The sequence below is a fragment of the Bos mutus genome, chromosome 14 (genome assembly GCF_027580195.1).
Source record: "Bos mutus isolate GX-2022 chromosome 14, NWIPB_WYAK_1.1, whole genome shotgun sequence".
NCBI classification, from domain to species: Eukaryota; Metazoa; Chordata; class Mammalia; order Artiodactyla; family Bovidae; genus Bos; species Bos mutus.
In genome coordinates, this window is record NC_091630.1 from 66,064,828 (window position 1) to 66,353,185 (window position 288,358).

The window sequence follows — 288,358 nt, forward strand, 5'->3', positions numbered from 1 at the left end:
TGCTTTCGTATGTTTTGCTCATGAGGAAAAAATACATATGCATGGCCTTCATTTTTCGGGCAGGCGTCTGCTGAATGCCAGGCAGGACAGTCAAGTTGAAACCCACGTTTAGGCCTGTCCTGCTATCTTTTGAACGCCACTGAAAATTGAGAATGCCCAAAGGGAGCAGCTGCCCAGTTAAACTTTCCTTAACTTCATCTCTCAGTGTTTTTATTGCTGGTATTTCAAAAGTCACTGTCCAGGTCCCTGTGGGCAAAGAGTGGGAGTTGTGTTTAAAGCTCAGGGTCCAGGCCTCTGAGGGCTGGAGTGGTTTCAGTAGCTTCTTTCTTTGCGTACAGGCTTCTCTCTTCCAGTGGGTGGCAGTGTCTCACTTTTTAATCCTCCTTTCTCTGGGGGACTTAACTTACGTGAGGACAACAAAGAAAGCGGAATTCATTTACAGCCCCCTTGTCACCCACTGCCTCCAGCCCTGTTAAAGGACTGAGTTCGCTTGGATGACTACTTGGAAAACATCAGGACTTACTCCTCCCGGTTGATTGTCCTGTAACTGGTCCTTAAGTGGCTGTGTGACCTAATTCTGGCTGATGAAACAGCATGGGAGGTCTGTTGGGGAGGGCACCCCTCCCAAAGGGAAAATATGAAAAAAATACTGAACAATGAGGAGAAATGAAACCCCATCCATGGTCTTTGGATCCTGTCTCATTGCTTTTCTGAGACCTTCTAGGTCTAATACTTAGTGATTGTGTAATGGTGGCATGTTTACATCCTCAAGTTAGGTCATTTTGGTTGATAAACATGAGACCTCATAAGAGTGTCAGAAGAGAGCAATAAGAATTTAGTGAAGCTTGGAAGATAATGTGGGAGATCTGTTACCAAAAGAGTGTGGGGTGGGGCGGGGGGCAGTTCCAGCTGCTCGCCCCTAAAAGCCAATAAACAGGCCAGGTTGGTGGAAAGGACCAACATGCAGAAAAAGCAGTCATCTCTAACAGTCATCTTCAGATTGGTCATCAGTGGTCTGACCGTCATCATCTTGGTGGTTTCAGTTCAGTTCAGTTCAGTCGCTTAGTCGTGTCCGACTCTTTGCAACCCCATGAATTGCAGCACGCCAGGCCTCCCTGTCCATCACCAACTCCCGGAGTTCACTCAAACTCATGTGCATCGAGTCGGTGATGCCATCCAGCCATCTCATCCTCTGTCATCCCCTTCTCCTCCTGCCCCCAATCCCTCCCAGCATCAGGGTCTTTTCCTATGAGTCAACTCTTCACATAAGGTGGCAAAGCACTGGACTTTCAGCTTAAGCATCAGTCCTTTCAATGAACACCCAGGACTGACCTCATTTAGAATGGACCGGTTGGATGTCCTTGCAGTCCAAGGGACTCTCAAGAATCTTCTCCAACACCACAGTTCAAAAGCATCAATTCTTCGGTGCTCAGCTTTCTTCGTAGTCCAACTCTCACATCCATACATGACCACAGGAAAAACCATAGCCTTGACTAGACGGACTTTGTTGGCAAAGTAATGTCTCTGCTTTTTAATATGTTATCCAGGTTGGTCATAACTTTCCTTCCAAGGAGTAAGCGTCTTTTAATTTCATGGCTGCAGTCACCATCTGCAGTGATTTTGGAGCCCAAAAAAATAAAGTCTGACACTGTTTCCACTGTTTCCCCATCTATTTCCCATGAAGTGATGGGACCAGATGCCATGATCTTAGTTTTCTGAATGATGAGCTTTAAGCCAACTTTTTCACTCTCCTCTTTCACTTTCATCAAGAGGCTCTTTAGTTTTTCTCCACTTTCTGCCATAAGGGTGGTGTCATCTGCATATCTGAGGTTATTGATATTTCTCCTGGCAATCTTGATTCCAGCTTGTGCTTCTTCCAGCCCAGCGTTTCTCATGATGTACTCTACATAGAAGTTAAATAAGCAGGGTGACAATATACAGCCTTGATGTACTCCTTTTCCTATTTGGAACCAGTGTGTTGTTCCATGTCCAGTTCTAACTGTTGCTTCCTGACCTGCATACCAGTTTCTCAAGAGGCAGGTCAGGTGGTCTGGTATTCCCATCTCTTTCAGAATTTTCCACAGTTTATTGTGATCCACACAGTCAAAGGCTTTGGCGTAGTAAATAAAGCAGAAATAGACGTTTTTCTGGAACTCTCTTGCTTTTTCGATTTGATCTCAGGTATAGTTAATCTTCAGTTCCAGGGTGCATATGTTCCCATTTCTTTGTGGCCAGTTCTCAAGTGCTTTATTTCAGATGCTGGCAACTAGGGGATGGGGAGGGTGGCAGACATCTTGTCCAAAGGCTGATTCCCGCCCCCCTCTCCCCACTGACAAGCAGAGGGTGAGAGCTCTTACAGACAGAGTGAGGGGGGCTACATGCAGAAACAACAGTCATCTCAAACAGTCATCTTCACATTGGTCATCAGTGGTCTGACCAGCATCATCTTGCTTAAGGTACAGTTACTCTTCAGTTCCAGGGTCCATTTGTTCCCATTTCTTTGAGGCCAGTTCTCTGAACTGTGGCAGCTCATGTCCTGGGTGCAGTCTGGTCATCATGTAGTTAACTTCCCCCACTGGTGTTTTAGTGTCGGTAAGACAGCTCACAGGATATGGCTCAGAATATTATCTATAGTCCTTGAGAAAGAACTAAAGGTCCTAAGTATTATTATTTATTCTCCTTTGACTGTTTTCCTTTATTTCTGTATTTCTCATTTCTCTGGTTAAACTTCTTTGACTAGAATTTTCCGCAGACAAGAAGCAGGCCGAGGACACGGTCGGGGGCAAGGACCATAGAGCCCTGCTCCGTTTCAAAACCACATAGCTGGGAGCAAGGGAGGAAATGGTGAGACAGCCCCAGAAAAGCCTGTGCTCCTGCAAAGACTGTATAAGCGGGGAAGGTGAGGATGAGCCGTGAGCTTCTAGTAGGCAAATGTGAGCAGATTAGATTGGAGCCAGGGGACATCTGACACAATACTAATGACTGTATTGTTAAGTATCAGGCATACCAATGACTATTCGTATTGTGCAGGAAGGGTTTCTAATTTTCTTGATTCCTCTCATTAGGCACAGTGAAGGCATTCAAAGAATTCTTATAAATGAATTATTCTCTTATTAGCCCGGGAAAACCAAGGTCTTTTTTCTGAGGATAGATAGAAATACAGGTTTGGTTTTTCCAGAAATGGAGCAATTATCCTTCATTTATGTGTGCAATAATTGGACAATACACACTTCTTAAATTTCCAGAGGTAGAGAATTACATAAATGCAAGACCACTAATAAAAAACAAGGTCATTATCCATGACATGTGCAGAGGACCCTGAGATGAATGGGGCTCCCAAAGGAGTTCAGCCAAGCAGAGAAAGTACACACAGAGCTGACCATAGTACAACGAGGAAGGGTGGTATCCTACGGCTACTTAGAAAGAGGTGCAGAGCACAGAAGAGGGTGTTGTGCTGAGAGGAAAGGAGAAGAGAGTCAGGGTGGGGTTTATGACAGGCTGCTGTGAAAATTTAATTGGAGTGGGGCTTCCCTGGCGGTCCAGTGGATAAGACTCTGTGCTTCCAATGCAGGGGACGTGAGTTGGATCCCTGGTTCAGAAACTAAGATCTCACATGCCTCAAGGCCAATAAAAAAGAAAAAAAAAGAATAGGAGTTTGCCAGACGGGGATTGCAGGAGTGTATATCCTATGCAGAGGGGTTAGCATGAATGGACACACAGGAGCAAGACAGTGTTAAGCATTTTAAAGTAATGGCAAGTTCTCTGTGTTTGTAGAGCATGACCATGGTCGGTGCTATAACAAAAGGATAAAGAGAACATTGCTTTCTGCAATCAGGAGAAAGCTAAATGCCTCTGGTCATCTGGAAATAAGCTGAGTCACCTAAGTATTCTGAATGTCAGTAGAATCTTTGTTGTTTTTCTGTTCACATTACCCGATTAAGGGCAAAGTTTTTGGGTGAGGCTTGTGCCTTTAAATCTTGACATCCCACGGGTAGCTGGAAACAGTGTGGGTAGATGGCTCTTTGAGCTCTTGGAAGGTAAGCCTGAAATGAATCTTACTCATTCTAAGGTTGTGTGGGCTCATGGTGGGTATGACACATGACTGCTGGTCAAAATACAGGTGTTGACTTGATTCAAACGCTGTAGATGACTGTGAAAGCAAAAAAGATGGTAAGTCCTGTCTCTGAAAAGGGAAAGTATGACATCGGAAGTATGAGTCTCTTGGAGAAGAGAATCATATCTTTTTTTTTTTTTTTTGGCCAAATGGCATGTGGGATCTTAGTTCCCCAACCAGGGATTAAATTCGCACCCCCTAATTTGGAAGCAGAGTCTTAACCACTGGACTGACACAGAGGTCCCAGGAATCCTCTTTAATTACAGGCAAAATGAAATAAAAGGCTTGGATAGAGAAGTATTTTGTGTCTTGAGATTCTATGTTCTATATTCTTTCTTTGGACTTGCATGATTCCTGCAAGGACCCAGGCAGGCTACACAAAAAACCTACTTTATGAATTAATCAACTTAAGACAAAGTTCTTATAATTAAGCTCAACCATGGTCTTTAAAAAAAAAAAAATCATTTTCTTCTGTATTTTCCCTGACATTTTCTCTAAAGAGATAACAATTCTCTCATCAAATGTTTCCTTTCAGAGTCCATCTCTTATCCCCCTGAAATGTAAACTTCTCTGCTTGATGGATAATCTAGGTCTGTGGAGAAGAATTCAGATGTTAAAATCATAAAACAAGCCTAGTGTAAGGGATAACGATCGTGACTATATTCTACCCATTGTCAATCTCTTCAGTTATATCTAAATAATGAAACTGGACATTTGGTACAACAAGAAACTAATTTTCTTTTTTTTTTTTTATCTGTTTAGAGGTAAATCATTTGCTTTGTGTGCTTAATAAAACCTCTGGTCTTTAAGAGAGAGATTTATATTTATAATTGCTGCTTCATCCTGCAGAGGCTTTCAACAAATTTAAATTATATAAAAGTGTTTTGGACACTTTCTAAGTTTAAACATCTTGCCAATTGTCGTTCATCTACAGTAGTCCAAACAGTCTTGCCGAATTTTTATTTGTCTGAATTTAATCACAGGAGGTACAAGAAAGAAAATTTAAAAACTTGATATTTGTGGCTCAACCATAGAAGAGGCTGACCAGAAGAATATAAAATAGCCAATGAAAAAGAAAATCAGGCATTTAGTGTTTGTCTAAGGCTCATTAAGGCTTCCCTGGTAGCTCAGCTGGTAAAGAATCCGCCTGTAATGCAGGAGACCCCAGTTTGGTTTCTGGGTCAGGAAGATCCGCTGGAGAAGGGATAGGCTACCCACTCCAGTATTCTTGGGCTTCCCTGTGCCTCAGCTGGTAAAGAATCTGCCTGCAATGCAGGAGACCTGAGCTTGATCCCTGGGCTGGGAAGATCCCCTGGAGAAGGGAAAGGCTACCCACTCCAGTATTCTGGCCTGGAGGATTCCATGGACTATATCGTCCATGGGTCTCAAAGAGTCAAACACCACGGAGTGACTCTCACTCTCACTAAGGCTCATCAAGAAAACAAAGCAGAAATACCAGTACTGACTCTTGTCATGGTGATGATCCTTCCAAATCTTAAATGTATAGAAGCCCAAAGAAATGCTTCACAAGGCACGTGATCCAAGGACTCCAGGCTCTCTAAGGCAGTAAAATTTATGTTTAGGAATTTTGATTCAGGTGAGACAAGCCTGGTTTCTCTCTGTACCACTGTCTCCGCATCTCCCCATATTTGCCACCCAAAACCAGTCCTTTGGTTTTGTTATGGAGGTTTCATTACACAGAGCTTCCCAAGTGGCACTAGTGGTAAAGAACCCAGCTGAACACCAGGTCAGACTGGGCTCCCCTGGTGGCTCAGATGGTAAAGAATCTGCCTGTAGTTGGGAAGAGCAGCCTGGGGGCCCACAGTCCGTAGGCACCCAAAGAGTCGGACACAGCCAAAGTGCCTTAGCCCCAGAAAATGACTCAAGTGAAAGATCTGATTCCTTCTGAAGAAAAACTATTTCTGTGAGTGAAAGTTTTTCTTTGAATTAAGATCAGAATGAGGAAAGAACAGAGATAACAATCTATAAGACACACCAGTTGTGCATAAGTGTTCCTGCTTCACATTTTTGGGGTTTTATAAAAGCCCTCTTATTCTTTTTTTTTTGGTCTCAAAGCATGGCATATGGGATCTTAGTTCCCCCACTAGGGATTGAAGCTGTGTCCCCTGCAATGTGGAGTCTTAACCACTGGGCCACCAAGGAAGTCCAAAAGCCCTGTTATTCTTTTCACCAAATTTAAACCAAGACCCAGGGCCACTTCTACCAGAAGATTAAATTTTATACCCCATACATTTCTCTCCTCTTAATCTTGGTAATTATAGAAGTAGGTTTGCCAGATTTAGCAAATGAAAATACAAAATGTCTGGTTAAGTTTGATTTTAAATAAATAATAAATTGTTGGTAAAAGTATATGTTCCATTTACCCAAAAACTCAAATTTAACTGGGTATCTTGTGTTTTACCTGGCGAGCCTATTTAGAAGACTTCATGTTACCCTATCCAATAAACTTTTTCTTTGCTGGCATTGAATGACCTGATTTTGTTTGGGAATCTACTCCTTCTTAGGTGGATTTACTTCAGAAGTTAATCCTGATTGGTCTAAGTGAGCCATAGTAGTTCCATTCTCCTTGAGAGTGATTGGTTTAGATGTGGTATATGGTTCAATTCTTGACAATGGTGGTTCAGATGGTAAAACGTCTGCCTGCAATGCGGGAGACCCAGGCTTGATTCCTGGGTCGGGAAGATCCCCTGGAGAAGGAAATGGCAATCCACTCCAGCACTCTTGCCTGGAAAATCCCATGGACGGAGGAGCCTGATAGGCTACAGTCCATGGGGTCGCAAAGAGTCGGACGGCGACTTCACTACTAGGGTAGGGATTCTGGGAAAGGCTTCTTTGCTAATTGAAAGAAACATATGAAAAGAACTGACCTCTTTCATTTCTCTGGATGTTGTCCTGTCTAAATGTGACACCTGGAGCAGTGGCAGCAATCTCGAGACCATCACAAGGGCAGACTAGACTGGAGGACAAAGCTAACTTTTGGAAGGTGGCAGAGCAGGGAATTGGGAAGAACCTGAATCTCTAATGATGTCACTGATTCCCTGAATTAGTTAAGCCTGATATCTCACTTTGGAACTTCTTAGATGAAATAATAAAGTTTCCTTATCTTTTAAAAAATTAATTAATTAATTGTTTTGGCCACACCATAAATCTTATGGGATCTTAGTTCCCCAACCAGGGATGGAATCCAAATCCCTGCATCGCAAGGTGGATTCTTTACTGTGTGACCACCAGGAAGGTCCCAAAATTTCTTTACCTTATAAGGTATTTTGATTTGAGTTTTCTATTCCATGTAACCCAAAACATCCTAAATAATAAATTATTTATTAGACTGGAAAACCAAAGCGCAAATAAGTGAGATAAGTTATCCAATGTCACTGATCAAGGAATTACTGGGGTTGAATTTGCACACAGAGCTGTCTAAACTTCTCTCCGTTATACCAGTTCAATCATTTCCCTGAAGCGTGGCTTTGGGCAAATTCTACCACTTCTCTGAACTTTGACTTCCTTCTCTGTGAAATAGAGATGTACCTTTTCCCTTTTTTTGTTGTTTCGTCATTAAGTTGTGTGCGATTCTTTTGTGACCCCATGGACTGTAGCCCACCAGGCTCCTCTGTCCGTGGAATTCTCCAGACAAGAATACTGGAGTGGGTTGCCATTCTCTTCTCCAGGGGATCTTCCCCACCCAGGGATGGAACCCCAGTCGCCTGCATTGCAGGCAGAGTCTCTACCTCTGAGCCACCGTGATGCGTTAAAGATTTAAATAAACAGTGTGAACAGAAAGGTCAACATGAAGATACCTAATACGTTTCCTCCTTCCTTGCCCAATTTATGTTTTTATTCTTAGGAATAGTCCTTTGCTCCTTACTGTGTGAGCAGATGAATAGTCCTTTCCCTTGAAAAGGGCGGGTATACTATAAGGAGTTAGATAAGTAAAGTTTCCCATTCCATGAAAGTACTTAGACTCTTGGGTCTCACTGTTCATTGGACTGAATGAAGCTCATAACCTCAATGAGCTCTTCAGACTCTGGGGATCACTCACGATTGTGTCTACATGCTGGAGCATTTCTTTCCATTTTGTTATAGTTTTCCATTCCAGCTGTCACTCATCTTGAGTTTTCATGCTGTGGATGACACAGCGGGGAACAGCCCCCACTAGGAGCCAAAATGTAATGGTTCTCAGAACCATACTTTAAAAAAAAATTCTCTTATGGATCTGGAAGTCAGAAGTTCTAAATTGAGGTATCAGTAGGACCATGCTCCCTCCCAAGGTTGCAGGGCAGGATCCATTCTTGTCTTTTCCTATTTCTGGTGGCTCTGGGCAATTTCTTGGCTTGTAACTGCATCACTCCAGTCCTCCATCTTCCTGCGACCTTCCCTTCTGTGTTTCCCCCGATGCTTTCTAAAAACAGAGGCTTTCTAAACATGTTAGAACCATGCTTTCTAAAAACAGAGGCTGGGACACTGGTTTTCAGGATACTGGCTAAGTGAACTTGTAAAGGTTGCTTAATCATTCTGAGCTTTACTTTCCTTATCTGAAAAATGGAAATAATAAGACTTAACTTCAAAGATTGATGCCAGGACCACACGAGGTAAAAAGTGAAAGCTCCTGATATCTAGAAGTTGAACAGAGCATCATCACCTTCAGGGAGTCCTGCCAAACACACACCGCTCAACATTCTGTTACTGTCGTTACCTCTGCAGCTGCAGTGTCACCTGCCAAACTGTTCTCCTTCATAAAAAAAGATTCTTGAATTCAGCCTTTCCGTCACACATCATTTCTCTTTAGAAACTGAGCAGTAATCAACTTTCCAGACCTCATGTGAACTGCAGGGGCATGAATGGGTCACAGCTCAAACAGATCCTCCAGTCAGTTCTGATGCCTCACCAGCATCTCTGGTTTGAATATAAACAGCAAAATCTATGAGACTCTCTGAAAGCCCATGTTTGGGATTTGAGCAACTTGAAACCTGAGCAGATAATTACATACCCTCTGTTACAGTCCTCCAAGTTAACTTGTACCAACTGAGCTCGCTCAATCCATTTCAAAGGCTAAGGAAATTGACAAAATAAATTGTCTTCCTAGAATCAATATAAAATATGCTTCTACTGAGAAGTTACAGAGAAGATAGACTAAAAGAACCTTGGCTAGTGACTCAGTCTAGATTCTACCAGCCCTAAATCATTGCTCCAGCTAGGCTGTCTTTATGGAATAGCCCCTCGACCCTTCTCCATCTCTGCCCTCTTTGTGAAATCCAAAGACTCAAATATAGTGTGTGTGTGTGATCCAAAATAAACATTCCCAAAGCCGTAGGAAATTCTCTTGCTCCTTCCAAGCTAATTACCTGCCCCACAGAGGTAACCAATATTCTGACCTCTATCACCTTACTTTTCTGTGACCTTGAACTTCACATACATGAAATCATGAAGTTTGTACCCTTTTGTATTGGGCTTCTTTTGCTCATCAATGTATTTGTTGCATGATCCATATTTTTGCTTGTAGCCTTAGTTTTTGGTTTTATTTTTTTGATTGTGCCATGCAGCATGCGGATCTTAGTTCCCCAATCAGGGATCGAACCCATTCCCCCTTCAGTGGAAGTGCAAATTCTTAACTACTGGACCTCCAGAGAAGTCTCTAGTTTTTTTTTTTTTTTTTTTAATAGAGTTTATTAGTAGTTTTAGGCTCACAGCAAAATTGAGTCGCTGGTACAGAGATGTCCTATATACCTCCTGCCATCCACACAAGTGTAACTTCTCCCATTATCCATGTCCACACAAGGCTGGTGTTTTGTTACAATCGCCATGTGGCACAGTGGTTTTCAACCAGGGCAGGGCACCATCTTCTTAGGAACCACACAGGTGGACAAGTGTGGTGCTGCCTTAACTGTGACAATCACCAGCTCACTACCACCCTGCAGTGGGCAGGGGACAGGAATGATAAACATCCTGGACTGTGCTGTGCGGCCCCACAAGAGAATGATTAGCTCCACCTGTTTACTTTACAAGGGCGTTAAAGCCCAGGCAAAGGATGCTAGTCTGGGGTCATGTGGGGCGACATGAGCTAGGAATCCCAGTGCCCCATTCTAGCTTCAGTGCCCTTGCTTCTCTGACATAAGGTGCAGCTCTTAAGAGGATGAGCTCTGGAGTTCCGATAACCTGGGTTCAAATCCAAAGTCCAGTGTGTTCTGGGCAAGTTGTGTGATGCTGGGCAAGTTACTTATCCAAGCTTCAGTTTCTTTATCTGTAAAATGGGAATAACCTTAGTATTTGCCTTGCAGAGTAGTTTTCTGAGGATAAAAATGAGCTAATTTACCCACAGTGTGCTCAGAACTGCCTGGTCTATGGGGATGCACTTTGTACGTTGAGTGCCAGCTCTTTCTCACAGTATTTGGATGTGGTTGTTGTTGTGAAGATGGCTGTATGTTAGTCACTCAGTAGTGTCCAACTTTTTGCAACCCCATGGACTGTAGTCTGCCAGGCTCCTCTGTCCATGGATTTCTCCAGGCAAGATTATTGGAGTGGGTTGTCAATCCCTTGTCCAGGGGATCTTCCTGACCCAGGGATTGAACCTGCACACAGGGAAAGTTGCAGGCAGATTCCTTACTGTCTGAGCCACTGGGGAAGCCCCAGTGGGGTTCATACTCGTGAAGATGGCTAGTATTTTCCTTTTTTAAAAAAGTTTTAATGAAGTATAAAGTGTTTATTATCAAGCTGGGACTTCCCAGGTGGCCCAGCAGTTAAGACTGAGTGCTCCCAGTGCAGGGGTGAAGGTTTGATCCCTGGTCATGGCAACCCATTCCAGTGTTCTTGCCTGGAGAATCCCAGGGACGGGGGAGCCTGGTGGGCTGCCGTCTATAGGGTCACATAGAGTCGGACACGACTGAAGTGACTTAGCAGCAGGGAACTAGATCCCACATGAGTTCACAAGTCACAGCTAAGAGCCCACATGCTGCGATGAAGATCCTGCAAGTGGAAACAAAGATGCTGTGTGCCACAATGAAACAGTCAAACAAATAAAAAGCTCACATATCACAAGTGTGCAGATTAATGAATTTCTTCCAACTGGACTGATCCTCATAACTAGCATCATGATTAATACACAGGACATATCACTGGTACTCATATAACCGCTTTTGTTCCCTACCTGTCACTACTCCCCACAAAGAGCAAACTGTGAGTCTAAATTCTAACAGCTTCGATTCTTTCATGTCTATTTTCATACTTTGTATAATGGAATCCTATCACATGTACTTTTTGTGTGTGCTGGCTTCATTCTCTCAACATTGTATCTGTAAGTTCCATTCTGCCCCACCTCCCCCTTGTCCCCCTCTCTCTGTTTATTGGAAAAGAATAAAGTGCCAGCACAGAGGGAAAATATATGAGAGGGTGACTTAATGGAAATTTTTAAAGAGGAAAACTTGCTGCTTAGATTAGTTAAAGGGATTGTGTGAACTTTGCTGCCTTGTTAAAATCCCGGCACTTAAGAGTCCCAAGTGTGGTCAGAAGAGCCAATTAGTGATTTGGGCTTTGAGGAAGGGATCAAAAAAGAAGAGTAATGATAAATAAAAACTTATGAAGCATGTGTTCTGGGGCAATGACTCAACGCAGGCCAGTTGCTAGATGAGACATCTGTTCAGTGGCACTCTTTCTGGAATTTTTCCGAGGGATTTTATATATCATAACTGAGGTTCATTTCTTTATATAATGAAAACACATTCTAAGTACCGCATGTTTTTCATTCCCAGAAGTGATCTCTGCTTCCTACATACGTTTGGGGAGGTGGCCCCCGTCAGCACACTGCTTCTTTCCCTAAGCACTGCTCTGTGGACTTGCTGGCGTGTTTGTGCAATAAAGAAGTAAGTCTGTTGACTTGAATTGATATTCATCTTTATTTCTATACTCTAGTAGGAGTCATTGTCTGCTTAATTTCGGGAGATAGAGGTAATCATTTTTCTCTATCTTTCACCCAGCAGAGCTACAAAACAAATTCTGAGCTATCGGTTTCACAAGGCAGGAAGTCACCAAAGAGTTGTCAGACATGTCAAGAGAGGTGTGATAGGAAGACATCAGGAGCATAGCTCTTCAGAAAGCGCCATCGGTGGGTTAATCAATGACTCAGACAGGGAAGGAGAGTTGTTTGCTGTCACCTGCCAGGTGAGCCCGAGTGATGCGAGCCCCTGTGCCCCACCTCTGTCACTCCCATACTGACCCAAGCTAGTATTGTCTCCTATCTGTTTTACGAAGTCTCACTGCTTTCCCCCCATGTTCTCTATAGTCTGGTCTCCATTCAGAATCCAGAACTGTCCATGAAAATTGTAGCTCAAATCTGGTCTCTCTGCTTCTCAAAGCCCTCCAGTGGCTCTCTCTTCATTCAAAGGGAATATATATATAAAAGATTTTATATTCGATGCATATATATATAATCTTTTATATTAATATATAATCTTATATATGCACATATATAATCTTTTATATATTATACACAGATGCTAGGGGATTTTGTGCATAATGTGTGATAGAGTTTCTTATCATTGTAAGACTTTCTTCTTAGGTATGGACCAATTCTTCCTTCTCTGCTTCATAGCCCTGACACCTACCACAACACTTGGCACATAGAAATGCTTAGTGAGGGACAGAATGATATAAATGTATGTGAAAGCAACTGGGCATCCCCTCACCCAAGAGTCATTCTTTCATATAATTTTTAATTACAGTTGATGTATTGGACTTGTCTGCAATTGCTAGCCTTCTTTTTGTTCACTGCCATGATTTTATCCAACCTCTGTCTATTTAGCATATTTTCCCATGTCTCATTTCCTCTGAGCTCCCAAAATAGCACTATAATTTTCACTGATTGATGCTGTTTGTATAAACTGGCGAGGATCCTGGGTTTACACACCTGAGTTCTCTGGCTCATGTGGGTTTCAGCAGGACGCTTGGGAGTTCAGCCACCAGCAGCTGGACGTGTTTGGCATCAAATGAGATGAAGTAGGGAGAAACAGCAAAGTCCTGTAGAATGGCAGGCACGATAAGGGCCGTTGTCATCCTGCCGCTGTGACAGGCAGTTTCTGGTCCTGTTCTGTGAGTGTTCTCCCTGCTGGCCTCGTGTTGTTCAGCCTACGTCGCTCAGGCTTTGAATTAGTATTTTCATCAGGTTGTTCCAATGACAGGAAGCACCATCACATATTATGCAAAAAATCCTCTAGCAAATGCATGTGAAAAAAGAGCCTCCTGTAATTTTGTTTTCTTTACCTGCCCCTGCAAAGAAAAATGAAATTATTATCTCTGGTGAGATTGATTCCTCCTAAAAAAGTTGTTACCATCACGAAAAAGAATTACCAGCTGTAATAGAGGCCAACAAATTATTATTATTTTGCTTAAGCACATTTTTCATTATAAGTACAGGAGAGAGAGTAAGCTAGCTCTTCATAAATCTTTTTGGTATTGTAAAGAATTTGATGGTCCAATTGTTTTTTTTATGAACACATTTTTTCTACCTTTTAAATTTTTTAATTTTATTTTTAATATTTTAATTAATTAATTTAATCTTTGGCTGTGCTGGGTCTTTGTTCTGATGTGGGCTTTCTCTAGTTGCAACGAGCGGGGTGTGATGGTGCACAGGCTTCTCACTGCAGCGGCTTCTCTTGTTGTGGAGCCAGGCTCTAGGCTGTGTGGGCTTCCACTGCAGAGCACAGGCTCAGTAGTTGTGGTACTCAGTGGCATGTGGAATCTTCCTGATCCAGGGATTGAACCCGTGTCCCTTGCTTTGGAAGGTGGATTCCTACTCACTATACCACTAGGAAAGTTATCTAATTGTTTTATTTATTTATTTTTTTAATAAAATGGAGCATCGTCTTTAAGAAATCAGGTTTAAGATTTCTGAGCTATCCTGCGTCACTTTCCCAGAGAACAAGTCTTAGAGAAAATTAAAAGCAGCTGGGAGAAGGGGTTGGGGTGAAATAGAATAACATGATATGTTCCAGAACAGGAAAGATGAGAGAGAGGAAGAAGCTAACTGTGTCAAGACTGCAGGGGAAGTCAGGAGACTCACCGGTACTCCCAAATCCACTTTTTAACCCTTACATGGTCAAGGGTATGCTGAGTTCCTGGAGTCAAAGTCATAAGGAGAGCCTGGAGCAGTCTTTGGATGGGAGTAAGTTAAATACAGGGCTGTTGATCAAGACCTGAATTTCAGCACTTGTGGCTCAAATGTTAAAGAATCTGCCTTCAAAGCAGAGACCCAGTTTCAATCCCTGCGTCAGAAAGATCCCCTGGAGGAGGACATGGCAACCCACTCCAGTATTCTTGTCTGGAGAATTTCATGGACAGAGGAGCCTGGCAGGTTATATAGTCCATGGGGTCGCAAAGAGTCGGACATGACTGAGTGACTAAACAACCAAGTTAAATACAGGAGAGTTGATCAAGACATGGTTTTCATCATTACTGCCCAAGCCTTAACCTACGACCTCCCAGAGAGCCACTACCCTCCCCTGCAATGTTTACTGACCTCTGTCCCAGGGACAGAGCTCCTGGGAGAGGCAGGGGGTGGGAGCCACGCCTCAGGACCCCACCCTGAGCTCTTCATTTCAAGCCTCACCTGCACTAGCTGCGTGACTGCAAGTTACTTCACCCATTAGGCTCATCCTAGAGATAAACGAGTTAATGTTTGTGAAACATTTGGCATAGTGCTTGACATGTAGCAAGAACAATTGGAACAGTAAATAAAATACTTTTTTTTTGGCTTTGTCCAAATACTTTTTCCTATTCATTTTCTATAAAACTTGTACATGTAACTATATCTGTTTTATATAGTTAGTTACATGTACAAGTTTTATAGAAAATGAATAGAAAAAGTATTTGACAAAGCAAAAAAAAGTATTTTATTTAATGTTCTGATTAAATATTTAATATCTGTTTTAAAAGGAAACTTTGTTACTAATAAAAATGGAAGGCCATGTTATAAAAAGAAGGTAACTAAAAATAAAAATGAGGAAAACAAAACAATGTTATTAAACTCTAGTTATATTCTGTGCCCTAAGTCAGGCTCTGAGCTTGAGGCCTCTCTCTCTCTGTTAAAAAGTGAGATTTGCCAAGCCTTGGCCATAAAACATACAGTAGCACCAAAATGAAATTTACCCTTTGTTGTAATCACAAGGATCAAGGGGAGAAAGAGAGTTGTAATAATTTTATTGTACATTTCATTATATAAAAAACTATATTATTATATAGATTTATTGTGTATATATTTCATTATATATACAATTTTATTATATAATGTATAATACATTTTACTATACATTATATAATATATCAGTCAGTTCAGTTGTTCAGTCGTGTCTGACTCTTTGCAACCCCCTGAACCGCAGCACACCAAGCCTCCCTGTGCATCACCAACTCCTGGAGCTTACTCAAACTCACGTCCATTGAGATGGTGATGCCATCCAACCATCTCATCCTCTGTCGTCCCCTTCTTGTCCTGCTTTCAATCTTTCCCAACATCAGGGTCTTTTCAAATGAGTCAGTTCTTGGCATCAGGTGGCCAAAGTATTGGAGTTTCAGCTTCAGCATCAGTCCTTCGAATGAATATTCAGGACTGATCTCATTTAGGATGGACTGGTTGGAGCTCCTTGTAGTCCAAGGGACTGTCAAGAGTCTTCTCAAACACCACAGTTTAAAAGCATCAATTCTTCAGCGCTCAGCTTTCTTTATAGTCCAACTCTCACATCCATACATGACTACTGGAAAAACCATAGCTTTGACTAGATGGACTTTTGTTGACAAAGTAATGTCTCTGCTTTTGAATATGCTGTCTAGGTTGGTCATAACTTTTCTTCCAGGGAGCAAGCATCTTTTAATTTCATGGCTGCAGTCACCATCTGCAGCAATTTTGGAGCCCCAAAAAATAAAGTCTGTCACTGTTTCCACTGTTTCCCCATCTATTTGCCATGAAGTGATGCGACCAGATGCCATGATCTTAGTTTTCTGAATGTTTAGTTTTAAGCCAAATTTTTCACTCTCCACTTTCACTTTCATCAAGAGGCTTTTGAGTTCTTTGCTTTCTGCCATAAGGGTGGTGTCATCTGCATATATAAGGTTATTGATTTTTCTCCTGGCAATCTAGATTCCAGCTTGTGCCTCCTCCAGCCCAGCATTTCTCATGATGTACTCTGCATATAAGTTAAATAAGCAGGGTGACAATATATAGCCTTGACGTACTCCTTTTCCTATTTGGAACCAGTCTGTTGTTCCATGTCCAGTTCTAACTGTTGCCTCCTGACCTGCATACAGGTTTCTCAAGAGACAGGTCAGGTGGTCTAGTATTCCCATCTCTTTCAGAATTTTCCACAGTTTGTTGTGATCCACACAGTCAAAGGCTTTGGCATAGTCAATAGAACAGAAGTAGATGTTTTTTCTGGAACTCTTTTGCTATTTTGATGATCCAAAGGATTTTAGCAATTTGATCTCTGGTTCCTCTGCCTTTTCTAAATCCAGCTTGAACATCTGGAAATTCACAGTTCACGTACTGCTGAAGCCTGGCTTGGAGAATTTTGAGCATTACTTTGCTAGCATGTGAGATGAGTGCAATTGTGTGGTAGTTTGAGCATTCTTTGACATTGCCTTTCTTTGGGATTGGAATGAAAACTGACCTTTTCCAGTCCTGTGGCCACTGCTGAGTCTTCCCAGTTTGCTGACATATTGAGTGCAGCACTTTCATAGCATCATCTTTTAGGATTTGAAATAGCTCAACTGGAATTCCATCACCTCCACTAGCTTTGTTCATAGTGATGCTTCCTAAGGCCCACTTGACTTCACATTCCAGGATGTCTGGCTCTAGGTGAGTTGTCACACCATTATGGTTATCTGGGTCATTAAGATCTTTTTGTATAATTCTTCTGTGTATTCGTGCCACCTCTTCTTAATATCTTCTGCTTCTGTTAGGTCCATACCATTTCTATCCTTCATTGTGCCCATCTTTGCATGAAATGTTCCCTTGGTATCTCTAATTTTCTTGAAAACATTTCTAGTCTTTCCCATTCTATTGTTTTCCTCTATTTCTTTGCATTGATCACTAAGGAAGGCTTTTTTTTTTTAATCTCTCCTTTTTATTCTTTGGAACTCTGCATTCAAATGGGTATATCTTTCCTTTTCTCCTTTGCCTTTCACTTCTCTTCTCACAGCTGTTTGTAGGGCCTCCTCAGACAACCGTTTTGCCTTTTTGCATTTCTTTTTCTTAGGGATGGTCTTGATCCCTGCCTCCTGTACAATGTATATAATATTGTTGCTATACACAATATAATATATAATCTCATCTAAAATAATTTCAGGACCACCAGGGAAACACGCAGTTCACTCACACACTCAGATATGTATTTGGGGCTTCCTTGGTGGTGCAGAGGTTAAGAATCCCCCTGCCAATGCAGGGGACATGGGTTCAATCCCTGGTCTGGGAAGATCCCGCAAGCCACGGAGCAGCTAAGCCTGTGAGCTGTGACTCTTGAAGCCCATGCTCTACAGCCTGTGCTCCACAAGAGAAGTCACGGCAATGACAAGCCCTAACAGCACAATTAGAGAGTAGACCCTGCTCACTGCAACTAGAGAAAGCTGGAGCAGGGCAACGAAGACCCAATGCAGCCAAACTAAATAAGTATAAAAATAAGCAAGTACAGAGCTTCGTGCAGCCCCGATTTTCAAAAAAATAAAAATGCATTTGGAAAAATGGAGGTTTACCCTCACACCTCTCCTGCCTTGGGCACTTGTAAATTTCTTCACCATTCCCAGCTCTGTGGGAAGCATGTACTGTTGGTTGACACTTGGGTTCCCCAGACCCTCTCCCTCATTGCATGATGCTTCTCTGTGGACACCAGTGTCAGTTAACAGCTTCTGTGCGACAGGCTGTACTTCTTATTGTGTTGTCCTTCTTCCCATCATTACATTGCCACCAAGACCAGGTGTGGATTAGACTCTCCTGAAATATATGTAAGTCTGACCTGGGTCCTTTGGCTGTGAAGGGCAGCCCTGACACAACTGGTCAAAGTTCAATATTGGTCTAAGGATTAGATCACGGTTTCTGTATGTCTTACACACGTGAACTCATCTTCTCTTCACAACAGCCCCATGAGTTAGTAACTTAATTTACAGATGAGGCAGCTGAGGCTCAGACAGGTTAAGTAGCTTGCCCAAGATCACACAGCTAGTAGGTAGTAAGAGCCAGGATCCTCTAGGTTCTGGAGTCTGGGATTTTGCCACTGCACTGTACTTCCTCTCAACAAACAAATAATAAACAAACAAATGAGATAAGTATATTGTGGATCAGAGAGTGACCTATGCTAATGGAGAATACCAAAGGAGGGCGTGCAGGGGGCCAGGTTTTCACCGAAGTGAGTAGTCAGAGATGATGTCTCTGAGCAACGAAGGATTTGAGCAGAGGCCTGATGGGGTTGAAGGGGAGGAACCTTGAAAAATCATTCATTTCACCCATGAAATCAATCTTAAGGATATACTACCTCTGATCTTGCCCACTGCTCAGCTCAACGTAATAAGATATGCAGGATCAAATTTAAGAAACACATTATTATTGTTAGGTGCTGGAAAACAGAGAGGAGAAGACCAAAACAAACAGCTGAGAATAAGGAAGGATTCTTAGTCTTCTCCATGCCTGGTTCAAAGTGAGGGCAGGATTAGAGAACACACAGCACAGGCTCCTGGGGGTGCAGTCCACAGAGTGGGGGCTGCTCAGTCGCTCAGTCGTGTCTGACTCTTTGAGACCCCACGGACTACAGCACGCCAGGCTCCTCTGTCCTCCACTAGCTCCCTGAGCGTGCTCAAACTTATCTCCATTGTGTCAATGATGCCATCCAACCGTCTCATCCTATGTTGTCCCCTTCTTCTTCTGCCCTCAATCTTTCCCAGCATCAGGGTCTTTTCCAGTGAGTCAGCTCTTTGCATCAGGTGGCCAAAGTGTTGGAGTTTTAGCTTCAGTATCAGTCCTTCCAATGAATATTCAGGGTTGATCTCCTTTAGGATGGACTCTCAAGAGTCTTCTCCAACACCACAGTTCAAAAGCATCAATTGTTTGGTGCTCAGCCTTCTTTATAGTCCAACTTTCATATCTGTATATGACTGGAAAAAACATAATCAGGATTCTAAGGGGCCAAATAAAAAGAGGGCTTGTTCTGGAAGCAACCACACTAGAAGAAGCAAGTACTGTCCTGGGAGGGGGATGCAAGGGGTGGTGGTACAAGGCATCATCCTGGGAGGTGGCAAACGAGGGAAGCCAGCCAGGGGTACCACAGTGAGCTGAGGGGCTGTTGGGTAAAAGAGGGGAGCGTGCTCAGCTCAAAGGCCTCCAGATTCCAGTTCTAACAACACACTCACCCTCATGTGCTATTCCTTCCAAGTAGGATTTTAAGTCCCTTTCAAAGCAAAGGTACTGAGGTATTTTACTGTGTTGGCTGAAAAGCTCGTTAACAACTTATGCAGAAACCTAAATGAATCTTTTGTCCAATCCAATATGTGCTGCTAATTGGCACATCTGAGAAAGCCTGAGAAAGCCTAGCTTCTTCCTTACTTCTGCTCTGCAGAAAGGTAAAATCAGGCAGAACACATGGAATTTTTGTTTGTTTGTTATTGTGGTTACATGTTGTGTGATTCACAAGAGCTCTGAAACTGTGCTGATTTGACTCTCCTGCAAGGAATCTGTCTTTGTGCTTTGAATCTGGAAATATTTGGGAAGGATGTTTTCTTGCTAGGATTTGTAACTTTTTTGCCTGAAAGGTCATGAGTTTCTCACTTTAAAATTTCTATCTTTTTTCTTTTATCTTGATGTCTTTCCCCCTTCCCCACTTTGCTTTTGAATATTACCCTGATTTGCTTTACCTTTTTAAAAACCTAAGTTATATTTGTGGTTCTCACTGTGTAACAATAGTACCCGTATTAGGTAGAAAATAACAGCTTTCAACACCGTCTATGTACTGATGATTTTCAAGTTTATGTCTCTAATCCCACCTGTTTCCTAAGCTCTGGGTTCAAGGAAATCTGGAAATCTTTCTCTTTTTTAAAAAATATTTTGTTTATTTATTTGGAAAAGACATGAGTTAGATTCCTGGGTTGGGAAGATCCCCTGGAGGAGGAAATGGCAACCCACTCCAGTATTCTTGCCTAGAGGATCCCACGGACAGAGGAGCCTGGTTGACTGCAGTCAATGGGGTGGCAGTGAGTCAGACACAACTCGGTGACTGAACACCAACACCAACATCTATTTATTCATTTATTTGGCTGCCCTCGGTCTTAGTTGTGGTGCACGGTGTCTTTCGTTGTGGCACAGACTCTAGTTGCGGCTCGTGGGCTTAGTTGCTCTGCAGCATGCGGGATCTTAGTTCCCTGACCAGGGATCGAACCTGCATCCCCTGCAATGCAAGGCGGATTCTTAACCACTGGACCACCAGGGGAATCCCTGCATTCTTAAATGTTGCTAATGAATTAGATAAAACAACAACCACGGTAACATTATGGGATCCAAACCTATCTAAATCTGTCTGCAGAGGGTGACTGACATAGAGACGGAGAGAGAGAAGGATACAAGCCGTGCTTGGGGAAGGAACACTGCTGGAATGTATGTGGGTATGAGTGGTTGCAAGTCCGGGGCAATAAGACACAGAACTGGATAGGGCTGTACAGCCTGAGAACTGAATCTACTTATAGGAGTTCAGACCCCATTCTGTGTACTGTGGGGAGTCTGTGATTATGGAGGTGATTTGTTGAAAACTCTGTTCTATAAAGCAACAAGATCCCCTAGAGGAAGGAATGGAAAAGGTTGTTGAGTTGAGGATAGAGAATGAGTTAAGAGTGTTGCAGGGAAGATCCAATTCTCACTCCAAGTTGCATGTGTTCTTTGATTTGCTTTTTGTTGCTTTTGTTGTTATAATCATGCATAATGACTTGCCTCAGGGAACCAGCCCCGCTGGCTGAATATGAAAACCAAAGTGCAGGACCCTGTCCACTGTGGATATCTACAGGAAGAAAGAAATTAACACACCCCCTCCCCAGACTTGCCATTCCAGAGGATATTTGCAAAATTGGTTGTTGTTGTTTAGTCACTCAGTCATGTCTGACTCTTTGTGACCCCATGGACTGGAGCACGCCAGGCTTCCCTGTCCTTCACCATCTCCTGGAGCTTGCTCAAACTCATGTCCATTGAGTCAGTGATGCCATCCAACCATCTCATCCTCAGTCATCCCCTTCTCCTGCCTTCAATCTTTCCCAGCATTAGGGTGTTTTTTAAATCAGTTGGCTCTTCACATCAGGAGGCCAAATTTTTGGAGCTTCAGCTTCAGCATCAGTTCTTCCAATGAATATTCAGGATTGATTTCCTTTAGGATTGACTGGTTTGATCTCCTTGCAGTCCAAGGGACTCTCAAGAGTCTTCTCCAACACCACAGTTCAAAAATATCAATTCTTCAGTGCTCAGCCTTCTTTATGGTCCAACTCTCACATCCGTACATGACTGCTGGAAAAAACCATAGCTTTGACTATATGAATCTTGGTTGGCAAAGTAATGTCTCTGATTTTTATTACGCTGTCTAGGTTTGTCATAGCTCTTCTTCCAAGGAGCAAGTGTCTTCTAAATTCATGATTGCAGTCACCATCTGCAGTGCTTTTGGAGCCCAAGAAAATAGTTTGTCCCTGTTTCCATTGTTTCCCCATCTATTAATGGGCTTTTTACTTTGCTTCCTCACTTCCCCCATCTGTGTTCTATAAAATAACTTGGCCTCTAGACCCTGATAAGATGGTTATTTTGAGACTTTCCAAAGTCGTATTCCTGTAGACTGCCAGACTCCTCTGTTTATGGGATTCTCTAGGCAAGGATACTGGAGTGGGTTGTCATGCTGTCTTCCAGGGGATCTTCCTAGGGATCTGGGTCTCTTATGTCTCTTGCATTTGCAGGTGGGTCCTTTACCCCTAGTGCCCCCTGGGAGGCCCTGCCTCAACACCTCATCTCTCAGTTAATTGGCCTATCATGCAGCAAGTAGGGTGAGTTTGAACTCAGTGACATGAGGATGCTACAGGGATTCAAGGTGAAAACTGATGAGGGTCTGAACCTGGACTAAAACAGGGCTAGCGAGATATATGAACAGTCAAAAAATATTCATGTTTGGCTAAAAATAAAGGTTTCTTCCCATTTGTTGAAAAGTTAATTTAGGATACTGAGGTCTAAGTCACAGACAGACCACTAACTAGTTTTGTGGCTTAGGGCCAATCATTCCTTTTAAACTTTAGCTTTTCTTCTGCCACATGGTGACAATGATAACTGTCCTGTCAACTCAGGATGCTGCAGCAATCCAGAGAAGCAGAGAGCCTGAAAGAGCAACCATCACTATAAAGGACTGTGTCTGTGGAAGTGATCTGGGAATATGGAGATGCGCATGGTAATTGAAATGAGGATGGGCATGCTAATTTATTTATAAGCATGGGCTGTGTAGAAAAGGACAAAATTATCATGGAAGTGATTTTTATTGGTGTAATTTTAGCCAGTTATGGGATTCCACATCAGTTAGGATTTTAAAAACATAAGGAAACATGAAAAATCATTATTTAAAAGAATGATGATTTTTTTTTTTTAATTTATGTGAAACAATAGCAGCATCTGGAGAGGAGAAACTTCCTCTGTTGCTGTGAGTAGTGACAATCACAGAACATGCTGAGTCTCACAGCTGCTTCTTGTTTTAAAAACATTTTTCTTCGTACTTGATCTTTCTTGCAGCAGGTGGGATCTTCATTGACGTGTGTGGGCTCTTTTAGTTGCAGAATATGGGATCTAGTTTCCTGACCAGGGATCAAACCTGGGCAGCTTGCATTGGGAACACGGAGTTTTGGCCCCTGGACCACTAGGGAAGTCCATTTACAGCCACTTCTAAGCAAAGTGGACCCACCCACTATCTTGAGTTGAGGGCTCAATTCAAGGCAGCTGCATTTGATACCCCAAGCTACATCTGACCCAGCAGCAGCAGATACATCAGTGGTCTAAGATGTGCCTTGTGTCAAAGAGACTCTTCCAAATGGAAACAATGGTAATTAACTGGGCCAGGAGGGTAATTTCTACAGGAAATTTGGATGAGAAAGTAAAGCATCCCATCTGTGGCATAAGGACCATGCGGTAGATGGGTAACATGGCAGAAGGGGGTGATGGTAGAAGGAAGATGGTAGAACACTAGGGAGATGGTCCAGGGTCTTTTACTTCCAGCATTTCTGGAGTTACTTTAGGTCAAGAATCACTCTTCTGCTGTATTTTCCACGAGGCCATGTCAACTTTCATTATTTTGTTCTGTATAATTCCATTCAGTGGGAGTCCTTAAAATAATCTTCACCATTCACTTGAGTTAGCCAAGCCTCCTGAAACCAAAAGTCTATATAAAAACACTGTGCCTATTCATCTGAACTGAGAACAATCTTTTTTGAGGTGTTTGAATTTAAAACAGAGGTCATCTACAATTTGCTTAAATGGTAAAGTTAGATGGTATGTGACTGGATAGACTCAGAAGTTTAGGTTAAACATTAGAAAAATGCTGTTATTTCAAATTCCTCTTTTATAGAAGGGCCATTGCTTTAAAAAAGGAAGATGTCTTAAGACTAGTCATGTCAATGATGATGAAAACAAGGCTGAATTAACTCATGAAATTGATGGTGGAGTGGAATAATCCTGGGCTTCAGTCAGAAGCCTTAACTTGAAGTCCAGGTCCTATGACTTCCTGGTTGGGTGGGCATTGAGGTTGCAGGTAAGTCACACAGTCATGCAGGACCCCAGGTGTTGAAAAATGGAGATGTGATGGTGTTGGCCCTTCTATAACAACAATGATGATAATGATGGTGTCATAGGAGTCCATGAGATAAATTATGCAAAGTTCCTTATAAATAAAACTAATCAGTATTGTGAAATTAAGAAATTAGAGACTTCCTTGGTGGTCAAGTGGCTAAGACTGCTGTACCGCTAGGCTCCTCCGTCCATGGGATTCTCTAGGCAAGAATACTGGAGTGGGTTGCCATGCCCTCCTTTAGGGGATCTTCCTGACTCAGGGATCCAAAGTGGGTCTCCCACACAGCAGGCAGATTTGTTACCATCTGACCCAGCAGGAAAGTTGGGAAAAAGGATTAAGAGGCTTGATCAAAGTTGAAGAGCTTGGGGTTCAAACCCAGGTCTTTTGGGCTCTGCATTGTATGGGTGATTGGCTCATCCTAGGATGCTGAAATGGATGGGCTGTTATGATCCTTGCAGATTGCCCACTCTAGGCCTTTCTTTTTGGAGAAAAGGAATCTGAGGTCCAGGGCAGTGAAGTGACCTGCCCAAGGGCACACAGCTAATTATTGGCGAGATCAAATTCTCAGACTTGGGCCTCTGACTCTCACAGCAGTACTAGGTGACATCTCTGGTGTGCAGCTATTCTGCATTTCCATGTGCTTCCACAGATAGGCTGTTGAGAATTACAGGGAAAACTTACCCTTCCTGAGGGAACAGCTGGCATGCGTGCTGTGCTGTCTGGAACAGCCCCACACCCTGGGTTTATGGTGTTTTGCCTCTGGCTTCTCCTGGCAGTGGGTAGCTGTGGCCCAGATTAAACAAATAAGGGAGTTCACTGAAAATCAACCCCTCAATTCTTGTGGATCAGCCACTTCTAGCATGAATGTTACATGGTACTGCACCTGGAAGGGAGCAGAAATGACACATTAATATGCTCACAATAGCCAGTTTGGGTGGAGTTCTCATCAGGTATCAAGGTCCTTTAATTGTCATAGGCTACCAGTTAGTCGATTAAACCCATTTAACAGATGAGGAAACCGAGAACCAAGGCCATTAAGAAACTTGTCAGTGTTGAAAAAAAAAAAAGGCCTCATGAGTACTTGAGCCAGGTTATAGCCTTCATTCTCTGGTATGTTTGATGCCAAAGTTGAGATTTGTAATCACTGCGTACACCTGTGCTGGACTTGTACCCATGGGAATGCTGGGTGGTCGGGAAATAAGGCAAAGTTTTGCCTTCATGAAACTGATAGTCTCACATAGGATGCACAAGTGCACAAGCATGATTAATTAAAGCACTTGCTATCTCAGAGGGAGCGCTGACTTTTTCTACCAGGCCCTCTTCTAGGAGATTTATGAGAATCACCTTTAATTTTTTTTTAACATGGCTATTCAGTGAATTTTTATCTGCATTTTACAGATGAGTGAGAGAGGTAAAGCATATGACCAAACTTTATAGTTTATAAGTGTTAGAGTCTTGATTCAGTCCAAGGTCATAGTTACTATGGTCAAGTTAAAAAAAGGAAATGCAATGCGAATCTGAAAGGAGAAGTCTGTGGGTTTGAAAACTTGATTACACTAAATGCTTTGAATCTATATGACTTTGATAGCTTTTCCTGCCAACCTCAGTGATCTTGAAGAGCAGTGGATTGCATGGTGTTGGAGGTAGCATGTTGTAATCAAAACAGGAAGAGAATGGATGCCAGAGCTCTGAATTTGAGACCCTTCTCTTCCTCCTGGTGAACTGTGCAGCCATTGTAACTTGGCTGTTGTAAGCCAAGAATACATTGGCTCTTTCTTCTGTGTCCTGCTTGCTGTCACTGAAAGGAGCTCATCAGTCAGTCAGTTCAGTCATTCAGTCGTGTCCGACTCTTTGCAACTCTTTGCAGCATGCCAGGGCTCCCTGTCCATCACCAACTCTCAGAGTTCACTCAAACTCATGTTCATTGAGTCGGTGATGCCATCCAACCATCTCATCCTCTGTCGTCCCCTTCTCCTCCTGCCTTCAATCTTCCTCAGCATCAGGTCTTTTCTAGTGAGTCAGTTCTTCGCATCAGGTGGCCAAAGTATTGGAGTTTCAGCTTCAACATCAGTCCTTCCAATGAACATTCAGGACTGATTTCCTTTAGGATGGACTGGTTGGATCTCCTTGCAGTCCAAGGAACTCTCAAGAGTCTTCTCCAACACCACAGTTCAAAAGCATCAATTTTTTGGTGCTCAGCTTTCTTTATAGTCCAACTCTCACATCCATGCGTGACAACTGAAAAAAAACCACAGCCTTGACTAGACAGACCTTTTGGCAAAGTAATGTCTCTGCTTTTTAACATGCTGTCTAGGTTAGTCATAACTTTTCTTCCAAGGTGTAAGTGTCTTTTAATTTCATGGCTGCAGTCACCATCTTCAGTGATTTTGGAGCCCAAAAAAACAAAGTCTACCAGTTTCCATTGTTTCTCCATCTATTTGCCATCAAGTGATGGGACCAGATGCCATGTAAGGAGTTCATAAACCTGGTTTATTTTTAAGATATTTTTTGTTTTATTGCTTGTGTCTGGGAAGATACCCATAGGTACTAACAAGCCCCACAAAGACTGGAGAATTTGTAAAAGCTTTATAGAAATCTCGAAGTTATAAGGCTAGTTCTATTTTTTCTCATATTCCTTTCTTAGGCATACTTAGGTAATTATTCATCAATTGATTTCTCTTTGGTATTACAAATGTCTGCTTCTTTAATTCCTCAAAATCTTCAAAGAAGGAAAAGAAGAGAGTTGTTTTCAATTTGGCCAGCTATATTTCCCCAGTAGGGCTTCCTTGGTAGCTCAGTGGTAAAGAATCCACCTGCCAGTGTAGGAGATGTGATTCAATCCCTGGATTGGGAAGATCCCCTGGAGAAGGAAATGGCAACCCACTCCAGCATTCTTGCCTGGAAAATTCCATGGACAGAAGAACCCATGGTGGGCTACAGTCCATGGAGTTGCAAAAGAGTCAGACATGACTGAAGTGACTTAACAACAGCAACAATTTTCCTGGTGAGTTTCCTTTCTTCTGACTTTGTGACAATGAAAATAACAGTTGTCTGGCCAATGCCATTGGGTGTTAGCTATGTGATTTGGGCAGGTCTTCTTTTTTGGGCTCCATCTTCTCTCTCTCTCTCAAACTAAGGCTACATAAAACCACTGGTTTGCACATTGAATTGTGCACTCTCAGAAATGGTCATCACGAGCTATGGATTTATTGGGTAAGATCTGGAAATCTGTACATTAGACAAGTTTGAAGGCTGAACAAAACCATGCCTTACATATATCTATTATATGTGTATAAGGATGCTGTTGTAAATTATGAAATGCAATTTAAAGTATTACTGTAATTTTACTAATTTTGGCCACTATGCTTTTCTTAATTAAAATGCCATTAAAACTTGTTATTGAATATTTACTGATTTTGATCATCATGATTTTCTTAATTAAAATGTAATTTAAAATGTTCTTGAACTTTTGTTCATTTGGGTTATTACAATATTTTTAACAAAAGATACTACACATTCTGTTAATATGAGGAAGGTCTGAATGCATCTTTAATATTAGGAATGGGTCTCCCAAACGCAAAGGTTGGGAATCACAGGTCCAGATGATTTATTGGGTTCTTTCCAGGCCTAACATTTTGGGATCCTAAACTGCAGTGGCCAAAACAGTGGCCATTAAGCCACATGTAGCCATTTAAATTTAAATTAATTTTAAAAAGTGTACTCAGTTGCACTTGCCACATTTCAAATTCTCAGTAGTCACATGGGTTAGTGGTCAGTGTTGGTAATAAAACATTTCATTGTTGAAGAAACAGCCTTTTCTTGGAGAACTGAGTGGTTTATTTATTTTTTTGCCTTACTGAGCACCTTATGGGATTTTAGTCCCCTAACCAGGGATCTCAGCAGTGAGAGTGATAAGTCCTAAACACTGGACCACTGGGGAATCCCCTGAGTGATCGTAATAACATGTTGTCCTTGCAATGAGATGGTATATGTGCGTGTGTACACTCAGCCGTGTCCAACTCTTTGCAACCCCACGGATTACAGCCCACTAGGCTCCTCTGTGGAGAAGGCAATGGCACCCCACTCCAGTACTCTTGCCTGGAAAATCCCATGGAGGGGGGAGCCTGGTGGGCTGCTATCTATGGGGTCGCACAGAGTCGGACACGACTGAGCACCTTCACTTTCACTTTTCACTTTCATGCATTGAGAAGGAAATGGCAACCCACTCCAGTGTTCTTGCCTGGAGAATCCCAGGGACAGGGGAGCCTGGTAGGCTGCTCTCTATGGGGTTGCACAGAGTCGGACACGACTGAGGCGACTTAGCAGCAGCAGCGGCAGCAGGCTCCTCTGTCCATGGGATTCTCCAGGCAAGAATACTGGAGTGGGTTCCATCTCCTCTCCCAGTGGATCTTCCCAAGTCAGGGATCGAACCTGCATCTCCAGGGTTGGCAGGTGGATTCTTTAGCACTTGAGCCACCATGGTCTTAAAACATAATTCTTAGAAGAATATGAGTTTGAGGCTTGAAGGCACTTAGCCTTTGGTTCTGTCATTGAAGGGAAGTAAGACACATGCTGCTAGGCGTGTCTGATGGATGGGTCCACTCTTCATGGGACAGTTTCTTTTTGCACCTTTGATTACACTGGGTAACATGATGCTCGAGAATAGCCGTGCACGCCAGCGAGTGTTGATTCAGCCACACCCCAAACAGCCTCACCCACCAGATGACTATGAAACTCAGAAGCCTGTGCCCAGGATCTGGAGAAAGCCAGACATCAGGATTTTGCCAGTTACTAGCCCAGAGGAGCCACCAAGAAGAGGAAGAATGGAGAAGCCATCCAAAGCCAAGTAATATATTTCCTTTTGCTAGCAAGGTTTCTGGGTGTGGCCAGAGCCAAAGGGCCGGGAGCTGGGAAAGGAGGGCCTCCCTTCAAAAAATCCTTAAAGATTAACTGAGACTTAAAGCTTAGGAGGGAAAGTTCATGGGCCAGAAAGGACGGCTGGGTCTGACCATGCACTTAAAGGGCTTCCCAGGCAGCTCAAGTGGTAAAGAACCCACCTGCCAATGCAGGAGACGTGGGTTTGATCCCTGGGTCAGGAAGATCTCCTGGAGAAGGGAATGGCAACCCACTCCAGTATTCTTGCCTGGAGAATTCCATGGACAGAGGAGCCTGGCAAGCGACAGTCCATGGGGTCACAAAGGGTTGGACATGACTGAGTACATACATGCACCTAAGAGACAGAATTTTCCCCTTCTGATGAGAAAATATATCATATTCATTGTAGAAAACTTGGAAAATATAGAAGCTATGAGGACTTTAAAAATCACTCACAGTATCACTGGAGATAACCACTGTTAATATTCTGAACATTAAAAAAATTCCTTTAGCTCTCCCAACTGAGCCATAAGGTGAAAAATGAAAGCAAAAGTGTTAGCTGCTCAGTCCTGTTCGATTCTTTGTGATCCCATGGCTCCTCTGTCCATGGAATTCTCCAGGCAAGAATATTGGAATGGGTTGCCATTTCCTTCGCCAGGGCATCTTCCTGACCCAGGGATCGAACCAGGATCTCCCACACTGCAGGCAGATTCTTTACAGTCTGAGCCACTGGGGAGTTATAAAGGGTTAACATTAAATGCTTTGTATTTTCAGAAACCAGGCCCTTTTCTGATGTAATTGCACTAACCTATAAGGCCAGCTTAAACTTGTGGTTTCTTTTCTTGCTCTGGCCATCTCTTGCTTCAAAGTCTCTTCTCTCATTTTGTAAATAAGAAGTGGGGTCTTTTTAGTCCTATGGTCTCATTCTTGGACCTGCCTGGGGAGTTTTGCTGGGGCTCAGTCTGCACCCCTATGGCCACAAGGGCCTTGGGGAAGTTAGTCGTGTGTCCAGAACAAGCCTTCGCTCTTCATTTGGCTTGGGGCTGGTGAAAAGGGGTGGGATGATGAAAAGCGGTCTAAGCACATTTGATTGTTTCATCTACAAAGCAACTTGGTAGAATTAGCTGGGCACATCGTCAGCTCTGCCTGGGGACAGGACTGGGGTAATGGTATACAAATGGGCTGCTGAATCATCTTTGAAAACTCAATCATTTATTAAATATATCTGTTACGAGTACAGCTCTTTACTAGGTTCTGGGTCCACACACACGGATCACCCAGATCTTCTCTCAGAGCGCTTGCAGAGAAGTGGTATCGATGAATAGCAAAGTAGATGACTATGATGCGGGTGCTGTGAAATTATGATAGGAGTAGGAACCTGGGTGGGAAGAGAAATTTCATCCATTTTGAAGGATCAAGGAAGGCTTTTCAGAAAAAGTGCATCTAAGCTGAGAAGTGGAGGGTGAATGGAAAAAAACATTCCTGAATGTGGAGAAGGTGAGAGAATGTTCCAGGCAGAAGACACAGCAGGGGTAAAAGCTGGGAGGTGAGAAAGCATGATCGCTCTGAGAGGACAAGTTCAGTAGGGCACATGCCATGTCTGTCTGCATATTTTCCTGGTAAATGCCTTACACGGTAATGTTTGCTTCCAGACTGGCCTGAGTTGATTTCTGATGGCACATTTCCCTTCCTCCTCAAGGGTTACTGTCACAGTTTCTCAAGAAGACCCAGGTGGGGGTTGCCTTCCTCAGGCAGCCCTGCTAGATTTCCTCTGGGGGAAAGAAACTCTCTCTCCTCTGAATTCCCACAGTGCTCTTGTCCACTCTCACTTTCCATTTTACAACAGCTACGTCCAATGTCTCTCTTGCTACTTTCTGGAACTCTGAGCAGACTGAGGTCAGGGACAGTCTGTCTTCCAGAATTTTACCTGGTGCCTGGAACAAAATTGCACATGCACAGCATATGTGTGTCCAGGGAGAGCTGTGCTCAAGCAAGGACTGGCCTTCTATGGGGCTGTCTTGTACTTCTTGAGATTTTATTTTATTTTTTTGGCCATGCTGCATGGCATGTGGGATCTTAGTTCCCCAAGCAAGGACTGAACCTGTGCATCCCTTAAGTGGAGTCTTAACCACTGGACTGGGAAGTTCTTTTTTTGAGATTTTATCACATCCTCTCTCCCTTTATAATCATTCTTTCCCTCTATAGACCTGCCCTGATCCTCTGCTATGGCCAGGCTCAGGAAAATTTTCAGAAGAGGATAACGACATTTGATTTCATTTGTGCATGCAAATTGGATGTGTCAGGATGAAGGTTTCAAGTGGAGTTATAAATAGTGCTCAGAGCAAGGGCCGTGCTGTGCGTGGAGAGAGAGTAGAGCTTCTCACTTGGGGAGTGACACTGCAGTGTGTCAGGGAGGGTTTTTGGCAGAGTTCATATCCAACCATTATGCATGTGTTTGGCTGCATTTATTGGTAAAATAATGAAATAGTTCTAAACCAGTGGCTGAGTGGGCTCCTATCTTGAACCCAATGAATGTCCTGACACCCAGGATCCACTGGCATCCGGCAATTAATGGGTTAATGCTGATCAAGGCAGGGGGTCTCCTGGGTCCTGCACCGGTGCCATTTCGACAGGTCAGTACCCACGCCGCTTTGAATATCAGCCCTGATTATCAGATATATGTCTGTCAGTGATAGTGAAGACTTTCCTCCTAAAGAAAGATTTGGGGTGGGAGTGGCTTTTGATAAAAGAGAGCTGATTAGGAAACCCTATACAGGAATGAGTCCAACCCTCGAGTTAATAATGGACTAACAGTATCACCCTAGGGATGTTGCTTCACCTCTGCTTCTCTGTTTTCTTGTCTGCAAAAGAGGGAAAAGAATTCATTCCTGTTATCCATCCGTCCACCCATCCATCCAACAACCTGCTCATCCATCCAGCAAGCAACTGTGCATCCCCAACCCGGAAATGTTGCCTAATGCTGGCCAGACAGATATTTAGGGAGTTCAGTTTGGGAAACTGGTCACAAATCTAGTTTTGAAGGTTGAATGAGATGTCGAAAGCACAAGCCTTTCAAAACAGTGGAGGATTTCACTTATGGTGAGCCCTCACCACATCAGTAGAAACGTTACTTCCATGGTGTTGGCTCAGGAGGCAGACTAGGGCATTTTGGTGCAATTTAGCAGTCAGGAAGGCCTTTTAGGTCTTCATCTATTCATGTCATTTGTAGAATCCTGCCTCTACCAAAAGACTATGAGTCAGTTTCCATTTAACTAGTATTTGATAAGAGCCTTCTTGTTCCAGATACAGTTTTCTTTCCCCAAATGAAAAGAACCTTACAATTTTTGCTGATTGTAAACATAATGCACAACTTTTATAAAAATGTAAAACCACACAGTAAAAGGTATAACTGCTGCTAAGTTGTTTCAGTCGTGTTCAACTCTGTGCGACCCCTTAGACAGCAGCCCACCAGGCTCCCCAGTCCCTGGGATTCTCCAGGCAAGAATACTGGAGTGGGTTGTCATTTCCTTCTCCAACACATGAAAGTGAAATTGCTCAGTCATGTCCGACTCTTTGCGACCCCATGGACTGCAGCCCACCAGGCTCCTCCATCCATGGGATTTTCCAGGCAAGAGTGCTGGAGTGGGGTGCCATTGCCTTCTCCTAAAAGGTATAAAGATGAAAGTAAAATTACCCCAATCCTGCTTCCCAGAGATTAATACTCATCTTTTTGATGAAAAATCCCTTCAGGCATCTTTCTATGCTGATATGCATTTTTAAAAACATAGACTGAATTGTGTTATACACGCCATTCTGTAACCTACTTTTCCTCTGAATGTTATCGACATGCACTGAAAATTCCATTATCCAGTGGGTGATTGAAAAGAAGTGTTTAATATTGAAAAGCACTGTGACTTTTATGGTTTCTTTTCCCATATCGTACCAAGATTCTGTGAGAGTTAAATCCTTTTCTTGCATTTTCTTCTTAAACTAATCAAGTTTGTGCTTGTGTCTTGTATGGTTCTTTTTCAATTCAATGAGTACATATTACCCTGTCGTTGTTAATGAATACCTGGTACTCCACTGTATATACAAAATACATTTATTTAATTAGCCTCCAGCTGATGAATATTTGAGTTATTTCCCATATTCGGCTAACGTAATCATTCCATAATAAACATCCTTGTGTATTCAACTTTGTTCCTTGGTAAAGTTTTATGATCTCATCCTCAGGATAAATTTCTAGAAATGAGAATCTGGCTGAGGTCAAAGGTTTTTAAAATTTAACCTGTATTTGTATCAGGGGCTATTATGGGGCAAGAGAAGTTGTGGAAACTCGAGGCTTAGCTGGGTTGATGGGACTTCAAACTCATGGCACAATCGTAGAACAGTCCAGAAAGCAGACAGCCGAGGAGTGAATGCTTTTACGTGAAATGGTCACTGAATGTTGGAAGCAGTTTCAGAGAAAGTGAGTGAAATGATCTTGCTTTGGAGTCCTTAAAAATAGCTGGACCTTCATCACTGAGGTTACCTCTTAGAGAGCTCTGTTTAAAGGCAGTTGGATGAATAGATTCTTTTTGTTCAACAAATACTTCATGAGTGCCCCTTCAGTGTGCGGCATGGGGCAAAGCCAGGGCAGCAGGGGCGGTCAGTCCATGGGGGACACAGCGTGGCCAGTGTGAACTGCAGCTCAGAGTGGGTGCGCTCCGGCCAGTTCTTGGATCCTTCTGTGACTCTATGGCTTCCTTTAAACGGATGGGCACACTGTCTGGCCCCCGAGGGTTGTAATCCACTTCAAAATCGAGGATTCGGAGGTTAACGCTGGGTTGTCATGAAGAACCAAGACTAGACTAGTTCCGTGGCCCCCAGAGCTGGGAGGAGAGATGGTGGCATGGCGGCTCTGTCTGGGAGACAGGATTGAGCAAGGAGCACTCGTGGTGAGTCTGAATGACCACATAGCTTCTGTTGGGTAGGGAATTCATGCTTTATACAGGAAGACACGCTGATTTGACCTTTGGGGTTTCTTCCTACTCTGGGACTTCGTGATTTCATAATAAAATTTTAAGCAATGTAGTATACATTTGTTTACTCATTCAACAAATTCAAATGCCAGGTACTCTTCTAGGTACTGGAGACAAAAGACAGATCAGGTTAGGTGTCTGCCACTGAGGGACTGTTTTCTTAAAAATTAAAATAGAATTTAAAATAGAAAAGGCATGCTATAATATTTACCATCTTAACCATTTTTAAGAGTATTCAGGGGTGTTAAATATATGCACATTGTTGAGCAAACAATCTCCAGAACTTTTTCATCTTTTGAAACAAACTCTGAACCCACTAAACACCAGCTCCCAATTTCCTCCTCCCCTGCCCTGATAATCACTATTCTGAGTTTGACTACTTTAATAATTTTTTATTTATTTATTTTAATGGGAGGGTACTTTACAATATTGTTATTGTGTTTGCCATACATCAACATGTTGACTACTTTTGATGCCTCATGTGAGTGGAATCACATAGGATTTGTCTTTTTGTGACTGGTTTATTTCATTCAGTATAATGTCCTCAAGGTTCACCTATGTTGTAGGATGTGACAGGATTTCATTCTTTTTTAAGGCTGAGTAACCAGGTGGCTCTATCAGTAAAGAACCCACCTGCCAATGCAGGAGACATAAGAGACACAGAGCCTGGACTCAAGAGAGCCTGGAATCCTTCTCCCTATGCCCTTTCCCTACCCTACTCCCGACTTCAAAAAGAAATTGCCATGCTTGTAGATTCCAAGGGTCACTTTGGATCTACATGTTGAACTTCCATTGTATCTTATAATTGATGTATATGATTTATATGTTAGTGTCCCCCTACAATTCCTCCAGCCCCCCAAAAACCATTCATACAATGGTGATTATCTTTCTATATTCTACTTAATCCCACTGACTCTTACAGCAGCCCAGGGAGGTAAATATTAAGAGATGCTGGTGAAGACTCTGTAGCTAAGAAGGGCAGAGGGACTTCCCTGGAGGACCAGGGATTAATACTTCGCAGGTGGCACTATGGAAAAGAACCTGCCTGCCAATGCAGGAGATAAAAGAGACAAGTTTGATCTCTGGGCTGGGAAGATCCCCTGGAGGAGGGCATGGATACCCACTCCAGTATTCTTGCCTGGAGAATTCCATGGACAGAGGAGCCTGGAGGGCTACAGCCCATAGGATCACAAAGAGTCAGATACAACTGAAGCAACTTAGCATGTTCCAATGCAGGGGGATGTGGGTTTGATCCCTGCTTGGGAAGCTAAGATCCCATATGCCTTGTGGTCAAAAAACCAAAACAAAACATGGAAGCACAATATTATAATTAAATCAATACAGATTTGAAAAATGGTCCGTATTCAAAAAAAAAAAAATGGTGGTAGAGTCAGCTTGAACTCAGACTGACTCATCCAAAGCTCTTCTTTTCCTCTGAATCATGTGTCCTGGCTCTGGTTTCCAAAAATACAGCAGCTGTGATCTCTTGCCCCCGCATCCTGTCTTGCCCTCTTTGTTCTCCTCCGACTGTGTCTTTTCCTGTCCTGGGGAGGGGCTGCTGCACAATGAGTTTCTACTCTCTGAGCCAAGAGTTGTGGCTCTTGGCCATCATCACTCCAACATGGTGATGGAGAGATTTGCCCCCAAGATTTATTCCAAAGCTGGTGAGGAAATGTCTGGTAAGAAAGCGAGAGTCTGGAGAAGTTTTGCCATTTGCCTAGAGTCATGGATAATCAGTAAATGGCAGGCAGTGAAAAAGACAAGCTTCTTGGGAGCTTAGTTTTATATCACAGAAGTGAGTCAGACGTCAATAATGAGACTTTAACAACCAATCTCATTTTGGGGAAAATAAAAGATTCAACTCATGGCTTGGCTGAAAGATTGGGCTAGTCATCATAATAATGAGTCTAGTTATTCGTGAGATAAGAGGATTGATGAAAAAAAATTTTCTAGGTCTCTACTGGAACTGGTTAGTGGAAATAAAATCTGTATTAATCCTTTGGGAAAACCAAGTGAACTCTGAGTGGTAAGGATTCAATGATAGAAGTCACATTTCTTTATTCAAATATCTGAAGGGCAACCTAGTTTTTATTTGTGAAACTGAATTTTTGGCTTTGACTATAATAAGCATCCTATGTTTTAAAAATCTTCACACTGGCTTTTGTGGAAGCATTCATTTCCGAAGCGTTCATTTCCGAAGAGATCTTATTTTAATGCTTCTTCACAAGTTGTACTTCTGGCTGGTAGATGGGTGGGCTGGCTGATACTATCTTACTTTACTAATGCCTGCTTTATTCAAGGCAGAATCCCAAAGGCTGACAAAATAAACGTAGATCACATTTATCGCTTCTTCTCCACGTTCTGCAGTTACCTTGGAGAAGGAAATGGCAACCCACTCCAGTGTTCTTGCCTGGAGAATCCCAGGGACGGGGGAGCCTGGTGGGCTGCCATCTATGGGGTCACACAGAGTCAGACACGACTGACGTGACTTAACTTAGCTTAGCTTGGCAAGAGAGCTGAGTTACTTCAGTTTGACAGGATTTGTTCTTTATGAAGCTTTACTGACTGCTGTCTTACACTTCTATATATCCCTGTTTCTAAAGTTGTTGTCTGATGAGATTTCTTCTCACTGCTTCTTTTTCCCTTTCTGGAAAGGTATGCAAAGTTCATGTTGTGAATAATGCAGGGCTCTACTTATGTAATTGCTGCAAATGATGATAAGGGTTAGAGAGGAATATTAATTTCTCTATTAATACTTGAATATGAATCAAAGTTTCATTGATTTGTAAATTACCTTCTAATGGAATTTGAAAAAAATCTTCTCATCAAAATTTCTCCATAAATTCTCATTAAATGCTCACCTTTGCATACAAAGGATACAGATGAATTCACTGATGATTATTTCAACATGTTCAATTTTTTAGAGCAAAAAATCATATTTGGATTAACCAATATCACTGCTGCCTGGTGGTGACTTATTGAAGTTATTTATTGTTGGTGGAATGAGACAGTTTTTCTTTCCAACTGCTCTACACCTCTAATCTTCTTTCCCATCTGTAAATTCTTCCCAAGGTAAAACCCATAATAAACCTGCTTGCCTTGCAGTTAGGATGCTGACATTAGACTCCAGCTGCACCAGTCAGATGTGTGCACTTGAGATTTTGAATTGAAAGCTAGTGACACAAATAAATAGGTGGAGCATAGAATGATTTTGGTGTGGGGAAGGGCAAATAGCCTATTTTCTTATTTATTTATTTGTTTTTGGCTGCACCAGGTCTTCACTGTAGTATGTGAGATTTTATTTTCAGACCAGAGATTGAACCTGGTCCCTTGCATTGAGAGTGCAGAGTCTTAGCCACTGGACCACCAGGGAAGTCCCCAAATATCCATTTTCTCAGAGAGCAGTACCAGAGGTTCTGGCAGTACCTCTGGTTTCCAGTGTGGTGGATAAACTGAAGTATCTGTACCCAGAGGTGGGGTCTACCCAGGGGCTGTCTGTGATGTGTGAGGCACTGCTCCTGGCTTTGTAGTCTTCAAGGTCTTCCCAGTTTCCCTGAGAATCTGGGGCTTCCCTTGTGGCTCAGATGGTAAAGAGTCTGCCTGCAATCTGGGAGACTGGGTTTGATCCCTGGGTTCGATCTCCAGGAAGATCCTTTGGAGAAGGAAATGGCAACCCACTCAAGTATTATTGCCTGGAAGATCCCATGGATGAAGGAGCCTGATGGGCTACAGTCCATGGGGTCGCAAAGAGTTGGACACGACTGAGTGACTTCACTTTTGCGTCTCACTTTTGAGAATTTGAAACTGTCTCATATCCTTTAACACATTCCTTTTCTAGTTAATCTAGCCAGGGAGTGTTTCTGTAACTTGCCACTAAGAAATCCAACTGATACAACTGCAATATGAGGAAAAAGAAAAGGAAATAGGATTCTTTCACATGTATTCATATACATGTGTTTCAACAGCTGATGTCTTTCAACAGCTGATTCATATCAGCTGTTGAAAGACATCAGTAGAACAAGACTCTTTGTCAGGTTTTCTTATAGTAGCCTTCATTTATTTCAACTGATTAATGTTTTAAAACAGCAATCTAGAGACAGTGATGCACACCCAGACTGGGTGTTTCTAAGGGAAACAGAGGGTGTTTTAATACCAATGAATGGCTGTGAGTTTGGGACTCAACAGTGGCCTTTTTGTTGTTGTTTAGTCACTAGGTCATGTCCAGTGGCCTTAGGAAATGGCTTTAAAAGATGAACTATGAAGAAATTAAGGATAGAGATATTCTGGAAAGGCTCCAGGTTCTTAGCTTGTGAGGTATTAGGAGTTGGTTGAAATAAAGAATAGTTTCACTGGAGGCCCATGATTTAATTCTTCCACCCATTCATCCAGCTATATTTATTAAGCATCCATTCTGTACCATGCACATGCAAAAATATCAATGTTAAGGAGATGGTGGTGAGCTAGGCAGAGCTACACAAGCCTTTATTTTGATGCTCCAGGGTTTCAGAGTGTTTCCATATACACATGAGGGAAGGACGATGAGCTTTAGTATAACTGAAGATGATGAACACTGGAGATGTCACATGAATTATCCACCAACACATAGCCAGTAAGTAGTAGAACTGAGAATCAAATTCAATTCTTCTGGTTCCAGAATCTTACATTCTTTCCAGGATGCCAGCCCGCCTTACCTGCTAGAGTTCATATCAACAGTGAGAGACAGGTGTGAAAATAATACTTTTCTTGGAAGAAAGTCTGAATCAGAGAAGGGTTAAATTGGTAAATATAGAGGCAGGACCTCGCTTTCTAGGGCTTGTGGTCTTACTTCCACTCTGCAATTGTACTACCCCAGGATGCCTCTCTCATTTATATCTTGATTATAAACATAGTATTGAGAGATGCCCTTGATGGGTGATATTCAGGGAAGGGAAAACATTAGACATCTTTGGGATGAGGGTCAGGTAGCTTCAAATGTAGTCAAATGTGAGAACTAGAGAAAGAGGGAGGGCAAGAAAGGGAACTCTACCTACTTAGCCATTTCTTCCTAGGGCTGTGACTTTATAGAAGACGTGGTCCCACCCTCCCTGATACCACAGTCTAGTGGGCAAGATAAAACATGTACACACTGAGTCATTTCTATCCTCAAGCCTGTGCATATGTGTATCCTACTAGGTGGCATTATTTTCCTTCTCTTTTTTTTTAATTGAAATTTTTATTGAGACAATTGTAGGCTGTTGAGAAGTGAAGATAACATGCGATTATGGGAAATAATACAGAGAGATCTCATGCACCCTTTACCCAGTTTCTCCAAAGGTAACATCTTGCAAAACTATAGTACAATATCACAACTAGTACATCGACTTTGAAACAATCCACTGATTGTACTCATTCCTAAGTTTTACTTGTACTCATTTGTGTGTGTGTGTGTGTGTAGAAGTGTGTGTTTGACTCTATACAGTTGTATCACCTGTGTTAGGTTGGGATCTAACACCACAGTTAAGATACAGAACTATCCATCACTATGAGGATCCCATGTACTGACCTTTTATATTTTTATAACCATATTTCCCGCCCTCCCTGGTTTTATATTTTGTGTCTTGTGTACCCTTGGTATCTATAAAGAATCAATGAAGGGACTTCCCTGGTGATCCAGAGGCTAAGGCTCTGAACTCCTAATGCAGAGGGTTTGAGTTCAATCCCTAGTCAGGGAACTAGGTCTCACATGCTGCAGCTAAGGGTTTGCATGCCACAGCTAAAGATCAAGACTCCTGTGTGCCGCAGCCAAGACCTGGTGCAGCCAAATAAATAACTAATAATTAAAAAAAAACTCACAACACAAAGTAACATAAAAAAGGACATTTGAACAACTCCTGAAATAAAGTATTTTTTAAAAAAGAATAAATGAACTAACAATGCCATAAGAGATTGTATTACGTTTATATTTATATTTGTGTTTGTATTTATATGTGTCCTCTGAAGGAGAGGAAGAAGCCATTCATTTGAGCAGGGCCTTGAAGTCAGAGAAGGAGGCAGAGCTTCACAGTGAGTGAGGGACACCCATGACTTGGACTGGAGGGCGTAGTGACTAAGCACATGGACTCCACGAAGGCCTGGCTGCCTGGGTTTGAATTCCCTTTCCACCACTTACTGTCTGAGTGATCCCCACCAGGCAGATCTCTAGGCCCCCTCAGTTTTCTCATCTTTAAAACAGAAAGGACATTGTACCCACTTCAGAGGTCACTTGGAACAAGCTGCAATGGTGCACGTGTAAGAGTGCCAGGAAAGCGGTGAGACTCACCTCAGCAAACAGATGCCATTCTTACTAGTCTCACTTAGCAATCTGAGAAGGTCCTTCAGTGACCCGGACTGAAGTCCTGTCTCATTCTGCCTTTGTGAAGAGGTGTGGATTGAGCTTCCTCCTCGAGGCTGATGTGGGAGATAGTTCTCAGACGACACCCACCCTTAACACTCCGACAGTGGTTCTTGGTTCTTGCCCTGGTGGTCACTCTCATTGAGGATCCTGAGGCCTTGCTGGCATTTTCCCCATCTCTTCTTAAATGCATTCTATGAGGAGGTTGTTTTTTTAAAGGTTGTTTTTATTTTTAAATTTTTTCAATTTTAGTTTTGACTTTTTCAGGGCTCAGTTGCGGCACGCAGATCTTCTGTTGTGGTGCCTGGGCTGGTCTCTAGTTGTGATGCACAGGCTCTCTAGTTGAGGCACTTAGTTGGCATGTGGAACCTTAATTCTCCCGCCAGGGACTGAACCGAGACCCACTGCACTGGCAGGCAGGATTCCTAACCCCTGACCACCAGCGAAGTTCCAGAAAACAATTTGTTAATGAGCATTTAATCTGGGAATTTGTGAACTTCCTGAGTCACTGCTCTCCTGAATAAGCAGAGCTTTGTGTAGCAAAAGCCCCACCTACACTTTGCACACATGGTCAGTGGACGAGTTTGACCCCAGGCTGACCTCCTTCCTAACAAAGAGGCTTGTAGGAAATTATTCCTGAGAATCAGCTCCCTTTTCATCCACTTCCTCTTCATGTGATTGAGAGAGGTGTTTACTGCAGGTCTGATCTGTGGGTAGTGTGTCTAGACCTCTCCTGGTTCCACTGACATTCCTTTGTTGTGTACACACCTGCTGTGAGAAAATAAATCTTGTGTTCCAAAGACAAAAGGCAGTTAGTAGAGCAGGATTTGGGTTAAAAACCCTTTGCAAATCCCTTTGCCAACTGTCAAATCCACTTCCAGAGGCCACCACAGGAAAAGGCCTGTCTGAGGAGCCACAGAGACAATTTTTTTTAAGGATGAATTTGAAGAGCACCTTGGCCAGCACTTTCCACCCACAAATTTCACATGGCGTCCTCAACAATTCATTGTGTGCTGTGAAATATTACTGTCTTTTTCTCCCCTTAGAGATTCTTGCCATCTCAATAGAGCAGGGACTTCACCCATTAAGTGTGGGCAGTTATGGAGAGGAGAGTAGCGAACTGTTTCTTAATTACAGACACGGGCACATTCAGTAGGCTGGTGGGATAAGCATAAATTTAGGGGACGTGGGAAGAGGTTTTAGCCCTCACTGATGATTCTTAGCTAGTGCTCACTCTAAGGATGAAAAGACTTCTCTGGTGGCTCATACTGTAAAGAAACTACCTGCAAGGCGGAGACGTGGGCTTGATCCCTGGGTCAGGAAGGCCCCCTGGAGAAGGGAATGGTAACCCACTCCAGTATTCTTGCCTGGAGAAGTCTATGAACAGAGGAGCCTGGCAGGCTATAGCCCATGGGGTCTCAAAGAGTTGGACATGACTGAGCAACTGAGCATGCGTACTAGGGATGAAAATCTTATTTTCTATTATTACTCTGAGTATAAAAAGAGATTTCCCCTCTCTCTTCTTCATCTAGCCCTTCCCCTTTTCAGTATTAATATGGGTTTTCAAATTGTTATCTAATGTGTTATAATCCACTCCTGTTATTGATTTTGATACTCAAATTGTCTCCTATTTTTCCAGAGAAAGCTCCTTCAGGTTGGCTCCTGTGTCCTTTCCACATGCCCCCATCAGTTTTTTTTTTAGCAGTTTCTTTCTTTCTGAAATGAGACTTTCCAGGTTCCTATCTAACCTCTTGTAATTATGTTAGAAAAGCAGGAAGGTAAAAATCATTTCCCAGCTTTAACACTGGCAAACGTATCCTAGAACTTTGGCAAAGACCTAGCAGGTTCTGGACTGGTCCTATTGATCACTGAAGCTCCAGAAATGGGTCCTAGGAAAGTCACTGTTTTCTGTGAGAGGCAGCTGAGTGTAGATGCTGCTGGTGATAGGCAGACCTGTGGGCTCAGGCAAGTGCAGATTCATGGACATCTGGTCAACACGGCCCCTGGCACGTATCCATGGTGATGGGAGATGGGAAGCATATGGTAATTAAACCCACAAGGAAAACAAGTTCATTCAGGGATTTGAACTCTTGTTTCCCAGATGACACCAGGAGAGCAGCAAACCAGTTATAAAATTATCTCTTTGCTTTGCACCAGTTTAAACAGGTGCTATGGTAAAGAAGCTGCCTGCCAATGCAGGAAACATAATGAGATATGGATTCAATCCCTGGGTCAGGAAGGTCCCCTGGAGGAGGGCATGACAACTCACTCCAGTATTTTTGCCTGGAGGATCCCATGGACAGAGGAGCCTGACGGGCTACAGTCTACAGGGTCTCAAAGAGTCGGACACAACTGAACCGACTCATCACACAAACGTCTTCTACTCTCATATCTGTAGAGATGATGATCATCAGTAAAGGGAGACAGTAAAAGGATACTAGAGAAGATGATGAGGTGAAAAAAGTCTCCCAAACCAGCTGATGCAAAAAAAAAAAAGTCAAATGTCAAAATGTTTCATCAAAGCAGAGACATTTTGGGTCAGAGACTTCTAGACAGTTTGTGTGTTACTTGGCAAGCATCCCTTAAAGAACTTTGCAATGCCAGTTGAATGTGTGGAAAGAAAGCGATAGACCTGTGTATGAGGATGGGAAGAAGATTAGCCGCTTGGTTGGAAGGAGCCAGTGGCCGTGTCACCAGTGGCCTGATGTTACGCTAGGATGTATGCCAGTTGGGATGTCCCAAGCCAACTGCCCACATGCTTCAAAATTGCTCTGAACCCTACCAGTTGTTTCAAGGACAGAAGCTTAGAAGTGGACCCACACTCCTCAAGTTCGATGAGAAGGCCAGGTCCTGAGGAAGAGAAGAAGCCCAGCTAGTTTTGAGCCCATAATATGGTGCCCTACTTTTTCACCATAGAGGCTCAAAGCCCTTTAGTATTATCGACTTAGTTAATTATGATGTTGCCCTTTGAGTCTGGAAAGTGCATTGATATTTTTAAATAAAAGCTGATTGCAGCCTGATCTTTTCAATAAACAGTGGTGAATTTTCTAAGCAAAATGAGGGTGCTGTGACATCCATTCACTTGGACCCAACCGCCTCGCATTTTCTGGTCTTCCCATTGTTAGGAGAAGACAGTGACTATTACTAAAACACATGTGTAGTGTTCAAGCTTTAGAAAGTCAGCTTCCTGGGGATATTCAGGAGTTGAGTCAGCAAATACACACACTACTGTTCTCCTTTGTCTTGCCTCTTGCAGACACAGATAATCTATCAGAGTTTCATAACTTTCTATATAATATTAGTTGGATGCCTACAATGGATGGGATGATGGGGGCAAGAAGAGTGAAATGTATCTTGTCTCTCCTCTAAGAGCTTTTCAGTATGCTTGGGAAGAAATCAAGGGTGACAGCAACTGTTCTCAAATGCACTTTCAACCTATGAGAATTTTACAGTTACATGGAGTCAGAGCCATCCAGTTTTTACGGTACGGCAGTAGTAGAACGAGGATGGTATGTTTCCCCTGGATCTTTTACAATGTAATAGTATTTTCCAGAAAGACACTTGTCCTCTAGCCAGTTTTGGTTATGATTCCCCTGTGCTGTGCAGTCTAACTGTGATTTGGGTTTTTTTAATTGCACAAAACACAATAACATGCAGGTTACCCCCAGTGGTGGAACGTGTCTTATGGATATATTGAATATGGGATAGGGAAGCAGTGAAGTGTGGACCTTAAGGGCAGAAGTTCACAGTCAAGTCTTGGCTATCTTCTGGATGGTGGATCCTGGGCACATCAGCTTAAGCTCTCTGATATCTGTTTCTTTATCTGTAAAATAGAGACAGTGGTAGGTCCTTTACAGAGTTGTTCTGAGGATGAAATGAGATAAGAGTATAAAGATGTTTGCCACAGTTCCTGGCATATCAAAATGCTCAAATTCATAATTGCCATTATGATTTAAAATTTTTTCTCTTAAATATTTATTTTTCCTGCTGCACTGGCCCACAGGATCTTCATTCATTGTGTCACGTGGGATCTTTCATTGCACCACATGGTCTCTAGTTGGGCCCTGGGGGCTTACTTGCTTCATGGCACGTGGGATCTTAGTTCCCTGACCAAGTATTGAACAAGCTTCCCCTGCACTGCAAGCCAGATTCTTAACCTCTGGCCCACCAGGGAAGTCCTAGCCATTATTACTTTTGAAATTAAGCTCGTTATTTTTGGCTGTGCATGGCCTTTGTTTAGTTGCGGTGCACGGGCTTCTCATTGTGATGGCTTCTCTTGTTGCGGAGCACAGGTTCTAGGGGCACAGGCTCAGTAGTTGCCCTGAGGCATTTGGGATCTTCCTGGACCAGGGATTGAACCCATGTAACCTGCATTGGCAGGTGGTTTCTTAACCTCTGGACTACCAGAGAAGTCCTGCCATTATTTTTATTCTTATTCTTATCACTATTATTACATGTGGCGTCGATTCCAGCAAGCAGCCTTGTGGATGAGCAGAAATGTTGACAGAGCGCCCCCCCGGCCACCGCCCCTTTAGGGATGCAAACATTGCTCAGGAACTGTTGCGCTGTTCAGGGTTCCCATCAGCCTCTGGACATTAGGAGGTTTCCTCTGGCTCTTTCTGGCTCCTTCACTTTGTAGACTCATCTACTCCCTTTCTGCTTCAACTAATTCCTGCTACCCTGAGCTAATTTCCCTGTATTCCTCCACCTGGTGACTTCTGTTGACTCATAGGTTTCAAAATTGTGTTTCTGTTTCCTATTTCAATGACAGGTAATCAAAAGCAGTTAGTTGGTTTCCCCTATCTGTCTTGCCAAGAACATTTTCTTTTCATTACTGTACATCTCAAGAAGGGAGAAGAAGGAACACTCGTAAAATTCAAGAAGGCTGAATCCCACATAGACTCATGTCAGGCCTCTTGTCCCTCGGTGACTCTAATGTGCCTTTTAGATGACTGTTGCCTGTTTACACAGGGAACACCTGCTTGGTACATAGAAATCAGTATCTTTTCCTACTAAGCTTCCAGTGTACTGAGAGGCTGCATCGCCCGCAAGTTTACAGAACTATAGCACAATTTGTAACAGGGGATTTATTTCCTTTTCATTCAGTTGTGGAATCATGAAGGGGTGAAGTGAAAGTCGCTCAGTCTTGTCAGACTCTGCGACCCAATGGGCTATACAGTCCTTGGAATTCTCCAGGCCAGAATACTGGAGTGGGTAGCCTTTCCCTTCTCCAGGGGATCTTCCCAACCCAGGGATCAAACCCAGGTCTCCCACACTGCAGGCAGATTCTTTCCCAGCTGAGCCACAAGGGAGCTGAGGTACAATTACCCACTTTCAACCTTGAGTGGAAACATTTGATATCAATTAAAACAACAGGGTAATACCCACAATAATAGGTCCAGTATTAAGATCTATAGATAGTTTAGAATTGCATATTAACACATATATGTGGAAACTAGAAAAATGGTACAAATGAATTGCTTTCCAGGGCAGAAACAGAGACACACATGTGCAGAACCATGCGTGAGGAAGGGGAGGGTGGGACGAATCGGAGAGTGGCACTGATGTATTTACACTGCTGTGTGTAAAAAGCTCGTGGGAAGCTGCCACGAGCACAGGGAGCTCACCGCTGTGCTCCGTGATGACCTAGAGGGGTGGGATGCTGGAGGGTGGGGTGGGAAGGAGGCTCAACAGGGAGGAGATATATGTACACATATAGATGATTCACTTCTTTGTACGCAGAAACGAACGCAACATTGTAAAGCAATTATATTCTAATTTAAAAAAGAAAGTTATAAAAAAAGAATCCACTGCTTATGTTTCTTATTTTACTCAGTTCACCCATCTCTTAAAGAAGACACCTATTTTAAGAGATCAAAATCACACCATTTGCTAAAAATAGGAGCAAAGCTTTAATATAAAAGATAATGAATTTCCTACTCTTCCAGGGAAGATTGCATTGCTTGAGGTTTTCCTGGGTACCTTGCTTTTTCCTCCCACTTTTTGTCATCCATTTGGGGACAGCAAAAGAAGCGAATATCAAACCATCATTTTGAGGCTTTTTAATAATGCTGACTGCAGCCATGAAATGAAAAAACGCTTACTCCTTGGAAGGAAAGTTATGACCAACCTAGACAGCATATTCAAAAGCAGAGACATTACTTTGCCAACAAAGGTCTGTCTAGTCAAGGCTATGGTTTTTCCAGTGGTCATGTATGGATGTGAGAGTTGGACTGTAAAGAAATCTGAGCACCGAAGAATTGATGCTTTTGAACTGTGGTGTTGGAGAAGACTCTTGAGAGTCCCTTGGACTTCAAGGAGATCCAACCAGTCCATCCTAAAGGAGAGCAGTCCTGGGTGTTCATTGGAAGGACTGATGAGGAAGCTGAAACTCCAATACTTTGGCCACCTGATGTGAAGAGCTGACTCATTGGAAAAGACCCTGATGCTGGGAAAGATTGAGGGCAGGAGGAGAAGGGGATGACAGAGGATGAGATGGTTGGATGGCATCGCCAACTCAATGAACATGGGTTTGGGTAGACTCCGGGAGTTGGTGATGGACAGGGAGGCCTGGCATGCTGTGGTTCATGGAGTCACAAAGAGTCAGACATGACCGAGCGACTGAACTGAACTGAACTGAGAGTGGGTCCTCCAAAGAGTCGATTCCAAGATGGCATTTGTGTGATCAAGATTTATTTGGAAAGGGAATTCTCTGGTGGTCCAGTGGTTAGGACTCTGAGCTTCCACTGCAGGGGGCTGGTGTTCAAGCCCTGGTCAGGGAACTAAGATCTTGCATGTCACTTGGTGTGTCCAAAAAACCCCATTTATTTGGGAAACTTATGGCAAAGATAGAGCTTCCCAGGTGGCGCTAGTGGCAAAGAACATGCCTGCCAATGCAGGAGTCGTAAGAGACACAGGTTTCATCCCTGATCAAGAAGATCCCCTGGAGGAGGGCATGGCAACCCACTCCAGTATTCTTGCCTGGAGAATCCCATGGACAGAGGAGCCTGTCAGGCTACAGTCCCTGGGTTGCAAAGAGTCGGACACGACTGGAATCAACTTAGCACTGACTCATGGGAAGGATAAAGAGGAAGGAGTACCAGAAGGCAGAGAGTTTTCAGACTATGATGCAAACCTGACTCCTGTGATGAAGAGCAGGAAGGAAGGGGAATTGGATAGGAAGAATCTTCCCAAAAAATTTTCCTCCAGGCCAACAGGGACTTTTGTGACTCAAGTCATCCATTAGAAGAGTACCATGTTTTATAGGACTAGCTCACTTGCAGTGCTTAGTCATTTGCTGGGTAGCATGATCTCAGTGTGACACAGCAGTGAATCAGAGGTACAGGAACTAGGGCTGTCAGTGAACTATGCTTCGTGCAGCCAGAGACCTGAGTGGCACTTTTTCATGACTACCATGGTTTCCAGTTTTGGCCATTTTTAACTGTGCAAACTTGAGTAAGTCATTCCAGGCTCAGAAACTAAATGGTTAATCTATCAATGAAGAGGGAAACCGTTCTATGTCACACAACTGCTGTGACACATCAGATCAGATCAGATCAGTCGCTCAGTCATGTCCTACTCTTTGTGACCCCATGAATCGCATCACGCCAGGCCTCCCTGTCCATCACCAACTCCCAGAATTCACTCAGACTCACATCCATCGAGTCAGTGATGCCATCCAGCCATCTCATCCTCTGTCGTCCCCTTCTCCTCCTGCCCCCAATCCCTCCCAGCATCCGAGTCTTTTCCAATGAGTCAATTCTTCACATCAGGTGGCCAAAGTACTGGAGTTTGAGCTTTAGCATCATTCCTTCCAAAGAAATCCCAGGGCTGATCTCCTTCAGAATGGACTGGTTGGATCTCCTTGCAGTCCAAGGGACTCTCAAGAGTCTTCTCCAACACCACAGTTCAAAAGCATCAATTCTTCGGCACTCAGCCTTCTTCACAGTCCAACCCTCACATCCATACATGACCACAGGAAAAACCATAGCCTTGACTAGACAAACCTTTGTTGGCAAAGTAATGTCTCTGCTTTTGAATATGCTGTCTAGGTTGGTCGTAACTTTCCTTCCAAGGAGTAAGCGTCTTTTAATTTCATGGCTGCAGTCACCATCTGCAGTGATTTTGGAGCCCCCAAAAATAAAGTCTGACACTGTTTCCACTGTTTCCCCATCTATTTCCCATGACGTGATGGGACCAAATGCCATGATCTTCGTTTTCTGAATGTTGAGCTTTAAGCCAACTTTTTCACTCTCCCCTTTCACTTTCATCAAGAGGCTTTTGAGTTCCTCTTCACTTTCTGCCATGAGGGTGGTGTCATCTGCATATCTGAGGTTATTGACATTTCTCCTGGCAATCTTGATTCCAGCTTGTGCTTCTTCCAGTCCAGCATTTCTCATGATGTACTCTGCATATAAGTTAAATAAGCAGGGCGACAATATACAGCCTTGACGAACTCCTTTTCCTATTTGGAACCAGTCTGTTGTTCCATGTCCAGTTCTAACTGTTGCTTCCTGACCTGTGTACAGATTTCTCAAGAGGCAGGTCAGGTGGTCTGGTATTCCCATGTCTTTCAGAATTTTCCACAGTTTATTGTGATCCACACAGTCAAAGGCTTTGGCATAGTCAATAAAGCAGAAATAGATGTTTTTCTGGAACTCTTGCTTTTTCCATGATCCAGCACATGTTGGCAATTTGATCTCTGGTTCCTCTGCCTTTTCTAAAACCAACTTGAACATCATTGCTGAAGCCTGGCTTGGAGAATTTTGAGCATTACTTTACTAGCGTGTGAGATGAGTGAAATTGTGCAGTAGTTTGAGCATTCTTTGGCATTGCCTTTCTTTGGGATTGGAATGAAAACTGACCTTTTCCAATCCTGTGGCCACAGCTGAGTTTTCCAAATTTGCTGGCATATTGAGTGCAGCACTTTCACAGCATCATCTTTCAGGATTTGGAATAGCTCAACTGGAAATCCCATCATCTCCACTAGCTTTGTATGTTAAAGTTCTTTGTAATCTATGAAGCACTCTGGAAATAGAAAATAATGTTACGATGGTGTGACCGAAGCCTTTCAAATGTTGTAGCTGTTAAAAAGCCATTGTGCTCCTTGACCACAATGCGTTGTCTTTCCCAAATTGCTCTGTATTTCCCATAGGCCCACTGCAGTGCTGGGCATCTAATTAGTAATGAGTAAATGTTTGTTGAATCATGATAGCAACTTTTGAGAGTTCTGCAAGGAAACACTCCATGACTGAGACGGTATGTGGGATAATGATTGTAGACACTGAAATTTATTCCCTCTGGCAGAAGGCCACATGGCAGGAGGCAAAGCATGGGGGAGGGTGGAGGAGGATTTTTGTTGATATGGTCTGCACTTGGATTTGGAATTGACGTAGCAGCTTCGTGCAAAGGGCATTATTCTTCCCAGAGCAGAGAAGGCTGGAAGAGAGTTTTGTAACCTTCTTGTTTTGCAATATAGCCTTTCTTTTGAGAATTTCTAAAATAATTCTGAAGCCAACTGAATTAAGACAATTCCCAATCTTCTTTTTAGATAACTTTACAGCATCACTCCTCTGAAGTTCATTTCCTAGAGTTGTCTATCATTTACATTATTGAGCCCTTTGAGTTTTACCAACTCATCCTTCCCTCCTTTTGAAGAAAAATCTGTTGGGGCTAAAATGTTTAAGGGGCAAGCACAGGAATGAGGGAAGTGGATAGTGGGGGTGAAGTGTGACTGGGTAATTTCTTAAGGAGCTGACTATAGCTCATCTGTTTGGTTCTATTTCCTGAGAACTCACAGTTTTATCTGTTCCTTCTTTCTACACTGCTTTGCACCAGCTCAGCATTTTCAGCATTCAAATGTTTGTTGAATGAACTAATGAATGAATTAGATGTGCTGGGTGCAGGAATCAACTAGAGAGAGTTTCTACCTTAATGGAACTTTTGGTTTAAGGGATGCTGGTGAAAAAAAAAATTATGTAAAAATAAAATGACAAACTATGATAAGTGTTGAAAAGAAAAAGCATGAGAAACATGAGGACCTGCTGAGGAGGAGGAGGCGGGGAGTATCTGGAATGTTAAGTGGCATCCTTCTGAGGGGCAGGATGGAGTCAACAGGGTGAAGAGGTGTGTGTGGGCATATGGATTCCAGGCACAGAGAAGGCCACGTGCAGAGACCCCGAGGGAGGGGCATGTGCCAGTCAAGTTGCCGAAGGAAGGTGGTCAGAGCAGAGAGAGAAAGCAGCAGAGATAAAGCAGAGAAATAAAGCTCTGGGTTTTCCCTGTGATGAACAACCAACAAACCTTTATGGCTGTCTACCGTGCAGCTAGCTGACTTCTGTTGTTATGATGTGTACTTATATCTGAGTCAGACATAACAGCTGCACAGCAAGACTCATTCTGCAGATAAAGAGGAATAAACTTAAATTCTAGGAGGAGAAATGTGAGTTTTAGCTAGAGAACCGTTGAGGGCCCCTGGGACTATTGAGTTCAGATAAGAGCTGCTACAGATCTTCTTTTGTGAAGAACAGATCAGACAAAGGGAGGAGGTTTCGCTCCCTTGAAAGGATCAGGGATCTGGAGGCGAGGTTCCAGCTCTGATGGTTCCATGATTGGCTGTGTGACCTCAGACCACATCACCTTTTTAGTCATCACTTTCCCCATCCATAACACCTGAGGTTGGGGCTCAGGGATCTCTGACATATTTGCTTCTGACTGGGGTCAAATTCACAATGACTAAAAAGGGAAGAAGGCGTGCATCAGGAAAAATGTTCCCCATCTGTGAACCCCTGAGCCACAGACCATTTCTTTGGGGACAGTGAAGGCTCATCTGGGGCTCTTGAATGAGGTTGCCTTGTGAGTTACTATGTAACCTGCTCAGTCCTCACTTGCAAAACCTTCTCCCTATCCCTTGTCTTCCTGTTCTGCCTCTTGGAGACTCTTACATCACTGCCTAGTCCACAGGCATCAACCTCCTAGCCTTCCCCATGAGGGATCAGTAGAAAGAACCCAACTTTTTTCTCCTTTCCTGTGGCGCCATCAGGAAGTGCAAGAGGGGACTTCCCAGTGGGTAAGACTCTGAGCTCCCAACACAGGGGGCCTGGGTTCCATCTCTGATCAGGAAACTAGATCCCACATACTACAACTAAGACCCAGTACAACTCAAATAAATAAATATTTTTTCTGAAAGTGCCAGAGAAAGTAACAAAGGGTAGTGGGTCAGTTCCTTGAGGTTGCCATACAAATGACCACAGACTGGGAGGCTTAGAACAACAGAAAAGTATCCTCTCCCAGGTCTGGAGGCCAGAAGGCTGAATTCAAGGTGCTGAGAGGACCATGCTCCCTCTGAAGGCTCTGGGAGAATCCTTCCTCTTCCAGCTTCTGGTATCTCTAGGTGTTCCTTGGCTTGTGGCCACATCGCTCCAATCTCTCCTTCTTCACATGGCCTTCTCTGTGTGTCTTCTCCTTTTCTGTTTCTTGTGAGGACACTTGTCATTGGATTTAGTCCCCACTCTCAGGTGACACTAGTGGTAAAGAACCCACCTGCCAGTGCAGGAGATGCAAGAGACGTGGGTTCAATCCCTGGGTCGGGAAGATCCCCTGGAGAAGGGCATGGTAACCAACTCCAATATTCTTGCCTGGAGAATCCCATGGACAGAGGAGCTTGGTGGGCTATGGTCCATATGGTCCCAAAGAGTCAGACACAACTCAAGAGACTTAGCACAACACAACATGGGGGTAATCTAGAACTTAATTACATCTTCAAAGATTCCTCTCTTTTTTTTGCAAATGAGGGCACATTCACAGTTTTCAGAATGTGCAGAATTTTTCAGAATATCTTTTGGGGCACCACCATTCACTCCACTACAGGCCATGACTTCTGAGACATTTGACCCACCAAAATGCCTTCGTTTTATTGATTTTTCTCCTTTCTAAACTTGACTTCTTGAAATAACATCATACTACAAGTTCCAATGAAATGCCAGAGAGGAGACAGCAGGCTGGAGAGCCTGAGCGCACAGGCTCTGAGGGTAGGTGGTGGTGGTGTTCAGTCACTAAGTCGTGTCTGAATCTTTGTGACCCCATGGGCTGTAGCCTGCCAGGCCTCCCTGTCCTTCACCGTCTCCTGGAGTTTGCTCAAACTCAAGTCCATTGAGTCAGTGTCAGTGATGCCATCCAACCATCTCATCCTGTGTCGCCCCCTTCTCTTCCTGTCCTCAATCTTACCCAGCATCAGGGTCTTTTCCAATGAGTCGTCTCTTCGCTTCAGGTGGCCAAAGTACTGGAGCTTCAGCTTCAGCGTCAGTCCTTCTGATGAATAATCAGGACAGGTGGCCTTGGTTCAAACCCCAGCACTTACCAGCCCCTCTGTGACTCAGTTTCACCATTCATAAATTGGGTACAATAACAGTACCTACCTCTGAGGGCTGTTGTGGGACTTAAATAGGATAATACTTGTTAAAGTATCTAGAACTGGCCTCAAGAAAAGTGAAAACACTTTACTTGTGGGAGTATGTGTGGTAGTATGTGGGAGAAGGGGGCGACAGAGGATGAGATGGTTTGGATGTCATCACTGACTCAATGGACATGAGTTTGAGCAAGCTCCAGGAGTTGGTGATGGACAGGGAGGCCTGGCGTGCTGCAGTCCATGGGGTCACAAAGAGTTGGACAAGACTGAGCAACTGAACTGAACTGAAAGTGAAAAAACGTATTACAAAGCAGTAGAGGATGGTGAAAACGACTAACTTGGATGGCTAGATGGTGGCTAGAAAGTATCCAGGGCTTTGGCACTGTCTGGAGCTGGGGTTTCTTTGAGCCTCAATCCACCTGTGGCTACCTGACTTGGAATAAAGCACGCCAGTGGCCACTCCCCTCAGGATCTGCTCTGAGCTGCTGTGTTTGTGGATCAGCGTCCTGGGCTCTGGCGGCCAAGCCAAGCAGCAGGCACTGGGTTTCAGATAGGGAGCTACCAGGTGGACACAGCAGAAAGGGCATTTCTGGGGAGACACCCGCCCCTCCAGAGGCAATCTATTGACCCACTCCATGCTAGAGGGGAGCCTTTCTCCTCCCAAGACCAGTTCTGGACACTGCCTCTGGCCCTGCTTTGAATCCAAGAAGATAGTGAGCACGAGTACTTCCAGGCACGGTCAGAAGCTCTCCGTGGCCAAGGTGAGACCGGTTGCTCTTTTTCTTATGACTGAGCAGGACTCAGTCATAGAAAAAGACTGGGCTGTTGGGAGCCCTTTGGGATGTGGCTCCTCTGTTTGTGCTTAGAGACCTGAGTCATGATGGGTGAGGTCTCAAAGTGCAAAGGGGCTGGGCTTCAGCAATGGATACTGTGTGGCTGTAGGCAAGTTTCCACATCTCTCTGAGCTATGGGGTTTAGCCTCTGGGGAGGATTGCACTCTTGTTAAACCTGTGGCTCTAATTGGTATTTGGGAAGAGGTATAGAGCAGAGGTTTGATGGAGCTTGGTTGCAGCTTAGAGCTGTGGGATCTTAGGCAGGTTACTTAACCTCTTACACTTTTGTTTTCACATTTGTAAAAGGGATTGAACACTGCTGTCAGATGGTTACTGGGACAACTAAATGAAAAAACTGTATGCAGGACCTTAAGCCAATGCCTGACTTATCCTACATGCTTAATCAGCTCAGTTCAGTTGCTCAGTCATGTCTGACTCTTTGTGACCCCATGGACTGCAGCATGCTAGGCTTCCCGGTTCATCACCAGCTTCTGGAACTTGCTGAAACTCATGACCATCGAGTTGGTGATGTTATCCAACATCTCATCCTCAGTTGTCCCCTTCTCCTGCCTTCAGTCTTTCACAAGCTTAATGAACAGCAGCTATTAAGATTTCCCCGGAGCACTTCGAATAATGACAGTCAATAATGAAATGGATGACTCTATTGAGTAAATTAAACACTGTACAATGGAAACTGTTTAATCCCAGCATGGTCTAGAAGGAAAAGCATTCAGCTGGCCATGGGAGACTCAACTCTGTCCCCAGCTTGGCCAGTTTGTAGCTGGGTGACTGAGCAAGTTGCCTAACCTCTCTGAGCCTCAATTTTCTTGACTTGAAATAAGAATCATAGTAGCTATTTTCTTTTATTTGCCAGGAGCTGATCTAAGGGCTTTTCATATATAAACTCAATCCTTGTTACTTTGTGAAGTAGATATTTGTTAATACCTATTTTACAGATGAGGAAATGGAGGCATAGAGGAGTTATGTCATTTGCTTCAGTTGCACGGATTATAAAGAAGAGGCCAAGGTTAGATATGAGCCTGTGTTCTTCCCAGGATGCCATGGAAAGACTGCCATGCTGTGTCCTCTCACAGAGCTTCTGTTAGGGTCCCACATGTGACAAAGTGCTTGGGGGGAGGGAAGAGTATGGTCCAGGTAGGACCCAGAGTCCCCATGTACCTCCTCAGGTCTGGGCTCCACTGCATCTTTGTTTTATGTGTGTGATATTCATTACTGTGTAAACTAGGATTTTAAGCAGGAGTTAAACAGGAGTAAGTAGAGGCTTCCCTGGTAGCTCAGTGGTAAAGAACTCACCTGCCAGTGCAATGATCCCTGCATTGGGAAGATCCCTTGGAGAAGAAAATGGTAACCCACTCCAGTATTCTTGCCTGGGAAATCCCACGGACAGAAGAGCCTGGTGGGTTACAGTCCATGGGGTCAAAAACAGACACTTAGCAACTGGCAAGCGCATATGAGTTCAACATAATCTCCACTTCTGATATTGCTCCTAGAGAGGATTGGAAGTAAATGAGGTTTTCATCATTGTTTATATGGAAAAATCTTTACTAAGAGTCTCAAGGACTCAATATAACTTTATACCTCTTCTATTAGTGTTTAGACCTCTACTATTAGTGTTTCTAGGTGGAGCCTGGGAGGGACAGGACTGGGATGCCCCTCCCAGTTTGGGACCCTGAACTGAGGCTGAAACCCCAAGGACAGTTAGTCCTGGGGAGGGTTTTTTTTCTTCCCAGCCAAAAAGCTCAAACTTCAGCTTTTGCAAAAGTAATTTCAAAGGAAACCCAGCAGAGCCTTCAAGAACGTCTTGGCTGAGTGCCGGAGAGACAGTTGATGGCATTCTGTTGTTCCTGAGACCCTGTAAATCTCACACACAAGACTCCCTCGAGACAAGCTGTTCTACAAAACCTCTCCAAAATGCCTTCAATGTTATGTCTGGTTGCATGAGTTGATAGATGACCCTTCAGATTCATTTCCTTTTATGCAGGATATCAGTGAAAAGAAAAGCAATGAATTTCTGGTGGGGATTTGTTTTTCCTCTGTGATCTGTTCGGGGTCTGGCTGACTGGAAGCTGTTTGTGAGTCATTGCATTGACTTGCCTCACTATATTTCAAGTTTTAACTGACAAGAGAGCTTCACTCGACTGCTCTAATTAAAGTCCCTACTTTGGGAACACATCAGCTTGAGTGAAGTAGATTTTCCCTCCTCATGGTTGCAGATGCCATTAAAGAATTCAAGTGTGTGAAGGAGATGGGATCCTATGGAGGTTGTATCTGAAGTGCTGTAGCCTTTCATTTTCAGCCTTGATTTGCTTTTTCTTTCATCAGTTGTGAAATTCTTTTCATTTGACTTTTTAAGTAGACAGAAGAAAGTGGTTAGGTTATCGTAGTTGACCCCCTGGAATATTTTCTGTAATGCACAGGAGTTCTGAAGGAGAGCTCTGTGGAAGAATAAAGGCCACTTTTTCCATTTATTTATTTTAAGTTAATTTTTATTGGAGTATAGTTGCTTTACCATGTTGTGTTCGTTTCTGCTGTGCAGCAGAGTGAATCAGCTCTCCGTACACATACATCCCCTCTTTATTGGGTTTCCTTCCTGTTCAGGTCACCACGGAGCACTGAGTAGAACTCCCCGTGCTGTGCGGTAGGTTCTCCTTAGTCACCTACTTAATGCAGGTGTGGTCTGTTATCAGCTCTCTGCCCCACCTGTGTTTGGAGAGGAAGGGCTATGGAAGTCCACACCTGCTGAAGTCTTAGCATTCCTGGGGGGTAAATATGTGAATAAATGGGGACCCAGAAGCCCCAGCAATTTCCATAAGCAAATATGACCTTGGTCTGGTTCCTAGGTCTTAGATCTTTTTCCTGGGTCTTAGTTTCCCTATCTGTCGAATAAGTAGGCTGGTCTTGAAGAGCAGTTTTCAAACTTCAAAAGTTTATTTATGTATTCCTTGAACTCCTTAACACAGAAAACAGGTGATGATGAAGCCCCTCAGATCGAAGGGGTGGAGGGAAGAGGGCAGACTGGGCCATCTTGATCTTTCCTTACTTCCTCCTACCTTGACCCCCTGGGTAGACACCCTGGCTTGAGATCATTGATAACCCCTCCCACCAAATATCTAGAATTCTTTTTCCAATCCCTCCTTTCACTCAGCATCTTTACTGTAGTCATTCTGCCCAAAGATAGAAGTGAAAATGACTTTATTATTTCATCTCTTCCTGACTGAAACTGGATAGTCCTGTTATAAATCACTGAACTATTCTGTCTTGGAAGAATGCATGTAAATTTCCATCTCCCCTTTGTATGTTTTGGAAGTATTTGTAGTCATCAATTTGTGAAGTAGTAAACTCCTCATCACTGTAGTCTTTGAGGCTAGGGTTGGCTTGTCAGCTGAAAGCCTTTTTTATTAACTATTTTATCAAACAAATACCTCTTGAGGACCTAGTATATGCAAAGCACACACGTGTGCCCCAACCTTGCCTAATGGGGAGGATGGACATACATATAAACAATTCGTAAGGGAATGACTGGCTTTACCAGCTTCAGTTCAGTTCAGCTCAGTTGCTCAATCGTGTCTGACTCTTTGCGACCCCATGAACCGCAGCACGCCAGACCTCCCTGTCCATCACCAACTCCAGAGTTTACCCAAACTCATGTCCATTGAGTCAGTGATGCCATCTAACCATCTCATCCTCTGTTGTCCCCTTCTCCTCCTGCCTTCATTATTTTCCAACATCAGGGTCTTTTCAAATGAGTCAACTCTTTGTATCACGTGGCCAAAATATTGGAGTTTCAGCTTCATCATCAGTCCTTCCAATGAACACCCAGGACTGATCTCCTTTAGGATGGACTGGTTGGACCTCCTTGCAGCCCAAGGGACTTTCAAGAGTCTTCTTCAATACCACAGTTCAAAAGCATCAATTCTTCTGTGCTCAGCTTTCTTTATAGGTTACAAATAAGTCACACTGTCTTTTATCGTTCAAAGTCATTGCTTTAATAGGTTTGAAGAGTGGTCAATTTGTCTTTGGTAAAGACAAGCCTTCCTACTCTTGTTTCCCTGGGAGCATAAAGCACAGGTTTGCTTTTAAATATTTTGTACCTTTAAAAAAATGTTTTTGACATGTACACACTGCTTTATTTACTTATTTATGGCTAAAACAGTTCTTCATTGCTGCATGCAGACTGTCTCTAGTTGCAGAGATCAGGGCCTACCCTCTAGTTGCAGTGCACAGGGTTCTCACTGCAGTGGCTTCTCTTGTTGCAGAGCACAGGTTTTAGGCATGTGGGCTTCAGTACTTGTGGCACAGAGGCTCAGCAGTTGCAGCTCAAGGGCTTTAGAGCACAGGCTCAGTAGCTGTGATGCTCAGGCTCAGTGGCTCCACGGCATGTGGAATCCTCCCGGACCTGGGTCGAACCCATGTCTCCTGTGTTGGCAGGAGGATTCTTTTCCACTGCCACCAAGGAAGGCTGTTTTTAAATATTAAGCAAAGAGATAATTTTACTTACAGTCTTAGATTTTGCTCCCATCACTCTCAACTGTATTTCTACTGAAAAGGAATCCTTCTGTGATAAAAGATGTCCCAGGACTTCCTGAGACAGTAACACTCTGGGGTGTATGTGGATGCTTACCCATTTCAGATCACGGCCACTGAACTGGGACGGGCTTCCAGCTTCAGCCACGTCCTGGGCCAGCACTGGCCTTCCTCATGACTTTCTAGTCTTGGTGTTGGGCATTGGTCAACAATCTAGATTCAGTCATCCTCATCATGAACCCCCCAGGCATCTGCAGTTCCAGCCACGCTTCAGTGCCTCTAAGGCTAAGAACCCTGTTGGATTTATCTTTGTACAGCAGCGCCTACCACAGGGCCTGGGCCACAAACAAAATCCATGACCTTTTGTTCAATCACCTTCAATCATCCCCAAGTAGTAGAGAAAGAACCAACCGACAAAAGATGTTCAGGCATGATAAAGAGAGAGAAAAAAAGAGATGCATTGAAAAAGGGAATGATTTTAAGAAATGGATGAAGACCGAGGCTGGGTGACAGCCAGGGGTGATGCACCATTTAACAGAGAACAAATGCACCATTTAACAGAGAACTCCCCAGCTCCAAGGTGAGTATTAGGATAAGGCTTAGCCACTGACTTTTGAGATTGTTCTCTTCTCTGATTATGCTCTGCTCTGATTATGGTCTTAACTCTTTTCTGTCTGATATGATAGATTTTTTAAAATACATGTTTTAATTTTTCGCCTGGGAAGGGTCTTTGTTGCTGCACGCAGGCTGTCTCTAGTTGTGACGAGCAGGGGCTATTCTTCATTGCGGTACAAGGGCTTCTCGTCATGGTGACTTCTCTTGTGGAGCATGGGCTCTAGGGTGTGGACTCAGTACTTATGATGCATGGGCCTAGCTGCCCTGTGGCGTGTGGGATCTTCCCGGATCAGGGAAGAGCTAGTGTCCCTTGCATTGCAAGGTGGATTCTTAACCACTGGACCACCACGGAAGCCCCTGATACTTTACATTTTTAAATAGAGACAGAGAGCTTCCAATGAATTCTTGCGGCTCTTTCTCTGTGTGTGCTCTATCTGCCCATCTATCTGTCTGTGTGTCCTACAGTCACTGAGCCTATGCCAGGCATTATGGAGGTACAGACATAACAATAGTAATGGTTACTGCCTTCAAAAGTTCAGCATCTAACAAAAGAGAATGATATTTTCAAGGAACTCTTATGATCCCTATAACAAATGATTTCATATTATAGAAATAAGGACAAAGGGCCAGTGGAATCCAGAGGAAAGAGTGACTTGATTCCTCCTTACGAAACTAAGAAGTGTTCACATAAAAGGAGGTGGCCGAACTTTCCTAGAAGAAAGATGTGGGTGTTGACAGTAGAGACGGGAGATGTTACCTTCAGTGGAGGCCCTGGAGTGAGATTAGGTTCATGGACAGAAGCGTGTGATGAGTTTAGGAAGAGCTGTCCACTGGACTGGAGAACAGAGTATGGGAAGTCAAATACCAGATTAGTGAGCTGAGCATATAATGTGGAGAGCCCTAAGGGACATTCGTAGAATGTCGATCCAGTTTTTTCTTTTAATTAACATGTTTAGGATATGGTGGGCTTCCCTAGTGGTTCAGTGGTAATGAATCTGCCTGCCAATGCAGGAGATGTGGGTTCTATCCCTGGGTCGGGAAGATCCCCTGGAGAAGGAGATGGCAACCCACTCCAGCATTCTTGTCTGGGAAATCTCAGGGACAAAGGAGCCTGGTGGGCTACGGTCCATAGGATTGCAAAGAGTTGGACACAACTTAGCCACTAAACAGCCATAGCCATACAATATAGCACTTCAGTGTTTACAAATAGAATGTTGTATGTTTTATATCATTTGATCTTCATGACAGCTATCTAAGAGAGGCATAACTTATCCTCTAATTTATAGATGAAGAAACAGGTGCAGAGACTTCCCTGGCAGTCCAGGGGTTACACCTCACCTTCCAGTGCAAGGGGTGTGTGTCTGATCCCTGGCTGGGGAGCCGAGACCCCACCTGCCTCAGGGCCCAAAAGCCAAGACAGACAAACAAACAAACTAAACATAAAAGCAATGTTGTAATAAATTCAATAAAGACTTTAAAAATGGTCCACATCAAAAAAAAAAAAAAACAAACCAACAACAGGATCTAAAAAGAAAAAGAAACTGAGGTGCAGAAAGCTTAAAGATTTGTTCAAGTTCCCATAATTAGCAGGTGGCTGAGCTGATAATCAAATCCAAGACTTTGGATCCCAAAATCTATGTTTCTAAAAAATGAAGCATTTTGTTGAAGCATATTATTGTTCTTTAGCTGCTAAGTTGTGTCCAGTTATGCAGTCCTATGAACTGGAGCCCACCAGGATCCTCTGTCCATGGGATTTTCCAGGCGAGAGTACTGGAGTGGGTTTTCATTTTCTTCACCAGATGATCTTCCTGACGCTTGACATATACACATAAAATACACACACAAATTATAAATATAAGACTTGAAAAATTTCATAAGTGGATAGAGTAAATAGTAATCTCTATTAAGTTAGGGAGGTTTTACATCTTTCCAATATTGCATTTTTACATCTAAGAGCATGGAGTATCCCTTCACTGATCTTATTTTGAAATTTCTGGTATAGAAATCTTGCTCATATTTCTTAGGTTTATTCCCAGGTTTTTAAATTTTTTGATGCTCTTATGATATCTTTTATTTATAATTTTACTTAATAGTTTATTATTGGTGTGGTGGTGGTGGTTTACTTGCTAAGTCGTGTCCAACTCTTGCGACCCCAAGAACTGTAACCCTCCAGACTCCTCTGTCCATGGGATTTTCTAGGCAAGAATACTGGAGTGGGTTGCTGTTTCCTTCTCCAGGGGATCTTTCGCATGTAGGAATCGAACCCAGGTCTCCTGCACTGCAGGCAGATTCTTTACCAACTGAGCTATGAGAGAATCTCCTTGTTGTTGATATAGAAATGTATAATAGATTTTTAAAAAATTGACCTTGTTTCTAGATGACCTACTGAACTCACTTACTAATTCAACAAATCAAACTTTATTTATTTATTTTTTGACTGGCTACGTGGTTTGTGGGATCTTAGTTCCCTGACTAGGCCCTCAGCCTTGAAAGCAAGGAGTCCTAACCACTGGACTTCAAGGAAATCCTTCACTTATTAATTCAACTAATCAAACTTTATTGAACTGTTAAGAGAGGGCTTCAAGTACAGTGTTGGATAGAAGGGCTGATAGCAAACATCTTTTTTTTAATTGGAGGAAAATTGCCTTAAAAGGTGTGTTGGTTTCTGCCTTACAACAATGTGAATCAGCCATAAGTATACATATGTCCCGGAGAAGGCAATGGCACCCCACTCCAGTCCTCTTGCCTGGAAAATCCCATGGATGGAGGGGCCTGGTGGGCTGCAGTCCATGGGGTCGCTAAGAGTCGGACACGACTGAGCGACTTCACTCTCACTTTTCACTTGCATGCATTGGAGAAGGAAATGGCAACCCACTCCAGTGTTCTTGCCTGGAGAATCCCAGGGACGGGGGAGCCTGGTGGGCTGCCGTCTATGGGGTCGCACAGAGTTGGACATGACTGAAGTGTCTTAGCAGCAGTAGCAGCAGCATACATATGTCCCCTCCCTCTTGAACCTCCCTCCCTCCCACCCTGCCCCACCCCACCTGTCTAGGTTGTCATGAGCTCCCTGTGTTGTACAGAAACTTCCTACTAGCTGGCTATTTTGTATATGGTAGTGTATGTTTAAGCACTACTGTCTCAATCTGTCCCACCCTCTTCCTCCACTGCTGTGTTCACAAGTCTGTTCTCTGTGTCTTGATAGCAAACATCTTTGCATCCTTTTTTAAAAATCTTAGAGAAAGTCTTTTAGTATTTATCATTGATGTGATATTAACTCTAGGATTTAGGTAGATATTCTTTACCATATTAAGGAAGTTCTATGCTCTTCTGCTTTGCAAATGGAGACTAGTTTGCAGGAAGGAGAAAGAATGGATCCAGAAAGGCCAAGTTAGAGTGAGGTCTGTATGAGAGTTGGAGCAGGGTGGCTGCAAGGAGGGAATGTGAGAGAGGGATGCTCTGGGTTCTCTTCCTCCTCAAAGGCTCTTATGTGGTAACTGCTCATCTCATAAAAATTTCAAAAGAGAAAAGAACACTACAAATTGCCAGAGTTCCTTTCTCTGGGTGTCCCAATGGTGCTGTTTATTATTAGCTGTTTTGTGATGAAGATGTGGTCCAATCCATTTAGAAAAATCTGAATACTCTATCGCTCTCTTTGGAAAGTCATGATGAAGGTCAGCATATTAAAGGCTCGGAGAATCCTACAAAGGGAGGATTTAATTTAATTATTTAATTTAATATAGCACCCATCCTTCTGTCTTTGATGTCCATTACACCAATAAAATGAGACTCAAAAGGAATTTTAGAGATCCTCTCTTTACCCTTTATTGAGTTGACTGATACTCATCTATAACAAAATCTTTATATGTCAGTCTGTTGGTTTTCTTAAGGTTATAACTGTATCTTTCTCTTTCCCTGTTATGTTCAAAACCATTGAGAAATAGACCCATGTGGAAAATTGGGATCAACATATCACCTTTATTTCTGGCAAAGGTAGATTGGAGGAAGCTGAATGGATTGGAGTCCAGATCAATTTTCATATACTTCACTGTGACTCTGGGGGACTCACCCACCCAGCTGCACGCGGGGATAAGAATCTCTGCCTCAGTGACTTGTAATCACTACAGTGACCTGTAGTAGGAGCAGAAAGCAGAATACAAATGTTCTGCAGGAAAGCTGACTCAAAGAGGGGAAGACCACATGGGAACAGAAACCTTTAACATGACCTGAGAGAAACATGCCAACCAGTGGATGTCATAATGTTATCATTGTGCCAAAAGATACTCAGGGAATAGATGTGAAAAAGAAATTTGGGGGAGTAAAGAAAAGATGGAATTCTCAAAAGGGTGGAAACTTGAAGACTGATTTATGCTGGAACATAGGGAGAGAGAGATGCTTGTTCTAAATAAGTCTATTTGGGACGTAGAGATTGATCCTTTTATCTTTAGAACAGAGATCAGGGCTCTGATTAGCCAGCATATAAAGAGGATGAAATAAAAATGAACATTTTCTTAGGGACCCAGGAAAGAGAAAGCTTGGGGCCAGGGGAGTCCAGCAGCCCTAAGTATGCTGAGTCAATGACATGACCTGCCAAATTTGTTTCTCTATTTTCCTTGCTCTCCAGCCAACCCGGTCATACACTGATCTTAGCTAGAGAGGAGGAGGAACAGGAGAGGATGGAGGCTAGTGACCATGGGTTAAAAAGGTTCCTCCTACCCTTGGAAGATGGCTTCAGTAGTGGGCGCTCTTGGTGTGCTGCAGGGTGGGTGAGAGGCATGCGAGGAAAAAGTCTCCATTTTCCCGAAACAGACCTACAACAACACCTCCTACCACTATGCCCTTGAGTTTTTGGCAAGGGTTTCTGAAGGACTGTCAGAGACTGGCTTAACCCAGGATGGTTCTACCCAATGTGATGCCAGATTATTCCAGAGTCACCCTTGGCTCAGAGAAACCACAGGAGGGAGGATTCATTAGCATCCTTGGAGGTGCATTTCCTAGACTCTGGCAAGTGAACTAGCAAGGTTTTCAGTGACAATCTGCTGAGCTGGTGATATCTGAATCTCACTGTGATGGCTGATGGGGCTGGAATATACAAAATGAGGACCTACCAGAGAAACATCCGTTTACCTCAACAAGGTGGGAGATTCTATATTACAGTAGGCAAAAATGGAGTGTTTCCCACCAGACTGGGAATCAGTTCTCCATCTACTCAGGCTTCCCAGGTGGCGCTAGTGGTAAAGAACCTGCTTTCCAATGCAGGAGACATGAGACATGGAGTTCGATCCATGGCTCAGGAAGATCCCCTGAAAGAGGGCATGGCAACCCATTCCAGAATTCTTGCCTGGAGAATCCCATGGACAAAGGAGCCTGCTGGGCTATAGTCCATGGGGTTGCAAAGAGTTGGACACAACTGAAGTGACTTGATGCTTTTGAACTGTGGTGTTAGAGAAGACTCTTGAGAGTCCTTTGGACTGCAAGGAGATCCAACCAGTCCATTCTAAAGGAGATCAGCCCTGGGATTTCTTTGGAAGGAATGATGCTAAAGCTGAAACTCCAGTACTTTGGCCACCTGATGTGAAGAGTTGACTCATTGGAAAAGACTCTGATGCTGGGAGGGATTGGGAGCAGGAGGAGAAGGGGATGACAGAGGATGAGATGGCTAGATGGCATCACTGACTTGATGGACGTGAGTCTGAGTGAACTCCGGGAGTTGGTGATAGACAGGGAGGCCTGGCGTGCTGCGATTCATGGGGTCGCAAAGAGTCGGACACGACTGAGCGACTGATCTGATCTGAACTGAACTGAACTGTAGCAACTTAGCAGGCAAGAACACACTGCATCTACTCAGTTCATTGCCTGGGACACCTCAGACCCAATAGAGGACTGACCCTTCTCTCAAACCGAAGGACTCGGTTTCATCAAGACTGAGCTAATCCCATGCAGAATTAGAGAGGACAACCAATTCTATGGGCTAATTGTTGGGATGAAGGTTGAGTGGAAGAGGAGTTGAGATTGGACAATAAAATTCACCCAGCCTACCCAAATAAATTCACTAAGTACTTTGAATTTCCTAAATGGTATTGTTCCTGCTGGTTAAAAAATTATCTTTGAACTTCCTTAAAACATATAAACCTTGTCTCTGAGAACACAGCTCATCAGCACTGATAATTTAGCCATAAGAGTTTGAAACCCTGCTGCACTTCAGAATCACCTGGGGAACTTAAAAAACTACTGTGCCTTGGCCCCACTCTGACCAATGAAATCAGGCTGTCTGGGATGGGATCTGGCCACAGTGTGTGAAAGAGTTTTAGAAGGCTCTTCAACAAGAACCCGATGTACAACCAAAGTTGATCATCATTGCTCTGAACAAATAGGATATGATCAGGAGAATAGTAATGGGCAGATCATAGGGAGAGGGGAAGAAACATTTCAGAGTCTTGACAAGGCAGGACGTCATGTGAATTTATATTTTCACAGTCTTCTGTCAAAACCCACATTATAGCTATTTCTGTGTTTGCTGGCTTGCCTTTAATAAATCTATGCACATCTTAGAAGTAAGATGAGTATACAGAGAGCATTTACCCAAGAAGGTATTTCCAACAGTCAGCTAGAAACTTACTCAAGGCTCTATGATAACCTCAAAATGGTGATGAAGCTTGGTTTTGTTTTGTTTTTTAAGATAGACCTGATTACCTGCAAATCCATTCTTTTGATAAAGGAATTTTATTAAACATTAATATATTAAATGTAATATATTTTTCAAATATATATTTTAAAATATTTTCAAGAGTTATCATATATAGAAACTCACAAATCAAAAAAAATTTTTTTCTACACTGGATGTTATGATTGTGTTTGGAGGGTGAGGTGCAGAGGTGACCTGAGTCCTCTTAGATGGGAAGGAGAGTGGGAGGGGCCTGGACTGGTCACACCCATTGATGCAATTAACTTAGTGTTTGGCCTCTTGGCCTGAGCTTCTTCTATTCTGCACTGAAGGTAGAAAAGATGATTCTAGAAGAGGAATCTGGTGACACGAATGGAAAACCACATAGAGACCATGGTTGTGAGCCATTTTCTAATCCCAGCTCCCCTGAGCTGTGGACATGACCATAAAGTAGTTATTTGTAGAACTTTTAACAGTGCAGCCTGAGGGTTCAAGGAGGTCACACACACAGCACCCCCATGAGAAAAGCAAAGTGAACTTTATCACCACTTCCTGCAGAAGAGGAGCCTAGAGCTCAAAGTCCCATGGCCGGCCCCAGAGACATAGTCAGAAAGTGACATAGATGAGACCCAAACTCCAGTAGCCCAGCTCCTCTTTCTGTGTGCTGGGCTGGCTGCCTCCCTGCCTGCGTGAGCCCTGGGGTCTACGTGGAGCGACATCACCTTGAACAGATGAGCAGAAGCGTGTAAAACACACACACTGTTTAATGCTCTCGTTGTTTGGACTCAGATATCAGAGCCATGGTAGCTTTCACCCTGAGGAGACCAGGTGGGTACAGACATTTCTGTGTGTCTCTTGACTTATCTTTGGGTGGCCCTGGTGGGAGATTCAATAGACCCTAAGCCAGAGGCCCTCATCCTTTTTTAGAAGTGTATGTGGTGGGGTTCCCATGATGGAAACCTTGGCACACTGGAGGTGGGTGGGTGATGGCAGCTGCCTTGAAGACTTACCAGGCAATTCTTCCTGAGTTACTGGCTGATCCCAATATATTGACTGGAAACCACTGGCATCCTCTTTTTTTAAAATGTAATTTTATTTGTGTTATAAATATATCTCTTAACTTGAAGTATACTTGCTTTACAATGTTGTGTTAGTTTCCGCTCTACAACATGCATCAACTGTATGTATACATATTTCCCCTTCCTCTTGAGTCTCCCTCCCTGAATCCCACCCCTCGAGGCCCCTGACAACCTCTTGTTTGTAAAAATAGGTAATAATAGCATCTGTCTCATGCATAGTGTATTTCGAGGATCCAAAGAACTAATGTGTATAACCTGATATTTCATGGAACATGGTGAGTGTCAAAGTACGTTTAAAAAATTTTAAACTCAGGGGAATATTGTAGCATGTTTTCTTGTCATCAAGAAAATAATAATAATCTATAGCACGTTTAGGGCTTCCCTGATAGCTCAGTTGGTAAAGAATCCGCCTGCAATGTGGGAGACCCTGGTTCGATTCCTGGATCGGGAAGATCCACTGGAGAAGGGATAGGCTACGCACTTCCTTATTCTTGGGCTTCCCTTGTGGCTAAGCTGGTAAAGAATCTGCCTGCAATGCTGGAGACCTGGGTTCAATCCCTGGATTGGGATGATCCCTTGGAAAAGGGAAAGGCTACCCACTCCAATATTCTGGCCTGGAGAATTCCATGGACTCTATAGTCCATGGGGTCGCAGAGTTGGACATGACTGAGCACCTTTCACTTCATTTCATGGCACATTTTGCATTGTCTAAGCATTGTGTCCTTTTTAAACATCACCCTGTGGTTAGATAAGAAATATTGTGCTATATGTGAATGAAACGAGCTCATCTGAGTTAAGCATCCAGGCCCAGATTCTGGAGCTAACAGGTGGGGTCAAGCTGGGTCCTGAGCTGGGTTCTGTGTCTCCAATTTACCCTCTGCTGCCTGATTTGCCAGTGACTTGATCTTTCTGGGTTGGTGAGCTGTGTCCTCTCTCTACTGTGGATGTCATGTGGCTGAGGAGGAGAAATCAACTTTCATCAAGAAGCCTTTTCACACTGGGCATCATGCTGGGAGTATCCTTGAGGACTGACTCAGGGTTCCAGGCAAACAACCTTGTGTGTTTGTGAAACAAACATCAGCCCCCTTCCAGAGAGCAGAGTGGATTGTCAATTCCTTGGGCATTACTAGAAGGGTTCTGGCTTCCTCTGCACGGGGTCTGAGCTGTGATCTTCTCAAAACTGATTCTTTCCCCAAATCAATTAAAAATCTCTGAGGGTGGTTCCAGATGTTGGCATATTTCAAACCTCCTAGGGGTGTCTAATAGACAGCAGAGTTAAGAGCTCTTGGTTTTAAGGGGTAGGGGTGCCTGTCTCAGGCAGATTCTTTACCACTGAGCCATCAGGAAAGCCCTAAATTGGATATTATAATTAAATGGATTGCATGGATTTTTCAGTTTTCTGATGCATCTAAAAGGTATTCAAGGAATTCTCTGGTGGTCCAGTGGTTAGGGCTCATGACTCTCATTGCCAAGGGTCTGCATTCAATCCCTGGTCAAGCAAATAAAATCCAGCAAGCTGCGTGGTGCAGCCAAAAACCAAAGTGGGGTTGGGGGGTGTTTATACTATACTGTAGTGTGCAAAAGCATTATGTCTTGAAGAATGTATGTACCTTAATTTAAAAATACTTTATTGCTAAAAATAATAGTTTATTGCTGAAAAAAGATGCTGAGCATTCAGTGAGTGGTAATCTTTTTTTTCTGGTGGAGAGTCTTGTCTCGATGTTGATGGCTGCTGACTGCTCTGTCAGGTTGGCGGTTGCTCAAGGTTGGGGAGACTGTGGCAATTTCTTTAATATAAGACAACAGTGAAGTCTGCCACATGGATTGCCTCTTCTAAGAGGCACCTTAGACACCTCTCCCTCCTCCCGTGCCCGCGACAGCAGCCTAAGGCGTGCCCCGATGCCTCAGTTCCCAGCTGCCCCATGGGAGAGTTCAGAATGCTAAGGCCATCTGTGATGAACACTTCTGCTCCCTAAAGGTGTATTCAGTCTCCCTCTGGTAGGTACTCTTATGTATTGGTAGCAACTTCCTGTTACTGAATGGAAATAGCTCAGTCTTCTCAAGTTATCCGAGAGCTCGCTGGCCAGGTTCCCAGGAACATTGCTTCTGCCTCCGTGAAATGATCACAGGCAGTGAGCCCTTGGGGACCACAGGGGCAATTCAGGGTTTGGAAGGCACTGGCCGTGGTACCTCTGTTGGGTAACTCTTCTTTGAAAACAGGAAAGGAAAAACTATTATTGGACATTTTCTTCAAGACTTTCAGGAAAGAGGGATTTCCCTGGTGTTGCTAAGATTCCTGGGAGACATAAACGGGTATTCTTGTCACAGCTGATGGCAAATCAAAGTGGGAAAAATACTACCTCCCAAAAGGGTATGTTTTAATACTCTCTATATCCTGGACACTGTCCTAGGTATTTTGCTTACTTGCTCCTTTTTATTCTTAGAACAATCCTGTGAAGAATGTACCTTGTTATTTATCTCCATTGTACCCTGGGGGAAACTGGCTCCAAGAATTGCCGTGACTTGTCCAATCCACCCATATCTGGGTGGTTCTGGAGCCTATTATTTCCATTTTACTGTATTTCAGGGTCTCGAAGGCTTACCGTCCCCACCCCCAGGTCCCTTAGGCCAGTCCCCCCTCACTGAATTTCAGTGTTTGCCCTCTCTACAGCCCCCCTACTAGTGGCTCTCAGGTATCTGCTTGCACACATCCAGGAACAGGGAGCTCACTCCCACCCAGTGCAGTTCATTCACTGTTCAGACAGCACCAACAAGGAAGGCTCCTTAATTCCTCATCTGGATCAAAGCAGGATGTAAAAGAATAAATAAGCAAATAAGTGAATGGAGGGGACATCTGTCTCCTAGTTGCTTCTTCTCATTGGTCTTAACTTTATCATTTCAAATCATGAGAATAACTAACATTTATTGAGCAACTAGTATGTTCCAGGTACTGGGCTAAATGCTTTACGTTTGTTATCTCATTTACACATGAGGACTCAGGAGTATAGAGAGGTTAAGTGACCTGTTCAAGGAGGCAGAGATGGGTTTAGAACCCAGGGAGTCTGGCTGTGGAGGCCCTAAAGTTAGCTACTGCAGTTCACCCCCTCGTGAGTCCTAAATATGTCAGCGAAAGGGAAAGCTTCCTTGGTTCCTTCACTGTCCTTGTGTTGCTCCAGGACTGCAGGATGCTCCCTGAAAGGGTCTGAGCTTTGCTGCTCTCTCCTCCCTTCTGTCCCTGTTCCTCTTCTTCCCTCTTCTATGGGCCGCCCCATCAGGCTGCCCGACGCAAGGCCAGGACTTTTTCTGACTTGCCACCCTTCCACGCAGCTCCAGAGAGGGGTTCTCTCAGAAGGCCAGCGATGCTCCTGATATCAGCCGTAGATAGCAGACTGGGCCCTTTCCTGGGCTGAGAAAAGTGTAAGTGTTAGTCACTTAGTCGTGTCTGACTCTTTGTGACCCCATGGACTGTAGCAGCCTGTCAGACTCCTCTCTCTATGGAATTCTTAGGCAAGGATACTTGAGTGGGTAGCCATTCACTTCTCCAGGGGATCTTCCTGACCCAGGGATTGAACCCAAGTCTCCCTCATTGCAGGAAGATTCTTTACTGGCTGAGCCACCAGGGAAGCCCTGAGTTGAGAAGGAGGCCCCAATGGATTCCTGCTCTTGGCTAATAATAATGATGATAGTGGCTGACATTTGGGGCATATACCATATGTCAGCTGAGCTGTGCACTTGTGCCGTGACCTCAGTAAATCCCAGGGCTGCTCGCCCTTGGAGATGGTCTGAGAGCTTGGCTGTGGAAAGGGTGATTTATTCTGCTCAGGGGAATCAGCAGGCTCAGGCTTCTCAGTGGTTAGAGTCTGGGCTGTGAAACCAAGCAGACCCGGCTCCAGGGGTAGCTCTGATACTTAGGGGCTGTGTGACCTTGGAAACATTATCTACTCTCTCTGAGCCTTGGTTGTTCATCTGTAAGATGGGTAGGAGAGGGTTGCTGTGTTGATTAAATGATATCATTTGTTTTGAGTGCCTGGCATAGGTGAGAAAAGAGAAATGGAGGTAAAAACAGCTAGTGCTATCTTTTAACTATGGTTCTGGGTGGATCTCATGATTTCTGTTCAGGTGGTATTTCGTGGTTTCTGCAAAAGCAGACCTATCTGGAGAATGTGTTGGGTCATCCTGACACTTGTGGGTTTTATTTTTTTGGTTGTGCTGCCCAGCTTGTTGGATCTTAGTTCCCCAACCAAGGATTGGACCTGGGCCCCAGTAGTGACAGTGCTGAGTCTTAACCACTGAACCACTGGGAATTCCCTTGACACTTGTCTTTTGATGCCCTTCCAGTGTGGATGAGGAGGATGGTCAGCTTCCAGAAAAACTCAGTGTGTGTGTGTGTGTGTGTGTGTGTGTTTATTTTCTCTTAACGTGTCTGAATGAGCCAAAGTTGCTATTATTGTATTTTTTAGTTTTTCTTCTTCTTTTTTTTTCCCCCCAGAAAAGGGATGTTTGGGCTAAAGCTGAAGAAGAAGAAGAATAAAGCAGAGAAGGGGTTAATCCTAGCCAACAAAGGTGCCCAAGGTGAGGCTTTTGGGATTTGGGGAGGGACTACTACCCTGGGGCCTGCGGGTCTCCAGAGTTGACTGACCCCTACTTGGCTGAGAAGGGAGTTCACTCTCTGTGGGAGTGAGGTGGGAACTGTGTCTGGGTCTTCAAACCCTGCCAACCCCAAGTGTGCACCCATGGCGATCCCCACCGGTGCTGGGTCATCTGGTCGCTGAGCCAGGTGGGTGGGTGGACACCTGCTGGGCCATGAAAGGCCCCCACAAGGAGGCAGTGACAGAAGAGCTCAGGCTCCCGGCTCTGTTCTGATTTGCTCTGTGCCCCAGGATAAACCACTCAGCACCTCCAAGTCCCAGCTTCTCCCTTTGATAAGTGTTTGGAGTGTGGGCTCAGCTGACCATGAGGGGCATGGGGAAAGCAAGTGAGATGATGAAAATCAGTGGGAGGGCAGCAGCTGCTCTGGGGGAGGCTTTCCATCCACGGACTCATTTAACCCCTCCATCATCCTGCCAGAAGGCGCAGTCATCCCAGTTTCACAAATGAGGTCACAGAGATGCAGTGAGAGGACTTGAAGTGTGGAAAAGACCAGCTGCAGGATTGCAGGGCTCAGTGGAAAAACCAAAATGCAAAGCCATTGTCAAGAACTCATTAAGAATAGCTGGATGGTGACTGCAGAGCACTAAGCCAAGGACAGCGAAATCCTTCTAATCACAGGGCTCAGCGGGCTGCACAGACCCTTGAAGCCGGCCTTGAGGGGGGCGGGGGGTGGGGCGGCACAGAGCCAGGAAGCAACGGCATTGGGATACAAATCCAGACTCTCAGATATTCTACACTTAGAATGGGCTACTTCCTTTTCCAAAAGCAGAAAATCCCAAGTTACAAGGTGACCCGTGGTGGTGGAGGCCAGGCCCCAATCAGGGAGACAGTCAAGTGTATTAAATCAAAGAGGATCAACTGCTTCCAGTGGACAGGTCTAGGGTGATGCCTGGAGACTTTTGCTGGGTGGCCCTGACAACAGCCAGTCCAAAGCCAGCTTTCTGGACCGTTTCTAAACCCATATGGGTCTGTTTTATTTTCACCCTCCTTGTCTCCTTGGAGGGATCCACCATTTACCCTTCACTGCTGTGTCCTGTAGGTGTCCTGTAGCCTTATCTCTGCCCTTCCCAACCCCAACTCCACTCCTCACTCCCATGTAAAACCCAATCTTACTAAAGAAAAATATGGGAATTCATCATACTGAAGTGCTAATAATAATAATGATTAAGTCATCCTTGGATGGGACAGGAGAGGCATCACATTTTAATTGAAGACAAGGTTTAAAGCTCAAGAGAAGTACTTGCCTATTGGGTGAAATAGAAGGTATCAGGGAGTGGGTAGAAAAGACTCTAGGGTCCTTCTTGATATCCTTGAAATTACAATCCTAAGTAGGACCCTGCAGTAGTCCTGGAGGTACAAGGTTGAAAAACAAATAGTTCCTTTCTTCAAGGACCTTATGAAAAATAATATCTCTGACACATTGAATAAGCCCCTTCTGCTTTTGATTTGACATACATTATTCATGACTCTGAAATGTAGGTTCTTTTGCCCCTGTTTTAGAAGGGGTTCAGAGAGGGTAAGTGCTTGCTCAAGGTTACACAACCAATAGATGGAGAAACTGGCTTCTGAGGCTGGGTTCGTCTTACACCAGAGCCCAGGCTTTCCTACCCCCCGGGTCAGCCTCCAGTGAGGAGCCCTCACTGACTGTGCAGCAGGGAAAGAATAAGCTGGTGGAGATTTAGGGCAGCTGACCACAGGCATTTCAGAGGACCTGGCTCCCATGGCTCATTCTAATTAGAGTCTTCAACCCACAAAGCAAACAGGGCAAAGAGGAATCAGGCCTCTCCTGGAAAGTAAATAGTGTCCATCCCGCTGACCAGGGCCTCACCCTGCAGATTGACAAAACAGAGGCTACGGAACTGAGTACAAGTTGGTCTTTCTTTCTTGGCATGACTGGGGAAGTTAGGGCTTCTCTGGGTGAAACGTTTAGAGATTCTCAGTCTGTGGCTCTTACATCTGTGTATTTTGAGACCTAATGGCTATGCCTTAATTTTGTAAAATACCAGTTACCTGGGCTTCCCAGGTGGCTCAGTGGTAAAGAACCTGCCTGCCAATGGAGGAGACATAAGAGACCTGGATCTGATCCCCGGGTCAGAAGATCCCCTGGAAGAGGAAATGACTACCCTCTCCAGTACTCTTACCTGCGAAATCCCATGGAGAGAGGAGCCTGGAAGGCTGCAATCCATGGGGTCTCAAAGAGCAGGGACACAACTGAGCTTGTAACATAAGCACGTACCCATTAATTAGTTACCCAATGAGTAGTTGTTGGGTACCTTCCACCATCATCATTCATTTAACAAATATTAATGGCATGTCTTCTAAGTGTTGGGTGTTGTGCCAGTTTCTGGGTATACGATGGTGACACTGGATAGGTTAGAGGGAGGACAGTCCTGTGGGGGACTCTCCGTTTGTCCCTCCAGATCTATTCTCCACCCTTGTTCGTCTGTTCTCTGTCCTAGGAGGCTGAGCCCCCTGGATGCACCACCCAGGTCGCTTTCCCAGTGGTGCACCCCAGCACGAGGTCTGGGAGAGGGAGGTCAGGACGTGTCCCCAACTGGATGATGGTCGACCCCCTTCTAGGGCAGCCCATGGGACCCGACCTCCTCTCTTCTCAGGTCCTAGTAACTATTCTCTCTCCTCATCTGGAGGGTCTCCGAGTGGCATCAGCTTGGCCACCATGAGCTCCAGATAACTCTACAACCCTTTGCGGTTTTTCTACACCCACACCTTTGTAAAAAGTCCTCAGAACATCCTGTCCTGGTTGGGCCATCTGTTATCCATGGGGGCCCTGAGGAGAAAACTGTATTACAAGTGGAGAAAAGTGCTGGAAAGAAAACAGACCGTGTGCTTAAGGGGAGTCTATTGGAGGATTTCTTTTAGTGTGGTTCGAGAGGGGCTCCATCGGCGGGGGAAATATTTAAGTTACATCATCGAGGATGAGTGGGAGCCCGCCAGGGCAGTGAGAGCAACTCAGGTGGAGCAGCCTGTGAAGAAAAACTCCAAGCAGGAGGTGGCTTGTTAGAAGGGATGGGAGTGAGTAACTAGAAAGCAATGAGGGCAGGAGCAGAGGAGCAGGTGGGCCAGGAGGAGATGGCAGTCAGGTAGGTAGGGAATTAGAGTCAATGGCACCCAACTCCAGTACTCTTGCCTGGAAAATCCCATGGGCGGAGGAGCCTGGTGGGCTGCAGTCCATGGGGTCTCGAAGAGTCGGACACAACTGAGAGACTTCCCTTTCATTTTTCACTTTCACGCATTGGAGAAAGAAATGGCAACCCACTCCAGTGTTCTTGCCTGGAGAATCCCAGGGACATGGGAGCCTGGTGGGCTGCCGTCTGTGGGGTCACACAGAGTCGGACACGACTGAAGCGACTTAGCAGCAGCAGCAGCAGCGGACTTCAGACGTATTCTAAGTGCAATTTTTCAAAAGAGGGGTTTTCAAAAGAGAAACATAATCTTTTTTTTTTTTTAAAGAAGGTTACAGTGGATGCTGCTTGGTTACTTGATTGGTAGGACACAGTATTTCAGTGACTGAATGAATGAGTGAGTGAATGAATGAATGAGGGAGTGAATGAATGGATGACTGAGTGAGTGAATGAATGAGTGAATGAATGTTGGCTATGGATGAAGCTTCAGCTGACTGCCTTCCCACCTCCAGGTTGGTCTCACCCTCCTGCATATAAACCCCTACAGAGAGGGGTCCATGTTTTGCTAATTTCTCCATCTTGCACATCTAACATAGCCCAGATTCCGGCATGTGTAAGGTTCCTAAGAATGTTCACTGGAAACCTGACTCTGTAACAGTTGCTCCTCATTCCTGAGGCCCTGTGGTCAAGATGGGGAGCAATAAAGTTTATCTTCACACTTCATGTCGCACAGTTGGGTACTGGCATTACTCTAGGGTCTCTGCAGGCTGGACTTTTGTTTCCCAAGTGACAGAAGAGTCAGAGCAGATGAGCTCAGTCATCCTTTCTGTAACTACTGGACACCTATGAGGTCTGTGTCCATGAGCCCCTGTGGCAGCATGGGCTGCGTTATTCTGTCTTCTGACTCGGTTCTGTTTTGTTGGTTCACTAATTCAAATCAGAGAATCAATATATATCAAAGCTGGAAGGGGTTTAGAAGCTTACCAGTTTCCCAGAGAGCCCAGGGTTCTAAGAAATGGCTTCAGGGGTTGCTGAAGAGGGTGATGGTGAGGCTGGAAGAAGGTCACTGCCCTACATTCCACCTCATGACACACAGAATAGCTTGGTGTCAACAGACTTGTGTTGTATATTGAGGTTCTGTACAAAATTACATATATGAAAATGGACCGAGATCTGATCTCTTTGGGGAACATTATTCAAGCTATTGCACCTTGTTACTCAAAACTAGCCCTCAGACAGCAGGAATGACCTCACCAGGGACCTTGCTTTTAGAAATGCAGAGTCTTGGGCCCTACCCTGAACCTACTGAGTCAGAATCTGCATTTTAACAGCTTCACAGGTAATTTTTATGCACATGACATTTTGCTAATGAGACGCAGAGGTAATAAGTTAGTTGTCTAAAGTCTAAATGTGGCAAGGTTGTGACTTGAAAGCGCATCTTTAAATTCATAAGCCATCACCCCACAACACCAGCATACAAATCTACCCTTTTTTTGGAAACAGAAGATGCATAGCATGTGTCTGGCCTTTCTGCCACTAAAATGTTAAGGTCCATGAGGTCAAGGACTGTCTTCTGGTCTCCTTGTGTGTTTGTGGTGACTGGCATAGCGCTGGACAGAGTCGAGGCTCAGATTGCCACTGTGTGGCGTATTTAACAGACTGTTCTCTTTGTTTGCTTCTCTAGATGATCAAGCTGAAGCAGAAACACCACAGGAGGGACCTTCTCACCAGGAAGGCCTGGGAGGAGATTTGATTTCCGACAATACTTCCATCACTCCTGTCCCCTCATCTCCTCCAAAGAGAAGGTACAGTGTTGCACAGGCAAGCAGCCTACTCCTACTGAGCACCTCCCTTGTGCCAGGTACCCTGCAGGCTCTGGGAGAATAACACCAGTCCCTGTGTACAAGGAGCTGAAGGTCGGAGGCAGGAAGCCAGCGTGCTGTGTCCCCTTCACTTTCTCTATGGCAGTGCTGGCCAGGGCCCCGGCTCTACCAGCTTCTAGTTTTCAATCTTCATGTCCCTCATTGTTCAGGAATGACAACAGCCGCAGGAGACAGAATCAGGAGCTGTCCCTCACCTGTTCTGTAAGTCATCGAGATGCTAGATGTCTTAGCTTTGTGTTTGTCCCAAATGAGAAAGTGGTTCTTTTACTACCCAACAAAAAGTCAGAACAAACTGACCTTCTGCATGCAATCTGCTCTTTCAGTTAGCTATCGGTGTGTAACAAATAATCCCAAGGCTTAATGTAAGAATTCATTATTGCTCATGAGTCTACGGGTTAGTTGGTTAGTCTTTACTGGTTCCGGATTGTCACAAGTACATCACTCATGTTTTTCTCATCGTTTCGCAGCTCTGTTGATTTTAGTTTGAGGGTTGGTCCATTGTGCGCTGGCCTAGGATTTCTTTATCTGGGGCTATGGGGCTTTTCTCACTATAGTATTGCATTCTCTAGCAAGCTAGGCTTTTTTTTTTTTTTTTTTTTGCGACACAGTTTGTGGGATATTAATTCCCTGACCAGGTACTGAACCCACACCCCCTGCAGGGAAAGTGGGGAGTCCTAACCACTGGACCACCAGGGAATTCCTCCCAAACTTTTTCCAGTGGGGCTAATGCCAGAGTTCTGAAAGAAAGAGTGGAAGTGTACACAAGATCTCTTGAACCTAGGCTTGAAATTGGCAAAAGTCACTTCTGCTGCATTCTGTTGGCCAGTGCAAGTCACAAGTCCAACCCATGTCACAGCAAGAGCAGACTACAGTTTTCAGAGTAAACAGTCTGGATATGGGGAAGCCAATAATTGGGGCTAGATGCCCTTTGATTTGTGTCCATTTCTTATTTATGATAATTCCTCATGCCATCCTTTCCTTTTCCACTCAGGATTATTACTATCAGTAGAGCAAATTAGTGCTTCCCTGGGTGGCAGGAAGATCCTGAGTTGTTATTACTGGACTGTGACAGGATGCACAGTATATGTGTGTAAGGGTCGGGTTGGGGGGCAGAGAGAGATGGAAATCAGAAAAGGTGATAGCTCAGAGATTGACTCTTAACAGAAGGCATGACATTTGTATGCTCATACTCACTGTAATATCTCCTTCCCCCCTACACTGCACCTTGACACCTACCCCCATCAAACTCCAGAATCAGGATTTCAATTATTTTTAATATCCTTTAATGGATCCTTTGACATTTATTTTACTAGGATAATAGTACTGCATTGGTGGAGAAAGGCAGGTGAAAGAGAAGTAACTAGCCTCTTCCTTTCTCCTTGGTCAGTGGATTTTCCATCAATTAAAATTCTACCCATCCACCAGTGCTCAATTCAAACTTGACCTCTGTAGTGACATCTTTATTGCTTAGTTTGGCTCTCACGAATATTTCTCTTCTCTGAACTTCTGTTACACTCTTTCCCTATGACACATTTTGTACTTAATAGTTCTCTTTATATATTCTGGTCCTCTCTCCCTTGGATAGATTGCTAGCTCTGCAAGGACCAAGATGATGACTTCTTCATGTTTTCTCCCTGAGACTAATACAGAGTTTTCACATAGTAAATGCTCGGTACACGTTTGCCATTTTATTAAAGAACAGATACCCTTTAATATCTATCTTTTCCTACATGCAATATTTCTTTTAATCCATAGAGCAACCCTATGCAGTAGAAATTATTTCTATTTTTAGATGAAGAAATTAAGGTTAATGTCACAAAACTGGGGAAAACAGATATTCTAATTCAGATCAGTCTGACTCCAAAGCCTTGAGATTCTTACTAGGTTATTCTCTACTAGAGTCAGTTACAATCAGCAGAAATAGAATGAAATCAGATGCAGTGTTGCTAGAAGGCAAGAGAATAAAATTCTATAGAAACTCGAGCTGTATTTTTCCCCACCCATTGTGCTTCTGTGACAACAGGGATTCCTCATATCTTTCTATTATTATCCAATCTCTAAATGCCCAGGTATTGCACATCTGTTTTCAATTACTCATGACAGTCCAGACAAATGAAGTCCCCTGAAAGTGAAATCTCACTAAGATGGCTGGTTGTTCCTTCCAATTTTCTTTCTTTTTTTTTTTTTAACCGCTTGTTTTTTTTTTTCCTCCTAAAAGCAATCATGAAACCCAGAATTGCTGTATAGGTGAGAAATGGCAAAGTGGTCATCTGGCTAGGACCAGACAGCAGAGAAAGAAGATTCTTATTTAGACTCAGGTCTGCCACTGATTTGCTGGGGCATCTCAGGTTCTCGTTCTGTAAAATAAGAAATAAGTGCTACTGATAATCATACTCACAATAAGAGTTGACATTTAATCTTGCCATATGCTAATTTAAATCTTTATATATGTTACATCTTTTAATTGTATACACTCCATGTATATGGGTTATTATTAGCTCCATTTTTTAAGACGGGAAAACTGAGTCCTAGAGAGGTTAAGTTACGTGTCCATTTACATTTATCTACTCCAGAGATGGGGAGAGGATATCTAGTATAAATAAAAGCACTTAGAAATACCTGGGAAAATATTAGCGTGGCTTATGGATTTAAGGTAGGTTCTTTTATTTATTTTTTTAGAGAATAGTTTTGAAGAAACATTTATGTGTGTTTTTTTTGCAGTATAATTGTTTTACAACTGTGTATTAGTTTCTGCTGTGCAATGAAGTGAATCAGCCCTGTGTATGCATATGTCCTTCCCTTTGGGCCCCCCTCCCCTACCCCTCTAGGTCATTGCGGAGCACGGACCTGAGCGCCCTGTGCTATGCAGCAGCTCCCACTAGCTCTTGCGCACATGGTACCTATGTCAGTGCTACTCTCAGTTTGTCCCACCCTCCCTACCCCATCCCTGTGAGAGTGAAGGTGAAGTCGCTCAGTCCTGTCTGACTCTTTGCGACCCTATGGACTGTAGCCCACCAGGTTCCTCCATCCATGGGATTCTCCAGGCAAGAATACTGGAGTGGGTTGCCATTTCCTTCTCCAGGGAATCTTCCCGACCCAGGGATCGAACTCAGGTCTCCTGCGTTGCAGGCAAACTCTTTACCATCTGAGCCACCAGGTAACTCTAAAGAAAGTGAAGTTGCTCAGTCAATTCGTCCATTCTCTACATCTGTATCTCTATTCCTGCCCTGGAAATAGGTTCATTTTTCTAGATTCCACAGGTAGGTTTTTACTTAATGAAACATATGTGTTAAACTTTTTTCAATAGATCAAAACTGTTGACTAAGATCCACGATGGGGAGGTCAGATCCCAAAATTACCAAGTAAGTGATGAGTCCTTCCTACCCAGCCTCTGCCAGCTCTTCTTCTTTTTTTAAAAAAGTTTTATTTATTCATTTATTGTTGGCTGTGCTAGGTCTTCGCTGCTGTACAGGCTTTTCTCTAGTTGTGGTGAGCGGGGGCTACTCTCTAGGCGAGGTGCAGGAGCCTTTCACTGTAGTGACTTCTCTTGCTGCGGAGCATGGGCTCTAGGGTGTAAGGGCTTCAGTACTTGCGTCCCAGGGGCTTCAGTAGTTGTGGCTCTCAGGCTCTAGAGCACAGGCTCGGTAGTTGCGGTGCATGGGCTTAGTTGCTCCTCGGTAGGAATCTCCCCAGACCAGGGATCGATCGAACGTGTGTCTCCTGCATCGGCAGGCGGATTCTTTATTACTGAGTCACCAGGGGAGCCCTCCCCCAGCTCGTCCTGTGTGACTGAGCAGCCAGGCCGAGTGTGTGCACGCTGCTTTGTGTTATAGATCGCCATAACCATCACGGAGGCCCGCCAGCTGGTGGGTGAGAACATAGATCCGGTTGTGATCATCGAGGTCGGGGATGAGAAGAAGCAAAGCACAGTGAAGGAAGGAACCAACAGCCCATTTTACAACGAAGTAAGTCATGGGGTCACCAGCTTCCCCTCCACCAACATGCTCTTCACCACATGGCAGCATTCTTAAGCCAAACAGAAAATCTGTGCTCCTCCTGACTGCTTCCCATCCCTCATCTGAGCCCGAGGCAAACTCCCTGAGCCTCCTTACCAACAGAACTTAACAGACAATGGGCAGTCCGAGGCAAGGAATTCCTCCTGATTTTAAATTCATTGCTGTTTTCAATAGACCCATTTTCTTATTACTTAAAAAATATCATTAGAGTATAACTGACTTACAATATTATATTAGTCTTAGATAGTCTTAGTTGTCTTACAACTTAGTAATGACGTTTTTTAATGTATTATGAAATGATCACCGTGGTAAATCTGGTTACCATCTGCCACCACACAAAGTTATTATAATACTCTTGACTATATTTTCTGTGCTCTAATTTACATCTCCATGGCTTATTTACTTTATAACTGGTAGTTCACACCTCTTGCTCCCTTTCACTCATCCCCTCAACACCCCTCCCCTCTAGCAACCATCAGTTTGTTCTCTGTATCCAGGAGTTTAGTTAAGTTAGCTGATTTGTTTTCTTTTTTAGATTCCACATGTAAGTGAAATCATCTGGTATTTATCTTTCTCTGTCTGATTTATTTTGCTCAGAATGTTACCCTCCAGCTCTGTCCATGCTGTCGCAAATGGCAGTATTTCATTGTTGTTTTTTTATGGTTGAGAAATATTCCATTGTGTATATATATCACATCTTCTTTATACATACATCTGTTGATGGACAAAGTTTCTTCCATATCTTGGCTATTATAAATAGTACTGAACACAGGGAGGCACATATCCTTTCGAATTTGTGTTTTATTCAGATAAACACTCAGAATTGCTGGATCGTATAGTAGTTCTGTTTTTAATTTTTTGAGGAACCTTCATACTGTTTTCCATATTGGTTGTACCAATTTCTTATAAACTCATCTTCATCCATCATAAGTTCTGAGTATATATTCAATAAATGTGTTGGCTAGTAAGAAGATAAACATTCATTTGCAGAGCAGAAACACTGAAAATTTAATTATTAATTTTGACATAGTCATACTGATTTGGAAAGTAAAGCAGTGGTATTTTTCTAAGCAGCATAAAAATTGTAAAGGAAAACATCAAAGAGAGACATAGATCTTCTAAGTTTATACACACTAATTTCTCATTTCTAAATAAAAAGATTACACAGTTTTTAAAAACTGTCAAAGATGCAAAAAGTATAAAATGGTTTATGAGAAAATATATACAGTATATGTGTTTCCCCTGATCTTTGATCTCTAAGTCCTCCTCCCTGGAGGCAGACTTTCTCACCAGGCTTTTGTGTATCTTTCCAGAAATATTCCAGGTGTGCATAAGAATGTGAACAAATATTGTAGCCAAATGGTAGTGTTCTACACAGACTGTCCTGGACCTTGGGCTTTTCACAAAATGATGTATCCTGGAGATTAGTCTGTATCAAGACATCTAGTTCAACCTTATTTTCCCTTCTTTGCTGTAGAGTTTTCCATTGCATGTACTTATTATAATTTACTAAACCAGTCAGTCTCTCATTGATAGATATTAAAACTTTTTTTCAGCCTTTGGATACTACTTATAATGATATGTAAATGGCATAATTGGGGTGAAGAGTGTATGTATTTAAATTTTGATATCACCACATTGCCCTCCAAAGAGGTAATGATTTACATTCCAACTATGTGCAAGAGTGCTTGTTCCTCCCAGACACTTCAACACCATGAATTGTCAAAAAGTGCAGTCAACTCTTAATTAATGTTTTAATGAGAGTGGAAATTGAAAAGGAAGTCGGGGGAGTATGCATAATAAAATCAACAGAAAATTCCCAAATCCCATTTGAGCTGTTAACTAAAACTATTAGAGTGGCAATGTCTCCTTCCTGTTCTACTCCCCGCCTCCAGAACCTTTGAGCTGTTAACTCCTTTCCTCTTTATCACTCCTGCCTTAGAGCCTTTTACCATGAGTTAAAGTGGCAGTGTTCTCCTTCCTGTTCTTCTCCCCACCTCCATAACATCTTTCAGCGTGAATGCGATATGAAATAACGTGTGTGGAAGTGTTTTAAAACTGCAAAACTCTACAGACTTGTTAATGAGAATAAGTATTTGCTTTATGCAAACAAGTCTTGCATCTAAGTGACATTCCATTGGGCTAAACGTAATCATTGGGAAATCAAGTGAAAACAAAAGCTGAATTAAAAATCTTTGTTACAGACTTGGACTCTAATTTTCAAGCCTGAAGTTCATCAGATGTTGAAGGAATCAGTTAGTAGAGGCTGGGGAATCTTTCCCAGCTTGAAAAATGTGTGTGGCTTCAGAGGTCCAGGGACCCTCTGTGAGACAGTTGAGTCTGAAACATGTGAAACTCAGTGGAAGGCAATACATTTTAGAACTAATTTACTGGTCCAAAGGAACCCACAGCAGCTCATATACCAGAGAATGAAGAACTTCACGCAAATGAGCTTTGCACAGAAAAGATTTTCTGAACACCAAAACTCTTGAAAAGTTTGAACATATATATGAAAAATTTCCTGAAATCTTATACATAGCTTCCTGTTCTCTTAACCAGGAGACACTGAACATAATATAACCTTAATGTAGCTTTTCATTGATACTGCAGGACTGCCATTTTGAAGGTCTCTTATTCTAGTGTTTGATGACATCTTTGGTTTTCCTTCCATGTTTTGGCTTTTCTGTTCTGCCTTTAAAAGCAAGCTGTTGGTGACCCCTTCTCCCTTTCCCACTGCTGTCCTGTTCAGCTCTAATGTCTTGGTGTCATTCCTCCATCTTGCAGCTCAAATACCAAACAATCCAAGAAACAACTTCCTAGTTTTGACTCGGCTTCCACTTTCAGTCCTTAAAACACACAGGCTGTAACAAAGCACTACTCCAGCTTTCTGCATGAGGAGCATCCTACCTCACTTCGGGAACTTGACAAAATTCCGATGGTGAAACATCTAGCACTTGAATTCCTTTTATGATAACTTTAGGGGAACTCAACTTTGGTCCCTGGCTCAGCAATAACTAGCTGTATGACTCCAGGCGTGTCTTTTAAATTTTCTCACCTTCAATCTTTATATGTAGAATATGGAAACTACTCTATATATTTTCTTCAACTCTAAAATTCAATCACTTTTTTCAAATTAGAAATCTTCCTTCCCCATAATTTCTTTTTATTATTTTCCTGGTCAGTCTTGGGAATTCCACAAGGATGTTTGAAGCTGAAAAATCCTAAGAAAATGAAATTTTAATCAAGTTTACTCTAAATTAAAACCACAATGAGATATATTTTCAGTCATCATTATATATAAGCAATAAAAATGAATATATAAGAAAACCGACAATTCAGGGGTTAGCAAGGGAATGGAGAAATGGCTGTTTTCATATGCTGCCAGTGGGAATGTAAAATGTTTTAGCACCTTTGGAAAAAAATTATGCTAGCTACTAAAAATTTACATGCACACAAGCTATGATCCAATAATTCCAATTCTCATGTCCATTTTAGAGGAAAGCTTATGTATATATTGTGAAAAGATGTAATTGGTGTTTTTTTTTTTCCTATTTGAAAAAAAAGAAAACATTAAACAAGTTTCAGTGAAAACAAATCAAACAAATTAAACAAGTCAATTAATTGATGATAGAGTTATGCCATTGGGAACCTTGCAGCAATTCATTAGAACAATGCAGAATTAGAAGTATTGAAGAACAGAGTTCTTACATGAAAGTTCTTACATGCAGAATGAACTTTGTTTTACAGTACTTTGTCTTCGACTTCATTGGGCCCCAATTGCATCTTTTTGACAAGATCATCAAAATCTCAGTAAGTATATCATTGGTGGTGATGGTGATGGAGGTGGGAGAGATTCTAGGCTTTGGGAAGTCTTGAAGACTTCCTTGCCTATCTTCTTCACCCATTCAATCTATATTATATTATGTTATACATAAGTTCTGCATTAAGGTTTAGGTAATAGTGGAATCGTGCTTGGGGGTACTTAAAGAATGTGACTCTTGAAGAATGAGAAGTCACCAGGTGCCAAATATTCTTCACATGTGAATTTCAGGCATGCTGACAGGTGGTGAGAAGATATTTCGGGACCTGGGACATTGCCCAGATGTTGTCTCATTGCATCACTCAGACAACCACCTGTTTGTGGGATCAGCTTTATTGCAGGCTCTGAGGGGACTGTGTAGAGTTCAGAGGAACAGTTAATAGTTAGGTTTTATGCAGCATCATAGACAAGGGTCATGACTCTCTGTGGGGCAAGTAGATTTTTAGCAGAGGATCAAAGCTGGTATTGCCTATCTCTGTTTCTCTAACTTGGAAGAAGAAGGTAGAAAACTGTCCTTGAATCAAGGATCTCATAGAATTTTATTGTTAGAAGGAAGCTCAGAGGCCACGTAGTTCAACTTCCAGCCAGTACAAGAATACTTCTCCACCACTTCCATGACATATGACATGGGGTTCTTGGGTACTACTTGATTATATCCAGTGATGGGGAGGTCAGTACTTCTAGAGAGGCCCATTCCATTGCTGGAGAGTTCTGTTATAACAATTATCCATTTAGTAAGCCGAAATCTCTCTTCCTGCAGCTTGAGAACTGCAAAGGTACCCTTACCTGCTTTTAGATGGCAGTATTTTCAAGAGTGGAAGGCACCTGAGTTACTATCACCCTTCATCCACACCCTCAGTTTTCTCTTTTCTGGGTTAAAGGTTAAACTAGTCTTGATTCTTCAGGAGTTTTGTGGCTTCTGGACCCAGGCCCAGCTCTGCCAGCTTCCTGTAGAACTTTTTGATCTTAATTGCATTTAGAATGAAAAATGTTCTGCTGTAAACAGCCAGCAGTCTACTGACTTATCAGACAAAATATTGAGGATGACAGCCTCTTTTGTCCTGCCTACTGTACATGTCCAAAACTTCTCAAGACAGTAGGGATGGGAAAGTTGTGAGCAAAGCATTGTGAGATTTTAGGAGAGAAAGGGAACATGTTTAGTTGTGAAGGATCAGGCAGGGCTGTTGGAAGGAGGCAACGTTTGCTCTTGGCATTTAAAGATGGGTAGAGTTGGGACTTCCCTGGTGGCCTAGTGGTTAAGAATCTACCTTGCAATACAGGGGACATGGGTTTGATGCCTGGTCAGGGAACTAAGATCCCATATGCTGTGGAGCTACTAAGTCTGAGTGCTGCAATTACTGAGCCTATGTGCCACAACTGTAGAGCCCATGTGCTACAACAGAAGATCCCTCATGGTGCAAGGAAGATCCTGCATGCCACAGCTAAGACCCCATGACAAAGCCAAAAAAAAAAAAGGTTGGGTAGAGTTTCTAAACGCAGAGGTAGATTTGAATATTGGGCTACTCTAGAGTTCATTTTGGCTACAAACAAACAAAAAACAAAAACCTTTTAGGTGGTGAGATTTGATGGGTGTCCCTGAAAGGACATTTAGCTAAAATCCTGCTAGAGAGTGAGGTAAAGCTGTGATTCTTTGCCCACCCTTACAGCCATCCCTGAGGTTCGATAACCAAATGTCAGTGTGCCCCAGATAAGAGTGAAGGCCAGACAAGGTTCAAGGCCTAGAATCCTCTTTGATGGGTTTGTCTTGAGCCCTTTTCGCAGATTTAGCCTCAAAGAGAAATCTAATGTTGCCAGACTCACTGCTCCGTCTCTCCCAGGTCTTTCACCACAAGCTGATAGGAAGTGTACTGATCGGCTCCTTCAAAGTGGACCTGGGGACCGTGTACAACCAACCTGGTGAGAAAAATTTGCCTCCCAGTCTCTCTTGCTCTTCTTCTCTTCTTCTGACACCTAGGAGTCAATTCAGTTATCCCTTTATCCACTTATCCATTCATTCAATACATTGAGCATCAGTTAAGCAAAGTGGTATAACTGTGTGTAACTCTTGGATCTCTTCTTCCAAGTTTTCAGTCTAATGATAAAGCTGTCTTATGTGTCCATATGCTGTGTGCTTAGTCGCTCAGTCGTGTTCGACTCTTTGCGACCCCATAGACCGTTGTCTGCCAGTCTCCTTTGTCCATGGAGATTCTCCAGGCAAGAATACTGGAGTGGGTTGCCATGCCCTCCTCCAGGGGATCTTCCCAATCCGGGAATACTTCTGATCAGTTTTTAAAAATATTTTCCCAAAGTCTGTCCAATTTATTGCTGTGAGACACAAGAAGGAAATGTGGAAGTTAAGAATGTGGACTCTGGGGCCAGATTTGCCTGGCTTCAAATTCTACTCTGCTCTTTCTTAGCTGTGCAACCTTGGGTTAATAACTTGACTTGTCTGTGCTACAATTTCCTTATTTGTAAAAATTGGGATATGATAGCACCTCCTCCATAGAGTTGTTGGAGGATTAAGTAAATATATATGTAAGTGAATATATACATAAGCATATATGCACAAGCACTTCATAGGATCTAGCACAAAACAATGACTCTGATAAGTCACACATGGGTTTGCTGTATTAATTATTACTATTATCCCTGATTTTTCAGAGGCGCTAGGCAGATTGTCCAAGGTCAAGAGTTAATCAGTAACAGAACCAACAGCAAACATAGGTCTTATAATCAAAGGTTCTTTCTCTTCAACAGTGATTCCAACTCACATGACCACAGGGGCCAGGCAGTGGGCGTCACTGAGTGCAGTGGACTGGGTTTAACGCCGTGGGAAATGAGGGAGGCTGGGGGGATGGAGGCTGGGCACATAGCGCCATGGAAGGAATAGCATCTACTCAGCTCCTTTCCTACCTGCCACCGTGTGGCAATGTGGACTATGTACTGCCAGATCTAACAGGTGTTTGGTTTTTTTTTTAAAGATAAGCTTAAAGTCTAGATTTTGTGAGAGCCTTTGAAGTTTGGGCTCACTGTGTAGGCCAAGAAAAAAGATCCATGAGTGGGACTTGTGGCCTGTGGAATTACGTGTGGCTTCTTCTGTTTTGGCTACACCGTGCAGCATAAGGGATGCTAGTTTCCCACCCAGTGGTCCCTGCAGTGCAAGCACAGAGTCTTAGCCACTGGACCCCCAGGGAAGGCCCTCAGGCATGGCTTCTACACTGCATTCGTGTCCTTCTCTCCGGTCAAAGCTAGACTCTAGTCCAGGCATTCTCCACTTGGTTAAGGGCTTCCCAAATCCCTGTGGCAGGTTGGGGAAAAAGATGGAGAAGTGGTTGGGGAGAGAGGAGAGGAGGGGAAGGAGGAGAGAGGGGCAGCATGAGACTTGGAATTAACTGTAATGAGCGAGCCCCTCCTGGGGAGCAGAGGGTGGGGAGGTTTGTGTTGGAAGGAAGTGGGTGGAGCATCTGGGTGCATCTGTGCAGGGTATCTGAGCTGTCGGGATGTCTTGCAGGTCATCAGTTCTGTGACAAGTGGGCCCTGCTCACGGATCCTGGCGACATCAGGACTGGCACGAAGGGGTACCTGAAGTGTGACATCAGCGTGACTGGAAAAGGAGATGTCTTAAAGCCCAACCCCAAAACCTCCGATGCCGAGGAGCAAATAGAAAAGTGAGACAGGCCCATGGAGGACCGTGCAAGAGAAATGACATGTCCCCATTTCCGTGTCTTTCCCCTCTCCCCTTCCTTATGGGTTCTTGAGAACTGCCAAGTTAGAGGCCTGTCCCCCCCAGACTCTGCTCTGTCAGGGGCGCCATGAGATGTCCTACCAAAGGCACCACTATCCTTTGGGAGGGCAGCTTCTAGAACAAGAACAGCCTGTCTTCCTATACCAACCCACAATGGATAAGCTATTCCCAAGCTTATCCTATGGATCTGAACTGAGCTGATTTTTCTTTGAAGGGAGAATAATTTCAGCCACTGGCTTATGAAATGGAAAGGTTTAATGCACCTCTTTTAGGTGTTTATTCTGTAATTCTGGAACCTGAACCAGTTTATCACATTCATTCTATTCATGCCCTGCGCTGTCATTCACGCCAGGAAGAAAACTCATTTTAGTGATGCATCCTGATATTTTCTCCTGTATCAGGATGCTCCTTTCTGCCTCCAAATTGCCTCTTCCTCTTCTTTCTATTCTTTCAAGTGAAACAGTTCTTTTATGTTTCATTTTTGTCCCCCTCAAGGAACCTCTTGATCCCTCAAGGGTTTCCATCAGAGAGGCCCTGGGCCAGGTTCTACGTGAGACTCTACAAAGCCGAAGGGTTGCCCAAGGTGAACTCCAGCATCATGGCGAATGTCACCAAAGCATTTGTGGGTGACAGTAAGGACCTCGTGGATCCCTTCGTGGAGGTCTCCTTCGCTGGGCAGACGGTGAGTGTCCATTGTTGCGATCCCGGCAGACCTGGGCCGGAATTCTGCTCTTTACCCCAGGACATTGCTGGGTAAAGGACATTAAAATCAAAATCAAAACATGCCTGGAGAGAGAAGGCTTGTCGCCAGAAGGCCTTGCACGTGGCAGGAAAGTAGGGGAGAGTCACCTACTTCCTCTCGCCTTCACCTTCCTGGAAGATTCATAGAGAAAAACTGGCGGGGGGAACCACCATTCAGGACCCAGGCAGGCAGGCCTCCTTCCTCACCTCTGGCTCCTTCTCTGAGCTATTGGCCAGTCCTCAATTCCCAGAGAATTACCACCTCCCCTTCAATCTGCTCCACAATCTACCCAGCTTGTCCTTATCGTATGTAAGCCTGGACATCCTTGTGTCCAGCTGTTCCCTGCTCAAGAGCCATTGGAAGTGCCAGGGCCTGGGCACATGGTCAGAGCTTAATCCTGATTAGTTGGACTTGGAAGCTTCAGCCAACACACGTGTGTCTACCCAGCTCCTCCCTTTGGCAGGGTGGACCTTGGACTACTTTTGTCTTGGGTCCCATTGGCATATATAGGACATATATAACCCGCAAATAGGATATCACCTCCATTGTATGATGAGGAAACTGAGGTCTAGACTGGGGAAGGGATTTGTACCGGGTCCTAATTTTAAAAGATATTTATTTATTTGGTTGCACTGGATCGTCATTGAGGCATGTGAGATCGTTCATCTTCATTATGGCACACAGGCTCTTTCAGTTGCAGCATGTGGGATCTAGTTCCCTGACCAGGGATCGAACCCAGACTCCCTGCATCAGGAGCATGGAGTTTTAGCCACTGGACCACCAGGGAAATCCCTGGTCCTACTTTTATGACGCAAACTCAGGGTCTAATTGTATCTGCTGTCTTCCCGGAAATGCATGGAATGCCTTAATAACACAGGTGTCAGTTTCACCTCAACCCAGTGTGATGATGAGAACTTTCTGGGGGAGGACCTGTGACAACCCTCCTTTTGTCCCAGATGCCCAGCACGGTGTCTGGCACAGAGCAGGACACTGGTTATGTTCATGGGATGTAACTGATTTTCATGGGTGCCTCGTGGAAACAGGTTCATTAATTTGGCAACTTACTTTATATCTCCAGCTGGTGTGAAGAGTTTTCTTTAGTTGGTCAAAGGCCTCTTTCATTTCCTTCAGTGGTTCACATCCTCCTGGCTTTGTGTTTAGGGGCGAACCACGGTGCAGAAGAACTGTGCCGATCCTGTGTGGCATGAACAGGTGGTCTTCAAGGAAATGTTCCCTCCGTTGTGTCGGAGGGTAAAAATCCAGGTGTGGGATGAAGGCAGCATGAATGATATAGTGCTGGCAACCCACTTCATTGACTTGAAGAAGATCTCCAATGAACAGGATGGAGATAAAGGTAAGGCCTCACATGTCTGACTTCAAGGTAGGGTCTCGAAATGATTCATTTAGAGCCTCATCTTCAAAGCCAGAGGAGCAGGCGATGTGTTAGGCACTTTCCATCTCTGTGTGGTCTGTGGCTTGGGTTGGTTTAGGGTAGTGGACAGAGCCAGACTCTAGGAACCATGAGGCTTGTTCCCTGGCCCAGGTCTTCCAGGAACACTGCTGTGTGTTCTTGAGGAAGTCACTCGCTTTCTCTGGGCTTTATGCTTCCTAACTGGAAAATGAAGACTTTAGATTGGATCAGAGGTTGGCAAACTGTGGTTCATGGACCACAGCTGAACTACCATGTATCTATGTATGGCTCACAAGCTTAGAATGGTTTTACTGTGTTTAAATGGTTCAAAAAATATAGTTCCCTCAACTACTGATGAGCATGAGCTGACTGCAGAGAGCCAGGGAAAGAATGGAGAGTCCCAGCTAATTCATTGAGTCAGTCCAAAGAATTTTCACCCTGGATAAAGCTCTTTATAGTAATTCCCCTACATACAAATGAGTTCCATTCCAAGTGTGTGTTCATAAGTCCAATTTGTTGGTAAGTCCAAAAAGCTAGCCTAAGTACCTAGCTAACACAATCAACTATACAGTACTGTACTATAATAGGTTTATAATACTTTTCCTGCACATCATACATACATAAAAAACAAACACAAAAAATAAAACATTTTTAATCTTACTGTACAGTGCCTTGAAAAGTACAGTAGTGCAGTACAACAGCTGGCATACAAGGGTTGGCACACATTTGCAACTTTTTGAAAGTTTGCAACTTACATGTTCATATGTAGGGGACTTACTCTATTAGCAAAATCTAAATTAATAGCTGATAATTCTCTACATATCCCAACCCACCTTCCCTTTATTTAAATCTCAAGAGAATCTTTCTCTGCACTACAAATTTATGTTAATTAATGTATGTATTTGTGGATATGTGTGTATACACATTATACTGTAAAAGGCTTGGCTTATGCAGAGAACAACTTTTACACATTTTTGTTCCCTGCACAAGAGTGTCATCATAGAAAGGCCTTAATAAATATATACCATTTAACTTTCCATGTTATGGAAATGTTTGCCCCAGGTTGCTTTATGGAGAAAGCACATTCTGCCCATCTATAGGATTTCTCAACCAGGCAAAGACGTGTTTTACCCACAACTTTTCAGAGTCACTCTGTTGGGTTTGGGGAGATGTATAGCGATAGTAAAAAGTAGATATCATGGGTTATAGAATCTTCCTACCTCTTTTAAAACAATAGCACTACTTCATAGAATTTATTAAAGGCAGGATAGAATCTAGTCCATGGAGGAATAGAGCAGTGGGTGAGGGGATGGAGAGAGGAAGCTTTCAGGTATTAGAATTATTGATAACAATAAAGCATATGGCAACTTTTTGTCAACAAGAATTGTTAAGCAAATTATGATACATATTGATTCCTAGGTCAGGAAGATCTCCTGGAGGAGGTTTTGGCAACCCACTCCAGTATTCTTGCCTGGAAAATCTCTTGGACAGAGGAGCCTGGAGGGCTACAGTCCATAGGGCCACAAAAAGTTGGACAAGACTGAAGAGATTTAGCACACAATCACTTATTAAGAGTAACAGCTAATATTTTAGAGCATTTCCTAAAGACTTCAGTGAAGCACTTAATATTATCTCTTTTAATCTTGATAGATTAGATTATCCCAATAGATAATCCTGAGATAGGTACTATTAGCATCCCCATTTTACAGTTGAGGATACTGAGGCATCAGAAAGTTAAAAGACTTCTCCAAGGTCACACAGCTTGAAAATGGCAGAGCTGAGACTTGAGATCTGAACCCAGGAAGTCATGCTCAGGGCCACCATCCTGTACTGCCAGTCAAAATGGAACATTCTGGGAATTTCCCTGGAGGTCCAGCGATTAAGACTCCGAGCTTCCACTGCAGGGGTCCCAGGTTCGATCCCTGGTCCAGGAATGAAGATCCTACATGCTGCAGAAAAGAAAACAAAAGGAACAGTCAGTTGCCAAAGAGATGTTTGCATAGACACTTACATTTTCCCAGATGCTATGGATCAAGAAAGGAAACAATTTATGCCAAGAGTAAGTTAAAATCACCAGGTCTTTTCAGTTCTACGTTTAGAGCACATTTCAGAACATTTACTTCTCTCAATCTCCACTACCATCACACTGGTCCAGGCTATCCATGTCTTGAATTTTAATGTTGAAGGAGTCCTTGAACCAGTGTGCTCACATCCATTCTTAGAACCCTTCACATGGCAGCCAGAGTGAATTTAAAAACACACATCTGAGTAGGTCACATCCTTCCTCAAACTCCTCTAGAATAGTCCCATAATCTCTAGGATAAAGACAGACCCACTCGCTTCTCCACATTCTTCTCACCCGCTCCCTCTCTGGACTCCAGCCGCACTGGCTTTCTCTTCCAGTTCCTTCTGCCTCCAAGCTCCTTTCCAATGCCATATGCTCTCTCCTCTGCCCAGAACCCTCCTCTCTCTGCCTGATTCCTCTTCATGCCACAGCAGCCTGTTTTTTGTCCTTGCAGCACAAGATATAGCTCCTTCATAGCATTTGTAATGTGAATATTTGTTTCATGTTTGTATCTGATTTAATCTCCATTGGGCTCCATGTTTCGTCTCTAAAATGATGCCTGGCACGTGTTAGGAGTCCATAAAAGTTTGATGAATGAAAATGCATGTCAGCATAGTCTTGCTGAAATTATGGACAAGTCTAAACATATACATGGAAGAATGACTAGAAAGAAACATAGCAAAATGCCAATTGTGGTAGCATGTCTTTCTTTCTTTAATTTTATTCTATTTTTGGTTACCATGCATGGGCTTTTCTCTAGTTTTGGAGAGCAGGGGCTATTCTGTAGTTGCGGTGCATGGGCTTCTCATTGCAGTGGCTTCTCTTGGCTGAGCACAGGCTCTAGGCACATTGTGCTATAGCACAATAGCACGTGGGCTCAAAGGTTGTGGTGCATGGGCTCAGTTGTTCTGTGGCATGTGGAATCTTCCCAGACCAGGGATCGAACCAGTGTCCCCTGCATTGCAAGGTGGATTCCTATCCACCGTATCACCAGGTAAGTCCGGGATGTCCTGTTTTGTTTTGTTTTTTGACCGAGCCTCATGACTTGTGGGATCTCAGTTTCCCAACCAGGGATTGAACCTGGACCATGGCAGCAAAAGCCCAGAATCCCAACCAGGAGGCCACCAGGGAACTCCCCATGATGGGATAGTCTGTAAATATTTTCTCTTGTCTTTTCTTTATACTTTACATTTCTAAACAAATGTGCACAACTCTCATCAAGCAGTAACCAGCTTGAAAGCATAACCAGGCAACTAAAGCTTGGGCTCTTTCTAGGCTTCCTGCCCACGTTTGGACCTGCCTGGATTAACCTGTATGGCTCACCCAGGAACCACAGTCTGATGGATGACTACCAGGAACTGAATGAAGGCTTCGGAGAAGGCGTGTCATACCGGGGCAGGATCTTGGTGGAGATTGCTGTGGAGATCCTCTCGGGAGGGGCACAGGAGTCTAAATTCTCCAAGGCGCTCAAGGAGTTCAAGTTGTCTCCGAAGGACAAAGATGGCAAATCTTCCAAAGGCGCGAGTAAAGACAAGGGCGACAAAACTGACGATGGCAAACCCCAGCAGGCTTCAGACAAAACCAACTCAACAGAGGTCGAGGTGGAGCCTTTCGACGTGCCCCCAGAAGTAAGTCTGAGCGCGCTTCCACTGAGACTGTGCCCTGAGCCCAGCGCAGAGACAGCATCTGCCATGGGTCCCCAGAGACCCACAGAGGTGTTGCGCCCCCTGCAAAATGTGTCTTGACTCAGCCCTATATTTCGGGGCTGATCCTCTGCCTTTTCCTGCTCACAACATAGCCATCTGCTCATGTTGCATTCTGTCTGCATCCCCCACCAAACACAGATTCCCATGGACACCAAAGTAAAATAAAATTAAAGCACTCTGGAGGAGCTGTTGGGAGTGGGTGGGCAGGTGATGGACTGAACTCTGTGTGGGGCCTAATTGTGTTTAGCTTTGTTAGCTCAGCATGCATTCTGGATGAGATAATGTGGGATGAGGGATGAAGAGGAGGAAGAGTGGGTGACAAGCAGGGACACAAGGAACCGAGACACCTGTTCCCCGGCCCCACGCATGTGGGGAAGTCACCACTGGAGGGAATGGTTATCATTGCTTGTGACTCAGCAAACAGCAGAGTAGCGTCTTCTGGCCCAGTTCTGTGTTAGGGGTGAGAGGTTTGGGACCCCAAGAGGAACATAAACCGTGACTAAGCTCTCAGTCTTTAAGTTCAGTAATAGTGCTTTGTGACTGCAAATGAAGGCATTTTATATTTTGGTGGGTAGATTATAGCTTGATTCTGCCTCTGGGAGGGTGTTTCTCAGGTCAGCCAGACTCTAATTTCAGATGAGGAAGGGATGGGGTGCCTGGTCTCCCAGAGCTGTCCATTCCCGGTAGAGACTAGAACACACAGAAGGATTTTTAGTATGTGGGTCAACTTAGCCTTGGAAGAGCCACTTAATTTTACTGCTGGGATTTAATAAATCTGGCTTCTGCCAGAGTGGATGATCCAAAAGAGAGCAAGGCAGAGACTGCAATGTCTTTTTTGCCCAAATCCATGGAAATCACACAGATATTTATGCCACATTCTAACTGTTAGAAATGAGCCACATGTCCAGCCCACATTGAAATAGGGTTGGGGAATGAATGAGGCTTCACCTTTTAAGGGGAGGCTTTTCCAAGAATTTGTGGACATAACTTAAAACTACCACACTACAGCTTCTGCCTTCCCCAGAGCCTCAGTAGCTCAGAGCTTGCCCTTACTAACATGATAATATCTATTTTTTTGTAGCATCTTCTTGTTCAGCTCTCCAGGTTCCCGCAGCTCTAATTTCCCTTGCTGCAGCCTTGCTCTCATTGTGAATCTGGACAAATGAGGTCCTATAATGCTGGCTTTTTAAACTCATTGTCATCATCACCATCAAAGCTTATCTCCCTTCTGTCAAACCTTGTGTTCATCTTTATTATTTTTCAAATTTATTTTTATTTTTTCTTGGTATATAACTGCTTTACAGTGTGTTAGTTTCTACTGTACAACATTATGAATCAGCTGTAAGGATACATATAATCTCCTCCCTCTCGAGCCTCCCTCCCATTCTTGCCCATCCCACCCCTCTAGGTCATCACAGAGCGCAGAGCTGAGCCCCCTGTGCTCTACAACTGCTTCCTGCTTGCTAGCTATTCTGCACATGGTAGTATATATATGTGTCAGTGCTACTCTCTCACTTTGTCTCATCCTCCTCTTCTCCCATGTCCAGAAGTCCATTCTCTATATCCGCATCTCTATTCCTGCCCTGTGTTCCTTTTTAAATCCTCAGCATTGGTAGGAATAAAAATAGAGTCTGACTGCATGAAATTTATGGTAAAGAAGGGGAGATAAGACCTACAAAATAAATGCATAGGAAGTAGAATGTGATAAAGTGCCTTAAGCAGGTAAAGATAAAGTCATATTATCTCCTGGGGTGAGTGCAGTGTAAGGATTAAAATATTGGGCTCCCAAATAAGAGAGTTGGGTTTAAGATGTGGCAGTATTGTGCAATGGTTACTGTCTGGTCTCTGGACAAGTATCTGTTTGAGTCTTTGGGCAAGTGATTTAAGCTCCTAGGTTTATTTCCAATAATAACCTCTACTTCATAGGCTTATAATGATGATTTAATGAATTAATACAACAAAGTGCTTATTAGAAAAGAGCCTGACACATAGTAAATGCTCAATTACTATTAATCATGTTTAGTAACTATGAACAGATATCTTACTCTTTCATGAAACTACAGCTTCTCACCTTTAAATGGATAGAATAGAAAGATCCCTCTCATAGGATAGTTACAAGAATTACATGAGATAATACAGGTAAAATTCTTTTTTTAAAACTTGTTTATTTAAAGTGAAAACAATTATTGAGGTATAGTTGATTTACAATACCATGTTATTTTCAGTTGTATAGCATAGTGATCCAGAAATTTTGAATGAAAGATAATTGCTTTACAATGTTATGTTGGTCTCTTCCATACATCAACATGAATCAGCCACAGGTATACATGTGTCCCCGTCCTCTTGAACCTTCTCCCACCTCCCACTCCATCCCACCCCTCTAGGTTGTCGAGAGCACCAGTTGAGCTCCCCATGTCCCACTGGCTATCTATTTTACATATGGGAGTGTAAAATATGCTACTCTCTCCATATCTGACACACAATAAGAGTTCTGTAAACACTACCATCATCGTTTTTCTAGCTCAGGGCATCAGGGGAGGCTTCCAGAAGAAGAGGCTTCTTCTGGATTGGACTTTGAAGGGTGGATGGGATTAAGACATGAATTATAACCTGTTGAAATACTTATGGTGACTTCACTTATGGCATTGGCGTGTGTAGGCTTTATCCTAGGTACTGCACATGGGTGATCTCATTCCTTCCCCATGTAGGTCCTGCTATGATGCTCATTTCACAGACAAGGAACATGATACCTGGATAGCAGACACGGCTTGCCCAGTCAACGGCTAGGAAGCAGCAGAGTTGGGATTTAAAGAGGGGATCACCTGGCCTTGGAACCTGCAGTCCCTCTTCCAGGCTCCGTGGCCTCCATTCCCTTTGGGTCTCTGAGTGATTTTTAACCTCCTCCCAGAGAGTAAACTTGGCCTCAGGAAGGCGTGATAAGGGGCTGGCTTACAGCCAAGGGACACAGTGGTGGCAGGCGGGAGCGGCACGTGCTGTGACTAAGAGTCAGCATCTGGCCCCACCCTGTCCCACACTTTCTGGTCAATAGAAACATTTCCTGCTGATGCCAGCAGCACAGGGGGCTTGTGTGTGAAGAAAGAGTCTCAAAAAGAGAGAAGGGGACTTCCCTGGTAGTCCAGTGCTTAAGACTCTGCTCCCAATGCAGGACGCATGGCTTCGATCCCTGATTGGGGGACCAAGATCCCTCGTGGCCGGAAAAAAAGAGAGAGAGAGAGAAAGAGACAGAGTTAAGAGCTCTTGATTGAATGGGGCTCTTAGCCTCTGAAACTACAGCTGCTGTATTTCCTTCAATGAACCTTACTGCTGTTTCCGTTGGGCTCAATAAATCCAAGGGTAAAGCCGGAAAGCACAGCATGAAAGCTCCAGCTCATTCAGCCTCCTCACTCAGAAATGTAATGTGTCACCTGGTTTCTGGAACCATCACTCTCTTAACAAGATACATATACCAAGCTTACCTTTAAAATGAAAGGAGATTTGATTGTAAGGTTGAGACTACATCATTGCGAATGGCTGAACTGGGATTTGCAGTGCGTAGGTCCTGGTTCCTGCCAGTCTGATTAGAGTGGAAGTGATGTACCCTATCAGGCTGATACCAAGACTCAGGTTTCTATAAATCACCCTGGACCAGGTTGGCCTCACTGATTCAGTTTCCTCCTACTATAAAAAGATCCAGGGCCGTCTAATGTATTTTTTTTTTCTTTCTATAGATTGTACCAGAAAAACATGAGGAATTTTTACTCTTTGGAGCATTTTTCGAAGCTACCATGATAGACCGGAGGATCGGAGATAAACCCATTAGCTTTGAAGTTTCTATTGGTAAGTGCAGACAAGCACAGTGTCTGGCACATGGCATGAACTTTATACCTCTTTCTTGAATGAATCAATGCCTTACATGCAGATGGTAGCATTCTGTTGGAGGTTTGCACCTCAGGAAGAAATGAATAACTCCTTGTCCACTCTAGACTCAATATGTAAGGGATAGATTTGTTTTCATAGTTTTAATTAAAAATATATATATAAATTAAAAATAATAAAAAATTTTTAAATGCATACCTATGGCTGATTCTTGTTGACGTATGGCAGAAATTAACCCAATATTGTAAAGCAATTATCTTCCAATTAAAAAAAGTTAAAATAAAAAGATTGAGAGTATAGTTTGCATTCAGACAGACTTGGACTACTAATCCTGGTTCCCTGACCCTAGGATCACTTAATTTCTCTTGGTCTTGGTTTCTTCATCTATAAAATGGGAATAGTGATAATTCCTTATGAAGCTATGGCAAGAGTTTAATGAATTAATGCACATGGCATGCTGTGCGTATAATAGATGCTGTTGTTGTAACTTCCAGCAGTCTTCCTGGACTGATGTGCACCTGGGAAAACCACTCCAAGAAAGAGCATTCCATCAGAGAAGGTCTTGATTTACATTTGGGAAGTTTTGGAGCAGAAAAAAATGGAGAAGGAATCCAGTTAATCTGAAACTTAAGTCATTAAAAAAAAAAAAAAAAAGACCTTAAGATGGAAGCTGATGATGGCTTTGTATCATTGCTAATCTTATTTCTTTGATCTGACCATCATCCTGCCTTCATACTGAGAGCTTATTACTCTGCCCTGGGAAGACATAAGCTTGGATCCTTTCTGCCAAGCAGCCTGATTCTACTTATTGACATCTGGCCCTTCTCCCCTTGCTACTGGCTCTACAGGTAATTTTGGGAACCTGATTGATGGAGGGTTGCATCACAGGAGTAGGAAGAAGTCAGCAGACTCAGCTGAAGAAGACACTCTGCCACTGCTGCACGAAGGAGAAGGGGACGCAGCCCATGATGCCGCCATTCCCCTGGTCTCTACCACTCACCCAGAGAAGCCACTCGTGACAGAAGGGAACAGGTAGGAGACGCAGCTTCCCTGATGGCTCAGAAAGTAAATGCAATGCAGGAGATGTAGGTTTGATCCCTGGGTTGGGAAGATCCCCTGCAGAAGGGAATGGCAACCCACTCCAATATTCTTACCTAGAGAATTTCATGGACAGAGGAGCTTGCTGGGTTACAGTCCAGGGGGTCGCAGAGAGTTGGACACGACTGAAGTGACTGAGCACACACGCACAGGAGCCCCAGGAGGCGAGAGTAGCCAGGATTTCTGACTGTGGAAATGTGACCCATTTCCATGACCGTTTGATTCAGTTCTTCCCTAAAACTAGAAATATTCTGTATCTTAGTTATGGGTGCAAGGTACAGGCTAGACCGACAGGATAACTGCCACTCTCCTGAATTCTCATGTTGACAACTCTCCAAATGACACATCCAGTTAATTCATTCAAGGACAGAGTGATGACGATGGTTCTTATGACCATATCTGAAGCTCCCTTTATCCTATAACTTTGAAGCATAACAATATAGGAAGGTCAGAAGTTAAATTTCCACCCCAAAATCCTATCAACAGTTTTTATAGTCATTTGAACACAATGTAAATTCAACTTGGTGGAAATATTAATTACATCATTTCTTATCTTATTTTGGGCGCAAACTGAAGAACTCAGAAATGATTCTTAGCCATGAAAAAAGACCATTTCAGAAAACAACTGGGGCTCCTACATGCACCCTTACCGATCTTTAACCCACATGACATTTCAACATGCAAAGAGAAGTGAAATTATAGAACTTTGTCTTAAGACAGTGATGTCAACCAAGTGGCTTATGAGAAAGGAAAGCCGCATGCAGTGAGAGTCTTCTGTGTTCTGAGCTTTGTGCTAGGAGTAAAAAAAATATGATCTCACGGGATTGTCGTAAGAGAAGATTGCTCATTACATGTCAAGGGATTGAAATCACATTGCTAGTTCTCATTAGTCTACTCTTCTCAATCTAGACAGTGTCTCTGGGCGTGAACCCATGGCTTAGTGACCACTGTTAGAATCACAAGAACTCTCACATCTATTTTCCCAGATGGCCTTCCTGAGCAGCAGATCCAAACACCTCTACTTGGGGGTCCCCAAGCTAGTCATCAGACTCATTGTCTTCACAGGCAACTTTTCCCCTTTTCCTGTCTTTCCCATCTCAGAGACTGGTCCTGCCACTCACTGCATTCTCAACCACAAATTGGAAATCTGTCAATTGTTCTCTTTTCCCTTCCTACCCACATCCAGTCAGTGATGAAGTCTGGTTAATTCTAGTTCTCAAGTGTGTTCCCTACTGCCATTTCTTTAATTTAGTCAATTGGTATCTTTGGCGTAAGTTATTTTAAACACCTCTTACTTGGCTTGGACCTGCATCAAGGAAATCACCAAACTATCCATCTGAACTCCCCACTTCCCAGTTTGACATTATCCATTGGCTGCTTGTGGTTTTTAAAAAATAAATAAATAATTAATTTTTGGCATTGCTGGGTCTTTTGTTGCTGTACACAGGCTTTCTCTAGTTGCAACAAGCAGGCTTTGCTCTCTAGTTGAGGTTTGAGGGCTTCTGGTTGCAGTGGCTTCTCTTGTTGTGGAGTATAGGCTCTAGGGCGTGTGGGCTTCATTAGTTGTGACTCGAAGCTTCTAGAGTGTGGACTCAGTAGTTGTCTCACGTGGGCTCGGTTGCCTGGTGGCATGTGAAATCTTCCCAGACCAGGCATCAAACCTGTGCCCCCTTCATTGGCAGGCAGATTCCTAACCATTGGACCACCAGGGAAGTCCTGCCTATGCCTTTCAGGCTTAATCTCAGGGGCCATATTTTGTTGATTTGATCCCCATCCACTTCTTTACCATAAACTCCAGCCATTCCCCAAATTCCACCAGTTCTCCAGTGCCATTCCCCAGATGAATCCTGCTGTTTGCTCCATGTGGACCTTGGAACATGCTCTTGCCTCTGCCAGGCAATAAGCGCCATCCTCAGAATGGCTAGCTCCCATTACCTTTCAAGAGTAAATTCAAGTTCCCTTCCCTGAATCCCAAGGCTGATTTGGACTTCTCCACTCAGCTCCATCAAACACTGTTCACGCTGCATTCACCTGTTTTTATTCGTCTGTCTCTCTATCAGATGGTGAGCAGTCAGAGGGCAAAGGACTGTGTCTTGCTCACCTTTGTATCTGCTCATCTCCGCACCAGGCATGTAGTAGATACTCGTACCTGTTTTTGAATGAGCTAAGGAAGTGCTATAACCTAGTTGGGTACCAGATACCATGGGGGAAGAGAGTGGGAGGGGAGGAGGTGAAGAGTTGGCAAAGGTCACAAAAGGGTGACACCCTAAAGAGCGAGGATGAGTTTAAGGATGGGAAGCGATTGTCTGGGACAAAGTAGGAAGGAGTAAGTGAAAATAACCCTGGATGCATGTCCTCTCATTTCTGGGCATGGCTGCACATTTTCTAAATCCTGTCCCTCCCATGGACCACCTTCTTTGGGGTCTTTTTTGGCCCCCTGGCAGCCATGCTTGATGGCCCATCCTCCCTTACATGCACCAAAAAGGACCCCAAACTTCCCCATCCTTTAATGGTTTTTCTGTCCAGTGTCAAACCTGAGGACATCACTGAGCAGGATCTGCAGCTCTGGGAGGCTTTTCTGAGGCTCTCAGTGGTACTCTGCATCCTTCTCTGGGACCAGGCAGTGAAAACATCCCCACCTTGTTAGACTAGCCCATTGCTGATAGTGATGGTAATATCAGGAGATGTAGTATGGGGAGGGTTTAAAGGAGATGAGAGTGCTACAGAATCCTTCAGCGGGCCACACATCAGTACTAACTGGCTCACTCAAAGAGACCAAAATAAGTCATGCTGATGTTTGGGGGTTTTCTGTATATTCCTGTCACTATATTGAAGCTCTGTCCACATAGTGGTAAGCCAAGAATGGCAGCATCTGAATTAGAAGGTTTTATAATAGAATATACCCCAACACACTTGGGCATGCTCACACACACATATGCCTATGCACTCACAGTGTCCACACCCATGAGCACACATACACACATGTACAAACACACACATACAACTTATTTGTCTGTTGCCTCCATTGAAATACCACCTTATAAGGAGTGGTTTAGCCTGACACTTGAAACATCACCTTGGGTTTGCTCTGGGCTTTCCAGTTTTCTAAAGCACGTGCATTTGCATATAATTTACATATGGGGCTGGAGTGCAAGAATGAGACTGGAGCACAAGCCCAGAGTCAGATTACCATTTGATTCTCAGGGTTCCAGGCCTACCCTTGCCCCGAGTCACAAGGCTGATGGCACATCAGTGCAGCCATTCAAACTGTTAGACGTCTCTTCCTGCTGGCAATGTGGTACCCTCCCATCTGCTGCTCTCCATCTGCACGGTCATTTGCCTGAGAAAAATACTGCATCCTGAGCCCTGTAGATCCAGTAAGATCTGGAGGACCTGGGAGCCAAAGACACAGAGGCTTTGAACACCGTTAGCACAGAATCATCCAGAGCAAAGAAACCTTGGGACAGAGCACAACATCAAGTAGGAATTTATTTAGTTGCAGGATTCTCAGTGCCATAATCTGTTTTTAATTTTTATTTGAGTATAATTACTTTGCCTGGAGACTCCCATGGACAGAGAAGCCTGGTGGGCTACAGTCCATGGGTCACAGAGAGTTGGACATGAGAAGGCAATGGCACCCCACTCCAGTACTCTTGCCTGGAAAATCCCATGGACTGAGGAGCCTGGTGGGCTGCAGTCCATGGGATTGCTAAGAGTTGGACACGACTGAGCAACTTCACTTTCACTTTTCACTTTCATGCATTGGAGGAGGAAATGGCAACCCACTCCAGTGTTCTTGCCTGGAGAATCCCAGGGACAGCGGGGCCTGGTGGGCTGCCGTCTATGGAGTCGCACAGAGTTGGACACAACTGAAGCGACTTAGCAGAAGCGACTTCACACACACGTAGTTGCTTTACAATGTTGGGTTAGTTTCTTCCATGTAGAAAAGTAAATTAGTTATACGTATACATATATCTTCTCCTTTTAAGATTTCCTCCCACTCTGCTCAATGTGATGTGGCAGCCTGGATGAGACAGGGGTTGGGGGGAGAATGGATCCATGTATATGTGTGACTGAGTCCCTTCACTGTTCACCTGAAACTATCACAACTTTGTTAATTGCTTTGTGCTAAGTTATTTCAGTTGTGTCCAACTCCTTGCAGCTCTGTGGACTGTGGCCTCCAGGCTCCTCTGTCCGTGCAACTCTCCGGGCAAGAATACTGGAGTGGGTTGCCATGCCCTCCCCCAGGGGTCTTCCCGACCCAGGGATCGAACCCTTGTCTCTTACATCTCCTGCATTGGCAGGCGGGTTCTCTACCACTAGTGCCGCCAATACAAAATAAAAAGTTCAAAAGGAAAAATAAAGATTTCTTTCCTACTTGTGTCATCACAGAGCACTGAGTAGAGTTCCCTGTGCTATTCGGTAAGTTGTGATCAATTACCTATTTTGTACAAAATAGTGTATATATGTCGGTCCCAGTCTCCCGGTTCATCCCACCCCTGCTTCCCTCATCAGTATCCAGGAGTTTGTTCTCTACGTTTGTGTCTATTTCTGCTTTGCAAATATATTCATCTCTGTCAATTCTAGACTCCACATATGAGCCCTATTATACGACATTTGTTTTTCTCAGTGCCATCATTTTTAACAAGATAAAGGAAAGAGCAGTTTCTGACCTTCCTTATTTGTTAAGTTTTATTTTGTTTCCATGCTGTAATCGTAACCTCAGTTTCTGCCAAGGACTTATTTGGCTTCTCTTCTGAATGGTTGCCTGCTGGTTTGTTTTCTCTGCAGAACAGACCACAGAGCATCTTTGCTAACTTTATGGCCTCTAGAAGAAACTTAGGTTGGAGAGCTAAAAAGAACAACCATGCGTTCTTTCAGGCTGAAGTCCTCTGTAGCTTTTGGAATGAAAACAAAGCTCTCTCTTTCACTTTCCCCCCACCCCAACCTCTAGAAGCTCATGACTCCTAACACTGTCCACATTTATTAGGGCCCCTGTCCAAGCAATGCCCATGACAAGAAATGTGCTCTTGCCTGCATTACATGTTTCTCTTCACACCCAGATGTTTGTGGGAAAATTTCAGGGGGCTGGGGGCAGAGCTAGGTAAGAGCTAGCTATAATGAATATAGCTGTCATTAGGCAGGGAACTTCAACCTTAGGCTACATCTCTCCCATCTTACCTGCTTCCACATCCACATTCTTGGGAACTGAATTCTCCCAGTTAGTCCCTTCTTTTCTGTCTTCAGTCTCATCCTCTGAACTATCTTTTTCTCACCATCATTTAAGCATATCCAACCATCACCATCAACCATTCTCTTTGGCTCCATGTCTCCCCTTCCAGCTACTTTGCTATCTCTCTGGTCCTTTCTTAGTCAAGTGGGTCACCGATCAATATATTATTGGCACTAATGCCCAGCAACAACCAACATTGGATGGATGGATGGATGGATGGATGGCAGCCATGGAATGTTGGAGTTGAGTTTGAAGCACATGACTTCATCCTCATTAATATTATTTTACCTTCTTACAATTCTCTAGTGATTTCAGTTTATAAAATACATTCACCTCTGTTATCTCAGTTGATCCTTACACAGTCAGTTCTTAGTATATAGATTTAAAGGGAAAGGAAAATGTTAGTTTTTCTCCCTTCTCTCAATTAGAAAGAGAATTTTTCCTTGAAGAGGGCTTGCCAATTGAATCCTGCCTTCTGGTGATCATTCTAAGCTTTGCCCTGGGTCAGAGTGGTAGCCATTACTACCTCTTCATTGTAGCCATATGGCTGTTCATTGCTTAGTGTTCATAGGTCCCCAGATAGAGGCTAAGGGTGGCATTACTAATGTGACTATTTTATCACCATCCTTTCTCCAGTCCACCCAGGATGTATGAAACATGAACATGTGACCGGAATTGCCTGAAAAACACTGATTGCCAACTAACTTCCAGACCTAATGTATTTTCCCAGGAATTACAACTATTTGCCATTTGAGGCCAAGAAGCCCTGTGTCTACTTTGTCAGTTCTTGGGGAGACCAGACGTTTAGGCTGCATTGGTCCAACATGCTGGAGAAGATGGCAGACCTCCTGGTAGGTGACTCTGATGGGTGATGGATTCAAATATTGGGAAGCTGGAGGCAAAGGGGATCTTTTCCCACTCAGAAGAGGGTCTTGGCCTCAGTTCAAATACCAAAGAATTGAGGCCTCTGCATTTGGATGACGCATGGCTCCTGCCATGTGAACCCAGGGAAATGAGAATACATTTTGCAAAATTCCTCACCTTTAAATCAAGCTCTCCAAATTCAAATCCCTGCTCTGCTTCTACCTGTTATAGTACCTAGTATGATCCATGCTAAGTCATTTCAGTCGTGTTTGACTCTTTGTGACCCTGTGGACTGAAACCCACCAGGCGCCTCTGTCCATGGGATTCTCCAGGCAAGAATACTGGAGTGGGTTGCCATGCCTTCCTCCAGGGGATCTTCCCAATCCAGGGATAGAACTCACCTCTCTTAAGTCTCCTGCATTGTCAGGTGGGCTCTTTACCGTGAGTACCACCTGGAAGGCCCATAGAACCTAAGGATAGACCATTTTCCTCATCTCCAAAGGTCAGGGGATGGACAGCATTCTCACAAAGTTGACAGATCTTAACTTCAACTAGTACAAAATCCTAAGTCTACCAATACATGAAAGTGAAAAGTGAAAGGGAAGTCGCTCAGTCGTGTCCGACTCTTACTGATCTCATGAACTGCAGCCTACCAGGCTCCTCTGTCCATGGGATTCTCCAGGCAAGAATATTGGAGTGGGGTGCCATTGCCTTCTCCTAACAGTAGACAATTCCCTCCAAAGTCAAGCCCTGCTACCTCTCTGGTCCTGTCTCTCACAGGCTCCTCTTCCTTACTTTATTCCAAGCACAGTGGTCTCCTTTCAAGTGTCTCAAAGAAACCAAGCTAGCCACCTCCATGCTCTTCCCTCTGCCTGGGCTGCTTTTCCTCATCTTGTTTCTCCAAGGAAGCCCAGTCAGCCTCCATAGCTCAGGTTCAAGCACTTCCTCAGAGAAGCTTTTTGATGTTTCCTCTTACCCTCTCCTATCATATCTTGTTCTTTTCCTTCAGAATTCTTTGAGGAATTGAATGTGTGAAAGTATTCAAAACAGTGTGCATGCGTGCTCAGTTGCTAAGTTGTGTCCAGCTCTTTGTGACCCCATGGTAGCCCACCAGACCCCTCTGTCCGTGGGATTCTCCAGGCAAGAATACTGAAATGGGTTGCCATTTCCTCCTCCAGATATCTTCCTGGCCCAGGGATCGAACTCCTGTCTCCTGCATTGGCAGGCAGATTCTTTACCAGTGAGCCACCTGGGAAGCCCATTTAAAATAGTACCTACGTGCAATAAATGTACGCTGTCCCACCCAAGCCCCCGGGGGTAAAGAAAACCAGGGAACATGCTGCTTTGGCATCTTGCACCTTCCCTTTGTGATTCCTCTCACATATCCCTTTCCAGCTCACATAACTCACGGACAGTGTCATCTCTTGCCTCTTTCCTTTTCAAAACAAAATATGAGCTGAATATAATTTCTGTGAATGTTAGAATCAGTGTCTCCACGACAGTTTCATTCCCATCTCTCATCCCTCCACCTCCGTGGTTTGTTTTCAGGAAGAAGGTATAGAGGAAGTAAAAGAACTGATTAAGATTTCAGAGGAAGCCCCAGAAGAGAAAATGAAGATGGTGCTCAGTGACTTTATCAGTCAAAGCAGGTACTGGAGGGACAGCTGGCATCTGGGGAGCTGAGCTGTATGGAATCAGCTTTTACTTACCTTAGAAAATAGTCAATTTCACATGCAGTCAAATGAACATTGAGTTGTGTTACATCCATCTTCTTTTGTTCAGTAATTTAGCTGCTGTGGGCTCACTATTGCTTTTTGATACTTTACTAAAACATAAAGCAAAGGAAAAAAAAAGGAAAAGGGAAGAAAAGAAAGACTTACTGCAGAGATTCTTTTTGAAACAAGAAAATTGCTAGCAGTGTTAGTGTCTGGCATGCTTCTTTGCATTTGGTAGGTACTCAGCAACTATTTCGGAGAAGGCAACAGCACCCCACTCCAGTACCCTTGCCTGGAAAATCCCATGGACGGAGGAGTTTGGAAGGCTGCAGTCCATGGGGTCGCTGAGGGTCGGACATGACTGAGCGACTTCACTTTCACTTTTCACTTTCGTGCATTGGAGAAGGAAATGGCAACCCACTCCAGTGTTCTTGCCTGGAGAATCCCAGGGACAGGGGAGCCTGGTGGCCTGCCGTCTATGGGGTCGCACAGAGTCGGACACGACTGAAGCGACTTAGCAGCAGCAGTAGCAGCAGCAGCAGCAACTATTTGGGCTTCCCAGGTGGCACTAGTAAGAAAGAATCCACCTGCCAATGCAGGAGACTTAAGAGATGTGGATTCATAACCTGGCTCAGGAAGGTTCCTTAGAGGAGGGCATGGCAACTCACTTCAGTATGCTTGCCTGGAAAATCCCATGGACAGAGGGGCCTGGTGGGCTAGTCCGGAGAGTTGGACACGACTGAAGCAAGTTAGCACACATGCAACAACTATTTGGCAATTGGCTGCTGGTGGTGGGTATTTAGTTGTTAAGTTATACTTGAATTTTGTGACCCTATAGACGGCAGCCCATCAGGCTCCTCTGTCCATGGGATTTCTCAGGCAAGAATCCTGGAGTGGGTTGCCATTTCCTTCTCCAGGGGATCTTCCTGACCCAGAGATTGAACCTGCATCTCCTGCACTGCAGATGGATTCTTTACTGCTGACCAACCAGGGATTCCCAGTTAGATGGATAAATTGTATCAAATGCTACTTAACAGAAGTTTTTGTACACTACATTAATAAGCACCAATTAATGACTCTTACTCCAGGAGGTAGACAATATAATAAAAAAATGAGTAGGGTATGTCAGTTACCAATTGCAGAGTAACAAATAACCCTCAAATTTAAGTGACTAAAACATATTTATTATTTCACAGTTTCTTGGGTCAAGAATGTAGATGTGGCTTAGTTGGGTCCTCTGCTCAGAACCTATCCCAGGCTGCACTCAAGGCATTGTCTGAGGCTAGAGTTACCTTGGGGCTCCTCTGGGAAGGACTCACTTCCCAGATCACTCACGTGGTCATTTGCAGAATTCAGTTCTTTATAAACTGTTGGATTGAGGAGGATTGAGAACTGCAGCTCCCTGCCAGCTGTTGTTTGGAGGTCATCCTCAATTCCTTGCCATATGGGCCTCTCCACACCACCTCTCACAACATGGCAACTGACTTCATCAGAGTGTGTGAGACAGAAGAGTCAGAGAGGACATGCCAGTAAGCTGGACATCATGGTCTTTTATTATCTAATCTTGGACGTGACAGCCCATCAGTCTTGATGGGTTCTGTCAGAAACCAATCCCTGGGACTAATGTATATTCAAAGGGGAGGAATCATATGATGGCAAGAACAGCAGGAGGCGGGGATCGTGGGGGCCATCTTAGAGGCTGCCTCCCTTAAAGGAAACACCTTGGATTAACTCTTGAAATGAATCAGTCAATACTCGAGCAAACAGTGAGAATTTGTCATGATAGAACGAATGGAAAAGGAGTGGCATTTCATTTGATGGAAAGAAAAAAACAAATAGACAGCAGATAGCTAAATTCCTGTGTTCTGCTTTGCAAGTTTTGTCTTGCAAGTTTTGTCTTTTCTAATCTCTCAACTACCCGAGTATTTTTACTTTTTTAAAAAAGGAAGAAAGCGGAGAGATAAATATGTGTTTTTTCTATCTTGATTTCTGTTCTGTTTTTCACAGAAGCAATATGAATCAGTGCTACTCCTGCTGTGAGTTAAGTGCCACCTGCAATTCCCTTGAAGTATCTTTTAAAAGCTTCATGATCATTTTTAGAAATTGTGGGCAAATTAATAGCTGGAAAATTTTTCTTTACTAGGAGGTTGCTTGATGTGATAATCATTCCTTTCTTTTCTGCAAGTTTTAAACCAACTGAAAAACATACATGAGGGTCAGACATTTGTTTTCTATTTGGTAAATAGGGATTTAAGAAAGCAGTTTGGACCTGAGGTCGAGGACACTTTGTGGTTCCCCCAACCTGTTGGCAGTTGAGCAGCTTGACTTTGGGGCTTCCCTAGAAGGACCAGACCACCTGCCATGTGGAAGTGAGGAGCCTGCCCACAGCCCACAGTTGGCGGGTCTAAAAGATGAAGAATGATCAGAGTCAGGAGCCAAAGTCATCTATCTACCCCATTCTGAGGGGGAAATAAGCTATTTCTCCCCCTGTGCGGAAGGGAGAGAGATTAGAAGCGTTCATCATGTTTCTTAGAGCTGATCCATCCTGGGAGTGGAACAGATTCCTTCTGCCTCTAGGAAAGAAAGGTAGACATGTGACAAGACGCCTTCCTCAAAATAGAATCCTTTTATTTTTAAAAACTAAGAGAAAATGCAATGACTAGTAGGCCCAAAGAGAATCTCTGGCGAAGCTTCAACTGCCACCAGGCAGAGCTTCTGTGTGGGACCCCGAGCTGGGAGGTTTGGCATCTTAACCCCGTTTTGTTCCTTTGTAACTGATTCTTTTCATCACAAAAGTACTACAGGCTCATCTCACAACGACAACAAAACGCAGGATGGGTAGGGTAAAAATGTTCTCAGTTCTCTCTTCAATCCCACTCAGAGAGCAGAGTTTGATTGGTCTTTCTGGGTTTTTTTCCTGTGCATTTGCAAACATACACATTCATAAGAATGCTCTATTTCTTTACAAATATTGCACTTTGTTCAGCAGCTTGCTTTTTCACTCAACAATGTATCACCAGCATCTTTCTACAGTGGTAACTAATGGTTGACCCCACTGTTTAGTTATGTGATATGTATCATGTAATATTTAACTAGCCCCTGATATTTTTGTTCTGATTTATTTTGCTACTATAAATGGTGCTACAATAAGCATTACTGTATAAACATCTTTTTTTGCAAGAACTTTCAGTTATTTTTAAAGGATAGAATTCTAGTATAATTTTTGGATCAAATTATATGGACATTTATATATTGATAAGTGCTATCAAATTACCTCCTAAACATTATAATAATTAACACTCTTCTATCGTAATAGAAGAGAGTGACTTTTCCCTCTCGAATATTTTCAATCTTGAATACTATCCAGTTTTTAATAAGTGAAAATGGCATCAATTTTAATTTGCATTTAAATTATTGCTGGTGAGGGCAATATCTTATTTTCCACGTTTAAAGCCATTTCTAGTTCATCGCACTCATAACCTTTTTCTACTGAGCACATTTTAAACTTCATCTTTCAAAGTGTTACTGTTCAGTCCTTTGTATATTTTAAAAAATATAAGGACATAGCTCAGTTTTGAAACTAAAATATTTGCTTGACATACAACTTTTTAGGAACCTTTTGGTGTGTGTTAAATTTGTAAAATAAAGGAATTGCAAAATAACTGCATTATTTTGGGTTTGCTCTTATGAACTTGTATCAGTTCAGTTCAGTTCAGTTGCTCAGTCATGTCTGACTCTTTGCGATCCCATGAACCGCAGCATGGCAGGCCTCCCTGTCCATCACCAACTCCCAGAGTCCACCCAAACCCATGTCCATTGAGTCGGTGATGCAATCCAACCATCTCATCCTCTGTCATCCCCTTCTCCTCCTGCCTTCAATCCCTTCCAGCATCAGGGTCTTTTCAAATGAGTCAGCTCTTCTTATCAGATGGCCAAAATATTGGAGTTTCAGCTTCAACATCAGTCCCTCCAATGAACACCCAGGACTGATCTCCTTTACGATGGACTGGCTGGATCTTCTTGCAGTCCGAGGTACTCTCAAGAGTCTTCTCCAACACCACAGTTCAATTCTTCATGCTCAGCCTTCTTTATAGTCCAACTCTCACATCCATACATGACCACTGGAAAAACCATAGCCTTGACTAGACAGACCTTTGTTGGCAAAGTAATGTCTCTGCTTTTTATTATGCTGTCTAGGTTGGTCATAACTTTTCTTCCAAGGAGTAAGCGTCTTTTAATTTCATGGCTGCAGTCACCATCTGCAGTGATTTTGGAGCCCCCCAAAATAAAGTCTGACAGTTTCCACTGTTTCCCCATCTATTTGTCATGAAGTGATGGGACTGGATGCCATGATCTTCGTTTTCCTAATGTTGAGCTTTAAGCCAACTTTTTCACTCTCCTCTTTCACTTTCATCAAGAGGCTTTTTAGTTCCTCTTCACTTTCTGCCATAAGGGTGGTGTCATCTGCATATCTGAGGGTATTGACATTTCTCCTGGCAATCTTGATTCCAGCTTGTGTTTCTTCCAGTCCAGCATTTCTCATGATGTACTCTGCATAGAAGTTAAATAAGCAGGGTGACAATATACAGCTTTGACGTATTCCTTTTCCTATTTGGAACCAGTCTGTTGTTCCATGTCTAGTTCTAACTGTTGCTTCCTGACCTGCATACAAATTTCTCAAGAGGCAGATCAGGTGGTCTGGTATTCCCATGTCTTTCAGAATTTTCCACAGTTTCTTGTGATCCACACAGTCAAAGGCTTTGGCATAGTCAATAAAGCAGAAATAGATATTTTTCTGGAACTCTCTCGCTTTTTTGATGATCCAGTGGATGTTGGCAATTTGATCTCTGGTTCCTCTGCCTTTTCTAAAACCAGCTTGAACATCTGGAAGTTCACGGTTCATGTATTGCTGAAGCCTGGCTTAGAGAATTTTAAGCATTACTTTATTAGCCTGTGAGATGAGTGCAATTGTGTGGTAGTTTGAGCATTCTTTGGCATTGCCTTTGGGATTGGAATGAAAACTGACCTTTTGCAGTCCTGTGGCCACTGCTGAGTTTCAGCCATCACATTAGGCATATACCAAAAGAAAGTGGAAAAACACGCATTCCCCAAATCATTATGGGACCTGGACATCAATTCCCATTCTCATTTGTCTCTCAGAAACAGTACAGGGACTTCCCTGGTGGTCCGGTGGTTAAGACTCCAAACTCCCAATGTAGGGCACCCAGGTTTGATCCCTGGTCAGGGAACTAGATCCCATATGCCACAACTAAGACCCAGCACAGCCAAATAAATAACTAACTCTTTTAAATAAAGAAAAGAAACGTTAGTGCATCATTGCTTAATCCTAGTTAAAAAAACCTTGGCTCCGTGGCTTCATCAGCTTTCCCACTGCATTGTAGAAAGTATACTTGCAAATCTCTGGAATTTTAGAAATGAATTTTCACTAGGTTTGAAAATTGTTTTTCTTCTCTTCTAGTGCCTTTATTTCTGAAGCAGAAAAGAAGCCTAAGATGTTGAACCAAAGCAATTTAGATAAGAAACGACTTACGCTCTGTTGGCAGGAGCTGGTATGTGAAAATCTATTTATACTTGGGAAGCACTAAAACATGTGCTTTAAAAATAAGCCTCGTAGATGAAGCATAGGTCATAGACCACATGAGGATAAGGTTCTAAGGGTTATATGTTTGTGTGATATAGAGGAATGAGTGGAAAGGGAATAAGCAGATGAATGCGCTGGAGAAGAGCTAGCATGTATTGAATGTAAGATTGAGCTAGAAGCCCACCAGCGCTACATTCTATTCTGATGTAGGGCTTGTTCATTTTTTGGCATTTGTATCTTGTCAGAGGCTGTGGACTCTTGCACCTAACCTTCTGCCTCCTGAGCTGAGAGACAAAAAGAAATAACTAGGCTTTCTCCCCTCCATGTCCTCCCTTTACGATGTATGAAAGGCTGTGAGCCCTGCCTGAGGGCAGGGTTGGGCGGTGGCTGGTCCCTCTCTGCGTCCTGTGAACCCTGCACAGTGCTGGGTGCCTGGGAGTCACTCGGTCACTGTTGAATGAGTGACAACTGGGAACTGCCAGGCCGAGTCAGACCCTGATTATTTCTGCTTGAAACTTCAGCTCCAGCTGTGGCAGCAAGGAGTGTCTTGTATGAAGTCATGATAATTCTGCAAAATGAAATTCCTCAGTGTCAGGGAGCTCAGTTTGGTGCTTTATGATGACCTAGAGGGGTGGAATGGGGTGGGAGAGAGGTTCAAGAGGCAAGAGATACATGTATACATACGGATGATTCTCGCTGTTGTATAGCAGAAACTAATACAACATTGCAAAGCAGTTATCCTCCAGTTTACAAAAAACCCGACTCTGTTTGGCCAGGGACATTTTAAAGATGTGAATGGGGCCTGGAGAGATGAACCACTTTTTTTTTAAGGTCATAGCTAGTTAAGTATACTCCAGAGACTAAAGCTTGAGTCTCTGAACACTTGACTCATCCATCTTTCCAGAATAATAAATGGTTTGTGTTCTCCCCTACTCCTGGGGAGACCAGACTCCCACCATATATAAAATCTTCTTCCTACTCATTTCTTCCTCAGCTCCTGTGACTGCCCCTCCCTGCCTCTGGAATAGCCATCCCCTATGTATCACCCGCCGAGCTCTCTTGTTTTCTGTGTCCAGCAGTCCTTGTCCTGAACAAGCCCACCATGTCAGTACCTTTTGGTGGCTCGGCTCTTTCCCCACCTCCAGGCCTGTGTTTCCAGCCTCTGAGTGGACACGTCAACTGCTGCCTCATTGCCCCTCTGACCCAACATACCCAACTCAGCCCATTATCTTCCCACCTAAGCTTATTCCCCATCCTGTATTGGTATCACCAGCCTTCCCTGTTGCTCTAGTCAGAAGCCTAAGAATCAAGTTTGAACCCTATGCTGCTGCTGCTGCTGCTAAGTCGCTTCAGTTGTGTCCGACTCTGTGCGACCCCATGGACTTCAGCCTACTAGGCTTCTCCGTCCATGGGATTCTCCAGGCAAGAACACTGGAGTGGGTTGCCATTTCCTTCTCCAATGCATGAAAGTGGAAAGTGAAAGTGAAGTCGCTCAGTCATGTCCGACTCTTAGCGACCCCATGGACTGCAGCCTACCAGGCTCCTCCATCCATGGAATTTTCCAGGCAACAGTAGTTGAACCCTATACCTCACCCTAAATGGTCAGTTTGACCCCAGGCCAGGCACACGACCTGGCCTTTAAAGACTCTGGCCCTTACTCTATTCTTTATCCCCTGAACCGCTGCCTAACCTGAGTGCCTTAGCATCTCTGGCCTGGACTATTGCAGTCATCTTCCTCCAGTCCACCTTCCAGAATGGTCTCCAAAACACTAACCTGCTTAGATCGGTCTTCATGAAAATATCACTGGGGTCTCTCAATTGCTCCAATACTTTGGCCACTTGATGTGAAGAGCTGACTCACTGGAAAAGACCCTGATGCTGGGAAAGACTGAGGGCAAAAGGAGAAGGGGGCAGCAGAGGAGGAGATGGTTAGATAGCATCACCATGTTGATGAACATGAATTTGAGCGAACTCTGGGAGATAGTGGAGGACAGAGGAGCCTGGGGTGGGTTACGGTCCATGGGGTCACAAAGAGTAAGACGTGACTCAGGGACTGAACAACAAAAACAGTGCAATTGTTCAAAAGATAAAGGCCAAATTCCTTTGTGCATGACATACAGAGCTGCTCAGCATCTGGGCCCAGCCTAGTCTCCCAATCTTAGCTCCCATTTCTCCCTTCCTATATATCTAAGCAGCAATGATTTTGAACCCCTACTGATTAGGTATCTTCATAGGTAGTTGTTCCTTCCATCTGGACTGTCCTTTTTCTTATCCTCTGATGAATTGAATGTATTTTTAAAGATTCAGCTAAAATATCATATTTAGCATTATTCATAAAACCTGGCTTTGGCCCCTCTAGTCTCCTGGTGTTTTACACGGTTTAGTTATTTGCATGTATTGCTTTCACCTCACCGACTGTCAAAGCCTCAGGGAAGGGAAAACTGTGTCCTTCCCCTGCCCAAGGCCTTGGCTCCTGGGAGCGCCTGGTCCACAGCAGGCATTCAGGTTCTCTGATCAGGGGCTTCCCAGGTGCCAGGCCCTGGGTGCAGGGAGCACGAGGCTGTAGGTACTTGGTGCTTGTCCCCAGTATATTGACTCATCTGTTCACTCCATAAACATGTATTTAACACCTGCCACGTGCCAGGAACCCCACCAGACACTGACTTCTCTTGGCCTCAGCTTCTCAACTGTCAAATGAAGGTGAAATAATATTCACTCTTTCCATCTTCCTGAAGTGAAAGTGAAAGTGCTCAGTCAAGTCTGACTCTGCAACCCCATGGACTGTAGCCTGCCAGACTCTGTCCATGGGTTCTCCAGGCAAGAATACTGGAGTGGGTTGCCATGCCCTCCTCCACGGGGTCTTCCCAACCCAGGGATCAAAACCAGGTCTCTTGCATTGTAGGCAGATTCTTTACCATCTGAGCCACCTTCTTTTAACAGGCAGCGTGCAGACCCTGAAACTGCCCTCATGATGGCTCAGTGTGGAGCTTACAAGCACTTTGACTATGCTTCTTAACCAGATTTCTAGAAAGATCTACACTGACTCTTGTTTTGTTTTAGGAGGCAATAGCCAAGGAAGCCAAGGGGCTCACTCAGCAGCAGAAGAAAAAGTTATCTCTTGAAGAAATGATCCAGACAGCCCAAAACTTTGTGGAAAAAATCCGCTTTCTTGTGGATGAGGTAATCAACTCCATGGGTAAAGCTCATTTGAAAGATTAACCTGAATATGACTTCCTGGGGGGTTTGAATGTTTGCTAAGGATGAAAGATGGAGCTGTGTTTTCTCTCAAGTTCTGCTGAGCTGAGGAGGCAGTATTCATTTGAAGGGTGAGAAGGGACGTTTTTAAATTAAGTCAAACATGTATGACTTTATGGATTTTTTTTTTTAACGAAGCCTGAGTAGTCAGCAGAAATAAAAAGCACATTTCTAAAACAAAAACAAACAGAAAAAAAACACACTTCTTAGTAGGCTCAAGAAAAGTCAAAATAAGCACAAGAACTTTGATAGATTTTTAACTAAGAAAACTGAAATTGAAGCTCATGTTCAGTAAAAGTTAAAACAAATTTTCTCATTTTAAAGTTAGTTGTAAGCCATTGTTAATCATCTGTACCCCAATACCAAAAAAAGTTTAAGCTTAAAAAAAGAAAAAAACAAGAAGAGCAGGAAAAGGGGGGAAAAAATTAGTTGTAAGTAATATCTTCTGGTGACAACCAGAATGAGCTTTATAAAGTCCTCATATTTACTTCTGTTATAAAAACCAGGTTTCCTGTGGGAAGGTTTCAGGGAGAGGTGCAGGTCTACGGCTTCTGTTGTTCTTGAAAGTTGTTTTTCTTGTTGCAAATCAGTCATTCCCTGGAAGCATAAAAAACCCTGAGACAGTCATTTTGGAATGCAGGAATTTTAATAAGCACCCAGAACGTTTGAAACAGGTCTGTGACTAACCAACCCTATGGCTGGAAACCCTTCCCATGAGTGTCCCTGTTTCCGTGTCAAGAGAGGAAGGGTACTAGTTACACTCAAGGGTTATGGGGTTAGAAAGAGCATCTGCTTACAGTCCAAGGATGTCAAAAGCTAGTTTATGCCAATACACCTCCCTTTAGTTTTGGAAGCTATGTTGGCTCAGAAATGTGCATTTCAAATACTGTGTAATGGGTCTCTTGGCAGGGAATTCTGCAATTCTTATCTTGATTAGCTCAATTTTAAAGTCTAATTTTCCACGCAATTTAATGCAGTTTCTCCTGAACGAACACCTAAAATGGAGTGAAAATACTTAACAATCATATTTTAGGTATAAAGTCCCTTGTAAAATTGTTTTTCCTTCCTGAAGATGGAAAGACATCCAAGGACATTAATGGACTTTTGTTTTTTCATCTAAACATTCTGGAAATGTTACCAGGCTCCTAGGAGGTCTACTGCTTGAAACTAAATTGTGCTTACAAGAGTGCAAAGAAAAAAATTGCATTGGAAAGTGTAGAAAATGTTTGTTCTGCAGATGGAGAAAAGTAGGCGAGCAAAGATGCCAAGTCATGGGTCTGACTTGTGTATCGTCAAAGTGTGATGAGAGTTTGGTGTATGGGGTTTCCATGACCTAAGACTTTCTTAAAGAAGCTGTACTTAACTTGCTTGGTTGCACAGCTGTCTCAGTACCCAGACGGTTTAAGTCACAGAACTTTTGCAGAAGGGGGTTGTTTCGGGATAGGAGAACCCTGGAAATGCCTGTGTAAATGCCCACCTATCACATCCCCCGTTCTGCCCCGACAGCCACAGCACACCATCCCTGACGTCTTCATCTGGATGCTGAGCAACAACAAGAGGGTGGCATATGCCCGCATCGCCGCCAAGGACCTGCTTTACTCCCCCGTCAGGGACCAGATGGGTCAACACTGCGGGAAGATCAAAACTCATTTCCTCAAAGTAAGTCTGTGCTATTTTTGACTCAAAGACAGGAAATCTCTGTTTTTCCTGGGTTACACAGAATTCCTAGTATGTGTCCAGATTTATGACTCAACCCCAAGACTGTCAAAAATCCAGGGACAACTAGAACATCTTGCCCGCTCTTGATTCAAGTTATGTTTAAGTAGACCATCCTAATATTTTCCATTTTTCCTTTTTTTTAAAATCTAGTGGATGTACCCTAAGGTTATTTTAAATTTTACTTCTTTGATTATTGGGGAGGACGAACATTTTTCTATTATTTTCCTCTCTACCTTTTCTCTTGGGTAATGTATCATGGCATCATCTCACAAGTTCATCTATATCTTTAAACTAGATTGCAAAGAAAATTACAAGAGGAGAGGCTGATATTCCACAGAACTAGTTCAGGAGTCCTGATGACTTTACATTGTAGGTATATGATAGTCTTTTCATCTTGGCTCCCTGCACCCTTTGTGGGTTATAGGCACAATCTCTGGATAGAATCTACTGTCTTTAAATCAAGATTTAAGCCTTTCCTGGAGATCTTGGGTATTTTAGTTCTACTACAAAGAAATTTCTATCCCAGAAGTGGCCTTGAGCAAACATGGAGAAGGAGTGGTCCCAAAAGCTTGTGTGCATGCATGCCAAGTCGCTTTAGTTGTGTTCAACTCTTTGCAACCCCATGGATGTAGCCCTCCAGGCTCTTCTGTCCATGGGATTTTCTAGGCAAGAATACCATAGTGGGTTGTCACCTGCTTCTCCAGGGGATCTTCCCGACCCAGGGATCAAACCTGCATTTCTTGCATCTATTGCTTTGGCAAGCGGGTTCTTTACCACTGAGCCACCTGGGAAGCCCTGATCCCAGATTAGGGGAATATTAATCTAGAGGAAACAAAACTACATCATCTGAAGACATGGCTAGGGAATAGTAAATCTGGAAAGGCAGTCAGGGTTCCATGGTTCCTGTTCCAAGATTTTTCTTTCTCCCTAATTTAATATTCACAACGCTATTAAAAATGCTGGAACAGAATTTGCAGAGCTCAGCCCAATCCACCACCCAGAGTTGTGTTCTGAAGCAGAGTTCTCCAGCTTCAGTCTCAGAAAAGGACACCCATTACCCAAAGCAAGCTCTTCCTGAGAGGAGCTGGCTGCACTTGCCAGAGGGGGGCGCCCAATCTTCTTTTTCTTTTCTCCCTGGGACACGTGTCAATGCTGAGTCCACCCCTTCTCAGTCTCGTTTCCACCTCTATCCTGGCTTCTGCTCCACAGCCCTGAGTCTCATCTCTTCTTTTCAGGCCTTTAGCTTTCCATTTAGCTTTTCTTTTATTGTTGTTCAGCCTCTCAGTTGTGTCAGACTGTTTGTGACCCCATGGACTGCAGCATGCCAGGATTCCCTGTCCTTCACCATCTCCTGGTGATGCTTTTCCCAGGATGCAGCAGAAAGTGGTAGCTGCAGACATCCTTCCAGGTCCTGCCACAGAGTGAAGTCTCTACAAAGCAAACACTTCTTTCTCTTCCTAATACTGATGGGCTAACTTCAACACAGTTTGTGTGAATGACCATCTTTCTTTCCTTTTTCTGACTGGCCATGATTACCCTTCTTTGTAAGCCAGTTGGCATTTCACCAGGACCGTGGAGGGAGGTGGGTGGGTTATGGGAGAAGCTCAGACTTTAGCATTCTGTCTTGCAAAACTTGTACACATTGGTGATCATAGTTTTTTGATGCAGATTTGCATTCTTTAATATTTTTCGGTTGTTTTTTTTTTTTTTTTTCCCTCCCTGCCTTGCCATGCTATTCATAAAAGGAAAGAAGTTGCTCTGGTTGGTCAGGCTTCGGGAGCACATGAGAGAAAAGAGATTGGGGAAGGGGGAGCAGGGAAGACACAGCCCAGGCTGGAAATGAACATGAAATTAAACGTGGGGTGTTGCTTCTATGAGTACCTCAGAAGGCGTTCAATGATGTTGCGTGAGTTACAGCTTGGATTCCTAAGTGAGAGACTGCACTGTCTTGCAAGTTCAATGTGTGTATTTTTTAAAATTTATTTAGTTAGTTTTTGGCTTCGCTGGGTCATTTTGTGCTAAGTTGTGTCTGACTCTTTGCAACTCCATGAACTGTAGCCTGCCAGGCTCCTTTGTCCTTGGGGTCATACAAGCAAGAATACTGGAGTGGGTTGCCATTTCTTTCTCCAGAGGATCTTCCCAACCCAGGAATCGGACCCAGGTCTCCCACACTGCAGGTGAATTCTTGACCATCTGAGCCACCAGAGAAGTCTTTGTTGCTGCATGAGCTTTTCTCTAGTTGCAGAGAACAGGGCTTCTCTCTAGTTATGGTGTGCCGCCTTCTCATCATGGTGGCTTCTCTTGGTGCAGGGCATAGGCTTTAGGGCATTACCAATGGCCTTCCGTAGTTCTGGTAATTGTGGCTCTTGGGCTCCAGAGCACTGGCTCAGTAGTTGTGGAGCGCAGGCACAGTTGCTCCATGACATGTGGGATCTTCCCAGACCAGGGACTAAACCCTTGTCTCCTGGATTGGCAGGCGGATTCTTTACCACTGAGCCACCAGGGAATTTTTAAAAAGATGTGTAACCTACAAAGTTTAGGCACGCGGCCATGGTCCTTGTATAACAGCACAAGATATTAGCCGAGTGTTAGGTTTTAACCATGATTCACACATACAGGTTGTTTTCAGAGCAGCAGAGATGTAGGATGTTTTGTGGTTTTGTTTTAAGCAAGGGATATCAGTCTGGCTTGAGGCAATGCAATACAGTAAATGAAGAGTCTTGCCACTCATTGAAATAGTGGTCCTTAGGTCAGCAGGATCAGCACTAATAGGGAGAATGCAGAATCTCAAATCCTACCCCACACCTTCAGAGTCAGAATTTGCATTCTACCAGATCTCCAGGCAACTCACATGCATGGATACACATATCAGTATGTGAGGAGGCCTAAGAGGATGGGCTCTGGAGCCAGGTGGAGCAGGGTTACGTCTTGGCTCTATTCCTGCCTTGCTCTGTGATGTTGGACAATTGTCTTAACCTCTCTGAACCTCCACTTCCTCATCTTTAAAATACACAGCATGAAAGAATTTGTTTTATAGTTATCATGAAGATGAATGATAGCCTATGGCTTGTTAATAGTATGCAAGTGATAGGACCTTCTGGACTGCAAGGACATCCAACCAGTCCATTCTGAAGGAGATCAGTCCTGGGTGTTCATTGGAAGGACTGATGCTGAAGCTGAAACTCCAGTACTTTGGCCACCTCATGCAAAGAGTTGACTCATTGGAAAAGACTCTGATGCTGGGAGGGATTGGGGGCAGGATGAGAAGGGGACGACAGAGGATGAGACGGCTGGATGGCATCACCAACTCGATGGACATGAGTTTGGGTGAACTCCGGGAGTTGGTGATGGACAGGGAGGCCTGGCGTGCTGCGATTCATGGGGTCACAAAGAATCGAACACGACTGAGCAACTGAACTGAACTGAATAGGACCTTCTGTGTGTAGGGACATTCGACCAGGGCCTGGGACAATGTAAGTGCTCAGCACATGTAAAATATTATCATTAGACCAAGAAACAGAAAATTCAACAAATATTTACTGAGTGCTTCCCGGGTACGAAGTACTCTTTTAGGCATTGAGGACATCACTGTGATATGACAAAAATCCTACTGTTGTGAACTGAAGGCCTGTGATGGATCCAAATGGCAGATTTTTTTTTTTTTTATCACAACAAAATAACCATAGGCTCTCAATAGCTATTTGTTAAATTGAACAAGTGCTTAGCACATTTTAACTATTACCATTATTACCATGGGCTTCCCTGGTGGCTCAGTGGTAAAGAATCCGCCTGCTCTGTAAGAGATGCAGGTTTGATCCCTGGGTCAGGAAGATCCCCTGGAGAAGGAAATGACAGCCCACTCCCGTATTCTTGCCTGGGAAATTCCATGAATAGAGGAGCCTGGCGGGCTACAGACCATGGGGTCGCAAAGAGTCAAACAACAATAACAATTATTATTGTAGAAGTGATGAATGGAGAGTTATTTATCTTATAGTTTTAAAAATCCTGAGTTGCAATTATGGTTCTCTTACTAACAGCAAAATGACCTTATTCGTCTTTTTAAAGCTGAATAAACAATGACGTCCTACTCCCTCAAGAATAAAATCTAAACTCCTCCATATACTCAGCAGGATTCTACAGCCTCGTCTGTGTCTTTCTCTGTTTCAGCTCTTTCTTTGCTGAAAGCTTTCAGCAGATCCATCCCTGGCATAGCGTAAGCATTCAGTAAACGTCAGTCCTTAGCACCACTTTAGTTCCTGCTCTTGTAGGAACTACAAGTTCAGGCACTTTCCTCTTCCTGGGATGCCTTCTCTATTATCCAACCCCAAAGTACTTATTAAAACCCACTGGAATATGTGAGTCTTTTTTTTCCTTCCAGTTTTATTGAGCTATAATTGACATAGAACACTGTACAAGTTTAAGGCATACAGCATAATGATTTGGCTTACATATATCTTGAAATGACTATCACAATAAATTTAGTGAACATCCATCACCTCATATAGATACAGAGTTAAAGAAATAAAAAAGTTTATTTCTGTGATGAGAATTCTTATGATTTATTTTAACTTTTTCATATGTAACATCAGTGTTCATTGTATTTATCATGTTGTACATTACATCCGTAGTATTTATTTATCTTTAACTGGAAGTTTGTACCCTTTCACCTTCATCCAATCCCCCTTGCATACCCCCTACCTCTGGTAACCATAAATCTGGTCTCTCTTTTCTTTTTTATTATGTACATATGTATTTATTTGACTGTGCAGGGTCTTCGTTGCTTTGCACAGGCTTCTCAGTGAAGTGGTGTCTCGTGCTGTGGAGCACAGGCTCTAGGCACGTGGGCTTCAGGAGTTACAGCACGCGGGCTCAGTAGTTGTGGCTCATGCACTCAGTTGCTCTGAGGCATGTGGAATCCTCCCAGACCAGGGATCGAACCTGTGTCCCCTGCATTGGCAGGCAGATTCTTATCCACTGCGCCACCAGGGAAGTCCTAATCTCTTTTTCTCTGTTTTTGAAGTATAATTGACCTACTATACTATGCTCGCCTCTGTTACACAACGTAATGATTTGATATTTCTGTACATTTCAAAATGGTCACTATGCTAAGTCTGGTTATGATATGTCACCGTACAAAGATATGGAATATGAGAGTCAAAGAAAGGGTGGAAATGCCTGCTGCTTCTTCTCTGGTCCAATGGCATCTTCTCTCTTACACTTGACTTTGAGTAAGTGAATGCAGGTCAGCCTCCTTGTCTAGATGTGAGCTCTTGGAAGAGACCCAGGACTGTCTCTAGTCCTTGAGACGCCCTTCTGGCTCTGTTCCCTCTGCAAGGTCTGGTGACACCTGGTGGCAGTTGCTGAATTGGGTTGCTTAGAATCTTCCTGGGGAACTCACAGAGAAAGATAGGAAGGCAGGCGTACAACCAGGTGCGATTTGGGTTCTGGGGCTTTCCACAAGTGCCTGCGAAATTGTCAGAGCAAGTGGTAGCCTCTCCTAGCGGGATTTTGTGACTCTCGAGGGGAAAGAAGTGGTGCAGAAGAAAGAGGAATTGTGTATTGATGGGAACGTCTGAGAAACAGAAGAGGCACTTTAGAAGAGTCAACAGCCTGGAGAGGTGGCCACTTTCAGAATGCAAGCCTGGCCGGAAGTACTGAAGACGGCCGAGTCTGGGGCCTGGGACTCCCTAGATGGGATGTTGGTGATGGTTTAGTCACTCAGTCTTGGCTGACTCTTTGCCGCCTCATGGACTGTAGCCCACAGGCTCCTCTGTCCATGGGATTCTACAGGCAGGAATGCTAGAGGGGGGTTGCCATTTCTTTCTCAAGGGGGTCCCCGACCCAAGGAATCCCCCAATCCCGGTGGAAATAAAGGAGCCACTCTACAGTGAGCTGTGTCCTTCACATGTTGAGCACGCGTGCACCCATGCACAACATGTATGTTGTGTATACACAGCACTCAAACTGGCACACACATAAACATACAAATTCAAATCTGAGTGCATTCAAAGAGGGGAAAACAGGGCAGTGAGGGAATTTGAAATCACACTGTGTGAAGAAAGGATGAAGGAAGGAGAGGTGTCCAGCCAGGTAGAAAGGATGTGATAAGGCAGGTAGGTTCCTACAAGCCCACAGGGGCCTGACCTATGGGAGGAGCATCTGAGTTTTTCTGAATGAAGCAAAGAGGCAGAGGCTATGGCTGAAACTCTAGGCTATTGGAAGCTCTGGGAAGGGAGATTTCAGCTCAGTGTGGGGAGAGGCAGGCTGTGTGGGTTCACGGTCCAGAGCCCAGATCTGATTTCATCTCCCCTGATTCAAGTCCTGGCTCTGTCCCTGAAAAGCTGAGTGATCTCAGCCACTAGAAATGGCTTACCTGAGTAACCCAAAAGATTCGGATCAGCTAGTCAGTTAATTGGATCCAGGACACTTTCTTCATGAATGATGCATAAGCCAATGATGGATACAAAAAGCTTTGCTAAGCCTGTTGATATTTGGTGTATAAGACATTGAAGATTTTCAGTAAAATGAACACTTTCAGTTAAAAAAAAGAAGAGCTATATTATCTTAGGAACTTATTATAGTTAGCCTTTCTGAGCCCGAGTTTTCTTCTCTCTAAAATAAAGGCAATAACCACACTTACCTGTTGCTGCTGCTGCTGCTAAGTCGATTCAGTCGTGTCTGACTCGGTGCGACGCCATAGACGGCATCTCACCAGGCTCCCCCATCCCTGGGATTCTCCAGGCAAGAACACTGGAGTGGGTTGCCATTTCCTTCTCCAATGCATGAAAGTGAAAAGTGAAAGTGAAGTCGCTCAGTCGTGTCTGACTCTTAGCGACCCCATGGACTGCAGCCTACCAGGCTCTTCCGTCCATGGGATTTTCCAGGCAAGAGTACTGGAGTGGGGTGCCATTGCCTGTTAAGTTTAAATGATCTAGGGCTTGGAAGTGCTTCATGCAAGGCCTGTTCAAGCTTCAGGGCCCATTAAACCTGGGTCCTTCTCTAAAATCATGTGTTGTGCCAACTAGGGTCATTGGTCTCATTTTTATACAAGCCCCAGGGAAGGAGCTCAAAGAGTGAGGCCCATATGGTTCCTACTAATGAGACAATCTTCCTTGTAACCTTTCCCCAGCTTCCTGGAAAACGGCCGGCTGGTTGGTCAGTACAAGCAAAAATCGACGTGTACCTGTGGCTGGGCTCCACCAAACACTCTAGCACCATTTTGAGCAACTTGCCAGCAGGCTATGAAGCAGAAATGTCCTCCAAAGCGGCTGGCACCCATCACCCACCAGCCAACCTGCTCTACCAAGGTATGATGCCCACTGGGCCAAGAGGGTCATGAGCTGTCTCTGGTGGGCTTCTGAGAAGACAGTAAGGAGAGGTAAAATGCGTGAGTTACTTGCACAGGATCAACTTATTTGCCTCTCTTAATACAATATCTAAATTTTCCTTCTGACCTTCCGATGTCCATTTAAAAAGAATGAAGTCATTAAGCATATCTAGAGTACACACTTTTCTGTTAATAGAGTGTAATGAGTTTCTTTGTAGGTGGATGATATAGATTGAGCTTGTATTTTAAGCAAAAGATGTCTTTTAAAGAAATATCAGTAAGTTCTTGTGCTCATAGGATCTGTGGAATTGAAGCAGATTTTCTTTTACATGGCATTGGGGTTTTGACCCAAAAAGAGCAGGCGTTTATGTCTTCCAGTAATGACCCAATAGGAACTGATATCACTGGGGTCACTCGTGTTTCTTTGGTTCTTTACTTGGCTACTTTTAGAAATTCAGCATGGTCTATGTAATCCCTTTTTCTATACAGATATTTTCAATGAGTGCCATCATGTTTACATTTTCACATAATTCTTCTATTTTTTTATTGTGGTGAAAGTCACATAATATAAAACACACTCTTTTTATCATATTTAACTGTACAGTTCAGTGGCAAGGGCTTCCCAGGTGGCTCAGAAGTAAGGAATCTGCCACCAACGTAGGACACACAGGAGACAGGGGTTCAACCCGTGGGTTGGTAAGATCCCCTGGAGGAGGAAATAGCAACCCACTCCAGTATTCTTGCCTGGAAAATCCCATGGACAGAGGAGCATGGCGGGCTGTAGTTCACGGGGTTGCAAAGAGTTGGACATGACTGAGTGAGTAACATTTTCACTTTACCCAGCTAGTAAACTATCTCCAAACTCTTCTTTCTTTCCATTGCTTCCCATCTTGTCTTTAGAGAGTTTTCATCTTTGGGTGAAAACATCCACATCAAGTTATCTTTTTATTTTTATAGACACTATCTCTAGAGACCCAAAGTACCTGGACATATTTGCTGTCCCAGCTATTCAAAATTCAGAGGAGAGGAGAGATTTTTCCCAAAGCTTTCTGATCCTCTGAAGCATGTTCTTTTCACAGGGTGACCTAATAAACTCTTTCTGCTGTGCCTTGACATTGATGGCTTTGGCCACCTTCCACACCTCCTGGAGAATTTGGTCTCTTCATTCATTTAATGCTTCAGAACATATCCATTCAACCAATAATACCAATAATTAGTTTGCCCCTGCATATGGAAGGCACAGCGGGAAAACTAGTGAGGGCTTGTAGAGCCAAGTGAGAGCTGATCCTGGCCCTCTGAGGGGGCCATCAGACGTGTCTTTAATAACCACACGTGGAAAATGAGCCATAGCCCAGAGGTGGACTAAGCATGAAAGCTAAGAGGAAGCCACTTTACTAGTCTAAGGAACAGAGCTGGTAAGACTCAAGGTTTCAGGAAAACAAAAACCTAGCCTAAGTCCATGTCGCCTCCTGAAGTTGTGCAGGGTCCTGTCTACGTGGCTGCACTGGGGGCTCTGCTAACATTCTGGGGTTTAGGCACTTCGGGGGGAGCTGGTGGGCAATCTCAGGGGATGAGCCATTCTCAAGTTCCCTCCCAGCTGAGAGATGTGCCACTGATGTAGCCTATTAAGGAACACGTGGGCTCTCTCTTGACATACCCCAGTCAGGAAATTCCTAAACCATCCGCTGAACATTTCTTTGTTTACCGTCCCTTTTAAGGAGTTCTGTTGTGTAAGAGAGTTAAAGGCAACAAATGAATATAAAAAACAAGAGAGGCCATGCGCCAAGGATCACTAAGTCCATGGACCAAGGAATATAATTAAGTCACCCCCTCCTTGGGGTCCCCACCATCCCCTGCTCCGCCCGCCGCTGCCCACAGCCCTCTCTCTGCTGCCCAGCCCATCGAGCAGCTGTGCTCACTCCTGCCTTTCACCTCCCATGTCCTCTGCCTATATCTCCTGCAGGACACTCAGCCCCAGCTCCTGTCATGAATTGACGTGCTTGGCTTATCATCTGTCTCCTCCCTGGAGCTCCTTAAGGGTGGGGGACCTTTTAGCTGCTTCAGAATCCTCAGAGGCCAGAACTGCACCTGGTACACTATGGGCACTCCAAATGCTATTGGCTGGCTGAATGGGGGGATGGATGGCTCAAGACTTCATTGAGTTTATTTTTTAACAGCTTTTTATTTTATATTGGACTATTGGGCTTCCCAGGTGGCACTAGTGGTAAGGAACCTGCCTGCCAGTGGCGGGAGACATAAGAGACATGGGTTCGGTCCTTGGGTCGGGAAGATGCCCTGGAAGAGGGCATGGCAACCCACTCCAGTATTCTTACCTGGAGAATCCCATGCACAGAGGAGCCTGGTGAGCTACAGTCTATAGGTTCACAAGGAGTCGGACACGATTAAGGCAGCTTAGCAGCCATTCACATACAGCCAGTTAACAATGCTGTGATAGTTTCAGGTGGACAGCAAAGGGATTCAGCCACACATATGTATCCATTCTCCCCCGAATTCCCCTCCCTTATTGAGTTTATGGAAGCAAAGATAATTTGTGGAACCATCCCTTTCTTATACACACACACACACACACACACACACACACACCAGAAACAGGAGAATTACTAAGAGATAAAATATGGTACTTTATTTTTTAGTTGAAGTATAGTTGATTTACAATATTATCTCATTAGGTGTACAGAATAATGATTCAGTATTTTTGCGGAATTATATTCCATTATGTTATTATAAAATAACATGGCTATAATTCTTTGTGCTGCACAATATATCCTGTTGCTTATCTATTTTATACATAGTAGCTTGTATTGGTTCATCCCATGGCCCTTATTTGTCCCTCCCTCTGTCCCTCTCCTCTTTGGTAACCACAAGTTTGTTTTCTATTAATATATCTGTGAATCTGTTTCCATTTTGCATATAGATTCAAAACACCATGATATTTCAGAAAGAGATTTGGACTTTGTAACCTGAGAGAAATGAAATCCGGGCTCTGGCATTAGCTGTGCAATCTTGGAAATGTATCTTAGCCTCTTTGTGAGCCATTTCCCTCATGTAGAAAATGACGATACTGATGTATATTTCACGAGTTGTTATGAAGATTAAAACCCAAAATGTGGTGAAAGCAGCAAGGAGAATGCCCGTCGCCAAAGTACCCATGACCACGACCTCTTCCCCCATCTGCCCTGTGACCATTTTGGTCTCAGCGGCTGTCAGTGCTCGTGGTCTCCCTCATCTGTCTCTGGATGCACCCACAGACACACAGCACACACAGGCACCCACCCACTCACACTCACCATTCCTAAGAAGCCCGCTAATACACACCCCTTCCCATTATTTGTCCACAGATCGTCACGTCTTTCAGCTGAGAGCTCACGTGTACCAAGCCCGGGGCCTCATCGCAGCCGATAGCAATGGACTGTCAGACCCTTTTGCTAAGGTCACGTTCCTTTCCCACTGCCAGACCACAAAGGTAACCAGGGAAGCCCACCTGCTTTCTCCTTGCAGCCCACTGCTGAGCCACAGCAGGCCCCAGGAAAGAAAAGGGAGGAAAAAAAAAAAAAACAGGGCACATTGCAAATACTTGTGTCTCTAGATGTGTAGGTATTTTAGACCCAAAAACATGGATGCAAGGAAGGACAGATGTGGAGAAGGTCTACTGATCCTATATGATCTGCTGTCCTGAAGCCAAGAGGTCAAGTACCCAAAGCAAAGGCAGATTGGGGAAGGAAGGAGGGATGAGGAGGGATGGAAGCTGGCATCCTCAGCTCCTCCTTCAGTGATGGGCACAATGCCCATCACAGTGGGAAAACGAATGAACGAGAAAACAGCACAATCAGCATGAGGCTTGTGCTGTAGTTTCTACTGAGGGGTCTCGGTGGGGAGGAAAGCTTTCCTGCTTTGTTGTCAGGAAGCCCTAGACTCTGTATTTCCAGCTGGGGGTCTTAGCACACTTTTAACCCCTCTGCAATTCAGTGTCTCTAGAAAATACTGCTTGCTGATGTATGCTATGAGGATTCAAGGAGATGGATCTATGCCTGTTTCCTCTGGTTTCCTCCTTTCCTGTGCGCTGAGCACTGACATGTGAAAAGAGGCCCTAATCAGCACATGCCCAACGGGCTGCCTTTCTTGTGAAATCGTGTTCTGTAAGGGTTTACTCTGTTCTCTGAGGATTCAGTGTTTTGACGGAGGGGAGCTCAGTAAAGGCTTTGCCTAACTCTGGGAGTTAAGACAGAATTAGGACACAGAGAGCCCTGAGCTTACATTCTATTTCATCTACTCTCCAGCTGCCTTTATTCACTAAACCTCCATTTATCCTCTTAAAATAGGATTGTTGAGAAGAATCAAAAAGTTAAGTGTACAAAGAGATTGATAAGTAGTGGCCATTCCCTTGGCTTATATTAAGAGGGCTGACATTTCTCTCCAAATTGAGGCCGTAACCTGGGAGACTGTTTTGATTTACAGCACAGATTGAGATCATCCTCTGAACTAGCATCTTGTCCATTTCACCAGCGCATCTTGTCCATTTCACCAGCTCAGGAGGAGTGAGGAGTGCTTGCTCTGTGCCAGCTCCTAGGCTGGGCTCAGAGGAGCTGGGGCACCAGACTCTGAGCTTGCACAGTGTAGGATCTGGGTGGGGCTGGGCAGTTCTTTGGCAGATGAGCTGGCTGCACTATGCTAAACCCCATCGTACTGGACCCCAAGAGCCACATGGAGAGAAGGGTTGGCTCTGCCTGGGAGGAAAGTCAGGAGAGACCTCAGAAGGAAGGTGACTTCATCCTCATTTAGCGAATAATCATGAAAACCTGAAGATTTCAGACTCCTTTCTCTTCCCTGTGTTTTGAGAGGCATTACATAGTATAGCAATTAGGAGTATAGAATCTAGAGCCCTTGATTAAAAGCAGGAGAAGGGGACAACAGAGGATGAGATGGTTGGATGGCATCACTGACTCAATGGACATGAGTTTGAGCAAGCTCCAGGAGTTGGTGATGGACGGGAAGCCTGACATACATACTGCAGTCCATGGGGTCACAAAGAGTCAGACACGACCAAGCAACTGAACTGAGAGCCCTAGTGCCTGGGTTCAAGCCTGAGCCCTTCCATTTATGAGCTGTGTGACCTTAAGCAAAATCCTCTTTGTCCTCAGTTTATTCATTTCTGTATTTGCTTCTGTAAAATAGGGATGGTGGTATTGTATCTGCCTCCAAGAGGATGCATCACCCAGGACAGTGTCTTGCTTATAACAGCTCCTGGGTAACTGATTGTTAATATTGCCATTGAGGCTTGCCACCAGAAGCAAGGGAGACTCTCAAAAGGGGGACCCCTGGAAGCCTTCTCTGCCTGCACAGCTTGGAGTTCCAGGTCCTCAGAGGTGATCTCAGGGCTGGAGGGTGGAGGAGGGACAGGGAGTTTGAGTGAGTTCCCTCAGCTGATGTGTAATTCTCCTTCTATCTTTCATCTCTGTATGGTTTCTTCATTTGATTTAGACTCACATCTCAAAAAGCTTCCCTGGTGGCTCAGATAGTAAAGAATCTGCCTGCAATGCAGGAGACACAGGTTCAAATCCTGGGTCAGGAAGATCCCCTGGGGTAGGAAGTGTCTACCCACTCCAGTATTCTTGCCTGAGAATCCCCATGGACAGAGGAGCCTGGCAGGCTACAGTCCATGGGGTCACAAAGAGTTGGATATGACTGAGTCACTAACACTTTCACTTCTTTTCCCAAAGGGACAGATGACATTTGTTTATCAAATAATCATTTGAAAGGGAAACAAGTTCTGTTGAATCCTGGATACTTCATACTTTTGAACCAAGTACCTAATTTTTATTAATAATAATATTAGCTGTCATTTATTGAAAACTACATCTGTGCCAAACACAATGCTAAGCTTTTTATATGCATTTTTGTCTATATCTAACTGCAGCCCAAAGGTTTAGGATAAACAGAATGATCTCTGTTCGTTTCCAAGGCAAACCATTCAATATCACAGTAATCCAAGCCTATGCCCCAGCAGTAACGCTGAAGAAGCTGAAGTAGAATGATTCTATGAAGACCGTTTAGAACTAACACCCCAAAAAGATGTCCCTTTCATTACAGGGGACTGGAATGCAAAAGTAGGAAGTCAAGAAACACCTGGAGTAACAGGCAAATTTGGCCTTAGAATACGGAATGAAGCAGGGCAAAGGCTAATAGAGTTTTGCCAAGAGAACGCACTGGTCATAGCAAACACCCTCTTCCAACAACACAAGAGAAGACTCTACACATGGACCTCACCAGATGGTCAACACCAAAATCAGATTGATTATATTCTTTGCAGCCAAAGATGGAGAAGCTCTATATAGTCAGCAAAAAGAAGACCAGGAGCTGACTGTGGCTCAGATCATGAACTCCTTATTGCCAAATTCAGACTTAAATTGAAGAAAGTAGGGAAAACCACTAGACCATTCAGGTATGACCTAAATCAAATCCCTTATGATTATACAGTGGAAGTGAGAAATAGATTTAAGGGACTAGATCTGATAGATAGAGTGCCTGATGAACTATGGATGGAGGTTCGTGACATTGTACAGGAGACAGGGATCAAGACCATCTCCATGGAAAAGAAATGCAAAAAAGCAAAATGGCTGTCTGGGGAGGTCTTACAAACAGCTCTGAAAAGAAGAGAAGCGAAAAGCAAAGGAGAAAAGGAAAGATATAAGCATCTGAATGCAGAGTTCCAAAGAATAGCAAGAAGAGATAAGAAAGCCTTCCTCAGCGATCGATGCAAAGAAATAGAGGAAAACAACAGAATGGGAAAGACTAGAGATCTCTTGAAAAAAATTAGAGATACCAAGGGAACATTTCATGCAAAGATGGGCTCGATAAAGGACAGAAATGGTATGGACCTAACAGAAGCAGAAGATGTTAAGAAGAGGTGGCAAGAATACACAGAAGAACTGTACAAAAAAGATCTTCATGATCCAGATAATCACGATGGTATGATCACTCACCTAGAGCCAGACATCCAGGAATGTGAAGTCAAGTGGGTCTTAGAAAGCATCACTACGAACAAAGCTAGTGGAGGTGATGGAATTCCAGTGGAGCTATTTCAAATCCTGAAAGATGATGCTGTGAACATGCTGCACTCAATATGCCAGCAAATTTGGAAAACTCAGCAGTGGCCACAGGACTGGAAAAGGTCAGTTTTCATTCCAATCCCAAAGAAAGGCAATGCCAAAGAATGCTCAAACTACCACACAATTGCACTCATCTCACATGCTAGTAAAGTAATGCTCAAAATTCTCTAAGCCAGGCTTCAGCAATATGTGAACCATGAACTTCCAGATGTTCAAGCTGGTTTTAGAAAAGGCAGAGGAACCAGATATCAAATTGCCAACATCCGCTGGATCATGGAAAAAGCAAGAGAGTTCCAGAAAAACATCTATTTCTGCTTTATTGACTATGTCAAAGCCTTTGACTGTGTGGATCACAATAAACTGTGGAAAATTCTGAAAGACATGGGAATACCAGACCACCTGACCTGCCTCTTGAGAAACTGTTATGCAGGTCAGGAAGCAACAGTTAGAACTGGACATGGAATAACAGACTGGTTCCGAATAGGAAAAGGAGTATGTCAAGGCTGTATATTGTTACCCTGTTTATTTAACTTCTATGCAGAGTACATCATGAGAAACACTGGGCTGGAAGAAGCACAAGCTGGAATCAAGATTGCTGGGAGAAATATCAATAGCCTCAGATATGTAGATGACACCACCCTTATGGCAGAAAGTGAAGAGGAACTAAAAAGCCTCTTGATGAGAGTAAAGGAGGAGAGTGGAAAAGTTGACTTAAAGCTCAACATTCAGAAAACGAAGATCATGGCATCTGGTCCCATCACTTCATGATGGGGAAACAGTGGAAACAGTGTCAGACTTTATTTTTTGGGGCTCCAAAATCACTGCAAATGGTGATTGCAGCCATGAAATTAAAAGATGCTTACTCCTTAGAAGGAAAGTTATGACCAACCTAGATAGCATATTCAAAAGCAGAGACATTACTTTGCCAACAAAGGTCTGTCTAGTCAAGACTATGGTTTTTCCTGTGGTCATGTATGGATGTGAGAGTTGGACTGTGAAGAAATCTGAGCACCAGAGATTTGATGCTTTTGAACTGTGGTGTTGGAGAAGACTCTTGAGAGTCCCTTGGACTGCAAGGAGATCCAACCAGTACATTCTAAAGGAGATCAGTCCTGGGTGTTCTTTGGAAGGAATGATGCTAAAGCTGAAACTCCAGTACTTTGGCCACCTCATGCGAAGAGTTGACTCATTGGAAAAGACTCTGATGCTGGGAGGGATTGGGAGCAAGAGGAAAAGGGGACAACAGAGGATGAGATGGCCGGATGGCATCACAGACTCGATGGACGTTTGAGTGAACTCTGGGAGTTGGTGATGGACAGGGAGGCCTGGCGTGCTGCAATTCATGGGATTGCAAAGAGTCGGACACGACTGAGCGACTGAACTGACTGACTAACTGAACTAGTGTCCTCAGTCTGCAGATGGGGAAGGTAAGGCTTGGAGACGCTTTAATTATTAATAGAAGGTGGTAGAGCCAAATTATGCTGGGAGCTCAACTGGTAAAGAATTTGCCTGCAATGCGGGAGACCTGGGTTTGATCCCTGGGTCTAGGTAGCCCATGGGGTCACAAAGAGTCGGACACAACTGAGCAGCTTTCATGTTGCCTTCCCAGGTGGTTCAGACGGTAAAGTGTGTGCCCGAAATGCGGTAGACCTGGGTTTGATCCCTGGGTTGGTAAGATCTCCTGGAGAAGGGCATGGCAACCCACTCCAGTATTCTTACCTGGAGAATCCCATGGACAAAGGAGCCTGGTGGGCTACAGTCCATGGGATTGCAAAGAGTTGGACACGACTGAGTGACTAACACCTGTGGAGCTAGGATGGATACCCATGTTGGTCTAATTCCAAAGTCATTTTGCTTAACCACTCTGCTTCCATTTTGGACCAATACAGTATAATAACATATATATGGAATTTAAAAAGATGATAATGATAACCCTGTATGAGAGACAGCGAAAGAGACAGAGATGTATAGAACACTCTTTTGGACTCTGTGGGAGAGGGCAAGGGTGGGATGATTTGGGAGAATGGCATTGAAACATATATAATATCATATGTGAAATGAATCGCCAGTCCAGGTTCTATGCATGAGACAAGATGCCTGGGGCTGGTGCACTGGGATGACCCAGAGGGATGATATGGGGTACGGGTATGGGGAGGGAGGTGGGAGGCAGGTTCAGGATGGGGAACATCTGTACACCTGTGGCGGATTCATGTCAATGTATGGCAAAACCAATCCAATATTGTAAAGTAATTAGCCTCCAATTAAAATAAATAAATTCATATTTTTAAAAAAGAAAACTAAAAAAAAAAAAAAAAGAAAGGGTTCTAGATTCCCTCTCCTGTTGCAGTGTGTGCTGCCTCCGTGGGACTAGTCTTTGTGTGACATGCCCAGCTCATGCATTCTTCAAGGTGGAGAAGGCTGAGCTGGGGGCTCTACAGTCATAGCTGAGCTGGTCCACCATTCACCTATAAGCACGTGTCTGAATGTGTTGCTCAAGGAAAACTGACTCTGAAGGGTGGGTTCTGCAGCAAGTCCTTTATAAGTGACCTTCCCAACCCAGGGATCAAACTCACATCTCTTACATCTCCTGCAATGGGAGGCTGATTTTTTACCACTGCGCCACATGGGAAGCCCCTTATATGTGACTTAATGGTACAAAATAATTCAGACTGGAAATCCAGCTATTCCAGACACCACCAAGGATGTGGAACTTGGAAATCTTGTGGTGATAGAGTAAAGGGAATGAGAGACAGCTCCCAAAGAGAAAGACTTTGGGGATAGAAGGGGAGGGAGACTGTGTGGCTAAGATGGAGCTTCGAGGAGAAGGACAGGGATCTTAGCAGGTGGGGAGCGTGGAAGCTGAGATTTCAAACAGGTGGATGCTGAGTCCTGAGGAACAGGTGTTCTCTTATTAAGACACGAGTTACCCAGTGACCAAGACTGGCATGCAGTAGGTAGTCAATAAATGTTCACTCATTTATAAATGTGTGTGGCTGGGGTTGATTAGGGTGGGCAGTAAGCACTTATTGAGTACCTACTGTATGCCAGACACTTAATATGCTTTATCTTAAACCATGGTCATAACAATTCTACAAGGTAGGTACTAACTCCATTGAAGTGAGTAAGACTAAGGTTCAGAGGGGCTGAATCACCTGGTCAAGTAGGACATAGGGGATGGTGAAACCAGGGCTGTATTCCAGGGGTATCTCTGAGACTAAAGCCACACGCCATCCATGCCATCTCACTCCTTCTTCAAAGAGTTAAACTTCAGTTCAGTTCAGTTGCTTAGTCATGTCCGACTCTTTGCGACCCCGTGGACTGCAGCACGCCAGGCTTCCCTGTCCATCGCCAGCTCCCAGAGCTTGCTCAGACTCATGTCCATCGAGTCAGTGATGCCATCCAACCATCTCATCCTCTGTTGTCCCCTTCTCCTTCTGCGTTAAACTTCAGTGTTATTGAATCTCTCCAGCAATGTCATTGAACCAGTTTTTACAAGCATAACCTCTGAAGGAAGCTCTGAGAAAGTGAGGTGAGTTGTGCTCACCTTGGCAAAGAAGTTGTTATGGAATCCAAGCTGGCTCTGCTCGCTGCATGACAGGCCAGTGAATCCTAGAGACGAGGGGTTGAGGAATGGAAGAGACTTTAATCGATGAGCCAGCTGATGAGAAGATGGCAGCTATCACCTCAAAATAACCATCTTGTCAGGGCCTGGTTGCCAGGTGCTTTTATGGATCAGAGATGGGGAGAGGCGAGGAAACAAAGTAAAAAGACTATTCAGTCCTTGCAAATATCCCCTAGAATGGCAAGTCTCAGATAGGGGGTGTGTTAGTTTCATTACCTTAGAGTCCTTGCCAGGTGCAGGGCTCAGGTTACGTCCCTGAAGCAAGCCATTGTGTATGTTTATAATAACAAAAAAGGGTTAAAGTCAAAGAAGCAGATCCAGTGTAAATTTAAATTTAACCCTTCCCGGTTACAAAGTGGGAGAATGTACTTTTGCTCGGGTGAGCCTTTCAGTACCTCTCAAAGGTGGCCACATGTGCTTTCACTCATGGGACAAGCCAATACCCACTCATTACTTCATGCAAGTAGCTATCAAACACCCGCTCAGCACAGGATGCCATGTGATACTGGACACTGTGCCAGCACTTTGAAGGAATAGATATATAATGAACGAAAGATTGAATGCTAGCCTCTGGAATCTTACCAAGCAGCAATTATAGCCCCAAGTGCCAAGGAAGCCATCAGAACATTTCTGTAGGAAAGATGCTGTGAGAATTATAAATTGCTTTGGTATTACACTCTTGGGGGCAGCCTGCAAAAATGATCACATTTTTATTTTCAAAAGCAACCTGAAAACACATGTTTATTGTGATGTCAGTCACCTTCACAGGGGAACTTAGCATTGCAACGCTGTAACTTCTGTTCGTGAGTTGGTGGAAGCCATTCTTTTCCTGTCCAAAGAATTAAGATTTTCTCTGGAACATAATGTTCAAAACCTCACTGTGTGAGAGGCATAAAATACTCCAAAGGCAAAAAAGCAAGGAAGGAAGTTGTGGAATGTGCGATATTTTTATGGCTCACATAAAAAGCAATAAAAATATTATTTCGTGATCACAGTGCAAATGATTTAAGGCCGTGACTTGAAATGGCTCTTGATGTAAAACTCTGAGATGACAGTTTTATTTGGACCTTGGAGCCTAAGCAGTTAGTTAGTTCAGGCCAGAGGCTCTCTCTAATCCCTCCTAGAGAGAGTGGTGCGCAGTGGAAATTTCCTCAGGATCCAGCAGCTGCTGTGTGGTCTGCATTATGCTGTGAAATCGTCCATTTGCCTGCACTGTCTGGGAGGCTGTGACTGTGGCCTGTTTCCAGTACTCACGTATGAATGCAACAGTTTTTGCCTAGTTGCAAAGTCCACCCATCCTGCAAGCAGGCCTAGCTTCTAGCTCTGTAAAAATGGCATGTTTCCAAACATCCAGTAAAATAGAGGATGCAAGTCCATCACACCTTAGCTTCTAAAGGTACTGCTTGAATGGCCTGGCAGGGAGCGCTGAGCCACTTCTGGTGAGACATTCATGGTTCTGGACAAATTATGTAGTTTGGTTGTCCTTTGGTTTCCCATCTGCATAATGTGTGCAGCTAATTTCCACTGTCACAATTTGCTATGGAGGAAAGAATGATGTCATGCAAAATGGTAAGGATTATTTTGAAGACCCTAGTCAGTTCAATACAGTCAGATTAAGTAGCCAACAGCAGTAGAATTCCACAGGAATATTAACTTGAGAATCTTCTTTTGAGTATTTGATGACACAATTTTATTTGTTAACAAATGAAGAATCACTAAATCTCCCTCATCCTCAGTTTAGCCTTTCACTGGGCTTCCCAGGTAAAAGTATCTGCCTGCCAATGCAGGAGATGCAAGAGATCCCTGAGTTGGGAAGATGCCCTGCAGGAGGAAATGGCAACCCACTTCTGTATTGCTTGGAAAATTCCATGGACAGAGGAGCCTGGTGGACATGGGGTTACAAAGAGTTGGACATGACAGCACAACAAGAACAACCAAATGGAGATAATATTAGCATCTACTTGGTGAGGATGGATGAAGTTAGCAGTTTGGGCCAAAGGATCCAGGTTAAATCCTGGTTCTGCCACGTGCTCACTCTGGACAAGTGAGCATTGGCTTATGCTTCCACCTCCCAGAATTGTTGGGAAGTTTGAGCGAGACAGTGTATGTGACGCACCGCAACCAACACACAGTACGTGCTCAGTGAAGGGTAGCTGGTGTCATGATGGAAGCACCACTGCGAGGATTAAGCTGGAATTATGCTTGCAAATGCCTTCCCTGGTGGCTCAGATGGTAAAGAGTCCTCCTCCAAAGCAGGGACCCAGGTTCAATCCCTGGGTAGAGAAGATGCCCTGGAGAAGGAAATGGCAACCCACTCCAGTATTCTTGCCTGGAGAATTCCAAGGACAGAGGAGCCTGGCGGGCTCCAGTCCATGGGGTCACAAAAGAGTCAGACACAACTGAGTGACTTTCACTTTTACACTCGTGTTTGTAAATAGGGTGGCAATCAGGTGGGGTACTACTCATGAAACTTAGGTAAGCTCCTCCAGGGCAGGGAGTCTGCATGCCTAGCATCCGGTACTTAGTAGTATATTAATTTCCTTTGTTGCTTGAATGTTGATCAAGTGAGCAATGATGTTAAGGATGTGTCCTCTTTACCCTTCCCAGAGCCCCCTCCAACTTGATCGAGTGAGTGTTGGCTTTTCTCTTGGCCCCACCTTACAGGTCATTCCTGAGACCCTCTCCCCCACCTGGAACCAGATGCTCCTGTTCAATGACCTGGTGCTGCATGGAGACCAGAAGGAGCTGGCAGAATCCCCACCCTTAGTGGTGGTGGAGCTGTATGACAGTGACGCGGTGGTGAGTGTCTCAGGGCTGCGCTGACCGGGCTTCACCAAAAACACTCTGTTTTCAGCCACCTTCCTTTCTTTATCCAGCCTGGGACGGTGCCTGGACGCAGTTCTCACCTGGGAAAAACGCTGATTTTACAGAACTAGGGAAATCAGTGAAGATCATTTGTTTTACTAATGGGTTGTTTTTTTTTTTTTTTTTTGCTTAGATTACCCTTTAGATTGCAATTAAAATAGGATCTGATTCACAAAAGTTCAATCAACATTCACTTCTTTAGGAATATAATTATTAAGGCCACCCATAGTTGTCCCCAGTCCCCAGCGGGCTCTATATTCTATTGCTGCTAGTAAAAAAAGTCCATGCCTTTTGAAAACAGAAGGTCTTTACTGATCTCCCTGGCTGGAAGCAAATGGATGTATTGTCACCGATTCAGTCTTGTAACTGGATCTTCTTATTTTGGTTGTTGCTTCCAAGCCCTGAAACAATGCATTTATCTCCATCTCATTTCTGTTATGATGTTAGCCAGACTGCTTCCTCTCCAAAGATGTCTGTGTTCTGAAATGCTGGGCCAATTCTAAAGCTTACTGGAGGATTTTTTTTTTAATCACTGAAACAAATCTTTTTCTTTTTTAAACTAAGAAGTCTAAAGGGAAAGGCAAAGGCTTGTTTTAATGTTTTCTTTAATGTCTTTACCTCCTTTGGAGATTGTAGAAGCACAAATAATACTAAGTACAAGAGTTGTTGTAAGAAAACTTCCTAAAGCCTCCTCACCTCCTCAGAGCAGCCTGGCAGCTCCGACCTTCAGCCAAGGTCAGGAGGAAATTTGGATGGGAGAACTGGAGAGCATGAAGCCCCTTCTGGCTTTGGAGAAGAGGAAACAGAAGCCCAGAAAGGTCAAATGCCTTGTTCAAGGTCACAGCTGGCTGGAGGCACAGCCAGAACTTGAATTTAGCCTCCTGTGTCCACTTTTCCCTGCACAAGTGGAGTGGCCATTGTGACTGTCTCCCTTTAGACATACATATTCAGCTTCTCCTTGTCACTCTCTGGACTCCATTCCCCCATCTGTAAATTTGGGCTAAGTGGTATATTTATGGGCTCCCCCAGTGGGTCAGTGGTAAAGAATCCTCCTACAATGCAGGAGCCTCAGGAGACGTGGGTTCAATCCCTAGGTCAGGAAGATCCCCTGGAGGAGGGTACGGCAACCTACTCCAGTAGATGTGTGTTCTACTGCTGTGCCTAGAATATAGACTTTCTGTAAAGAAGGTCACAAAATAAACACCTTTTTAATAGAGTCCATAACAATATGATTCCAATCTTAAGTATTTTTATTTGACAACCAATAACAACAATCAAGGGCTGCCCAGGTAGCTCATCAGTAAAGAGTCTGCCTGCAATGCAGGAGACACAGGAAGTGCAGGTTCAATCCCTGGGGCGGGAGGCTCCCCTGGGGCGGGAGGCTCCCCTGGAGCGGGAGGCTCCCCTGGAGGAGGAAACGGCAACCCACTCCAGTATTCTTGCCTGGAAAATTTCCATGGGCAAAGAGAGGAGTCTGGCGGGTTACAGCCCATGGGGTTGCAAAGAGTTGGCCACAACTTAGCACGCGCGCGCGCGCACACACACACACACACACACACAAATATACACAACAGCAATCAGTCATCATTAAAAACTGAGACCCACCCACTGGACTACAGTGGATTTCCCTTTGTCTGTTTGCTTTTCAGACCCTCTTCTAGATCTCCATTCATTGATTGCCTTCCTGGGCCCCTCCCCAAGCCAAACTCTGTCCAGAAAAGAAAGCCTACATTCTCACATCTAAAGGAAAAGAAAATGTAGGAGAGAAAGAAAATATGAACTTTTTTTTGCACTTTCTTCCTTGAGATACGTGTTGATGTGCAAAAGATTCTGTTCACACCCGTGGGCTGCCGCCATCACAATCCCATGGTGATGATCAAATTTTAGATTCTGACTCTGCAGGACCCAGCTTCCAGTCTCTAGCTTTCTCTCGTTACACGGTGCCTGTGCCCTCATTCAAGTCTGCCGGCTCTGTAAGAAATTAGTTTACATTTGGCACGCAGGTTGCTTCAGTTTATGTTTACTCTTTTGTTTCCAGGGCTCGTTTTAAGTTAATTTTTCTGAGCTAGGATTATGGACAAAATAATTATGCAGCAGATCATTCATTTCATATCCAGCTGCCCTAACTCCACTCATCCCCGGAACAGGTCTGATGGTGCCACTGGATATCAGCAGGCAGCTTCGTTTGTTTGTTTTCCCCCTCGCCAAGCTTCCTTTTACAGCCGGGAATGCAAATGCTGGTTCATGAGTCCAAAGGCAATGAAGCAGCACAGGTGTTAAAACCCAGCCTCAGCCAAAGAGAGTATGGGCCCTGTCCTTGGACTTGGAGGTCACTTATCCAGATAAGTGAAAGCTCTTTTACTCTTGGATCAACAAGAGCTTGGATGAGTGCCTGCCCTGTGCCAAGAGGACGTAACAGTGAATAAAATAGGTAATCCTGCCTGCCTGCCTGGGACTTACATCACAGCTGTTCTTGAGATAAACAGCAAAGCAGCCCCAGGCTCCAGCCCCAGGCTGCTTGGGGTGGAACCAGAACTGGGAGCAGGCACTAGGAAAAGGCAGAAGATATACCATCAAGTAGTTCTTCAAGAAACTTACAAACAAAGCCATTCTAATACTCTTTTACTGCCAAGAACAGTTGGGCAGAATTGCTCTATTACTTAAACATGCTGATCTTAATCACCATCATATTACTATGCGTGTGCTGTGCTTAGTCACTCAGTCGTGTCCAGCTCTTTGTGACCCCATGGACTGTACCCCACCAGGCTCCTCTGTCCATGGGGATTCTCCAGACAAGAATACTGGAGTGGATTGCCACTGAGCACTTACTGTTTACCAGCTGTTGTGCAAAGCACATACATTATTACATTAATCATCATGGCCCTGTAAACAATGTACCTTTTTTTAAAAAAGAAATTCACCCAAGGCTTTACTGGGGCCCCTGCTGCAGCAGTGGGGGAATGAGAATCGACAGGTTCCCTTGCTGACTTGCTCCCTGAGAAGGAGGAGCAAACTTGTTCCTTATATGGGGAGAGGGTAACACTGTCCTTAGGTGGTTTGCCCCGCCTTAGGTGATGTTGTGTGCAGGGGACATGCGCAGTACCCTACTTTTGCTCTCAAAACAATGTACTTTTAACCCCTTTTTAAGCATGAGGATCAAAATGGTTGAGTAAATGGTCCAAGACCAGAGATCTAGAAAGTAGTAGATTTGGCGTCTCCAACTCATGCTTGCCTGGACTCCAAACTTGTGTCTCAGCCACAGTGGTGCCCTGCCCTGGAGATCGTTCAGAATGTGTGCTATCACTTTATTTTCCTTTTCCCTTTCAAGTCTACCCGGGGTGATTATCTTCATTCCACTGAGCTCAATACACTGAAAAAAAGAGATAACCCCTAAGGTGGTCTTCAGCCAGGAAGCCCCTGAGATGACCTTAGAGTTTTCCCTGGGAGCCCAGATAGATTCTATTGCTCCCCGAGCCTATGGAAAAGGACTAGAGGGGCTTAGCAGAAGAAGACAGTGAGGCATGTAGACAGTAGTAGGAGGGAGACATGAGGCTGATGGTTTTGTGAAGGTTAATTACAAAATCACACTGAGACACAAGGTAGGTGACCACAAGGAACAAAAATTCTTATCTTTTCTGCCCTAGGGAAAGCCAGAATATTTGGGTGCCACTGTGGCTGCTCCTGTGGTGAAACTAGCTGACCAGGACTACGAGCCCCCCAGGCTGTGCTATCACCCCATCTTTTGTGGGAACCTCTCTGGAGGGGACCTCCTTGCTGTATTTGAACTCCTGCAGGTAAGTGGACTGGAAGCGACAGCTGCACTAGCCGTCCATCTAGTCTACCCGGCCAGAGAAGCAGCCTCACAGGAGGTGCACATCCATCACTCTGTGCCTGGTCCCTCACCGCTGTCCTGTGTCTGGAGATGGCTCCTTCTGGGGACCTGGGAGATACCATTTAAGAACTCAGGTGACCAGCTATTCCCAGAGCCCCTGTGCTGCAAGTCACAGTCCCAGGATGAAAGGTCCTTATGGATTTGGCCAGCAAAGCTTGAGCAGCGCTATGCTCCATACACGGAGAAGGCAATGGCACCCCACTCCAGTACTCTTGCCTGGAAAATCCCATGGACGGAGGAGCCTGGTAGGCTGCAGTCCATGGGGTCGCTAAGAGTGGACACGACTGAGCAACTTCACTTTCACTTTTCTCTTTCATGCATTGGAGAAGGAAATGACAACCCACTCCAGTATTCTTGCCTGGAGAATCCCAGGGACAGAGGAGCCTGATGGGCTGCCGTCTATGGGGTCACACAGAGTTGGACACGACTGAAGCGACTTAGCATAGCATAGCATAGCATGCTCCATACAAACCATTAGAGGATATGAAAGGGGAAGGGAGAAAACGTTTGTGGACACTCCCACGTGCCCCGTGTTGTGGTTGCTGCCTCACATCCCCTCTCATCACACTGAAATCTCCCTCAATCCTGATGAGGTACGGATTATGATTCCCATTTTATGGATGGTAAACTGAGGATTAATGTAATTGATTGACTTCCCTCATCAGGCTGCTAGTCGGTGGTTGAACTGAGAGCTGAACTTAAGACCTTTAAACCTTCTGCTCCTTACACTGTATTACAAAGTTTCCCAAAGACCTCGAGTTCCTAATCTGTCCTACTAAGACTTTGGGGAATTTAGGGACATACGTCTAGGAAGAACTTCTCAGAAAGCAAAGGCAGGATACTTGAGGAGGGAAGCTGAGTCTGGTTGAATCATCAAGGACCAAATGGGACAGAGGGAAGAAATGACCTGGTGGGCCTGCATCAGAGAGGTTTCTCTCCCTGACCATCCCATTCACTGGGGGCAGAGGGCACCTGCCCTTTGGGTCAGATCAATCCTCTCTAGGAAAGCCTGTTTTCCAAAAATCCCAGTTTTAGAAAAATCTCACCTGGTACAGAAACTAGGAAGCAAGCAATCCTAAGACACAGCAAGCGAGTAAGAGGGAGGGTGTTAGAGGTGGATCCCATGGGTATGGATCTTGTTCCCATCACTTACTAGTGTGCGACCTTGGGTTAGCCACTTAGTCTCTCTCTGTTTAACCTGCAAAACTGGAGATGATAATTAATCTCCCTAAAGTTCCTGGCATGAAATCAACATGCAACAAATGCTACTTATTATTAGTAGTAGTATTATACCATGAAATACTAAAGCAGGATATCTCAGTCAGTTCAGTCACTCAGTCATGTCCGACTCTTTTCGGCCCCATGGACTGCAGCACACCAGGCCCCCCTGCCCATCATCAGCTCCCAGAGTTTACTCAAACTCATGTTCATTGAGTCAGTGATGCCATCCAATCATCTTATCCTCTGTCATCCCCTTATCCTCCCGCCTTCAATCCTTCCCAGCATCAGAGTCTTTTCCAAGGGTCAGTTCTTCATATCACAGGTGGCCGAGTATTAGACATTCAGCTTCAGCATCAGTCCTTCCAATGAATATTCAGGACTGATTTCCTTTAGGATGGACTGGTTGGATCTCCTTGCAGTCCAAGGGACTCTCAAGAGTCTTCTCCAACACCACAGTTCAAAAGCATCAATTCTTCGGCGCTCAGCTTTCCTTATAGTCCAACTCTCACATCCATACATGACCACTGGAAAAACCATAGCTTTGACTAGACGGACCTAGTCTAGTCCCATCTATTTCAGGTGAAGAAACTGAGCTGGATAGAAAGGCAATGGCTTACTTGATATGGCAGCTTGGAGCCTAGAATTCATGTATACCAATTCCCCCAAGAGCTGGAGAGACTGGAGAGTATAAGAGGAAGGGAACAGCTACTGAGTTAGATACACTTGTACTCAAATCCAAACTGCCCACATGTGTAGCTTGGGAGTTGCTTAAGACTATTAGAGATGAGCTCTGCTGCTGCTGCTGCTGCTGCTGCTAAGTCGCTTCAGTCGTGTCTGACTCTGTGCGACCCTGTAGATGGCAGCCCACCAGGCTCCTCTGTCCATGGGATTTTCCAGGCAAGAGTACTGGAGTGGGGTGCCATTGCCTTCTCCGAGAGATGAGCTCTGAAGTACAGCTAATCAGACTTTGATTGTGGTCTGGTTTTTGCTCCATTTAAGGATGAACTTTTTAATGCTGGAATGGCTGCCTTAGAGAAAGAACAATCTATCTGTCAGGGGAACTGAAGCAGGATGAGCTCTTAAAGGGTCAGAGTAGCAGAAACCCAGGCATCGGCTTCAGTTCTGTGGCGACTGTAGTCTAGGAGGGGAGAAGAGAACTGGTGAAATCTTTGTCTTACAAATCTTAAGTTCTAGGATTCCAGGATGCCCAATCAGGTGAAAGTTAAATAGAACCAGCTCTCAGCAGATAGATGTGTGCTGCATAGAAACGTGAACTCTTAGCACTGAAAGAGTGACCTTCAAAACCAGCTGGTCCAGTCTTTCCTCAAGTGAGGGTCCAGGTGATTTTAGGCTGTCCATGAGTGATTTTAGGTCAAAATTGGGTAAAGTATTAAGTAATATTGAATTGATATTGGTGGAGTTTTGCTTCCCCTCCCCACCGCCCACCCAGGTCTTTTAAGATATAATTGACATATAACTTTGTGTAAGTTTAAGGTAGTTCAGTTCAGTTCAGTCGCTCAGTCATGTCCAACTCTTTGTGACCCCATGAACTGCAGCACGCCAGGCCTCCCTGTCTATTACCAACTCTCGGAGTCCACCCAAACCCATGTCCATTGAGTCAGTGATGCCATCCAACCATCTCATCCTCTGTTGTCCCCTTCTCCTCCTGCCTGCAATCTTTCCTAGCATCAGGGTCTTTTCAAATGAGTCAGCTCTTTGCATCAGGTGGCCAAAGTACTGGAGTTGCAGCTTTAAAATCAGTCCTACCAATGAACACCCAGGACTGATCTCATTTAGGATAGACTGGTTGGATCTTCTTGCAGTCCAAGGGACTTTCAATGGTCTTCCCCAACACCACAGTTCAAAAGCATCAATTCTTCAGCTCTCAGCTTTCTTCACAGTCCAACTCTCACATCCATACATGACCACAGGAAAAACCATAGCCTTGACTAGACAAACCTTTGTTGGCAAAGTAATGTCTCTGCTTTTGAATATGCTATCTAGGTTGGTCATAACTTTCCTTCCAAGGAGTAAGCGTCTTTTAATTTCATGGCTGCAATCACCATCTGCAGTGATTTTGGAGCCCAGAAAAATAAAGTCTGACACTGTTTCCACTGTTTCCCCATCTATTTCCCATGAAGTGATGGGACCGGATGCCATGATCTTAGTTTTCTGAATGTTGAGCTTTAAGGTAGACAATATGGTAATTTGATATATGTATGTATTACAGAATGATTACCACAATAAAGTTAATGAACACAGCCATCACTTCACACATTTAACTTGCGTGTGTGTGAAAGAGCGAGAGAGAGAGAACTTTTAAGATCTACTCTCATAGCAATTTTCAAGTGTACAGCACAGTATTGTAACCGTAGTCACCATGCTGTGCATTAGATCCCCAGAAATTACTCATCTTCCAACTGCAAGTTTGTGCCCTTAGGCCACCCTTGCTCACTTTCCCCACCTCCCCACCCCTGTCAATCTACCAATCTACTCTCTGTTTATATGGCTTTTCACTTTTCAGGTTCCACATATAAGTGATGTCGTACAGTACCTGTCTTTGTCTTTGACTTACCTCACTTACCATTGTGCTCTCAGGGTCTGTCCATGTTGTTGCAAATGGAATTTTGCCTGTTTTGATCCTTCTAGCTACTTTTAGAAGAAAGTCTCATGCCCATCTGTGTATAATCCCTCTTTCAACTTGCAACCTTCCTTTTTAAGGAAGCACAGGCTTCAGTTTCAATGCCTCAAAAAAAAAAAATATCGATATTAGCTACAGGAACATTTCTCTGAGTCTACTTTTTTGAACACCAGCCCCTCCAGACAGAGTGAAAAGAAAGTTTAAGAAATGAGAAATGCTACACATGACCTATTCTAATAACATTTTTTTTTTTCATTGGTTTTCTTTTTCAAGTTACTTTCCATTGATGGCCAGTGGCTTTTGCCAATCTAGGGGGCCCCAATCTTCCAGACCATAGACTAGTACCTCCTGTCAGATCAGCGGTGGCATTAGATTAGAAATAAAGTGCACAATGAAAGTAATGCACTTGAATCATCCCCAAACCACCCCCCCACCCATGGTAAAATTGTCCCTTGTGCCAAAAATGTTGGGGACCGCTGCCCTAATCCATCAGTGAGGGCTGGACCAGCGGATCCCGACAGGCTCTCTGAAGGCTGGGCTTTCTCCCAATGCCATGGTCCCACCTCTGATCCTCCTTCCATCCCTCTGCGATGAGCCGGGTGGACTAACGCAAGATCCTCCTGCTTCCTAACAGCAGGGTGGATGGAGGCAGCCTTGTCAGAGGCAAGCAACCTAAGCAACACAATTCATTAGGGTTTCATTAGGACTTCCTCTCAGCTGATTCCTTGTCCAAAAAGTAATTTGATCATCAACACAACTGTCTCAGCGGGTGGATCTCATACAAGTCGAGCAGGCAGGAGCTGGAAAATTCCTTCATTGTCACCTGTGGCTCAAAGCTTCTGTCTGTGAGTGGTTTACCTTCGACCTCTCCTTCTCCATTACTGAAATGCTGCCCTGTCTCAGAAGAAGGGTTTGGTACCTGGGTTCTTCGATGCTCCAGGCTGAATTCCTTATCTCCATTTTCCTCCTCTACCCAGCTAGCTGCCCCCTGTCCTTCCAGTCCTGGCCCACTCCTGCCTCCCACCCCATTCTCCCACTCTCTGCCTTGAGAATTCAGACTCAAATGTAGTTCTTCACTCTGGGTCTATATCCATGGCTAGGCCAATTGTTCTAGCCAGATGATCGTCCCTTGTTCCCATAGACCCTCGTTTCATCAGGATTGTTCCACCTGCCTCTTTTCTGGTCTAACCTACTCTAACCTACTCCTCTTTTCTTGTTCACTCAATTCTCCGAGTTCCTCCCAGAAGACAATTCTCTATACTACTCTCCTCTTAAGAAATGATCAGTGTCTGTCTGCGTCTCACCTCCAAGAAACTTTCCTGAAGACTGTATTTTTGGAACATGAGTTCCTCTGCTGCTGCTGCTAAGTCATGTCTGACTCTTTGTGATCCTATGGACCCTAGCCCGCCAGGCTCCTCTATCCATGGGATTCTCCAGGCAAGAATACTGCAGTGGGTTGCCATAGCCTCCTCCAGGGGATCTATGGTTAAAAGAAAGTTTGAGAAATTCATTGTTTTATATATCCCTCTTGGAGCCTTGAAATGCCCATTACCATAGTAAAGACTCTGAGAAGTCAACTACAAAGAAACTTTTGAAATTCTTTTTTGAAATTCAACATTTCCCCAATGTTTTTGAGTACAATTTTTTTTTTTTTTTTGCATGACAACTCTTAGTATTTCATGAAAAGAAAATGTAGCCCCTAGGAGAACGTCAGGTGTCCGTAGCTTGGCATTTAACCTCTCCCCAAATTCATTTATCTTCAGACTGCTTTTTCAGTCTCACATGTCAGTACAGTCACTCTGCACATACTGTGGCCTCTTTACAGCAGATATTCTGAATTCTCAGACCTCATTCATTCGTTCATGCACTTAAGTAAATATTATCCCGTGTTTATTTTGTCCCAGAATATTCCTAAGAATTCATCAGTGATAAAACAAACTCCCTGACCTCATGGGACTTGTATTCTAGGGAAGGGAAGATAATGGACAGCACTATGTAAATTGTAACATAGCAGCAGTGTGGTAAATACTGAAGAGAAAGGGAAAGCACGTGAAATATGAAGCAGGTGTGGGTGTTGTGGGAGGGGGCAGACTTAACACTTTAGGCATCCAGGGAAGGCTCCCTGAGGAAGTGGCATTTAAGTCAAGACCTGAAAGGGGATTTAAATATGCTTCTGGGATAGTTTCAGGAACTAGCAGTCCTTGAGCACCTGTGTCCCATTGGAGACTAAGATGAGTGAAAGTTGAGCCTTAATCATTGCACAGGTCTGTCAATTTCCAGTTTACTCTTATTCCTAGGGAACTTACTATGTGCCAAGAAGTGTTGCCAAGTGCTTTGCATGCTGCCTCATCCATTCTTCACAGCAATTCATGAATCAGATATCATTATCTTTACATATAACAGAACTGAGACTCAGTGACACTGTGTGACTATTTCAAATTCCACAGCTACTAAGTGATGAAGCGCAAAACTGGTATCCACCTATTATACTGAATGAGGGATAATGGAGGTGTGGATGATGGGCTGGGGGAGACAGAGAAAGGAACAAGGCTTCTGAGCATCAGTGATTTTTCAGATGGGCAGGAACTGAGACTAGGGTCCTACACGACTCCAAGTGTGGCACCCCCTTAAAGTCTGTGCCTGGGTCCCCTGTCCTGTCCTGCCGCTGGAACTCCTTCGAGGTCCTGTTAGGTTAGATATGTCCTGGGATATTAAAGCAGTCAGGCTTTTGGACCAACTTATCCTGATCCTTCACACTTTGCCTTCATAACAATTCCATATCATACCCTACTGAGTAACCGTACACTATGTGGTTTTATAGGCCTGCAGCCAACCCATTTCACTCTGAAAAAGCTGGGAGCAAAATCACTCAACCTCCACCATGCCGTGGGATCCTTCAAAGTTTTAGCTGCTCAATCATGTCTGACTCTTTGTGACCCCATGGACTGTAGCCCACCAGGCTCCTATGTCCATGGGATTCTCCAGGCAAAAATACTGGAGTGGGTTGCCATTCCCTTTTCCAGGGGATCTTCCCGACCCAGGCATCGAAACTGTGTCTCCTGCATTGCAGGCGGTTTTTTTACTATCTGAGCCAGCAGGGCAGCTTAAACTCTTAAGGGCATTTTTGAGGCGCTTCTGGAATGAGCTTGTTTAGGGCATTTCCCAGGCTGACATCTCAGCAGCCCCAAGATGAGCAGACACGTGGTACTTTTTAAAGCGCATGTAGCAGCACCATCCTATGCCACCATCACAGCTGTTCTGTGGCTTTATCTTTGGAACCACAGGAGCAATTAGCTTTCTCAGAGAGGTGATGTTTTGCAGCCTGGATAGCTCATCACCAGGCAGTGTTCACCTCATCTTTTCCAAGCTTCTTTTTCTGGTCTGGCTCATTCTGCAGCTTCATTGTCTTGAGTCTATTTGGCATTCCCAGTGCCTGCTGTCTTCTTTTTCCGGGCTTCTTTCTAATTAACTGAACCGCATCTGCTGTTGCCAGCTAGAATATGTCTGCAAAAAAGAAACGATGATATGTTTGTACTTTGCAGGTTTTGATGAGCAATTAGACTTTTTCGAGCATACGGAGCTAATGTGTCAGTCAGCCAATAAACATTTATCAAGAATCCATTGGAGATGGAGCATCACTTGAGGGTCTGAGAAGGAAATGCAGTAAACAAAGGCTTCCTCTTGGCCAAGTCTGACAAACTCCCCCATGAGGAAAACTTCCAGCTCCAAAGCGAGGGTCAGCTGGTCCAACATCTGAGGCCCAGAGAAGGAAAAGGACTCATGCAGGGCCACACAGCACAGCCTGGTTTTCTGGGCTCAGTCCACTAAAGTCTGCACTGAGCCTGCTGAGAAGACACACTGTGCCAAGGACTGAAGAGTAGAATGGCTCAGTGTGTATGCCGTGTGCTAAGTCCCTTCAGTAGTGTCCGATTCTTGGTGACCCCATGGACTGTAGCCCACCAGGCTCCTCTGTCCATCGGATTCTCCAGGCAAGGATACTGGAGTGGGTTGCCATTTCCTACTCCAGGGGATCTCCCTGACCCAGGGATCAAACCCACGTCTCTTAGGTCCCCTGCGTTGGCAGGCAGGTTCTTTACCACTAATGCCACCTGGGAAGTCCCCGTGGCAGCGGCGGCTTCGTAAAAGATGTGCGTGCTGAGCTGGGTCTTGAAGGTAATGCACGGTGGTTCACCCAGGGAGAAGGCCCTTTCCATAGGAGACTTTCTAATTCCTTTGTGTGAGAGTTCAGTAAAGCACAGTGATTGCCTTCCTGCAGTGTCATTCACTCCAAAGGCACAGGAAATGACACCTTTCATCCCAGAGGTCTGCCTTCAAAAGACTTCATTTTCTGTTTCACTGATTACGATGTAGTGTCTGTGTGGTTGACTGAATCTCCTGTAGCGCATACTAGGGGAATAGTGAAGTCTCAGAGGTTGGAATCCTATCAGAGTCCCTCTGCCATTCCACAGCTGGAGTTGCCATGCCATTTGATGAGGTTGTGAAGCTCCATCTACTTGTCTTTTTTCCCTCCCCTCTCTACTGTGAGCTCACTGAAAGCTTATGAACCTATTAACTCCTGACACATTGTAAGCGCTCACTAATGTTGGATTACCCTCATGAATGAATGTGTTTGTTGATTAAGAAACTGTGATAAAAATGCATCGTCTTGATTTACATTTTAAGCTGGAAACATTCCTGGGTTAAAACAGTGGCAGTCTTTCCCATGAGGTGAGATTGTGTGGCAGCCTTCATTTTCCTTGCCTCTTCTGATTTCTAACCAGCTTCAATCTGTGTGGTAGGTCCCTGCGTCTGGGCTGCAAGGGCTCCCTCCCTTCGACCCACCTGATGTCACCCAGATCTACCCTGTTCCTGCCAGCATCCGGCCAGTGCTGAGTAAATACCGCGTGGAGGTAGGGGGCCGGGAAGGATTGGGCTGTTCTTTCGGACTAAGGGCACTGGTGCATTGCGATCGCAGCTGGGTTGTGTGAGGGGACTGGTGGGGTCCTGGGGGAGACACAGTTGCTCAGAGGTAGCCCTCGAGGAGCGCACCATCCCTTCCTGGAAGAACATACCGTAGTTCCCAGGCTGGGGCACCTGATGTTCCCACCCCTGAGCCACACCTGCTGCCTCCTCCCCAGGGCCTTTGAGCGATAGCCCTACCTGTTCTCTCTTCAGGTTCTCTTCTGGGGTGTCCGAGAAATGAAGAAGGTGCAGCTCCTCTCGGTGGATCGTCCCCAGGTCCTCATCGAGTGTGCGGGACGGGGCGTCAAGTCCTGTGTGATCCAGAGCTACAAGAACAACCCAAACTTCAACGTCCAGGCAGATGCTTTTGAAGTGGTGCGGGTCCCCCCCTCCTACCCTCAGGCCCTACATGCTCATTCCCTTCATTCCCTAAGATGTAACTCACTCCTTCATGAATTTGGGGGGATGTTTTAGAGTTTCAGGTGTCCACTACTCACAAGAAAGAGCAGTCTAATTCAGTGAAGAGCCAGAATGTCAGAATGAGACAGACTTTTGTTTTGTTTTTGAAGCTTCCAGGTGAAGATCATTTAGTAAATCAAAGCAGGTTGACAGTGGTTCCTGAAGTGTGGCCCCCAATTCATCACCATCACCCAGGAACTTATTATAAATGCAGATTCTCAGGTCCTGCCCCAGGACTACTGAATCAGTCTGTTAGGGGTGAGCTGGGGCCCAGACACCTCTGGTTTAACAAGCTGTGTAGGAGACTCTGATACACACTGATGTTTGAGAACCACTGGCCTGGAAGATACTGTCAAAAAACTAATGGTCAGATGTTTTAAAAATTATTTGTACATAGCATCTCAGCAGTTTGCATTTGAACTTATGCTTCTAAAGTGATGTTTGATACCTGTGCTTTTTCTTTATTTCAGTACTGTTTTATGCTCTGATTTGGAACTAACTATGAAATCAAAGTTTGCTTTGTCCAGCCCAGTCAGCTCCAACAGACACAGATTTTCTATCAGCAAAGTGTTAGTCTCTCAGTCATATATAACTCTTTGCAACCCCATGGACTGTAACCCCCCAGGCTCCTCTGTCCATGGAATTCTCCAGGAAAGAATACTGGAGTAGGTAGCTGTCCCCTTCTCCTGGGGATCTTCCTGACCCAGGGATCGAACCCAGGTCTCCCGCATTACAGGCAGATTCTTTACTGTCTGAGTCACGACTAGAATTAAAGAATATGTACTGTGTTTGCAAAGCTTCCACACCAGGCTTTGTTGAGCTTGGGGTGGGGGAGGTCACCAGGGTAAAGAAATGGATGGGGTGCTGGCCCTCAGTTCCATCTTAAGTGGCCCAACTCTCATCTGTTTTATATCCTGGATCTGTGTTTCTCTGAGATGAGGGTTTGGATAGATAATGACAAAATAAGAAGATTGAAGACGACTTGGGGAGTGTGTGATTTTTGCAGTTTATTTGTGGGTTGAATTGTTAGTGCCATCCCTCATATGTTGCATGATGACTCCCTGACTTGAGAAGACAGTGCTCCAGACTGGCCAGCTGCAGGCGTGACCCAGAGGGATAGGGCAAGGCAGGCTCAGAGGAAGGATGGATGCCTGGTTGGCTTTGGTCCTGCTCGCAGACAGGTCAGCTCAGGTCATACCCCACTCCATCCTCATTTCTCCCTGCAGGAACTGCCTGAGAACGAGCTTCTGCACCCACCCCTGAGCATCTGTGTGGTGGACTGGAGAGCCTTCGGGAGGAGCACCCTGGTGGGCACTTACACCATCAACTGCTTGAAACAGTTTTTGTGTAAATCCAGGGAGCCCCTCAGCCTCACCTCACAGGTGGGCGGAGCCCAAGTTGGGAAAGGTAGGAAGATTCTAGATCTTGGAGCTGTGGGCTATGAAGTTGTGGTACCTGCAGGTGTCCACTCGGGACCCCAGCACAAAACAAATGCCCCAAGGTCAAATGGATCTTTCTGAAGAATTTGCTCCTGCGGTCCCCTTTGCTTCTTAGCTGCCAGGTTGTGACCTGAAGCCTGACATCAGGGTCAACTCTTCTAAGAAGGGTTCTTTGTGACTGGAGCTCCATTCTGCCCCTGCTTGCGTGAATGCTAAGTCACTTCAGTAGTGTCCAACTCTTTGCAACCCCATGGACTGTAGCCCACCAGGCTCCTCTGTCCATGGGGTTTTCCAGGCAGGAAGACTAGAGTGCATTGCCATGCCCTCCTCCCCTCCTGCCCCTACCCCCTGACATTCTCCTTGCTTGATGTTACTGGAATTTCTCTGCTTGGGATCCAGGTGCAGGATCGAGTTCATTGGGTGACGTGGCTCTTGCTGCACAGTCATCACTTGTCTCTGCAAGACTGCGGTCTTATTATATTCACCGGCCTCTCCATGCTTTAGTCCTAGTTTCCCCACCGCATGCCTCCCACTGCTGATGCTTGTAAAATCTAAATCTATTTGATTAACATATATGATACTATAATATTCACTTGGTTTTCCACTTTCCTCACTCAAAGCTATGTTTTAAGATCTGTCCGTGTTGCTATGGTTACCTTCACTCGTTCCCCCGATCTGGTGCATCTACCCTACATTGGTTTCATTATCCCCTCATACTGGACCACTGGGCTGCCTCCAGCTCCCCACTTCTGCAATGTTGTGATGAACATCCTGTGTGTGTTCACTGAGGGAGAATCCTGGGTAGTGGTGAGATTACTGGCTCCCAGGAGATGAATACATGTAATTTTATTAAGTACTTCCAGAGTGTGCTGCAGAGAGCAGTACTGGTTGACATCAGTCTACACTAGTCTGTGCCAACCTATTCAAGTATACAGCAGTCTATTTCAGGCTCCCTGTTATGCACATGGACTCATGTGGCCGGAGTTCTGCCAACACTTTGGGAGTTCACAGACCTCTGGAGTTTCTAAGGTTTCCCCTGGTAAACACAGTGAGGGAGGGCAATCAACACAGAGGATCTGTTCACTAAATCTTGATAAACATGACTCCTACAACCACAGTTATTTAAAATTACTCTGAGGGATCAATAAGTACAATCATTTGTTGATGACCAGTTATGCCCCAGACACCTTACATCATGATCTCATTTATTTCCCAAAGACATGGATATTTTTACTGTCCTTTTATAAATATGGAAAGTGAGGCTCAGTGTTGTTAGGAACTTGTCATATTTGAATTCTGATCTGTCTGATCTCCAGTACTGGGTCCTCGAAATGATCGCCCTGTATTGATTGTAGCCCAGTTGCCTGATCCAATGTCCTTTCATTTCAGATATTTCAGATTCATCGGTTGCCACTGAGCCCTCTGAGACCCTCAGCTCCGTTCAGGAGGAACCGAAAGATCATGTCTTTGTGGATATTGAGCCTCCTCCCACAGTGGTACCTGACTCAGCCCAGGCTCAGGCAGCCAACCTGATTGACATCCCTGACTCGTCCCCGATGCTGGAGCCAGAACACAAACCTGCAGCCCAGGAGCCACCAAAAGATGGAAAAGCTAAGGTTAGAATGTCATCCATCTTCATATTTACAAGGCACATTAGAGTTTGCCAACAAGGTTCTGATACTAATCCTCCCATTAGTTGTGTGAGCACAGCAAGAAACTTCACATTTCTGAGCACTAGTTTCTTCATATGTAAAATGGGGACACTGATACCCACTTCACAGCATTGCCGTAGAATCAGATGTCAGTGTAAATGGAATTAAAGTGTTAGTCAAATGTGACATCATATTTAATGGAACAGAAATACTTCTCTACTCATTGGCTTGGAAAAATGATTTCCTCATCTAGGCTTATTCCACAAATATTTTGAACCTACAACCTACTTTGTATAACATCTTGTGGGACCAAAAAGATTTGGCTGAGATTCTGTAAGGGGAGATGGATAAGTATACAAGATCATAAAACGGGGGCAGGAGTAATCTTTTAAGTCATAATTTTGAATGCAAAATCCTTGTGTACCTACCAGTTGACTCAAAGAAGAAAGCAGTTTTGAGAAAGTCCTAAGAGAGGACCTGCCCAGCAAATGGTAAAAGCCGAAATAAGAGGCAGAGTGAGATAGATGAATCAATATTTTCTCGGGCTCTTCCCATCTCATCCAGGCTCAGTGTGACTCTCTGACAACCCACAGGTTTCTCTCTGTCCCACCAGCAATGTAACTGCGGCTTGGTGTTACAAATCTCAGTTGAAGTGTTTTTGCTACCATAAAACTGTGGGTTTCACCAGTTCAAAGATGATTTAAAAAAAGATCTCTATCATGTTGAGGTTTGACAGAAAACAACAAAATTCTTTAAAGCAATTATCTTGCAATGAAAAATAAATTAAAAAACTATATATATCTTTGGATCCGCTGTACCAGATAGAATGCCTGCCACATCATAGGTAGCCAGGAGATGAGAACAAACAAATGATGCACACAAGGTCATGAGGAATCTGTCAGGACACAGCTAACTGTCTTCTCCCTAAATGCCTGCTTTCTGCCGTATATACATCACACTGCCTCCCCATCTCCCAGTCACTTGGTGTTGTCAGTCTCATTTATTTGCACCAGTTCCAATCAGATATGATGCTAAAGGGGGATTTTCTACATTATGCCACTTAATCCTCATGACAGTGAAGTGAGCAGGTGTTGGGGGCCAGCGTGAGGCACTCCGCCCGTGGCAAAGGTCATGAGGAAGGAGGCTCGACATACGCAAAGGCGAGATCGAGCCTCAGGAGTCCCCCTGGAAATCCTCGAGCGTCTACCCCCATAACCAGAGCCTGCCTACTTTGCTACTTTGTGCTCTCACCTACACCTCTGACTTTACAGGGAGCTGTCCCCCACCACCTCTTTTGGAGAATGAGTTAACTTAGAGCTCCAGTTAATAATAATTCCTGGGCGTGACAAGAGTGTTTTAACCTACAAACTTCTCTGAAGGTCCTCTAGCCTGCCTGACAGGCTTGTCCGGCCACATGTGATTGCTCACAGCCTCCCAACCGTGAGAGGCATGAGATGCTTTAAACCTTCTAAAAACAGGTTCCTTAGAAAAGTTAGAAAACTATTAGTATAAGTATAATGGGCTGATTAGAAATTGTATTGGTGAAGGGTTTTTCATTTGTTGAGCCTGTGTTTGTTGCTAAGTCTCCACATCCCCTGCCCTTACACACATTAATTAACATAAAGAAGAAATAAGTATTAACCTTTGATATTAATCACATTAGACCTTAGGCTAAGTAAATTCTTTCCTTATCTAAAACCCACTACACCCTCACCCTATAGGAATGTAACTTTATTTGGGCGGCGTCTGTTTTAAGAATAATCACCCCTGGAGAAATAAGCGGTCCTGGTTGACAACCGCTGTCACAAGGAGAGGGTCATAAATTGTCAGCAGGCCCCCTGGCCAGAAGATGATGTAACACCCCTAAGACCTCTGTATACATTTGTATGAAGCACCTGACTTTGATAAAAGTCAGGACTGCTGACCCCGCGTGACTTTTGCATAACATCTCAGTGTATAAAAGTAGACCACGGGAAATAAAGAATTGGGATCAGTTCCTCGAAAGACTGGTCTCCCCATGTCTTTCTCTCTCTCAAATTCTGGCTGAGTCTCCTTCTGGAGCACGGAATCCGCCATGCTTACTAATTATGCCTGGGCTTCTAAGATCCGACCGGGGAGGCCTGTGTTTCCTCTCCTTCGGGAGAACGGAAGGACGCCTGCGGCCTCCGTAAGTGGTGCAAACTTCTTGTCTTGAAGTTTTATTGGTCTCCCGCGTAAACCAAGCTACTCAGCCCCTTTTCTCCACTGAATTTTCCTACTGAGCTATCCTCATTCCATTACTCTTTATACCTCTAATTAATATCTAATTGAAGCTATTGTATCCTGATCCTCGCCAACGCTGTGCCCTCTTCAAACTCCCTGGATCAGCGGGGCTGGACCCTGGCAAGCAGGTATCATTGTTCCTAGCTGAGGAGACCGAGAATCACAAAATTTCTATTTTTGTTTATATTGTGTTTAGAAGTTCATTCACTTTCTACTATACCACGTTGTATCATATAGATTGCTTGTCTCTTCCACTCAAGTCAAAACTTCTCAAAGGTGGGGATTGTGTCTAACCCTTAGATTCCCATATCAACCATGATATATATGTCATAACTACTCAATAAATGCCAAATGAATGGATGACACATTATTAAACTTTTATTTATTAAGGAGAATGGGGAGCTGTAATAACAAAACCTGCCAACGCCTCCACCCATCTCCTGAGGGTACCCATGTATCCTCTTCCTTAGTAAACTGCTCAGCCACCAGCACGCAGATTCTTGCCACCAAACTAATAATCCATCCCTCATTCCTTGACAGGACTCCAGGAAACCTTCCCGGAGGTCTACTAAAAGGAGAAAGAGGACCATAGCTGATGAATCGGCTGAAAACGTCATTGACTGGTGGTCAAAATATTATGCCTCCCTGAAGAAAGCACAGAAGGTAGGTTCTTTCTTGGCTGTGACAGTCACGTGCCTTGATAAACACACAACACCCTTTACCACCCCCTCTAAAATGCTGCATTAGTCCCTCTTTATGGTTCCACTCTAGGTAGGCTCTACCTGGGTGTGGTTCCATTAACTGCTGAAGGCTACAAGCCTGGAAGGACCAGGGTCCAGAACTGCAAACTCCTTACTGTCTGGCTGGAGCTGGCCCTAGGACACAGGCTCTGCTGTAAATGCTGGCAGGATGTGATGTCTATCTTGGCATCCAGAGAATCTGCCCACCTCAGGGAGGTCCAGCCAGGAGAAATGGGGTCTCTAGACAGGTGGGCATCAGTGAAGGGAGCTTCAGGTTTACATGGAGACACCCAAGTTCAAGTGTTCTCCAGCTGAATTCTAAGTTCAAAGGGGAAACTATCAAAGTAAAGGCTAGGGTCTTGGCCTTAGCAAATGGCAATAATCAGCAGATCCTCATGCTCCTGGAATAAGAAAGGAATTGAGTTATAAAGTCAGAGAACCAGTGGGGAGTGGGTCTGGAGATTTATGGAAAAGCTCAATGGCTGAGTTTGGTAAGACTTCTCATCCTTGAGTTAAAATGGAAAGGAAATTCTGATGTTATTATCATATTCTATTGAATAGGAACTCTTCTGTTCTTTATTTGGAAAGACTGTATTTCTTTTTTTCCCACTTTTTTTAATTAGAGTATAATTGCTTTAAACTTCGTATTAGTTTCTGCTATACAACAACGTCAATCAGCTATGTTGTTGTCATTCAGTCGCTCAGTCACATCCAGCTCTTTGCAGCCCCATGGACTGCAGCACACCAGGCTTCCCTGTCCTTCACCATCTCCTGGAGCTTGCTCAAACTTGCTTAATCAGCTATATGTATACATATATTCCCTCCCTCCTGAACCTCCCTCCCACCCTCCCCCTTTGTGTGTAGGTTATCACAAAGCAGCCAGCTGAGCTCCCTGTGTAACGCAGCAGCTTCCTGCTAGTGTACATATGTTAATGCTACTCTCTCAGTTTGTCCCCCCACAACTTCCTGCACTGTGTCTACAAGTCCATTTTCTATGTCTGAGCCTGTATCCCTGCCCTGCAAATAGGTTCATCAGTACCATTTTTCTAGATTCCATTTGTATGGGTTGATGTTGTTTTGTCACTAAGTTATGTCCGACTCTTGCGACCTTATGGACTGTAGCCCACCAGACACCTCTGTCCACGGGCTTTCCCAGGCAAGAATACTGGAGTGGGTTGCTATTTCCTTCTTCAGGGGATCTTCCTGACCCAGGGACCAAAGCTGCATGTCCGGCATTGGCAGGCAGGCTCTTTACCGCTGAGCCTGCAGAGAAGTCTTATATATATATATGAAGTGAAGTGAAGTGAAGTGAAGTCCCCCAGTCATGTCCGACTCTTTGCGACCCCATGGACTGTAGCCTACCAGGCTCCTCCATCCATGGGATTCTCCAGGCAAGAGTACTGGAGTGGGTTGCTGTTTGCTTCTCCAGGAGATCTTCCCAACCCAGGGATCAAACCCGGGTCTCCCGCATTGCAGGCAGACACTTTACCATCTGAGCCACCAGGGAAGACTCATATATATATATATATATATAGTCGTGTTTAACTCTTTGCAACCCCTTGGACTATGTCGTGTTTAACTCTTTGCAACCCCTTGGATTATACAGCCCATGGAAATCTCTAGGCCAGAACACTGGAGTCGGTAGTTATTCCCTTCTCCCGGAGATCTTCCTAATCCAGTGGTGTAACCCATATCTCCTGCATTGCAGGTGGATTCTTTACCATCTGAGCCACCAGGGAAGCCCATATATATACATTAATATATGATTTTTTTTTTCTCTTTCTGACTTACTTCACTCTGTATGACAGATTCTAGGTTCATCTACATCACTTCAACTGACTCAATTTCATTCCTTTTTATGACTAATATCCCGTTGTATATATGTACCATGTCTTCTCTATCCATTCATCTGTCGATGGACAGTTAGCCATGTCCTGGCTATTGTAAATAGTGTTGCAATGGTATGGAGGGTCCTTAAAAAAACTAAGCATACAACTACCTTATGATCAGGGTCCAGAACTGCAAACTGCATAGAAGTTCCACTATGGGACATATACCTTAAGAACAACTTAACTCAAAAAGACACATGGACCGTAGTTTCTCCATCTAGGACTATCCATGAATATTGATATACAGTTAAATAAATAAACAACCAAGTGTTAGTCCCTGTCTCTAAGCTCCCTCCTCTGCTGGAGTGGGCACTAGCACTTTGGGTGAGTGTGCAGCCCTTTCCTCTTTCTCTGTTAAGCTCCACAATTCCAGCACAAACCCAGCAGCCCAAAAAGTCAGCGGGGATACTCACAGATGCAAATCGGGATGATGCTCCAGGGATGTGGAGGAACAGCAGAGAGAGGGGTTGCTTTTCCAGCGGCTGAGAGGAGACTGCACCTAGAGGACAAGGACGTCGACAAGCTTGGTGGCCCTGGTCCTGGATGTGTGGGCACCTCTTCTCTAAGGCAGGGCATATCCCTACACTTTAGTCCTAGGCCTTTACAGCAAGGCTTCCTTTGGGAGCTACCAAGGACTGTTTCAGAGAAGGCAGTGGCAACCCACTCTAGTACTCTTGCCTGGAAAATCCCATGGACAGAGGAGCCTGGTGGGCTGCAGTCCATGGGGTCGCTAAGAGTCGGACACGACTGAGAGACTTCACTTTCACTTTTCACTTTCATGCATTGGAGAAGGAAATGGTAACCCACTCCAGTGTTCTTGCCTGGAGAATCCCAGGGACGAGGGAGCCTGGTGGGCTGCTGTCTCTGGGGTCGCACAGAGTCGGACACGACTGAAGCGACTTAGCAGCAGCAGCAAGGACTGTTTGCATATTCTTTTAAAATGCTGAGGGCTGAGGTAATTCAATGAGAACTGTTAGCAACCTGGGTTAATAAATGAGATGTGAGAGTGTCATCATCTTGTTTCCCTCTTTTCTCAAAGGAAAAGGAGAGCAATTCCAAGGAACAAAAAGGCAACACAGGTGAGTAGCTGTTCTGGGGACTTGTAAATGCAGCATAAAGCCATTTGAGTGAGAAAATGATAAAACAGGAGCCACGAGAGCAACCTTGGAACCCAACGCCCTCATTTCCCAAGTGAGGAAATAATCCTAGGAAGATGACAGCACCTTAAAGAGATTGTGTAGCTGATTTGAGCTGGACAGGAACCAGATCCCAGGAGCCCAGGTCTCCTGAGCTCAGTTCAGTACTGAAGTCGACCCACTGACTCAAATCTCTACCCTAAAGTATTAATGTAGAAACAGCAGAGTAAAAATAGGAACAAACTGGGATGGCAGGCCGAAACCAACATGGTAAACTTTAATACAGGTGACCTGGATTTAGGTTCCAAAACTCGGTTGACAAGGATTGGATAGAGCCGGTTTGGCAGAAGCTCAAACGAAAGAGCCCTGGGATTTGAAATGACCTCAAACTTGATGTAAGCCAGCAGTAGGTCTTGGCTTAAAACAAGGGGAACACCAAGTGCTGTTTCAGGTAACACAAAAGTAAGAAGACCAGAGTCAAGTTCAGTTCCTCAGGCCACTCCTGTTAGCATATTTAATTCTAAGACCAACCCCAGGACATAAACAGTAGTATCTTGGTTTGCAGATAGTAAAACCGAAGTACAAAGAGGTTGTGTAACTTGCGGAAGTTTATCTGGCTAGAAAATATCAGAGCTAGAAGTCTGTCTCAGGTGGTTTTTCTCCAGAACCTGCTCCTAAAAAATTACCAAATAATCTCTCAAAGTACATTTGTGACTTTGTTTAAGACTATTAACCTATTTGAGTTTGAAGATATTTTTTTAATATTTATGATCTTTATTTATTTATTAGGCTGCACCAGGTCTTAGTTGCAGCATGCAGGATCTTTGGGCTTCGTTCTGGCATGTGGGCTATTTTTTTAAGTTGTAGCGTACAGGATCTAGTTCCCCAACCAGGGATCAAACCCAAGCCGCCCGCACTGGAGAGCAGTCTTAGACACTGTACCACCAGAGAAGTCCCAAGACTGAGGTTGTTGAACTAGACAGTTCTCAAGATCCTAAAGAGATCTGAGGGGGAATGGATCTCAAGCTTTAGTGTCACTTTATCCTGGGTCTGTTCTTTACTAGCTGGGTGACTGGGCAAATTACTCACTCTCTCTGTGCCTAGTATAAAGAGTTCTCACATATCGCAGGAAGGCCTGCACGTTGCTAGCCCCAGGCATCTGCTGACATTGCCCTGCTCCTTGAGTGGAATCTCCTCTGCTCCTGCAGTGCATGGTCTGTAGGACTCAGGGCAGAAATCCTACTATGAAATGTTATAATTTCTTCTTTTTTTGCTGTGCCATAGAACATGGGGAAATCTTAGTTCTCCAACCAGGGATGGAACCTGTGCCCCCTGTTTAACCACTGGGCCACCAGGGGAGTCTCTCTATTCCTTTTTTAAAAGAAGGGTCATGACACATGCCAGAGCAAAGGAAAAGAGGGAGCTTGACCTTGTCTCTTCTCATCTAAACAGCCGTAAGAAATCTAATCATTTCCACTAAATATCCACAGAGGCAAAACCAGATGAGGTAGTGGTAAATATAGACAGCCCGAAGAAGAAGAAAGACAAAATACTGAAGAAGAAACCCAAAGAAGATGAAATTCCCAACCTGGCCGTCTTGCAGGTGTGTGGACACAGCCATCTTGGCCATGGTTAGGGCGGGAAACTCAGAAGGGGGTTGTTTTAGTCCTTCAGTCAACTTCAGAATGCCTTTGTCTGAACTAACTTGCTTTGTCTTTGTTATCATCACTGATTCAAAGCAACAAACTGACAAGAATGCAAGCCAAGACAGTAGAGCTTGTTCTTTTTCCATTTTCTGCATGCCCATATTGAGAAGGGGCATACTTTCTATTGGCTAGCCTGGATGCAGCAACGTAATTTAGTGTGTGAGTTCCCCTGGGATCACTTCTTGGGGCTTGACATCATCATGCAGATGTGCACAGACTCGAAATAGCAAGAGTTTTAGCTCTTACTAAAGTCAGCTCCATAGACCAATCCTAATATTAGCCAGAGGTTGTTAGCTAGAGGCAAATTGACGGATACGAAAATTGGGAGTATGAAAATTATGTCCCTAGATACTGAATTTAGCTAAGTTATTTTGATGGGAAATTTGAAGAAGTGATCTAATTATATTACTAAACCAAAAACTCAGTTTTCCATTTCTAAAATATACGTGTACTTTTCTACTTGGAAAATTCACAGCTATATGCATTATAATAAAAGCAAATATTCCATCACTTTATATACATTAAGAATTTAATGTTTAATGAACAGTTTTTAATTTGAATATCCTCAAAGTATGTCAGTCTGTATCTGACAATCAGTGACATCAATTAGCTATAAAAAGGTTAGCCACATTTATACTTATATATTACATTTTTTAAAAACTTTGGTTTAGCTATGCTTCTTAGAATTTGAAAGTTTATCAGAAATGTTTTATACATTTCAAAGTGGTAGCTAGTTCTAGGAATGTCAAGTCAACCATATTTCTTATTTTGCTAAAGATAAATTAATACTCCCTCTTATACTTTCCCAAGAGTTGTATAGGAAGACTGGTTTTGGGGAATCTCGGCATTTTTTCATTAAATCAATCCTGGGCTTTCCTTCCTCTAAGCACTCTCTCCTCCCTTCTTCCTAAAGATATATGATGGGGATCTCGAGAGTGAATTCAACAATTTTGAAGACTGGGTGAAAACCTTTGACCTGCTCAGAGGCAAGTCTATGGAAGATGACCAAGGCCTCGATGGAGACCGAGTCGTAGGAAAGTTTAAGGCAGGTTCCAAAGTTAACTCTTTTATTTGGCTCTCCTGTCTATAAATATCAGATATGACTTAATTCTGTGGGACTGTGGTGTGCAGTGTGGGTAAGGAAAATCCTTGATCTCTATGCAAGACCCTCCCTTTCTAGAATTCCACAAGACCAAGCCCTTGTCTTTTAAAGTATTTGATTTGTGGCCAGTAAAGTAGATTGGAGCTCAATCTGTGGAACATGAGGAACCAGAGTCATTACCTTAAAAGATCACTGAGTTTTACTCTTCTTTCCCCACCCCTGGCCTCCCAAACATTTGATTGACACAAACCTACCAGCTGAATGATTAAACTGATCAAACAACACAAGCCCTTCATCTGGCAGACTTATGGTGTCAGCCTCACAAAGTAATAGGTGACACTTGCTATGAACCTACTGCACACCTGGGCCCTTTATATGAAAGAGACGTGTTGGAAATCACATGGGCATTGCAGCTTGCCAATCTGAATTTTAAATCCTCATTGTGATACCATCCAGCTTCATGATCTTGAGCAGTACTTGACCTTCCTGAGCCTTGATTGCAGCATCTAAAAATAGAAATACTGCAGTCAGAATGGAATGAGATAATGGGAGAAAATGCTAGCTCAGCACCTCACATGTACAAGGCACTCAGGATCCCATCTGATGCTCCTATTCATGTTTCTCATGTAACAGCCCACTGAGGAGGGTGTTGCTGTACCAACACTGATTCACTGAGGTACCATGAAGAAGTACAGATTGCAGGCAGATTATATGAACTGCCCAAGGACACCCAGGGGCAAGGGTAGGGCTGCCTCAGGTCCTGTTGGGTCCCAAGCTGTGGTTGCTTCCCAGAGCTATGCCCTATACGGTTTTCAGTGGAGCATATCATCATCTTGTTTCAACGGGTGGTGCTTTGTGGTTCCAGGGCTCCTTCTGCATCTACAAAAGCCTGGAGGATTCCAGCATCGAGGACAGTGGGCAGCTGAGAATCCAGCAAGGGATTCCACCAAACCACCCCATCAAAGTCCTGATCAGGGTGTACATTGTTGCGGTGAGCCATCCTCGTTTACCCTGAGGGGTTGTCGGTATCACCAAGAGCTGCCACAACAAAGTATTATAGACTGGGTGACATAAACAGCGTTCCTTTTCTCCAGTTCTGGAAGCTGGAGGTCCATGATCAAGGTGCCACCAGAGCTGGTTTCTGGTGAGATGCATCTTCCTGGCTTGTAGATGGCTACCCTCTGGCTGTGTCCTCACAAGCCTTTCCTTTGTGTGTGTGTTGTGTGTGTGTGTGTGTATGTGTTTGTGAGGGAGAAAGAGACACACACACACACAGAAGGAGAGAGACAGAGAGAGGAGAGGAGATATGTTGTCTTCCTCTTCTTGTAAGGTCACTGGTTCTATCAGTTTAGGACATCACCCTTAGTTCACTTCAGTTCAGTTCAGTCGCTCAGTTGTGTCTGACTCTTTGCGACCCCATGAACCGCAGCACACCAGGCCCTCCCTGTCCATCACCAACTCCCAGAGTTCACTCAGACTCACATCCATCGAGTCAGTGATGCCATCCAGCCATCTCATCCTCTGTCGTCCCCTTTTCCTCCTGCCCTCAATCCCTTCCAGCATCAGAGTCTTTTCCAATGAGTCAATTCTTCACATCAGGTGGCCAAAGTACTGGAGTTTCAGCTTTAGCATAATTCCCTCCAAAGAAATCCCAGGGCTGATCTCCTTCAGAATGGACTGGTTGGATCTCCTTGCAGTCCAAGGGACTCTCAAGAGTCTTCTCCAATACCACAGTTCAAAAGCATCAATTCTTTGGCGTTCAGCTTTCTTCACAGTCCAACTCTCACATCCATACACGACCACTGGAAAAACCATAGCCTTGACTAGACGAGCCTTTGTTGGCAAAGTAATGTCTCTGCTTTTGAATATGCTATCTAGGTTGGTCATAACTTTCCTTCCAAGGAGTAAGTGTCTTTTAATTTCATGGCTGCAGTCACCATCTGCAGTGATTTTGGAGCCCAAAAAAATAAAGTCTGACACTGTTTCCCCATCTATTTCCCATGAAGTGATGGGACCAGATGCCATGATCTTCATTTTCTGAATGTTGAGCTCTAAGCCAACTTTTTCACTCTCGTCTTTCACTTTCATCAAGAGGCTTTTTAGTTCCTCTTCACTTTCTGCCATAAGGGTGGTGTCATCTGCATATCTGAGGGTATTGATATTTCTCCCAGCAATCTTGATTCCAGCTTGTTCTTTTTCCAGTCCAGCGTTTCTCATGATGTACTCTGCATATAAGTTAAATAAGCAGGGCGACAATATACAGCCTTGACGTACTCCTGTTCCTATTTGGAACCAGTCTGTTGTTCCATGTCCAGTTCTAACTGTTGCTTCCTGACCTGCATACAAATTTCTCAAGAGGCAGGTCAGGTGGTCTGGTATTCCCATGTCTTTCAGAATTTTCCACAGTTTATTGTGATCCACACAGTCAAAGGCTTTGGCATAGTCAATAAAGCAGAAATAGATGTTTTTCTGGAACTCTCTTGCTTTTTTGATGATCCAGTGGATGTTGGCAATTTGATCTCTGGTTCCTCTGCCTTTTTTAAAACCAGCTTGAACATCTGGAAGTTCACGGTTCACGTATTGCTGAAGCCTGGCTTGGGACCTCGTTTAACCTTAATTAGCTCCGTAAAAGCCCTGTCTCCAAATACAACCACATCGGGGGTTACAGCTTTGACACAGAAATTTTGAGAAAACATAACGCAGTTCTTAATAAGGGGTATAAAGTTTGGTTGGGCTTCCCTAATGGCTCAACAGGTAAAAGATCTACCTGCAATGCAGATGATGCGGGTTCAATCCATGGGTTGGGAAAATCCCCTGGAGAAGGAAATGGCAACCTACTCCAGTATTCTTGCCTGGGAAATCCCACAGACAGAGGAGCCTGGTGGGTTGCAGTCCATGGATGTGACTTAGAGTTGGATGTGACTTAGCAACTAAAGAACAATAGAGTTTGCTTGGTAACACGGACATTTGCTGGCTTTTCACTCAGCGAAAATATTCCCAAGCTGCCAGGACCACTGTGTGTAGCTCTGTTTGCTCTCTGTGGTTGGCTGCTAGCTGAGCAGAGAACCAAGCAGCACTGAAGCAGGCAGCTCCCAGGCAAGCCAGCCAGTGAAAAGAGCCAGGGCAGAACAGGGCAGCCGCTGCTGCTCAAGCCTCCCGCTCCCACCCAGCTATGCCTCTGCTCTGCTGCAGTCAGACGTTTCATTTCCAGTACATTCCCAAGAAAACTATTATCTGCCCTAGGCTTCCTTTCTGACAGTGAGGGCACTGATCTTTCATTGTGAAACTTCTTAGCCCGATTGCCAGGAAGCTTGGGGCCAAATTTGCTGCTTGATCAAAGTGACCATGTGCTCGACTTTCATGGTTCATGTATTTGTATTTTGACCTTGAAGTTGATTTATAGCCATATTATTGCATATTAACTTTTTGATTACATTGCATAAAATATTTTTAAGAAACTGAAATGAAACATAAAACAAAGATGAATTATTCTTTAATGCTAAGGTAGAATGAAATGTCCCCTTTCCAGCATGCAGTTCTCATGCTCCCCTCATTATTAGTAGCAATGCCATCATCACCATGACCACCACGTGCAAGGCATGTTCTAATCACTAAAGATGTTGTGATGGGAAAAAAAACCAAAACAGTCCTTGCCTTCAAGGAAGTCACAATCTAGTTGGAAAGATGAGAAGTACTTGTAAAGTGTTACTGGCAATGCCAGTGGTCTATATTAAACACTCAGCCACAGGAGAATTTAGATAAATCTCAAAATTTTGTTCAAGAGGTCACTCATGTCTTGGGAGAGATAATTAATGTGCATTCTTCAGGAAATAGACCATGTGTTCAAATAAATTTGAGGAAATGTTGTGCGTATAATAATTCTTTTCCTTGTCCAACCCCTGAGATACATAAAGTTCATTAGCATGCTGAATGCTCTGAGAATTCCAGAAGCAAAGAAACTGATTTAACAGCTTGATTCTTTAACAGCATTTTCAAACCTTATTGCCCACACCTATTTTTCCTCCCTACAGAAAACCCTGCCATCTTTTTCATGAATCAAATAGAACATAGGATCTGTATAGGAGGAAGGAGAGACTAGAGAAGGATTATGATTTGTGTATTCATTTAGCAAATACCTGCAGCACACTTTTATATTTATACATACATATGTGTATATGTGTATGCATATATCTATATTTGTATACAGGTGCCCTCTAGAATAGGCAATGGCACCCCACTCCAGTACTTTTGCCTGGAAAATCCCATGGACGGAGGAGCCTGGTAGGCTGCAGTCCATGGGGTTGCTAGAGTCGGACACGACTGAGCGACTTCCCTTTCACTTTTCACTTTCATGCATTGGAGAAGGAAATGGCAACCCACTCCAGTGTTCTTGCCTGGAGAATCCCAGGGACAGGGGAGCCTGGTGGGCTGCCGTCTATGGGGTCGCACAGAGTCGGACATAACTGAAGCGACTTAGCAGCAGCAGCAGCACCCTCTAGAATGCAGATCAGGTTCCTGCTCAGGAAACAGCATGAAGGAAGGAGGACTGGGACTGAAACTTGAACACAGGCAGGTCTTGAACAAATGAAGAGTCAGAGAATATCAGCCCTGAGTTTTAGGGTTTAGGATAGACTGTGGATAGCCAATGTTTTTCCTTGACATTTCTAGTACCAGTGATTATGTGTGGTTTGCTTTCTCACACTGATTTAATTAACTAAATAATTGAAATCTTGAAATCTCTTAATTTGATAAAAATACCAAAGAAGTAAAAAATTATACTACTCAAAAGTTGCATGGAGAAAGAAATCAAATCCCCTCAATTCTGCAATTCCATCCCCAGAAATAGCTTACCCTTCTTATGTATATATACTCTTTTTATGCAAACACATCTCTATTTACACTTGTCTACAACTACATCCAGATATATATTTTAATGGAGTCCCACTTCATGCATTACATGTTGATCTTCTATTTTCTTTCTTGCGTTAGTAATGTACCTTGGACATTTTTCTAGATCGCTTCATACAGGTCTTTTTCATTCCTCTTAGTAACCACCTAGTGTTTTACTGAATTAACATAGTATCCATTCATTCATTCACTCATCAAAATTGGGAAGACCCTATCTTAAGACCTGGAGATAATGTAATGAACAAGACAGATAGTACTCTCTTGCTCTCATGGAGATAATAACTAGTTGGAGATGATATGAGGATTAGGAGGGTATAAAAATAACCACAGACATAAATAAGCAAGATAAATGTTAGAGATAACTGCCACATAAAGAATTAAAATTGGTGATGTAATCAACTATACTTCAACAAAAATTAATTTGGCGATGTGATGAGAGTAAATGGGAAAGGGCCAATTTTGAATTGTTTCTTCCAAAGTAATTGACATGTAAGTTGTTCACAATTTTTAGTTATTAAACGATATTCTAATGAACAACCTTGAAAATATAGCTTTGTGTCTGTAGGATAGAGTTCTAAAAATAAGACTGTTTCTTATCCAGCTCTCAACTCTGCACTTTCTCCATCTTTTCCATATCTTTCCTCACCATCTCCCTACCCTGGTCCTCCCTGATGGAAATGGGTTGTTACTTAGCTGACCAGCACTCAATGCAAGACTGATGGGCTCATGCATTTCAAAGCCAACTGGTTTTAGGAGAAGCTTTTATGTGTAGCCCATAATATTACAGATGAATCTCAAAGAGATGACTTGTTTTGTCCAAGATCACATGACTACTTAGAACTGGAACTCAGATTCATGCCTTTTGCCTCCTCGTCCAGCAGGTTCCTCTTTACTCTGTCCCAACCAGTGCTTCCCACTGGGGAGACAACTCCAGAGAAAGCAGGACTTGAGCAAAGCTGGTAACTTTTAACAGCCGAATGGAAAGGCTAGAACAGTGGTTTTTAAACTTGGCTGAATCATCTAGGAAGCGTCTAAAAAAATCACAAAGTCCAGGAACAATTAAATATCTGGGGATAGAACTCAGTTCAGTTCAGTCACTTAGTCATGTCCGACTCTTTGCGACCCCATGGACTGCAGCATGCCAGGCCTCCCTGTCCATCACCAACTCCTGGAGTTTACTCAAATTTGTGTCCATTGAGTCGGTGATGCCATCCAATCATCTCATCCTCTGTTGTCCCCTTCTCCTCCTGCCCTCAATCTTTTCCAGCATCAGAGTCTTTTCAAATGAGTCAGTTCTTCACATCAGGTGGCCAAAGTATTGAGTTTCAGCTTCAGCATCAGTCCTTCCAATGAATATTCAGGACTGATTTCCTTTAGGATGAACTGGTTGGATCTCCTTGCAGTCCAAGGGACTCTCAAGAGTCTTCTCCAACACCACAGTTCAAAAGCATCAATTCTTTAGGATAGAATTCAGGCATCAGTATTCTTTAAAATTACCAGATGGTCCCTGTGCCCAGTGTTGAGAACCACTGGACTGAAGGATTTTTTTTTTCCTCCCTCTTCTCCAGGCATTTAATCTTAGTCCAGCTGATCCAGATGGCAAATCGGATCCCTACATTGTGATCAAGCTTGGCAAAACTGAAATCAAAGACCGGGACAAATACATCCCTAAACAGCTGAACCCAGTATTTGGAAGGTCAGTGGCCATCTGAGTCTCACTGCACTGTCCTCTCTGTGTTTGCTCCTGTGGTGTTTCTTTGAGGAGGGGGTTGGTGTGTAGAGCTGTGTGGGTCTGAGTACACAGTGCAGATTAAATGCTGGCTCCTGCTCATGATAACAGCCAATCAAGTCAATATTCATGGGGAAGGGCCGGATTCTTTCCTTGGTCTCTTTAGCAGTTTGGTTGTGCATGATCTTCATGCCCATGGTTTTCCAATAATGATTTTCCCAGATCTCAAATGTAAGAGGCCCCTTGAACAGTCATAAGGTTCCCCCTCCTGCCTTGGAGAGAGTCCATTTTTACAGACCAGATAATCGAGGCCCAGAGGTTTAGAAATTTGTTCTAGTTCACACCACTCATAAGTAGAAGAGAAGGAGCCAGATGTTTAGTCTTCATCTGTTACCAAAGGGATTTTTGCTTCGTATCATTTTTCAGTTCCTTAGGGCTTCCCAGGTGGCACTAGTGGTAAAGAACCTGCCTGCAAGTGAGATACATGTCAGAGACGTGGGTTCAATCCCTAGGTTGGGAAGATCCTCTGGAGGAGGGCAAGGCAACCCACCCCAGTATTCTTACCTGGAGAATCCCATGGACAGAGGAGCCTGGTGAGCTATGGTCCATAGGGTTGCAAAGAGTCGGACAGGACTGAAGTGATGTAGCATGTAGCACACTGCAGGCAAAAAGTTGAATTGCACCCCCAGTGTTCCTGCAAAGTGTTTACAAGACATTGCATTTGCATATTTTAGGTGAGCCAGGGATTCTCCAGTTCTCAGCAACCCTCCCCCAGAATACTGGAGTGAGTATCCTTTGCTTTCTCCAGGGGATCTTCCCAACCCATGGATCGAACCCAGGTCTCCCACATTGCAGGTGGATTCTTTACTGGCTTAGCCACCAGGGAAGCCCTTCAGCAACCTTATCACCCCATTTATCTTCTAAAAGGGTTGTGTTTGTGAGCCTGACTGCCATTAACTCTGGAGTCAAGCACACCTGGGTTTCACTTTGCCACATCATGCAGATGGCTTAACCTCTCTGATCTGTAGCAGTAACAGTGACACTTGACCCTCATACGCCTTCAGAAGATTAAGTATGATAAGCACCCAGCATTGTCTATGACATTGCGTAGTAGCTACTCAAAATGCATTAGCTTCCTTCCTCTCCACCTTGATAATCATTTTAGCAATGTACAAATCTTAAGTATATCTAATTCCTTTTTTCCCAGAGTCCCAAGGACCATGGGATGAAATCTCTATCCACCTCATTTAAATTCATTTACACAATTGTGGTCGCTTTGGAACTTCTGACATTTGATCAGAACCAGCCTCTTACATGTGATTCAGTTCAGTTCAGTCGCTCAGTTGTGTCCGACTCTTTGCGACCCCGTGAACTGCAGCATGCCAGGCCTCCTGTACATGTTATTGCTCCCCAGGAAATAAGACAATAAACAATCTTGCTTGTTCCGATTAAAGAGAATGATTAAAAGGATGTGCTAGGGAAATGTACCCTTGCTTCCCTGATCGGAGATGACTTTTATCATTACCTGCCGTTTATGTAACCAGCACTTCTTTTTGCCAAGCGCTTTGTAGTCACTTTTTATGAGCTGCTCTCTCCATAATGCCATGAATTAGACTGGTTTTATAACCTCCACTTATGACCATGGTAAACAAAAGAGAGGCTGCTGGGATATTCCTTCCTGCCTCTGGCACTTCAGAGCCTCTTCCAGAAGCCTTCCAGGTGTGGATGCTTTGTGGATGTGTATTTAATTGTTACTCAGGGAAAGATACTGCTGGCTCAGTCTTGAAAAATTCTAGCAGGGGCCATGGAGGGCTCTTGTGCCTGGACTGGGGTCTGGGGAACCCCTCTTTGAGACCTTTATAAGAGGATGTCACAGGCTCCTCCCCTGATGCCCTGGCCCAGACCTGCCTTAGTTTTCTTCATAACCTCTAGCATGAATTGGTGTGTTTATCGTGTGTTTATGGTTGTTTCCCATCTCCCCACTAGAATGTGAGCTCCATTCCAATGGGGACTTGATCAAGTACCCTGTACCCTGTACCTTGCTGTGACCCTAGTGCCTCAGACAGGGCATAGCACAGAGCAGATGCTCTTTGAGTATCTGCAGAATTATAGAATAAACGAATGAATGTACAATGGGGAAACAATCCTTCGGTAATTTTTCAGTGGGATTTCAGGGAACCCCATTATCCTGAGGGTGTACACATCTGAAGAGTTGGAGGTTCCTCATTTTCTTAGTAACCACAGTGCCTGATACACATGACACATATTATGATGTCTCATAAATGTCAAATGAACAAATGAATCAAAAAAGAAGTAATAATTGGACAAAGAAACAATGGGACATCTTTTCTCCAAAGGTTCACAGTACTGAATGTTTCTATAAGACTCAGGTTTTACCCATTTCATGATGCATTCTCTTTTCTCACACCAACGTTGTATCCAGAGGTCATATCACATTGACACCCAAGTTCGTATAAGTCTAATTTTCCCCCTGAGTGACTGGAGATCCAGTCATGGCAAGCTGCTTTTGGTGGTTTTCCTAAGGACAGCACTAATGAAAATTCAGGAGAGGTGAACCAGTGAGCACACAGCACACCATCCTGAAAGACGGATCAGAGCATTTGAGCCCTCTGTCCTCTGTCATGGTTGCCAGGGGCAGTTAAACACTTAAGTCTTTCCTTGGTGGCAGCAGCTTGGTGATGGCCAAGCTCAGAGGTGGCTGGGGGCTTTCTGGTGAGATGCCTCTAGAATATCCATTACAGCTTTAAATACAAATCTTGGAAACCCAGGGAGGTAATACTATGACTTCAGGTGGAAGAAATGAACTCATTTTCTGCACAGCTGTATTCCTGGCCTGCTAGGGCTGCCTCAGTCAGTTACAGGCAAGGAGCTGTCCAGCATCTCTGCATTTTTCTCTCTGGGGAGGGTTAATTGGCTCTGGGCTATGCTGTGATTGCTCTCCCTACCACTCTGGAGAGTGAGAGTCGGGTTAAGTGGGCCTGACCTTGAAGGCCACAGCCCAGACAGGCCTGAGGACAACTGGGGAAATAATGGGCCCTCTAGTCTCCTCTCCTCCCTGCCTCCTCTCTGTCCCTTGCTCCCAGACCAGCCCTCCCCGTGTTGTCCCAGAGCAGAGTCAGGAACAGCTGGAGAAACATTGGTGTTTTAAGAACACATTTGCCTAAAATGCAGGCCTACATTCCCAATTTAATTCTTAATCACCTTCTCTAATGCTCAGTAGAACAGATAACACATTGTTACAGTAAATCTGACATCATGCCTATTCCTCTCAACACTGCATTAGGGTGGAATTGTGGAGGGAGCATGGAATTAGAAGGAAACTGATACTTATCTTAGTTTGACATGATCTGTGATCTTAGGCCAGTCCTCTGTGTTCTCTGGACTTCAGTTTCCTTAGCTGTAAAAGGAAAAGATTGGATATGATGATTTCTGAGATCCTGCACAATTCAAAGAAACATTTATTGTGTCTGCTTTCTGCAGCTGAAGTACAAGCTCCAACAATGCAGAGATGAGGAGGGCAAGTCTCTCTGTTCACAAGGGGCTCAGAATCTTGTATAGACACATCCAGTCCTGCACGTCTATGTTTTAATGGTTTTCCATTGTCAATAGGATTTTCATCTCAAATAAACGCAGCTGATATTCCCTGATGAATCCACAATGGAGGGGAGAGGAAATGGCAGTTTATTGGGCACCAGTTGAATGCCTGGAAGTAAAATCTGTGTTTTGTATAAACAAGATCCCATTTAACCACTATGCTATATTATAAAGAAGACGTATTATTTATCCTCGTGTACATGTAAAGAGCCCAAAAGAGTTGAAATAACTTTCCCAATGTTTTACAACCAGGAAGTAGCTGATTCAAAATCAAGATTAGAAATCAGTCCTGTTTGAGACCAAAATCTAAGGACTTTGCTTTTCCTCTTGCTGTCACCCTAGTTGAGACTATAAGATGTGACCCATGAGAGAGTAGATGATTGGCTACTGGAAATTGACAAAAGGGTTGGAAATTGTTTGCATCTCAATGAAAAATTAAACTACATAAATATCCATTAAGTAGTAATTGGGTTTCTCAGTGTCTAGTGAGTTCCTACGGACCGTAGGCCTATACTTAACCACTTGATGCAAAGAGCCAACGCATTGGAAAAGACCCTGATGCTGGGAAAGATTGAAGGCAGGAGGAGAAGGGGGCAGCAGAGGATGAGATGGTTGGATAGCATCACCCACTCAATGGATATGAGTTTGAGCAGGCTCCAGGAGATAGTGAGGGACAGGGGAACCTGGCGTGCTGCAGTCCATGGAGTCACAAAGAGCTGGACATGACTTAGTGAGTGAACAGCAACAATGGACTGTAGGTGAGCTAAAAGTGAAACAGGAAAAAGTTCTCTGCAGCACCAAATGCTGTTGATTCCTAAAGCCTCTGCTTGGACGGCAGGTCATTTGAGATCCAGGCCACGTTCCCAAAGGAGTCCTTGCTCTCTGTGCTGATCTACGACCATGACTTGATTGGGACGGACGACCTCATTGGTGAGACCAGGATTGACCTGGAGAACCGCTTCTACAGCAAGCACCGAGCCATCTGTGGCTTGCAGAGTCAGTATGAGATGTAAGTTCCTCTTCCTGTGGAGTCACTGTTGGTGCCCTGAGGCTGCAGCCCAGGCGCTGGGAAGACCACATAAGACTCAGTTTTAATATCTCAGATGGGCTCCATGTCAGCAGGGCTCACTGCTGACATGGAAACTGCTCATTGCACCTGAAGCTATTTGGGGCTGGGGAGGCAATATTGATTTGGAACCCAGGGCAGATTCTTCAAGTCAAGAGTTGTATTTGTTCAGTTGATTAGCTGGTCCTGGTGGACTGAGTTCTTAGTGGGGAATGATGCTAGAAGAATGATTAACATAATACAAATGCCAATATCCTAGTTAATTACAACCAACACTCACAAGTACTTAAAATATACCATGTACTTCATATGGTATATCTAATTCAGTTCTCCTCAAAACCCATTGAGATGTTATTCCCATCTTACACATGAGGGAGAAGTGGGTCCAAGTCTCTCTTTAAAAAGGTTTTTGAGCTCTGCTTAATTTTAGAATGTATACTAGATTTCTTTTTTCAGTTCAGTTCAGTTCAGTTGCTTGGTCATGTCCGACTCTTTGTGACCCCATGAACCGCAGCACACCCGGCCTCCCTGTCCATCACCAACTCCCAGAATTTACTCTTTTTTTAAGTATGGCTTATTTGATATCTTAAGAGAAAATTCTTATAAATATCAGCTATGAGAATATATTAAAAAAAGGAAAATATAAAAACATCCATTAGGCTTCCATGGTGTAATTTTAGAAATACTTTTGAATATAAAGTAATATATATTCCTTGTAGAAAATTTAGGAAATACAGGAAGTACAAAATGATGCTCAAATTATTTCACTCGTAGATAAAACTTACATTAAAGAGTGTGTATGTATTTCCTTTCAGTATTTTTTCTATGCTGCATGTATGTATAGTTGCTCAGTTGTGTCTGACTCTTTCCGACCCTTTGGGCTGTAGCCCACCAGGCTCCTGAGTCCATGGGATTCTCCAGGCAAGAATACTGGAGTGGGTTGCCATGCCCTCCTCCTCCAGGGTATCTTCCCAACCCAGAGATCGAACCTGTGTATCCTGTCTCCTGCCTTGAGAGCAGCTTCTTTACCTGTTGAGACATCAGGGAAGCTCTTTTTCTACGTTATTTCCTCCCAGAATTGGACTCATACTAACCATACAATTTCCTAAGCTTCTTGTTGCATTTATACGTTATATCATAAGCATTCTATGATATTAAATATTCTTCAAAATCATTATTTTAACAGCTCTCTGGTATTCCCTTATATAAATTTATTGTACAATTATATAACCAGTTTCCCTTCTTGAATTTCAGGGCATTTACATTTTTCTTCCTTATTCTATTAGAAATATTGCTGCTATGAGCATTACCATACAAAAGCCATTGCAAACCTTTCTGATAATTCATTCAGTGTTCATCCATCGACATGGATTTATTCCATTGAAAGGAATGCACACTTTAAAAACTTTTAATAGTAACATCCAGATGTCTCTCCAGAAGGGGTGGACCAATTTAGACTCTCATTAACATAGTCCAAAACATCTATTTCCTCCATGGAATGATTTTCAGACAAGTCTCTACTGCTGGCCTGTTCTTCTCTGAACCGAGCATGCCATTTCAGTCTGGGGACTTCAGTGAATGGAGAAGCCTTCTGGGGTATTTATATCATTCTCAAGTACCTGAGAGGGTAGCATTCAGAGAATGATTAGCTGTGTGCACTGTGAAGTCAGTAAAGGAAACCACATGTAAACGTGGTGTATCTTTTGTTCAAAAGAATTTCCTGACAGTGGAATTACCAGGTATCAAAATAGTTTAGTTAGGTAAGTTGTTCACTGAGGTCTTAAAAATAGACAAGAACACCTATTTCTGGGAAGGTCTATGTATGGGCCTGGCTTGGAATCTTCTTCAGGATCTTCATATTTCTGAACCAAGGTAGGAAAGCTGTTTTACAGCCGTGTTTTGTTTCTTTCAGTGTTTAAATGGATTAAATTCTGATGAATCCCGCATCCCAGGGAGCAGAGAAATCCAAGCTTATCTCAGTCATGGTTCCTAGGGAGCATCTCATTACAAGTTAATGATTTTTTTTTTAACCAAATAGCTTGTTTTTAAGGAAGGAAGGGGTTGGAAAGATCTGGAAACTCACCACTAGGAAATTACTGATTAGAGAAATGGCACCTCAAGACTTCCTGCCTGGGATGTGAGTCTACAGTATGATTTTGGAAGAGGAGGAGAAGGGAGGAAAGATGCAGAGAAACTAGAAGAATGAGCTTGGCTTTATTCTTGGAAGTAGCAGCCAAATAGCTATCCTGCTAGTGACAGGACAAACTAAACCAAAACTACCTGCAGAGAAATCCATAGAGACAGAGAGCACACTGCTGATTGCCAGAGGCTAGCCTGGGCACGGGGAATGAGGAGTAGCTGCTTAAGGGGTAGCGAGTTTTCTTTTGTGGTGATGAAAAAATTTTTTTGGCACTGGATAGAGGTACTGGTTGCACAACATCATGAATACACTGCTGCTGCTGCTAAGTCTCTTCAGTCGTGTCCAACTCTGTGCAACCCCATGGGTGGCAGCCCACCAGGCTCCCCCGTCCCTTGGGATTCTCCAGGCAAGAACACTGGAGTGGATTGCCATTATACTAAATCCCACCAAATTGGTCAACTTTAAAATAGCCAATTTTGTTATGTGAACTTCACTTCAGCTTTTTAAAGGATGCATTTGTTTTAAAAAATGTATATGAAACTACCTTAAAAGAAATGTTCTGTCAAGCTATTCCGAAGTTCTGCCTTTCATACAAGCACACATATGCAGAGGTATTGACCAGAAAAGAGAGAAAACAAATTAAACAAAAACAAAACCGCTAGCCCCAAGCATGTGGCATGTCAAGTTAAAGCTAAAGGACACCACACAGGTCATACTGAGGTGGTCCTTTCACAGACATCCTGGGGGGCGGCTCCTGAGGCAGCCCGGACCTCACCCTCTGTCCTTTGTCCACTTTTCAGAGAAGGATACAATGCCTGGCGAGACACATCCAAACCTACCGAAATCCTCACCAAGCTCTGCAAGGACAACAAGCTGGATGGCCCCTACTTCCGCCCTGGGGAAATACAGATAGGAAACCAGGTCTTTTCTGGAAAAACAACCTTTACCAAGGAGGACACGGGTAACTCCCCACAGTGTTTCCTGCTGAAGTGGTTCTTCTTTTGAAAAGCCTGCTTTCAGTGGTGTTGATGACTGAAGGCAATGGTCATCTACTGTAAAGTTAATGCATGGAAAAGTACTGAGGAGGATGAAGATCACTTGTAATCCCCAAATTCAGAGATAATGATGGTGCATGGTGGTATATTTCTTCACAGTGTGTGTGGGTGTGTGTGTGCGCATGCAATATGCCACATTTTTACATAATTTTAAATATGCTATATATATGGTACATTAATATGCCATATATATATATATAGTTTTGTACTCTGCCTTTTCTACTTCCAATAGATTATGACAGTTCTCCTCTGTTCTTTGAAACTATCTTTGATAATCTTCTATTTTATGGCTGTGACATTTCCATTGTGTCCATTTTTATGGTGTCACTTAATGCTTCCATGAACCTCCTTACACATATTTTTGCATATTTCTGATGAGTCTACAGTACATATCAGAGAAGCAGAATTGTTGTGTCAGAAGATAGACAATACCTTAAAATGAATATTATATAGAATAAATACTTGGACACAACTCAAATTATCCCCATAAGTGTTACACCAACAACTCTCCTTTTCCAACACCAAGAAATAGATTTTTCCATATGAGCAACATAGAACATATCAGGAGGACTCCAGAAAGCCTTTCATAAATTTAGGATGAGAAAAAAAAATCCCCTTTAAGGATATAAAACAATTCCTGTACTATCACACCTATCCATTTGATGCTTAAAGATTACCTATATATGGTGCAGTGCTTCTGATGCAAAAGCCCAATTATGTACACGCTACAGGGTGTTCCGACACTCTGTCGATCCCACCACTTTAATGCCAAGATTTCTTTTTATTTTGTTGTTTTGGTCCCAAGAAATTCCAAGAGGTTTTCCTCATGCAGAGTTATTGATGTCTAGTATATTAACGATATAGATGAATTTCAGTGAGAAAAATACTTTTTCACAATAGACTCTATTAAGCCAATTTAGTCCCTTGGTCACTGTTCTACATTTCATGATTAAACAATTTATTTGCCCACCAAAAACCTGAAATTATGTTCATCAAGATAAGTTCTTGACTGATTAAACTTTATGACAAAGATTTAATTCATCGATTACTTGTTCATCCCTATCGACTTCTACTGACTATAATTATTGTTGTTGGAAGATTCTCTTGGTAGACTTTTATTTCTTTGGTTAAACCAGGTTCAACTTTTCCTATGTCAAATTTGGCCATTCTAAGGTTTGTCAAGAAGATTTTATTCTTTCAACAATTTTTGTCTTATTTGGCAAGTATTTTTTCTACCAATAGTTTTTATCATGAATTACCTTTTTTAAAAATAAAGTGATAGATCAGAGAATGTTTTCCCTGAGTAGGTGCTGGTAGGAGTGAGAGATCTCAAGCAATAATGAGAAGAGTCATAAGACGTCAATGAGCACATGTTATGTCTATTTCACCACCTTGTTTAGGACCACTCTGATCCCCCGGGCCCTTTCCCACTATAGTGTTAGCAAATAGCTTTATGTCTCCAGAAAAAGTACCCTCTCTTATCCCTTGAAGCCAAGTTTGTAAGTCATAGACTGAAGGAGTCTGATTCAAGGGATGAAGGGAGTCCTGTACTCCCAAGACCCTGACTGTGCTGAGTCCTCTGGTCAACCTGTCTCATTTCCCAATCTCTTAACTTTTTTTCTTAATTAATTTTTTAAATTGATGTATAGTCGATTTACAGCATTGTGCCAGTCTCTGCTATATAGCAAAGTTGGTAAGAAAAGCCAGGTCTCTGCTATACAGCAAAGTCTTTCCTCAGTTATACACGTATATATATATTTTAAAAATTCTTTTTCATTATTATTTATCCCGGAAGATTGGCTATAGTCCCTTGTGCTATACAGTAGGACCTATTCTAAACATAATGGCTTGCATCTACCAAACCCAAACTCCCAGTCCATCCCCCTTAGCCCCCTCCCCCTTGGCAAGGGGGAAGATCACTTGGCAAGATCACAAGCCTGATCTTTACGTCTGTGAGTCTATTTCTGTTTCATAGATAGATTCACTCTCTCAACTTTCACTCTCCTTCCCCTCCCACCACTCTACTCCCACCTCTTTCCATTTTATTTGTCCTATTTCTTTTTTGCTATCTCTTCTCTCTACCTGTACATTTTCTCTCTACTTGTATGTTTAAATAAACCTTTCAAACACTTTCAGGGAGTGTTTGAAAATGTATCTGACAGTTCATCACTGTCCCCTTACAGGAACACGCATCTGACAAGTCTCTGTATTTTTCTCTCTTCCATGCAGATGAGACGGTGGAGTCGTATGAGCACTTGGCCCTCAGGGTTTTACACTCTTGGGAGGATATTCCAGAGGTTGGGTGTAGGCTGGTTCCTGAGCACATAGAAACACGGCCACTGTACCACAAGGATAAGCCCGGAATGGAGCAGGTAGTGGCCAAGAAATGTTCATCCCCAACAAATGAGACTTTTGCCCTAAAAGTTAATCTTGTTTGTGCCATATAGTAATGGCTCCCAACTAGGGACAGTTTTTCTCCCTCCTAGCCTGGACATTTAGCAGTGTCTGAAATATCAGTATTTTGGGTTGTCTCAAGTGGGTGAGGGTGCTACTGGCTTCTAGTGGGAAGAGGCCAGAGATGCTGCTGAACATCCTATTTTGTACTGGGCAGCCCCTCACAACAAAGAATTATTCAGCCCCAAGTGAATGTTAAGATTGAGAAACTCTGCCCTAAAATCAGAGTTGGATTTATTGCTCTTTCCTTTTTATGATTTGAGTAATCAAATTCTTTCAGAAGAATATTGACATTTAAGAAAGTTCAAAACCCATTTGATGTACCCAAGAACTTGTCCAAAATCTATCAGTAACCACACATCCCAGTAGTTTTCCCAGAGGGGCAATAGATGGAAGCTTACCTTGAAGAATTAGCAAAAACAAGCTGTGTGGAAGATAACTAGAGATCTGGGTTATGAGTTGGAAGGGAAAAGAAAACTTTATTAAGAAACTTTTAATGTCCTAGATTCCTTATGGAAATAATATCACTCAGTTAGGATAACCAAGGATATATTTATCCATATTATGGCCATTTTGAGAGTAAAAGAGGTCATTATTAACAATTAAGCTGCTACAAAGGGCCCACGCCAAGGTTTTCCTAGACAAACAGAGGTGTAGGGGTCACCTAAGCCTTATTTCTTAATATTGCCTCATGATGAAATTATTATGATCCTTACTTTTAAGAAATTGTGGTTAGGAGAGTTTAAGTAACTTGCACAAAGTTACTCAGCTGGTAAACAATCTGCCTGCAATGCAGGAGACCCCCGTTTAATTCCTGGGTTGGGAAGATCCCCTGGAGAAGGGATAAGCTACCACTCCAGTGTTCTTGGGCTTCCCTGGCGGATCAGATGGTAAGGAATCCACCTACAGTGCATGAGACCTAGGTTCAATCCCTGGGTTGGGAAGATCCCCTTGAGGAGGGCATGGCAACCCACTCCAGTATTCTTGCTTGGAGAATCCCTATGGACAGAGGAGCTTGGCGGGCTACAGTCCATGGAGTTCCAAAGAGTTGGTCATGACTGAGCAACTAAGAACAGCACAACACAGAGCTGGGATTTAACCCAGACAGCTTGAGTCCCTAGTTCTGTCCCAGCTCTGAATTCACTCACTGTGTAGTCTGGGCAAAGCAAGTGAGCTTGACTATAATGGGGCAGGAAGACCCACACTGCTATCCCAGGCATGGTGGAATATAAACCTAGGGATCGCATGTGTGTGGGTGTCTGAAAAGAATACAGTTTTATCAAATGTAGAAGCTTATGGTTATTTCTTAAGATTTACTCCCAGATCTTTGAAATCTTTTGGTTACTGGTATCCCTCATTTTCAGAGAAGGCAATGGCACCCCACTCCAGTACTCTTGCCTGGAAAATCCCATGGACGGAGGAGCCTGGTGGGCTGCAGTCCATGGGGTTGCTAGGAGTTGGACATGACTGAGTGACTTCACTTTCACTTTTCACTTTCATGCATTGGAGAAGGAAATGGCAACCCACTCCAGTGTTCTTGCCTGGAGAATCCTAGGGACGGGGGAGCCTGGTGGGCTGCTGTCTCTGGGGTCGCACAGAGTTGGACACGACTGAAGCGACTGAGCAGCAGCAGCAGCAGCCCTCATTTTGCCTGTCAGATGTGGCTTCTTGGTTAAAGATGAACATTAATGTCTGTTGCCTGGAAAAGTCCATGGACAGAGGAGCCTGGTGGGCTACAGTCCAAGGGGCTGCGAAGAGTCAGACACAACTGAGCGACTGAGCACATAATGTCTCTTTTGGGACCCTAGGAATATAATCCTTCATTGAATTGGAGTGGGTAGCCTATCCCTTCTCCAGAGTATCTTCCCGACCCAGGAATCGAACTGGGGTCTCCAGCATTGCAGGTGGATTCTTTACCAACCGAGCTATCAGGGAAGCCCAGAATTGGTTCATCACTTCCCAAATGCTAGCTCTTTGCTTACATTGTCCCTTCCTCTGGAAATCCTCCTTTTGTCCCCCTAGCCAAAGCTCCTCCTTCACCCAAATCCTATGAATCCTCCCCCCTCTGTTGACAGCCCCACTTACTTCATATAAAATCTTCCCTGACCATCCCAGCCTTTGCTGATCACTCACCTTCTTGCCTGAGCTGACAGAGCACTTAGAGTACATACAACAGAGCTGAACGTAGAATCCACTGGCCCTTCTTCCCACCTGGACTTTCAGATCCCTTGAAACAGGGTAAATTTTGGTGTATGGAGTCCAGAGCAATGGATGGAAGGTCCTGTTCTATCACTAATTAGCCACAGGACTTTGGATAATTTCTTTGATTTCTCTGAACCTTACTTTCTTATGGCTAGGGGTAAGCATTGGTGGAGCTAGTGGATGTTAAGATACTTTGGAGGCAATGAAGCATGATACTTCTGACAGATAGTAGAATCTCTGTTATCCTTAGGGGTTGGTAAGAAAAGCCAGGTCTCTATAGAGTCAGCAGATAAGATTTGAATCCAGGCCCTGCTATATATTGCCTGTGTAAATACATGCAAGACATTTCTCATCTGCCAAGTAGGAATTTCTACCTAGTGGAGATATTGGAGGAATTAATGAGACAATGCTTTCAATTGCACAGGGCTGCATCTACCACATAGTAGGTGCTCAATAAGGTTTGCCCTTCTCTTGATATATGCTCCAATTTTTAATAAAAATGTAAGTTCTGTCTTTGTCAACAAATATTCTAAATACAGTATGGATAATATTATTATATTATATTATATTTACCTAATAACTGTTCCTAGTAAAGTGAAAGTGTTAGTGTCTCAGTCATGTCTGACTCTTTGCGACCCCACGGACTGTAGCACACCAAGATCCTCTGTTCATGTAATTCTCCAGACACAGATACTGGAGTGGGCTGCCATTCCCTTCTCCAGGGGATCTTCCTCATCCAGGGATCGAACCAGAGTCTCTTACGTTTCCTGCATTGCAGGCGGACTCTTTACCATCTGAGCCACCAGAGACTCAACCCTAGTAAAGGCATCTGTTAAAACTGTGAATGGTCAGTGTCCATGTGGTAACCACACTTTCCCCAAAAAAGCTAGAGTCTTCTTTTCTTCACAAGGGCCGTCTGCAGATGTGGGTGGATATGTTTCCTGAAGATATGCCTCAGCCTGGACCTCCTGTTGACATTTCTCCAAGGAAACCCAAAGGGTAAGTAGTTGCAGCCTCATCTTTAAGGAAAGAAACCATGGTGCAGACTAAAAGACCTGGTGTCTGACACATTACACCAATCAACTGACACCTGACAATCACGCCTGACTTTCTACCTGGTCAGTTACATCAGGAGGTGAGTGGTGGTAGTAATAGTAGCAATGGGGATGGAAATAGTGGCCCCTGTTTTATGGTAAGAGCCCTGAGTGTCAACATTCTTCCACATCCAAAAAATGTTGGTTGATGGAAGGAGGATCTGCTCAGAGAAATTCATATTCATGATGATTCCAGCTGGGACGCTTGGTTTTGATGGAACGAAGACCTTAAGTCTTAATATTTTGAACTTGGTAAAGTCGAAGAAGCTTATAGACTCAAAGCAATACCAGAATCACATAGACACCAATCGACTCAACCTCCAGGGTCTTCAACCTACGTCTCCCTTCCCTTATCCCAGGTATGAACTGAGAGTAACCATCTGGAACACAGAAGATGTCATTTTGGAGGATGAGAATATCTTCACAGGACAAAAATCGAGTGATATTTATGTTAAAGGGTAAGATCATCAGCAAACTCCATCCACCCTTTCCTTCTCCTGTTCACCCTTTAACCCTCAACCAAACTATGCTTCATGGAAGGCATTCCACCCACACCTCACAAAAGGAGGCTTTCTTACTCACCTTGTTAGAGAGGTCACTTTCTTTGCCAAATATTTGGTCATTTTACTAAGAATGATTATCTCATGAAATATTTTTGTGAGAAAAGTTTGTTTATATGAATGTCTCTTCCTATTAAATGTTGAATGCCTAAACTTTTTGAATGACATTCAAAATATATTTACACCAGCAGAAAGTAGTGAACTATAGTGCTATTGATGAAAAATTAAGTGTTAAGATTATAAACATGCATGCTAAATTGCATCAGGCATGTCTGACTCTTTGCACCCTATGGACTGTAGTCCACCAGGCTCCTCTTTCCATGGGATTCTCTAGGCAAGAATACTGGAATGGGTTGCCATTCTCTCCTCCAGAGATTTTCCCAATTCAGGGATCGAACCTGAGTCTCTTATGTCTCCTGCACTGGCAGGCAGGTTCTTTACCACTAGCACCAGCTGGGAAGCCCACGGTGACGTGAAGATTGCTCAGTTGTGTCTGATTCTTTGCAACGCCCATGGGCTACACAGTCTAAGAAATACTCCAGGCCAGATGCTGGAGTGGTAGCTGTTTCCTTCTCCAGAGGATCTTCCCAACCCAGGGATCAAATCCAGGTCTCCCACATTGCAGGTGGATTCTTCACCAGCTGAGCCACAGCCTAACACAAAAGTTGAAATTTATACCTTTTCATTTGCTACTTTGATAAAAAAAATTTTATCAGCCTAGGACCTAGGAAACTAAATAATTTGTATCTCTCTGCTACATCTTGGCTATGACACAAATGCCTTTGTAGGTTTCCTTTAGCCCCTAGTCAGGGAGGGAGAGGAGGTGGTAGAGAACCAGAAACAATATGACTTAAACATGTACCCTAATCAAGAGGGAGGGGATATATGTGTACATATAGCTGATTCACTTTGTTGTACAGCAGAAACTAATACAACATTGTAAAGCAATTACACTTCAATTTAAAAAGTAAGAAAAGAATTGTAGTTCTTTTAGCAGGAAAATTTCAAAGAAACAATAATTTTTCTCTCCACAAACTCTGAGGAAGTTAAATTACTTAGAGGTTTTCAAAATAAATATTGCATAACCTAAGGTAGTCTATGATTTAAAAAATAAAAATAGAATAATAATCATAATAACATATAGAAGTTATCTATAATAATAACTATAGATAGCTTCTTATCCAAAATCTTCTCAATAAACTACTTGTTTTCAAACAAAATATTCAGTATACTCTCAAATACAAGCAATAAAGCATAAATATTATTGTAATAAAGTGTACCAATGTTTTAACAACAACAACAAAATGTGTCCTCAGATAAAATTCATCTCAGAAACGGTAAATTCTTTTCAGTTTTATCTCTTTGTCTTCCCCCAGCAAGAACCCGTCTTCTTCATTGACACTCTCGTTTCTGGTATGCCACTAAGTCTTATTCATTTTAGGTCCCAAATAGCTGTCAGCAGTATCCAGTCTCCTTATCGTCACCCGTCATCATCATCTTTTTTTTTTTAATAATTTTATATATTTATTTATTTTTGGCTGTGCTGGGTCTTCATCCCTGTGTGAGTTTTTCTCTAGTTGCGGAAAGCCAGGGAAGCCAGGGCTACTTTGTTGCAGTGCGTGGGCTTCTCATTGCTGTGGCTTCTCTTGTTGCACAGCACAGGCTCTAGGACATGTGGGCTGCAGTAAATGTAGTTCCCGGGCTCTGGAGCACAGGCTTGGTTGCTCCAAGGCATGTGAGATCTTCCTGGACCAGGAATCAAACCCAAACCTCCTGCTTTGGCAGGCAGATTCTTTACCACTGAGCCACCAGGAAAGCTCCACCATCATCATCTTTCCCTCCATCATTTCTTGCTGGGGTCAATACTATCTGAATTGGTCTCTCCATATTCAGTCTTACTTCCAATAATCTGTTCTTCATGTTGAAAAATGAGTGACCTCTTAAAAACTCAATCTGATCACATCAGTCCTGTACTCAAAATCTTTTAATGACATCCTATTTTCTCTGGACAAGGATCTAAAGTCTCTCATAAGTCCTAAAATATCACATATAATGAGCTGCTACCTATCTTCTCACTGGATCAGTTCCCCCCTTGCCTTCTCTAGTCACACTGAGCTTCTCTCCTGTCTTAGAATGTATCCTAACTTCTTCCATAGAGCCTTTGCATATCCCTCACTGGTGACTTCTTCCACCCCACCCATTTCCCTCTATCCTCTCCCCTCCACGACTGTGGCTCCACAAAGACAAGGATCACCTCTGCTTGCTCCCCATCACCCCGTAGCATCTGGCTCAGCCCTTGCCTCATAACAGATACCACACGTACCTTGACTGGCCGAGCACCATCTTTAGCTAAATAAAGGTACCCTTACCTAAATAATTGTACCTTTACCTTGAGTGGTACCACTCTTCTCAGAAGAGAAGGATCTTTATCTGCTCTGGGGTAGTTTGAGGTAGAGGAAGGGATATTTGCTTTCAGAAAGTAAGTGGTATGGCATTATCAATTAGTTTGAATTAAAAGTACCTATTTTCTCAAGAGTTAATTAGGCATGGATAAAGTACTAGAGGAAAATGTATTCCTAGTAGCTTACTTTATACTCAGCATGGAGGAGAAAGACCAGATAATACTAAGAGGAAATAGCATCATAGATCATTTGGAATACACAAAGCTCTGGACATATACTATCTCATGTAATTCCTCAGAATTCCCATGAACTAGATTCTGTGATTGCTTCCATGTTCCAGATGCAACAAAGGCACAGAGAGTTAAGACAACTTATCTATGGAATGGAGTAATGTAATAAAATGTAGTGTAATATAGTGGGTGCAGAAATGCCCCCTCCCCCATAACAAAGTCTCCCAGGGTGAGAAGAAACTCGTATTAAACTTTCATTTCACATTTCCTGAGTTTTCCCTCTTTACTGCAGATATACCCAAGAACTACTGAAGACAATTCCCCAACCTGACTTAGAATGAGAGTCTTATTTCTGCTTCAGACCCTTTGATCCCTATTTATAGCTTTCAGATTCAATGGAAATTTCCATCTGAATCTATGTCATAATTTTAAAACTATGATCCGTGACCACAATGAAACTACTTCAGTCACTCTTGGTGATGCTGATGCATGAATAATGTGCTCAGAGGGTTTAATTCTTTCTCTGTCTTCATTCAGGTGGTTAAAGGGTTTGGAAGACGACAAGCAGGAGACAGACGTGCATTACAACTCCCTGACCGGAGAGGGGAACTTCAACTGGCGCTTCCTATTTCCGTTTCAGTATCTCCCAGCAGAGAAGCAAATGGTCATTTCCAAGAGGGAGCATATATTTTCATTAGAGAAGATGGAGTGTAAGACACCAGCTGTGTTGGTGCTCCAGGTTTGGGATTTTGAAAGACTGTCCTCAGATGATTTTCTGGGTAAGGTAGAGACTTCATCAAAGTCATATTAATGTTGAGGGTTTTATCTCAACTTCTGAAGAGCTTAGTCTGACTTTGCTCCACAAATAATCATTTCGATGCTGTTTAATAATTTTGATAGCAAAATATTGGAACATTCCAAATAGCCCTTAATATAAGGTAATTGACTCAGTAAGTTATGGTACATCCCTATGGTAGAAGATATATATTCAAGTAACCTTAAATTGATCTTTGCTCCAATGCCAAGAAGCTGTTAAATTTTGAGCTAATCACTGGTCTTTTTTGTACCTCAGTTTTACTCAGTTGTAAAATGGGAATAATAAAATTGTATACTTCAGAGGGTATTGGGAGGTATATATTTGATAATCTAAAAGCGAAGTACAGAGTTTCATACAAAGTAGTGCTCAATAAGTAATAACCCTGCAGCCATTAAAATATTAGAATATTTAATCAGTTGGATAGTTAGGCAAGGTGCATCAAATGAAAAAAGTATGTAAAAAAAATCCCCTTTTGGTAAAAAGTGTGTATATTTGTGTAGCAGAAAGAGTCAGAGACAGCCAAAGAGACAGAAAGACTGACATGAGAATATGAACTAATAAGTAAGGCAGTGATCAACTTTTGGGAGGTAGGATTATGTAAATTTTTTTAACTCATGTATATATTTTAAGCGTCCACAGTTAACAAATACTACTTAATAGGAAAGTTTATTAAAAAGAGAAATATAGTATTCTCATGGCATTCTCTTATTATGACTTATACTTACTTGTTGAAAACTAGTGAATGGCAACCAAAAAGAAGCAGACTCACAGATACAGAGAATAAACTAGTGGTTACCGATGGGGAGAGAAGGGAGGAGGGGCAACCCAGGGGTGGGGGTGTGGGAGGCAAAACCACTGAGTGTGAGACAGGCTCCGGGGTGGATTATACAACATAGGGAAATATGCGAGTATTTTATAACAACTGTGAGTGAAAACTAACCCCTTAAAGATTGTACACAAATTTTCTTGAAAGAGAAAATTCATTGTTGAGAACCCACGAAGGTACTGGAAGAGTTGCTACCAGGACAGTAAGACTTAGTCCCCAGCCTGGAGGAGTTTAATGGGCTCAGAAAGGGAGGGGTGATGGGGGGAGGAGGTTCTTCTAGGCTGATCAGTGCTAAGGCAGGGAAAAGCTCAGAGGATAGACACGGAATCTAGATCATACTCGGGGAACAGAGAAGAGGCCCAGCAGATGATATCAGAAACCGAGGCTTGAAAGTTACATACGGTAGCTCTGCCCTGGTCTTCTACCTGCTGCCACAGCACTTTCTTTTATTTAATACTTTTTTTTTTTTTTTAACGTGGACCACTTTTTAAAGTCCTTATAGAATTTGCTATGATATTGCTTCTGTTTTATGTTTTGGCTTTTGGGCCGCGAGGCATGTGGGATCTTAAGATCCCCGACCAGGGATCGAACCCACACCCTCTGCACTGGAAGACAAAGTCCCAGCCACTGGACTGCCGGGGAAGTCCTGGTGTGCTGCCACATTATTATGCCTTAAACGCAACACACATGTCTTGGTCATATTTGTGTCCTGGATACCTAGCACAAGCTATTGATCCCTTGTGGTCCTGATTGAATGACCAGTGAGAGGATAGATGAATAGGTGTGTGAATGAGGATAATGACGGATTTTAAAGCCCTTCCCTAACCTGTTAAGGGCATCTCTTCACAGGCTCCCTGGAGATGAACCTCAATAGTTTCCCCCGAGCAGCGAAGTCTGCCAAAGCCTGTGATCTCACCAAATTTGAAAATGCAAGTGAGGAGAACATGATTTCCATATTCCAGCAAAAGCGTGTGCGGGGCTGGTGGCCTTTTGCTAAAAGCAAAGAACTCACGGTAAGTCAGAGCCGTAGAAGATGGGGTGGGGATGGGGCAAGCAGAGGACCCATGCTCTTTAAATGAGTCATTTTGTAAACTTAAAGAAAAATGACTTGAAATGACAGAGAGCCCTTTAGGGCAAAGATTCTTCTGAGAAGCAAGAATTCTGAAAAATTTATAAATGCATTAAGCCCTCCGTATTTCAGCATGCTTGATTTAATAGCAATCTATGTCAGGGTGGATTTCCATCCTCTTGGCTTGAACATATGCCCCTGGCATTAATTTTTTTTCAACATCTCTTGAAATTATGCATACATTCCTGACGAATGTGCAATTTTAATGCAAATGCTTCATCCCTTCACCTTCAAACGAAAAACCCAGTTTAAAAAGTGATCTATCCTTTTAAAACTTGCTCCAGAGGATGCTGGCAGAAAGGAGAGCCATTCACCCCTTTCCCAACTTGCCAACTTGCTCCATCCTGTGTGACACATACTGTAGGAGTTCAGACATTTCATGAGTAGTGGGAAGAAAGTTTCCCTTACCCTTTCTTTGAGCTCCCTCATCACCTGTGTAAGGGAGGACGGAGGACTCCAGTGCTCAGTGAAGTTGAGAAAAGGGACCAGGACCGCATGGATGGCCCCCTTTCGCTTCTATCCTGTCTTCGGGGGAGCGTGTTCTCCCTTCTGCTCCTAGTGCCCAGAAGTCAGAGCAAACCCAAGTCAGGACCCTTCAGGTCACAGGTCTGGGTATAGACCGAGTTCTCAGTCTCTCTCTGTTCTGTGGACTCAGTGGGGGCAAGACATGGATTTCTTTGAGCCTAACTGGGTAAATGGCAGCTGCTGACCTGACTCCATGGGGTCTAGTTCTAGCGTGTTTTCTTGGAGGCTTTCTCTTCCTTTCATTCTCAAGTTCAGTCCCCTCTGTGAGATGGGATCGGAAGAATGAGAATTCAAGCAGACGCCTTCTTTCCTGTCCCCCCAAGTATGCACTGAGGTTTCACTGAGGTTTTACTATGTGGCAGCCTCTGCACTCCTTTCCAAGCTTCATGGCTTAGCACATAATAGATGCTCAGTTAGTGAACTGATTGATGAATGGATGAGTTCAGAAATGAAGGTTCATAGCAATGTTATTCATAATACCCCAAATTGGAGCCATCCAAATGTCTATCAACTGATGAATGGATAAACAAATTTGATATGTTAATAAAAATTTCAGAAACACAGACCTGATTGAAGTAAAGAGGCATTTATTTGAGGTTTGTTAGGATTATAGCTAGAGAGAGGCAGATTCAAGAAGCACTTGAGTTCTGTTCTGTTCCACTACAAAATGAGGGAGCCTGGTAAAGGCAAAACACCACAAAGTTAAGCAGATTTTTTTGGTTACCAATCAGAAATCCAGTTTGGCAAGAAGGGTGCTTTTTAAGCAAGGGTTGGTTGGGGTTTGAAATGATTACATTGTTGCAAAAGGAGGGGGGATCTTTGAAACTGCAAGGTTGCAGGGAGCAGGTGATGGCAGATACTGTTTTGAAGATGGCTAGTGGTGTCTTTGGAGAAGGCAGTGGCACCCCACTCCAGTACTCTTGCCTGGAAAATACCATGGACGGAGGAGCCTGGTAGGCTGCAGTCCATGGGGTCGCTAAGAGTCCGATAGGACTGAGCGACTTCACTTTCACTTTTCACTTGCATGCATTGCAGATGGAAATGGCAACCCACTCTGGTGTTCTTGCCTGGAGAATCACAGAGACGGGGGAGCCTGGTGGGCTGCCGTCTATGTGGTCACACAGAGTCGGACATGACTGAAGTGACTTAGCGGCAGCAGCAGCAGTGGTGTCTTAGAATTTGATACAGTTCAGAAGATTGAAGTTCTCAATGATTTAGGAACTTGGATCTGCAAAACCACCTGGCTCCATTTTGGATGCATGAACCATCGTTACTCCATTTTGAGTTTTAAGTGGCTTTACATATGTCACCATCAGGTATATCCATACAATGGAATAAAATTTAACCACAAAAAAGTATAAAGTGTTGACACATGTTCCAACAGTAGACTGCTAGCTATTTCTCCAGCAGAAACAGGTTATTTGGGATTAACAAAGAATTGCAGTTTGAGATCTGCAACCATGGCTGCTGCTGCTGCTGCTAAGTCGCTTCAGTCGTGTCCAACTCTGTGCGACCCCTTAGACGGCAGCCCACCAGGCTCCCCCGTCCTAGCCATGTGCAAGTCCCCAGCAAAAAAATGGACAGAACTCTTTTATGGAGGGAAAAAGGAAGCTGGGAGTGCTATAGTTAACAAAGAATCCATGGCTTTTTATTGGCTGAGTCGTGACTGTCTCTCACTGGATGAGCTGTGGCCAGGCTAGAAGAGGAAGTCTTTCTTCCTGTTAGGTTCTGCTGTCTGCATAGGGCATGAGAGCCCCCTTTGCTGATCTCTCCACTCTATTTTAATTGAGATTTCTGTCTACTCATTTTTACAGTTTCCATGCCTGTAAAATGAATAGTTCAGACTGGGTGCCTCCAAGATGTGTTTCTAGCAAAGGCATACTCTATTTCCAACTCTGCGTGAACTCCCCTCCTGTGCCTTGAAGCCAGCAGTCAGAACATCACTGTCCTCTTATTCCAATTACCAGCAGCCAGGAGGGGTTTGTTTATGGGCTATGCCACCTGCCAGGCTTATTTTTAAAGCCACTTATCTGTACACCCAAGTTGTGTAATTGAGAGACTTGGATCGCACAGCTCCTAGTGTGGAATATAGGATAGTGAGTGAAAAACAGCTCCAAATGGAATTGCAAAAGCACAGGCATCCTTTGGTGAAGGAACAGGACTATGTATAGAACATGCTTTTCGTTAAACACATTACATTATGCATCTTATTATCCTGCTAAAAGCAACCTTCAAAGAAATCACTCTTTCAGGAGATGAAGATCAGGAAGTTTCTTTTATAGCTTAATATTGTGAGTCTACAGGTAGGTAGCCCAGGTAAGTCCCAAGAGCATAATAACTAAAATTAAAAGAGACATTTCTTTGCTCTCAGTTTAGTATGAAAAAACTGTTGTCAGCATTTACGATGGCTCCATACTCATACGCTAGGCACTAAAGGCTCAGCAATCAATAAGACACGTTCCTGCCATCCAGAAATTCACAGTTTAGCTGAGGAGACCTGTAGACAAACTGTCTGAAGAGTACGTGGCAAATTCAGATTCCACAGGAGCAGAGAGGGGAGATATTTTTCACCTGAAGATCGTTTTTAAGACAAACTATATTATAGAAAATTTATAGAAAACTTTTAGAAAATTTATAGAAAATTCAAAAGACACCAAAATGCAGAAAGGAAGAAATAGTGCCCATATGCAAATTGCTCAAAAAAAACAATTGCTAATACATATTGTTATTCCCGATATATATAGATTTTGGTTAATTTTATATAATCGTGATCATTCTATGTTAAAAATAATGCCTTGTTCATTTTGGCTTATTCAGTGTTATAATAAGCATTCCTCTACATAGTATTAGGAATATGATTAACTCTTTGTATTCTCAAAATAGAAATGCCACAGTTAAATCATGTGTTTTTCCTCAACATATGTTCATTTAAAAAAATTTAAGCATGCAGAAAAGTTGACTAGGATAAGGATCAGCCACATACTCACCATCTAGACTCAGCATTTGTTGATATTTTGCCATATTTATTTTGCCTGTATATGTGAATATATATATGTGTGTGTCTATGTATAGGTATAGATACACACACACATACATTGGCTGAACCATTTAGGAGTAAGTTCTAGACATTCTAACACTTTACCCCTAAATACTTCCACGTGCATCTGCTGAGAATATGGACATCCTCTTACATAACTACAATGCCATCATCACATATAAATTAATAATATTGCCTAATATAACTTGATATCCATATCATATTCATTTCTCCTTCTGTAAAAAAGGATACCCTATTGTCCTCAAATGTATTTTATAGCTTTTTAAAAAAAAAAATAAGATTCAGTTATAGTTGATATGTTGCTATTACTTATCTTTTTGATCTATTTTATTTTCAAATAGGCCCCCAGCCATTTTTATCTATCATCTATCTATCCATCTATATATTATCTAATTATATCATTGTTTTTCATTTATTAGTTGGCATTTATGTGTTAAGAAGAGCTTTCTCTCATCAAATGGATATATATTATAGTCACCATATCCCCTAAAAAAAATATCAGATAAATGTTTAATTCTCTCCATTCACTACCAAGTTTTTGAATCAAGAATTAGTGTAAGACTCATACTTAGTGGTAGTAAATGAGATTTTTTTCTCTTACTTTGCTTTTTTTGTATCATCATTGACTCATGAATTCAAAAATATATTTTTCTAACCCGGTAGCAAACAAGATTCCTAGCACCCTGACACTTGTTTCTAAATACCAATTCCTACTAAAAGAATCCATATATCTTTGGGGAAATGGCTGACTCCAGGTCAGGGGCAGATAAATGCAATGTGACCCTGAGACATCTCATTATAATAGGACAATTTGAATATCCAAAAGAATATGACTATGTGTTTTGTGTTAAAGCTTTTTCTGAGTTTTGAATTATTTCCTTAAATTAGCATTCGAGAAATGGAGTTCCTAGGTCCAGAGGTGTGATCATGTACTGTAATGCGCACAGTCACACACACATGCATATGTGTGCACGTACTGTATGTATGTGTATGTGGGCTTCCCTTGTGGCTCAGCTGGTAAAGAATCCACCTGCAATGCGGGAGACCTGGGTTCAATCCCTGGGTTGGGAAGATCCCCTGGAGAAGGGAAAGGCTACCCACTCCAGTATTCTGGCCTGGAGAATTCCATGGACTGTATAGTCCATGGGGTCACAAAGAGTCAGACACAACTGAGTGACTTTCACTTTCACTTTTTTTTTCCACTTTTTTGGAGCAGGCTCAGAGAGGTAGTGTCATATCCAACTTCAACAGAATCACTTCTCAGCCTCCCACATCTTCCACCCTCCGGGCTCAGTGAAGTGCGAAGCCCATGAGTGATGGCCGTGATACCACAAATCTAGTCTTGTCAGGACCTTTCCTTATCATTTTCTTCCATCCATAGATGTCATTAACAGATAGTCTCTCAAAGTGTCCACTTTTTCCAGCTCTGATTTAAAATTACATTGGGATGATATTATTAGCTTAAGACCTCTCCTTGGTGCTTGGTTGAATACTGATGACTGAAATAGGATATGGCCTCTGTGTGGAGAGATATGGAATGAGGAGCAGTGTTTATCAGACTGTGTCAGTAAATACCTTCCCTTGCTGCCTTTATGATGCCAGATAAACGCTTCATGCCCACTCAGGCAGGGCAGTGAAGTGGGGTCGAGGCTCTTCATAGTATTAGCTGATGACTCCTATGCTTTGAGCAGAACTCATTTCATATCCTCTGCCTCCTGTTTTTTTTCCTTTAAATTTTTTCTGTGAGAATATGGGTCCTTGGGACTTCTTTGAGAGTTTTTTGAATAAGCAGAATATATTTCTCATTAAATTATGCATTTCTGTCCATGAAGTAGTGTTGAAGTTAAGAACTATGATTTTTTAAAAGTTTGATATTCACCAAGCACTGGGGTGAGCACTATATAAGTGTTATTTATTTTTCAAAGCAACTTTATGGGGTACATGCTATTAACATCCCCAGATGAGTGAGACTCAGACGGGCAGGTAACTCACCCAAGGTCACACAGCTAGTAATGGTAGAATCTGATTTCAGATATAAATTTTTCTGCACCAAATCCTACTCACTCAATTCCTGTGCTGTGTTATGCTATGCCTTGCTCTACTATTCCCTGTTACTGAAGGCCAGCCATTAGATGGAAGTAAAAAATATGTTTTTCTTTTCTTTTTAAAGCCAATTTTATTAATACATAATATATTTACATACAGAAAAGAGTAATATACATTCTAGAAGAGTGTACCAACCATGAATTTTCACACACTGAACACTCCCATCGGTACCTAGACAAAGAAGCAGAACCTCTCCAGTGACCCAGACCCCTCATGCCGCTGTCCTGACCGCTATCCTGACCTCTAACCTCATTAATTGATCCATTGCCTTCTTTAGCTAAATGAAATCACACATAGTGTGTTATTTTGTATCTGGCCTCATCTGTGCAACATTTTTTCTCTCTATAGCAAGTATGTGTTTTCAACATTTAACATCAAAAATATATTCTAATGCTGGGGAATGGCAGTGATTGTGAGATTCTTCTTGAACATTTCAGAAAAGGCATATTGATTGATTGTTAAAAAATAGGCTGGTTCACTTATTCCACAGAATTAAACCACTTAGACACATAAAATAGCAGAAGATGTTGTTGTTTTCTCAGTCGTGTCCAACTCTTTGCAACCCCATGGACTGCAGCACACGAGGCTTCCCTATTCATCACTGTCTCCCGGAGTTTGCTCAAACTCATGTCCATTGAGTCAATGATGCCATCCAACCATCTCACCCTCTGTCGCCCCCTTCTTTTGCCTTCAATCTTTCCCAGCATCAGTATCTTTTCCAATGAGTCGGCTCTTCACATCAGGTGACCAAAGTATTGGAGCTTCAGCATCAGTTCTTCCCATGAATTTTCATGGTTTCTTTCCTTTAGGATTGACTGGTTTGAGCTCCTTGCTGTCCAAGGGACTCTCAAGAGTCTTCTCCAGTGCCACAGTTCGAAAGCATCAATTCTTTGGGGCTCTGCCTTCTTTACGGCCCAACTTTCACATCCATACATGACTACTAGAAAAATCACAGCCCTGACTATATGCACCTTTGTTGGCAAAGTGATGTCTCTGCTTTTAATACTCTAGGTTTGTCGTAGCTTTTCTTCCAAAATAGTGGAGGATGGGATTTGGTGTCAGAGGACCTGGGTACAAATCCTAGTTTTGTGGCAAAAGTTAGCAAACATCATCAAGCCTTCGTTTCCTGGGCTATAAACTGGGAATAAAAATGTCATCTATTTTGCCAAGCTGTCAAGTGGTTTAAATGGAATAATATACCACCATGCATGTTATATAGCACTCTAGCTAAGCTTATTGTTAAGCAATGAAGAAAAAAAGGCACCTATGATCCCTTCACTCTCATACTCACTTGTTCTCCATTGGATTTTGTCCTCTCTTCCAAACATTCTGGAGCCCAGCGGTTGGTTAGTGACTCTTAAACTCTGTCAAGTATAGAGGAGTTGAATGAGGCTCCTAGCATATAAAAGTGTTGCACAGTGGAACCCAGATCATTGCTGGAAAACCTCTGGAAATCAGACAGAGGGTCTTATCTTGCAGATTGGAAGCCCTCTCTGCCATGCATGGGGAGCTGGCTTCTTGGGTTTATTCCAGCCATGAAATCTTACACGGTTATCCTAAGCTCTAACTCCGCCTTTCATGAAACCTAGCAGTTAGAGCCAAGTTGCTTTAAAGAGCCTCTGGCCATCTGATAGATGAGGAAACTAAGGCCGGAGAAGACAAATGCCTTTAGGTGGCAATGATGAAGACAATCACAGAATCATCTCGTGTTAGAGCTGGGAAGGGTCCCATAAAAATTTTAGTCCAATTATCTGGCAATTGGAAGGCAGCCTGCTATAAAGGAAAGAGCGTGAACTTTGGAATCTTACAGAGTTTGGTTCAAATTCCAGTTGGTTAGCTAATTGCCTATGGGACCTTGGGAAAGTTATTTGACTTTTATGGCTTTATTTCTCTATCAATATAAAGGAGACCTACTTTGCTAGTTACTATGATAGATTATAGACAAAAAAAAAAAAAAAAACAAATCTGGGACAAAACAAGCATTCAATAAAGTGTTGCAATTACAGTTAGAGTTATATTACTATTATTGTACTGTTGATAGATGTATAGAGGAGTGATAAGAATGGATAAAAGCTTTATATTCTTTCTTTCCAAGCATTTCCTCAGTCCCTTTATGTCCAAGGCATTGCTGATGGAGCCAAAATTTCTCAATAGGAATAAGTATATATACACATATTTTTAAGGAATATTTCTGGGTCATATGAATTTAATCCCTTCTGAGTTGGGTCACAGTACTAGTCTAAAGAATGGATGCGATTACCTAGATTTGAACTCATGACTTCACTTGTAATAAAAGCCCACTGTGCTTCTTTACTAATTCAGACAGCCATGACACTACCTCTCTGAGCCTGCTCCAAAAAAGTGGAAAAAAAAAAAGTGAAAGTGAAAGTCACTCAGTTGTGTCTGAGTCTTTGTGACCCCATGGACTATACAGTCCATGGAATTCTCCAGGCCAGAATACTGGAGTGGGTAGCCTTTCTTTTCTCCAGGGGCTCTTCCCAACCTAGGGATCCAAACTCATCCCAAATACTCTACTTCTCTCTAATTTCTCCGATGATTACATTTTCGTGGCTACCAGGAACTAAATCTGTTTGTTAAGAAGCTCTGGCTTGGGCTTCCCTGGTGGCTCAGTGGTAAAGAATCCACCTGCCAAAGTAGGAGACACAGGTTTGATCCCAGATCTGGGAAGAGCCCACGTGCCGCGGAGCAACTAAGCCCATGGGTCACAGCTGTGGAGCCTGCACTCTAGAGCCTGGGAGCCACAACCCATGTTCGCTCCAGAGCCCATGTGCCACACCTACTGAAGCCCACGCGAGCTAGAGCTGGGGCTTGACAACAAGAGAAGCCACTGCAATGAGACCCCTGCCTACCACCACTGGAGAGTAGCCCCACTCACTGCAACTGGAGAAAAAGCCCGTGCAACAGTGAAGACCCAGCACAGACAAAAAAGATAATAAACAAATAAAAATGAAATATATAGATATATATATGAAGAAATCCTGGCTTTTTCAGTAAGAATAAATAAGTTAACACTAGATCATTGGTTCATTAGAACCTGAGACCTTTTTACTGGGTAGGAGATCAACCTCAGAAGTCAGGTAATGCCCCATCCACACGAGATTCAGAAAGGCAAACTTAACAGCAAACATAGGTGCTGAAATTCTTTGATGTTGCTCCAGTCTCCTGCCACTTCTGTGTCCCTCCTATCATCTTGAATCTTTTCTAATTTTGTTTTTTTGGCCACACCACACAACATGTGGGACTTTAATTCCCTGGCCAGGGATTAAACCTGTGTCCCCTGCATTGAAAGCGTGGAGTCTTAACCACTGGACCACAGGGGAAGTTCCTCACCTTGAATCTTGATCCACAAAACCAAAGGAGCAAGAGAGAGGGTCTCGTCCTCCAAAAACAGGAGCTCTACTAGATCAGGGATCCTATTTTTCTTAATCATTAAGTCCCCAGGGCCTAGAACAATGCCTGGTATACAGGGAGCCTCCAAAAGTAGTGAATGAACAAGAAAGAATGACTCTCACCTTGTACAGAAGTCCTGTCTCATCCTTTGATAACCCGACTTATATCCCTGCCAATAACTTTGGCACGGTGCTCTGAAGAAGCATATGATTCACAATTTTCAAACCAAAGAGACTGTTTCTCACTGAGAGGAGAGAAGGGAAGAGAGTGCTAGAATAAAAGGATAATTCTAAAATACTTAGAGGGCACAGCAAAAATAAAGATGACAGAAAAGCCATTTGGCAAACGTAGGTCCATACACACCCAGCTCCGCTTGAGAGCCATCGACAGGGAAGAAAGATGGTAGCAGATTCAAAAGGGTTTGCTACTCAAGTAATTAGTCCCCTTTTCTGTTTTCTATAATTCGTATTACTTCTGCAGATATTAAATGATTACAAGTGAAATAGTCCTTCCTTTTGAGAGCCATCAACAGAGAAGAAAGAGATAGATTAAATGATTACTTTTCTGTTTTCTAAATAGTCCAGATATTAAATGATTACAAGTGAAATAGTCCTTCCTTTTGAGAGCCATCAACAGAGAAGAAAGATGGTAGTAGATTCAAAAGGGTTTGCTACTCAAGTAATTAGTCCCCTTTCTGTTTTCTGTAATTCACATTGCTTCTACAGATATTAAATGATTACAAGTGAAATTTGTGTTTCTATGTGTACACGTGGGACCCCCTCGCCTCACAAAACTTGAGTAACATTATTTCAGGACTTTTATTGTCCATCGTAAAAATGGCTTCTCCCAGGACCAGAAAGATATTTCCTCGATAATAAAGCAGCGGATAGGCAAAATCCTTCCTGGCATTATCCCACATGATAACACTTCTTCTCCAAAGTTGGCCTTGCCCTCCCCGCCAACCCGCACCCCGCAGTTCTTTGTGACTAGAAACTGAGAATTTTGTCTTTGTGCAGGGCAAGGTTGAAGCCGAGTTCCACCTCGTGACGGCAGAGGAAGCTGAGAAAAATCCTGTTGGAAAAGCCCGAAAGGAGCCAGAGCCCTTGGACAAGCCCAAGTGAGTGAAGTCACGGGGATGAGGGGATCAGACACGGGAAGGGCCCTCTGTGGGCCCCGTATCAGAGGATGCAAGCATTTCTCCAAAACATCCCTCTGGGAGAAGCGAGAAGTGAGGAGGAGTCAATAGCTACTATCCGATTCGTGTAGTTTTTGGTTCTTTGTGTTTTGTTTGTGCTTAGTCACTTAGTTGTGTCAAACTCTTTGCAGCCCCATGGACTGTAGCCCACCAGGCTCCTCTGTCCGTGAGATTCTCCAGGCAAGAATACTAGAGTGGGTTACCATTTTTCTCTTCCAGGAGATCTTGCCAACCCAGGGATCGAACTCAGGTCTCCCGTGTCCCCTGCATTGCAGGCTGATTCTTTATTGGCATGGTTTTATAACTGAAAAATATTCCAAAAATCTTACACAGTATCCAGCAAATGGAAAGGACACTTTTTCATAATACTACCAAATAAGCAATTCCAGAATAATTTCATATATGTTTTCAGTAATTTTGTATGGGAATGTGAGTTTCACATGAGTTTTTTTCCTTGTGTTTCTCTAATCATGCATACAAAATTATCTTCATATTTCACTTCTCCTTGGCTTAAAAATTTTACCTTGTTGCCATAATTGTCAGAGGATTTTTTTTTAATGGCTGTGGAATTGTTCACAGACTCGATACCCATATTTAAGTTGGTTGCCATTCCATAGTTGGATGTTTAATTTACTTCTACCTTTTTCCATTATTGTAATATGATAAAAATGTTTCCCCTTTATAAATTATCACTTAAAATAAATTTCCAGAAGTAGAATTACTAGAAGCAAGGATTACCATATTCCATTTAAACCACGGTTATATATCAATTAAAAAGTAAACATACAGAGCTTCCCTGGTGGTCCAGTGGTTAAGACTTCACCTTCCAATGTTGAGGGTGTGAGTTTAATCCCTGGTTGGGGAGCTAAGACCCTACATGGCTTGTAGTAAAAAAATCAGAACATAAAAGCAACATTGAAACAAAGTCAATAAAGGCTTTAAAAATGGTCCAAATCAGAAAAACTAAAAAAAAAAAAAGTTAAAAAAGTAAACATATGTATCAATAGATATGAAATATGTACACAAACTACTCTCTCAAATTACAGCTGTCTTGTTCCTCCCTGGACCCCAAGTGTCTCCTGATGAGTAGGTGTTCCTTTCTTTGCACCTATATCTAATCTGTCATAGTGTTGGGAACATAATGGTCGGAAACACTTTGAAGAACACCAGAGAAATGTAAGATATAAACTCTGCCTTCTGGAAGCTTTCAGTCTGTTTAGGGAGAGCACACAGATTCATAAAATAGTTATCAGTGTGGAAAACACATGTTAGGTTCAAAAAGGGGGTAGGTCAAGCAATGAGTGAGGCAGGAATTCAGAACCAGAGGAATTACTGTGGACTGGGGTGGTCACGGAGGGCTTCATGGAAGAGGTGAGGCTTGAACTGGTCAGGGTAGGACAGACAGAGGGCTCTCAGTTCTCTGGCTAGGTTCTAACTAGGCTCTTGCCCTCCTCAGGACCACTCTTTAAAATGATGAGGAATCATTATCACATAAAAAGTTAGCGTGCTCCTGCTTGAAGACAACATGGTCTTCTCCCATTTTCAGGCCTTTCGTTGTGGGTCCTCACAAAACTGAGAGTCAGAAATCCTTCCTGAGATCTTGAGATTCGTATGTGTTGACAACCTGGCACCTTCCCTGATCTTCTCTTGCTTCCTTCTCAGCCGCCCGAACACCTCCTTCTCTTGGTTCGTGAGCCCCTTCAAGTGCCTGTACCACCTCATCTGGAGGAACTACAAGAAGTACATCATCATCGGTTTCATTCTGATCATCCTCATCATCTTCCTGGTCCTCTTCATCTATACCTTGCCGGGAGCCATCAGCCAAAGGATTGTTGGGGGCTCGTAGAGGGTCATGGAGAATCCAGACCCTCCCTTTCTGCTGATCCCCTCTTCTTCCTCCTCTGTAAATAGATAGGAATGTGTGCTCTGTGCAGGCACCATACTGGGTAAACCCAAAGACCTAAGAGCCACTCCCTATAACTAAGGACACATCAGCTCTTCTTGGAGGAAATGGGAGAGAAACTGTCCCTCCCTGCTCCAACCCCTGCTAGCCCTCTTTCCAACTGAAAAACCTTAAGGCATGGTTTTGCCCATGGGCAGCATGAGATAATGGTTCCTTTACCCTATAGTAGTCACTGGTGACCTTAAATTGACTTAGGTGAATATTTTCTTTCCATAATTGGTTTTATTCTGAGAAGTTTAATTCTAGGTCTCAGATATTATTGGAAACACTTCTTTTTAAGTATTAAGTAAATTTTTTTACTGCAAATTAAACTAAAAGCATTTTAGCAAATTACTAGATGTTTAACCTGTCCCATATATCTTAACCTTGTTTTAATCCTTACAATTTACAGGACACATTCACTTATTCAGGCTGAGAAGCTGGCTTGGAATAAACTTTATATACACCACTTAAAATACTTCATCGTTGAAAGTCCCATCTAAAAAGATGTTGCTGGTTTTCCATTAAATGCTTGTAGAACATGCTCAGTAGTAGTAGTGAGTTCTGGAGAAATCCATTTGTATTTATGCATATTTATTTAGCATATGGCAATTTCCAAGTGGGAATTAAAATGTGATTCTGGGTATGTGTGAATAGGACGGGAAGCTCCATGAGACCAGTAGGAATTCTCTTTAGTCAGATATATAATCCCCACCAAATATGGTGCCCCCCTAGCCCTACACCATGATGTGAATAACCATCATCCGCGTTATTCAATCTTACCACCATATATGGTAGGTTCTGTCATGACTCTTAAGCACAGATTAATTTCAAAAGCAGTCTTAGAAACAATACCCAATGCACTTGTCAGATGGGGTCAGTTTTTCTTAAATTAACTCTTTGATCTTCAAAGTAACACAGTGTAGATCTGCCATCCCATCTAAAGCAGGGAGCGGAAGTGAGGGTCTAGTGTTCTCAGGCGAAATAGGAAACAAAGGAATTGGAATGTTTGGCCTTAAACACGAATAAGTATGGCAACTGTTTTTTTCTTTATTTCTTGAGGGGCCATTTGGTGGTATGGAGGAAGCTGGATTGGGGTTCCCCTCTCGACACCAGAAGCACTGGGGCTACTGTTTCCTTTAGATAGTCTTACACATGGCTCAGCTGGTAAAGGATCTGCCTGAAATGCAGGAGACCTGGCTTTGATCCCTGGATTGGGAAGATCCCCTGGAGAAGGGAAAGGCTACCCACTCCAGTATTCTGGCCTGGAGAATGCTATGGACTCTATAGTCCATGGGATCGCAAAGAGTCAGACACGACTGAGCGACTTTCACTTCACTTCACACATATGTTACTTCTGTAAAATGAAGCATGTTACTTCCACATGAGAAGTCATTTAGAATGTTCCTGATTCATCAAAGATTGAAGTATTAGTGTTGTACCCTGAATTCTGGCCCTAGACACTCACTCCTTAGTAAACAAGTCCTATTTTTCTGAAGTGCTAAAAACTGGAGCATTTAAAGCATTGACGATGTTTCCTAGTGTAATTAGTTACATAAACTATGGATCATTCTTATTGTGAAATAACAGACATCAGTAATGATACAGCTCAAATTACTTGATGGCATGGAATATATACACTGAGTACATTGTAAATTTTTTTAAAAAACTATGTATAGAGTGATTTAAAAGGAAAAATATGTACATGTGCATAAATTAAATATTTGGAGGAATATGCCAAAGTGTTAATAGTGGTCATCTTTAAATAGCAGTTGGAGAAGGCAATGGCAACCCATTCCAGTACTCTTGCCTGGAAAATCCCATGGACAGAGGAGCCTGGTGGGCTACAGTCCATGGGGTCGCAAAGAGTTGGATACGACTGAGTGACTTCACTTTCACCTTAAGTAGCTACTGCTACTTTTCTTTCCCTTCTTGTTTCTCTAGTTTTCCTAAGACTTCTAAAATAAATATGCATTATTTTTAATACCAAATGTTTAATAAGCAATTATAAATTTAAAGGTTTTCATTTAAAACTATTTATTGAGTGTCCCTTATGCCGAGCAGTGGGATACAGCAGAGGTAAGATAAACGCAGCCTCTTGTCACCATGGATTTTGCATCCAGAACTTCCTCAAGACATTGTTTATCTCTAGATTATGGTTTGTCTAAGAAGAGCACTAAGTAAGGAATGTGTTTTTCACGGATGAAGTTTAGGGAATAGCACAACACACGTTTGCTGTGACGTTGAAAAGCAAAAGAACAACTTTATTTTTAGCACAGATTTGGGAGGAAGGTATTATGCTTTCTGCTGGATTCTGGACAGTGAAATGCCAAGTCAACACTTGACAAAACAATATACATTGTTCAATCCACAATAAAAACAATAAAAATGGAAAATTCTTCTAAGTTAAATACAGCTCAAATTTTCTTTGATGTCATATTGAATGCTGAAAAGCAAAAGTATTTGAAACACTTTCAGATCAGATGGTGCTATAAGAAATGTGTGAGGAGCGATGGTAAATGAAGATAATTTTGGAATCAGCTCTGTCTGGTGTCTTACACATAGATTATCATTCATGGCCTATCCTGTGTAGAAAATAAATAAGTAAAATAATGTTCTAGGCCAACTGTGCACAGCTAGCCTTAAAGGAACTACAGCTTAAGAATTTTAAAAATTTAGGACTTCCCTGGTGGTACACTGGTTAAGAATTTGCCCACCAACGCAGGAGACAAGGGCTTGATCCCTAGTCCGAGAAGACGCAAGATGCCGGGTAACAGTTAAAGCCCTGCACCACTTCTGAGCCTGCACTTTGGAGCCCTCGAGCCACAACTACTGAAGCCCATGCACTTAGAGCCTGTGCTCCGCAACAAGAGAGGCCACTGCAACGAGAAGCCCACACACCGCAGTGAAGAGCAGCCCCTGATCACCGCAACTAGAGAAAGCCCACAAACAGCAATGAAGACCCAGCACAACCAAAAAATAAAACAATTTTAAAAATTAAAGCAGAATACCCATTTCCCAAAAAACTGTCATGAGTCCCTACTTGTATTCTTCAATGGGATTAATTTTTTTTAATTAAAAAAAATTAATTTATTTATTTTAATTGAAGGCTAATTTACAATATTGTAGTGGTTTCTGCCATACATTGACATGAATCAGCCATGGGTGTACATGTGTTTCCCATCCTTAACCCCCATCCCACCTCCCTCCCCATCCCATCCCTCAGAGTCAATTAATTTAAATCTATTCATTTGATGGATTAGAGTTGTTCTTACTGCTTAAATCTGGTTCAGAGTGGTTTTGCTTATGTTTTTTTTTCAAAACAACATTTAAATCTTTCCCCTCAAACTAACTAAGCAAAATGGAATACCAGCAACAACATCATGAAACAACTCACTGGATGTGATATCCAATTCTCCAGTAATAGAAATGGCCTGTGCCTTTCTTGCTCTTTTCCCTCAAAAGACACATGAATAGAAATTGGAAAACTAAACTGTCTTTGTCACAGCTGGGGCCAGTTGGTGTTTATTCAATTCAACAGATAACTATTGAGTTCCATCCTCATTCCAATTGCTATGATCAACTCTGGGTCAAAAGTACACAATCTTCTAGATAAAGTAAATCTTTGCTCTAAAGGAGCATAGGGTTTGCTAGAGAGAAGATATTAATCAAATAATTACATAAAACCAGATAAATACAGACTGATAGATTTAATAGGAGCAAAGTACTGGGATCAGAAAGAGCATCTCAACAAGGACTCATAGCCAGTCTGGCAGTCAGGAAGAAAGATGGAGAGGAAGAACATGCTAGCAGAGGAAAGTAGCATGTGCAAAAGCCCTGAGGTAGGAGGAAGCAAAAGACAGTGGGTACCAAGTGAGAAGCAGAGGGTCCTGAGATGGAGCTGAAAAGTTATGTAGGGGCCACATCCTTAAAGGCTTCAGTCTTCACTTTAAAGGCAGTGGAAATTGAGCATTTTTAAGAAGTGGAAAAGAATAACTAGATTTTTATTTCATGTGGAGAACAGATTGGAGATCATCCTTCCCACAAGAGAGAATGGTTATTTTCACTCAGCAGTTGTGGCCAAGAAGGAAAGAGAAGGGATCTGAGATGATCACTCAATGGCTCCAGGGTGGTCTAATGGGGAGTTGGGGTCTGGTATTAACTCTGCTTCACTCAGGCTTTGCGACCTAAGGCATCTAACTTCACATCTCTGATCTATACTTTCCTTGTCTGTGTTATAAGGAGGTTCACATATATGGTGATGAAAAGACCATGGCATATTTCGGTGAAAAACAGGTGTTGATGGGTCTGTATCATGGAGCAGGATAGATTGAACTCAGAATCTGACTGTGAAAAGCTTTGAATGCCAAGCAAGAAGGTTGGACTTTTTGCAGCAGAAAGTGGGGACCCCTGGAAGAGTTTAAACAGAGAAGTGACAAGAACCAGTCAATGTATTAGAGAAGTTGCTCTCCCTGCAGTGCATGATGGACTGATGAAGATGAGATCCAGAGGCCAGGGGACCTTTCAGGAAGCAGTAACCAAAACTCTGGGCTTTCTTGATGGCTCAGTGGGAAAGGAATTTGCCTGCGATGCAGGAGACACACACGGATTCGAGCCCTGGGTGGGGAAGATCCCCTGGAGGAGGAAATGGCAACTCATTCCAGTATTCTTGCCTGGAAAATCACATTGACAGAGGAGGCTGGCAGGCTACAGTGCGTGGGGTCGCAGCAAAGAGTCAGACATGCCTGAACACATGACACATGCCACATGACATGAGCCAAAACCCTGGTGAGAGGACCAGTGTCAGGGCCATGGCCATGGGATGGACAGGAGGACCCAGATTCTGGAACATTGGTGAGGTTCCCCAACCACCACCCCTATCTCTGGCACCCAAGATAAGTGCAAAGGAGGACAGGAAGGTTTGAATCCTGACTGTATCCTATCTGGGCAGGTCATTTGATCTCTGAGTCTCATTGAGTTCTCTCATCTGATATAAAGGAATGACTACTTACTTGACAAGAGTTGTGAAAATCGGAGAAAAGGTATGTCACATGTCTAGCACATGCCTGGCATGAAGCCAGTTCTTGAAGGATAGGAGCTAGTGTCATAAATATTATCTCTACAGGTGGAACCAGCAGGATGTGGGGTCTAACTGGACCTGGAAGTGAGGAAAGATGATCAGACCTATGTTTTAGAAATGTTCTGGCACATGGAGTGAAAAACTTTCAGCCCATAATATTCCCAAGTGTATTTCTTTTGTATTGATTCTGTAATAAATTACAACAAACCCAGTGGATTACAACAGCACAAATTTATCATACAGTTTTATAGGTCAGAAGTCCATCAGATTTAGCCCACTGAGCTAAAATCAAGATGTCAGTAGAGCTACCTTCCCTCTTGGAGGCCTAGGGGGTCAGTTCAGTCACTCAGTCGTGTTCGACTCTTTGTGAACCCATGGATTGCAGCATGCCAGGCTTCCCTATCCATCACCAACTCCCAGAACTTGTTCAAACTCATGTCCATTGAGTTGGTGATGCCATCCAACCATCTCATCCTCTGTCATCCCCTTCTCCTCCCGCCTTCAATCTTTCCCAGCATCAGGGTCTTTTCCAATGAGTCTGTTTTTTTGCATCAGGTGGCCAAAGTATTGGAGTTTGTTTCAGCATCAGTCCTTCCAATGAATATTCAGAACTGATTTCCTTTAGGATGGACTAGTTGGATCTCCTTGCAGTCCAAGGGACTCTCAAGAGTCTTCTCCAACACCACAGTTCAAAAGCATCAACTCTGACACTCAGCTTTTTTTATAGTCCAACTCTCACATCCATAAATGACCACTGGAAAAACCACAGCTTTGACTAGATGGACCTTTGTTGGCAAAGTAATGTCTCTGCTTTTCAACATGCTATCTAGATTGGTCATAGTTTTTCTACAAAAGAAGAAAGTGTCTTTTAATTTCATGGCTGCAGTCACCATCTGCAGTGATTTTGGAGCCCCCCTCAAATAAAATCTGTCGCTGTTTCCATTGTTTCCACATCTATTTGCCATGAAGTGATGGGACTGGATGCCATGATCTTAGCTTTCTGAATGTTGAGTTTTAAGCCAACTTTTTCACTCTCCTCTTTCACTTTCATCAAGAGGCTTTTTAGTTCTTCTTTACTTTCTGCCATAAGGATGGTGTCATGTGCATATCTGAGGTTATTGATATTTCTCCCAGCAATCTTGATTCCAGCTTGTGCTTCCTCCAGCCCGGCATTTCACATGATGTACTCTGCTTGCAAGTTAAATAAGCAGAGTGACAATATACAGCCTTGATGTACTCCTTTCCCAATTTGGAACCAGTCTTTTGTTCCATGTCCAGTTCTAACTGTTCCTTCTTTACCTGCATACAGATTTCTCAAGAGGCAGGTCAGGTGGTCTTGTATTTCCATCTCTTTCAGAATTTTTCACAGTGTGTTGTGATCCACACAGTCGAAGGCTTTGGCATAGTCAATAAAGCAGAAATAGATGTTTTTTTCTGGAACTGTCTTGTTTTTTTGATGATCCAATGGATGTTGGCAATTTGATCTCTGGTTTCTCTGTCTTTTCTAAATCCAGTTGAATATCTGGAAGCTCACAGTTCACGTACTGTTGAAGCCTGGCTTGGAGAATTTTAAGCATTACTTTGCTCGTGTGTGTAATGATGGCAATTTTACGGTAGTTTGAACATTCTTTGGCATTGCCTTTCTTTGGGATTGGAATGAAAACTGACCTTTTCCAGTCCTGTGGCCACTGCTGAGTTTTCCAAACTTGCTGGCACATTGAGTGCAGCACTTTCACAGCATCATCTTTTAGGATTTGAAATAGCTTAACTGGAATTCCGTCACCTCCACTAGCTTTGTTTGTAGCGATGCTTCCTAAGTCCCAGTTGACTTCGCATTCCAGTATGTCTGGCTCTAGGTGAGTGATCACTCCACCGTGGTTATCTGGGTCATAAAGATATTTTTTGTATGGGTTTTCTGTGTATTCTTGCCACCTCTTTTTATTATCTTCTGCTTCTGTTAGATCCATACCATTTCTGTCCTTTATTGTGCTCATTTTCCCTTCTGGGGGCCTAGGGAAGAATCTGGGTTTTTGCCTTTTACACCTTCTAGAGTAAGGGTTTCCAAATCCCCAAGCTGTGGACCTGTATGGGTCAGGTGACTGTTAGGAACCAGGTCGCACAGCAGCAGATGAGCAATAGCGATCGAGGGAGGGAAGCTTCATCTGCTGTTCCCCATCACTCCCCATCGCTGGTGTTACCACCTGAGCCATCCCCCTCCACCCCATCTGTGGAAGAACTGTCTTTCCTGAAACTGGTCCTTAGTGTCAAAAAGGTTGGGGACTGCTGTTCTAGAGGCTACCTGCATTCCTTGATTTGTGGCCCCTTCTTCCATCGTCAAAGCCAGCAAGTTTACATCCCTCTGTGCATTTCTTTGGTAGAAAGAAATTGTCTTGCTTTCAAGGACCTGTGTAACTACATCGGACCCACCCAGATAATCCTAGATAATCTCCCTACCCCAAGGTCCTTCAGTTAATCACATCAGCAAAGACCCTGTTGTTGTTGATACTCTTTGGGACCCCATGGACTGCAGCATGCCATGCCTCCCCATCTCCTACTATTCTGGGAGTTTGCCCAAGTTCGTCTCCATTGAAATACCCTACTGCCAAGTAAAGTAACATATTCATGGGTTCTAGGGATTATGACTGGACTTTCTTCTTTTTTTTTTTTGCAGACAGAAGCACTATTCTGTCTGCCACACTGAGCATTACCCTGGTATTTTAATTCAGCTCAATTTGAAAACCATTTCAACAGAGATTTGAAAGCTGATGGGGTGATTACATGGGTGTATGGAAAGAAGGAGGCTCCACATCTTTCTGGAACAAGATGTTTCCATTTGTTGTTCAGCCTCTCAAGCAACAATTGTCTCAGGGAAAAAGGTAAGATCCATTCCATCCTTCCCTGACTCATTAAAGTCCTTTCAAGCACAGTAGATGAGGTGTGTTTGCAGCTGGCTATGAAAGGACTCTGCATTTCCTCTTACATTTCTGCCTCAGGAGTTTTCAAATAAGCCTCTTACGTTCAGCTTTCCTTTAACACAGCAGTAGTTTCTTCCAAATCTGGAGAAAACCTGTGTCTTGGCTCTCTGTAGTTCATAAAGGGCAATCTGAGAAAAAAGCACTCTATTTTTCACTGAATTGTTTTACTAGTGAAAAGAAAAATGGGTTTTGGAGACTCAGATAAGAGCACATGAAACTTGGGCATAGACAGGAGCTGTGCAACCTTGAATGAGTTATTCAGCAACTCTGAATCTTATCTTTCCGATATGTAAGATCTTATAGGATTGTCTGTGTTTGGGCATTTGGGGAGTGGTCCTCTTCAGGGACAGAAGTAGAAGATTATGTTGTTCAGTTGCTAAGTTGTGTCTGACTCTATGGGTTTATAAAGGGGATCATAAAGGGTCTAAAATACTGTATACTGGGACTTCACTGGTGGTTCAGTGGTTAAGGCACGGCACTTCCAATGCAGGGGATGTGAGTTTGATCCCTGGTCTGGGAACTAAGATCTCACATGCCACGTGGCATGACCAAAAGGTAAATAAAATAAAATACTTTCTTCTCCATGTCAACACTGACAGTACAGTGTGGCTCAATCATTGAGTCTTATCCAACCCTTGGCGATCCAGGGACTGTAGCCCACCAGGCTTCCCTGAACATGGAATTTCAGGGGATCTTCCTGATCCAGGGATTGAACCCAGGTGTCTTATGTCTCCTGCATTGGCAGGCTGGTTCTTTACGCACCTGGATTTGAGCAAACTCCAGCAGATGGTATTGGAGAGAGGAGTCTGGCGTGCTGCAGTCCATGGGGTTGCAAAGAGTTGGATGTGACTTAGCAACTGAACAACACGGATCCTGTGCTCAGAAATAGAGGAGAACTAGATGTTGGTGAACAATAGCAATGTTTTATGCATTGGGGTATGATCACTTCCAGTTTACACGTCAAAAAATTAAGGCTCCAAAGTTAATTATAATGAAGTTCTGTTTGGTTCTAAAGCATCTTCTCTCCTTATTCCCACTTCTTTAAACCTACAATTAGAGGTGTCACCACACACGTAGAACATAGGGACTTTGCTGGGGAGTCTGGTGCTATTTTATTCAAACCTGGAGTTTATCAGGGAAATCCTAACCATGGTCTAGAAATTCAGCAGATTTCCACAGCAGTAGAGCTATAATGTGGACGGTGTCACGAGTAGCTATTAGAAGGTCAACGAATGTGGTGGCGTTTTTGACATTGTTTTCACACCTTCTAATATATAGTAAAGAGAATTTCTGCTGGTGACATAATTACATTTTAGTATACTGGATATAGACTAAGTTCTCCCTAAAGAATTGTCTAATTTTCTGCCTGTATCAGTCTTTGTGATGTTTATGATGATTTAATGAAATGTCTTGCTAAGTGTAAGCCAAGTGATTTTCAGTAAAACACCATGATTCAGACGGTGGTGAATCATTTTTTCGGCTTTCCTGAGCTCCTTCACCAGAACCACTTACAGCTCCTAAGAGTCCGCCTGGGGCTCTTAGGAAACAGCCCAGTGGCACTTTACTTCCTTTGACTCAGGCAGCTCAGCTGCAGTCTTAGCAGTTAGGATCCAGGCGTGTAGAGGCAGCCACAGAGGCCATGAAGTAGAAGTCAATTTGCATTGATGCCAGTTCTTAAAATAAGCGGCCTCCAAAGTACGTCACGCTCTGCTCATTCCTGTCCTGCTGCCTCTCCTTCTGCCAAGCCCCGGTGCACTTGGCTTGGACCTCTCCTATGATCCAGACACACTTTATCTGGCTCTGGGGTCAATATGTACTTGTCATGTGCCTTATGTGCCTCTGTGCACTGAGTTTCTTCAGGTCCTTTCACCCTGATGTGTAGAAATGTAATGACAGTAACAGTAACAACCCCAAGGTCAGGACTCTTTTAACCCAGTTTGATTTATAGGAACTCAGCCTCCTAAAAATGTCGTATTCACTTACTCAGCCCCAGAAGCTTTTAAATAAAACTTTAAACCAGACCTAGGACAGTTCACCTATCCTCATTTCATCTCCAGCTGTGGGGGCAGGAACAGATATGTGGACAAAGGCAGAGACTAGGGTGGCCGTGGGACAGGTTACAAGTCTGATGGATCTAACTGATGCTTACCCTCTGTTTCAAAGTACTGCTCTCAGTGTTGGGACTGCTGGTGATTTGTATGTTCTTTCTGCTTCTGTTTTTTTCCCCAACTTTCTACAATAAACATCTGTAACATGGGAATCAGGAAAAAAACAAAAACAAAACCTAAATTATAGTTAAACAAAAGGAATAAGAAAAGACCAGTAATTTAAATAATAAAACCTATTTTTAAAATGATTTAAAATGTGCTCATTTTCTCATGTACTCTAGATGGGGTGTATATTCTGGGAGGCAAAGTTGTATTTATCAACTGACACAGAACAATGAGTAAGGAAAATGAAAAATATGTTCCAAATTTACCCTGGATGACTTTTGGATTATCCAGTGGTGGTGCTGCCATTTTCAAGGAGCTTCTGTTCTGTGACTTTCCCCTTCTCAATGATAATCAACCTAAGTATTTATCTGGATTCTCCCAAAACACAGACTACATTATTTTATTCCTTCCCTGTCCTGTTACCAAATACATTCACTGGCCAAACCAGGATTCAAAGTCACCCTCTCCATTTCAGCAGCATTTCTCACCTTTTGAGCAAGTATGGCTGAAGACACAATTACTCTATTGCCCACCTAACTGAGGGGAAGATTCTAAAGAGATGGATCTTTGGTCTCAATTCAGGTACAATCTGAATGCATGTTCTTAAATGTTCCCAGGACTCAGGCTTTTCATCCAATGAGTGGAGTTGGAAAGCACATTTCCCCCAAGCTTCAGAGTGCCCCCTGGGACATCAATCACAAACGGTGGATGTGGAACAGCTCTATATACTGTAGGACACTGTTTACATATTTGCAACTAGTGACCACGGGATTGACTTTTTGCCTCAGGTGCCGGGAAACATAGAAACCAATTCAACTAGAAAATTAAAAATGTGTTTGTTCATTCATTTATCCATTCAAGTATCCAAAAGGCATTTCCTGGTCACCACCATCATCTCAGTTCTTGGAGCTGGATCCTGATGAATAAGGTAGTTTACAATCTGAGACTGAGTCTGAGAGGTAGAGTATGCAGTGATGCTACAGGCTCCCAGACCACCTTCTACCCACCCCTATTAGGTCTGGGCTCTGGAACTGAGCCAAAGGTCCATATAGTCAAATGGGGCTTCCCAGGTGGCGCTAGTGGTAAAGAATTTGCTTGCTAATGATGGAGATGCAAGAGACGCAGGTTCAATTCCTGGGTCAGGAAGATCCCCTGGAGAAGGGAATGGCAACCCACTCCAGTGTTCTTGCCTAGAAAATCCCATGGACAGCAGAGCCTGGTGGGCTACAGTCCATGGGGTCTCAGAGTGAGACACAGCACACACACAACGCACACACACAAGGTCTTTCCAGTAGTCATGTACAGATGTGAGACCATAGAGAAGGCTGAGCACCAAAGAACTGATGCTTTCAAATTGTGGTGCTGGAGAAGACTCTCAAGAGTTCCTTGGACAGCAAGGAGACCAAACCAGTCAATCCTTAAGGAAATCAACCCTGAATATACATTGGAAGGACTGATGCTGAAGCTCCAACACTCAAGCCACCTGATGTGAAGGACAGGGGAGCCTGGCGCGCCACAGTCCATGGGGTCACAAAGAGTCAGACACGACTTAGCAACTGAACAACTGGGACTGTAATGAGACAAGGCTGCTAGGATTGAAAAGCAAAGCTTCCAGCTACTTCTCCACTACTGACTGAGAGATATTCACATTTTTTTCTCCTTTTACCAAAGAGAAAAATAAACACTTAAAAACTGACAAAAGTCCTTCAGCCAGGAAACTGGACTCAGACAGAAAAACCAGACAGTAAACACTCAAGCTAGCAGGGAGAAAAGATCTTCTCTAAAGAGCTTCTTCGGGGCATGCACTAAAGAGGCTGAAAATAAACCCTCTTAAGAACAGAGCAGATGGATCTCATTCCCTCCATGTATGTTTATGACATATTTCCTCTCAAGCCTTGTCTTGGAGCAAAGAAATAATTTAACACACATAGGAAGACACACTCAGTTGGAGGAACCTCCACTCCTTGAGGACAGAGGCTGAGGGAAGACAAGGGTGACTCATGTTCCCATGGACCAGATCTGCTTCACAAGCAGGGAACACCCTCATGGAACAAGGTGACTGCTGGAAGTCACCTAGCTCCCCAGACATCACATCTTAACTCAGCCCCTCCTGTCCCACTCACACCTGCCTGAAACTCAGTATCATTGTAATTTCATTCTTCTAGATTAAGACATTGTCCCTGGGGAGCTCAGCTTGGTGCTCTGTAATGACCTAGAGGGGTGGGATGGGGGTGGGTAGGAGGGAGGTGACTGATTCATATTGTTTTATGGCACAAACCAACACAACAGTGTCAAGCAATTATCCTCCAGTTAAAAATTTTAAAAGTAGTACAAATAAAGAGTTTAGAATAGGGAAATTAAAAACAAACGACAAAACAGAATTGGAGAGTGCAGATCATGAATTTTGGGTATGATTTTGTAAAAAAAAAAAAAAAAACACACATGGAATTCTAGTTCATGGTCCCCATACTCCAAGAAAGTCTAGAATAAATGTATTTACTTAAAAAAATATTTTCCCTGATATATAACCCACTTCAGGTGCTGGAGAAAGTGGGCAAAATTAGGTGAGTCAAATTCCAAGTATTTGCAGGAAGGAAGAAGTTAATAGTGAGTTGTCGGAAATCAGAAGGCCTCCCAGGATGTCTATCAGGAGAATGCTCAAGCCTGGTGGTTCTCAAATGTCATGTGCCTGAGAATCACCTGAAAGGCTTGTGGAAATCCAGTGCTCTTCCACCCTTGCTGATACAGAATTTCAGGTTCTAAGGTACAGATCCTCCAACTACTTTCTTTTTAATATACACTGAATTCCTTGGCACTGCCAATCAAGTATATCAACAGGTCTTCAATAAAGAGCTTGGTTTTATGTTAGACAGCCAAGGTATTTTGGAAATTTCCCAAGAATATTCTGAAGTCATGTACCTTAACACTCTTATAATATATCATCCTTGTTACATAATTATCTGATGTAAGAAATAGCCTGTTAGTTTTCATATTTGTATAATATAAGTCATAACATCATTTTATCATTAAAAAAACACCCAAGTACTATGCTCAAAACTCAGAGGCTGATCCTCCATTGTTTCCTGGTATCTGATGTGTATAATATTTCTCTACCTTATTTTAGTATGCTATTACATAGTTTTACTCTTTTTAAAAATTTTACCTTTTCACATTTTAAAAAATTTATGTTTTTAAAAATCAAAGTATAGCTGATTTATAATGTGTTAGTTTCTGGTGTACAGTAAATTGATTCAATTATATATATAATTATACTTTTTAATTTTCATTAATTATATGTAAATATTTTAAAATAGTTTTATTATTTCTATGTGTTTTTGAAATGAGGGCATTTTCCCCCAATGCACATTCTATCATCTGGAGTGAGAAGTACGACCATTTGCTCTCAACCCTTTTCTATTGCCAGAAGACTCCAGGAAGTCCACCTCCAAAAAGCCCAGAGATCGATTTGCAGAACTCCCTTTGCTGTCTTTTAGAGAAATCCCACAGTTACCATTTCTGTTACCTTTCTTTATTCAGGAAGCAGTCCGTGGAATTCTCCAGGCCAGAATACTGGAGTGGGTAGCCTTTCCCTTCTCCAGGGGATCTTCCCAACTCAAGGATCGAACCCAGGTCTCCCGTATTGCAGGCAGATTCTTTACTAGCTGAGCCACAAAAGGGAAGTCCCATGGTATATCCATGGTTTGTCTAAATGCTTCTTTATTTTCATGGTTCAATTTAATACAGAGAGAAGAAAAGGAAGAGAAATGAAGACATCTGTTCAGGTTCTAATCTGAGGTGGATGACAGGATTATTGATATTTCCCACTTCTCAGTCCCACATGGTAGCATATTTACCCCAGGAAAATCAAATCCATAGCTCAAATGGTCTTTATGTTCCATGGGAACAGGTTATCAGTGTCATGGCTATATCACTTGTACTTAGCAAGGTGCCTAATGTATAGAGTTATGTATTAATATAACCTGTTTATCAACTGAGTTGTCATCCCTAAGGAGTAAGTGAGACATATTTAAGTCTATTTCCCATTTGAGGAAATTGAGGGTCAGAGTCACAGCCAAGCACCACAGACAGGACTAGATGCCAGAATTTCTAACATTGACCCAATTCAACACATTCCAGGAGGAACAATACAGTGTTGTTGATGATTTAGTAACTAAATTGTATTATTCATATACATATTCATATGAATACAGAAGAGATAGTAAGTCACTTGTTAGATTATTTAATTAAATGAATTAGTATGATTAATTATTATCCATTTGTTTCTTGATATTTCACACTCATGGAATATCTCAGAATTGAATAACAGCATTAAGAACCCTCTCCCAGAAAAATGCACATCTATACAAATGCACACAAGCTCATGAAACTGTGCATCAGTTGCATCAGGTGCCCAGAGCTCCTAAAACTGAGTTAAACCTGAAAAATCTCTTCTAATATCTTTAAGTTTTAGGGTCTAGAAAGGGCTTTAAAGATGATTGGTTTCAATTTCCTTATTTCTACAAATATGAAACCAAAGACCAGAAATAGGGAGTTACTGGCAGATTGATTTTAGGGTGCGCACACAGAAGGCATGGGATACCAGCTGTTTGGGCATTCTCCTCAGAGTTAGCTGAGGAAAGAGACACTCCACCTTATAAGACCGTTCTCCTCCCAAGTCTCACCCTCCTGAGCTTCCTATTGGCAGAAATGACCTGCCCAAAGCTTCAGAGATGTTCAAGAGAAGCCCAGAGACTAGAACTCAGGTCTCCTAACCCCCAGCCCATTGCATTTTCCATGACAAGTTTTGTCCCCAAAGTTTTTTTTGTTTTGTTTTGCTTTGTTTGGGGTTTTTTTTGGCTGCGCTGGGTCTTCGTTGCTGCATGCAGGCTTTCTCCAGTCCTGTTGAGCGGGAGTTTCTCTTCATTTCAGCGCACTGACTTTGCATTGTGGCGACTCCTCTTGTAGAGCACACGTTCTACGTCAGGGGGCTTCAGTAGTTCCAGCACACGGACTTAGCTGCCCTGGGGCACGTGGGATCTTCCCAGACAAAGGATCAAACTTGTGTTCCCTGCATTCGCAGGTGAATTTTTCACTCACTGGACTACCAGAGAAGCCCTGTTTCGCTTTTTTCTTTTTCTCTTTTATTAAAATTGAGGTATGTTAGTTTCAGGTATGCAACATAATGATTTGATGCTTGATTATATTGCAGAGTGATCACACAATAAATCTAGCTAACATCCATCACCTCACACAAGTACAGAATATTTTTTCCTTGTGATGAGACCTCTTAAGATTTATTCTGTTGGGAACCTCAAAGTCTCTTAAAATCTCTTCCTTCTCCCTCCCAGCCAGCTGCTCCCCTCCCATTCTGTTTCTGAGCTCCATTTTCACTGACTGATTTCTTATGTAGTGCATCCCTCCCCCCTTTCAATTAAAAAGGAACCTAAGTTTCCGTCCACAAAGTGATCAATAGTTCAAGTGGGATGACTGAAACCAAAAATTACTTAATTACTTGTATATTTCCAGTGTAAGTATCCTTAAAGCAAACTCTTATAAATCAATCAATCAACTATGAGAAAACAACAAAAACATAACAAATTGATAAGATAACAGATGACACTTAAAATTATGTCCTGAAAATGTCACTAGAGGTTTGGGTAAATCTTTATTATGCAAAAATAAATTGAAACTAATAATATTTGTGGAGCTATATAGGTACAGAACAGAATTAAGTTTTGCTGTCCCTCCACACTTTGATTAAATCAAATGAACTGACCCTTCCAGATAATAAAAATTGTTAATTGCCTCAGAAACTTAATTACATGATGACTGATGAAGCAGTTTCATTCCATAGAAAGGAAAAAATTATTAAACAACAACAATTCCTTTTCAAGGTGAACTCCTGCCAGGCCCCCAAAACACATGAAGGACAGAGGTTTCTGAGTGTTTGGCCAGTAGTGGAACCCAGATCTCAGGGCAGGGCAATGACTCACCCAAATCTTATAGCAGTAAGTTGTATAGCTTAGATTTCCAGATAAGGCCTTGATATTTCTGAGTTGGCTTTTCTACAAATATTAATGGTGAGTTTTGCTATCATCAGTGACTAGGACCAACCATCCCACTGAGGACCACAAGAAAACGTACACAAAACAGTGGTTATTTGAAGGAATCAAAGAACTACCAAGGTAAAGATAATTTACAAGATTAAGATCCAGCAAAACCAGGGGAAGTGACACCAGACACTGGAACTCCTTTACTACTAAGTTCAACTGTTGATTCCAAGGCTTCCCTGGTGACTCAGCTGGTTAGGAATCTGCCTCCAATGCAGGAGACCCTGGTTCAGTTCCTGGGTTGGGAAGATACCCTGGAAAAGAGATAAGCTACCCTTTCCAGTATTCTTGGGCTTCCCTGGTGGCTCACGTGGTAAAGAGTATGCTTGCAATTAGGGAGATCTGGGCTCAGTCTCTGGGTTGGGAAGATCCCTTGGAGGAGGGCATGGCAACCCACTCCAGTGTTCTTGCCTGGCGAATCCCCATGGACAGAGGAGCCTGGTGGGCTACAGTCCATGGGATCACAAAAAGTCAGACACAACTGAGTGACTAAGCACAATGCAACAACAAAGCTAAGCATGAGAGTAGAACTTCTTGGAATTCTCATAGGACTAGAGGGAAATAAAGTGGGTTTACCATCCTTCAGAGAGGAGGAGCTTTGAAAATTATGCAGAGATTTTAGTTGGGAAACAGGAAGGCATCCTAGAAGCAACAGTAAATGGGAAATGAAATAGCCCTCCCAAGGACAGAGGCTTCCAACAATTTCAATTCCTGATTTGATAAGGTGATCTTCCTGAATGGCTCTTGTAATGTAGGAGACCCGGGTTTGATCCCTGGATCAGGAAGATCCCCTGGAGAAGGGAATGGCAACCCACTCCAGTATTCTTGCCTGGAGAATTCCAGGGTCAGAAGAGCCTGATGGGCTGTAGTCTATGGGGTCTCAAAGAGTCAGACACAATGGAGCGACTAACACTTTCACTGTCTTTCTGCCCTTAATTTAGTATAGTTCCAACAGAGGGACAAAAGCAAATACAAGAAAGAAAAAGCAAATAGCAAAATGTCAGACTGAAATCCAGTCATATAAATAAGTTAAACTGGGTTCAACACTCCAATTAAAAGGCAGGTATTGTCAAACTGTATATTTTGATATATGTCAAGGCTGTATATTGTCACTCTGCTTATTTAACTTATATGCACACAGTACCTCATGACAAATGCTAGGCTGGATTAAGCACAAGCTGGAATCAAGATTTCTGGGAGAAATATAAATAACCTCAGATATGCAGAAATATCAATAACATCAGATATGCATGCAACACCCTTATGGCAGAAACTGAAGAGGAACTAAAGAGCCTCTTGATGAAGGTGAAAGATGAGAATGAAAAAGCTGGCTTAAAATTCAACATTCAAAAAGCTAAGATCATGGTATCCAGTCCCATCACTTCATGGCAAAAAGATGGGGAAACAATGGAAAAAGTGACAAACTTTATTTTCTTGGACTTCAAAATCACTGCAGATGACAACGGCAGCCATGAAATTAAAAGATGCTTGCTCCTTGGAAGAAAAGCTATGACAAATCTAGAGAGTATTAAAAAGCAGAGACATCACTTTGCTGACAAAGGTCTGTATAGTCTAAGCTATGGTTTTTCCAGTAGTCACGTACAGATGTGAGAGTTGCACCATAAAGAGGGCTGAGAACCAAAAAACTGATGCTTTTGAACTGTGGTGTTGGTGAAGACTCTTGAGAGTCCCTGGGGCTACAAGGAGATCCAACCAGCCAATCCTAAAGGAAATCAACCCTGAAAATACATTGGAAGGACTGATGCTGAAGCTGAAACTCCAATACTTTGGCCACCTGATATGAAGAGCTGACTCATTGGAAAAGACCCTGATTCTGGGAAAGATTGAAGGCAGAAGGAGAAGGGAACGATGACAGAGAATGAGATGTTTGGATGGCATCACCGACTTAAAGGACATGAGTTTGAGCAAGCTCCAGGAGATGGTGAAGGACAGGGAAGCCTGGGGTGCTGCAGTCCATGGGGTTGCAAAGTGTTGATACGACTGACCAATCGAACAAAAATTGTCAAACTGGATTTAAAAAGCAAGATCCAATTATATGCCATCTTATAAGATATGTATTTTAAGTACAAGAGCACTGGTAATTTGAAAACAAAAGGATAGAAAAAGATACACCATGAAAAAACTAAGCATGAGAGAGCTGGTGTGGATATCCTGATAACAAAACAGATGTCAAGGTAAAGAATTATTGCCGGAGGGAGGAGCCAAGATGGTGGAGGAGTAGGACGGGGAGAACACTTTCTCCCCAACAAATTCATCAAAAGAGCATTTAAACGTCGAGTAAATTCCACAAAACAATTACTGAATGCTGGCAGAGGACATCAGGCACCCAGAAAAGCAACCCAACTCTTCGAAAGGAGAGAGAAGAAATACAGCTCCACCCACCAGAACACCAACACAAGCTTCCCTAACCAGGAAACCTTGACAAGCCACCTGTACAAACCCACACACAGCAAGGAAAAGCCACAATAAAGAGAACTCCACAAACTGCCAGAATACAGAAAGGACACCCCAAACTCAGCCATTTAAACAAGATGAAGAGACAGAGGAATACCCAGCAGATAAAGGAACAGGATAAATGCCTACCAAACCAAACAAAAGAGGAAGAGATAGGGAATCTACCTGATAAAGAATTCCGAATAATGATAGTGAAATTGATCCAAAATCTTGAAATTAAAATGGAATCACAGATAAATAGCCTGGAGACAAGGATTGAGAAGATGCAAGAAAGGTTTAACAAGGACCTAGAAGAAATTAAAAAGAGTCAATATATAATGAATAATGCAATAAATGAAATTAAAAACACTCTGGAGGCAACAAATAGTAGAATAACAGAGGCAGAAGACAGGATTAGTGAATTAGAAGATAGAATGGTAGAAATAAATGAATCAGAGAGGATAAAAGAAAAACGAATTAAAAGAAATGAGGACAATCTCAGAGACCTCCAGAACAATATTAAACGCTACAAAATTCAAATCATAGGGGTTCCAGAAGAAGAAGACAAAAAGAAAGACCATGAGAAAATACTTGAGGAGATAATAGTTGAAAACTTCCCTAAACTGGGGAAGGAAATAATCACCCACGTCCAAGAAACCCAGAGAGTCCCAAACAGGATAAACCCAAGGAGAAACACCCCAAGACACATATTAATCAAATTAACAAAGATCAAACACAAAGAACAAATATTAAAAGCAGCAAGGGAAAAACAACAAATAACACACAAGGGAATTCCCATTAGGATAACAGCTGATCTTTCAATAGAAACTCTTCAAGCCAGGAGGGAATGGCAAGACATACTTAAAATGATGAAAGAAAATAACCTACAGCCCAGATTATTGTACCCAGCAAGGATTTCATTTAAGTATGAAGGAGAAATCAAAAGCTTTTCAGACAAGCAAAAGCTGAGAGAATTCTGCACCACCAAACCAGCGCTCCAACAAATACTAAAGGATATTCTCTAGACAGGAAACACAAAAACGGTGTATAAATTCAAACCCAAAACAATAAAGTAAATGGCAACGGGATCATACTTATCAGTAATTACCTTAAACGTAAATGGGTTGAATGCCCCAACCAAAAGACAAAGACTGGCTGAAGGGATACAAAAGCAAGACCCCTACAAATGTTGTCTACAAGAGACCCACCTCAAAACAGGGGACACATACAGACTGAAAGTGAAGGGCTGGAAAAAGATTTTCCATGCAAATAGGGACCAAAAGAAAGCAGGAGTAGCAATACTCATATCAGATAAAATAGACTTTAAAACAAAGGCTGTGAAAAGAGACAAAGAAGGTCACTACATAATGATCAAAGGATCAATCCAAGAAGAAGATATAACAATTATAAATATATATGCACCCAACACGGGAGCACCGCAGTATGTAAGACAAATGCTAACAAGTATGAAAGGAGAAATTAACAATAACACAATAACAGTGGGAGACTTTAATACCCCACTCACACCTATGGATAGATCAACTAAACAGAAAATTAACAAGGAAACACAAACTTTAAATGATACAATAGACCAGTTAGACCTAATTGATATCTATAGGACATTTCATCCCAAAACAATGAATTTCACCTTTTTTTCTCAAGCGCACATGGAACCTTCTCCAGGATAGATCACATCCTGGGCCATAAAGCTAGCCTTGGTAAATTCAAAAAAATAGAAATCATTCCAAGCATCTTTTCTGACCACAATGCAGTAAGATTAGATCCCAATAACAGGAGAAAAACTATTAAAAATTCCAACATACGGAGGCTGAACAACACGCTGCTGAATAACCAACAAATCACAGAAGAAATCAAAAAGAAATCAAAATTTGCATAGAGACGAATGAAAATGAAAACACAACAACCCAAAACCTGTGGGACATGGTAAAAGCAGTCCTAAGGGGAAAGTTCATAGCAATACAGGCACACCTCAAGAAACAAGAAAAAAAGTCAAATAAATAACCTAACTCTACACCTAAAGCAACTAGAAAAGGAAGAAATGAAGAACCCCAGGGTTAGTAGAAGGAAAGAAATCTTAAAAATTAGAGCAGAAATAAATGCAAAAGAAACAAAAGAGACCATAGCAAAAATCAACAAAACCAAAAGCTGGTTCTTTGAAAGGATAAATAAAATTGACAAACCATTAGCCAGACTCATCAAGAAACAAAGGAGAAAAATCAAATCAATAAAATTAGAAATGAAAAGGAGAGATCACAACAGACAACACAGAAATACAAAGGATCATAAGAGACTACTATCAACAATTATATGCCAATAAAATGGACAATGTGGAAGAAATGGACAAATTCTTAGAAAAGTACAACTTTCCAAAACTGGACCAGGAAGAAATAGAAAATCTTAACAGACCCATCACAAGCACGGAAATTGAAACTGTAATCAAAAATCTTCCAGCAAACAAAAGCCCAGGTCCAGACGGCTTCACAGCTGAATTCTACCAAAAATTTAGAGAAGAGCTAACATCTGTCCTGCTCAAACTCTTCCAGAAAATTGCAGAGGAAGGTAAACTTCCAAACTCATTCTATGAGGCCACCATCACCCTAATACCAAAACCTGACAAAGATCCCACAAAAAAAGAAAACTACAGGCCAATATCACTGATGAACATAGATGCAAAAATCCTTAACAAAAATTCTAGCAATCAGAATCCAACAACACATTAAAAAGATCATACACCATGAACAAGTGGGCTTTATCCCAGGGATGCAAGGATTCTTCAATATCCCAAATCAATCAATGTAATACACCACATTAACAAATTGAAAAATAAAAACCATATGATTATCTCAATAGATGCAGAGAAAGCCTTTGACAAAATTCAACACCCATTTATGATAAAAACTCTCCAGAAAGCAGGAATAGAAGGAACATAACTCAACATAATAAAAGCTATATATGACAAACCCACAGCAAACATTATCCTCAATGGTGAAAAATTGAAAGCATTTCCTCTAAAGTCAGGAACAAGACAAGGGTGCCCACTTTCACCATTACTATTCAACATAGTTTTGGAAGTTTTGGCCACAGCAATCAGAGCAGAAAAAGAAATAAAAGGAATCCAAACTGGAAAAGAAGAAGTAAAACTCTCACTATTTGCAGATGACATGATCCTTTACATAGAAAACCCTAAAGACTCCACCAGAAAATTACTAGAACTAATCAATGACTATAGTAAAGTTGCAGGATATAAAATCAACACACAGAAATCCCTTGCATTCCTATACACTAATAATGAGAAAACAGAAAGAGAAATTAAGGAAACAATTCCATTCACCATTGCAACAGAAAGAATAAAATACTTGGGAATATATCTACCTAAAGAAACTAAAGACCTATATATAGAAAACTATAAAACACTGGTGAAAGTAATCAAAGAGGACACTAATAGATGGAGAAATATACCATGTTCATGGATTGGAAGAATCAATATAATGAAAATGAGTATACTACCCAAAGCAATTTATAGATTCAATGCAATCCCTATCAAGCTACCAACAGTATTCTTCATAGAGCTAGAACAAATAATTTCACAATTTGTATAGAAATACAAAAAACCTCGAATAGCCAAAGCCATCCTGAGAAAGAAGAATGGAACTGGAGGAATCAACCTCCCTGACTTCAGGCTCTATTACAAAGCCACAGTTATCAAGACAGTATGGTACTGGCACAAAGACAGAAATATAGATCAATGGACAAAATAGAAAGCCCAGAGATAAATCCACGCACAAATGGACACCTTATCTTTGACAAAGGAGGCAAGAATATACAATGGATTAAAGACAATCTCTTTAACAAGTGGTGCTGGGAAATCTGGTCAACTACTTGTAAAAGAATGAAACTAGAACACTTTCTAACACCATACACAAAAATAAACTCAAAATGGATTAAAGATCTCAATGTAAGACCAGAAACTATAAAACTCCTAGAGGAGAACATAGGCAAAACACTCTCTGACATATATCACAGCAGGATCCTCTATGACCCACCTCCCAGAATATTGGAAATAAAAGCAAAAATAAACAAATGGGACCTAATTAACCTTAAAAGCTTCTGCACATCAAAGGAAACTATTAGCAAGGTGAAAAGACAGCCTTCAGAATGGGAGAAAATAATAGCAAATGAAGCAACTGACAAACAACTAATCTCAAAAATATACAAGCAACTCCTACAGCTCAACTCCAGAAAAATAAATGACCCAATCAAAAAATGGGCCAAAGAACTAAATAGACATTTCTCCAAAGAAGACATACAGATGGCTAACAAACACATGAAAAGATGCTCAACATCACTCATTATCAGAGAAATACAAATCAAAACCACTATGAGGTACCATTTCACCCCAGTCAGAATGGCTGCAATCCAAAAGTCTACAAATAATAAATGCTGGAGAGGGTGTGGAGAAAAGGGAACCCTCTTACACTGTTGGTGGGAATGCAAACTAGTACAGCCACTATGGAGAACAGTGTGGAGATTCCTTAAAAAACTGGAAATAGAACTGCCCTATGATCCAGCAATCCCACTGCTAGGCATACACACTGAGGAAACCAGAAGGGAAAGAGACACGTGTACCCCAATGTTCATCACAGCACTGTTTATAATAGCCAGGACATGGAAGCAACCTAGATGCCCATCAGCAGATGAATGGATAAGAAAGCTTTGGTACATATACACAATGGAGTATTGCTCAGCCATTAAAAAGAATACATTTGAATCAGTTCTAATGAGGTGGATGAAACTGGAGCCTATTATACAGAGTGAAATAAGCCAGAAGGAAAAACACCAATACAGTATACTAACGCATATATATGGAATTTAGAAAGATGGTAACAATAACCCTGTGAACGAGACAGCAAAAGAGACAGTGATGTATAGAACAGTCTTATGGACTCTGTGGGAGAGGGAGAGGGTGGGAAGATTTGGGAGAATGGCATTGAAACATGTAAAATATCATGTATGAAATGAGATGCCAGTCCAGGTTCGATGCACGATACTGGATGCTTGGGGCTAGTGCACTGGGATGACCCAGAGGGATGGTATGGGGAGGGAGGAGGGAGGAGGGTTCAGGATAGGGAACACATGTATACCTGTGGTGGATTCATTTTGATATTTGGCAAAACTAATACAATTATGTAAAGTTTAAAAATAAAATAAAATTTAAAAAAAAGAAAAAAAAAAAAGGATTATTGCCGGAGATAAAAGGAAAGTGAAGTCACTCAGTTGTGTCCGACTGGGGACACTGCTAGATAATGAAAGTATCAATTCATTAAGACATGACAATCCTGAATAAGTATGTACCTAATCATGAAGGTTTAAAATACTTGAATTAAAAACTGATCACAACTAAAAGAAAATAAGGGAGAAATCCATGATCATAGTTTGATATTTTAACACAATTTTAATGTTTTTTTTTTAACTTTCAATAGTTGATAGACCTATGAACTACTATTAGCTCTATCAACCAACTTGAACTAACAGTTACAGAATTTAAAACCTGCTGATGACAGCAGAATACACACTCTTTTCAAATGTACCAGGAACATTTACCAAGATAGACCATATGTATGTCCACAAAATAAGTCTTAATGTACATGAAAGTTTAAAATCTTACAGGGTATATTCTTGGCCAAAGTGGAATCAAAATCGAAAAAGTCAAAATACTAAATACTAAATACAAAATACTGAAATACTAAATACAAAATACTAAAAAGTCTTCTAAAAACTCATCCAAGTACTTGGCAATGAGAACCCACTGCTAGGACTTCCCTGGTGGCCCAGTGGTTAAGACTCCTTGCTTCCACTGCAGGGTCACGAGTTCAGTCTCTGGTCAGGGAAGTTCCACACGCTCAACAGTGCAGCCAAAAACAAAACAAAAAAACACTGCTAAACAATCATCTGTCAATAGCAAAATTAGGAATAATTTTTAACTGAATGATAAAAATATAATACATCAAAACACGTGACCTGTAGCTAAAACAGTAAATAGACAGAAATACACAATATTAGATACTAATATTAGAAAAAAGAAGAAAATTGAGTCAAGATGAATTAAAGGCTTAAACATAAGACCTGATATCATAAAGCTCTTAGAAGAAAACAAGAGACGTTCCTTGACATTGGTCTTGGCAGTGGTTTTTGGATAGGACACAAAAGTACAAGCAACAAAATAAAAAATCAACAAGTGGGACTACATCAAATTAAAAAACTTTTGCAGAGCAAAAAAAAATCAACAAAGTGAAAAGGCAAACTATAGAATGGGAGAAAATATGTGAAAATATTGAAAATATCTAATAAGGGTTAATATCCAAATATACAAAGATCTCATACAACTCAATAACAACAACAATAAAAACTGTAGGTGAATCGACAGCTATCTCAAAGTAAAATTTGATTTTTAAAAATCTGATTTTAAAATGGCCCTAAATAGACATTTTCCCAAAGTAGATATCCAAATGAGCAACAGGTACATGAAAATATATTGACATCACTAATCACCAGGAAGATGCAAATCAAAACCGCAATGAGGTGTCACCTCACACCTGCCCCCTGGTAGCCCAGGGCTTAAGAATCTGCACTCCCAATGCAGGGGGCACAGGTGCTACCCCTGATCAGGGAACTAAGATCCCACATGCAACATGGTGCAGCCAACAAATAAATAAAATGCACGTTCCCATTTATTAAAAAAAAAAAACATTAAAATAAAAGACAAGAGACAAGTGTTGGCAAAGATGTGGAGAAAAGGGAACTCCAATCCACTGTCGGTGGGGATGTACATTGGTTCAGACATTGTGAACTAATGAAAGTGAATCAATGAACAGCATGAAAGTTCTTCAAAAAATTAACAATAGATCAACCATAGGATCCAGCAATCTGGCTTCTAGTATATATCCAAAGAAAACGAGAACAGGGTATTGGAAAGACATCTGCACTATTACATGCAATATAATATAATATTATATGCAATTATATATAATAGCTAAGATATGCAAGTGACATGTCTGTCAACAGATAAATGGATAAAGAAAATGTGATGTATGTGTGTATTTATATACATATATATATATGCAATGGGATATTATGCAATCATGAGAAGGAAGAAAATCCTACCACTTGAGATGACGTGCATGGACCTGGAGGGCATTATGCTGAGTGAAATGTCAGACAGAAAAAGACGAACACTGTATGATAGAGTTTATAAGTGAAACATAAAAAGCTAAACATGTAAAAACAGAGTAGAATGATGGTTACCAGGGGCTGGTTGCAGGTGGGTGGGGCGGTGAAAACTGGGGAGATGTTCAAGAGCACAAACTTGCAATTAGTGGATAAATAAGTCATGGAGATCTAATGCACGCCATAGTTATTGTAGCTAACAAAAGTTATTATAAACTTTGAAGTTGCTAAGAGACTAGATCTTAATTGTTCACACCAGAAAAAGAAATAATAATTATGTGGTGTAATAGAAGGCTTAGTTAATGCTACAGCACTAATTATATTGCAGTATATAAAGGGCATCAAATCAACTTCCATAATGTTATGTGACAATTATATCTCAATAAGTAAAAGGAGAAGAGTTTAAAATAGACCAATTTCTTAATGATTTAAATTATCTTAAAAAATCAGAAAAAGAAAAGCAATCAAGGAAGGAAAATAATAAAGATCAGAAATCTGTGAAATAAAGACAATGGAAAACAAACACGAGAAATGTTAACAAAGCCCAAAATAATAAGGAAAAAACAGAGAAAACAAAATTGCTAATATTAGGAATTAAAGAGGAGATATAACCCCAGATGTTAGGAGGACAATAAGACAATATTATCCCCTTCTGAGATGGCACAAGTGGTAAAGAATTCGTCTGCCAGTGCAGGAGAGGCAGTTTCAATCCCTGGGTCAGGAAGATCCCCTGGAGAAGGAAATGGCAACCCACTCCAGTATTCTTGGCTGGAGAATTCCATGGACGGAGGAACCCGGCAGACTACAGAACATGGAGTTGCAAAGAGTGGGACAGGACTGAGCATGTACCCACTAAGGCAATATTACTAACATCTTTATGCTGATAATGTCAGTACCTGAACCAGTTCTTTGAAAAACAATTTACCAAAACTAACAAGAGAAAAATGAATGACTCAAATACTGTAATGTCTATCAAAGAAATTGCATTCATAGTACAGAATGTCCCCACACAACCAGATGGTGTCACTGGTAAAAACCCATCAAATATTTAAGGAAGGAACAACAGTTGTGTGAGTTATATGGTTGAGGATTCAGCAGCAGGTCCCTGGCCTTCACCATCCTTGCTTCCAGACCCATGAACCCCAGTCTCGGTCCCTTTCTTCCAAATTTTAGGGAAGAGATTTAATTAGCTCAGCAGGGTCAGGTGTTCACCTCTAGAAAAATTAAATCATCCATAGCCAGTCAGGTGCATGAGCAGTTACATAGTACTGACCAGGACACAGGGACTGGAGCCTAAGCACAGGGCAAGCGCCTGGACAAGAGGGGTTCACCCCAGGCAATCACCCCCAGAGTACCTGAGAGGCCTACTGGCCTGAGAAACACTCAGCTCCTACAACTGGACACACACAGGCTGGGGCAAAAAACTAGAATACAAACTCCCTACATATAGACTGTATCTGTATTCCTACTCCAGGCAGAGGAACTTCTCCAGGGGTCTTCTCATTCTAGGACCACATGGAAATCTGTCCTCTGGCTCACATGGAAATCCAGTCCCAGTTAAAGAGAGGTTTAAGGTACAACAGATGGGAAAATGATGATCTAGTAACACACTGAGAAACTCAACCAGCAAGTAAGCCAGGGAGTACAAGCCAAGATAGGAGAACCTGTGTTTGGAACCACCATCATGTTTGCATAACCACTCCCTAAGCTCATGCGCTTCTAAAACAAACTCCCCCCAAAACAAAAACAATGATCCACTGGAATCTCTCAAGCAGATTCTGAATTATAATCCCCATTTTCCACATGGAAAAGTTCACAATTGAAAGAAACAAAGGGGCCTGCCCCATCTGACAGTGGTCTGGGGTATCTTATGTTGCATGAGTCCTGCCTGCATAGCTTTATCACTTTAAAAGATAATTTGGGGCCCCTGTGGATTTCAGTTGGATGATGAAGCAGTGGAGTACAGCCTTTCGGGGAGAGGCCCTTGCATTTCTTTTTTCTAATATTTATTTATTGATTTGGCTGAGCTGGATCTTAGTTGCAGCATGTGAATTCTTGGCTGCAGCGTGTGGGATCTAGTTCCCTGAAGGAACTCAGGTTCCCTGCATTGGGAGGATGGAGTCTTAGCCACTGGACCACCAGCGAACTTCCCATTGCTTTTCTTTTGCTCTTACATTCTCAGCTTCCCTGCCTTTCCTGCTTTGCCTGCCTCCCCATTTTGTTGGGATTATTACCAATGTTGAAATGAGAACAAAGATCATAAAGCAGAACTGCCAGGCAGCTTGTGAAAGGTAACTGAAGAGGGCAAAACTATATATTTAAAGAGGTTCATTTTTTAAAAGGCTGAGTGATGATTTCCTCTCAGGATAAAATTATGCAAATCCTTTCTCTGCAAGGAGGGGGAAAGATGGCCTTTGGAGAATGAATCTAGACTAATTTTAGCTCAGTTGCATTTCTAGTGCATTAACAACTTCAATTTGGAGTGCCGAGGGGGAGGAGATCGGCTGACCCAATTACACATCTTAAAAGAAGGTGGTGGCACTGCGTGCGTGATGAGCAGAAGAATGGTCTTTTCAACAAATGGTGCTTCATCATCAAAATATCCGTAAGAGACAAAATGCTAACCAGACATGAAAATCAACTCCAGATAGACTGTGGCTCTAAATGTGAAAGGTAAAGCAATACAACTATAAAAAGAAGACATTTGTAGATACCTTCATGATCTTGCCACGAACAAAGATTCTTAAATAGTATGCAAAAAAAAGTTGTGAAGACAAAAAATAATAGATTGGACCATGTTACCAAAAAAATAAAATTAAATTAAAAAAAAAGGAGGCAGGACAGAGCTAGGCTTGCAGATGCTGACGTTGGGTGTGATGGTATGGGCTTTGGTCACACAGCTTGCAGACAGAGGACATTCCCTGCCCCTGACCTTCATCCCTCATCATCATCTGCTCCTCCCTGGGCCAGCCAACCTTTGAGTTGAATGCACTGAGGACTCACAAGAGGCAGCATGATCGGGTAGACAGAGTAAAGGTGAGTTCCTTGTCTGGGACAAGTCACAGCCTCTTTCTTCCTGATTTTTTTCTGTGGAATGAGAACTATTCCAGGTGCCTGACACAACTGACTTTCAAGAAGGATACCATGTTGTTGTTCAGTCGATAAATTGTCTTCGACTCTTTGCGACCACATGGACTGCAGCACACCAGGCTTCCTCCATCCTCCACTATCTCCTGGATAGTGCAAATTCATGTCCATTGAGTCAGTGATGCTATCTAACCATCTCATCCTGTGCTGCCCCCTTCTCCTTTTTCCTTCAATCATTCCCAGCATCAGGGTCTTTTTCAATGAGTCAGGATACGATTAAACATGAGATAAAAGAAAATAGATGCTGGTCTCTGTCCCCAGTTGCTGGCACAGAGCTTCTGAAACCCTTGGAATTTCCTGGGTAATAAGAGCATCTTTTGTTCTAATGAGGTGACTCTGAGTGGGCCCTTATGGCTCCTGGATGAGGGCTGCTCACCAGAAAGACCAAGCCATGATTAGAGACTTGGAATTTTAGCCCTGTCCCCATTCCCTTGAGAAGGGAAAAGGACTGAAAAGTGGAGTTAATGATCGATTGTGTCTATGTGATGAAGTCTCTCTCTCTCTATATATATATATATAAATATCACAAAAATTTCAAGACCTTCCAGGTTGGTGAACACATCCACGTACCTGAAAGGTGATAGACATCAACTCAACAGAGATGGAATCTGAGAGAGGGGGAGATTGTGGGAACTTCTGATTTTTATCCAAGTGGAACAGAAGACATGGGTAACTCGGGGATCTACTACTTGCCATTGGCATCTGAAGTCAGGTGGAGTAGTCTCGTGCGACCCAGCCCTCAACTTGTGGAATCTGACACTTTCTCTGGGTAAACCACGTCCAAATTGAGTTAAATTGTAGGACACCCAGCTGGCATTGAGGAGAATTGCTTGATGTGGGGAAGAAGCTTCACCCATTTGGTGACCAGAAGCATCAGAAATGTTTTGTGTTAGTAACAAAGAAGGATCCACAGGAGGAATAACTGTAGGTTCCTCCCTACACAGGTAATTATTACTGTTAATGTGTCTGAGCCTCATTCATCACCCCTATTATCCATCCATCCAGAGATTATCATCAATGGGAAGTTGTATGAAATAGATTACAGGGACACCCTGAAGTTCTGGAAGTTGATATGTTCCTGAACTCTTTCTTATTTCCTGTAAATAAATTCTGTAAATCAAATGAAATTCAAAATGCAATTGGTACCCTTGCTATTTGTAAATAGATAAAACCCACAGTGAATAATTTTACAGAGCAAAGACTCAGCTTTTCAAATCTGATTTATAAGCACAAGTTTTCACACAGAACAATATACCCTCAAGATGGAAAGGGGACTCAGGGTTCTATGCTGTCCTGGGAGACTATGGAAGCAGAGGAAAAAATATATCCTTGTGTGGTTCGGAGAAGGCGATGGCACCCCACTCCAGTACTCTTGCCTGGAAAATCCCATGGATGGAGAAGCCTGGTAGGCTGCAGCCCATGGGGTCGCAAAGGGTTGGACACGACTGAGTGACTTCACTTTCACTTTTCACTTTCATGCATTAGAGAAGGAAATGGCAACCCACTCCAGTGTTCTTGCCTGGAGAATCCCAGGGACGGCGGAGCCTGGTGGGCTGCCATCTATGGGGTCACACAGAGTCAGACACGACTGAAGCGACTTAGCAGCAGCAGCAGCAGCAGCAGCAGCAGCAGCAGCAGTGGTTCATGCAGATTGGAATGAAACAAAATACCCCTAGCTTTTTAAAAAAGAAAAAAAATCACCTCTACTTTTTTAATAGTGGACTTTGTCAAAGTGCTTTAAAAATATAAGCAATATCTAAAATCAGGTATTAGAGGAAACTTATGTTTTATCCTTAGAAATCTATTTCTTCCTTATTTCTAATCTTTAGTTAACTTTTTCCCCTTTTGGCACAATAACCAAAAATAGTAAGGCATAAGACTTGAAAGACAGAGAAATCAGAATCTGATTCCCAGCTGTCATTTAACCTCTCTGGCCTTTATTTTCCCTTTATTATAAGGACACAATCCCACATGGTTGGTGGTGCTGAGTGTGACTGGTGTGCCACATAAACGAGATGGTGCACTGCAATCAAAACACACTTCCGCTGGTGTTTTTACCTTTAAACTTCATTGGAGGTGGGGGGATGGTCTCCCCTCGCCTGTGAATGACAAATCCTGCAGGCTTCTGCCTATTCCACTCACATTTGGTCAGTTGACAGTCTAAAGGCTGCATTTAGAGCCGCAATTCAGCAATTACAAAGTCCAGCCCTTTGTAATGACCCTAAACTCTACATGTGTGACTTAGCTTGAAGAAGATATGGCATATATACATGGAATATTACCACTCAGACATTAAAAAGAATGAAATTTGCAACAACATGGATGGACCCGAAGGTATTATGCTAAGCAAAGTAAGTCAGAGAAAGATACTGCATGTTTTCACTTAGAGGTGGAATCTAAAAAACAAAAATGAACATAATAAAACAGAAACAGACTGTCAGAACAAACTAGAGGTCACCAGTGGGAATAAGGGTGGAGGGAGGGGCAAGATACGGGAAGAGGATTACGAGGTACAAACCACTAGGTCTAAAGTAGGATACAAGGGGCTTCCCTGGTGACTCAGTGGTAGAGAATCTGCCTGCCGGCAGGAGATCCCTGCAGGTTAATCCCTAATCCAGGAATATCCCATAAGCCGCAGAGCAGCTAAGCCACAACTATTAAGCCTGGGCTTCAGAGTCCGTGCTCCACAACTTGCAAAACCCAAGCACCATGAGAGAGTAGCCCCCATTCTCCGAAACTAGAGAAAAGCCCATGCAGCAGTGAAGAGCCAGCACAGGCAAAAATAAATAAATAGCTGAATAAATAAAATTTTAAAAAATATTAATAAGATACAAGGGTGTAATGCACAGCACAGGGAATATAACCAATATTTTAGAATGACTTTGTAAGTAGTAGTGAAGTCGCTCAGTTGTGTCCAACTCTGTGTGACCCTATGGACTGTAGCTTGCCAGAATCCTCCATTTTCCAGGCAAGAATACTGGAGTGGGTTGCCATTCCCTTTTCCAGGGGATCATCCCAACCCAGGGACTGAACCCTGGTCTCCCACACTGCAGGCAGACTCTTTACCATCTGAGCCACCAGGGAAGCCCTATAATCTATAAAAATACCAAGTCACTATGCTGTGTACTTTAATATAATATTGTAAGTAACTATATGGCTTCAGGGAACAGTGGGGAAGGGGAAGCTGACTTTCCGCTCTTTCCCATACATCTGCTCCTGCTCCTTCAGATCACCCAGGCCAGGAATGCAGAGGGGAGCTGGGACCAAGGTGAGAGAAGAAGATGGTTCATGAAGCAAGTGATTCTGCACAATCTGACCAGGAATGTGGGTAGGGTGTCAGAGAACACACTCCACATTTCACTGGGCTTGAGGCTAGAAGGTGGTGCCTCCACTCTGTTTATTAATCTCTCAGTCTTTCATCATGATTTCCAACCAGGTGAGGGCGTAGGTAGACACAGTAGGTTTGGCACACATTGGCTATCCTCATAACCAGCATCCTGATATGTTCGTGAAAACCAGGTCAAAAGAGTCTGCTTGTCACATAAAGATTGGAAAGAATATATCTCAAGTGGCTGGCTTATGGTAGGTGCTCGATAAATTACTGACATGTTATAATCCTTACTAATCAATTGCTTCTTCCAGCTGGCAGATGAGAGAGGACTTTGTGAGAAAATCCCCACAGATGCTATTTAAATGCATCAGAATCCTTTTCTAAAAATTGTTCTCTAGTCAACACATTTAGCTTTCCCAATTTCTTATTAAATTGTTCTACATGTTAAGACATGCCACCAGTAAAACCACATGGTTTAGAGTTAAAAACTATTCAAAAACATCCTAAAGTTGGCACATCCAGTGGTTGTTGGTAATGTTTCAGAAAAGAATTAAAATAAAAGGCTCCATGTGGGTTTGAGGTTCCTTTTAAAATGTGTCATTTTCTCAAGAGTGAACATATTTATTCTGAAGGTCCACATGAAAGGCTAAAATACAAATTTAAATAATAGTTCAGAAGTCCCACTGAAAATCTGCTTCGATCAGCTCTTTGGAAAGTATAGGAAGCATGCTAATTCTGGTTCTACCACCTCTGAGCTTGGCCAAGAAAGAGTTGGACTATTTTCCAGCCAACCAACTCAATCAGAACGCTTGAACCTTCCAGGAAACCCAAGACTACTAATTTTCCAGAGCCTGGGCTTGCACATATATGTGCTTCAATCTGCTGTATTTGCATCCTGCTCCTTTGTGACACTGTGGGCGTTGAGGTTCCCCTGCTGAGAAAGCTGAATGTTTTGTTTTTCTTCCAGCAACCTCATGGAATTGCAACAGCTCTCACCACCCCTATCTCCCCGTAATGTGTCTGATTCCCACAGAAACAGCACCTCTTCTGAATCTGGAGATAGCTTCCGAAGCCAGAGGGAACAGAGATGCAAATACCTTCTTCTCATCTGAGCAAGTATTCTTGCCTGGGAAGTCCCATGGACAGAGGAAACGGGTGGGCTATAGTCTGCTGCTGCTACTGCTGCTAAGTCGCTTCAGTTATGTCCTGACTCTGTGCGACCCCATAGGTGGCAGCCCACCAGGGTCCCCCATCCCTGGGATTCTCCAGGCAAGAACACTGGAGTGGGTTGCCATTTCCTTCTCCAATACATGAAAGTGAAAAGTGAAAGTGAAGTCGCTCAGTCGTGTCTGACTCTTAGCGACTCCATGGACTGCAGCCCACCAGGCTCCTCTGTCCATGGGGTTTTCCAGGCAAGAGTACTGGAGTGGGGTGCCATTGTCTTCTGGGTCACAAAGAGTCGGACACAACTGAGTGACTGAATAGCAACATCTGAGCAAGACCCTTTTGCATACCCACTGAGGACTTGGGTGATCCCCTTAAGTTATTTGGTTCTGGAAGTCCACCTTCCTTTGTGGGCTCAACTTCAATCACCCATGCATCTCTTTCAGCGGTACCACCCTGCTATAGTGGAATCCTGTGATTGCATTGTCCTTGAGCTGTTTCTTAGTCTTCCTTCCCCTCCCCCCCACCATCACCGTGAATGAAATAGGAAGGCACAGGAGCCTGGAATCTAATAAAAGCAACTCCCCCAGGTGAAATAAAGGTCTGTGGTTCAGCAGTAAAGAATTTGTCTACAATGCAGGAGATGAGGGTTCAATCCCTGGGTTGGGAAGATCCTCTGGAGAAGGAAATGGCAACCCATTCCAGTATTCTTGCCTGGGAAATCCCATGGACATAGGAGCCTGGTGGCCTACATTCCATGAGGTCGCAAAGAGTCGGATGACTGAGCACGCATGCATCCCCCAGTCCTACCTGCTGCCTTCTCTTAAGAATTCACACTTATCTCCCTGAGCTAAACCAGCCAAGGTCAGTAAAACAATATAGGTTTTACTATAGGACACAGAGAAGGGTGGTTTTAGCAGCATGGGATTGTAACAGCTGTGAGACTCAGGCAAACCTTGATGCTTCTGAGTTGGGTAGCCTGGGGGGTATCAGGGTACCTCAGTACAGCTGGGTGAGTGAGGAAGTCACAGCTCCCACTAAGCCTTGCTGATGGGGTGGGTGAGCAGTTTTCTCTATGCTGTTTAGCTGGAGTAGACAAGTTATTGTTTAAAAGTTTTCTGTCTTGCTAGGCTGCCTCTGCTTTGGTGACTAGAGAATATGAGTCTTTCTTAGGGCTTTTGATGTTTGTGCCCAATTACGTTCCCAGGTTGCCGGTTTCATCAGCTCAAGCCCAGGATATATGAGGCAAAATAAAAGCCCAGGAGATTCGCTGCTGGATCCTGAGGTCCCTGCAAGTCTGCCTTTTTCTATCCCCTTTTCAGAGTCTTCATCTGCTGGGTTTATACATCATATATATGTCAGTTGCTTCAGTCGTGTCTGACTCTTTGCAACCCTATGGACTACAGCCTGTCAAGCGCCTCTGTCCATAGGATTCTCCAGGCAAGAATACTGGAGTGGGTTGCCATCTCCTCCTCCAGGGGATCTTCTCCACTGAGGGATCGAACCCAGGTTTCCTGCATTATAGGCAGATTGTTTACCACTGAGCCATCAGGGAAGCCCATACATCACATTCAGGGGTTGTAATTGTACTTAGTGAGAGAAATAAGAAAAGTGTGTCTATTCCATCTTCCCAGAAGCAGAGCTCTGCTCTATTGTTTTATAACCTTCTTTCAATGGATCATCTCCTTATACAAATAAATCTATCTCATATTATCATTTTAATGGCTGCATATTATTCCACTTCATTGATTTACATTGCTATAATTGATTAAATCAAATTGTCTGTAGTTTGGACAGACAAGGTTTTTTCTCCCCAACAAATTTCTTCTACTAGGAATAACACTGGAGTGAACATATAAGTAGCTAAATATTAGTCATATTCTTGATTATTTTCTTGGCCTAAATTTCTGGACATAGCACAGCTAACCTAAAAGATACACACATGTGAAGGCTTCTAAAACAGGTAGCCAGTTGCTCTCCAGAGACCAGAAAAATTATAGCAAATTATGCAACCATCATCAGCCTCTGTACCTTCAACATCACTGAGTATTATTTTTTTAGTTGACAATCCAGTAAGCTAAAAATGGCATGTCACTTTTCAAAGATTACCTTTACTTAGTTATTTGTGAGACTCATCACTTGGAAAGCAAATCTAGGTAATCAATTGCTACCGAATTTCTAGGCAGTAAGAGGGGAGATGGGAAACTGAGATCGGTAGCTTGACAGGGTCCCCCAGGTAGACTAGCCACGTGGCAGGCTGTAGCTTACCATGGAAGGGCAGCAGCTGGTCGGGCGGGACCTGGGGTACCAGGCCAGACTCAGAGGCAGGGACAGAAAAGTGGGAGGACAGCTCCCATCTTATGCGACACCAGGTGTCCTCTGTCATTCCAAAGGTCATTTAATTTCTCTGGAATTCTTGGGCCTGTTTCCTCAAGAAGCAGCTGCTATCCATTAGAAATAAGTAGCTGTCATCACAGTGAAAGGATTGAAAGCATGATTTAATTTTGTTCTGTAACTCCTGGCCTTATGTGTGTGCCTGTTAGTCATTCACTCATGTCTGACTCTTTGCGATCCCATGGACAAGTGGCCCGCCAGCCTCCTCTGTCCATGGAATTCTTCAGGAAAGAATACTGGAGTGGCTTGCCATTCCCTTCTCTGGAGGATTTCCTGACCCAGTGATTGAACCCAGGTCTCCTGCATTGCAGGCAGATTCTTTATCATCTTAGCCACCAGGGAAGCATACACAAATACAAGTGTGCACACACACACACACACACACACACACACACACACACACTCACACGGGGAGCCCAGGCCTGTTCTAACCCTGGTCTCTGTTCCATGCCACTGTCACTCTCTATCAGACTATAATTAGCTTATGTTCCAGCAGGGACAGTCACGTAGGGTGAGTGTAAGATGATAGGGGCTGAAAGAGAGGCTTTCCTCCCAGCAGTTCTCAGCTCCTTCTTAGATTTCTCCACTGACCATACTGCTGCTCAAAAATTAACAATAATAAGCTGCATTTGTTCCCAAAAATGTTTAACCCACAAGTCCTTTAAGGCTGGGACTCTCCAGCTGCCCCACTCCCTAAATCTGAGCTAGTGGCCACCTCATATAATTGCTAATTACTCCATTTCAATTTGCTGAATTGGAATCCATTCAGCATGGATTACTATAATGAATTCATTATAGTAATTATATGGAATTAAGTCGCTTGTCTAGACTTTGGAATAAGGGGTGGGCATCCCAAGATACTGCTACTGCTGCTAAGTCGCTTCAGTCGTGTCCAACTCTGTGCGACCCATAGACGGCAGCCCACCAGGCTTCCCATCCCTGGGATTCTCCAGGCAAGAACACTGGAGTGGGTTGCCATTTTCTTCTCCAATGCATGAAAGTGAAAAGTGAAAGTGAAGTCGCTCAGTCATGTCCAACTCTATCGACTCCATGGACTGCAGCCTACCAGGCTCCTCCGTCCATGGGATTTTCTAGGCAAAAATACTGGAGTGGGGTGCCATTGCCTTCTCCAATCCCAAGATAACTAGTACTCAATACCTTGAAAATGTGTGGGCTTCTTCACAACCTATATGTCCATCAGCAGAGGACTGGATAAAGATGTATTTATACAATGCAATATTACTCAGCCATTAAAAAGAATGAAATAATGCCACTTGCAGCAACATGGATGCACCTAGAGAGTTTCATACTGAGTGAAGTCAGACAGAGAAGGTGAGATAGCCTATGACATCCTTCATATGGTGGAATGTAAAAAGAAGTGATACAAGTGAACTTGCAGAACAGAAAGAGACTCACAGACTTAAGAACAAACTTCTGGTTACCTATACACACTGCTCTATTTACAATGGATAATCAACAAGGACTTTCTGTATAGAACAGGGAACTCTGGGATCCCCTTGCTGTTCACCTGAAACTATCACAACATTGTTAATCGGCTATATCCCAATACAAAATTAAAAAGTTTAAAATATGGAATAAAAAATACAGGGGCTCTTTCAGGCTCTTTCACCTGGAGTCATTAGATTTCATCAGAACATGTAGTATCAGATGCGTGAAGGGGCAATCTGATACCTTGAGGTACATATACATGAAATGTCATGTAAAGACTGCACTCTATAAATGTGGATCCTACAAACACAAAACTCATAAATTTTTTTCAATTCTCATCAATAAAAGGGAAAGATGTGTTTATAATTGCAAGCATTGCACTGACTGACAGGAGAGTACTTTCATCTTGACCCAGCATGAATGGAAACTGAACATGCCGTGTACAATTTTGTACGTTTGACGACTGAAATAACTGCAGACGGAGTAGCTTCTGGTAGCTTCTGGCTCTGTTTCAAACCTTGTTTCTCCTCCACCACTCACATCCTCCCAGTGCCCAGAGCAAAAAGGCATGTTCCTGCAACCTTTAGCTCCTCCTCTCTGTGTCACTGCCTCGGAGCTGGCACAGTGGATGACTGAAGGATTCCCAAGGGCATTACAACCTGCTCTTCAGATCTGGTGCCCAGGTGCACCGGGAGCTCACATTTCCTGATTCCTGCCTGAGCAAGGTTCCATCTGTGACCAAACCATCTTGAAATTGTCCATCCCTGGGACCTGGCAGATCCATTTCTGCAAGAGAGACATGCAGTCCTGTCACATTCTCCAACCTAGGAATTACACTTTGCACTGAGCTTTGCACTGAGGGTTATCCATCACTGTGTGGGTGTGTTAGTCACTCAGTCGTGTCTGACTCTTTGCAACCCCATGGACCGTAGCCTGCCAGGCTTCTCCATCTGTGGGATTTCCCAGGCAAGAATCCTGGAGGGGGTAGCCATGCGGTTCTCTAGAGGATCTACCTGACCCAGGGATCAAATCTAGGTCTCCTGCATTGCAGGCAGATTCTTTACCATCTGAGCCACCAAGGAAGCTATCCATCACTGCTAAGTCACTTCAGTCCTGTCCGACTCTTTGCCACCCCATGGACCATAGCCTACCAGGCTCCTTTGTCCATGGGATTTTCCAGGCAAAAATACTGGAGTGAGTTGCCATTTCCTTCTTCAGAGGATCTTCCGGACTCAGGGACCGAACTTGCATCTCTTACATCTCCTGCATCAGCAGGCAGGTCCTTTACTACTAGCACGCACCACCTGGGAAATGGTCAGCTGTTATTTCCAGAGTTGGCACTGGACCCTACTCAGCTCCTTGGACTGCGTGTTCATGGTTAGAACCCAGAATTAGGGGAAATGGGTTATTCATCCTATGACCTCCATCTTCACCAGGTTTTGATCATTTGACAGATATTTCAGATATGTAACTGAAATTCAGAGGAATCTGTCTCATGTAGCATCAGCAATGAATGTCAGGGAAGAGAGACAGGTGTAGGCACCTGTCACTGTGTCTCCCCAACTCTCTGAACCCTTGTCTCCCTGTTGGCAATTACTCACATCATGAGCCCAGCCATTCTGAAACATCTCACATTCACATTCCTTTGCAGCTGATTGTCCACATGTGACTTGGGTCCCACCCATTAGATGCACACGAAGCCTGGGTTCCAACGTGAACATTCCAGGGAGGAGTCCACCTGCTGAGGAAGCAAATGTGCTGATGGAGATGTCTGCTGTCAAGGGCGATGCAAGGTAGATGTGCTGGGGGCTAGTCCTGAGCCCAGCTGGGGTCCAGAGAGGGTGCGAATCACCACAGCAGTTCCTGTGATGATGAAACTGGTCATGTAGCTTCAGAGATCTCCGAGTCTTCCCAAATTGTGTATGTGTGTGTGTTAGCCACTTAGTCGTGTCTGACCTTTGTGACCCCAGGGACTGTAGCCTGCCAGGCTCCTCTGTCCACGGGATTCTCTAGGCAAGAATACTGGAGTGGGTTGCCATTCCCTTCTCCAGGAAATCTTCCCTACCCTCCCAGACTGTGGTACCTAATACCTTTAAATAGATTATTTTCTTGGTTGAAATAGCAACAGTTTATTTTGTTATTTGCAACAGAAAACCTGACCATGGTTAACTGGAACCCAGAATTTCTGATTCCCAAACTCAGAGCACTTTTCCTTGGCCCGCAGTCAGGTATTAGCTCTAAACTGGCACCTTATTGACTCTCTTCCTTTCTCCAGAGAAGAAACTGAATATGAAACATCCATGAAAAGAACTTTGGACTCTGGGTGGGGTGACAGAGAGGAAAATGGAGGGCACAAGATCTTACTAGGGGAAAGAAGGAGAGGAGGAGATTAAAAGAGAATCCAGAAGAAAAAGAGAATACACATTTACCAAGCAATAAATTTGTACCCGGACACATTATAAACCACAGCAGTCACAGCAACAAAAAATGTACCTGTGATAGGTATTACCAGCATTTCTTATCTCCCTACTTTCTAAGGAGGGTTCTTTGAGTTTGCTAGCTTCTGATTTCTTTTTGTGGGAATAAGATTAATGAATAAGCAAAAGGAATGTCTCAGATTTATGCAGAGAAGAAAGACATGGAAGTGGGAAAAGGGGATTACAGGCAGTCAGTATGGCAGAGTGGGGGGCAGGAAGAGAGAGGTACAGTTCGGAATTATGGTTTTCTCCAGGTATATGCCTAGGAATGGGATAAAGCATTTTTCTAGTGGGAATCTAGAAAAATGGTACCTGAAAGTGAAAGTGTGAATTGCTCAGTTGTGTCCAACTCTTTAAGACCCCTTGGACTATACAGTCCATGGAATTCTCCAGGCCAGAATACTGGAGTGGGTAACCTTTCCCTTCTCCAGGGGATCTTCCCAATCCAGGGATCGAACCCAGGTCTCCCACATTGCAGGTGGATTCTTTACCAGCTGAATCACAAGGGAAGCCCTGAAAAATGATACAGACAAACCTATTTCCAAAGCAAAAATAGAGACACAGAGATAGAGAACAAGCGATTGGACATAAAGGCAGGAAGGAGGCAGATGGGATGAACTGGGAGATTGGGATGGACATATATACACTACTATGTGAAAATCCCATGGACGGAGCGGCCTGGTAGGCTGCAGTCCATGGGGTTGCTAGGAGTCGGACATGACTGAGCAACTTCATTTTCACTTTTCACTTTCATGCATTGGAGAAGGAAATGGCAACCCACTCCAGTGTTCTTGCCTGGAGAATCCCAGGGACGGGAAGCCTGGTGGGCTGCCGTCTATGGGGTCGCACAGAGTCGGACACGACTGAAGTGACGCAGCAGCAGCATGTATAAAATAGATAACTAATGAGAACCTACTGTATAGCTCAGGGAACTCTACTCAGTACTCTGTGGTGACCTGAATGGGAAGGAAATACAAAAAGAGAGGGGATATATGTATGTGTATAGCTGATTCACTTTGCTGTACGGCAGAAACTAACACAGCATTGGAAAGAAACTATAACCCCAATGAAAATTTTACAAAGAGAGAGGTACCATCGTGGGTGGGACTTTGGGAATGGTGATATTTGAAAAGCGATTAGAAAGATGTGCTTGCATTATTTTGGAAGCATCAACATTCTGGGACCAGTCTTAAGAAAGAATAAATGCATTGTCTTATTTGGCTTTCATTATCATCCTGTGAGATTAGCACTATTATGCTTTCTATTTCTCAGGTTAAGAATCTAAGCGTCAGAGAGGTTTTGTGGTTGATCCAAAGTGGTAAGACTGATTTGACTCCAGACTTAAAGGATTCCAACACCCTTTCATAGGGGAAGATAGAAGTGACTTACACTGACCTGCTTCACAATCCGTCCCTTTGCTCACCCAGGGGGGTCACATGATTTGAAAGTTCCTGAGTTGATGCAGGGTTCTGTCAATTACTTAGAGTCATAGCTTTAAAAAAAAAAAAGCTACAAAGTTCCATGAAACAACTATTCCAAACACCTAAGAACAGAGTCTTCAAAACTATTGCTGTTGTTCAGTCGCTAAAGTTGTGACTCTTCATGACCTCACGGACTGTAGCATGATAGTCTCCTCTGTTCTTCACTATCTCCCGGAGTTTGCTCAAACTCATGTCCATCTAACCATCTCATCATCTCCCACCCCCTTCTCCTTTTGTCTTCAATCTTTCCCAGAATCAGGATCTTTCCCAATGACTCAGCCCTTCGCATCAGGTGGCCAAAGTATTGGAGGTTCAGCTTCAGTATCAGTCCTTCTAATGAATAGTCAGGGTTGACTTCCTTTAGGATTGAATGGTTTGATCTCCTTGCAGTCCAAGGGACTCTCAAGAGTCTTCTCCAGACTATAGTCACGAGCTAATGCAAAGAAGCTATTTAGAAAGTAAAAATTAATTAAATTGAAAGAACAAAGCAGATTTGAAACACACCCCTTGGTCTGCCAGTAATACAGCTCATTTCTGAAGGTAATTAAGTTAATACACACTTTTTAAACATTTGAATGAAATTGTCTCATGGTTGTTTATATCCATACAACCAGAAATGATGACATGGGAGGAAAGTTGCCTTTGTGTAATCATTTTAGTCTAATATGCTAGTGTTGGGTCTGGGAGAAATTAACAGCCTCGTGCTAGGTAAGAACATTACATATGGTATCTCTTTTACCCTCATTATACTCCTAAGAGGTTGATACCATTAGTCACATCTTATAAATGATTCAGTGGGGCTCCAAAAGGTTGAGTGATCTGCTCAGTCTCACAGCTTCTGGTTTTAATTGGGAGACCATAGGTCCTGGCATGTCTGTGACAGTCCCAGTTTATAGCTGTTATCCAGGGTAATTACTGAGTGTTTTACAATTTTCTCTTTTACTTTTAAACTATTTTTTCTTTTTTGGCCACACTGTACAACATGCAGGATTCTAGTTCCCGAACCAGGGACTGAATCCATGTGGAACCCCAACCACTGGACCACGAGGGATGTCCCCACACATAATTAAAATGATCTTACATTGGTAGATTTTTCTATTATTTATAACTTTTAACAACATAATGACTATTATAAATACTATGATAAACAACTTTGTGCTCAGTCGTGTTCGACTTTTTGTGGCCCCATAGACCATAGCCTGCGAAGGTCCTCTGTCCATAGAATTTTCCAGGCAAAATACTGAAGTGGGGTGCCATTTCCTCCTCCAGGGAATCTTCCCAACCCAGGAACTGAACCCATGTCTCTTACATCTCATTGGCAGGCAGGTAAAGTGGTGCTTTACTACTAGCACCACCTGGGAACTCCCTATAGAAACAACTTTACATATACAAATTTTTTTACTTGCCTGAAGACTTCCACAGGATGGACCATTCAGGATTACTGAGTCAAAACACCATGAAATACCTTTAAGGTTTTGTCTTTAACAGCAAAATCACTTTTCAAGAAGCCAGTAGCACTGTCTTCTCCCACAAGCAGCATATAAGTCTCTGTTTCTCTAGCCTTCTGATACTAGAAATTAGTCTTTTAATCTCTGCCAACCTGATAAGCCAGAAAAGAAAATGTATCTGATGTTTTGGTGAGCTTTTGATAAGGATGGACATGGTGGCTTCTTGTTGAATGCTTGGCTATCACTTAGCACAGGAAACTTCTTTCCTATTTTACTCAAACACAGGCTTGCAAGGCCCCTGAGCACCTGGCATAACAGACAACAGCCCTCACTTCTTTTTCCCAGTTGATTAACTGACCTCATATGTCAGTGGAGTAAATTCTCCTCCTAGCCTGCTTCAGTGACAGCCCATTACTCACGCAGCATGTAAGACCCATATTTCAACCGTTTGCCCAATACCAGCTCCTGGGTAGGCATAACAACTTGTCTTCAGTTGGTTATTTTCAATGCTGGCTGCACATCAGAATCACCTGGGCAGTTTTTTAATCTTTAATTTAAATCTTTCTTTCTGAGTAGAAAATATATGACACACAAACAAAAAGGAGAAAAAAAAATGGAAAAGGATATTCAGTTTAAAATCTCCCTTTGTGGCCCTGGACCAGCCAATTCTCCTTCCTGGAAGCAAACAATGTCATCAATTTCTCTTGGGTCTTTCCAGAGTTATGGGTAGATTTTTAAGATGTGCCCTTTCTGGGACCTCACACCTAGACCTTCTGTAGCACAATTTCCAGGATAGAGAATCTACAAACTTGGATTTTATTTTAAAGCCCACAGTACCATTGAATTATAGTCAGGGGTTAAAAAAAATACATTACTACATCACTCATTCATTCATCATTCATTCCTTCATCCATTCAACATATATTTATTGAGTTGGGCTTTTTTCTTTTTCCTTTGGTTGTACTGTTTGGCATGTGGGACCTTGATTCCTCATCCAGGGATCAAACCCATGCCATCTGCAGTGGAAGCATAAAGTACTAACCACTAGACCACTGGGGAAGTGCCTGAGCTTGGACTTTTATATGCCAGATGTGCTTGGTACTGGAGATAGTCATGAGCCAGTCACTACTCTCATGCAGCTTAGATTGCAGTGTGGAGGGAAAGCAGAAAAACTGTAATTATCAGAAAGTGAGACGTTTCAGGACAAAACTAGAGCAGGATGATGGAAAGTCTTTCAATTGTGTTTATCTCAACTTTAGCCTTTCTCCTTCGTCCCTTTTCAGACTTTCTTAGCCCTCCCACTGAAAGGTATGTGGAAGAGAGAGAAAAAATGAGACAAATTTTGTCAGGCAGTTGGATTACTCCAAGGGTCCAAATTTAGAAAGAGTTTTAAGCTCAGGCCCAAAGTCATTCAGGTGATATTCACGTCTCTTCATCAGTACGGGTCATTTGGGTTCTTCATAATGGCTTAGACATAATTCTGAGAAATGTCAATTTGCTCATTAATCAAATAGAAAGTTTAATTTCTACTTTCTTTCCTGTAACCTAGTAAAACTAAAGCATCATGAGGGCTCCTGAAAACCTAGCTGACAGCTGAGAACTGGAGATTATCACCAGTGTCTTCCAAAGAGAAAGGGGCTGGGAGTCCCCTTGCCACTGACACTCACAATGTTCAGTCCAGTTCAACGAAATACTTTTATTGACATGTTCCAGGCACTGCAGGCAGTACCATTTTTATCCCACTTAAAAATGAGGAGGAGACTCAGAGAGGTTAACTTATCCAAGTTACCCAGAGTTCAGACCTAAGTTTATTGACGCCAGAAGTTGGTATACCCCTCCAAAGTCTGCCCCAAATTTTGAATGAGATAATCCATGCATTGTGCTTATGGTAACATCTGGTAAATGGTTAAGTCCTATTCCATTCTAAGAAAGCTGCCTTCTTGTTGCTGTTGTTCATCAATTAGACTCTAAGATCTGGCAGCTAAAGGCTCATGACCAACAATTTTTGGAACCCAACTGGTGAGAAAGAATTAGGTAGGGAAGCATGAAACAACACAGCAGAGGAAGTCAGGGGTGGGGGGTTTGGAGCAGCCTGCCTGCTGCAAGCTGGGGTTGGGAGGGCCCCTCCTGCTCCCCGTGGGCCACACCAGGAGAAGTTCCTGATCCAGCCTGCATTGCTGATGCCTCAGCAGCTACCTCATCTTCTCCTCCCTTTAACCTGGAAGCACTGGAGGATGTACTCCTATTTGTATGCCCAGTGCCTAGGCTAGGGCCCAGCACATCATTGTGTCCAAATGCTGAATGAATGAAGAAATGACTGAACAAGCTTTGCCCCACCTCTCAAGCTTCCTCTTCTCCAAAGGTGGACACAGTCACTCTTCATTTTGCATTTTTCCCCGCAGATGCTGTATTGGACCCTCTAGGTGTATTTTTGCTCTTAATTCTCACACCAATCATTAGATAAGAGGTATTCACTCCACTTTACACCTGTGAACAGTAAAGTTAGAGTAAAGTTTAGGTGGTGGTCATGTGGTTTGGGGGCTTCCCAGGTGGCGCTAGTGGTAAAGAACACGCCTGCCCATGCGTGGTGGGTTCGATCCCTGGGTCGGGAAGATCCCCTGAAGAAGTGAACGACAACCCACTCCAGTATGCCGGCCTGGAGAATCCCACGGACAAAGGAGCGTGGCAGGAGTCCATGGGATCACAAAAAGTCAGACACGACTGAGCGACTTAGCACAACGAAGCCCAGCACACTATTTGGAAGCAACTGTGGTGCTGGCAGCCCCCATACTGCTCCCTCCCCTCTTTCTCCATCAGCCTGCTCTAAGACCCCAGAAAGCCTTCCCCTCATTCCATTCCCCATCTTCAGTTCCTTGCCACCATTCGAGTTGCTGGTTTAGAGCAGTTTCTTTGGGAGAGAGCTACTGTTGAGGATCTTAATTCCTAACAACAAGCAGATTCAGATCCGGCCATGTTGACATGACTGTGCATGTCTGCGGGATTGCTCAGGTGCCATCTCTGGCTGCATTGCTTCTCAGACTTTAATGTGCAGACCAATCACGTGGGGATAGTGTTGAAACAGATTCTGGTGCTTCTGTCCAGAGTGGTGTCCCAGACTCTGCGTTTCTAGCAAGCTCCAGGTGATGCTGAAATTGCTGATCTGCGTGCCACACTTGAGTCATGGTTAAGCACGAATTCTCATTAGGCCCTGACTCAGAACAAGTGTGTTATGTTCTTTGTTATGAGTTGAATTGTGTCTTCCAAAAAAAAAAAAAAAGATACACTGACATCCGAAAACTACAATACCTCAGAATGAGCTGAGATGAAATCACACTGGAACAGGTTGGGCCCTTAATGTAATATGACCGGTGCCCTTCACAGAAAACAGCCCTGTGAAGACAGATACACAGGGAGGAGGCCGGGTGAAGATGGGGGCAGAGACTGCAGTAATTGCAACTACAAGCCAAGGAAGGCTAAGGATTGCCAGCAGCCACAAGAGAGGTAGGGGACAGGTTCTCCCTCAGAACCCTCAGAAGGAACCAGTCCTGCCAAAGTCCTGATACTGGACTTCTAGCCTCTGGAAATGTGAGAGGAAAAAAAATCTATTGTTTTAAGCTACCCAATCTGTGGTGCTTGTTATAGCAGCCACAGGAAGCTAATACACTCACAAACCCTGAGAAAATAAAAATTAGCCCAGAATAAGAAAGTAAAAAATCTGCCTGGTTGTTCATCAGACTAGACACAAATAAGATAAAAAAAAGACAGATAATAACTCTAGCTGCAGATCATACAGATCAGATAATAAGATAACAGACACAGATGAAATCAACTGCTGAGTAACTGTGCTTACCAGTGGGGCTAGTGGTAAAGAACCTGCCTGCCAGTGCAGGAGATGAAGAGGCGTGGGTTCGATCCCTGGGTCAGGAAGATCCCCTGGAGGAGGAAATGGCAACCCACTCTACTTGCCTGGAGAATCCCATGGACAGAGGAGCCTGGCGGGCTTCAGTCCATGGGGTCACAAAGAGTCAGACATGACTGAAGTGACTTAGCACACACACATGCATGCTGAGTGACCAGGTGACAATATTTCTGCTCAGAACAGGCTGCTGCTGAGATAACCCTCAGAGTGTCATAACATCCCCCTTCTGTGTGACGGCTTACTTTCTTACCCTGAACTACAAAATCACTGACTATCAGAAACTTGGTTGTTTGAAGTTATATTAGCAAGAATGAAATGCCCCACCCTTGCCTGGAGAATCTAAATCACTTTGACCCCAAGAAAGAGACTTCATTTCCAGCCCAGGTACAGAGTATCTGATGAGGTTTTCTAGACACCAGTCCATGCCTAGTCTCACTTTGTTGTGAAGGTGTCCTCATCCACTTTGCATCCAGAACTGATGTTGACCCTACATCCACAGAGCTGGTTTGCTTTGAGTTCTGTTTCACATACAGTTGACCCTTGAACCACATCAGAGCTAAGGATGTCAACCCCACACAGTCAAGACTACGTAGGTCTAACCTTAGTCACTCCTCTGTATTCACAGTTCCACATTCATGGATTCAGTCAACCACTTGATCTTGTAGAACTGTTGTGTGTTTATTTAAGAAACTCACATTTAAGTGAACCCTCAAAGTTTAAACCCATTTTGTTCAAGGGTCAACTGTAAGTTTTACCTACACTCTACACTTCCTCCAATTCTACAATATCTCTATCCTTTCTTTGTTTGGCAAGAAACGCCATGGGCCCTGTGGTGCGTGACCTGCCTCATCCCAATGGGCCAGTTAACACTGACTGTCAGACAATAGGGTTGTCTCACTGGTCTTGGACTGACTGGGCTGGGATACCCCCAGTTTGATTTCCAGGGCTTATTACACAGTAAAGGACCCTTACAGGTGAGAATATTCAGGTCTTCATTGAACTTCAGTGTTTTCATCTCTAAAGTGGAACACTTGGAATTCCCTGGTGTTCCAGTGTTTAAGACTTCTAGCTTTCACTGCCAAGGGCCTGGGTTCAATCACTGGTCGGGGAACTAAGATCCTGCAAGCCACATGACTAGGTCAAATAAAATAGAGTGAAATGAAATGAAATTGAACACTGTGCTCATTCCTCTTATTAGAGAGTATCCATAACAAACAAAATATAAGGTGTGACAAAGGCATCAACTCAGTGAATGCTGATTTAATAATCTTGCAAAAGATGCATGCTGGGACTTCCTTTGCGATCCAGTGGTCAAGACTCGGCTTTGCAAAGCAGAGGGCGAGAATTTGATCCCTGGTCAGGGACCCGTATATCTCAGTGCCAAAAAACCAAAGCATTAAACAGAAGCAATATTGTAACAAATTCAATAAGACTTTAAAAATGATCTTCATCTAAAAAACTTTTTTTAAAATGCATACAACAGAAAAGTCCCTGAATATTTTTGCTACCGAACGTCTACTTGACATTAATAGCAGTTACTTGTTGATGGCAAAAAGCAACGGAGTGTTTGTTCTCAGGAACTTAGTGTTCCCGCACAGTGTTCACAGCACTGTTACAATGAAATTAGGCTAAATCAATGACCACAAAGACATTTCCTTATACCCATAAAAAACTAAGATCTAAGTTGAAGTTCAGCAGAGAGAAATATACCCATTATTTTGTAACAACTTTAGATGGAGTATAAACTGTAAAACCGGTGAGTCACTATGTTGTACACCTGAAACTAACATGATATTGTGAATCCACCATACTTCAATAGAAGATAAGTAATTAAGAAGCAGTTCCTTCTCTTTTAAATGCTGCTTGGGCAGAAGAGTGCTTCCATATTGTTGTTGTTGTTTAGTTGCTTAGTCGTGTCTGGCTTTGCAACCCCATGCACTGTAGCCCGCCAGGCTCCACTGCCCATGGGATTTCCCAGGCAAGAAATCTGGAGTGAGTTGCCATTTCCTATTCCAGAGGATCTCCCTGACCCAGGCATTGAAGGGATCGAACCCATGTCTCCTGCATTGGCAGGAAGATTCTCTACCACTGAGCCACCAGGGGAGCTTCCATACTATTCCTTATGTGGCTCGTCTTCTCACTTGGTCTCTTTGACAAATCATCCCTCCATTTTTTCCAGAATTAAAATGATCCCATATTAGGATCCTTGCTGGATCATGGAAAAAGCAAGAGAGTTCCAGAAAAACATCTATTTCTGCTTTATTGACTATGCCAAAGCCTTTGACTGTGTGGATCACAATAAACTGTGGAAAATTCTTCAAGAGATGGGAATACCAGACCACCTGACCTGCCTCTTGAGAAATTTGTGTGCAGGTCAGGAAGCAACAGTTAGAACTGGACATGGAACAACAGACTGGTTCCAAATAGGAAAAGGAGTACATCAAAGCTGTCTATTGTCACCCTGTTTATTTAACTTATATGCAGAGCACATCATGAGAAATGCTGGACTGGAAGAAATACAAGCTGGAATCAAGATTGCTGGGAGAAATCTCAATAACCTCAGATATGCAGATGACACCACCCTTATGGCAGAAAGTGAAGAGGAACTAAAAAGCCTCTTGATGAAAGAGAAAGAGGAGAATGAAAAAGTTGGCTTAAAGCTCAACATTCAGAAAACGAAGATTATGGCATCCAGTCCCATCATTTCGTGGGAAATAGATGGGGAAACAGTGGAAACAGTGTCAGACTTTATTTTGGGGGCTCCAAAATCACTGCAGATGGTGACTGCAGCCATGAAATTAAAAGACGCTTACTCCTTGGAAGGAAAGTTATGACCAACCTAGATAGCATATTCAAAAGCAGAGGCATTACTTGGCCAACAAAGGTTCGTCTAGTCAAGGCTATGGTTTTCCTGTGGTCATGTATGGATGTGAGAGTTGGACTGTGAAGAAGGCTGAGTGCCGAAGAATTGATGCTTTTGAACTGTGGTGTTGGAGAAGACTCTTGAGAGTCCCTTGGACTGCAAGAAGATCCAACCAGTCCATTCTGAAGGAGATCAGTCCTGGGATTTCTTTGGAAGGAATGATGCTAAAGGTGAAACTCCAGTACTTTGGCCACCTCATGCGAAGAGTTGACTCATTAGAAAAGACTCTGATGCTGGCAGGGATTGGGGGCAGGAGGAGAAGGGGATGACAGAGGATGAGATGCTGGATGGCATCACTGACTCGATGGACATGAGTCTGGGTGAACTCCGGGAGTTGGTGATGGACGGGAGGCCTGGCATGCTGTGATTCATGGGGTTGCAAAGAGTTGGACACGACTGAGCGACTGAACTGAACTGTGCTACTTCTTAGTGGAAAGTGTGTCTAGAGGAGGGAATGGGCTTGGGAGTCAGTAGGAGGCCTGGATTGGAAGGTCAGCTCCAGCGCTTACTAGCTAAGCCACCTGAACTCCTCTGAGCCTCAGTGATCATCTCTGTAAAGTATGAATAGCAGCAGTTCCTACATTATAGGGCTATTATGAGGATACCGTTTATTTTGCAAAGCCCTTAGAGCAGTGGTCTCTCCTGAATAAACATTTAGGTTGGCCATCCTCCCATGTCTCCCTCCAGGAGCAAATACTTGGTTGGAACCTGACTTTCTCTGTTTTTTCATCTTATTTACCCTTTGACTTCATTTACTGAGATCTCTGTCTCTCTCCAGGGGCCAATGTTTCCTTGTTCAAGTTATAAGCAAACCAACCCCAGGAAGAGAAGAGAAAACTAATCTGCAATAGAGTGTGGTTGACACAAAGTATCCTTTCCTTTGATCTCTTCTTGAAGGATTTGTAGTTTCATAAGCTCTGAGCCTGAGACTTCTCTAAATCCTGCCTAATACACCCTGTGGGTCAACCAAACCAAGACCTCAATAGGAAGCTTTTAAAAATAAGAGACTGGCCCTGTTGACAGGGTATAGCAGACAATGGCAGAAGTGGAAGGAAGCCCCAGTGCTCATGAGTCTACTCCTCACCTCTGCCCGTGGTTTATGACAATGTGTCTCTGTAGTCCAGGGATGAGCAAAATGTCTGTGGCTAGTGGCAGAGGCACTTTAGTGGCTCTGATGGCCTAGTACTGGACTGGACTGATGTCTCCAATTAAAATCAGAGCCCCCAGGTTGTCTGAAGTTGTTATCTCAACAGGAAAACAGTAGGTCAACTGCAGATTGTCTGCCTCTTCTCCCTGCTCATCCCCCTAGAATCAGGTGGGGAGCTTTGAAAATCCTAATGTCCAGACAACACTCCGGACTGATTACTTTAAATATTCCAGAAGTAGAAACCATGCATCAATATTACTGCAGATTCAGATTCAATACATCTGCCCTGGGGTCTGAGATTCTGCATTTCTGACAAACTCTCAGTCAATATCCACACTGCTGGTCACAGGATTAGAATTTGGATAACAATGTCTCAGACTGTCTTTTCTCCCATCCCTTCTGTCCATCAAAATTAGTGCTTGATGCTCATTGGTCTATTTCCCCCAAGGTTGTAGCATCAGAAGCAAAGGCTCTCTTCTGGTTAGTTTATTTACTTCTGGGACCTGGTCTGAGGAAAGAGAACTTATTATTGTTGATTCACTACATTATCTTGTTTAAGGAGAAGATACTTAATGGGAGTTTAAAACATTCTTACAGTCAGATCTTTCTGATCAATTCAATACTGTCATCTTCTTGCTTCTCGCCAGTGGGCTTTCAGCTTTAAACAGGTTCACACCACTTCTCTCTTCCTCCAACTCCTAGTTCCAATAATATTTTTAACAACATCAAGAGTAAGGTGGAATCATGCAATGAACCTGAACTTGGAATTGGGAAACCCAAGAACTTGAGCAAGTCACACGTGTTCTCCGAGCCTGTTTTCTCTTCTGGAAAAGGACCACGTGGTGATGATAACAGCTGCCATTGTGTGCTGTTAGACTTACATCAAAATATCTCCCTCAATCCTCACTTATAGCCCATCTACCAGTGGAAGTCTTGGTGCTCAAAGAGGCTAAGAAACCAGTTTAAGGTCACAGGGCTGATAAGCAAAAGAACTTGGATTTACATCCATGGCTGGATCTTCTACTGTCTCACTGCTACCTGCCCAAGAGGGTGGTGAGGTGGCAAACGAAGTCACACGTGTGAGCACTTCCTATGTGGAGGTGTCTTGTCATTTTTTGAGAGCTGAAATGTATAGCCTGAAAACCGGCCTTTCAGTCCTGGCTCTGCCATTCATTTACTGTACAGACTTAGACAAGTGACTCATTCTCTCTGAGTTTCTTTCTTTGTCCATGAAATGACTCCAGTATTGACCACTGACTCGTCTACCTCTCATGGTGAGTGAAAATTACAATAACAACAGCGAAAAAGCTAACATCTCTACGATGTTGAATATGCCTCAGGCACTGTTGGAAGGGCTTTTCAGAAATGTGAGCTAATGTTTGTGAACATAATTTTAAAATTATGAAGGTTTTTTACTTTTAAAATTAACCTGAAGTTTTTCTGGTCAAACTGAAATGTCACAGCTGTTGCTGAGCTGCTCTGTTCCCCCCACCCCCTGACCCCCGCCACCCAGGGCTTATATTCACAGTAGACAAATCTTCAAGTGAAAACTCAGGTTTGGGGCTTCCCTGGTTGTCTGGTGCTTGAGACTGCATGCTTCCAATGCAGGAGGCACAGGTGCAGTCCCTGATTGGGGAACTGAGATCCCACATGCCACGCTGTGTGGCAAAAAAAAAAAAAGGAAGAAAGAAAAAGCAAACTCATTTTTTACTCCAGTAATAGCTTCTCCAGCCAGCAGCAAGGACTCCAGAGAGAGAATGTGAGGAACAGTGTAAGTAGAAACTCAGGGTGTGGAACAGTGTAAGTAGAAACTCAGGGTGTTTATTCCTTCTCTCAGTAACTTATCATGGAGGCTTAGTCCCTCGTCAATGCTTGGGCTTACAGTCTTGACATTTTGCCTATGATGATATCACAGTAAAGCGTGGAAGAATGCACCACCAGTCCTCCAGGAGATTTTGTCTCCCGTCCTGAGGACAAACGGAAGGACCCACGTCCCAGGAGGCACTGCCTCAGTGTCCTGCTTCTTCCCAGGGAGGCGTCACAAACACCGCCACTCCCGCCCTGCCAGCCAGCCCAGCTCCATTTTCTCATTCCACTTCCAACACCCAACATTTCTGTCCTGCCTCACAGTGCCTGAGAATCAGAGAGATGTGTCTCTTCCATTCCCCGGACGTGGAAACCTGGCCCTCGTGTGCATCACTTTCTTTCTGGAGAAACCAGCTTGGGAGGTGGACAACACTGGTCTTTCCTTATTAGAGAATCACGACTGAAGCGACTTAGCAGCAGCAGCAGCAGCAGCTTGTACATCCTCACCTCATGCAAATTCGTTCCCTCCAAAGTCTCTCCTCACCTTCAATTTCGAAGTTTTTGTCATACTTGGATGTCAGCCACATTATTATTTATTCAATAGCTTTCTTTAAATCTAGTCACATTTTAACTTAGGTTCATTTCAAAAGGAAAGTGTACGTGACTATCATAAATGGAAAACTACTATTGGGAAGAGCTTTATTATTGTAATTCTTGCAACAACCGAGGGTCGCTCAAAATGATGATTATGGAAACAGAGCAATCTAATCAGATTCTAACTAAATAGTATTGCTTGCTGAAGACACTGCTAAGGACTGCTTTCTCTTGATATAATTGGAAAGGCTGATAGAAAATTGAAAGGAGAATTTTTCCCTCACTCTGAGCTGATGTGGTTTCATGACTTGCCTTGAAATTATCAACGAACAGAACCAAGAGTATACATCCTCTACCCCAGAAACACTAGTTTAAGGGATGGAAGTCTTTCTACTCTTCAAAGAGATTGGCCACAAGTACTGGAGGGCCCTCAGAGAACACCCCCAAGCCCATCCATCTCCCCCTGCCAACATCCCACCCCCCTCCCTGACCCTTTGATCAGAATGTGAACAGTCTTTCCAATAACTCTGTCATTGATGATTGCCACCTTTGTGGTCCAAGAGGCTGTGGCCAACAGTAGTTGTTCCACCATCCTCAGGTTAAATGAGCCAAGAAAAAGATGAGAAATCATCAAATGGCCTGGCCCTCTCCTTTTGCAGACATCTGTGTTGCCCGTCTTGGATTCGGTCTGTTGGGGGTTCTCTCCAGACTGTTGCTGTAACGAGACTGAGATGTGTTCCCTCTGAGAGATGCCCCTTCTCTAGACAGGTCTGGGGTGATGAGATTCTGACAGCTCTGGTCTGTTTTGTGCACGTGTGTTTGAACACACTGTCTACCACTGAAGTAGCAAGTCACCGAGTGCTCAGGTGTGGCTGTGACGCAGGGGAAGGACCATGGTGTATTCTCAGCCTACCTCCTCTTACGTCCATCACTTGGAATCCATTTAACTTGGATAAAAGGCAGCCTCCATTCTCCCAGGCCAGACCACCAGGTCCTCACAGGACTTGGAGCAAATGTTTCAGTGTAATGAAAGCTTGTGCTGTCTGGCCTAATCCTTTATGTGTATATTAATATTTTCCTATGGTCACAACTCAGAAGGTTGGCATCACGGGTCTTTGCCAAATACCATCATCCCATCTGGGCAATACTAACATATGCAGAGAAAAAAATATTCAGGAGGCAGTACACAAAATGTTACTTGTGTAGATTTTTTGGATGGCAGGAGATCTTAGTTTTTACATTTAAATGAAGCATTTTTATAAATATTTCAATTCCTTGAGTGGTTTTCATTTTCTCTTTCACTGATCTATATTTTCTAGTTTTAGTGTCATAACTCCACTGAATAATTTGAAGTTGCAAAACATTTTTCTAGTCACAAAGTAGTGTACTAGCAAGCATAGGCTAATCATACATTGAAAAATAAAAATATATTTTTGGTCCAAAAACTTTGGTGAGACTCTGCAATTATAACTCCACTTTTATTGCTTCATATTGTACATTATTATCTTATAGGTTCAGATAGGCTCATTTCAAAAATCCCATCTTAATAAATTTTAAAAACTAAAAAATTTTAAAATCCCATCTTAACTATTAAAATCTAACTTTTTAATCTTAGAACCCTTTTTCTATACAAGACGTAATAATAAGCCATAGAATTGAGTGTTCCAGGAAACACAGTTTTGGAAAAATCAATCTGATCCATTTTTTCTTTCCCATTTTGCAGCCAGTGGAACTAAGGCCTAGAGAGATAAAGGGATTCATTCAGAGATGCTCATAACCATTAAGAAGTCAGGCTGGAATTTTTTTAATTTAATCTTTTTTTTAATACCAAAAACCTTTTGTATTGGGGTATAGCCTATTGACAATGTTGTGGTTGTTTCAGGTGAACAGGGAAGGAGCTCAGCCACACACACACACGTAACCATTCTCCTCCAAACCCCCTTCCTGTCCAGGCTGGCACAGCAGAGTTCCCTGTGCTATACAATAGGTTTTTGTTAGTTATCCATTTAAAATATACCAGTGTGTACATGACCTTCTCATCAAGCTGGAACTTGAACTGAGATCCTCTCTTGCAAGACCAGAAGCTAGTTGTGTGGGTTTTGCACACTCAGTTCCAGGGCACATGCGGCACATTGTCACTTCTGTGAATGACACCCCCTGGAGCTTCGCAAGGCACACCTGCCTGGCAGTCAGTATTCTTTTCACATCATTATCACTAAGTGAGAGGGCCTTTTACAATTTGACTGAGGCCATGACAGAGAAGAATCTGGAGACAAGTGAAGTATTTTCTGTTATTAGTTGGTGCATGTGAGCTCAGTTGTTCCAACTCTTGCAACCCCAAGTACTGTAGCCCCACCAGGCTTCTTTGCCCATGGGATTCTCCAGGCAAGGATAGTAGAGTGAGTTGCCATTTCCTTTTCCAGGGGCTCTTTCTAACCCAGGGATCGAACCTGCATCTCCTGCCTTGGCAGGTGAGTTCTTTACCAGCTGAGCCACCTCGGAAAAACCTTATTTGTTGAAGGCAGTGAAATAATCTCATAGTTAATGGATTTCTGAACTAATATAGCAAACTCCAGGAGACAGTGAAGGACAGGGAAGCTTGGAGTGCTGCAGTCCATGGGTCACAAAGAGCTGGACATGACTTAGCGACGACTGAATAGCAATAACAAGCTTTCAGAAGGTCCTGAGCCAGGAGACCTAGCAGTTTACTTTCCTATTAATTGTGGAGTTTTCTGGGTAGGATGCTGGCTGACTGAGGCATAGTTTTGAGAATTAAAATATTTTTCTCTCCCTTCTTCCTCCTTAAAAAAAGACCAAGTACCGAAGATGTGGACAAAGCACTATGCCCTGGGACAGGCCTCATGGGCACTATTGAATCAGCCATTGCTCTTAGGACAGGGTCATCCAACCTGCCAAGGAATCCCATTTTCAAGACAGATTTTGCTGCATTTCCTTTTGTTATCCCTGCTGCACTAACCTGGACGCACCCCCAACCGGCAATCAGAATGCCAAGAATAATTTCGCGTTTTCTTTACTTCTTTCAGCTCACTCTTCCCTACAGCAAAATGACTGCAGCACCCCTGGCACGAGTCCCCTTTCTCGTCCCACCGTGTCAGCCAATGGAGAGGTCCTTCCTTGCTTCTCTGAACTGGGAAGCCAGCTTGGATTCCTCTTCCCCTCCATGTCTAACCCTTGAACAAGTCCTAGCGCATCCAACCCTGACGTTCCCTCAAACACTTCTGCTCATGGGCCAGGTCAAGCTGGGCCACCAGCATCCCAGCCTCGTCTACTGTCTCGTCCCCCCAAAATGGTCTCCGTGCTCCCGGCCAGCACACTCCTGAGTCTCTGTTCTTTCCGCCTGTTATCAACCTCCCTTCTCAGCCTGCAGCACTTAAGCCAATACTTTACTCCACCCTATTCCCCCTTATTCAAAAATCCCACCAAAGTGCATAAATATCTTTTTGTGACTGTGTGTTTAATCCTATAACTACCTGAATCAGAAAAAAGCATTTGCCGGATTGCCACCGTAGCCCAGTGCTTTGCATTGTTCAGTTTTACTTATTTGCTCTGTGACTTTGAGCCACTTATTTAGCCTCTCTATTTAACTATAAAATATGGTGATGGAGCCCTACCTTACAGGTTATTTGGGGAATTAAGTGAGATGGTTTGCAAAGTGTCTAGAATAGTGTTTGCCCTATCGTTGATATTTAATGCCAGTTCCCTTGCCTTTCTCCCTGGGAGTGGGGAGGAGGTGTGTGTTAGTCAGGACTCTTGACTATAAGTGACAGAAACCAAATTGGAGCTGAAACCCAAAAGGGAAGTGATTAGCTGGTGTTTCTAAACCCCTGGAGAAATAGGGCGAAAGCTGAAACCAGGGACTCAAGCGTGCTCGGCTACCCACCTCTCTCTCATTCTCTTCCTCTGTGTGTGTGTGTGTGTGTGTGTGTGTATCTTATCTCAGCTTTTCCCTACAGCCTTTCTGAAGCAGGAAACTTGTCTCTGCCGCCCAAGACAACCCCCCTCCCCCATCATAGCTTCACTTCCAGAGAGAAAAGGAGCTTCTTTCTCTGAGCTTCAGTTAGAAAAATGCCAGGGAAGGACTCTGATCGTCCTGACCTGAGTCACGTGTGCATCTCCCCCAACCATCACTAAGGCTAGAGAGATGGAGACATGCATTCTTATTCACACTATGACAGACTGGGGGACAATACCCCTCAAAGAAGGAGGATGCAACACCAAGGAGGAGCAGAAGAGCTCCAGGCAGACAGAACAACGGGTGGCCACTATGAGAAACACGGTAGAACACCAAGCGATGTATGTCAGGGCACAGCGATCGTTACAACTGCCTCTCCAAGCTACTTATGTGTCTGTCTCCCTCGTTAAATTCTGACTTCCTGGAAACAGGATGTCTTAATTATAGTGGTTTCCTTGCCTCTAGCACCGTCAGGTGTACACGAGGCAATGAAGAAGTGCTTTTCCTGAATATGTGAATGTGCAGGGTAAGGATCAGAGTTTTCTTTCATCTCTGGCGGTATTTCTCAGCTGCAAACTGCTTCTGTGACCCTAGTCTGAGGAGACAGTTACATAATGGCCCTCAAAGCATCTTCAAGAAATCTGGCTTCTCTCGTTAGTTATTTACATCTTAGAATGCTCTTGCTGAGACTCACCCATTCTCTTTTGCCTTGCTTGGCTTCTTCTGTGAGTTTCCATGTTCCTATTTATAAATCTCACTTGAGCCCAGTTCTTTGGAGCCTCTTTCTCCTCCCCACCTCCCTCCTGCCCTTCCTCCTGGGGGCAGAATGCTCTGGTTAACCTGAAACGGCTTTCAGAGGAGGTACAGCTGTTCATACCAGTGTGTGTGGCACCATCCAGCTCCCTGTCTTGATTTCCTGTTTAGCCCCTTGCCTCAAGGACACAAGGGTCGCTGAGCACAGCTTCTCCATTTCATGCATGGAAAAGTCAAGAGGCTGTGAGAGGAAGAGACTGGGCCACGGTCCCAGAGTTCCAGATGAACCCAGTTCTGGGCTTTGCAAGTCCTAAGCCCTAGCCATGGCGAAGCCTAGGACCCCTGTTCTCAGCCCCTAAAGATGAAGCCAGCCACCATGGTGGGAGCACCCCAGGCCCTGTGTGGGGTGCTGGGACTCTGCGATGACTCAGAGTAATTCCTGCCCTTGCAAGGCTCACGTCCACAGCAGGCAACAGCGAAGAAACACCATTACTACAATGGAGTGTGACGTACCAAAGTCTCAGGCCATGAGTTTTACAACAGAGAAGAGATAATAAATGGCATGTTCACCTGGAAAGACCTTGGTCTGACTCTGGAGAACCCTCCAGGGCTCATTTACCAAGCACCAGCTCATAGAAACAAAGAAAAATCCTTTCTGTATTTACAGTCAGAGCAATTTAAATCTGGAGGAATCTTGATAGGAATCTGCTCCCAAATACTGAGGAACAAACCAGATGTGCAATTATACAATTAAATCATTGCTGTGGTGTGCAAATTGCTACCAAGCAGGTCATCTTAATAATGCATATCATATTCTGTTGGGAAAAGGAGAGAAATTAAACATTTACCCATGAGGCCCTGAGCTACACATACCATTGTCACATTTAATTCTCCCAATAATAACATGGGAGAATTAATTATTCCATTTGCAAAGGAGGAAATGGAAGCACAGAGATGTTAAGTGACTTGCCCAAGGTCACACAGCTGGTAAACAATGGGTTAGAGATTTGAAAACTTGGGCTTATCTCTTTCCAAAGCCTCTTCTTGTGAATGGAAAAGCATAGAATTAATGTTAAAAACCTGGATCCTCTTCTTGAATCCAGCGCTGACAAGTTATGTGAACTGGGGGAGGTCCTTCCATTTCATTGGAACTTAGATTTCTGTTCCATAAATGAAGAGAACTGAGCTGGGTCAGCGATGCCAATGTGTGATCCACAAAAGGGCACCATCCCATCCTTTGTCCCAGACAGCTGTGACTATCGACCAGGGCACCATTTCTCCCTGGGCTCAAACTGAATGCACAGTGCCATTCAGTGACCCTCCTTCAGTCACGATCAACATGAAATACCATTAATTTGCCACCCTTAGACCTTATGAACTCTCAGATCTCTTTCAACCCTATTTAGTTCACGCAAACTCTGGTCTTGGATTTTGTCATTTCTCTGCAGCGCTGAAATAAAAATGGGAACAGCTTATCTGTGGTTCTGCAGAAAGAATTCTGCCAGATGCAGAGCCTGACTGTTCTGGCTGATGGCAGGACTGTGTCCAGGACTTCAGAGGGGCCTGCCATAACTCTTGTTTCTCACGATGGAAATCTTTCCCATCGTGACTGACATTTACTGGAATGTCACAATGAAATGAAATGAATCTCTATTGCTGAAATGGCTTAATGTCTATAAAAAGCAGCCAAAGTATATGGAAAAATATCATACTCTTCATACACTGATTGACGTACAGGCCAGAGTAATGGGGTTGGGGGGTCATGAATTAGAGTTATCTTTATGGAAGAGACCCAGAAGTGCCAAGCTATGTCAGTGGTTGAGCCTGGGACATGAGGTGACAGAGGAATGGAAAATCAGAGCAAGGTTGACATCTGACACTGAGTTGACAAGTGCCATCAAATGCCATTCACGGGGAACATAAGCAGATCCAGGGAACTGGGCAACCTGGCAGAATCACCAAACTGCCTCCATCCAAACCTCATCGGTGTTCTTTCACACAGCAGGCCCAGGTCATCCTGTCCTACCAACAGCTACTATGGGAAAGAAGTGTGGTCCATCCTTCAAGGGCTCTGAGTCCAGTGTCTGGTTATCCCAGGTTGTTGGTGATTGCCCGAGGCCCTGTCTCTGCTCCAGGAGGAGAGTCAGCCCAACTGGGAAGAAAACCCTGCCTGGCTCCTGGAGGGTGACATGCTGCAGGCAGGAACAGCCCTGCTGCTGCTGCTCCTAAGTCGCTCCAGTCGTGTCCAACTCTGTGCAACCCCATAGATGGCAGCCCACCAGGCTCCCCCTTCCCTGGGATTCTCCAGGCAAGAACACTGGAGTGGGTTGCCATTTCCTTCTCCAATGCATGAAAGTGAAAAGTTAAAGTGAAGTCGCTCAGTCCTGTCCCACCCTTAGCGACCCCACGGACTGCAGCCTGCCAGGCTTCTCCATCCATGGGATTTTCCAGGCAAGAGTACTGGAGTGGAGTGCCATTGCCTTCTCCGGGAACAGCCCTAAAGATGTGTAAACAAGGAACCCACGTCCAGAGGGACCCTGGGTCCCCTGCCCTGCCTGACTCCAGACAGGGCTGTGTTTCAAAGGCTATTTCTTACACCACTCTCAATTCAGGCTGCTCAACAGTGGTATTTAGTAGCAGGGCCCATGAAGATTCATTAGGTGACTCAGAGAAGACAAACAAACAAACGAAAACACTCTCCATGAAAAAGAAATTCATTGGAAACATCCAGGTCTATCTGCCCCGTTTCTTTAGCTCAGCGATGCTCCGACTGTGGTCCTCAAACTCGTAGCATCAGTATCTTTTGGCCGTCACACCACTTAAGGAATGTGCATTTACTATCCTTCCAAGTCTGGAAGAGTCAACATGGATTAGTGAGAAGAGCAAAAGCTCTGGAACTTGTTAGAAATGCAAATTTTCTGACCCCTCCCCAGATCTCCTGAAACAGAAGTTCTGGGGTGGGGCCCAGCCATGTGTCCTAGCCAGGCTTCCAGGTGGTTCTGAGAACCACGTCTGCGACTGAACAAGCTGACACTCAGGGGCAGGGGGAATTCCTCCTTCTTTGCCTTCCGCCCAATTCCACTTTGTCATGGAAACCTCCCATCTGATCCAGAGACTCTGCCACAGGAGCAAAAGGGTCTGGCCTCAGGACTTTGTCATGGCCAGTATTGTAAGGACAGGTCCCTGCAGCCTGGGGCACAGTCCTGGGCTTGAAGTGATACATAAAACTGGTACTTAGGATGGGGGATGGCACGGACTGAAGGAAAATGAAAAATAAGCCTCTCTTCACTCCTTAATGTTCTGCTTCTAGAATCCTGTAATTATACTAAAGTGGTGAACACTTTACACATTCAGCTCCCAGCAATTGTAGAGGGAATGTGGCTTTATCTGACAAAAGAAGATGCTGAGGCACCATGAGATTAGGCTTTGTGTTGGAGGGTATTCAGCTCTTTGGAAGTATCAGAGCTGGGACCTTGCCCCACATCTCTCTGGCTCTAAGACTTGGTCATAAATGGCCTTAATCCAAAAATCACTGTCCCTCATGACTTCCCAACGTGGTAGGTCATCATGATTTGACTGAGACCAGGACCGCACACTTTGTGGCACATGGCAGATGTTTAATGGATGGTAGCTCTCTCCTGAGCCTTTTCATACACTCATCCTCTGCTGCCTGGTCCTCAAAAGGGTGCCCTGAATTACACTGATTCTCATTGTTATTGTTATTGTGTGTGACTTCCCTGTTGGCTCAGACAGTAAAGCGTCTGTCTACAATGTGGGAGACCCAGGTTCAATCCCTGGGTCAGGAAGATCTAGAGAAGGCAATGGCAACCCACTCCAGTATTTTTGCCTGGAAAATCCCATGAACAGAGGAGCCTGGTAGGCTACAGTCCATGGGGTTGCAAAGACTCGGACACCACTGAGCGACTTCACTTTCACTTTCATTATTATTGTAGAAACTCACTCCTGTTTGTCCATAGTCCAAGGGGAAACCGGAGGCTTTGCCCCAAACTGGCTCTGTTGCAAATTCCATTATGACACAATCCCAGAGGGATGCTCCCGCTAACAGAGACAATGGTACACAGAGGCATGTCCCTTCATCAGCCTTCCACTGTCATTGTAACATCTCTGGATTCTTCTTCCCCTGAGGGAAACCAAAGCCCTGAGCTATTGCACTACCTCCTGTGGTTGCCAGGGCAACAACAGAGCAAGGACCATTCCAGGTTTCCTGATTTCCAGCCACCCCACATACAGGGCAGTCTCTCTGGGACAAGAGCCTGAGAGTTCTGCCACTGCCAGCGGAAGGCACAGCTGAAGGTCAAAATTGTCTCCCTGGCAGCCGGTGAGGCTCACAGACGGCTGAGCATTGTTCTAGTTACTTCCTAATGAAAAGCAGCTAATGGTTGGAATGGCTGGAAATGCTGGCTCTAGAGCCAGGCAATCTTGGCACAAATATCAGCTCTCCTACTTATGAGTGGTTGTGTCTTTAGCCAAGTTAAATACCTTCTTTGTGCTTCAGTTGCCTCACCTGTAAAATGGGGATAGTACCTTCATGAGGTTTTCATAAGCACCGCATGCATCATACTTGGCTCTTTACATACGTTTTCCCGTTTGATGTTACAAAAACACTTTGAAGTCAGTATTATCCCCACTTGCTTTTGAAGAAACAGACACACAGAGCCAAGAAGTGTCACGCCCAAGGTCTGAAAGATGGTAGTGATTCTAATAACAGTATCTAACATTTGGTAGATGGCTTCCTTAGTGGCTCAGATGGTAAAGCGTCTGCCTACAATTAGGGAGACCTGGGTTTGATCCCTGGGTCAGGAAGATACCCTGGAGAAGGAAATGGCAACCCACTCCAGTACTCTTGAATGGAAAATCCCATGGATGGAGGAGCCTGGCGGGCTACAGCCCATGGGGTTGCAAGGAGTCAGACATGAATGAGCAACTTCACTTTTACAACATTTGGTAGACTCTCACGATGTGCCAGGCACAGCAAAACCAGGCAGCTTGTTGTTACTTACTTTACAAACAGTAAAACCTGAGGCACAAAGAGACTAACTAGCCTGCCAAGATCACAGAGCTAGTGAAGGCTGCAGCCACAGTGTCAATGTGGGCAGCTTCAAAACCTGTGCTATTGGTCGCTGTTTCCCCCTGAACTCCCAGCCCTGGCTCTGTCTACTACACCATGCTACCTACTAATGAGCTGTGGAGTTGATCATTTCATGAAAAAAAAATAAAGCTCTTCTTTACCTTTCATCCAAGGAAGAGTTACAAGATAAATCACAAGGATCGTTGGATAGAGTCATAATCTCACAAGAGCTGATTATCCATTTAGAGCTGAGTTTCTCTGTGGGGGGCATGATTGGCATTTGGGGTGAGTCAGTTCTCCGTTTTCATGCAGTGAGTGAGTTCCCCACACACTGCACAATGATCAGCCTCCCCACCCACAGAGCCAGGCCACCATAATACACCAGAATGGCCCACACGATGTTCACATATTCTCTGGGCGCGGGAGAGGATTCTGCCTCAGGTGAGAATCACTGAATAGACGATTGCCTGCTCCTCTTTCCTCTTTTCACGAATTCAGTTACACACATGGAATTAGGAGGAAACAGCATCAAACTCAGGACAGCCAACAGTGTAAGACCGAGTGTAATAAGGCAGCAAGTTCTTTAATGGAGTAGTCGGCATGCATCAGAGCCCTGGTGAATGGACCCTGTCAAGGTGTGTGGTCAGGAAGTGCTCTGTGCTGAGCCCCCTTGTTGGACGTAGGAGCCCAGGAGAAGGCAAACTAGAGAAGGAGATGAGACTCAAATGAGGCCACTCACTCCCCTTCCTGCACTGTGTTGGTGGAAAAGAGACCAAGGCAAGGGCGTGGAGAGAAGTTGGGATCCAGGCTCTGGGATGCAGCGTCACAGAAGCCCAGTCATTAATCTCCATCCCTCAGTTTCCCCAGTGGCCTCGTGCTGGCGGCTCCCCTCACCCATTCCCCCAATTATGAGGCTTAAGTGACATCAGAAGTGTGAGGGCACCTGGAATAGTAAATATCACTTTTATTTTCATTTGTGTTCAGAGCAGGTCTCTGGGCTCTCAGTGCTCTTTCCTCTTGGATATCTGTCGCTGTTCTTAGAAGAATGAACCATTTGCCAGGCCCACACTCAGTGATTCAATTGTCCCCCCAAGGGGACACCAGAAGAGCACTTCCTTCCCAGAACAATCACTGCCGAGTGCCAAAAACCTCGAGGATGGTGTGCGGGGGTAGCCCAGAGTGCCGGAGAGGAACACGTGACTCTGCACACGGCAGACTCCGAGCAGAGGCCTCGATGTTCCGGGACATCACAGCTAAGGACATTAAGGTTCAGGATATAGGCTTTGGAATTCTACGTTGGGTACTTATTGATTTTAGAGGAAGGAAAGAGTGCACAACAGAGACTGAACATTTACTATATGCAAAGGTATGGGCTTCCCTTGTGGCTCAGCTGGGAAAGAATCTGCCTGCACTGCGGGAAACCTGGGTTCGATCACTGGGTTGGGAAGATCCCCTGGAGAAGGGAAAGGCTACCCATTCCAGTACTCCGGCCTGGAGAATTCTATGGACTGTATAGTCCATGGGGCAGCAAAGAGTCGGACACGACTGAGCAACCTGGAGAAGAAGGAAGAAGGTATGGTTCTAAGTACTTGATGAGTAATTGTTTCATTTAATTCTTAGAGCACCTCAGCAACATGTGGATACGTATTCCTACTGTTTACACATGAGGAAAGGAGAATTTAGGCAAGATAAGTAACGCCTAAAGTAATACACCTAACTGGTGGGGGTGATAAAATAGTGCCTCCCCCTCCAATGTCCATGTCCTAATCCCAGGATCTCTGACTATGGATTCCATAGGCTTCCTGGCAAAGGGGAATTACGACTGTTGGATGTCAGCTGACTTTAAAATCAGGAGGTTATCCTAGATAATCTTTAAAGGGGTATTTAAAAGAACCCGAGAGGTTCCCCCTCTCAGAAGACAAGTAGAGAGAGGGGATGGGAAGGTCTGAAGGGAAAGGTAAAATAAGTTTCCCTTTATTTCCTTAATGTTACTTGTAATAGCTCAGTGGTAAAGAGTCTGTCTGCCAAGCAGGAGACACAGGTTTGATCCCTGTGTGGGAGGAGCCCCTGGAGAAGGAAATGGCAACCCACTCCAGTATTCTTGCTTAGGAAATCCCATGGACAGAGGAGCCTGGCGGGCTACAGTGCCATGGGGTCACAAAGAGTCAGACACAACTTAGCAACTAAAACAACAACAAACATATTTCCTTAATATTCAGCCACTAGAATCCCATAGCAAGGAGATCCAACCAGTCCATCCTAAAGGTAATCAGTCCTGAATATTTATTAGAAGGACTGATGCTGAAGTTGAAACTCCAATATTTTGGCCACCTGATGCAAAGAACTGACTCATTTGAAAAGACTCTGATCCTGGGAAAGATTGAAGGTGGGAGAAGAAGGGAACGACAGAGGATGAGATGGTTGGATGGCATCACCGACTCAATGGACATGAGTTTGAGTAAACTCCAGGAGTTGGTGATGGACAGGGAAGCCTGGCATGCTGCAGTCCATGGGGTCACAAAGAGTCAGACATGACTGAGCTGAGAATCCCATAATTACAAATAACAGCTATCACTTATCTAGAAGTTGTTATGAGCCAGGCACTAGGTAAGTACATTGTACATATCATTTTTCGACAAATTAGAGAGATGTGGCTTTATTTTACAAAAAAAAGAAACTGAAGCACTGTGAGATTAGATACCATGCTGATTCATGTTCAGACCACTGGGGCCAGCACCTCTGCAAGGCTCACTCTGTGCACAGCCAATGCCTCCGGTGACTGAATACAGCTGTGACCACTGTCCCACAATGTCTCAGTGAAATCAAAAAGGCTCACCAACTGCAGCAGCTTCGATCGTCAGCCCTGGTCTTCACGAATAGCAACTCAAACACTTTTCAAAGATGCTGGTTCTCTCTTCTCCAACATATTACCCAAGGCTTGGTGAAGGGCATTTCTTTTGGGTCCTCTCAAACAATAGGCTTAGATAGGCAGTTTTTGTGTAATAATTGTATTCCAACATTTTTCTACATCTATGATTTTTAATTTCTTTCTCCAAATTATACCACGACATTTCTGACATTTGAACATCATTTTGTTCAGTCAGAGTTCAGAGACAGAGCTCAGTCAATCAACTAACCACCCAATTAGAACCCATTCAAGATGCTCCAGCAAACACACTGAACCAGGGACTGTTGCCATGGGTCCTAACACAGTTACGGCTACAGAATTGTTCCCCAGTGGAATGTAAGTAGTTGTTTCTCATAGCGAAGCAGAGAAGCTGAGCTCAGAAGTTAAATCTATTCTGATTTTCTAAGCTCAATGATTCTGAATCATCACTGCCATCTGCTTTCAGGGACTCCAGGAAATGAGGAAAAGGAAAGGGAAAAACAACAGAATCCACCAACTGGGTTGCAGCATCAGCTCTACCTTTGAGTCTCAGAATCATTTCTCATTCTCTTTGGGTTTCAGGATCCTCTACTGTACTATAAGGAGGTGCAATGAGATGGTCTCTGAGGTTGCCTGTAGCCCCTTCATAACAGCCTCTCCCCTAATTCTGCAGCCCAGGGACCCAATCTGCTTTCCTTCCATCCACTGTTTATTCAGAAACTTAGGATCCTTTCCCAGGCCCAGTATCTCAGCTCATGAGTCACCACCCACCACGGTGCGTGGTGTAGAGTTGTCCATCCAGTTATTGAGGCACAAATACTCACATCAGAACTTCTTTTTGGAGAAGTTCTAAGATAGCCCAGGACATAGTGACTTTTTATTAGAAAGAGAAAAGAAGTTATAGTAGAGCAATAACCCTACTTAAGAATTTATATTAGAGGCTCCCCTGGTGGCCCAATGGTTAAGAATCCGTCTTCCAGTGCAGGGGATGAGAGTTCAATTTCTGATAGGGGAACTAAGATCCCACATGCCAAGGGGCAGCTAAGCCTGATGCAGCCAAATAAATAAATGGTTTTTTTTAAATCTATATTAACATTTTCTATCATTTTTGAGCACCAACTATGTGCTACGTCATTAGACACTGTATACATTTTATCTCATCCATTTCTCATTAAGACTCTGCTGATAAATATAATACTCCATTTCAGGGATGGGCTAACTGAGGCTTAGGGAGGTCAGGCTGACTCGCCCGAGGTGAAGACATCAGTGGGTAGTAGATGCAGGATTCCTGACATCATCTATTTGCCCCAAAGGTAATGTTCCTTACACTGTGCTATGTATCACATACACAGCTGGCTTCCTTCTGTTTCCAGAGCCCTTCGTTTACTCCAGTGAGTCAATGTCTGACCACACCAACCCCTGTATTATATCCACTTCTCCAGGCCTGTCTTACCCAATGGTCCATCAGTTGAATGACTGACATTTTTCAGGGCACTTACTACAACTTTCTCGTCTCTCTAGTCTGTTCCTCTCCCCCAGACCTAGCTCCCAGCAGGTGTACAATATATGCTGGTTAGCCAGTGTACATCAGTATTCCAAAAACGTCCTCTGCAATGAATACCATGCTGATGAACTTTGATGTAAGAAGCCTTTTTTAAAACATCATAAGATAGAAAAATGAGCATTTGTCATACTGTCCATTATTAGCATCATCAGCTAAGCCTTTTTTTTCCTGACTCAGTTTTAAACGTTAATTCTAACCTCTTGGGATCACCCACATATTTGAAGCTCTCACTATTGCTAGAGCTGTGATCATACTCCTGCCTGGGCCTAGATTCAAACACAGGAAGATGAAATGTGATTGGTACCCAGATTCGACTGCTGTCTACCTGCTTTTTAGTGTCCGAATCCATCGCAATAATGAGTGCAGTCACCACGAATTCGGTCCCAGGGGTTCACTGCATAGGCTCTGCCATTGTGCTGATGCTAGTCTTGATTCCGACAGTTTCCTACGGCATTCTGGAATACTGGCCAAAACAAAGGACCAAGCAGCAAAGTGAATCCCTGGTTGTCATACCCTTCCTTGTCCAGACACCTGTCACTTTGTCTTCAGGACACGTTTGCCTGACTAATATTAGGATAAAACTGGTGGGCTGCCATCTATGGGGTCGCACAGAGTCGGACACGACTGAAGCGACTTAGCAGCAGCAGCGGCATGGAGCTCAAACTAAGGCATAGGACATGTTTGCCTGATTAATATTAGGATAAAACTGGTGGGCTGCCATCTACGGGGTTGCACAGAGTCGGACACGACTGAAGCGACTTAGCAGCAGCAGCAGCATGGAGCTCAAACTAAGGCATTGTACTGATTCATTGTCAGCCATCATCTCTGTGGCAAGGTGCAGAGGTTTACATTGAACTTGGACACTTTTCTGCCAAGATGGACCAGTGTTTTCTTCCTTGGGCATAAGGACCGTGTTGGTTCAGAAAAAATGCCTGTAAACTCAGATGCCAACACCTATACTCCTACAAGCACATAATCAAATTTGTATCATTTCCCTGGTGGAAATTTTTCTTTTAATATTTATTTATTTGGCTGTGCTGGGTCTTCACTGTGGCATGTGGGATGTTTAGTTGTGGCATGCAAATTCTTAGTTGCAGCATGTGAGATTTACTTCCCTGACCAGGGATCAAATCTAGGCCCCCTGCATGGACATGAGCTTGAGCAAACTTCGGGAGACAGTGAAGGACAGAGAAGCCCGGGGTGCTGTAGTCCATGGGGTCGCAAAGAGTCGGACATGACTTAGCACCTGAACAACAACATCATTATTTTGCCATGCTGCTGCTGCTGCTAAGTTGCTTCAGTTGTGTTTAACTCTGTGCGACCCCATAGACGGCAGCCCACTAGGCTGCTCTGTCCCTGGGATTCTCCAGGCAAGAATACTGGAGTAGGTTGCATTTCCTTCTCCATTATTTTGCCATATGAAGTAATATTCACAGGTTCTGGGGATCAGGTCGCAGACACATCTTTTTGGAGGCTACCATTTAGCTCACTATAAAAGCCACCTCCTGGAGAAATGGATTTAGGAAAGAGAGTGTTTGCTTGCTTCTTAGTTTTAGAGTCTTAAATCCTGACAGCATTTGATTGTCAGCTACAAAACCCTCTTTGCTGTTTTTCCAGGAACCCTCTCATGGTCCATCCTTGCAGATTCTAAAAGGAGAGCCTTCATGGTTACTGTGTCCCTGGAACCACGATATATATACAGCCTGGGGGTGAGTTTGTGGGATGGAGGGATGGGATGGAATACACTATAGTGACTAGAGATATGTAGATGGGAGAAAAGAACTCTGAGAAAGAACATCAAATTTTGGTGTACATTATACATAACAGTGGGGATGCTATAGACCCAAGCCGTGCATCGTGTGGTCTTACCTTATATACTTGGACATGAACGAAATGATGATTAATTCACTCTTGACATTACGTGGCTTTGATGCCCTCAAAACTGTTGAATAGAGTATTACTCCCAGTCTCTGATCACTGAGAAAGGAGAGACACTATGTTGCGCAATTCAGGATGGCATCATGCACACAGTAGTCGATGGATTGGTGTAATATGATGTCACCAGTGTCTTGGATTTGCGTGTGCAGTGGCTCTGTGAGTGAGGTACAAGGGTTAGAAGAAATAGTCCTGCCTGTGAGGTCAGAGGTCTCAAGCAGAGTTTCCAAACCATGGATTGGTAAGAGTAGAGATAGAGAGTCTCACCTTCCTGACCCCTGATCAGCCCCCTGATCTCTGCAAACCTCCTTATCACTCAGAGGACTCAGAGTTCTCATTGTAAAATGAGAGGGTGGTTGATGTTGCTCTTCAGCTGCCCAGTAGTATCTGACTCTTTGTGACTCCATGGACTGCAGCGCTCCAGGCCTCCCTGTCCCTCACCATCTCCTGGAGTTTGCCCAAGCTGATGTTCATTTCATCAATTAAGAGGGTATAGGAAGCTACATAAAGCCTCCAAAGAGAGCCCAATATTAACATAGCTCACTATACAATAACAAAATAGGATCATATTTGCTAACATCACTATGAATCTCATAAAAATTGTGTAACTATTGGGAGGCTGTCCAGGGTCACAGGGCCAGATACAAGAGCTTCAAAATTCTAATTTTCACTTGAAAATGTGTATCTTATGACTGCAACAAATTCTACCAGTAAGCTGCCTTGAAGTGACAGATTCACTTCATTCATTTTTGAGAAACTGTTTAGCAAATATCCAAGTCTAAATAACCATAGATTATCACTTTTTTTAAAGCAGAAATGGTGTTTCTTGGGGGGAAAAAAAACACTGGCTAATTCAGCTCATAATTCAGACAGCAGCACAATTGCTTTCTCCCTAGACAACTAAGCAATCCTGGTTTTAGGACACAATGGAAGTGTTTCATGTGCACTGATCTTTCCATTTTACTGGACAGATTATTAACAAAGTGTACGCAAAAGCCTAGTCTAACTTAAATTCACACTTTTCGCTGCTTCATTAAGGACAGTCTTATGTGAAAGAGGCATTGTTTGAATGGTGAGTACATGATGATAAAGAATACCCCCAACTACCAACACAGTTGGGTTCACTATCTGGATTTGCACCAAAGTGCCAGCAGTTTCATTTATGATGCTTCTGCCTCATCGGTGCAAATGTCAACACTGTGAAAAAATAAATAAATAAAAATGGCAGAGGGCAAGTAAGATCTTAGTTTTATCATTAAAACAGGTTTGACATCATATACTTCCTACAAGGGTATCAGAACCCACATGGGTCCATGGACCACATTTTGAGTACCTGTGTTCACACATACCTTTTAGTTCTAAGAATCCATAACCCTTCCTTAAACCTAGATTTCCCAGATGATTTTATTTAAAGCTGTCATCAGAACTGGTACTACAAAAGAGATAATAGTAGCACCAATATTTCTGTTACCTTTCATTCCACATAGATTCTCAATAAAGGGATGCAAGGGATGGCTGGGAGTGGCAGGGGTTATTTGAATGTGAGCACCCAGCTGGGTGACTCTGACAGCATCCTGCAGTAACACTGGATGAGAAAATACAGAGGCTGTGGTCTGTTTCAAGGTTTCCATGTCTCTGGCCCTTCCAAGTCCTTTCTGGGCAGAGTTTTCAGAAACTTCGTGCTTTCTGCAGAGCTGTGTATCTCTTTCTCCAACTAATTCCTTCTGACATCTAACACTGGCCTCAGAAGCCATGATTTCTGGTCGAGGTCAGCCACTCCATAACTATTTATAATCCTGCAGGAAATCATGACTCTTTTCATTTCAAGATGACTAATAAAAAAAAAAAGATGACAAATAAATTTTTTTTAAAAACCAGCTACTTATGGCAGTTCATAGAAATAGAATTTCAAAGGGTAGTGTGTGGACAGAGTGACCTGTCATTATTTTCTCTTGTACCTCTCTCCCTAACCTCACAAAAGCCTGTATCAATGTCTTTTTGATTAGTAGCTTTGGAGAATTGGCTGGGATTCAGAGAATTAGGGAAGCATTACAGGATGAGATTTGTATCAACCACAAGGTTTTTAGGGTATTAATAAATCTGAATGTGTCCTATGTGGACAGACAGTGTGGTTACAGAGATCTAGGTGATATTTAAAAGTCTGTAAAGAGTCTCTGAAACAAATGTCCGTGTAGAGACTATTCAGGTTTTGGTATCAGGGTGAAACTGATACTATTTCACCACAGTAAAAATAGGTAAATACAATCAATCTTAACCCTCCTCCTCTGGAGCCATCAGGCGGCACTCTCTGTGACCTTGAGAATTTCATGGAAAGGGTAAAAAGGAGGTTAAAAAGTTCTCCCAATTCTCCAGTGATTAGGACTCTGCACTTCCATGGCAGGGGCCACGGGTTCGAACCCTAATCAGAGAACTAATGTACCGCAATCCATGCAGTGCAACCAAAAATTTTAAAATAAAAAAATCTTTAAAAAATTCTCCCAAGAGAGCCCTGCAGCAAGTCACTGTGCTAGATGAGAATTTCTATATTCCCATGCTCGCTGTCAATTAGTCTCCCTTATCTATTTAACAAATCTCATTGTTTTAGAATCTACTCTGTTGCCTATCTCTGAGCTGGGGACTAGGATGAATACAAAAAATTATTAATATAAAACTATTTATCTCAAGATGTTTCCAATTTTTTGAGGGAGATAATAATTATAAAGACAATCTATGCCATAATTAAAAGCATGGATCTTCTACTTCTTAACTGTGTGACATTAGATAAGCTTTTAAAACTTTTTGACCTTCAGCTTTCTCATCTGTAAAGTGAGGATAAGCCTAGTTCATCCCTCACAGGGTTTTTTGGGACATTAAATGAAATAACATGTGTAGAGAGCCTTGTACAGACCTGTACTTAGCATTCAAGACATCTGAGTCAATTATAACAACTAGCATTTCTGAGTGCCTAAATGATGACTTTCCCTCCTAATGATAACCAGGGGAGTCTTATTCCCAATTTATAATTGCGAAACCTGAGTCTCATAAAAGTACAATAACCCACTGTACCAGCATGCCCCTCAGATGAGAATTATTGTTAAAGAGCAAAGTAAAGGGCAGGAATTAAAATGATGTGCGGCCCATTATTAATTGTGGTATAGCCCGTCTCCAAGATGAGCCCCTCATGAACCATAGTACTCGTGCCCTTGTGTGGGCCTCTCACAAGATGAATGGGGCTGGCCCTGGAGTGGCAGAGATGCTGCTGCATCCGAGGTAGGCTGATGATTCCTGGCAGCTTCCACCTGGGTTTTGGGGGATGCTCGCTCTATAGATGCTGCATCTTGGAGCTGAGCCACCATGCTGTGAGAAATGCAAGCCGTTGCCCCACTGGTGACTGCGGCCAACAACCACACCAAATAGCCTTGTGTGTGCACCATCTTGAACTTCTACCCAGGTCAAGCCTCAAGATGACTACAGCCCAGCCAGTATTTGACTACAAATGTTTCTGAGAAATGAACAACAACTGCCCAGCTGCATGGTCTCATGTAACTGAGGATATGCGTGTGTGCACGCTAAGTCGCTTCAGTCGTGTCCAACTCTTTGTGACCTCACAGACTGTAGGCCACCAGGCTCCTCTGTCCATGGGATTCTCCAGGCAAGAATACTGGAGTGGGTTGCCATGAGCTTCTCCAGGGGATTTTCCTAATCCAGGGATCAACCCGGCATTTCATATCTCCCACATTTACCACTAGCACCACCTGGGAAGCCCCATTTAGGATCTAGAAAGATGCAAAGGGAGTCTTTGTTTCAATCTAACAGTAAGAAGTAACTAGATAATCTAAACAGTTGTATCTTTTCTGGAGCCCGTCAGAGAGATAAAGTCGCAAGGTTACTAGGTTGACTTGATTCCAAAGGGTGACAAGCTGTTCCAAGAAGAGACAGGACACAGCACCTGTCACCTTTAGCAGAGCACGGGCATCAGAGGCAGCCTCCGTTAAAGCAGGTAGCAGAGAGGGGCCCCTCTCCATTTGTTTAGATTTTGTAAGCTCAAACTATTTTATTGTTTTAAAGGGACCTGGGCTGCGAAGCAGACAACCAAGCTCTGCGACCTTGAGAAGTACCCTGTACTCTGGCTCCTGTCTCTTCTGTCTGGCTGTGGCTCCAGCTGCCTGCTGCAGGGATCACGATAATGACAATGAGTGCACCCTTCAGAGAGCCACACCTGAGCGGAGCAGGAAGGCCACTGAGAAAGGGAGGCCAGGACACTCAAGGACAGATAATGACTTTGATGTACCCTGCAGCTGGCAGGCCAGCAAAAGGGCTCAAAAATGTCCTGCCTCTCCTGTTCACTGATTAACATGCACAGCTTTAAACACAGCACAGTTCTCCCCCATGCCTTGGTACAGACACTCTCACTGTGCAAACACACACACACACACGCACCATGGTGAGGAAGCCAGGCAAAGAGCCTGAGAACCACTTTACCAGCAAAGTGGTCACCGTGCCAAATGACTTGACAGGTTAAATGAGACCGACAATAAATTCGATTAATGAATCTCTAAGAGGCCAAAAGAGACAGAGCACAAAAGCCCTGAGAAAAGCAAGATTTTTTTTTTTTTTGCAAAATATTATTTATCAAGATTCTAGGAAATGCCAGATACATTCAATATTTTTTTAACATTTTTTGTCCCCTACATATACAAAAATGAAACATTAGATGTTACTGTTCCAACTGGCAGGTGGGAAAGCCATGCTCAAGTGCAGAGGAGTTGCTATGACATCGGCTCTGGAGTCAGACAACTGGGGTTTGGTTCTCAGCTTCACTATTTACTATGTGACCATGGATGAGTCTTCTCTGGGCCTCAGTTATCTTTTCTACAAAATGGGGTGATAATGGTGCCTGATTTTAATAAATGAGACAGTGTATGTAAGACACTTGGCAATGTGCCTGGCATACCCTTTGCTGCCCTTAATGAATGAGAGCTGCCATTATTATTTGCCCAGATCACACAGTGAGGAAGCTGACCCCAGTGATGCACTCTTCCCGAAGAAACATTGTTTCTGGCTGTGAAAACTGTTGTCTTAACATGTTAATATTAATAAGTTTAAATAACATAAGTTAAACAGTTGGAATGAACTCAGAGAGACCTGCCATGATCTCAAGGCAGCAGAGCCAAGGATGAGCATATGTTTGCTGAATGACTTTCTTAGGTTCTCCCTCTCTTTATCTCTTTCTTTTTTTGCTGTGTTTGTGGTCTATATTTGTGATGTATCCCTTATTCCCTATCACTCATGGTGGCTCCATTGTCCTGGTAAAACCATAGTGGACACAGCATGGATAGGTACAGTCAGGCAAAAGAAGTTTCCATGTGAGCTCATCCTTAACAGCTGAGATTTTTAATCATCAATATGCTATTTTCTGATGCTACTTTCCAAACATTACTCATCCATCCCTGTAGGGATGTTCCTACATCTTACAGACTTTGTTCCATTATGCGTGTGTGCTGTTGCTCAGTCATGTCCAAATCTTTGCAACCCCATGGACTGTAGCCTGCCAGGCTCCTCTGTCCATGGGACTTCTCAGGCAATAATACTGCAGTGGGTTGCCATGCCCTCCTCCAGGGGATCCTCCTTACCCAGGGATCAAAACTTGGCCTGTCTCCTGCATTTCAGGTGGATTCTTTACTGCTGTGCCACCTAGGAATCTCCTAGTTCCATTATAGGCCAATGTTATTTTCATCTTAGTTCATACCAGCCCCTAAGATACATTCTTGGGCCAGTCCTAGGCAACCTTTTTATACAATCTGCCTTATGCCCATAGCTTTATGATTGATAAATGCCAGCAAATGCTATAAAAACTTCCAGAAAAAAAAGGGGGAAAGTTTAAAGCGATTATATTCATATAGTCTAGTGCAATCATCAGGATGCTATTTGGGCTTTGGAGTTACAGTTTAAAATGCATCCTGGCTCTGTACTTTCTAATCATTGAGCTTTAGCCAAGTTGCTTAACTTTTCTAAGCCTTAGTTTGCTCATCTATAAAATGGGAGGATAATCTCTTTCTTATCAAGTTTCTATGAAGATGAAATAAGAAAAGGTGTGTAAAGTGCTTACTTTGGTGGGTTTTTTTTTTTTTTTTTTTTTGCCACTCCATGAAGCATGTGAGATCTTAGTTCCCTGACCAGGGATCAAACCCGTGCCCCCTGCAGTGAAAGTGCAGAATCTTAACCACTGGACCAGGGAAGTCCTTTACTTTAGTGATTTTTAAGTGTTCAAAAATATACTAAATATGTGTGTGTATACATGTGCACACACACACACATATACATAAATACACACATCTTTCCATTAGGACTATGCTGGGGAAGTTCCATTATTTTGGCCACTGTATCCTATCTCCAGTAACTGGGATGTTTATTATATAATGAATAAATGGATGGATGGATGGATGGTGATTTTCGCTTTGCTAACCATCTTTAGTATAGAAAGGCCAAATGGAGAAAAATGGACCTGAAAATCATGACTTTGAAACAGAAGTTAGATCTAGGACACACCTACAGAGAAATCAGTCAAAGCCACCAAGGCACAAGTTCTGCCAGGCTTTTGTCCTTGGCCCCCCAGGGCTTGTTCTTCAAACACCACTATTCTGTGTTTCTTTCATAGAGTTTTTAGTCTTCAAATTCCTTTCTTGTACATAATGTCATTAGATCTTTGCAAGAGGCTGCTGAGGCAGGAACCATGCACATTAGTGCCTCCAATCTTATAATCAAGGAAGGGGGTTTCAGAGAGGCTGAACAGACTGTTCTGATAACTATTCAAGGGCTGGTTCCATCATGAGCCAGAGCCTGACCAATTGTACTCAGCAGAGATGTAAAGAGAAACTGCATTGCGATGAGAAGAGAGGCTTCTCCGTTACAGTAAAATTAGGGAAATGACACCTTGGTCTTGTGTAAAGAGCATTACCCTTCCAGAAGAGGAGCCAGGGTTCTAATCCTGCTTTTGTTGTTGTCTAGTCACTAAGTCCTATCTGACTTTTTATGACGCCATGGACTGTAGCCCACCAGGCTCTCTGTCCATGGGATTTCCCAGGCAAGAATACTGGAGTGGGTTGCCCTTTCCTTCAGAGGATCTTCCCAACCCAGGGATCGAACCTGCATCTCCTGCATTGTCGAATTGGCAGACAGATTCTTTGCCACTGAGCCACCAAGGAAGCTCTTCTAAACCTGGGCCTGCTCTAATTAGCTTCCATTTGACATAAAGAAGGGGAAATAAACAGAACTCTACAACCAAACAAATCTGAGTTTGAATCCCAACTCTGCTACTATTAATCTATATAATTTTCAGCAAGTTACTTAATCTCTTTGAGCCACAAGTTTTCAACTTATAAAGTTGGGATAATATCCAATTTTGAAACTTAATTGAAATGACCTAGAGTTCCTGGATCTAGTAGAGATTCAATAAATGATAACCTCCTCTCCTCCATTTGCTACCCAGTTTAATTCAGCTTAGTCACTCAGTCGTGTCCGACTCTGTGACCCCATGGACTGCAGCATGCCAGGCTCTCTGTCCATTACCAACTCCCGAAGTTTACCCAAACTCAAGTCCATTGAGTCGGTGATGCCATCCAACCATCTCATCCTCTGTCATCCCCTTCTCTTCCCACCTTCAATCTTTCCCAGTATCAGGGTCTTTTCAAATGAGTCAGTTCTTTGCATCAGGTGGCCAAAGTATTGGAGTTTCAGCTTCAACATCAGTCTTTCCAAGAACACTCAGGACTGGTTGGATCTCCTTGCAATCCAAGGGACTCTCAAGAGTCTTCTCCAACACCACTGTTCAAAAGAATCAATTCTTCGGCGCTCAACTTACTTTATAGTCCAACTCTCACATCCATACATGACTACTGGAAAAACCATAGCCTTGACTAGACCAAGCTTTATTGGCAAAGTAATGTCTCTTCTTCTTAATATGCTGCCTAGGTTTGTCATAGCTTTCCTTCCAAAGAGCAAGCATCTTTTATTTCATGGCTGCAGTCACCATCTGCAGTGATTTTGGAGCCCCCTAAAAATAAAGTCAGCCACTGTTTCCACTGTTTCCCTATCTATTTTCCATGAAGTGATGGGACCGGAAGCCATTATCTTAGTTTTCTGAATGTTGAGCTTTAAGCCAGCTTTTTCACTCTTCTCTTTCACTTTCATCAAGAGGCTCTTTAATTATTCTTCACTTTCTGCCATAAGTTTGTTACCCATTTCCTCCTTAAAGGGCTGAAGAGAAACATTATAGCATGACAGTTGTGAAATTTGGAGCCAGCCTGTCTGGGTTCAGATTCTAGCTCTGCCATTTATTGGCTTAAGCAAATTACTTAACCTATCTGTACAATGGGAATAACAGTACCTACTTCACAGGGTTGTTATGATAACATTTGTAAAGCACTTATACTATCTACTTAAGTATATATGCTACCAGCATATAGTAGGTGCAACATATTTTCTTTAAAAAAAAAAACAGCTTTACAGAATTTTTAAAATTTATTGATTTTCAATTGGAGGATAATTGCTTTACAATATTGTATTGGTTTCTGCCATACTTCAGGATGTGGGGTGCTGTGTATACATAGGTATACATATGTTCCCTCCATTTGAACCTCCCTCTCTACCCCCACCCCATCCCAGCCCTCTAGTTTGTTCCCAGAGCCCTGGTTGGAGCTCCCTGGACCTAGAGGAGATTCCCGCTGGCCATCTATTTTACATATGGTAATGTACATGTTTCCATGCTGCTCTGTCCCTCCATCCCACCCTCTCCGTCCCCTGTGTCTGCAAGTCTGTCTGTGTCGGCCTCTCCACTGCTGCCCTGAAAAGAGGCTCAGCAGTACCATCATTCTAGGTTCCATATATATGTGTTAATATATTTGTTTTTCTCTTTCTGTTTACTCAACTCTACTAGGCTCTAGGTCCATCCACCTCATTAGGACTGTCTCAAATGTGTTCCTTTTTATGGCTGCATAGTATTCCATTGTATATATGTACCACAGCTTCTTTATTCATTTTTGTGGAAAAATCAGCTGTGAAAATATTTTTTGAATGTGAAAGAATCAGATGAAGAGAGAGAAATACTTACAGCACCTCCCTGAGGCATCGATATGTATTGAGCCCTTACAATTTCACAGGCATTAAATAATGTACAAAATGATTAGGTCAGAGTCATTCATTCAGGAAACATGTGTGTGTGCCCACTGTGTGCCAGTGCTTTGCACAGCACTGCAGGCAGCATGCTGGGTGACCCAACCAAGGCCATTTTCTCTGTGGAACTCCCTTTGGGAGGAAGGGAAAGGAAAAATTTAGAAAAGAAAAAAATAAAATAAATCAATGAGTAATTTCAACTTGTAATAAGTACTTGGAAGGGAAGGTGTGGGGTGCTGTGATGGAGGCTGATAGCAGGAAGAGGATGCTTTATTTGTTTGTTTATTTATTTAGGTCATGCCGTGTGGCTTGTGGGATCTTCATTCTCCAACCAGGGATTGAACCTGGGTCGTGGCAGTGAAAGTGTCAAGTCCTAACTGCTGGACAGGCTGGGCATTCCCTGGAAGAGGATGCTTTAGACACAAGGGACCGGGAAGGTTCCCCCAAGGAGGTGACATGTGAACTGAGTCCTGAAAGTTATGAAGGTTCTTCTCACCAAGCTTAAAACAACCCAATATAGTGGGTTTGGTAGGATTCAGCACAAACATAACTAGATTCCATCTAGATTCCAAGATTCTAATGGAATCTACGTCACAGGATTGTTCTAAAGAATAAGTAAGATGACGGACAGGAATGCTTGGCATACTGCCTGGTACACATTAAATGCTATTAATCATTCCAGTCTCTCTGGGAAGTGCACCCCTTAGAGGATCACCCACCATTTCCACCTGGTCAAATGGACCACTCTTCTGGGCCTGTCTCTGCTTCACACAGCAGCATCCATCTGGGAATTCAGTCTGCAATTCATTTTGTTTGAATTTGTTTATGAGCCACATAAAAGATATGGATATGATGAAAGATACAAGTACAACCCGGGTGTCTAGGGAATTACAGCTCAACAGAGGAAACTGATATGTACAAACTTACAAGAGGACAGCCCAGTGCCGGAGAGGGCAACACGTCCACTGCAGAACAAAGGAAGGAGTGACCTGAGGGCCTTCACCAGAGAAGAAATGGGAACGGAGACAAAGGAAAGACTGGGAGGGCATCTCCTGGCATCAGATGAGCTGTTCAGTTGGACAGCACGCTGGATCAATGAATGGAAACACCTGCTGGCCAATGACACAAGGCCACAGGCAATTTCTGGGGCAGAGACAAGGCAAAAGTGTGAGCTGAAGGAAAGGGAGCCAGACGCTGCAGATGGGCAACAGTGCAGAAAGTGGGATAACAAAAGATGTGAATACTCTTGCCCCGCCCAGGAGGAAACTTCATCAATCCAAAGACCCCAAATGCATCCCAGCCTCCAGCCCTCTGCTCTGTTCTCCTCCTACCTGGAGTTCCCTTTCTGTTCCCATTTCCAGACTCAGTGTCCAGCTCCAGAGTTCCTTCCTTGAATATAACAGCCCACAGCCATCATCAACCCCCCCCAAACTGTTAACTATTTGTCTGCAAGACTCAGATCCTTCTTCAGCCAACCCACAATGTATTAAATGCCTACTGCATGCAGAACTTGGTGGTAAGTGCTGGAGGAATCATGCAGCATTTGTCCAGGGTGCCAGGAGACAGAGGTGAACATTAGCCACACAGCACAAGGTAGGCTTGGGCGGGAGCTCAAAGAGACGCAAATGAAAAAGAACAGGACTGTAGGAAAAGAAAAGATTTCACACTTAACCATGTGTCCTGTCCTCCCACACTAGCTGGCAAAGTCCTTCCTTCCTTTCTCTACTTGTTCATTGAAGACCTATTTCCTGAGTGCACCGTTGCAGGTGATTAAGATACTTCAGTGAAATGATATTTCTCCTCTGTCTGACTACTTCACTCAGTATGATACTCTCTAGGCTCATCCACGCTGCTGCAAATGGCATTATTTCATTTTTTTTAATGACTGAGTAATAGTCCATTGTATGTATGTACTACATCTTCTTTATCCATCCCTCTCTTGAAGGACATTTAGGTTATCATATGACATCCCCTATGTGTGGAATCTAAAATGAAATAATACAAATGAACTTAAAAACACAGAGAGACTCACATACTTAGAGAACAAACTTATGGTTGCCTTACACACTGCTACGTTTAAAATGGATAACCAATAAGGACCTGCTACATAGCACAGGGAACTCTTTTCAATGTTATGTGGCAGCCTGGATGGGAGGGGAGTTTGGGGGAGAATGGATACATGTGTATGTATGGCTGAGTCCCTTCACTGTCCACCTGAAATTATGACAACATTGTTAATAGGCTGTACCCCAATACAAAATACTTAGTCTTTTTTTTTTTAATATACTTCAATGAACAAAACAGACAAAAATCCATTAGTGAGGTGTTATTTTCATGAAGGCATGAAAGAAGTAAGGAAATGATCACATGGACTAGTATAGCTTATAGTAAGTGCTTGGAAGAGCTGCTGCTAAGTCGCTTCAGTCGTGTCTGACTCTGTGCGACCCCAGAGATGGCAGCCCACCAGGCTCCCTGTCCCTGGGATTCTCCAGGCAAGAGCACTGGAGTGGGTTGCCATTTCCTCCTCCAATGCATGAAAGTGAAAAGTGAAAGTGAAGTCGCTCAGTCGTGTCCAACTCTTAGCGACCCCATGGACTGCAGGCTACCAGGCTCCTCTGACCATGGGATTTTCCAGGCAAGAGTACTGGAGTGGGGTGCCATTGCCTTCTCCAAGGACCCTGAGGTGAGTGTGTACCTGGGCCTGTGGGGAGGCCAGAGAGTGTGAAGCCCAGTGAAGCTGGGAGATTAGGAGGGGAGAGGACTGAGGAATAGATGGGCCAAGGAGAGGACAGGAGCTTTTACTCTGAGCGAAGCAGGGAGATTTTGTGTTGGAAAGAAATATGATGTAAACTACAGGAGAGAAATGATGATGGCTTCCACCAGATGGAAGCAGAGAAATAGCTTTAAATTTCACTTCCCTCCTTAGTGCTTAGAACCATCCCTGACATCTGGTAGATGTGGGATTTTTTTTTTTTTTAATGATTGATTGGATTGAAATAAAACAAAAACCTGAAAAGTGCTTTGGCTCTGAGCTCCAGCCAAGTGCCAAGTCCCACTGCATCACTGAGCACATATACCAAGTGAGGCCATGCAAACTGCCCTTAACAGGCAGACTTGGGATGGTGCTGACCAAGGTGCAGCTGTTTAAAAAAATTGTGCTTGAACTACATTTAACATAAAATGTATAATTTTTACCACTTTACTTAGCTTTTTAACTGAAGTATAGTTGACTTACAATATCATACTGGTTTTAGGTATCCAACATAATAATTTGATGCTTTTACAAATTATGACCATACAAGGTTATTATATTATTGACTATATTCCCTGTGCTATACATTATATCTTTGTGACTTATTTACTTTATAATTAGTAGTTTGTATCTCTTTTTTGTAAATCTTTTTTTTTTAGTTTGTATCTCTTAATCTCCTTCACTTATTTGTCCCTCCCCTCCTGTAACCACTAGTTTGTTCTCTTTTCTGTTTTTTTATATTTGTTCATTTGCCTTTTTTTTTTAAGTTACACATATTAGTAAAAACACTCTGTATTTGTTTGACTGACTTAGAATGGTAATCTCTAGGTCCATCCATGTTGCTACAAATGACATTATTTCATTCTTTTTTTATGCCAAGTGTGTATTATTCCATTGTATGTATATACCAAGTCTTCTTGGTCCATTCATGTATTGCTCCCACATCTTGGCTATTATAAATAGTGTGGCAGTGAATGTTGGGGTACGCATGTCTTTTCAAATTAATGTTTTCATTTTCTTCAGATAAATATCCAGGAGTGGAATTACTGGATCATGCAATAGTTTTAGTTTTAATTTTTTGAGGAACATCCATACTGTTTTCTATAATGACTGTACCTATTTCCATTCCCACCAACAGTGCACAAGGGTTCCCTTTTCACCACATCCTCACCAATACTTATTTCCTATCTTTTTATGAGAGCCACTCTGACAGGTATGAAGTGATATCTTATTGGGATTTGATTTGCATTTCCCTGGTGATTAGTGATGTTTAGCATGTTTTCATGTGGCTGTTGGCCATCTGTATATCTTTTTTTGAAAAATGCTTATTTTAGCCCTCTGTCCATTTTTCAATCAGATTGTTTGGCTTTTTGGTACTGAGTTGTATGCATTCTTTTGTCATAGAGAGCTGAGTGGGCAGTACTGACAACAGTGAGCAAGACCCTGGGGTCTCATTGGCTAAAGCTGAGAGCTGCAAGGAATAAAGCTGTGTGCCAGGTAAAGCCCCAAGAACGGAAGTATCCCTGTACTTCCATTATGTATCAAATTCTTAATGTATCAAATGATTTCAAAATTAAAAGAACCTTCCAAAATCCCATCCTCCACCCTCAGTTTGCCATACTCAGAAAGGCTGCCCAGGATTGTATTCCAGAAGCCTGGTGAAAAGACGCTCACAGAACTCAGAGGGACAGAAAAAAATGATGATTCAGGGACCAGGCTCAGCTTATTAGATTCAGTGTGCACTGGAATGCAAAAGGAGATGATGTGAGTGCACAGGGGGAAGAAAATCAATTTGTCACAGACTGAGTCACCTCATTCTGCCCAAGGTCCACTATGCCACTCCCCATAGATTTTATGGGATCATCTGACCAAAGTATTCCGTGCCACCACCAGTTGGAGAGCCAGGGAAGAAAAGAAGAGAAGGGCAATCTTTATGATTATTCCAACTGTGCAGTGTGAGACACCAGCTTGGAAGCAATTCATTCTGCAGGATTTTTTGGGAGTTGGTCCAGGTGAGCAAATGCAGGAGAAAAATTCAGAATCTTAGCAAGGATCCACTCCTTCACTCACCATCACATCAGCATGTATCTAAGTCCACTCAGGCTGTACCTGGATGGCTTACAGATAGAAATTTATTTCTGAGTGAGTGAATAAATACTTCAGCAGCTTGAGACAGCCTGTACATGAGAACAGCCCTGGACCCCCATCCACAGAATCCATTGCAGTCAAAGGAAAAGCTTAACAACCTCTATTAGTCTCATACCTACGGTTTTCATAGCACTACATATGCGTTTCCTGATTTGAGCCTCACAGCAAATCTGTGAGATAACTATTATCATTTCAGTTTTACGGGTGAGAAAACCGAGCCTGAGAAGTGTTCAACGAGATCCTCAAGATCACAAAACGGATGCATAGCAGAACTAGAACTGAATGGCCAAGTTCAAGTTTATTCTATGCTTGAGGAAGACTTCAAAAGAAAGGTGCTTGCTTCTACCGAGTCACGTTTCTAATTCATGTATCTACATCTCCTAAGATAGGGTCCAACGTCATCTCTTTACTCTGGGGGAATAAAAAATGTGGACAGAGCTTCGGCTGGAGTCCAGACCAGAGCTGCAGGAACCAATTACATAACCTTGGACGAGTCTTGGCACCTCTCAGCAGGTCTCTGTTTTTCTTCTCTTGAGTGGATGTAATAATAGCTGACTTGTCTGCCTCATAGGGTGCCATGACGCACCAATAAAAAAAGATATAAAATGTGCCACAGAGACATCAGCTTGATATTATTACTGGATTCCAGGGCTCCTGTATTTTGGCCTCCCTGCTTGGAGATCTGATTGTGAAGGGGTTCCAATATTACCCCACTTCATTTCCATCTTATCCCAGTGACTTTATTTTTTCCCATATCTGACCCTTCCTTTAGAGCTCAGATATAGGATTAGATTGTGATAATTGAAATCTTACGAATATATTATACTAAAACCCCTAAATTTTAACCTTTAAATGTAATATGTGGATTATATTTTATCCTTTTTTTTGTAAATAAAAAGACAGTTGCTGGTCCTACTAAGAGGCACAAAGACTTACTAAAGATTGTAGCTGTGGCAATATGGAGAAGAAAAAAAAAACCCTTTTTTTTCCTTTTTTTTTTGGTGTCTTGGTGTGGCTTGCAGGATCTTAGTTCCCTGCCCAGGAATTGAACCCCGGGCCCTGAACAATGAAAACTCCAAGCCCTAACCACTGGGCAACCAAGGAATTTCAGAGAAAAGTTAATTGTAGGATATTCTGGGGAAGACAGAGAAGGCAATGGCAACCCACTCCAGTACTCTTGCCTGGAAAATCCCATGGATGGAGGAGCCTGGTAGGCTGCAGTCCATGGGGTCGCTAAGAGTCAGACACGACTGACTGACTTCACTTTTGCTTTTCACTTTCATGCATTGGAGAAAGAAATGGCAACCCACTCCAGTGTTCTTGCCTGGAGAATCCCAGAGACGGGGGAGCCTGGTGGGATGCTGTCTATGGGGTTGCACAAAGTCGGACAGGACTGAAGCGACTTAGCAGCAGCAGCAGCTGGGGAAGAAGAAGCCAAAAATGATTACAGTTTTAGGTCTGGGAATGAAGGAGGGTGGTGGTGCCTCTAACAAAAGGAAAAGCAAGCAAGTCTGGAAAAGACAATGAGCCGCTCAGTGGAGAGTGCACTGAGTTCAGGGTCTCAGTGGGACACATAGGTACAAGTGTGGATCAGGAAGCTGGAAAATCAGGCCTCAATATCTGGGAATAATGAGCACTTAGGATGATCTGCATAAAAGCCATGGTTAAAGACTAAATATTGATGTGCTTCCTCAAGATTTAAAACAGAAGAAAAAGAAAAAAAAGCCAGCAGAGATTTTATACTCCAGTATCCAAGTCTTCACTAATTGGCGATCTCAGTCCTTGTTAATCTATGAAGTCTTTGGATATAGTTTGTCAACCACAAATTGTCACTTGCCAGGAGTGCTTGCCATCTACAAGGATTAAATCACGTGCCATTGCAGCCACTGATCTTAAACACCCACTGAAGGAATTCAGGGTAGAGAGCAGAAATGCGGCACTCTGTGCTCCAGGAAACTGCAGGACATGTCTTCAGATAGATATCTCAGGAGCTGATTTTATGAGCCCAATTCTCATGGTGATGATTGTTCCTCATAACTAGCAGAAGCTTCACGAGACCAGCAGAAACTTTCTACAAAAACTATGTGCTTGATTGCATGTACTCCCCCTTTACCCAAATCACATGCTGTCCTTTCCCCCTGCATTTTTGGAGCAGCTTCTCAGAGCTATCTTAGTGCTGTCTCCTGGGCTTCAGTCCTCATTTGCCCCAAATAAAACTTAACTTGCCACTCTCACATTGTGAATTTTTTTTAGTTGACAAGTTCTTTCTGATTATGGGTGTCACATCCCATTTTTTAAAAAAAGATGTTTTGAAATAGAGATAAATTTTATTTCTTTGGTTAGGTCAATGTAAATATTTTCATCAAGATAAAAACTGAAAACATAGATGAACTTTGCAGGCTGCTGCCATTATTTTGATTTACTACAAAATATAGATAGATAGTCTCCTAAAATTGGGATTATTCTGTTCATACAATTTCGTATCTCAGTTGTCCCATGCCATTTTTAACAGGACTTTCATGATTTGTCCCAATTTATAGATTAAGGAGCTTATGATACATTCCATACGAAATATACAGACATATACTTCTAAATGGAGAAGGCAATGGCAACCCACTCCAGTACTCTTGTCTGGAAAATCCCATGGGCAGAGGAGCCTGGTAGGCTGCAGTCCATGGGGTCACTAAGAGTCGGACACGACTGAGCAACTTCACTTTCACTTTTCACTTTCATGCATTGGAGAAGGAAATGGCAACCCACTCCAGTATTCTTGCCTAGAGAATCCCAGGGACGGGGGAGCCTGGTGGGCTGCTGTCTATGGGGTCGCATAGAATCGGACACAACTGAAGCGACTTAGCAGCAGCAGCAGCATACTTCTAAATGGATTGTAAACATGAGTTTTTGTGTCAAATATTCTACATAAGAAGCTGATGGACTTCAAATGCAATTATTGACTACAGTAATATTTTGTGCTTTTGGGGTGAAAAACATTTTGGTGTGAAATTTCCAAAGAAGGATCATAGAAAATACAGTATGTTAAAGCTTTACCAGGACTCTTTGGCAGTCCAGTGGTTAACACTTCACCTTCCAACGCAGAGGGTGCGGGGTTTGATCCCTGGTAGGGGAGCTAAGAACCCACATGCCTTGAAGCCAAAAAACAAAACATAAACAACAAAAGCAATATTGTAAGAAATTCAATAAAGACTTTTTAAATGGCCCACATCAAAAAAAATTTTTTTAAAGAAAAAGAAAATAGAAAGATAAGTAAGAACTGGAACTTGGTAACCCATTTGAGGGGCAGATACAATCACAAATAGAAGAAAATGAGAGAG

At 43.3% G+C, this 288,358-nt stretch overlaps 1 protein-coding gene and 1 long non-coding RNA gene across 4 annotated transcripts; one reads left to right on the plus strand and one right to left on the minus strand.

The window, feature by feature from the left end:
• Nucleotides 1-28,666: 28,666 nt before the first annotated feature.
• Nucleotides 28,667-204,431, plus strand: FER1L6 (fer-1 like family member 6). Of its 3 annotated transcripts, none has more exons than XM_070382444.1 (41): nucleotides 28,667-28,789; nucleotides 70,838-70,920; nucleotides 75,826-75,946; nucleotides 79,332-79,386; nucleotides 79,858-79,989; nucleotides 83,788-83,850; nucleotides 85,699-85,777; nucleotides 87,372-87,528; nucleotides 88,101-88,287; nucleotides 89,509-89,701; nucleotides 93,099-93,451; nucleotides 97,258-97,366; nucleotides 98,254-98,437; nucleotides 104,467-104,587; nucleotides 106,149-106,249; nucleotides 111,795-111,885; nucleotides 114,978-115,097; nucleotides 116,679-116,831; nucleotides 124,021-124,198; nucleotides 127,578-127,702; nucleotides 137,632-137,766; nucleotides 141,477-141,626; nucleotides 150,386-150,496; nucleotides 150,762-150,923; nucleotides 152,234-152,414; nucleotides 153,836-154,062; nucleotides 156,901-157,023; nucleotides 160,029-160,068; nucleotides 161,616-161,728; nucleotides 162,745-162,876; nucleotides 163,799-163,924; nucleotides 169,410-169,537; nucleotides 174,024-174,194; nucleotides 177,192-177,352; nucleotides 179,676-179,818; nucleotides 183,013-183,101; nucleotides 183,556-183,654; nucleotides 186,926-187,167; nucleotides 188,881-189,044; nucleotides 199,277-199,377; nucleotides 201,118-204,431. In XM_070382444.1, exons 1-41 carry the CDS (start codon nucleotides 28,767-28,769, stop codon nucleotides 201,299-201,301), a joined length of 5,610 nt encoding a protein of 1,869 aa, XP_070238545.1. In that variant the 5' UTR covers nucleotides 28,667-28,766; the 3' UTR covers nucleotides 201,302-204,431. The 3 variants fall into 3 exon arrangements, with proteins under 3 accessions (XP_070238545.1, XP_005892024.2, XP_070238544.1); XM_005891962.3 differs by lacking the exon at nucleotides 28,667-28,789 and adding an exon at nucleotides 53,130-53,376; XM_070382443.1 differs by lacking the exon at nucleotides 28,667-28,789 and adding an exon at nucleotides 65,865-66,097.
• On the minus strand, nucleotides 147,218-172,977 carry LOC138990711 (uncharacterized). Its single transcript, XR_011466794.1, has 5 exons — nucleotides 170,135-172,977; nucleotides 163,296-163,439; nucleotides 159,403-159,488; nucleotides 150,747-150,874; nucleotides 147,218-149,090 (listed from the first exon to the last, which is right to left on the minus strand). It is a non-coding gene; the product is annotated as an uncharacterized lncRNA (long non-coding RNA).
• Nucleotides 204,432-288,358: the final 83,927 nt, after the last annotated feature.

Coding starts and splice junctions, on each gene's coding strand:
- FER1L6 (XM_070382443.1), top strand. CDS start 66,036: ATGCTCTCGTTGTTTGGACTCAGATATCAGAGCCATGGTAGCTTTCAC. Junction 79,387..79,857: donor TCAGATCCCAAAATTACCAA/GTAAGTGATGAG, acceptor TTTGTGTTATAG/ATCGCCATAACCATCACGGA. Junction 115,098..116,678: donor TCCGCTTTCTTGTGGATGAG/GTAATCAACTCC, acceptor CTGCCCCGACAG/CCACAGCACACCATCCCTGA.